We start from the raw sequence: 288,358 nt of genomic DNA, 5'->3' as shown, positions 1-288,358 counted from the left end.
CATTATCAACATTATCTGTGATAGAATGTCATTGGAATCATGATTAATTTATTCTCCATAACTTGAGAATTTCACTGTTTTCCTACAAAAAAGTAGGAAATCTCAAGAGGAATTTAGAAATTCCCTTTAATACGGTTCTATTGTGAATTTTTAGGCTTTCGGTTGATATATTTTGGTCTCTGGCCAAAGAAGACAGCACTGTGCATCGTCTTTGTGCACATGTTTTAACATAACCCACTACTATTGGACAAAATATGTGCACAATGTGCACTGATGACAAGGCCTAGCCTTCAGCCAGCCCTACAAGCTTCGGTCACTGGCCATATACAATAGTATCGCTGGATATGGTCCAGCCCCTGTGCTCTGCCTCTGCCTTTTGTTTTGCTTTTTCAATATGTGGATGTTTAAAAGGATCTACGTATACAAGATGTATCCTTTTCTCACACTTGAAGGATCCAGTTTTGGAAGGTTGGTAAAAGTACCCTGGGGATTACTAGCCTTTCTATTATGTCTCTCTTCTCCTCAATAGGGCTGGATGAGGCACCCCAGTGCTCTTATGGTTCCTTCCATATTTGTTTATGTGCACTGATATACGCAGCTATCCATGAAGATTGGGAGGGGGTGCAAAATATGGTGTCTCAAATGTCAGTAGGAGTTGTATGCAAATGTGTGGACTGATGAGGTCTGGGGTGACTTTTTTAATTTGATCACAGTATTACTCACTCGTTAATCCTTCATTATCCGTTGTAGGGTCAGTGGATATTCCACCCCAATCCTTTTTCTATGAAGGAGGATTCCTAATTTCACTTAATCTGTTTCATTATGTGATGAAACTGTAGGGAAAAAATTCAGCTATGGTCAGACAGTCAGTTGTTTGGATGAACAGGTCTGTCTGGGATCCACAGATACCAAAACAGATGCCAGGAAAAAAGCTCCCTCCTAATGTGGGGCCTCATGGATACAGGGAGGTTGTTACAGATCCTGGGTGCATGGATGAAAAATACCTTATGTCTTTCTTTTTCTTTTTTCACCTCTTAGTCTGCAGTCTGATGATGTCCCTGCTGCAGGTGTGCTGAGAACCACCAGTGATGGTGAGCTTGTCTGTAAGGCACGTAGTGTTGCCACTCGTGATGGCTTTGTAAATGATTCCACTGGTTTTGAAGATGGTGCAGGCCAACAGGGGGAGCCAAATGAGTACCAACAAGATGGAGGTGATGCTATCATATTAGTTTTGGCCCTGGATGAGACATATTGCTGCATGTAGGATGCTCCTATGGGTGCCAATGTGGAGTCAGTAGGCCATAGAGCAGGTTGTTACCATAATCCAGAAGTGAGTGTATGAGACTGTAAGCAACAGTTTTAAAGCCACATTCTGTAAGAAATGTTTTCACTTTCTGTAGAAGGGAGAGCTAGAACCAGACCATCTTTGTCTTTTGTGATGTGCTCCTTGAGAATGAGGTTGGTGTCCAAGGTGAATCTAAGTGACTTGGCATTTGATGAACGTTGGGATTCGATCACATCAAGGCTGATATCACTGACTCCGATTTGTACTATGTCTTGCTTGTTGTTCTTGGCAAATAACAGGAATTTTGTCTTTTTGGGATGAGCGCTGAACAGGTGCTGGAAGTGTTTGAGGTGGTGGATGTCTGGAGCAGAGTAGATTTTCAGGTAGCTCAGTGAAGCATTGGCATGGTTGCTCCATGCAGAGGTTGAAGATAACAAGAGACAGTATGGATCCTTGGGGGGAAGTCCACAGGTGACAGAGATCTTTTGGGACCCTGAGGTGCCTGTGTGAAGTCGCTGGAGTTTATTGGAAAGCATTGCTTTAAATGGGGCAGAAGTAACCAGTACTTAGTACTGGCACTTAGGAATTTTCACCCATTGAGTAGCAGCACTTCTTGGCTCAGTAGACTACTGGTACTCATTGGCACAGCACAGCAAGCTCAGTGGAATTGTTATATGTAGGTGCACAGATGCTGCTCAACAGATGCAGACGAGCCCGTCAAAGGAGCATTTCTGCGCAGCTCTCTGTCAGTTGCATGCCAATTTACCCTGGCACTGTGCTGCTGCTAAAAGCAAAAAGAACATTTGTTGCCCTAATGGGAATGATATGCCCAGATGTGGGTCCCATGCTCGCTATGCTACTGGATTCAAGCTAGCCTTGCTGAAAAGGGGTGAAACCCCGAGAGCAGTCCCATGATGCTTGTTTCTGGTCCAGGGAGGACCTGGCTTGGTAGTTCGGGTTGGACTGTTCGCATGAGGAGCAGGGTCAAGACTGATTAGCATAAGGCTCGGTCCAAACAGGAAGGGCATGGTGAGCAAAAATATGATGGATTTTACCCAGATCTTTGTGACTGGGCTGAATGTTTGATTTCTTCCGCATTCAGTCCATCATCTGTTCTTTTTTCATATGCTATAACGTTCAGCAGCAACCATAATGTCCTTTAACTCAGAGCTGTTAATCAGTCGATGTGCGGTTAATCACACTGTAAGGTGTGATGCAGGCAGACGCGTTCCGTGCAGGTAACAGCGGTGGGGCTGTGGGGCTGTGGGACCATGTAATGGGGGATTTAGAGTGACGAGGGAAAATTAAATAAATAATTACTTTTCTCTCGGCATCGTCCCTCGAAATCCGACTGTTACCTGCATGGACCGCGGCTGGATGCAGGGCCTCCTGTCTTCCACGTATCCTGGTGACAAGATGTAATTACAACAGAGGATGCCGGCACCTGTCTGTATCCAGATTGAGGTGGAAGGTGGTAATGGTGACAGTGACAAAGAGAAGGTGGGCATCGAGGTACAGCAGAGTGGGAATCAGAATGGCCTGTGTCTGATACACACTAACCAGAGTTCCCTCTATGGAGATTTCTTTCTTTAATTTCTCAAAGCTGATAGATGGAACGTTCCCTAATTTTGCACACCTCTTATATTGATAGAGATTGCTCGTCACTATGTTATGTTGCGCGTGTTTTCTAAGCCTACTACTGTAGGCCCAATATGCAATAAACACATAAACAGCGTGGCAGATGACCGACCATGTTTATGAAGGTGGGTGCAAGCATACAGGGAAAAGATTCAGTCTATGAAAGGATTGTGCTCTAGTTTAAAGCAGGACTGTTTTACTTACAGTTTACTCCATCACTTTATTACAGGGCTAAAAAATCTGCCTCGTGACACGTCGAAGCCTGGCACTCAGCCTAGTGACTCCTTTTGTGAGGGGTAATTTTGAAGCCTCACATGTTTTCTAGGAAAACAAAACGTGGAATCCACAAACAGTACTCGTCATCTGCGGTTGTTAGTTTTCAGGAAGTTTGGTCGTGAATTTTCCAATTAAGAGTATTAGACGGCAGTTCGCGCCGAAGACTAGGCCCTAATATGTGTATAATTGCTTTGCGGTGAGTCACTTTTCCACAATGTACGGTAAGGTTTCCATTCCTCGGTTAATGTTTTCAGCCGTAATTGCGCGTGCGATGGTGTGTGCCGCGTCACAATCCTCCCGTCTCCAATTAACACATCTAATAAACTCCCCGGCGTCTCTGGAGACCCTTCTCCGGCGGCAGTACCCCGGGGAGACGGCCTCGCTCCGTGTCCGCAAGAGCGCCCCCTCCTGGCAGCCGCTGCTCTGTCACAGAATGCGCCTGGTGCAGCAGTAGGGTTGAGGCACTGAATACCACACAATTACATGATTATATTGAAATGTTTTCAGACGAATGTCTACACAGTTCAGTTGAACTGATAACACCGGTTGGAGCCAATGAGATCTTAAAGAGTTTGGGGGACCTTGGCTAAAAGTATCTTGGGGCCCTTTTTCAGATCAGCTTTGAATTCATAATCCAACTTCATTCTTTCATGTCCCCTCTGGCCAGGTTGACAGTCCACAGGCACACTGGTCCAAATTCTACGTGTGTTTACACCTAATATTCAGGGATAGTGACAATATTATAACACAGCAGCAGCTGACTAATATCACTGAAAATAACGCCTGACACCCGCCCATTTCTCATAGGAGAGGTCCTGTTTTGATCTAAGAGAATTTGTTTTATGGATGTTGTATGAAATATAAACACAACGTTTCTCAGCAAACTGTTCGATTAGAGTCTCACACATTAAAAATAAATTAAACGAAAACGCTATTTGCAACAATCTGTTAAAGAAATATCCAAGGTCATTAGGGCAAGACTCTCTGCAGAACAGAGCTGTCTTCTTCAGCCCCCCCTGAAAGGTTGAGCCAGATCCAACTTTGGCCATGCTGGTAGGGAGTAGCCATCCCTACCAGCAGAACGCAAATGATTAAATGGTTAGAGGGCACGGGGACCCTGATCGGAGGGGAAGAGGTTAAGAAGGGTTGTTAATTGTAAGCCTCAACTGTACTCTGTTTTACTCGCATCTCTCTATGCTGTATGGTTGGTCAGATATGATGACAAACGCCATTGCTTTCCCTTGACCAGAGGGTAATCCACCATGTGAGGGTGACAAGAGTAACTGAGGCTCCAGGGCTTTACTGGAATGAAAATACTGGCGGGGGTCTTCAAGGGGCGTGGCCGATGGAAACTGTGGCTTAAAAACACATAAGCTCAAAATATGTGCTTAGCATAGTGTCCTATCTGACTGGTATTTTGCTGCTTCTGTCATTGCATCCAGATATATAATACGACAAGTAACATTACACCTTTAACAAGCCAGATCTATTGGCTTTTGTCAATGGTGGTTAGTTGACTAAGTTAAATAACCATGGCCTCATTGTATAAAACATTGAAAATGTTTCGGTTTTGAAATGATGAGTCTCTTTGAAGTTACCTCAAAGGCAGAGAAGGGTAGTACTGTGGCAGAGTTAAGATTTTTCTTTCACTCTGAGGGTGAGGACAAAAATGGAGAGCCCGATTGAGACCCGTCTCCGCACCTGCTTTTTAGAACTGCTGGTGTGGAGCACCAGCTGGACCCGGCCCACTGAAAGCCCTTTGAGGCTTCAACAATATCAGCTGGTGTGGGATGCTGGACTGTATTCTGTCCTCCTCCAACCAACAACCTTGGAATGAAGAGATCCTCTCCGCCCCAGTTCCAGCAGGCCACTGCCCTCTAACTCACCATTAATAACCTGTAGAAACCGAGAGCATAAGTGCAGGATCTGCTATGCCCAAACAGATAATCAGACTGCAAATATACCAACAAATAATTTTCGAAATCTGGGGTACCACTCGGTTTATGTGTATATATTCTAAACCGTCTTCCCGGCCAGCCATCATGCTCTTCACTACGAACCAGATTGATGTCATGGGGCTGCTAGTCTGACAGATGCACAGGTGTTTGTGTTTTTGTTTCCTGCTTCTAAATGATCATGTCCACCAGCATCCTATGTCAAACGGTGGAGTTGCAGTGTTTTCCTAAAGTAGTTTCTCTGCATCTCAAATGCCTCCTGATACTAACCCAGCAACTAAATCGTATGTCATATCAGCACCAATTTCTATTGTCTGTACACCCAAAGTAATAAATGTCTTGCTGGAAAGACCATCTCTGTGCCTGATGCCAGCATCCTGGTGGCATCAAACTGAAAACGAAACAGAACAGCATCCTAATTTTTGTGAGCAATCAGCACAGTTCTTCCCCACAATGGCCATTCCACAGCGAGAACGCCTCCCAATCACCAAGCCTACCTATGCTTCCCAGCTGCACGAAGGTACAGTTATGTTGTTATGTTCTGTACATTTATAGAGGGCAGCTAATCATCCATGAGGGTATCCAGCTACTGATTATAACTAGGGCTCCCAGTTTTATGGTATTTATTTTTTTCACATTTCCGTCTGTATTCATCCATATTTATTTTTTGACCATTTTACCTGTATTTATCCACATTTATTTTTAACACAAGAAAAAAAAGACGCTAAAGCTAGTATTTTTCCACATTTATTTAAGTTGACATGCACACTTGCAATAGGTTGTTATAGCTGTGTTTTTTTAATTGGAGCCTATGCTTATTGGGAGCAAATTTCTTCCCTGTCCTGTAAGAAAAAATTTGTGAATTTGTGACTTTGATTACGTCTCATTTGCGCATCTGCCTTGCAAAATGTCAACGAATTACTACCTCTTTTACTCACATTTAATCAGCCATCACAGAGTGTCTGCTCGAAGAATATCAGATCACTCTTACTGTGTACTAGAAGACGACCTACCCCATGAGGCATTGTAAATCGCCAAAATATCTAAAGAATCATGCATCTTCATCTGTACAGAATAGTGCTTTGATATGGACCCTATGGAGAAAATGGAGCGCACAGGTGGTGCACAGTCATTTCTGTTTTCGTTTTTATTTTTATTTAAGTAGCACTTAAATAAACATTAAATAGAACAAGTTAAAGAGACTTGGGGCGGAAGGTGTAAGAGTGAGTGAGAGAAGGACAGTGTGTGTGTGTGTGTGTGTGGGTGGGGGTGGGGTGGGTTGTTGAGCTGTGGTATCAGCAAATATGTGCAGCACTATTAGCAGCAGCCGCTCAATTCTTGTTTCAATAATGCATGGTCTTTTGCTGCCACTTACCCTTGCTGGCAAAAGCCACCACTGAGTTAAAGGGGCATCCAAGCTAGAGGGAAAATACTTCTGTTTACCCAGTCCTGCGTCTATAACAATCACAAACAAAAGGCATTCTGGATTGTTGCATTGTCTGATGATGTCAGCTGGGTTTTTTGAAATTGTGACATCACTCACTGGATGGACCGTTCAGAAGTGAGACTAACTATGTCACCCTGAAATGAATGCAGTCACCCTGAAATCAACTGAGGTGCCCTAACTTACAAGACAGCTCACACACTTGGCTGCCCTCGGTGAATTTAATGTGTCTGAGTGTTGCTGGTAAAAGCAACCGAATAGACATCACAAGGAATTAAAATCCTGCACAACAGCGCTGGCATCTTTTTTAGACAGTTAGTTGTAATCATCAAACCTACACAGTTAATGCCCATTTAATCCATGGCCTCTCTGGAGAGACTGCCGAGGGAGTGTCCTCATAGGGCAAACTGTAAATGCGAATGTGCGGTAAATAGGGCGTGGAGGTGCATAATTGGGCAGGGGGTGGAAGTTGTGAATGCATCCAGAGGACAGCAGGCTCTACCTATATGCACGGAGTCATGGATAAACTTGTTGGTGAGTGGGCACAATTTATCATAGGGCAAAAAGTGACACATCGTAGGGGCACTAAGGCATACTGGCGAGGCCCTCATTCATAGATGGCTTGGCTCACTGCATGTTTTACACACATCCACTCACGCGGTGTGTCCGACTCCACAAGTGCATAATGTGTAAGCAACTGAAACCAGCTAATAAAACTGCTTTTTGGCTGCTCCTCACAATAAGATTAATTGTTTTTAAATCATGTAAATGTAGCCAATCTAGGTAAAAGCCCTTCAACCTAGTAAAGCACAGTGTGAAACACATATTTGGAGAAAACCTTCTAATGTTTTGTATTACACTCCATTCTGTTGCAGGTGAGAAGTCCCAAAGATGCGGTTTAGCTGGAGGTGTGGGGGTTTCCATCCATTGTGTACAGGCGCTTGCATATGAAAGGAGGCATTGCAGGCCGAGGATGGACATCGGCTGCTTGCACTGCTACAGCCATTATCTTTTGTGAACTACCGCTGTGAGGGGTGCCTGAGTGTCTCTGCAGACACGGCGATCTCAGTTCTTCCGTCTCTGAAAGACTTTCAGGGCAGCAGTTCCCGTTTCTTTTGGCCACCCCTGTGCACCTCGGACTCGGATTTTACAGAGGAGCACAGAGGCAGGAGGAGCATTTGTTTTGTTGGTATTTTCCCGTTTTTATATATAAATACAGACAAAAACAAAAAAGTTTTCCGTCTGTATTTATATGTAAAAATCCGTTTAAACGGAAAACCGGGAGCCTTAATTATAACCTGCACTCTGATTATAGCCTGCACCCTCTGTGAAGGAAAACCTAAAACTCACCCCAGACCTGCCAGTCCTACTGGGTGCCATTTTGAAGGCCCTTGAAATGTGACAAGTGTACTTCACCCACAGGACAGGAGCACCCAGCCCTATCTGGTGCTTCCTGGCCTTAATTCTTTGCTTTACTTTCAGGAGCAGCTGAGCTCTTTCCTGAGGTGTGACACTTGGCTCTCTCCAGTAGTAGGCAACAACCAACCAGGTAAATGACTTTGAAATCCTCCAGAAAGAGCTACGACTTTGTTCATTAGTTTCTGGAAGGTACCAACCAATCGTCAATCAAAAAGGCTTAATTTTGAACTGAAAGTAGCACTCAGGTGGGGAGAATGCCGTGCTTGCACCTCCAGGGCGGACAATCTGTCAATGCCCAGAAGAAATTAGATCTGATCTACTAAGTAAGTTGACACCCCACTTCAGGATTCACAGGACTTGGGGCTTCTACAGGTTAGTAAGGCATCAATTTGACATCTATATGATACTAGCTAACAGGTACTGAGATCTGACAGGCCAGGATCTCAAAGACAGCCGTGGTCCCTACAGGTAACAGCGGTGTGGCCGGGTGGAGTGGGGGTTTCGAGGGACGATGCAGAGGGAAAATTAAATAAATAAATAATCTTCCCTCTGCATCAGCCCTCGAAATCCCCTTCTCCCACCTGGCCCCACCGCCTCACCGCTGTTACCTGCACGGACCGCAGCTGCCCACAGATTACATTAACACCAACAATTATAATGAAAAACCTTTCAAGCATATGTAGCACTCCAAGAAGCTGTCCACTGCGAGGAAGGCAATAATGAGTAAATCCCACATTGACCAAGGAGACAAAGGAAAATTATTACATTGAACCCCATAAATACTCCCTTGGTTCTTGAAGGCATGCACTGAAAGCTCTTGCACAATGAATAGGATTTTGGGTGAAAACATTCAAATGCAAGGAAAAGACAGGGAGCTACTCAGTCACATACAAAGTGTACATTGTATAATCAGCTTTGGGTAGATATACCAATTTTACAGAGGTATCAATGTTGCACTGGAATCTTGGTCAGTTTTGTCTTTATTTTCCTACTGTTGTGTTGTGTTTCGTTGCGTGGGGTCTCCTTTCACCATCGAGCAAACCTTAAACCCTGCTTATCTATGGCACTGTGCATGTGAAATAATCTATGTATATCATATCTTGTTTCTATATTTATTAAAACAATCTAGATATACTGACAAAGCGTGGACCACAACCAGAGCCTTGGAAGAGCAAAGAAACCCTCAAAGAGCCAAGAAAGACATCACACTGCAAATCCAATAGTTAGTGTTCTTAGGAGTGGGTGGGTCTGGGTCGAGGGCCCCTGATCCACTTCCAGGATCTTATCTGAGTACATGAGATATGAGTGACTGTGTGTGAAAAACTTGAGCTGATTGTTTGAATGAACATGCATGCCATGAGCTTTTGAATAAAAAAGTGAGTGAATGAGTGTGCGAGTGACGGAGTGAAGAGTAGCTGTAGAAATGGCTAAATGTCTTAGTGGGTGAGCGAGTGAGGGAGGTAGTGAAGACACAGTGAATGTGCAAATTGTCATGATGCTCTATGAAAGCCATACTACTTCAAGTCTGAGGGGAATTTAAAGCTGACGTGCAGTGCAATTGGCAAGTCCAGCACTAAAATACTATAATTCTGTCTTAAAAAATGTAAAATGTATAATATCAATAAGGAAGGGATAAGAGCTTGTGTATAAGATTGAATCTTCACATACAGCTTCTTTAGATCCTGCAATTAAAGACCATAACAGTGCAATGAAGACACACACCTGAGAAGTCAGTGGTGTTTCAGTGTCTATGAATAGTGGTACATGTACAGTTTCCTTCAACAGAAAAGCGGTTCACAAAGACTATGAACGGTAGACTTCCACGCAACATGGATACTGACAAAAAGTTACACAGGTCCAGCCACTTTTTAATAATGTAAAGTCTCCAATCTCCAAAGATGTGCATTTACCTTTTTATGACGGTGATTGTAATCATTGTCTTTGATGACATGTAAGAAGAACAGTTAAAGACTTATGTATAATGAGATTTACTTTGCTGAAGATGAAAAGTGACTAAACATTACCATAGCAAATGTGACAAATAAAGATTGCAGGCCATTTTGTTTGGGCTCACGATGTGTTCTTATAGTTTAATTCCTCGATCTCCCACTGCAGAGGTCCATATGCATCCCACAATCCTCGTGTGTTGGTGTGGACAGAGCCATCTTGTCTTTCTGAAGCTCTTACAATGATTGACAATTACTTTGTTAGTAACGACCCAGAGTAAAATACAAGTAATCCGTTGGGGGCTGTTTTACAGATAATCTTTTGCCAATGTTGATGGTCTCCTTTTTAGGGTCTCGGCCTGCGTAGGCTGCGCTTGCGCAGTCTCGCCGGCGAGATCCTATGTTTTTCAGTGTGGGGCTTGAACCTGCCCCTCTTCTCCATTGGCTGCCTTCCTAAACAAAGGCCAGCCATTGGAGGAGAGGGGCGTCTGTCCATTTAAGCCCTGTGTTTTTGGGATTGAGGGGCGTGTTTTTTTAGGTTCTTTCTCTCCTCTTCCCAACTGCTGGAATTTTACATTCCAGCCAATGGGAAGAGGAGAGAAAGAAAAACACGCCCCCCAGTCAGAAAATGACGCTGTGTTTCTGCGAGGCATTTCTGCTTCACCTCGGAGAAACATGGTGGTGTCCCGGTGCCCCGGTCTCCGCTCGATGCCGCTGCCTCACTATCCGGATCTCCCTCAGGGCCTCCGGGTGATAATCTCGCCTCTCCCCAGTCTGCCGACACCACTCACGTATTCCCGCACCCAGCCACCCAATGACAGTGGTGGCGGGTCTTGGGACTCCTCCAGAGGGGAAAGATGTGTCCACTGGTGGGAGATCCCACCGCCCTGTCTCAAGGCGCAACTCCCGGCCGCAGTTACCGCAGCAAGGCTGGGCTCTGGGGCTAGCAGTCTGCCATTTTGAGCTCGCGGTCAGCGAGATCTTCGCTCCCGGGCCGCCGTGAACTCAGCGCTAGAATCTTCAGCTGGAAAAGGGCCGTACCACCTTTACTCGGCAGCTGCTGTTCCCGCCTCACCTGCAACTCTGGACGGCACCGATCGAGTCTCCGGAGGTAGGCAAAGTAGGTGAGCAGTGTTGAGAACTCTTTGAATCCAAATCAGTAGAAGACTTTTCGAGTAAAGGTACTGTTTTTAGGTTACTTACCGCTGCCGAGGTAAGTAAGAATATTTAACGGCTAGAAGTCCAAGATCTTTTAGTTCCGTCACAGTTAAAAGGCAAATAACTAAGGTCACTGAATAAAGTGCTTTAAGTCTCTTGGATGAGTAAGAATAATTTCCAGCATAATAGCTGGCCCCTGGTCCCAGCGGGAACAGGCTTGCCTATTGTGTACCAGAGGCGCATTCGTGCCCCATCCAGGATTAAATAGGCGTGGCAGCCAAGCAAAAATAAGCAGATCACCTCCCAAAATAGCGGTCTAGAGGGGTGCAACTAGTAGTAAAAATGAAAAATGGCCCGACCTTTCACCAGCAGCAAGTGGGAAGCAGCAAACCAGATTAAAAGACCACAATCAAATTGATCAGCAGTTAAAAAAAAAATCAATAGGAAGTGCAAGTGTGCAAGAAGCCATTTGCGCAACAATGTTATGGTAGTAGTAGAAGTCTGTACACTTGTTTGTTGGTTTGAGCAGACTGGTGCATGAAAAATGGTTGGTTCATGGTTTGAGCGATTGGAAAGAGTTTTTCCATATTTGGTGAAATGATTGGTAGTGTGCTCGATTTTCTTGCCTCTGTTCCCTGCTTGTGATCGTTTTTTCTTGCCTCTGTTCCATGCTTCTGATCGTTTTTTTCTTGCCTCTGTTCCATGCTTCTAATAGTTTTTTCTTGCCTCTGTTCCCTGGGGCGTTACTGGGCAGAGATGGGCATGTGGCTGACCTAGACTGAGGGATGTCTGTGTGTGTGTGTCTGTGTGTGTGGCTCTGTGTGTGTGTGTGTGGATCAGTGTGTGTGTGTGTGGCTATGTGTGTCTGTGTGTGTGGCTCTGTGTGTGTGTGTGTGTGGCTCTGTGTGTGTGTGTGGCTCTCTGTGTTTGTGTGTGGCTCTGTGTGTGTGTGTCTGTGTGTGTTGGGCTCTGTGTGTGTTGGGCTCTGTGTGTTTGTCGGGCTGTGTGTGGCTCTGTGTGTGTGTGTGTGTTTGTGGCTCTGTGTGTGTGTGTGTGGCTCTGTGTGTGTGTGGCTCTGCGTGTGTGGCTCTGTGTGTGTGTGTGTGGCTCAGTGTGTGCGTGTGGCTCTGTGTGTCTCTGTGTGTGGCTCTGTGTGTGTGGCTCTCTGTGTTTGTGTGTGGCTCTGTGTGTGTGTGTCTGTGTGTGTTGGGCTCTGTGTGTGTTGGGCTCTGTGTGTTTGTCGGGCTGTGTGTGGCTCTGTGTGTGTGGCTGTGTGTGTGTGTGTGTGTGTGTGGCTCTGTGTGTGTGTGTGCGTGTGTGTGTGTGGCTCTGTGTGTGTGTGGCTCTGCGTGTGTGGCTCTGTCTGTGTGTGTGTGTTGCTCTGTCTGTGTGTGTGTGTGGCTCTGTCTGTATGCGTGTGTGTGGCTCTGTCTGTGTGTGTGGCTCTGTCTGTGTGTGTGGCTCTGTGTGTGTGGCTGGCTCTGTGTGTGTGTGGCTCTGTGTGTGTGGCTCTGTGTGTGTGTGACTCTGTGTGTGTGTGGCTCTGTCTATGTGTGTGTGTGTGTGTGGCTCTGTATGTGTGTGTGTGTGTGTCTGTGTGGCTCTGTCTGTGTGTATGACTGTCTGTGTGTGGCTGTGTGTGTGTAGGTGGGTGTGTGTGGCTCTGTGTGTGTGGCTCTGTGTGTGTGTGTGTGTGTGTGTGGCTCTGTGTGTGTGTGTGTGGCTCTGTGTGTGTGTGGCTCTGCGTGTGTGGCTCTGTCTGTGTGTGTGTGTGGCTCTATCTGTGTGTGTGTGTGTGTGGCTCTGTCTGTATGCGTGTGTGTGGCTCTGTCTGTGTGTGTGGCTCTGTCTGTGTGTGTGGCTCTGTGTGTGTGGCTGGCTCTGTGTGTGTGGCTGGCTCTGTGTGTGTGTGGCTCTGTGTGTGTGTGACTCTGTGTGTGTGTGGCTCTGTCTATGTGTGTGTGTGTGGGGCTCTGTATGTGTGTGTGTGTGTGTGTCTGTGTGATTGTCTGTGTGTATGACTGTCTGTGTGTGGCTGTGTGTGTGTAGGTGGGTGTGTGTGGCTCTGTGTGTGTGTGGGTGCATGTGGCTCTGTGTGTGGCTCTGTGTGTGTGGGTGCAAATGCAATAGGTCTCGCATTTGCGAGAGATTAAGCTATTGGCATTGTAAATGACAATGCCATTTATTTATATGTTTTAAAAACAAAAATAATGTCATGAGCAATGCCAATAGCTCCAACTTTAACAAAGACAAGACCATTGCATTGTAAATGATTGTTACTTAAATGTGTTGTTGTGCTTTGCTTGTTCCAAGTAACCATGGTCATCATGTAGTGAACCACAGCGAATCTTCATCATAGTGTAAGGTCTTTCTCATTTGAGTGGTTTACATAGTACTGTCTGAAGTTCAGAGGCCCTGCCTTTAATTCTTGACAAACCTCAGATACAACATCACTTGTCTTGCCTCCTCTTAATGGGGTCATCTGGTGGATGTTGACACAATATGTCACAAAACCTCAGTGACGTCCAAAAAGCCACATTCTTGCATGCTTATTTTTGTTGATTGTTGGTGCTACAGGACTGGAAAAAAAGAACGGCCTTTTTTCTTCACTGGATAATAATCCACATTTGTAAAGCGCACAATCACCCGTTAGGGTCTCTAGGCGCTGGGAGCCGTCGGGAAGATTAAGCAAGCTATTGCCCAGAGTCACATGGTGCTGCACTAATCTGCCGCCAGTGCTAGGGATCGAACCGTGATCCCCAGATTCCGGAGTCAGTCGCCCTAGCCGCAGCGCCCTTCCTAAAGTTCCTTCATTGTCCCTGCTGGCCAAGAGACTGACAGTTCATCCTAATGATTTCCGCTCTGAAAGACTCCTTGCCTGGACTTTTCTGAGCTCTGGGGCTATTATCTCAGCTGTGTAATAATGGGGGAGCTCGAGCCAGGGATGTCTGGCCCTGAGAGAGTAAAGACATCATATTACCTCTAGGAAGGCCTTGGGTTGAGCCAGTATAAACTGTAAGTGTAGCAGATCTTCACCTTCAACCCATGGGATAGGCTGATGCTGTCACCCGGGGTGTCGAGCATCCAAGCAAATAATCAGACACATATAGGAACTTCATCATACTAACACAGTCACTGAGACTGCGGCAGCAAGTCCCCAAAGAGGAGGTATCATAGAATTAATTAGCATATAATAATCCATCATATTTAAGTAAAGAATGAAATCAGCATAAAAGACACCATATGTGTGAGTCACAAAACTAGCAATAACAGAGGCAGATACAAACATTGTGACATATTCATTTCCAGTGAAAAATCTGTATTTGGTATAAATGAATACTGATTTTACTCAATTGCTGAATATAAATCCAAGCACATGCCAAAAGTCGCTTTTCACAAAACTTGTTAGACTGTTTTGATTCATTAGAAAAAAAATATAACACTTAGTTCAGATAAGCTTAATTAGTATCACTTGGCCGATCTAGCTTGCATTGACATCTATTCATATTTGAAAAAAATAAATGTACAGTTTTATTTTATGTGAACTTACTTTTCCACATGTATGTGTTTATCTGTGTGCTTTTTCATTTCGGAAAATCTGCAAAATAGAACCCTATTCCATGGTCTCTGTATTAATACATTGTATTAATTTGTGTTCCCCTCAAGGAGCCATGCTCAGCATATTTCTGTCTTTATAATTTTCGAAGTCCTAGTCTCAAGACTTTTATATTAGTTGAACTGTCTATTGTTTTTCTGTCTTCATAAACGTCATGTCATTTCCTTCATTCTGCTATCGATGCCTCATTTATTAATATTTAGTAGATGTAGGTGTTTTTACATGAGTTATATTGAATGTATCTTATGTATTAGAATATTCATTGGCTTACTGGAATATATTGCTCGTTCAACTCTATAATGTCACATCTCCCTTCTGAATGTGTGTGGCTTTTCTGTCTAAAAACACTGTAAAATATACTGTTTTATGATATGTGCCAGATTGTTCTTAGACTTTCTTTACCTTTCTAACTGTGCAGACTCTATGCTAGCCTGTTATTTAATTTATACTTATTATTGTCTGGCTTTCCGTAGAGATAAACCCTATGTCGGTCCTCTTTCTGAACTATACTTCGTTCTAGCTGCTTGCTTTGTTTGAAGGTAGACCTCATGTTGATCTTCTCACACTGTTTCATTTTGATTTACTATTGAGACATTGATTTCAATTGATTAACTAACTACTTGTTTCTCTCTGTAATGATCTTACTATTTAATAAACAAACAAAGTTTACCTTGGAACTATGTCTTGCGTAAGTTTATTTGATTGGCTTGGACCCAATCATATTAAGACTCAGACCTGATGATCGTAAATGTTGTCCATTTTAAATATTTTAATTAGAGCGTCAGCTTTTACATGTGTATGACAAAATGCAAATGCATGATATGTCATGGAAACATAAAACCAGTCAGTACAGGTGAAACAGGGCATATCTGACATATGAAGTGTGTGAGCAGCTGCAAAATCCTTTGGCGCTTTCCAACCCAAACTCTTTGCCAGCCAATTAACATAGTATGAAATATTTAAGTGTATTGGTTGGTCATTTAAATCCTCGACATTCTAAAACAAATTCAAGATGGCAGTTAGCATGATTATTCTTAATGATACGTAAGGGTCAACATAAAAAACAGAAATGTCCTTACCTCTTGTTGTTGCCATGCGTGAAGATCCTCATCAGAGATCCCTTCATATCAGGCGAAGGTATATAAACATCCAGACCATAAATGCAATAGACCATACAACTAGAGGTTAAAATAATCACTTACACGGCACATGATCGACTGTGTAATATACTCTATACAAGGTCTATAGTATTATCATCTTTTGTTACATCCTGGAACATAGTGCAATCTGATGAATTTTGTCCTTGCTTTAAACGAAGATATCAACCTAGAAGATTAGGTGGATGAAAACAACCTGCATTGTGGGCAGGTGTCCCAGCGTGGCAGGAGGTTAGAGACAGCAAATTAATTTAATACCGCCTATACGCTTTTATATTCATAAATTAGGGCAATTTATTAGTCTACATGATTGTATGCTGTCATGAAGTGTACAAAAATGTCATTTGCCATCAGCCGTCCACAAACTAGAAAATGTGTTTAAATTGATTCTGTTGGCAGTGAACCCATTTTACATACACATATTCTGAGTACCAGAAGGGTGCCAGATGACTGGAAATATGTATTTACTGATCATCTGTCTCTTGGGATCAGAGCACACAGTGATGAGTGAAAATAAAAAAGGTACTTTTTAAATGCCCAATCATTCACACTGACCTACATGCACACCAGACAAGTATTGGACCGATAACTAAGCTTCATTCATGAACAAGGGAGCAAAGAAAGAAAAACAGTACACATAAGAACATCAACATATCAAAAAAAAACTCAAGGCACTTAAAATATGTAACCACACTACGCAACACACACATGAACACAATTGTTACTGATTAAACACACCACAACATTTATACAAGCACATCTTCAAATGAATAAAGGATGCTATATGTGTGTGGGGGTCAAATGCAGGATTTTGACACGTGTAACAAGGTAGGGATTGGAGTAGAAATAACTGAAACCTTCATCAGGGTAAAGTGACGAAAGCTCCCTCCCTTTAAGAATGATTGATGATATTCATGGTGGTGTGGCATCAATGCCACCCTTTTGCCACAATGTTGTGCGGGTCATTTTTTGATATTGCCAATTCCCCTGACTCACCTGTGTCGGGAAACACATACATTGGTCGCATTTTTCGGAGTCTAAGGGATATTTTGATTGGGACACAAATCATAAACTTGAAAGCTCCAGGAAGGATCTGCCTTGCCTGCCAATGATCTACCACCATCTTCTCTGAGATGTGTTAGAGCTGCCACTTGTGTGATATGGTATAGAAAGGCTGTATTGCATCCTTGCTGAGAGCGCTCGAATCTCTCTGGGAGGCATTTACATTTTGGGCTTGGTCTGGTGCCTGAGGGTGCAGTGAATCAGGGTGCTCATGTATGTAGCACATGGTAACGCCAGAGGGGATGCTGGTGTGTCTCCTGGTACTTCATCGGTTTGTGTGTCTTTGTCCACATCTGCACGAACATAAACCTCCATAACCTTTCAGGTGTCAGCTCCATAAGAGTGCTGAAGGTCTTCACGCGGTGCAGTTACAGGCACAGGGTTGGTTTTATGCTGGGCTAATATGCAGGACAGGCATATGTGATGCACTGCAGGTTTTTTTGTGGGTATAGATCCACTGGCCCTGATTGTACTACTGGTAACTATTACCATAATAGTTGTGGTGATGGTGGTTGATCGAGGGGCATTGGAGTGCCTCTTGTCAAAACCCCAATAGAGTCCCTTACAGACTGTGGTACAAATTTGATATATACGCACAAGCCGACTCATGGCATGCCACACGTGTTTTTCAAACATGTGACTTGCTGCCCCATTCTTATAATTACACAGCATGGATATTACAGGAGTATGCAGTGGTGCAACTGCTCTTGATAAACACGTATGAAAGACAATTTCCTGCCACTGAGCTCACTTCTACGGTGACTCTGGATTGCTTACTGAAGTGTAATGGTGTTGCCTCTAACAGCACCAGTGGAATTCCAAATTGAGGTATCAATGGAATGGAATAACTGATCAAAGCAATATCCATGTACCTTTCCTTCAATGGTAGAGTGAGGACTGATTCACAACGTTTTCTAGGTCCAGATTATGACAGTGCAGCTGTCAGACAGACTTTGCTTGAAGCATAGAGTGGGCTTTGGGTCTGCTTCTTTCAACCATTGGCTTTCTTTGACCAGCCTCTTACAGACATTGGGTGGAGACATTATTAATTACATCTTGGCAAAACCCCAGTGGAGAATGAATTTCTTACCTCTTTCTTTTGGCTACTTGGGTGTGTCCTACCATCTCCACTCGAAGGCTTCCATTGAACTGCACGAGGGACTGCTCATAACTCTACAACTAAAGGCTGCTGTCCACTCCTGCTGACTCCCTCAGGTTTCTTGGTCTGGTCCCCTTCTGTTTCTTCTCACTGTTCCCTTCTGCACCTCCCTCCTCCCCCTGTGGGCTCCTCAGTCCCACTCACCCTCAACCCTCTCCTTTCTGCCCATCCATCCCCAGTGCGCTCAAGTTCTACCAGCCACCATTCCCTCCCGACAACGTCCCATAAGTGCCACTGTGAAGACAGGCTGTACTGATGACTCCATTGCCTTCAATACATCTTCTTTTTGTTTCTATGTAAAAAAAAAAGGTTGGGTGGCAAGGAGCCTTCATGGGGGTGCTTTCTTTTTCTTTATATGTCGTCAAAACTAAGCAAGAACTAAAACAAAAGGTCTTTTGGTATCCGACCATTATTTGAAATGAAAGCCAAAAACAGGTCTGTATTGAAGGCAATAGACCTTTGAGTAAAGGCTTCCTTTCATTTCTTGTAGCATTTTAATGTGCTTTGGCTGCATGTGCTAGAAACATTAAATCCAGGTCTATTGGCTTCGAGAGTGATTTTCAGAAGAGAAGTTGTATTTAACTCCTGACTTAGATTCAAATTTCCTAAATATTCAGGCGTCCTTCACAAAGCATTCACTGTGAGTAATTGGGTCTTACTCCAGTTTCAGTTGCAACTTTCTCATGATTTCCCAGGAGTAATGAATGCCATTTATAAAAATCATGTTTAATAACTCACAAAGTTTTTTTGCTACCTAAAACTCACATGTGCATGCAGATGAACTGGTGCAAACGAGCATTCGTTTTGTGAGCGCAGCATATGCTAATTAGAAGGAAAAAATGCAAGCACATCCTTAAGTGCATTTGTATGGCATTGTTTGCTTGCTGTGTATTCACATACCTACATTGCTTAATTTGAGCCAGTGGTTTCCGCTGCTCAGCACTGGCACAAAGGGCCTAATCGTCGAGTAGATATACGTCCGTCCAACACCATAGCGGTGTGGAACTGCCCGACCTTAGGATGCTTGTGCGGCGGGTGGAATAGGCCCTCAGCACAAGCTTCCATTGGAGAATGGATGTTTGTAAACATCCCTGCCCCATAGCGGAGGGCTAAGGGAGAAAGGGGGCTTGCTAGAAGCCCCCAAAGAACCTTTCCAACAGCCTTTCCGTGTCGAAAAGGCCGACATGGAAAGGCTGTCGGATAGTGCCATCACAATCCCGTCGGTGGAGCCAAGCCTGGCTTTGCCGTCATTCAAGGGATTATGGTGATTTCCACTAACTCCTTGAGCCCATCGGAAACGCCGTGGACGGTCCCTCCATCCGTTGCCTCCACCCCCTGTATCATAATGCGGCAGGCAGACTGCAATGTCAGATGTCAGTGGGTCCGACATTGACATGCTGTTGGTGTCAGACCCACCAACATTATAATAAGCCCCTTAATTGTCAACAATGAGGCTTGTGACAGTCTGCCAAAAGGTGGTGCTGTCTGGCTAACTTAAAAAAATGACCACAACAAGAGTTAACCATTAATTCAATGTACATTAAAAATTACTATTATCTGCCGCCCAAGTCATTTTTATAGCTTTGGGGAGCCTGAAATTGTCCGAATCGTCACACTTGTAGGAGTGTGAAGGTTAGTAGTTGTGCTGTTACTATAATTGGCAGCATGGCAGAGAAGATGTGTGGTGCAAGCTGAAGTGGCCCCACTGACGAGAGCCCTGTCACTTATTAAAGCAGTGAAAGGACCATAGAAAACTCATCTTGGCTCCCTGATTTTATCTCCAGATAACAAAAAATGTTTACCCCTTGAGTTTTATATGTAAGAATCCAGATTGAGTATAAATTGTCATCATGCTCGTCCCAATTCACGCAAAAAACAGCTATCAATTATAACGTCTGTAAGTTGGAGGGAATCTATGACAAAATATTGAATACAAAAATATCTACGTACAAAAATATCGCAACAAAAATATCGATTACAACAATATCGACATCCTATCTCTAACAAGGTAAGTACAAAAATATCGAAACAAAAATATAGATGTCAAAAATATCGTTTTTGAAACAATATAGTTTTTTTAAATTAAAAAAAATGTAATATTAATAAAATAACACTTATAAATGTAATAAACATAGTTAAAAATATATTTTAATATTTAAAATTAATAAATTATGTAATAATAACAAATAATAACGAAGATATAATACATATTAGAACATTGGAATGTTGGGAGCTCCATTGAAAACAATGGAGTGCTCTGGGCTTATAATGGCAAAAACAACAATTGATGCACAGAATGCAGAACAATGTCATACCAGAAACCGGTCCTAGTAAGCTTGAATCCGGTCCAGGGAAGGCATGGCTTGGCAGTTCGGGCTGGACTGTTCCCATGAGGCACAGGGTCAGACTGATTTGCATATGGCCAAGTCTGAACTGGGGTGGCAGAATGGGCTAAAGAACGGTGATGGATTAAACTCAGATCTGTTGACTGGGTGTGAGTGTTTGATTGGTTCAGATGCTCCGACCATCACCACCCCCTTTTGTCCCGCTGGGCTTATAATGGCTGGTATAAGCCTGGAGCTCCAACATTCCAATGTTTCTTTGTTCACAGCTCTGGCTGTGAACAAAGGCTTCAGGGAGCCTGAGGGGATTCCAATCCCCTCACGCCTCCAAAAGGCTTTGTTTTTTTTGTTAGAACATTCTGTCCTCTAGTGACAGAATGTTCTAATAGCCTTATAGCCCTTCGTAGATGGGCTCTACCGCTATTAAAGTCCCTCTCCCTTGTTAAAGGCCCTCGCCTTCGGCTCGGGGCCTTTAACGCTGGAGAGGGCATTTAATAGCCGGTATAGCCCTCTACGGCGGGCTATAAGGCTATAGTATATACTTCATTAATAATAACTCTAAAAAATTATTTTAATGACTTATAAATAAATGAAAATATAATAAATTACAAATAAATGTATATACATAAAATAATAATATGAATACCAATTAATAAAAATGTAAAACAAATTTTAAAAAGTAAGTAAATGTTGGATAGCGTAGGGGTAAAAATTACTATTCCCACACCAAAGAGTGCAATAGTAGGGAAAGTGTTAGATAGCGTAGGGGTAACAATTACTATTCCAACTCCAGAGAGTGCAACAGTAGGGAAAGTGTTGGATAGCGTAGGGGTAACAATTACTATTACCACTCCAGAGAGTGCAACAGTAGGGAAAGTGTTGGATAGCGTAGGGGTAAAAATTACTATTCGCACTCCAGAGAGTGCAACAGTAGGGAAAGTGTTGGATAGCGTAGGGGTAAAAATTACTATTTCCACTCCAGAGAGTGCAACAGTAGGGAAAGTGTTGGATAGCGTAGGGGTAAAAATTACTATTTCCGCTCCAGAGAGTGCAACAGTAGGGAAACTGTTGGATGGCGTAGGGGTAACAATTACTATTCCAACTCCAGAGAGTACAACAGAAGGGAAAGTTTTGGATAGCGTAGGGGTACCAATTACTATTCCCACTCCAGATACTTATAAATAAAAAAAAATGTTTAAATAATAAAAAACGTAACTATTAAATAAATATAAACCATTTACAAATACCAATACATAAATATTAAAAACATGATTAGCAATAAATAATTAAGTAAAACAATTATTAAAAAATACCATTTAATAATATTTAATTACCAATTAATAAGTAATTAACAATGATATAATTAACAAAATAATTAATTTAAAAACATTATTACTTAATTACATTTAAATTACTTCCCACCCTATTCTCCTACAAACCCACAACCCGCTAAAGGACATATTTATCAATTAATCAATTAATAAAAATTAATTACCAATTAATTAAAATTAATTACCAGTTAATTAAAATGAATTACCAATTAATTAAAATTATTTTATATTTCCTAATAATTAATAATTCATTTAGTATAATTAAATTACTTCCCACCCTATTCCCCTATAAACCCACAACCCGCTACAGAACATAATAATCAATTAATAAAAAATAATTACCAATTAATTAAAATTAATTACCAATTAATTAAAATACATTTATAATTCCTACTAATTAATAATTAATTTAGTATAATTAAATTACTTCCCACCCTATTCCCCTATTAACCCACAACCCGCTACAGAGCATAATTATCAATTAATCAATTAATTAAAATGAATTACCAATTAATTAAAATTAATTACCAATTAATTGAAAACAATTTATAATTCCTAATAATTAATAATTAATTTAGTATAATTAAATTACTTCCCACCCTATTCCCCTATTAACCCACAACCCGCTACAGTACTAAAATACAATTCATTAAATTACATATAAATAAATTAAAAACATAATAAACACATAATAATATACAAAAAAAAAATGTAAAATTCGATATTAGTAACATCGAAATTATTAACATCGATATTACTAACATCGATATTTAAAACATCGATATTACTAATATCGATATTAAAATCTATCGATATTACTTACCTTCTATATTATGTCCCTTCGATATTTAAACATCAATATTATTGTATATCAATATTTAAATTTCGATATTTTGTCTGCATACCAGTTGGAGGTGTACATGGTCGTAGTTTAACTTCATTGGGATAAATCTAAAAACTGACTTGCATAGTTTATGCATTTCACAACTCTTTCGAAGTAAGTGCATCGACTTAAAAAACTGACGAGCAAATCTTTTCCTAGCTTGAATGTGAATTCTCCACGTGTGGGACAAGTGCAGGTAAGTTGTTGTTTCACCTTTTTGGTTTTTTTCCCCTTTTAAATACATTTCTCCCCTTTAATAACTACTACTTTTACGACCATGCGGTGGTTTGGGCATAATTTGGTGCTTACAACATGATCTCTGGCTTGTAATTTTTAATGCATTTACAGAGTCCCTAGTATGTTAAGGCAGAGTGGGTGTTCGTCACTTGTGCAGAGTATTTCATGTACCTCTGGCTCAGTCCTCGGGCGGGGGTAGTGCAACCTACCTCAGTTGCAAACGTAGGAGTACGTAGTGTACGCATGAGCGATAAAGGATCGATGCTATACTGGGTTATGTTCATTTGTATTTGCAAAAGGTTATGCTGTTCCTCAGTGGACAAACAAGGGAAATTGTCACCAACCTAAACGTGTGGGTTCAGCGTAGGGTTCCATTTATTGGATTGTAATGCCCGCACACACCCAACAGAATGTCATGCTTCATCATCTGGGCTACTCCTCGTTGGGTCGGCGGCGGTGTTATGTTAATTTGTCCCTACAGACCGTGCAACAGATGCAGTAGGTTGCTTAGAGGGCGGGTGGCGCAGGTGCCCCATGTTTTTTCATGATTCGGTAAATCGGGCTCAGGCACCAACGCCAGAGAAATGTATAAGGTACATATATTTAGTAATACACTATGAAAGTTTAAACTGTTATATTAACTCGGAATTACAGCCGGGAGACCTTTGTGATCTGGGCCCGGCACAGAGTTGCACCTTTTGTGTGAATTATCGGTCTATGAATCACGGGGGCACCGTCAACACCCCTTTAGGTTTCACTAACGTAGGTGCCCACCCTGACACTACACATACACAACATAGGAGGCAGGAGGGTTCATTGATTCCTAGGCATATCCCTTTCAATGCCCTGTCTACCCATATTTCGTATGGTGTAGGACACGTCACCCTTGCTGCTGTCCCTGGGGTCACATGGGCAGCAATAGGTGTTTTCTGCTCTGAGCCTTCGCTTCCAGTAGGTGCTCGGCGCCGGCCACCCTCGGTGCCAGTCCTGGCAGGAATTAACATTGAGGGCAGGAGGCTCTCTCCAACCTGGACCCACCCCGCCCCATGCCCCAGCTTTAATGAGGTGTCGGGGTTCGCGGTTCCCTGAGCGCCCTCGTAGAACTACCCCCTGTACAAGAGAAGCCCAAAGCGTTAACCACCGTGGGCACACCGCGCCCTGTGCCACCCCGAAGCGTCTTGATGACCTAAGCCTCACTCCCTGGCGCTGTGCACACAAGGGGGGCAAAGGTTGAAGGGCATTCTACTGCCTGGCCCGAACACGGGCACGTGCCCTCTCATCCCTGCTGCTGTGCTGGAATCTTCTCTGCCATTCCTCCCGCTATTGTATATGGTTGGCAGGATAATGCCCTCTGCCCTAGGCCAAATCCGACATTATTTCTCCTCACCCAAATCGAGCTGTGCCCCCGTGCCCTCCCGGCGCTCTCTGGCGCAGCACCTACACTGGTAGCAGTAGCGCTTTCTCCAGACCGGGGCAAGCTCAGTGCCACACCCGTTCCCCCAAAGAGATGTCCGCATGCCCGGTGCTCTAACTGCCCTCGCCAGAAAAGCACGAATGGGTGGCAGGAGGGCTTCCTCGGGCCTGAACAAAGCTATGCTGCTGAAATACCTCCCTCCCCGACCTCCGCCGCAATGTGGCGCTTCAGGAAGTTATTAAAGGATGGATTTTGCTCCTGGCCTTCCATAAGTATGTCTGGTGTTTATGCTAAATAGTTTAATGCTCATCCACACACCCCCGCCCTCACTTTCAAGTTGTTCTGTCTTCACGTGCTTTGACATCCAGGCTGCATCTTCTGTGCAGGAGCTGCTCTGCTACAGAGGACGTGATGAATCCAGTCTGACGTGCCAGCTGGACGCCCGACGTGAGGCTCGCATTCATGCATAAGCATTCATATTCATGACCCTCTTCCATGTGGGTCAGACACCTAGGTCCGTTCTACCCGGCGAAAAGGATCGATTTATGGACAGAAGTCCAGCCCTTTTCAGGGCTGCTAGCAACTGGCACACTCTGCCACACTGGCGGAACGGGTCAAACCTGTGTCCCCGCGTGATGATGACTGTATTAGAGGGATCATTAGGCATTTGTAAAAACAGCTACTTTACCAAGTAAATGTTGCATACAGGTGCGTCGTTAATCCCCATCATTGTGTTGTTAGAAAGCCTGCGTCCTGCAACTCAAATAAAGCATGAGTCCAGCTCGTTGTGTACCCATCTGGTTAGATCTGGATAGATTTACACCTGGGCGCTGCCTCTTGGTTAATTTCAGACCTGCTTACTTCCTTACTGCCTGTTATGCCTACTGGCATGTAGGGCAGCAAAGAAGGACCTCCCCTTCTGTCTGTCTGGGGCAAGTTTCTGTACAGGGCCTCAGCTGAGATTCAGGTTCTTCATTTCAGGTTCCACATTTCTCATCCAGGTGCTCTTTGGCCTGACTCCCAGGCTCTGTAGGTTGTAGCACCCCATCTCAGATGTAACTTGAGCCAGTTTTCCTGTGTCATTCATAGTCTATATGTTCCCGAATCTGGTTCTGTTCTTTCACTTGGCACTCAGACCTTCAGTCGTCCTTTCAGTAGTTTCCTTGCAGCTTTGTCTACTGTCGATCAGGCATGTCTCATACAGAGACACTTGAATTCCCTCATAATCAGAAGATTTAGAAGTTTTTGCTTTGGTTTCCAAAACAAATGCTTTTATAGGACAAGGTTATTTTCCTTGTGCCCAACCCCCAACCTAGAGGACCAGTTGATCAAGATTCACCTGGTCTCTACCCTTTGACCTGTGTAGTCTGGGTGACCATGCCAGGAGCATAAGCTTCCGCCAGCATTACTCTCCATGTCACTGAGACACACAGCTTGACTACTTTCAGGTGGCGATCCTCTGAGGAGATTTTAGACCTGCACTGGAAAGCAAACCATTGGTCACCAAGGTCAAGGTTTCCTCATGTGCCTCTCAAGCAATCAGTGGTCAAAAGTGGGCGGGATTGGCAGGGCACAGCGTGTCCCTACTGCTTTCATTCCATAAATTCCGTTCCACCACTTTTTTATTTTGAACATGCGTCCCAGGACGGCAGATATAGCTAAGGCCTATAGATAAGGCTCGGTGTTCGTGGCCGTTTGGGGACGGGCGGGGTGGGCAAAGAAGCAAAGGGACTCTGTCTTTTCCTTCTTGCCCAGAAAATACAAGTGTCCACTTCTGCTCTGCTACTTCAGCTGTCCCCACCACTTTCTCTCTTTCGTCCTCTTATTCCCGCTCTTTCTGTCTAGCAGCTCCTAACTTACTGAAAACCCTGACTTCAAGAACGTGTTCTCACCCTCTCTTTCCTCAACCAATCAATCAAAACATTTATAAAGCGCGCTACTCATCCATGAGGGTCTCAAGGCGCTAAGGGGGAGGGAAAGAAGCAGCTACTTGATCAAACAGCCAAGTCTTATGAAGTCTCCTGAAGGTCAGAAGGTCCTGGGTTTGTCGCAGGTGGACGGGGAGGGTGTTACTCGTTTGATTTATTTGTTCTTCTGTGAAATGGATCGAAAAAAGAGAAATACTTTTGCTGGAAATGTCATCTTTTTCTGACATTTTTCTATTTCAAAGTGTAGCCTCAGGAATAAAAGTTTAAAAACATGAAAAATAAATAAATAACTAAATAAAGCAAGACAGAGTGGTAGCAAAGTGGCCAGATTGATTTTATTCACACCCAAACACATTAGCGCCACTATACAGAGTTTGCCAGTGAAGCGCTACTTTTGTTTTCTTGTCTTTCTTTGAAGAGCATTGTTTTCTCCGAGTGGAGTACTAGTGCACCAATCCTGAAGGTACTGCAATGCATGGATTGGAAAACAAAATGTGTACCAAAGCTCTGTGTTCACGGATGTGGTCTTTTTAATACTATACTGCTTACGTTTTGTAAGGATATGAGCAATAGACATTGACACCGGTCCACTCCGGTCCCTGTAGTCATGCCCTTAACTTTTCAGGCAGAGGCACTCACAGATTTCTGAATAGTGAGTGAAAAAGCGTTAAGGTAACCTGCTTACATTTCACACGCTTTACTTAATTTTGCATTCCCTTCGAGTGTTTGCTTTTCCCCGGATGTTATTACTTTTGTTTGTAGGCAGAATATTGCTCTTGACTAGTGCACAATTTAAATTGAGGCGCATCCAGGTGTATATATCAGGGCACAATTGGGTTGTAGTTTAAGGCAGTGCAAGTTTCTCTCAGTGGGGCAATATGGTGATCAGTGGTGGAGACAATGTGGCACTATGGTCAGAGCTGCTGAATTTGGAACTGGGGAACCAGATTCAGCCTTTGTGGCCAGTCCACCAGACCACTCTCCTGACGGAGCACATTCCCATTCTAGACCTTAGAAGGCCCTGCAAGACCTTGAAGCCCTGGTATCTTAGCACCAGCAGGTGGACCCTACCCATAGCAACTGTGGGTTAACCTTGAAGGCCTGTCCACCACAATCCATAATGACGTTCACCTCCAGTCTTGCAGGCAGGCCTATAAAGCAGCACACCATAGAGCAACAGTGACTCTGTCACTGAAGTAGGAAGACCCTCGAGAAGGGCCAGCTCTAAGGCTGTGCGACCGGTGTGATTGCACCAGGTGCTGACTTTGGGTGGAGGCATCATGTTTGCAAGTGTGCTATGGTTTTAAAAGTGCTTGCCGCCTCCTTCCTGGTCTCCAGCTTTTTCGGCAACAATAAAAATGTCATGATTACTCCGGTGATAATGTTCTTCCTAGAGAGAGATCGGAGTTTTGTCTAGTGGAAGTCTTGACTCATTGAAAGGTAGCACATAAGGTTAATGTGCCTGCTGAAAAGAACATGTGCCATGCAGATCAAAAAGTGCACATAATGTAAATAGGTCAGTGGGTTACTGCTTTTTTTAGAGAGATCCTTTTGTTACTTGCAGTTTATAAGTTAGAATCCTAACATAGGACAGTGAGCTTTTAACTGTCATCTAAAAGCTGCATACAAACTGCAAGGTTTAAATTAGAGCATTATGTTTTGTTCCTCTCGTCTTTGATTATCCTAATGTTGCAAAAACATAGAAATCAATTCTGATTATTAAAGAGAACCCCCAACCATGGTACTATGTTTTAAATTCTAAGTTTGTGTTTCTCCAGGCCAATCACTATTAAACTATACGGCCTACTAGTATGGTTATCATGTGACAGATACTCCTTGTAGTCCTTAGTCTTATGTAAAATTTTCTTTACAGCGATTTACACATGTATAATTGATTGTCTCTGTGTCATGTGTGTGATGTACAGTGCTCTGACACCCTCCACTGGTATGAGTGGTGCTGTAAATCCAATTAAATGCATCTCAGAGAGAGTGTGGTTATGGAGACTTGAAGGACACTGTTAAAGGGTGGTAGTGAGGGAATCCATGACAGAGGTGGTCATTGGGGGCACTAACAAACATTGTTGAACAGGGCGCCACCAGCGCTAAAGCCGACCCTGCCCTTGCGGCCATTCCACCTCATCCAATGGTACCTCAATTGACTTTGTGTCAGCAGTAGTAGCTGCAACTCATCAGGGATCAGCAATGCAGGATTTGCACGCACACCAAACTATGTTCACAAACTTTGCAGTCTCTCTGCTTCATTCACAATCACTTTTAACATGTACTGCCTGCTGGAATTATGAAGCAAAGGAGGACAAAATTATGCCGTAGTGTTAACTAAATTATGCAGCAAAAAAAAGGCTGCAGCGTAAGGCAGTATATTTTCTGATATTTTATTATTTTGACATTTGTACACATGGAAAGATTTTGCCTTAGAACCAGTGTAACCTACAAATGCAGCAAAGAAAAAGGTGATCAGTCAACCTTTGCAAAGGACCTTCCAATTCGCAGCAACACAAGTCACATATTTTAGTAATTTGTGATCCATTTGAGCTACAAACAATTTATTAGTTAAAATTGTTAGATTATACAGCAGATCTTGTATGATGTGGCAAATATGGCAGAGCCATAATTGTAAAGAAAACATTTGCAAACTAGGATATTTTGCCATTCATGTTTGAACTGCTTTTGTGGGAAAAGGGAGAAGTCCTGATGACAGACAATCTATGGCTCGGAGACAAATGGCTTGTGCTTCCACTTTTAAGCGTATTTGGGACATTCTGTGATTGGATATGTATCCCACTTTGTGAATGTATTTTAATATCAATAACTCATATTAAACCTTAAATAATCATGTGTATCTGTTGGTTAAATTAAATAACACAATAAGCTGTAACTGGGCAGTGAAATGCCAAACAAATACTAAAAATTGGGATGTTTTGCGCATTCTGACACACCTCTGACTCCGCCCACTGATCCAATCCTTGGGTTATTCCCACCCTCTGATTCTCTGCCCACAGTTCCCCTACTTTTTTCCTCTACTTCGACCACTGCAAGCAATGCCTCATTTGTGCTGCCGCTTACAGTAAGTGGACTCCAGCACTCATTTGTGGAACATGGGCTTATTTTAGATCATTCTAAGTTGTGTGGGTCCGGTGCACCGAACCCTAGGAAGAGTGCAGATCAATTAGAAACAGATTGTTTCTATACGTATTTCTTCTAATTGAACAGAAACTTCATTCACTTCTCTGAGTAAATCATTAGTTTAATTGTTTAAGTCATCCATTACTTAATGGTGAGAGTTAATTTCTAAAGGCATAAACGAGCTGCTTAGACAGACCATTTCACATTACCCAATGCATTTCGTGTCCTAACTGAGACCATTCCTCAGGGGTCTGTAAAAGAAAGATACATGAAACTATGTCAGCCATAATTCAGTAGTGACAGTGATGTACATTCACATATACAAATTATTAAAAATACAATGTAAAAGTTGTCAAACAATACTCCGAAGAACTGTAAACAATATATGCAAGTATACCGACTATTCACACGAGTCATGTTGAACGACTATAAGCCTAACGTGAACTATGAGTTACTACCAAAAGACTCAAAGGAGCATTCTGTATGATGTCATGAAAATGCTTTGCTGAATACAGATAACCTCACTCATTGATGTCAACCAACAGCCTAATGCAGATTTGTTTGGACACAAATTAAGTTGACCGCTAGTGCTCCTAATGAAAGAAAGACCTAGTGCTTACTTACATGTTTGGGCTAAATGATGGCGTGTATCTCGTCTAAACATGCCGGCTCTTACTTCTTGTATCGGATACACGGAACCCCTGAGGAAGGGTCTCAGTTAGGACCCGAAATGCATTGGGCTATGTGAAATGGTCTGTCTAAGCAGCTCGTTTATGTCATAAGAAATGAACTCTCACCATGAAGTAATGGATGACTTAAAAAATTAAACTAATGATTTACTCAGATAAGTGAATTAAGTTTCTGTTCAATTAGAAGAAATACGTATAGAAACAATCTGTTTCTAATTGATCTGCACTCTTCCTAGGGTTCGGTGCACCGGACCCACACAACTTAAAATTATCAAAGGCACTGTTGGACACAGTGCAATTGATGTAGTAGCAAAAAAGAACTGGTATAAATTCTTGTTTAACCTCTTGCCTGCGGGGCTAATTCCCCCGCTCTGCTGGGGGGCGGGCGCGCACAGTGCCCCGGTGCTCATGTGCTCATGATGAGCTGAGCTCATCCCGGCCACACCCGTTTTTAAGAACGTTCAGCACAGGGAAGAATTAGCCCCGCGTGCGAGCGTTCGGACTGTTATGACGAGCTCAGCTCGTCATGAGCACAAGAGCACAAGAGCACCGTGGCTCATGACGAGCTGAGCTCGTCATGAGTGTGGAAGGGGTTAAAGAAGTCAGTTTGGAGTGCACAGAGACAAAAAAACTCTTATTTTAGATCATCACATCTTGGCCTCAAGAACAGAACTAAAGTGAAAAAAGGGAGGCAGAAAAGAGAAAGAAACAAAAAAGTGACAAATGGAGAATTCAAGCATAAAAAAGAACCTGTAAGAGTTACATAAAGAGGTATTAAGTGTAGAGCGGTGGCAGAAAGAGGCATGATGGAGAATTAGGCTAGACAGCCTTGTTATAATGCAACCCTTGATTTCCACAGCACCAGCAGTGGGCCAATGAAAAAAACTTTGGAGCCTGGCACTCACAATTAAGTACTGCTCTTAAGGTGACAGGGGAACAAAGTGTTGAGGTTCCCCTACATGGTTAGCAGGTAGCATTCACTCAAAGCAACTAGTACATAATGATCTGTCATCCAGGACCCTGTACTGAAGAGCTGCACAGATATACTCCAACAAGACGTCTTGTAGTGTAGTTCCTATTATCCCAATAGGCTCTGCGCATTGGAATAATACCTTCAATAGTATAGACCTAGGACAGAGGTTAACTAGGTCTTCTACTGACGATATTAGACTTAAAGTTTTTGGTTTTGCCAGCTAGCTCAGAGTTCACTAGAAACTTTCTCGAATAGGCAAGGAGGAGTTTAACCTCCCTGGATAGACAAGAAGGGATTTAGTTTCTGAGAACCATAGAACATGACAACTTTGCTCTCCCCTAATCAAGAGTGTATCTCTAGAGTCATGTGAAAACAAAAGACAACTTATTTTACTCAGTCAGTTCAGTGCATTCTTAGTTTCACCCGATTGTAGAGAAAAGGAAGAGACGGGCGTGTTCAATAAAAGATGTTATTTATTGATCAGTCTCTTTTCTCGTACAAGAGAAATGAATCGATATTATTGCGATACTTATGGTTAAGTAAAGTGCATACAATAAATGCAGGAGTATAAAATAATACTGCAGAAGCATTGATATGGTTTCTAAGCCATATGATATTTAAAACTGATAAAATAGATACATACATATATACATTTGACTAATCGTACTCAACTGGTGCTTCTAACCACGCCTACCCCAGTGTACCTGACCTAAGCCTAATACGTGGGCGGGAGCAGATAAGTAGCAGTTTAAGTTAAGTTTGTTTTGCCAAGTGACTGACTCAAGAATTCTCTGCAAGGGGTTATTCAGTTCTGTACCTGAGATCTAGAATGGTTGAGGGCTGGTATCTCTCGTCTCTGGTCTTGATATTCCAGCTGCCTGCGAGGGCTGCTTGGAAGCGCCGGAGCTGGATTTCTCGGCAGGAGAAAAGCAGCGTCTCGTTCTCAGCGCGTCAGGAAGGCGGGGCAGCGCCAGTGGGGTCCGCTCTGTGCTGGCCTCTTCGGTAAGTCTCGCTGCTCCGATCTCGTCACCACCGCGTGTGTTTGCTTAAGGCAATGTCGGTAATATTTATACCTGTAAGGTGCCGAGATTGACGTAAGGATGGACATGGATACGTCAATAAGGATGTCATATGAACGGGCTCGTTCGCACATTCTTTTGCTGAAGTTCTCGGTGAAATCAAAACAATGGCCGCAGGGATTTTCCCAGGTTGTCATAGGTTTGATTTGTTTTGAGAACTCCGTATGCCTTATCAGGGGCTGGAGGAATAGTGCTTGCCTAATTAGATGGCAAGCGTTATGACCTAATCAGATAACGCGTTCCTGTGCCGTGGTGTGGCTTAATCAGATAACGGTTTTTTGTACCGTGGGATGGCTGCTAGTTAATTATTAACCAGAACAGGGTCAGGAATAGGGGGATCGATACAGAACCTATAGGAATACATCACACCCACTCCACGCAGACTATGTCCATATTTACAAGATCTAGGCATAGTAAATATACTAGTAGAGCACGTGTATACCGTACCACCCCAAAATACATCCATATGCATTTTTAAACCATGAAATATACGAAAAGATATATATATGCATTATATGCACTCAAGCAGTATAACAATGCTAAATAAATTACGCATATTCATACATCATTATTAATAAAATATGAAAATTACACATGAAATGGCTCTTAAGACAGAAGAAAAAAATGCGAGACCATTTCATCACAAAATAAAATATATTTGAACATGCCAGAGGGCAGCTAATGTCTCTAAAGTTCCTAAAATAGAATTTTAGTTCTCTAAGAATAGTTTCTACTTTAAGCAGAAGATAAGTGTCCCGAAAAATTGCAACATATTTTGGGGCCGCTGAAAAATTATGTTCCGCTGTCCGTAAACTGGAGAAAAATTGTTCACAATACTTTATTATCAAAGTTGAAGGCCAAATTCAGGGTGTTGGGAACGCCGTGTGCTAGCTTGCACAAAAGCCATTATTTCTGCTCTGGTGAGAACATCATATCATTTAGACTCTCGAAAAAGCTGTCAACAGCTTCCTGTGAAAGTTCCATTAACTCGGAAAAAGATGTTACCATGCATTCATGAGCATGATTGCCTTCATTGATGTTTCGATTAGCATAGCTGACAGAAGGTCGTACCTGATCGATGCTGCTTTCATCTTGAACCTCACTACCCCTCAATCGTAGTGGTGAAGTCTCCACGAATGCCGTCATCAGGATTGGTAGCCGCTGGGGACAGCACAATGCATGAGCCGTAACCGGACCCAACAAAGTTTCTGCATCCATTGGTGCATCCGATTGTAGCGTCAGACAGGTGTCCAACACGCATTCTTCTCCGCATAGCAAGCACCTTAATACAGGTAAAACACAGCTTTGCCACATTGGTCTAAATGAAAGAAACCAAGTCATGTTCAGGTCTCTAAGCCGGGACAGTCCAAGGATTTTAGATATCCGGTCCCGGTATCCAATGGCTAGGATTGTTTCTTCCCTTGTCGCAGGTGTTTTGTCTGTGACACGGTTTGCCATAGCAAAATAACAGAATCAAAAATAGGATTCCTGCCACTAGTCCCAAAAGGAGAGGAAGTCCACCAAAGATGGAATGGACAAAGTCCAGAAAAATACCCAGAATGGCTTTAAATGGTGTTAAAGCCCCCGAAAACACTGTCTTAAATACATTTGAGACTCCACTGGTATCAGAAATATTTAAGATTTCGTTCAGGATTTCTGCGAAATGTATGGGGGAATTAGTTGATAACAATGAATGAATCTCTGCCGTTGTCCTTGCAACTTGGAGATCATACGTTTCTTTTGATGACGTGAGCCTGGTCGGCGTCTGAAGGAGCACTGTTTTCATTCTGCTTAAAGTATCAACTCGAATGGAAGCAATTTTCAAATTCGGCCATAACCTTGCCTCCCTGTCTGGCATTGCGCTGGGGAACAATACTCGTTCACAGCACATGACCTTCGCCGTCGTACTTATGAGATAAGGTATTCCGGGCACCAAGCTACAACATCTGCGGTCTACAATTATAATGTAACTCCCGTTCGATAGTCTCCTAAAGAATAGTTCTATTTGTGTCGCAGGTGTGCCTAGCTGGTGACATGAAAGGTTATTCGAGGACCCTTCAGAGGCTCCGTGTAAACTAATACCATTACACAGAAGTGTACCGCTTAGTGACATGGCACAATTATTGCCACTAAGAAACACTTTCCGGCCTTTATTACTGACACAAGCATGTGAATAGGGCAAGTTCCATGTTGACTTAATGTACCCTTTACCCAATTTTTCGTACATGCCAGCCTGTATATATTTTTGGCAGTATTGAAACCTGAAAGTAGATATTGGAATATTAATTATTCCATGTATTATCCATTCACTAACAGGTCGTTCTGACATTGTCAATGGTAATCTCTCGAGTTTCTCAATGCTCAGGATTGTAGAATCAGCACTGTTCTGTGCCATACTGATTTGTTTATCAGTGAGGTTAAAGATATTGAATAGTGACGTTGTGTTGATTAAACGCCAAGGCACATAGCCTGAACGCAGATTTTGTAACGTCCAGCCAAGTTGCACAATAGAACGCAATTGGGACTGACCGTGTTGTAACAACAGTAAGTCTTGCGATATTATGTCGATTGCTGAAGACACAATGCTGTCCAAAGAGTATATTCTGGAGGACAGAGTCATTAACCCATTGTCCACTACAGAAAGTGATTTTTCCAAATTTATACGGTCAATTTCCCGTATTCTCTCTGATGTTTCAATTTGAGTTATTTTCCAGGCTTCGTTATAAGTTGCATATACAGAGGCTGCTATGAAGCGTTTTTGACGCTGTATGCGCGGTCCCATAATGAAATCACGCAAGTCAGCACCATCAGTAAGTAAAGTCAGGTGTTGCTTAATTTCTGCCAGTGTGGATGTTTGTAGCCATTGAAGGCAGAGCTTGCCCACACTGTACGTGGTAATTATCCCTGGGTGTTGTCTTTGGGAATATCTAGGGTCTGGCCTTGTCAATTTGAACCCCTGGATTTTGTTCAGGAATCTGTCTTGACAGTTATTAGTATCTGTGGGCCAGATCAACCACTGTTTCCAATCAGGATGTGTTCTGTTTTGGCTTAATATATGTTTTACGTCTATCTCCTCATCTAAAGATACATTACCGTTCATTGTTGGCTTTGGAATAGACGGTTTGTTTAAGTCTTTGATTTTGGCTAGGCCAAGACAGGTAGTTTGTTGGACAGTGTCATTCAAAAATATAATTCGTTCTGGGATCATGCAGGCTCTAAACAATGATTCTATACCTTGTACTTGCCATTCCTTTGTACCCCAAACACTTTTTACTTCAACATTTTTGTCCCAGTAATCAAAACCAAATGTACTCATTTGCTCAAAAAATGAGTCTGAATATATCAATTTAGTGTTTGTAAGCATGGTCTTTGTACCTGTCTTATTTGATAATTTGAAATAAAATGTTTCTGCATTACTTGTGTTGAACCCTGAAAAATATGAATATTTGTCATAAAAAGTTCTTGAGCTACCTTTTGGAGGGGTTGCACAGTGTTCCCATTGATTATAATTTAAAACATTTCTAGGTTGTGCAGATTTATGCAGATAATGATTACTATAGTGATTATAGCAGAACATTTTATCATAATTAGACGAACCCTGCAAATAATCATGTTTTGTAAATTTAGCAGACATCACTAGGTCAGACATCATATTATTAATGCTTTCAACGTCCCAATCATCAGCAACTGAGCTTGGTTTTACAAAGTCACTCAATGAGATCTTGATTTGATGTGGATACTTCAGGATTTCAACCGGACCATAGATTTCATAATCAGTATTGTCCCATGCTACCCCACCGGGTATAGGATTGGCTGTGAAGTTGACTGAAGAAAGTTCTCTTTTCTCGACGAGTGAAGACGTGTGTGGTTTGAGGACCAAGTTGATTTTCTGGCTTGCTGTGTCCATTTTAGCATATTTTCCCTCAATGAAGTGTCCCAAACATAGTACCATGATGAGCCAAAGTATGAGGATAAGTGCACCTAAGGCCACCCAGAATTCAATCCACGGAGAAATCAGATAGGTTTCTTTCAGATGTTGAAAAAGTTCCTTAGCTTTGTCTTTAAAGGTTTTTGTTGATGTTTGTTCCTTTGATTCACTCAGGTTTTCAGATGAATCATTGAAGTTGATGAAGTAACCCGATGCCGTTCTGTCTATTGTTCCTATTGTTTCAGGATTGCTGTTTGCTTTATTATTGTGTTTTGTTGCAGCAGCATAGTCATTTGTTACTTCATTGTAGATTGGTGTGTCTCTGCTAAATGTTTTTATTTGGGTTTTTAGAGGTTTAAGTTCCATAGCATTGTTGCATAGTCCTTGTTGTTGTTCTGTTGGCATTTCAAATGTGAGTAGACTCTTAGATTGAACCTCTGTGTTTGTAGCAAACCTTGGTGTTCTACTACTTATCGGGAGTCCACTCGGCCTACTGTTCGTTATCGGCCACATGATTGTGGTTTTATCAGGTCGATTGATACAACTCTGTTCTCCTTTTTACCAGCAAGGGGCGGTAGTACTACTGATCTTGTCCCGTTGATAGACAAGACAGGAACTGCTTTTCTGTAAGAAGGCCCAAATTCCTTCTTTACCGCGATCTTTTCTCTGACTAGATCCCCGACTTTTGGAATCCAGACAGTTCTTGCTGGGACAGGTGGTTTTTCTTCAGTGGTCGTTGGCTGTTGTTTCAACTTTATGTTGCTCAGGTCTTTCCTTGTTTCGTTTAAGTCCTGCAAAATAGCCAAACGATCTTTGATATCAAAGCTTTTTTCTTTAACCACTGAAGTCTGACTGTCAAGATCTAAGACCATCATTCTAGTTCCAAACAATAATTCGTACGGACTGAATCCCCTCAGAGAATTTCTTGGCAGGTTATTTAGACTACGTTGGAAACTTAGATGTTTGACCCACCCAGGTCCCGAACCTAATACCTTCGCTGTTATAGATTGCTTTATGCCTTTGGTTTTTTCTTTACACCATCCCGTTCCCTCAGGTAGGAAGTGAGAAGAGTCCCGCTATGCTATGCTTATTTGGCCATGTTTTTCATACGCTTTAGGGCAAGAAGAAAAAACATTCAGCCAAACGTAGCATGCTTCTAGCGTATATGCCATTATAGACTCGCAAATCTTTTTATAACAGTCCAGACGTCAGCCGAGTGCTGGGGTCTACATCACAAGTGGAAACTAGTCTTTATATGTTAATTGGACGCATTAATTTTTATTGTTGATCAATTCTGGAGTGAAACGCCATGCTAATATACCGTTTCTCTCGCCACTGCAATCTCTATTGCAGTCTGGGCAGTTCTTTACAAAGATGTGATGATGCAGGCTCATACCTGGCCACCAGTACACTGATTGTAATTCTTCCAGAGAATCTTTTAGTTTGAGGTGTCTGAGACCCTCACCCATATGTGCGTCTGCTATTAACAAGCCTCTCCTGTCCGTGTTTGGAATCACTCTATCCCCCACTCCAGGGATTCGAGCAAAAGGGACTGAGTTTGCATCGATTATGTATGTATAATTGAGTGGATAATTGATCGGTAGTGCTGAGCAGTCGCCTTTTGATGACGTTTTTACCGCCAGCACAGTTTCACCGTCAATGTGTTTTACTGTATGCTTTTTCTTGACTACGGAAGCCGATTCAGTTGCTGCCGTTGTGGCTTTCTCAGCCAATGAATTCCCTGCAACGTGAACGCCATCACGCTGATGACTCAGTGAGTGTATCACGTGAGTTTTTGGTAGTTCTTTCTGTAATAGAACTACTTGTTCCCAAAGCACTTTTTGCTTTATTGTTGCACCTGTGTCATCTTTGTAACCGTTTTGAATCCATTTCTGTAAATCGTTATTGTAGGATTTGACGCAGTAATACGAATCGCACACAATAAGTGTCGGGAATTCGCGATCGGCATTATCTAGCGCCATTTTTAACGCTATATTTCAGTTTGTTGTTCTGAATTATTTTCCACTGAGTGTGTTTTTGTAAGTAGAGGTCTTAATTTACCTCCGCGCCACACTTCTTTTACAATTTCGCATGTGGCCTTGTAAGCCAGCTCTCCCCAAACTGAGGGTTGAGCATGCCCGTCTGTATGTATTACACAGGCGTACTGTCGTAAAGGCAGAATGTCGATTGGCAGAGGGTATGTCATTTCATATTCTAGATATTTTAATTCCTTTAATTCTGGATCAAAGTAGTATTTTACTCTGTCCGTTGTAATTGAATTCACCCATTGTATCCATTCTGGATTCAACGTTGTTGTTGGTAAATTACAAGGGGTTGTTAATGCCTCAAAGGCTGACTCCGCTGTTCTGACTGTGATACGTCTACCGTCAGCGTTGTCTTTTTCTCTTGCTATAGCAGTTTGAACTGCATGAACAATGTTGTCTTTAATACTGAACTTCTTTTCAGCTTCTGTGTACAAGTGTGAATTGTATGCAATTGGTACCTTTTCTCCCTCATTAGAGGTCAGGTATGTGAATCCGCATCTTCCTGGGATGACTCGAATCACAAGATTGCGTGTGTTGTCACGTGTTTCTAATTTTGTTTTAATTAACATGTCTGTTTGTAAAGATCTCAAAATTTCTGTGTGTTTTTGAGTCCAATTGATTATTTTAAAATCTGGTTTTATTAGATCATAAAGGGGTTTGACCCTTTCTGCGTAATTTGCAATGTATGTTCTTCCGAAATTTAGGAAGCCTAGAATTGATTGTACGTTTTTTAGTGTTCTAGGAGCTTGGAGTACCGCACATTTCTCTAGGAAATTGTCAGCCAGGCTTTTGCCTTCACTTGATAATTCATATCCTAAAAACAGGACTGTTAGATGGGCAATTCTTGATTTTTTAAAGTTGAATTTGTAACCCTCTGCTGCGAACCCAAGTATTATGGTGTTCACTCTCTTCAAGTGAGTATCCAAGTCATCATCTGTTAGGTAAATGTCGTCGACATATGATAATGCCTCGTCATCGTATGTTTGTAGTAATTCTGTTACTCTCTTTGAGAATAATCCTGGGCTGTTCTTGTGCCCCTGGGGTAAACGGCAGAAGCTTTTTTGCGAGCCATTTACCGAGAACGCAGTCAAATATCTGCTCTCTGGTGCTATATTTTGACAAAAGAACCCATTAGAGATGTCTAATGTTGTTTTGTATTTTTTGCGCACTATGTTATTCATTAGTGCAGCACTATGCGAGTTTTGCACTGCAAAGGTTTTGCAACATGAGTTAAGGTGTCTGTAATCCAAAACTAGACGATATTAGTTGTCTGGTTTGGAGACAGGAAACAAAGGATTGTTCATTTGTGAGGTGCAAGTTTCAATCACCCCCTGGTATTCAAGTTGATCTAGGATCTCTTTTACCTGTTTTGTACCTTCTTGCTTAATTGGGTACTGCCTCTGTGCAGTAGGTTGAGATTTTAACTGGATTTTGTGAGGAGGAGAGTCCTCATCCCATCCTACATGATTTTTATATAAAGCAGGAGCTTGAGCTACTGCCCACTTTCTAGCAAGTGTATATTTTTTATGAATTGGAATGTGATTTGAGAAGGCAGGCATAATTATTTCTTCGCCATGAGGACACTCCCTGACAAACTCTGGTGGCCAGTCTCGTTCAGCTAGAAGGATGTCATAGCCCTTGGACTGATTATCCCAAAATAGTCCCCTTATTTTTCTAGTCTTATCCCCCTCTATACGCAATGTAATTTCATATATTTTATGAGGTTTGCTAACTCTGGTGTCTGCAGTTTCCACCTGAATGTATTCATTCGTGTCCACTGTCTCCAGATGATTCATAAGGACTTTGCGAGCTATGCTCACTTCTGCTGCGCTGTCTAGCATTGTCTGAGCCCATTCTCCGTTTTTCAGCTGTGTTCTCAGTATTCTCGGCATCTTTGATTACTTTAATACTGGCTACCTTCTTTTTTGGAAATTGTAACTTTTTATTTGGATGAGCAGGTTCCTTGTCTTTGGACTTGATGTGCTCTTCCCTGTGTTCTGATCGTCCTCTTCTTTCCGATTTCTGCGAGGAAGTCTGAAAAGATTGAGAGGGACGTGTATCAATATCTTGATATCTATCAGGTTTCTTTATATTATCCCTATTTCTAAGGTTGTATTTTTTCCCAGAGGGCTCACTTTGGGGAGACCTGCGTCCTTGGTTCGGAGATCTTTCTCTCCGCCGAGGAGACCTTCCTCTGGACTGGAATCTTTTTTCTTTAGGATTGGATTGTTTGTTTCCATCCCAGCTCTTTTTTTGAGTGTTTAAATTATTTTTAATAAATATCTTTTGAGGACTTTCAATCAGTTGAGGTTTTACCGGTATTCCACCCAGACTATCTCTTCCTAGTTCTTCATAGGATTTCTCTATGATTCTGGCAATTTCAGTTGGTTGGTCTGCTATATCTGTCTCTTTTAACCTTTGGCGGATCGCCACGTTTGCTGCTTCTCCCTTTATGTTGGCTAATAATATAGCCGAGACCTGCTTGAAGTCTTTCAGTAATTTCATACCGAGAGTTAAAGCGGGTTCTGGACCGTATTCATCTTGAATTTGTTTTAGCACATCTGGTATTACTGACATGGATGGTACACCATGTGTTTTTGTGTATATGGAAGCAAAGACTGTACCCCAAGTGTCACAGTCTTCCACGTGTGGTGCGATTCCCATTGGAAGACAGATAGTCAGAATCCTGTGTTTTTCTACCGGGGTGGTGTCTGGAAACACCGCCTCTATTTGAGTGATTTTTTGTGCTAGCCAGAAGGGTATTTGTTCCCGTTTTGCGGGTACTTTACCCAGACAGGACTGTATGTTCTGTGGTGTAATTTTATTTGTGTTACCCTGATGAGGGTTCAGCTGTGGAATTTTACTTGCTGGTTGGACTGTTGAAGTCCGCATTACATATTGGACTAATTGTCTATGTATTTTTATTAGTTGTTTTAGCTGTATTAAAAGCTCTGCTGCAGACATTTCTTCAATGTCTGGATGTGGTGTATATCCGGCTAGGACCGGCCACGTTGCTCCTGGTCTACCTAGTGGACCGAGCCTGGTGATGTGATTATTATGTTTTAGGGCGCCTTTAAACAAGAGCAGGTGCTCTTGGAATTTGAGTGGTACTTCCACCTCCTCGAAAGGAGTGTAGGTATCCGGTGGTTCCTCTATTTTATAATAGTGGAACTCTTTTGTTACAGCGTTTGCTGCTGGAAAGTTTATCCATGAATAGAATACCTCTGTCTGCCGATATTCGTGTGCCTCAATTACGAATATGACTGTACCACCTCTCGATGTCAGTCCATTTTCTATAAGTTTTAAAGTTATAGATTTTCTTATGTTGACCGGGATGAGTATTATATCCGGGTCATTTTGTAGCAGAGTATTATCAGCTGCTATTAGTTCAGATGCTAGTCTAACTGTCTCTCTTTCTTCATCACTGTCTACCATTTTACCGACAGGAAGGTTATTCTGTTTGTTTGCAGATCAAGTTTCTATGGAAACAAAGATTAGATGCACAATATTTTGGAACAGTGTATCCTTCAACGTTGACTAAACCAAGAACCATACATAGGAGTCTCCTCCTGCGAGGTTTGGCGGATATGACCTTTCACCCACTCCAGACGTCTTTGGAGTATTATGGGAAAAAAGGGGTTCTGTGTGAAAAAGCACGACTGAGTTACTCTAATGTCTTGCGTTAGTTTTATCGCCTATCCAAACGGTTGGGCGCCATGTAGTGTAGTTCCTATTATCCCAATAGGCTCTGCGCATTGGAATAATACCTTCAATAGTATAGACCTAGGACAGAGGTTAACTAGGTCTTCTACTGACGATATTAGACTTAAAGTTTTTGGTTTTGCCAGCTAGCTCAGAGTTCACTAGAAACTTTCTCGAATAGGCAAGGAGGAGTTTAACCTCCCTGGATAGACAAGAAGGGATTTAGTTTCTGACAACCATAGAACATGACAACTTTGCTCTCCCCTAATCAAGAGTGTATCTCTAGAGTCGTGTGAAAACAAAAGACAACTTATTTTACTCAGTCAGTTCAGTGCATTCTTAGTTTCACCAGATTGTAGAGAAAAGGAAGAGACGGGCGTGTTCAATAAAAGATGTTATTTATTGATCAGTCTCTTTTCTCGTACAAGAGAAATGAATCGATATTATTGCGATACTTATGGTTAAGTAAAGTGCATACAATAAAAGCAGGAGTATAAAATAATACTGCAGAAGCATTGATATGGTTTCTAAGCCATATGATATTTAAAACTGATAAAATAGATACATACATATATACATTTGACTAATCGTACTCAACTGGTGCTTCTAACCACGCCTACCCCAGTGTACCTGACCTAAGCCTAATACGTGGGCGGGAGTAGATAAGTAGCAGTTTAAGTTAAGTTTGTTTTGCCAAGTGACTGACTCAAGAATTCTCTGCAAGGGGTTATTCAGTTCTGTACCTGAGATCTAGAATGGTTGAGGGCTAGTATCTCTCGTCTCTGGTCTTGATATTCCAGCTGCCTGCGAGGGCTGCTTGGAAGCGCCGGAGCTGGATTTCTCGGCAGGAGAAAAGCAGCGTCTCGTTCTCAGCGCGTCAGGAAGGCGGGGCAGCGCCAGTGGGGTCCGCTCTGTGCTGGCCTCTTCGGCAAGTCTCGCTGCTCCGATCTCGTCACCACCGCGTGTGTTTGCTTAAGGCAATGTCGGTAATATTTATACCTGTAAGGTGCCGAGATTGACGTAAGGATGGACATGGATACGTCAATAAGGATGTCATATGAACGGGCTCGTTCGCACATTCTTTTGCTGAAGTTCTCGGTGAAATCAAAACAATGGCCGCAGGGATTTTCCCAGGTTGTCATAGGTTTGATTTGTTTTGAGAACTCCGTATGCCTTATCAGGGGCTGGAGGAATAGTGCTTGCCTAATTAGATGGCAAGCGTTATGACCTAATCAGATAACGCGTTCCTGTGCCGTGGTGTGGCTTAATCAGATAACGTTTTTTTGTACCGTGGGATGGCTGCTAGTTAATTATTAACCAGAACAGGGTCAGGAATAGGGGGATCGATACAGAACCTATAGGAATACATCACAGTCTTTGCCATTGCCACCGGGAACAGCATGGACATGCTGCTTGCTTTATTCTGCTAAAGAGTGCTTCAACCAAAAAGCATAGCGCAGTGATTCTTAACCTGTGGGAGTCCTGCAGTGCCTACTCAGGGGCCTGCAACTGTTTAGAACATTTAACAATTTTAACTGATTAGTATAATAAATATAAGTAAAAAAGCAAAATGTTAAATTTAACATAAAAAAAAGTTCTGTACGTGCGAAGATATTTGAAATTGGATATTAAAACCTGAGCTGGTATCCTTAGCGTAATTCATGGTAACAGTATAAGTAATGCAAACAGGTTCAAGTATGGGCAACTGGGAGCCTCAACTGAAGTACTGATATGTTCTGATTAAAGGAGAGCATGCGCCAGGAGCAAAGGCATCTTGAGGAATTAAAAAACAAATTTAGAAAATGTATAACCTTTTCATTTAAATTTCGATTTTTCTACACTTCTGTGAAAGAAATCAAATATTTCACCATTTGTGTATTTGTTTGATGTATATGTGTTTCTCTATTTTTGTGTATTGTTTTGAGGTTCAAATGAAATACATTGCTTACACCGGTGTGGTGTGGCAGTCTCCAGAATCGAAAAATGATTCAAAGGGATCCGTGAATTCCAGTAATGTTTCAGTGGCAGTCCACAATAGTGAAAAGGTTAAGAACTGCTGGCTTAGGGGAACAACCAGTTGCAGTCCGGGTTGCACTGGTAATTAAGACCCCATTGGAAGAGGCCAGTGCCAACCATACCCTGTGCAAAGGCGTTGTATATTTGGGCTTTATGTTTAAAAGAGGAATGTCTTTACTATATCACCTGTAAGACGGATGCTCATGAGTGCACAATGGGCCACAATACTTACAAACAGCAAAGCCAGCACCATGAATTGATAATATCCTTTTTCCTATATCAATTTTCCTAAATTGAACCTGAATATCAAAATTCTAATTCCAACTAACCCACCTGACTAAACTGTGGGATTTCAGGCAAATTTCTTTATCTCCCTCTGCCTCAATTTTCTTAATTGAAAAATTCTGTAACAGTTAGAAATGCTGAAAAAAAAATTCAAAATTGTGCTCAGGTAAAACATAATCACTATTTGTGAAAACTAGCCATCTAAACTTCATTTAGTCTGATTTAATCCTTAACAAGCTTCTGAAGTAAAACCTCTGGGTGTCAGGCTCAACGCTCAATCAACAATCTCTTCGCAAATGGATTATACAGTGAAAGCCACCATAGCAAGGCTGCACTAAAACCACAACTACAATCATCCAACTTCAGACTTGCCCTGCAAGAGCTTACTCTTCCTGCCTTAATAACCTTATGCCACCTTGTTGAGAGCATCAAAAGAAAGCCGAGCGCATCAGTGATTCTCAACGCTGTAGCCAGGCTACTCTCCAGGACAAAAATGTATTGCCTTTCATCCGTCCTTAGAGAAGGAAACGAGTATTCCATTTATAAACAGCATGCATAACATTCTGAGCCCTCCTCAGGAAACCACCAAAATACACCCTAACCACATTGAAAGTCTGGTGGAACTAAGGTTCTCAGGAACAAAGACTGTTGAGACTTGAAATAACATTCAATCACCAAACACCCTGAATCAGGCAATCTCCAGAAAGGTCCCAGCACTGTGGTACTCACTTCTTGAAGAACTCAGATGTCTGGACTACTTACTTCACTTCTGTTGGAAACTAGGCACACACCCATTTAAACTTTACTTACTCGTTCTCTGGCGCCTCTCATGACCCACCAATCTTCTTCCCTTCCTCTTCGTTTCACCTTGTCACCATCCTTGATTCTCTCAGCCTACTATTGCACTCTCTTTGACCGCTACTCAATCTCATCCCTCCTTGTCCCTACCACTTTTGTTCGGCTGACGCCTCTGACGCCTCTGACCTTATACCTCTTATTGCTTTATGCATTCTCTGTTTCTTTGTATGAGATCTGCATATCAGAGTTGTTCTCTGTGCAAAGTGCTGACAGATTGCATGTCAGAATATCGTTAGAAAAATATTGTCTAACAGACATATTGTGTCCTAAACATTGTGTACAAAAATGGCATCCCCAGGCGGTGTAGATCTTCTATTATTAACTTTGATGGGCAATATGTTTGCAAACAATATTTAGGACAGTATTTTCCTTATGATACTAAGGGCTATATGTATAAAGGCAATTTTACGATCGCAAACGCCGAAATTCGCAGAATTTCAGCGTTTGCGATCGCAAATCAGCAGTGTGCAATGTATGACACAAAACACCCCTAGCAAAATAAGGAATCGCAAATTTTGCGATTACCTATTTTGCGATTGCATTTAAGGAATCGCAAATTGCAATTCCTTAAATGCAATGTAAGAAGCACAGAAAAAGTGCAATTTGCACTTAAGGAATTGCAAATTACCTCCAACTTCAAGCTGGTGTTAATTTGCGATTTCTTTGAAAAATGCACTTTTTTGCATTTTTCAAAGTGCCTTGTGACTCACATACATGCCCTTAGGGCATGTATGTGCGCCACATCTGCACGCATGCTCATTTCAGGGGTGCAACAGGGTGCCCTTTTGACACCCTGGCACCCTTGAAATTGCATTCACAATTTGCGATTCTCTAATTTGGAATCGCAAATTGAGAATGTCTTCCCATTCATTCCTAGGGGCCTCTGAGCCCATAGGAATGAATGGGGAGGTATTCCTTCATTGCGATTCGCAATTAAGGAATATGTAGGATTCGAAAAAATGTATTGCAAATCCTACATACTTGCGTTTTACGATTCTCAAATAGTGATTCGCAAAAAATTGCTATTTGAGAATTGCAAATGGACATTTTCATACATATGGCCCTTAGGCACGAACCTGTGACACTTGCTCGGTTATCTTGCGCTCTATAACAATGAAAATAAATATGTCTAGCAGTGGTGATGGCTTTCTTGGGCACAAGGGGCACCTTCTCTGGGAAACTGTGGAAGGGTTAACCGCATGCTCCTGGGCAGACCTAATCTCCATGCCCTAAACCTTGCACCTCACAGGAGCTCGGGTACAAAGGACAGCCCCAGGAGCCCCTTCGCCCCTCCACCTCCCCCGAGGAGGGTCCCATTCTCACGCAGCGCCTTTGGCGTGCCCACCGCTCAAGTGCTCCCCTCTCCAAACTTCACAAAGTAGCAGCTCGCGCGCACACACACGCTCTTAGTATGCAAATGCGCTGGCTTATTTTGCAGTCGGGCAAATATTAAAGTATCGACTTTCTAGAAAACATCTCGTTTCAAAGCGCTGAATGAAAGCCGGGCGGGACGGCCAGGATGCCAGCGTCCTGGGAACGTAATCCGCCGGGCGCGGATTCCTCGCGCCGCGGTAATGGGGAGTCGATGAACATGCCTTTGTGGAAGGCGGGCTGGGAGCGCCTCGTACAAAGTGTTCTCGAAATTGTAGCACGCTTTGGCTAATCTGTTCAAGTCGAAGCAATTTGTAATTTTCAGAAGCCCTTTTTAGGGCCGTGGCGGAGAGCGAGGTCTTTATAATTGCAGGCCCATGGTCTGGCAGGAATTTGGGCCACAGACTATAATCAACAGATGCCTTCAGATGTCACGTGATGGAAACAAGTGACGGACTGAGCCATATTTCTTCAAGGAAAGGGCAGAGAAAGTGAAGGCAATTATTTATCTAGGGTTTTAATGAGCAGTACCTCTCCTGCAGTGACAGCGGATATATTTCTGCGGTCAGCAAAATACATCTCTCTTGCTGTCAAAAGTGTGTGTGTCAGTGCCCAGTAGGAAATACCTCTCTTGTGGTCGGACTGCACATATTTTCATGAACTTTAAGAAGTACCTCCATTGCTGTCAGGGTGAGTTTATTTCTGTAGTGCGTCAGAAGTCCCTCTCTTGCTGTCGGTGGCTCTCTCTTTCTGTCATACGACTTGTCTTCCTATGAACAGGACGACACCTCTTTCACTAGCACTTCTCTGTTTTCTTTACCCTTTTTAATTTACACAATTACGAGCATGGTAGGCTGCAGGCCACCATCTTTGCAATTGTTGCCAATTACTGACCCGACTAACCAATATTCATAAGGCTAGTCATCCTGGAATCTCCTGCACTTCAGTATTTAGTGAACCAGCCTACTTGCACATTGGTCCACCTTTTTGTTTAAACATTTCATGAGAGTGCATGTGTTTTCTAGCTGTCTCCCTTAGGTACTTTGTGTGCCTCTTTCTCACTTGCATGTTTCTTTCTCCCCTTGTCCTTTTTACCTCATTTACCATTCTTGGTTCACCTCTCCCCCTCAATTATCCATGTTCTTCCACATCACTGCCCACCCACCATCCACTGTCAGTTTGCTTCACCACGAATGTATGACGTTACAACGCATACATTTAGAATGCATGCCTTTACAACGCAGTTTTTACATCGCAACGTCCTTTACAACACATTCTTTTACATAGCATGCCATTACACCGCATTTTTAGAAACTACCTTTACAACGCATTCCATTACATCACATTATATTTTTACAACACATAGCATTACAATGCATACCATTACATTGCATTTAAGGTAAGTGTTGGATAGTGTAGGGGTAATATTTACTAGTCTAACTCTAGTGGGTGCAACAGTAGGGTAAGTGTTGGATAGTGTAGGGGTTAAAATTACTATTCTAACTCCAGTAAGTGTAACAGTAGGGTAAGTGTTGTATAGTGTAGGGGTTAAAATTACTATTCTAACTCCAGTAAGTGCAACAGTAGGGTAAGTGCTGGATAGTGTAAGGGTACTATGCATTGTAATGGTATGCGTTGTTATGACTTGCAATGTAATGCCTGCGTTGTAGTGACATGCATTGTAATGACATGTGTTGTAGTGACATGCAATGTAATGGATGCGTTGTAATGACATGCGATGTACAGGATGTTGTGATGTAATGACTGCTATGTAAAGGTAGTGCAAAGTAATGCCTGCATTGTAAAGGGTTGTTTCCCATTGTCCATGTGCTTCTCCGGCCACCCAACCTCTGGTGTCTTTCTGCTACCCATTTCTATTGCTGGTCCTTCTCACCCCATCTGCATTTTTCTGTCCTGCCCTCCCTCTTTCCCTGTTGCTTCGTCCCCCGACCCCGCCCGCTCCACACCCAAACCCACTTCCTCCTTTTTAAATGAAATAAAAGCCCATTGGCGTTATGTAAAACAAGCGCATTTAACGCAACTTTGTAACTACGAATACGTTTTACATTGGTAAATACCAAGAGAAAAATACTCACCTCATTTTGAAATTGTAATCATTAATGCCCATGTAGTTTCAGAATTATCTGGTATAAAGTACTTTGTCAATCCCTAGAGTGTACTGTAATAACAATGAATGTAAAAAACGTAAAGGGCAAGGCCAAGTACAAAGATAAAAAGTGTATATAGACATTTGTTGCATGCCATATCATTGATGTGTAACTGATAATAAATAAAAGGAAAAACATAAGCTCTTTGTATAGCGTGAATACAGGGTGCTAATAGAGAGAAAAGTGGCCCTAAAATGATCACATATAACATGTATATATAAAATGATGACAAGACTGGGAATAGTTAATTTAAGAGAGAACTTACAGAAGATAAATTTCAGGGAACTGTCCATAATGTTTTCGCAGGTACATGTCACAAATTTCTTTCATGCTTTTGATGATGTTTCCACCCTCTATCGTCTGGACCAAGGAGAATATTTCTGAGCGGAAGTAGACAAGCGTTCGGCAATTTAGAAACCAGTTGTAATTGCAATTCAATCACCAGAAAGAATTAAAAAAACATAGCAGCAGACAAAGGTGGGTTGAGTAAAGTCAAGTAAAAACAGACTCCACGTCACGAGGCTCACTTTTTATGAGTTCTGGATTTTTGGCCTGAAGCAGAGGCTTTAAGAGTTCGGAAATTCCTTATGTGTTCTTAACCTAAACATTACAAGAGTCCTTATTCATATTGTCATATGTGGATGCTTTCTGGGTAAGTTAATACATAAGACATAGTACACATTTTTAGTCTAATTTGGAGCTGTCCACCCTTCCTTATATCACGGATGAGCCCTGCTGGCAGAACCAAGCCCTTGTGAAGGATGAAGCCCAAGGATTTTGCAGAGTCACCAAAGAATCTTGAGAGTGACAGTTGAGAACGGACTTCTCTCTCAGCCATCTTTGAACCGGTATGATGCAGCCCGGGGTGAGATGACTAGAAACTATGTTTTAACCATGTTAAGCTGCAGATAATGGATGGACATTAAGGAGAAATCTCAATGAGAATTTGAGACAGTGTACGTATGCCCTCAGTGCAAGAAATGCCCTGAGGGCAAGAGTTGTGTTTCCTCAACATCTGAATGGCAGCTGATATTTGTTTTATGGTGAATGTGCGGGTTCCATGTATGTGTTGCATAGTGTCATTGAGAGCACTGAGACCTGTTGAACGACTTGGTGCAACTGTCATTATCCAGAAATGATGCGATTCATCTAAGGACTGTGCCTTTTAGGTCCATTCTGTTTTTTGAAAATTTTCAGGAGTGAATTGCAGTTTACCGTGTCAGAGGCTGAAGAGAGGCCCAGGTGGATGAGCATGCAAGAGCATCTGTGGAGAAGTGTGGCTCACTGGTTAGAGGCGGCAGACCTTGAAGCAGAGGTCAGACCCGGGACCAGGGTTCAATTCCCAACGCGGCAGGGTCTTGAGCCCAAATATCCACGGACTCGATAATTCTCGTTTTAGTGCCTACTCAAGTCACAGGTTCACACTCTGCAGCTCTGGGCATTAGCTTGCTTAATCTCCACTACGGCCCCCCCGCGGCGGGATGCCTGGCTTTCACCTTGGGGATGCCCAGTATGGGTATCGCACAGGGAAAAACCAGGACGGGTTCCCAAGGCAAGCGCCGAGATGCCTACGGGTAATCAAGCGCTATATAAGAACGCTTAATAATAATAATAATAATAATCTGTTATCCACTATTGTTAGTGTTGCTATTTCAGTGTTGCATCTTTTTGTGACTCTAGACTGCAGTCCGTCTAACAGCTCATGTTCTTCCAGGAAGAGGTAGAGTTGGGTTTGTACACAGCTTTCTGGAACTTTGGCCTGGAATAGAAGTTTGGATATAGGGCAAAATGTATTTGGATCTTCAGTGTCTACTGCACTTCAGTGTCTAACCCTTTTTCTCAGAATTGGTTTCACATGACCTATTTCTAGGCAGTCGATGACTATCCCTTGGGTAAGTCACAGGAACTCACACAGTATTGGAACCTAAACAAAGAATAAGTAGACGTACTATGGCCTCCAGAAAACAACATAGAGTCCACCTTTTCAGTCAGTGCCTGGATGAACAATAATCTATAGCCATATTATTGTCCCAAGCCTATTTCAGAAGTCCTTCTTTTTTATAATGAATGTTAGCCCTTATTATGAGTGGCTTGATAATTGGGATCGATTTTCCCCACCACGGTTACTGGGGGAAACAACCTTTACAACGCAACTTTTACAACGCACTACCATTACAACGAAACTTTTACAGCGCAACATCCATTACAACGCATGCCATTACAACGCAACCATTACAACGCATGACACTACAACGCATACCACTAGGACGAATGTCATTACAATGCATACCATTACAATGCATAACATTACAACACATTCTACCCTTACACTATCCAACACTTACCCTACTGTTGCCCCCCTGGAGTTAGAATAGTAATTTTCCCCCCTACACTATCCAACACTTACCCTACTGTTGCACCCCCCCTGGAGTTAGAATAGTAATTTTTACCCCTACACTATCCAACACTTACCCTACTGTTGCACCCCCCTGGAGTTAGAATAGTAATTTTTACCCCTACACTATCCAATACTTAGCATACATGCAATGTAATGTTATGTGTTGTAATGGTATGCGTTGTAAAGGTAGTATGAGTTGTAATGGAATGCATTGTAAAGGTAGTTCTTAAATATTCGTTGTAATGGCATGCGTTGTAATGGAATACGTTGTAATGGATGTTGCGTTGTAAAAAATGCTTTGTAAAGGTATGCGTTGTAAAATTATGCGTTGTAACGTCATACATCCGTTACTGGTAGCGATAGGGGTGGGGAAAATGTAGCCAAGTCCATCAGTGAGAGTCCACTAAAAAATGAGAACCTACAGAACAATCCGTAATTCTGGGTCCCCTGCCCCAGGTAATTCCTCATTTTCCTGTGTACTTTTACACATATATTTGGGCTATTTTCAGCAGCCAAGATCTCCAGATGAAAATTAATAGATCCTCAATGGTTCCACAGATCTCATTATACTGATGGGTCTGGTAACTATTTTTACCGGCTCCATTAGAAAGAGGAGGACAGTCATAATGCATGTGTGTTTAAATGTTTCTCACCCTCTTGCCTACTGTTGTATAAACGTTGTTCTTTGTGAACTGTCCTAACACCCACAGCTTCAGATGCGGTACACAAATGTGCAAAAAAGAACATTAAAATATGGCAGATGAAGCAGGTAATTTGTTTCAGCAACAAGCAGCTGATTTTTGTATGAAGGTTTTTGGCATTTCACTGATGAATGTGTCAGAGATCGTGAGTTTAATTTCCTTTTTTACCTTCTCAGAGAAGAAATTTGAGAAGTACTAGTTGCACTGGTGATCACGGGTAGGGATAACTATGTGGAGTGTTTAACAATTTTGAATAGTTTTTTTCTCTATTTTTGGCTTGGTCGAGTTATTACTCGAAAAAGAGGATTAGGATTCAAAATCAGTTTTTTGTAGATTCTTCTTTCAACACAGCAGGTTTTTTTGGAGGCGGTTTTGGCACAAGTTACATTTAGTTTATTTTTTTTGTTATAAGCAAGGGTTTACAAATCTGTCATGCAAAGTGGTGTTAGCTAAAATAACTGGACTGGCTGAACGTGAGTAGCTGTCTGACAAGCGGCCACTTACCACCTCTGGGCGTGATTATGAGTCTGGCAGTCCACAGACCGTCAGACTCACGGTTGCATGGCGGTCCAGCCACCACCACACCAGCGGTCCAACCGTCCCATTACAAGTTGGCCATCGGACCGCCATTGCACTGCTGCCACCGCCAGGGATCATAGATCTTGAGGCCGCAATATGCTTGGCAGGACCGCCTTGGTCCCGCCAAGCATTTTACGAGTTTCCTCTACGCCGCGGTTTTCATGGCGATTCCTCCTCCAAAAAAAACGCGGCGAAGAGGAAACAAAGAAGTTGCCTCTGGGCCATGGGGTGCAAGCAGGGGGGCACATGTTGTGCCCCACTGTGTGCGTGCACCACGGTACGTGCAACGTGCAGGTACTGCCTTTGCCATTCCCTTTTTTTTTTTTAAACAATATTTATTGCAGGTTTTTCAAGGTTTTTACAAACAATACATCCCCCCCCCCCCGAGACCATATAACAAACCGTATACTCCAAACAGGGGTATCGTGCTAATCAAACAATTCCTGAAATAATACAATAGTACAGATAGTACAGAAGCAAACGAAAGAGAAGAAGAATGAAAAGAAAAACAGAGAGAAGCATAGCAAGCACGGGCAGAGAATCGATTTGATATATCAAAACAGTATGTGCCCTTGTTTGAAATCTCCGGGCGTTCCCATTAATCATTCTCTTGAATCCATTCAAGCAAAGGGCCCCATATCTTCATACCTCGCCTTCGAGAGTTGAACCCCTTGTTCCTATAGATGGCGACCTCAAGGCTACAGGTTGCGAGCAGTCTGACTCTCCACTGCATAAACGAAGGTGGTATCGGATCGAGCCAGGATGATGCGATACACAGCCGAAGCACCCCCATTGCAACAAAAATTAACCCTTCAATCTGTGTTGGCCTATCAGTGTTCGATATGCCCAGGATGACTTCTGCTGTTGTAATATTTACGTCATAGTGAGCAATCTCTGTAAGAAACCCTGATATTTCAGTGAGTAAGTTAGTTAAAGAGTCGCATGAAGCAAACATGTGGACAATATCTGCTGCTGGTAGAGCACAGCGTGGGCACATTGTTCCTTTCCCTGTTCCCCATTTGGCTATTTTAAATGGTGTATAATATAAAGAAAAGTAGGTCTTATAGTATTGTGCTTGAAGCCTAATGGACATCAAACAAGAGAGCGACAATTCATATGACTTTGCCACCATACGGGAAGAAAGTCCTACTTTGCTCTGCCAGGCCTCTGCATGCTTATCCATATCATCTGATGGCATTGAATTCAAGGATTCATATATCTCGCCGATTTTAGGAGGTGTTTCTCTCTTTAGATTTTCTATAATATGACATGGTTGAAATTTAGCCCGGCCCCCACCTTTCTTCAGTAAGAAATCTCTCACTTGCAGAAATTTAAAAAAATCCCTGTTAGTGATGTTAAATTCTAGTTTTAATTCATCAAATGATTTGATTCCAATGATCGAAAAAAAGCACCCAAGCTGACTGATCCCCAGGTCGTTCCATCCCTTTGTACATGTATTGTGAAATATCTCGGGGAGATCTGAATTCTGACTCACTGGAGTATAATAGGAGTAGCGACCTAGTCCTAATAGCTTTTTAACATTCCCCCAGACTTTGCCACCTCTGGGCGTGATTATGAGTCTGGCAGTCCACAGACCGTCAGACTCACGGTTGCATGGCGGTCCAGCCACCGCCACACCAGCGGTCCAACCGCCCTATTACAAGTTGGCCATCGGACCGCCATTGCACTGCTGCCACCGCCAGGGATCATAGATCTTGAGGCCGCAATAAGCTTGGCAGGACCGCCTTGGTCCCGCCAAGCATTTTACGAGTTTCCTCTATGCCGCGGTTTTCATGGCGATTCCTCCTCCAAGAAAACCGCGGTGGAGAGGAAACAAAGAAGTTGCCTCTGGGCCATGGGGTGCAAGCAGGGGGGCACATGTTGTGCCCCACTGTGTGCGTGCACCACGGTACGTGCACCGTGCAAGTACTGCATTTGACATTCCCATTGCTGTGCCTATTTCATAGGCACAGCTGTGGGAACGCCAAAGAACCGCCTGCCAGTGACTGAAAATGTCATAATCTGGCTGGCGGTGCGCATACGGGTTTGGCAGTCTTGGAGTGGGGCAGTGGCGTGGCGGCCCGCTCTAGGACCATCAAACTTGTAATTGGGCCCTATGCGTCGATCCATATGAAGACGGAAATTTTAAGGTGGGCAGCTACATTAGAATGATAGAAACCTGTTTCTTTCAGGGCCATTTAAGTTCAAAGCATTTCTGTCGGATTTCATCATGTTGAATTTGACAGGTCGGGGTGCAGAATTTCCAATGGTCCCTATATAGACAGGAGCGCCTTTATCCAGTAAATCAGGAACCAGAAGGAGAGAGGGAAGTATCCGGAAGAGTAACAAAGACATAAAGAAAGGACAAAAAGGGACCTGCAAGAATGAGATAAATACATTGGAAGTGCAAGGGGATGAAATAAAGAGTCATGAGGTATAAACACGAGGTAATCAGCAACTCTGGCATTCAGCACCTCAAGGAGGGGCTCCCCTGCATTCACATCTGATGCACGGCCTCAAACAAGCAATGCACATATCTAGTGTCCCAGATTGTCCATACATTGTTAAAGACCCCGGCCTCCACACACCAAACTCTACTAACCACAATCATATGACCAATCATACTTAAGAAGTCGCATGTTATCCCTCTGTAGTAGTCTTGGTTCGGCACAGGATGCTGCTGGTTGCCATCCTCCTGGTCCTTCACAGGCACTGAAGAGGAGGTTGGTCAAATAGACACAATATTTGCTAGCGCCTCTCGGAGGGCAGTCTCATAGTGGGAGGAGGAGGCTGGGTGATTCCATCCAAGAATGCCAAGCATGTGGGGAACACGTACAAGGAGGGAGTACGACACTCCTTGGATGCCCACTGTGCATGTGCATGGCTGGGGAGGTGTGACGTTTACCCAGTTCCAGTATTCTGCCGGGTAGAGACTTCGAACTCTGTTGAGCATTTTTTCATGGGAAACTCTAATTGGAACCAGGTCGGAAGATACAATCTGTGACTTCGAGAAGAGGAATTTTTGGCCAGCCTAGAGGCACAAGGAGTGAGGAAGAACGCCTTCTTAGTATTTCCATCTGTGTTGATTTCTGTGTGTGTGATTGTGCGCGTGAGTGTGTTATGTTGAAGTTTGGAAGTTGTCATCTGGGAGTCATTTGTGTATATTGTGTGCTTTTAGCTGCATTTGTGAGTGTATATACGTTGTGCTTGTATGGGTTTTGAGTGTGTTGCACTGTGTATGAATTTCTGCATATATGTGGAGTGCTGTGGGTTGCTATTACGTAGTTGTGCGCTAGTGTGATAATTTTGCATATAGGTTTATGTTGCAGACCGTGTGAGAATGGTGACAATTTATGATATCTCTGCTTGTGATGTTGTCTTGTGGGCTTTGCATTTTGTTGTGCATGTCACTGGTGTCTTGGTTTGGGCAGAAATTGGTTGGTTCCTTCTTTTTCTTTTTCCCCATTTCTGCCTTTCTCTGTTTTGCTCCAGGTCAAAGTCTACTGATGAAAAATAAACCATGGACCTCAGAAATGAGCACACACCAGTAACTCAGCATGGCGACAGTAACACTTTTAAACAATTTTTACACACACCAAAACACATGCACACACATGCACAAACCCCCTTAAGCAAGATCTGACCACCATCATCACCACCTGCCAACCAGTAGTTTCTTGATACAATGGATACTAAGAACTCACTGACAGCAAACACCCGATATGCACACAAAAAATGAATTTCCTAGGATAATTGTTCAAACTTAATAACCTGACATCTACAAAAAGAACCACCTGTCTCTTCAGCCAAATCTGTTTACTGTACAAGTACCATCAATAAAGCCTCCAAAATAATCATGCCCTCTTTAAAGTTGATAAACATTGCATCATCCCTTTGGGAGATTCCCCTATACAAAATGATAAATGGAATGTCTTCAACAAAATCTTTATGAAGATGACCCCTGCCTCACAATATTGCTGGACCTCCCAGCTGCGTTCAAAATGGCCGACCAGCTCACCCTCATACCCATCCTTAAATCACAAATAGGAATCATTGGCAATGTCATTCACTGGTTCTCCTGCTACTTTTCCACCCAACATTAGTTTGTTGACATGGACTACTGCAGATCACAAAAGATCCCTATTATGAGTGCAGACCCTTGGGTTCCATACCGTCTCCGATCATGTTAAACTTTTACATAGAGCCTCTTGGTTGTCTACTCACACATAACAGCATCAAGCTCACCAAATTGCTGATAATAAACAACTCTACTTCAAGGTCTCCTATGCTTCAGACATTTAATGCCTCAAACACTGCTTGCACGTCATCCATACCCAAGCAAGACAGAGTTACTATCATTTGCCGGGAATGATAAACAAGATACAATTACATAAAACTTCAATGGTTTTGAACCACAACTCTCACCACACACCAAATTACGTGAATTCACCCAGGACACCAACCTCTCCCTCAAGAAACACTGGCAAAATAAAAAGTAACGGCCTAGTACCAGCTTTCTCTGCTAAAGAAACCATTTGTTCGAGAACTGAACTTCAGAATGGTGTTTGAATCTTGTACTCTTACATCTGGATGGTGGTGATGTCCTATTCTATGGCCTCACAGAATCCCCACTGGCACCCCTTAGGGGCATCCTATGCACTGCAGCACATCTCATCCGGGGCCTCAACAAATATGATCACATCACCCCGATCTTGATGGAACTCCATTGGGTCCCCTTGCAGTTACACACCAGCTTCAAAACCAACTGCATCATTTATAAAACCATCACAACTAATCCCCACGCTTATCTTGCAGACAAGCTCATCATCTGTGGTGGTTCTCAGCACACCCCCAGCCAGGACACCATCAGCTGCAGAACAGAAGGAGAAAAAAACTCGACAACAGCCCTTTGCCAGCTATGCACCCAGAACCTGGAATAAAATTGCCGTATTCATCAGGACCACCTAATGCTGCTCCAATTTTGGAAGAGTTGAAAACTCACTTCTTTAAAGAGCACTACACCACAATACATTGACTGTCCACAACTCAGCTTCCCATCCTATTGCTCGTTATCTATAATCTTGCCTTTTCCCATGTGAGGTAACTGTAACAGCAAACTACACTAAGGAGGGTCAGAGGGAAAGTTTAGAGACCGAAAGTGCTACGTCCCTCAAAGTACTAGACACCAACTAAAGAGTAACACTCAGTCACAGACCCACTCAAAAAATGAGGGTTGAAAAAGTGTGTGTGCTGCTTGCCAAAATCAATAACAGGACACCCTTGCGTTAGTTACAGTGTTCCCATCAGGGTTCCAACCTGTACCGCCCTTCATCATTTGGGAAGGCCACCATAAGTACACAGGGAAACCCCATATACGATCAGGCATAGCATGGTGGAAACCAATACCCAATGAAGTTATGACAGGTCGGTGGCAGGATGTAACCAGTAAGCAGTGCTAAATAATGAAAATAAAAATTTTTCAAAAAGTGGTGATGTTAAAAAGGGGTAGGAGAAGGAAAATAAATTTATTGATAACCTTCAGCTCCCACTCTCTAAAAACAGTGCAAAGAGGTAGTGTGAACAAATAACTACCTCGACAGTTTATAAAGTCACGGTCGACATGTTTCTGCAGCTTTTACCAGTGCCCCGGGGTCACTCGCTGCTTCTTCAGGACCTATCCTGCTACTGCTTAATTAGTGCAAAACAAGGAAACTTAAATAAAGTAAATGTCACCTTACATTCTCCTAGGATTTTCTGTTGGAGGAACCAGTGGATTTCGCAATACAGCACACACACATAGAAAGGAAGAAAGAGAGAACAAGCCTATTAGCGAAAAACTCTCTGGGCGAGACTCAGATATCGAGCAGAGTCTCGCAATTAATGGTCTAAAATCCATTGTCTACCACACTTACTTTGGGATAACACCAATTCCCAAAAGAGCCAGATTGTCTCTTAGGTACAGAAACACTCACCCCATGTTATGGAGAATGCTGCCCCACCTCACCCGGCATTAGCTCAGGTACTGCGGAGCCCCGCTCTGTATGGATCGCAAACACATAAAAAACCAGAATTAATGAAAGGAAGTACTAAAAGGTCAAGGCAAGCCACTCGGCTTTACGTGGCTTATAGAGGCACCAGTTCTGTCTGTTCACTCACCTCTCCGTCGGTACTCCAGACGTCCAACTGGGCTATCTGTGGGAGGTACCGACGGGAGGCGTCGTATTGTTTAAATAGATTGTGGATCTTAAGGGTGTGGCAGCACATACCGTCAATCCGGACGCGCTCCTTGCTGCTCGCAACAGTCAGTCCTCTTCCGGGTCTACCAGAGGAGTGTACTGATTGGCTAGCGCAGTGCGTGACGCGGGCGCGTCACGCCAAGAAATGTGGGATTTGTAGTTTCAAAGCCCTCATGTGTACTTTATACAAATATCTATGATATCGCGCCGAAGAGGTCTCACATTCTCCTCAGATTATTTACATATACACTCGGCGCTGGGGCGCAAAATGTCATGGCGACCTTGTTGTGATTTTAAAAAAAAAAAATTTTTTTTTAAAAACGGAAACAAGAAATAGATGTTTTCAAATGTTCAATCTACATAGGATTAACAAAGCTTGACGGCAAATCACTGGAGGCGACACTATTCCAGCCCCATTGTTCGCCTTCAAGAGAGGGCAGAGCTTGAAGGATAGATTGGTTCACACGCGTCCCAAAGGGGAGATACCACGGGCAATAGGCACATTATGGGATATGCCTGCGGCCACAGGACACCATCCCTGTGGCAATTGCGCGGCCTGCCCGAACACAACAAAATCCCTAACCATAGATATAGGGACTGGGAGACCATGGGAACAGCGTAGGTTCACAAACTGTAATAGCTCTAATTTAGTGTACCTAATCAGCTGCCCATGTAATAAGAGGTACGTTGGTATGACTACCCGTAAAATTAAGACACGCATCTGTGAGCACAAAAGCTCTATTCGGTGCTCAAGACAGGCGACCAGATTGACGAACCACTTTTTAACAGCCAAGCATTTGTCGTCTGAGTTGCATTGGACTGTGATAGAGCAGCCTCTAATACCAGCCCATACCACTGACATTAAGAGCTTTCTGTTCCAGCGTGAACAGCGATGGGTACACAAGTTGGGCACAGACAAGCGGGGATTGAATGAAGACATCCCTTGGATGTCACTCAAGAGTTAGAGGCACAAGATATTTTGTGCTTTTTCATCCCTTGTATGAGATGCCCAAAGAGAGGTATTTCCGACGTCCTGACAGCATCAGGACCTGATAACTCGATGATGTGTGAGGCGGATGGCTTGTCAGCGACTGTACATCTTTGTTGCCTGGGTGCACGGAAGCGAAGGACCTTCTAGGCGAGATCTGTCTATGTTTCACACAGATGCGCCATTACTATTAAAACATAAGGGGTATGGGTTTGATGCCCTCCTTACTTGTCATGTGGGATTTGCCGTCAAGCTTTGTTAATCCTATGTAGATTGAACATTTGAAAACATCTATTTCTTGTTTCCGTTTTTAAAAAAAAATTTTTTTTTTTAAAATCACAACAAGGTCGCCATGACATTTTGCGCCCCAGCGCCGAGTGTATATGTAAATAATCTGAGGAGAATGTGAGACCTCTTCGGCGCGATATCATAGATATTTGTATAAAGTACACATGAGGGCTTTGAAACTACAAATCCCACATTTCTTGGCGTGACGCGCCCGCGTCACGCACTGCGCTAGCCAATCAGTACACTCCTCTGGTAGACCCGGAAGAGGACTGACTGTTGCGAGCAGCAAGGAGCGCGTCCGGATTGACGGTATGTGCTGCCACACCCTTAAGATCCACAATCTATTTAAACAATACGACGCCTCCCGTCGGTACCTCCCACAGATAGCCCAGTTGGACGTCTGGAGTACCGACGGAGAGGTGAGTGAACAGACAGAACTGGTGCCTCTATAAGCCACGTAAAGCCGAGTGGCTTGCCTTGACCTTTTAGTACTTCCTTTCATTAATTCTGGTTTTTTATGTGTTTGCGATCCATACAGAGCGGGGCTCCGCAGTACCTGAGCTAATGCCGGGTGAGGTGGGGCAGCATTCTCCATAACATGGGGTGAGTGTTTCTGTACCTAAGAGACAATCTGGCTCTTTTGGGAATTGGTGTTATCCCAAAGTAAGTGTGGTAGACAATGGATTTTAGACCATTAATTGCGAGACTCTGCTCGATATCTGAGTCTCGCCCAGAGAGTTTTTCGCTAATAGGCTTGTTCTCTCTTTCTTCCTTTCTATGTGTGTGTGCTGTATTGCGAAATCCACTGGTTCCTCCAACAGAAAATCCTAGGAGAATGTAAGGTGACATTTACTTTATTTAAGTTTCCTTGTTTTGCACTAATTAAGCAGTAGCAGGATAGGTCCTGAAGAAGCAGCGAGTGACCCCGGGGCACTGGTAAAAGCTGCAGAAACATGTCGACCGTGACTTTATAAACTGTCGAGGTAGTTATTTGTTCACACTACCTCTTTGCACTGTTTTTAGAGAGTGGGAGCTGAAGGTTATCAATAAATTTATTTTCCTTCTCCTACCCCTTTTTAACATCACCACTTTTTGAAAAATTTTTATTTTCATTATTTAGCACTGCTTACTGGTTACATCCTGCCACCGACCTGTCATAACTTCATTGGGTATTGGTTTCCACCATGCTATGCCTGATCGTATATGGGGTTTCCCTGTGTACTTATGGTGGCCTTCCCAAATGATGAAGGGCGGTACAGGTTGGAACCCTGATGGGAACACTGTAACTAACGCAAGGGTGTCCTGTTATTGATTTTGGCAAGCAGCACACACACTTTTTCAACCCTCATTTTTTGAGTGGGTCTGTGACTGAGTGTTACTCTTTAGTTGGTGTCTAGTAACTGTAACAGCAACATTTATAGCATTTGCATTCCACACCTTTCTCTTGAAATTCCTCTAGTCTATGAGGACAAGCTATTTGTGGTAGAAAAGGTCAACAGCCATCTGCTCTCATATCACATGCTTAACACTACTACATTGGCAATCTTCAAAACACCCTCTCATGTCCATATCTCATCTAACTTAACAAGCCTCAAACACAAACTCCTTAAAAGACCATGTTCTTCACTTATCTATCTTAAAACTATTAACTGAAGAAACACTCACAACTCTCAGCAACACTGTAAATTCCTTATTCTCACCACATCTTCCTAAGCTCCCTCAAGCTCCCTCAAGATCCTAGAAGAGGTTTCTCTCCCCAGGGTTGATAGCCTCATTTTGAAATTCTCCTCTGCTAGGTCTTCCCTTGTCTGTGCACTTTTCTATCGCCCACCTGAACTCATGCCTCTTTTTCCTCAGTTATTTGGGGACTTAGGGGCCAGATGTAGGAGGCCATTTACCGACCGGTAACGGCCGATTTCGGCCGTTACCGACCGGTGAATGGGTATTTGGGATGTAGGGGCATCATTTTACAGATTCGGTAAATTTACCGAATCGGTAAATTTACCGATTCTGTAAAATACAGAATCGGTATTTTTACCGATTCGGTAAATCCCAGATGTAGGTGGGACTCTTCTGAGTCCCAAAGGCCTTACAGATTCGGTATTTTACCACCCAATCCAATTGGGTGGTAAAATACTGAATCCAGGTGTGCATGCACATGTGTGCATGCACACCTAGCCATGTGACAGACAGACATGCCCTTAGGGCATGTCTGTGTGCCACATGGCACACATGCCCGTCTTTGGGGTGCTAGAGGGTGTCAACGTGACACCCCCTGCACCCTTGCTGCAATCGGTATTTACAGAATCGGTAAATACCGATTCGGTAATGCCCATTGATTCCTATGGGCTTCAATGCCCATAGGAATCAATGGGCATTACTGAATCGGTATTTACAGAATCGGTAAATACCGAATCTTAACGATTCGGTATTTACCGATTCAGAAATACCTACATCCCCCCCCCTCTATTTTACCACTTCTTAAATACCGAATCGGTAAAATTCGGTATTTAAGAAGTGGTTAAATAGAATTACCTACATCTAGCCCATAATCTCTCAGCTGGTAATCAACCAGGCTAGGGTCGTCATTATTGGGAATTTTAACTATTGGCCCTCGGACATTCGCGAGAGTAATCTCTCGGTAGAATTCTCCGATCTTCTGCGGGGTTTGAATTTCTCCCAGCATATTCATGTATCTACACACATAAAGAGTCATACTCTTGACCAAGTTTGGACTTCCAATATTGATATTACCCCTCCTTCCATTTTCCCCTGTTCCTATCATTTATTTATTTCTTTTCATTGGCTTACGCTCCCTTTGTTCCTTTGACCCCCGTCACTAACATCACTGCCCGTAATTGGAAACGGGCTAATTTGGAAGAATTTCACTCCCTACTGGCTGCCTCTGCCCCCAGCAACCAGGCCTCTATTACCACCCAGGCCTCTTGCCTCGACTCCTGGCTCAAAGCAGCCAGCGATAAGGTCGCACCCCTGAAAAATATTAAGTCCAAATGTCGCCATGACGCCCAACGTTGGTTCACCGAACAACTAAAGAAGGTTAAATTAGCCCTCCGCCAAGCTGAGCGCCGTTGGCGCCGCACCTATTCACCCGAAAAAAAATCTGAATATATTGTGTTGTTAAAATTATACAAAACTTCCATTCTCCAGGCAAAAAAGTTATACTTTTCTCAAAAAATTTTAAATTCTGCATCTAGGGTAAAAGATATTTTCTCCATTGTGAATGAGCTCACACAACCTGACAGGGTGACTCTTCAAGTGGTCCCCTCGCAATCGCTTTGTGATTCTCTTAATTCCTACTTTATTCACAAAATTATCACTATAAAAAATAACATCCCTATCCCTTCCTCCTCCTCTGCCCGGGTCTTTCCCTGCCAGAACTCGTTCTCACTGGATGTCTTTCCCCCTTTCACTAAGACTGATTTTGTGGCCTTACTAAACAAAGTGAGCTCGGGCTCGCCAAATGACTGCTGCCCCCCGCAGATTCTTAAAGCAGCCTTTCTCGCTTGCCCCGACCCTCCACTTACACTTCTTAACGAATCTTTAGCTGTAGGAATTGTCCCCGACTCCTTTAAACATGCAGCTGTGGTCCCTATCCTGAAAAAGCCTAATGCTGATCCTCTGGTTCTGGCCAACTTTCACCCTATCTCCCTGCTTCCTTATCTAGGCAAGATCTTAGAGACTCATGTCACTAACTGTCTTAGTTCTTTTATCGAGAACTCCCAGTTTCTTGACTCTCAGCAGGCGGGCTTTAGGCCAGCCCATTCCACTGAATCGGTTATTCTGGCAGTGATGGATGAGCTCAGAAAGGGTGCTGATAATAACATCTCTCAGGCTCTCGTGTTGTTAGATTTGTCTGCGGCCTTTGACATGGTCGATCACGACCTGCTGATCGACCGTGTCAACAACGCCGGTGTCCAGGGTCGGGCTCTTGAATGGATTAGATCATTCTTACATCAGCGCACCCAGGCGGTTCATCTGCCTACCTTTGTGGCACCCCAATCCAGTCTGACTTGCGGAGTCCCTCAGGGCTCTGCCTTATCGCCCCACTTGTTCAACATCTACATGCAGCCTCTGATTGCTTCCCTCCGTAATAGCCCAGTTACCATCTTTAATTACGCGGATGACCTCCGACTGGTTTTCAATTTTGATTCCACCACTACATCCTGCGCTAATTTTCAATCTACCATGCTCTCCATTAGCGAGTGGATGTACCATAGCCAGCTGAAGTTAAATCCAGATAAAACGGAACTTGTATTAACCAGGGGACTTGCCAACCCCTGAAATGCTAGCTTCTGGCCTTCCTCTTTGGGCACTCCTCCCCTTCCTGCTGACTCTGTGAAAAGTCTCGGCGTTATCATCTGCAAAGACCTCTCAATAAAACCACAGATCAGTGCTGTCACCTCGGCCTGCTTTTTCCATCTTCGCAGGATCCATAAAATCTGTAGGTTTCTGTCCACGGAGGCTCTCACATTGGTCATCATAGCTTTGATTACATCTCGCATTGATTACGCCAATGCTCTTTATGCTGGCATTCCCGCCTACCAGTTGCACCGTTTGCAACTTGTGCAAAATCAGGCAGCCAGGTTAATCTTTTGCCAGCCTAAACATTCACATGTCTCCCCGCTACTGAAGAAACTTAATTGGCTGCCGGGTGCCATGCGGTGTATCTTTAAACTTGGCTGCATCACTTTTGAGGCGCTATATGATCAAGGTCCTGCTTTTGTAGCCTCTAGAATCCACCGGTATACTCCTTCCCGTGAGTTGCGCTCATCCCATCATAACCTGCTCACCATTCCAGCAGTCAAGCGTAAAAAGCATTGTGGCCTCCGCTTTGCGTTTTTGGCCCCCAGATTATGGAATTCATTCCAGAGCGAACTCAGACTTTCCCCCAGTTACGCTCTCTTCAGGCGCTCACTTAAAACTCATCTCTTCCGACAGGCCTTTGTGTAATGCTGCACCCTTCCTTTTCCCTGTTGTCTCTAGCGCCATGAAACCGCCTGGTGTCCGTGCGCTGAATAAATGCTTTTAACATAACATAACATAACAAGATCAGTGTAATTCCCCCACTGGAAAAAAACTGCTGTGACTCCAGCAACATAGCAAATCATTTAACCATCTGCCCTACATGTGGCCAATTGTAGAAAATGGGTTCCGAGAAGAAGAACACCTGGATGTCAACCACTTTCTCTGCAATTGTAAGTTGGTCTTAAGACTTCATTGAAACTCAGTGGTTACCAACATTTGAGTAGTAATGTTCACCTCCTTGAAGCTAAAAGCTAAAGCCTTGCTTCCTTATTCTATCCAACCTCTCAGGCTATAACAATGTTGCTCACAGAATCCTCAACAATATTCTCTAAGATGCATGGGATTGAACAAGTGGTACATCTATGAAAACTCTGTCCAGACGATAACTACACAGTGGTGACCACACTCTAAAACATTTCTAAAAATAAGTAACTATAACTTGTGCCCTCGCCATGCACCGCATATGACAGCATATATCACAACACTCATGACATGTTCTATGACATCATTGATAACATCCCTGCTAATGTATGAAATGACATCATTGATCATCTCACTGTGCATGGCGGGAAATGCAAAAAGAACAATTGATGGAAGGAATGCAGAACAATGTCAAACATTCACCCCAGAACAGAGATATTGACCTAAATCCATAGTTTTTGTGCTCACATTCCCATTCCAGTTTGGACCCAGTCATATGCAAATCAGTCTTGACCCTGCTGTCCATGGGAACAGTCAAGCCCAAACTGCCAGACCAGGTCCTCCGTGGACCAGAAATTAGTATCCTCTGACCGGTTTACATGCTATCACCCCTCATCAGCTGGGCTAGCTTGACTCCAGTGGCATGGTGAGCACAGGACCCACGTCTGGCGATACCCGTCCCACTTAGGGTGACAAATGCAGAAAGAACAATTGATGGACGGAATGTTGAACAATGTCAAACATTCACACCCAGAACTGAGATCTGGGCCTAAATCCATCTTTTTTATGCTCACCATGCCATTCAAGTTTGGACCCATCCAGTCTTGACCCTGCTCCCCATGGTAGTCGTCCAGCCCTAACTGGTAGGCAAGGTCCTCCCTGGACTGGAAACAAGCATTGTGGGATCGGTTTCAGTGTGTCACCCCTCTTCAGCCAGGCTAGCTTGACTTCAGTGGCATGGCAAGCATTGGACCCATGTATAGGCATAACTACTGCCACACATGGTGTTTTATGTATATTTTTATGCATTTCATAAAGTGATAGAATGCTTTGAATGAATTTCTTGATTGTTGATGATTTTAATATTAAAAATAACTAGTATGTGTTTGTATATGTGAAAATTAAATAATTTTGAAATAATATGGTTTGTGTTTTGGTTCTACCTCACTGAGTTGAACACTGTAGGGTGAGACTTAATTGTTTCAATTGCCTAGGAATTTACCTTCCACTATACAGGCTTACAAGTCTGGGCATAAACCTTGATCCCTGCTTAACCGTATATGGCGGGTGCAGAAGTTTAAGTTTCTTGAGGTACCTCTAACTGGTAAATTTAAATGTTTTTAGCATTTAAAATGTTACATTTTAACTGATATTTGCACCACGCTATAATCTCAATTTACCATTTGGTTCGTTGTTTTTTCAGTGTATAGAATGATGTTGCAGAAGCCACTAACCTGGTGTTAGACTCAAGGCTCACTCCACGGGAGCGACAAGAACTCTCCCACACTCCTTTGAACAGTTCAAGGATGAGAACATAAATTAATCTCACACCCTTATACTGTTCCTTGGAGATGTGGGGATTAGAAACCAAGGTGGAGAGTCTTCTTATCCCCCATCCGGTTTCCCTCAAGGTGGACCAGAAATCAGGAGGGTCTAACCTACAGGGAGACACAAGATAAACAAATATAAAAATCCTTTTTCCCTCCCACCCAAGTATTATAAAACAAAGGTAGATTCAGTGGACGCTCTACAGAAACACACTTTTCTCTTACCGGCTGGACATCTCTTGATGTCTTCCAAGAAATCCAAACGGTGGTCAAGAAAGTAGGCAAATACGTCTTTACCTATGTAAGCCACAAGCCACTCCTGTGAGTTCCAACAAACAAGGAAATATGGAAGGGTAGACAAATTATTGGACCATAATCTCCAGCAGAGGTCTGCTGCAGGAGTCTTGTGTAAGTAACAAGGAAAAAAAAGGCTTTAAAATGAGCACAGCGTAAAAAAGAAGTAGCAGGCTGTACCAAGCCTATCCTAAACAAAAATTAATCTATCTAGCTGTTCGAGTCGGGAGATTCAAGGAAATACAGTGGTAACAGAGAAACGCTGTAGCGCAATTTGGGTTCAGGAGAAGTGGCTGTGTTGCGGGCAAAGTACAAAAGGGGTGCCTCCTACACCAAGGGGATTATGGGAGCTTGATTGTAATTAACGCGGCCGCGGGTAAACACTAACTTACCTCCGGTGGTGAAATTCAGAGTGGAACTGCTGGCAGTTTCAAAGGCAGCCGCTGCGGGAGTCAACAAGTCCGCCAAAGCCACAGAGGGAATTCACTGAAGCAGCAACAGCGGGAGTCGAGAAAACTGCCGCAGCCACTGAGAGAAGTAAAAGAAACTGCTGCGTGCAAAGGATTGTTGAAATCACTGCTGTAGCTAGACAGGAGGGAAGGCCCCGGCAGAGGGAAGTTGTACCGAAGTGTCAAAATACAGGGAACACAGCGTAAAAGGGAAAAAGGACGCTGTGGTTGATCGCTAATGAGCTAGCTGGATGCTAGAAAATTGGAAGGGGCGTGGTAGAGGACAGGATCCGAAGGGAGTGCTAGCAAACTCCACCTCTGGCAGCGCGGTGAGGGATATCAATAAAGTGTCATTCTTTCTATAGAGCCAGCACTGACATTTCCCCTGTATCCCAAGAGATCGTACAAGAGGCTTGACGCCTAACAGAATTATATATAATCACTGAAAAAATAAAAGTTTACAGGGACGTTATAGTTAGGCTCAGATTTCCCTCATGCAAAACCAGTAAAATTCAGCAGTTATAGTGACATGAGCTAACTATAATTTACGCCCCTGCAGTGCACTGCTTATGACCTCACATATTACATTACTCATGACATGGTCAGTGACTTCACTGATGACATCTCAAATAACATCATCTACAGAACCACTTACACACCCCCATCCAACATTTCGTATGCCTACTCTCACACCCATACAACCACTCACAGACCCATACCAGTACTCACTTACCCATTCACTTCTCCACAGAAATTATTCTAAATCGTATAATTAGATGGGATTCCAAACGTCTTAATTTCAGTGTTCTATCCCCACCCTTTTCTTGCCTTTGTACACAGGCTATGCCGTAATATGTCATTGTTTTCCAATCGTAGCCATCATAAGTTTCTAGATGTTTCGCCATGGCATAGTTCGTATCTTTATTCGGTACAGCTCGAATATGTTCTATTATCCTTTTCCTTAAAGGACATATGGTGCTCCCTATGTATTTCAGGTTGCACCTGCATTCAATCGTATACACTACATAGCTTGTGTCAGATGTATTCTTATCATTGATGGTGAAGATTTTTCCTTGGATGTCCACAATTTCACAAGTACTTTAAGGAAAAGGATATTAGAACATAATCGAGCTGTACAGAATAAAGATGGGGATACATCACTGAAATTAAGATGTTTTGGAAACCTGTCTAATTATACAATTTAGAACAAAACAACCTAAGGATCTGAATGGGGACGAAGAAATATATGTACACATATAATGAAATATGAGTACAGCCATTTTGGGAATCTGTATGCAAAATTGTCGAATGGAAAATAATCAAAGAAAACACTTCAGAAATATGATTCGAATCAATTGAGACAGGGAGTAAATTGGAATAAAATCAAGAGGGACTTAACACATTGAGAAACAAAAATTGGTAAAAAAACTCTTTTGAAAATCGGAGTTATTGCTGGCACTGAGCCAATGATTATGAGTAAGTACGAAGTTATATGTTCAATATGAGGGGATAAAAAGGCACTTAGCCTAAATATTGGGATTTAGCTATTGACAACAATACATACGCCACACAGAACTAATTTTACACAATGAACAGCAAAATACACAGGAAAATGTACTAAATATCACGACTTGAACATATCTGTTATTATGGAATTAATAGATAATAACTCATTCAAATTTAATAATTAATAAGTAAAACTAGATGCAAATGCATTAATATGTGTTAACATTTACCCTCGATCTAATGTCGCAATAGGCGCATGACGCAATCAAGAAATTTTCAATATTGGTGGTTTGGAAATTGTTTTTAATGGACACAGTTAAAACTACATATCCCACAAGGCTTTATTATAAGCTAGGTGGGCCTTTCTGTATAAATAGCGAAATGGTAGAAGGACTTACCTACCATTATCAAGACTTTTTAGATGAAACGCGTTGGTGTTTGGGTGTGATAAAAAAAGCTTTGAATAAGAAACTCCTGCAGCATTATCTTTTGTTGATGTTGAATTAATACGGGGGCATGATTTCACCCACAATGCCTTCACTGGCCGTGAGCGCGTCGTGGTATTGGAGTCAATTGATGAGGAGCTATATATGTATATATCTCTCTCTATATATATATGTATATATATGTGTGTGTGTGTGTGTATATATATATATATGCACACACACACACACTAAGGAGCATGACACTTAAAATCTTAATATGTCATTATTTCAGTATGCCGCACCCATTTAAAATGTTATTCTTATAGTTTTGTTCATATATTTACCATGATATCATTTGATAATAGTTGGTACCTTTTAGGAACACTTTCTTTAATTGTTTTCAGTCGTAATATGATATTGTACTTATTATATTCAATTAAGATTTTACAACTTAGGAAGGAGCATGACAATAAAAATAGAAAGGGCTAGCAGTAAATTCTATATTCAAGATTTTGATCTCAGAAGAAGTCCACAGGTTAATATTAACATTATTACATGAATGAAATAAATACATTTAGAACAAATTTTAATGCATTTAGAAAATCTAACATTTTTTAACACAACAATTCACTAAATGGTGAAAATATCAAATAGTGGGCAACGCACATTATATTTTAAACAAAAAGGTATCCGTTAATAACGTCACTAATTATGCAAGGAGGTGCAATAAACAATAGGATTCCATGATCACAGTTACAAGTCAAGTATTCTTGAGGCTTCTTCCCAACACCCAATGTGATTATTTAATTGAATTTACCCCTTTTTATACAAATTGGAATGTATGGTACCCGAGGACTGCTTTAAAAAACTTCTTAGCTGCTAAACTGACAAAGTAACAAGAGTTTCCTGATTTTTAAAGCACATTTAACATTTCTATAAAATACATACCATTCTTTCTGCATATCAGTAATGTCTGAACGCATAAGATATCTTAGTGTGTTCTGTTTGCTCATCAGCATTTGATGTCCCCATCGAACTACCGCCTTGCACATAAGCACTAATCAATCTAAATTCTAATCTGAGTGCTTGTAGTGCCACAAGCATATTCAAATGACACATTTTCTGTAATATTTGAACTTCAGTTTTATTGAAAAGATCCCATTTTGGGATATTAATGCATCCTATGGCACACAGCAGAGTTTGGGGGACTTTTGCTCGGCATTATGATAGTAAGTGTGAAAAGGCCTACAGCCAATGGCATTATAAAAAAACCTTTATCCACAGGCATGAGATGCAGCCTTAAAAGAGCTGTGTGATATGTGCTTGTTTTCATTCAGGGTACAAGAAAATGTTTTGCCAAGGGAAGTATAGGACTCCACTACTTTCATCTTCTCTTTACCAAGTTACCAATCACAACTACAATGTTTCCAGAACTTATTTCCCCTAAAACAATAATGGGTCCGATATCCTGAGCTTTCCAGCTGACCACTGTATTTTGATTACGGCGGCCGGAAGGAAAACCGCAAGGGGATTCTGCTCCTCTTCGGATGTGCTCTGTGAGCCTGTCGAAACAGGAACGGAATAGTAATCCCTTCTGGCTCCACCCTCGGGAATACAATGTCACTTTCTGACAGCCTTTCCATGTCGGCCTTTCTGACATAGAAAAGCTGTCAGATAGTGACATTAAGGGCCCCTAGCAGGACCCCTTTATCTTGGCCCTCCGCTTAAGGGTCTCCTGGACATCTATGGTGTCCCCCTGAAAATCCCTGCACCGTGTGGCAGGCATCATGAATTGCCTGCCACACAGTGCAGAGTTTTTCACAAACTTCAATTTCTCAATGGGAGCTTGGGCTGCGAGCCGATTCCACCCGCTGCACAAGCTTCCCTAGAGAAATGGGAGTTTTCGACCGCACCATGTGTGGTCGCATTGAAATTATGTATGCGGAACTGCCAACCTTTTGTCAGGTGGTTCCCTCACCGAAACGGTGTCAGTTTGAGGCAACTCCGACTGACAGTGTAATGGGGGCCTAAGTTTCCATAATAGGAATCAGCAAACTAATGGAGGGAACAAGTGGTTAGATCTAAGATAACAATAGTAACTGCATAAATAAACATAGTAGATGGTGAATTCCTATACTTTATTGATCTCCCTTACTAACACCGAAGCTGAGGAAAATCAGATATGTATACGGAGAACAATATTGGGGCCAAGAGACATCCCTGTTTCAATCCATTATTGTAACCGTTGTAAGTATACATTATAGGTGATATGCCCCGATTGCTACGTAAAATAACTTGACACTAAGTCGAGGAATGTAAACCAATGATTAATTGCAACAAGTTCCCTGATATGCCTAGCCTATGCAATTTTTTGCCAAAACTTTGGAAAATTCAATCAATCGTACACCATGGAAACGTTTATGAATAATGCATACCCCGGTTACCCTCGAATGAAAATGTAATTTTCGGTAATCAGTTAGAGCTGTGGTACTCATAGTACAGCCCGGCAGGGCTTCATTGGCAGCCCACAGACCTTACTGTTTTTAAATTGCCAGTGAGGCCGACAGTAAACCCAGAAGATGACCGCAGCAGCACACGTAGTGAATACGTATTAAATACATATTCACTATGTATGCTCCTGCAGCCATCTTCTGTGTTTACTGCCGGCCTCTGCGACCTCACACATGGCCCAGTCGGAAAGCTTCCTAAAAGGCCCTATAAAAGTCAGCTGTAAGCGATTTCACAGCTGACTTTTAAAGGGCCTTTTGGGAAACTTCCTGTTTCGTGTTGACAACGACGTCCTCTTCTACGTCCTCTTCTCCGCAGCCTCTACTCCATCCAGAGAGACAGACACACATACACAGAGACACAAACACACAGAGGCACACAGAGACACACACACACAGAGACACACAGAGACTGAGACACACACAGACACACAGAGACACACAGACACACAGAAAGACAGAAACACACAGAGACACACACACACAGAGACACACAGAGACTGAGACACACACAGACACACAGAGACACACAGACACACAGAGAGACAGAGACACACAGAGACACACACACACAGAGACACACAGAGACTGAGACACACAGACACACACAGACACACAGAGACACACAGACACACTGAGACACACAGAGAGACAGAGACACACAGAGACAAAGACACACACAGAGAGACACGCGCACACACAGAGACCGAGACACACACACAGAGACAGACACATACAGACAGAGACACACGCAGACACACACACACAGAGACACACATACACACAGAGACACACACAGACAAAAACACACACAGACAAAGACACACATAGACAAAGACACACACAGACAGAGACACACGCACAGCCAGAGACACACACAGACAGAGACACAAACAGACAGACACACACACAGTGACAGAGATGCCCACACAGTGACAGAGACACACACACAGAGACAGACATACGCACAGAGACAGAGCCAAACAGACATAGACACACAGGGACAGACAGACAGACATGTGTGTGTATGCTGGGTCCGGTGACTCAGTGGACTAATGTGTCCACTGCAGTGGCCTATGTTCGACTTCATGGTCACAGTTTTTTTTCTAGCCCCGCCCCCCACTGACCCCGCCTCTACAGGGGCGGCCTCGGCCACAAAGCACACCGTAAGTGTGGCCCCCGAGAGAAAGTTTGTGAGTAGCCGTGAGTTAGAGCATTGAAATATTAAATGTACAGTAAATTATCCTAAAACAAGCTTGTTTGGTCGGTATTATCTTTTACCCAGGCTACTGAATGTAAAATAACTATTTGCCTATGATTGATAGGTTGAGTCAAAGGGTGTGCTTTGAGGGGCACTGCATGTTAAAAAAAGAATTATTGAAGGACCAAACCCTGATCCTGGATTGACTAAAGTATGCAGCATTAAAAGTAACATTTTGTACCATGCTGTGCCATTAAAAGCTATTTGTGCAACACATTGTTTGGCATTGTTGCCTAGCTTTTTTGACATTTTAACACTCTTATACAAAAGGCATTCTAGTGCTACAAAAAGACGTATGAAAGAAAATTATAATTCAAAATGTTACTCACCATTAACTAGTAATTTTGTGTTGCATGGAACCACAGGAATAACAGTTTATTAAAACTGTCCTTCCTACTCCTAAATAAAACAGATTGTGTTACACATATACATTGTTGCACTCAAAAGACAACAGGCCTGCCTGTACACACTCTCTGTACTAAAATAATGTGGCTCCCATCTTCAGCACATGGAAGGTATGTTTTAAGACTTGTCTTAAGTTTCCACTTCACCCAATGTTCACACTACAGGGCATCTGAAAGCACCTCTTTCAATTAGAATGCTGGTAGTATAGCACATTTTTGTTTATATGTCCATGTCTCACTAAGAGGTCTTTTGAATTAGGATTCAAGACATGTGACGTTCAAAAGAGATGAAACATTGGTAATTTCTTCAACCATTTCAGTGTACTCTTGAATGGGTTTCTACTGTGAGATCAGTGTCTGTGAAGTAAACATACATTTGGGTGAATAGTGAAACAAACTATTTTCAGGAAAAATGCTTTGCATTGTCTTTGACTTTAAAATAAGTATGTATTGTTTTTGTTTCCTGGTGCTCTTTACTGCTCAAACCACATCCATCAATTGACAATGTTTACACTACTGGGAATAATCTCACCTTTTAAAATACCTTTGTCTAGCAATTAACTGTTAGCTTTTGCAAAACATCCGGTGTAGCACTGCATTCTCTGTGCAGGGAATATAATAACGTTTGATTCCTTTGAGCTATAAAGTTATTTTTAAAATAGGCAAGTGGTAGAATAGATGGATTATGTTGTGATTGCAGTAGATGCAAAAGTGACAATGGTGTTTTACCACTGGCCCCAATTATAAGGACTAAAGTACCCAAAGCGTTATTCAAAAAGGTATTGGAGGTCATCTCAGAGGTCGATGACCCTGAAAAAATAACCTGATCTTCAACTTTTTTCTCGTTTACTAATATTGACCCACAAGAGCCAAATCCTTGCCAGATTTTCAGTTTATCCACATGAGATAACTTTACATTCAATACAACTAAATGTGAATCGTTTAATAGTCACTGGTTAGCATGAAAATGCTGCACACATATGACTCTCCTTGACCAACAGAAAATACCGCCACTCCACAATGCCCTGAATGACTCACAAAGCTATAACACATATAATGTGATGTACTTTATCCCATATTTAGTTGACCTGCTCAACTCATACTGATGCTCAGTTCAAACCTTAGCCCTTGCTTACCCTCATTCATTTTATTCTCTGCCTGCATCTTCTCCAATAGCTCCATCAAATAATGGTATGCTTTTACAGTTTTGTTAAAAAGAGACTCACTGAATTAATTGTATACACTTTATTTCTAATGATTTGTATATGGTTTAGAAAACTGTATGTTTTCCTGACTGCTTCTGCCTCCTGTAGGTCTCCAGATCAGGGGAGAAATTGCTTCATGGGCAGAGGTGAGAAATTCAGCAAATTAATGGGGAGAGCCAAGCCAGAGCTGAGACAAGAGACTACATCCTGGCTCAAAGAGCTGGAGCATGAGTCGAGTCATTGCAATATCTGGCATGCAGACAGTGCAACAAATGTCATTAAAACATATGATAAACTCTTCAAAATTCAAAACATGTATTTCTTCATTACGTGAAAGTATATTGCTTCAGTACATTAGATTACATTACTACATTGAGAGCAATTTATTAGCAGTGATAGCTCCTGAACAAGAACTTAAAAATATTCATGAACCCCCTCACCCCACCCGACAACAATGCAATTAACCCCTTGCATGCACATGATGGCCCCCGGCCGTCATGAGTCACAGTGGGCGTGTGCTCACGACGGCCGGGGTCCGTCCAAATCCCGCCAACTAACTAGAATGCCCATACAGCGCGAAAATTCCCCACGCATGCAAGGGGTTAAAGAACCAAGAGGTAAGTCAGTTGTCATGTGGCCCCAATATATGGCCTAGCTTATTATTATAGCTGGAACATCATTATAGTTCTCACACAACACCTCCCCACGTCATGCTCTGCAGTGGCAGCAGCGGCATTGCAGTTCAAGCTCTCTGCTCCTGCTTCAGGGCTCCAGCCCAGTCCAGCCTCTATTCCAACTCCGCAAGGATAACTTTGGTAGGGGTTTTCTAGGTGGGAGATTATCAGAAAAGAAGTATAGTGGCCCGGTCGCCTGTCCCGCTGGAACATGCTGGGTTGAGGATGCACAAGTAAAGTCCATTTCCATGCAGTCTTTAACACACATAACACTTTCCACACTTATGCCTTTACCACCCATATCTTTACCAACCATATAATTTTACCACACAACTTTACCACGCATAACTTTAACTCACATTATTGGTATATAAATTTACCAAGAATTAATTTACCATGCATTTTTGGGTAAGTAAATAGGTTAATTAATTTGTATGTTAACACATTACTGGGAAAGTATATATGTAAGTATGGACAAAGGGCCTTTTTGAATATGCTGGTGTGTTTTGGGAAAAATAAAATAAATAGATATAGATGATATATTTTAATTACAAATATTACTATATTAATTTTAGCACCTGAACAATAAAGTTTAAAACTGATTTATAGGTGATTTATTACTATAATCATTTATTAAAATATTTGTAAAATTACAGCACAAACCTTTAGGGATGGAATGCAAGGGATATAGGGTTATTGCGTGGGAAAGTGAATTAGTACTCAGGTTTTAATTTAATACCTGAGTATTACTGTGTAAACATTAGTTTATAGGATATATATTATTATATTCATTCAGTAAAATATTTTTGAACTACGAAACAAACATTTAGGGATGAGATGCAAGGGGTTTTGGGTGGGGGCAGTGTATCAATAGAGTATTGTTTAAACATTAATTTATAGGATATTTATTATTACATTTATTCATTAAAAATATTTTTAGAACTACAACACAAACATTTTGGGATGGGATTCAAGGGACACAGGAGTATTGGGTGGTATTCATATTTAATCTTTAATACACTACACATTTGTCATCATACATAATTTCACCAAAAGAAGTAACATGTAAAATATGTGAAATGTTTTCTAAAAATGCAACAACATAAAAAATCTTTTTTACAAAATATAAAGCATTTTTAATAATTTTATTTTTAAAGATAAATAAACACACCAGTTTTAATAATTAAGTAGTTTGATAAGATTTTAATTAATAGTTAAACAAAGAACCTATTTTATACAAATAAAACATATATTTTAAATAGTTCTTACATATTTTAATGTAATATTTAAAGCATTTCCCATGGTTTGCCATTGACTTTAATGTCCTTTTTTTCTTTTGACTTTTCGGCTTGATGTAGGCAGTTTTTCATCAGTTCCTACAATTGATGGAGCATTGCAATCAAGATCAGATACAAGGAAGAGCTGCCACTAGGTTAGAAAAATTACTTAACTTTTTTAGACAGATTGATGGCTTACTTTATTTTTAGGAGAGACGGGGAAGATAAATAGATGTTGTACAGTTAAGAATTATATTTCATTGTTATTTTAACCACTTTTACATCTCCATGCAGGTTGTGTCCATATACGCACATCAGGACAGTTGTTTCTATTTCAACTTAGGTTTAAAAAATGTAAGAAAGGACAAGGTGCACCACTTAAACGTTTGTAAAGACTGTTTTCTCTAATAGCAAAAACAGCAATAATCACAATCAAATGTTTCTTGTATTTTTGGTGATTCTTTATTCAATTCCTTTGTGAAAAAAACGGTTGTACACAGGATCTACAGCCAACGCGTTTCGTCCTCAAGGGACTTCTTCAGGGCATGAAAGTCACTAACGATGACGCCCCTGGATCCTCTCACGTAGTTAAAGGATGCGTGAATTTATCCATGTGGTTATATAGTGGACCAGTGGCAACACGTTATTTGGGCATCTGTCAGTTTATGAATTTCTGTCCCGACAGATCACTTGGTCATAGTCGACTAAAACCGAATCACACCCATAATATAAGGTTTATAGATATCGTATGTTCGTGGCCACTCTCAAATATCTGGATAATGGTCCACTAACAGTTGAAACCAGGGTAGAGGGATGGCGGGGAACTCCGTATGTCATCTACTAAAGTCTTCTATTTAACTGCTATCTTCTTCTTATGGACGGACAGTATGAAAGTTCAATTGCCACGATACTCTTGATAAAGTAGCCTGCAGCATCCCCTGGTTCCCTCGGTGGCTCAATAAAGCAGCGTATAGAGCGACGTCCTCCCCCTTCAAGAAGCGGCCGCTTTGAACTTTCATACTGTCCGTCCATAAGAAGAAGATAGCAGTTAAATAGAAGACTTTAGTAGATGACATACGGAGTTCCCCGCCATCCCTCTACCCTGGTTTCAACTGTTAGTGGACCATTATCCAGATATTTGAGAGTGGCCACGAACATACGATATCTATAAACCTTATATTATGGGTGTGATTCGGTTTTAGTCGACTATGACCAAGTGATCTGTCGGGACAGAAATTCATAAACTGACAGATGCCCAAATAACGTGTTGCCACTGGTCCACTATATAACCACATGGATAAATTCACGCATCCTTTAACTACGTGAGAGGATCCAGGGGCGTCATCGTTAGTGACTTTCATGCCCTGAAGAAGTCCCTTGAGGACGAAACGCGTTGGCTGTAGATCCTGTGTACAACCGTTTTTTTCACAAAGGAATTGAATAAAGAATCACCAAAAATACAAGAAACATTTGATTGTGATTATTGCTGTTTTTGCTATTAGAGAAAACAGTCTTTACAAACGTTTAAGTGGTGCACCTTGTCCTTTCTTAAATCTTCTTAGTTCATGTTTTTGAACCTATACTGTAACAGTGGGTATTTTTGGAGTGTGCACACATACCGCCCCTAGGATCAGAGGGTGGGCCCAATACGAAAAAATCTGGGAGAAATTTTGACTAGGTGCTGTTTATTTGGGAATCTTCCACTGTTGTTTTCTGTCTGTATTAGGTTTAAAAAATGTTGGAAAAAACCATGGAACAACTTTTTTTAAACCTATTTCAGATAAAAGCAACATTTTTTAATTTTTTGCATCGTGGTTTGTTACTGCTTTGTGACTTTCGAAAACAAAGACCGCGGCATTGATGAAGAAACTCGGGATTTGAGGATGGATTACTGCAGAACTAGTTTTTAGAATTTCATTTTTTGGAAATTGAGTGATATTTTGCAGTTTTTTAATAGTTGCCTTATTGTGGGATTTTTTTTTAAATGTATTTGCTTTTCTGTGAATGATCAAATATTGGGTGTAGGAGTTTTTTGTTTTTAAATAAAAAAGCGAGTGTGGGCCTTTTTCCTAGATTTGTCTTTCACTCTTTGGATTATTGGATAGCTCAAGACTCTTGGTGACAGGTATTGTGAAATATCACCAAGATTCGAAGAAAGAAGACAACTAAAGGTAGGAACACAAACTATTGTTTAATTTTGTAAAACAAAACTCAAAAATGCCAATTGAATTTGACAATGTTATTAAAATTGGCGAGAAAATCTAGAGGGTATTATTTAATGTTAGAAATGTAAGATGAAGGCAGTATTGTCTAGGAAGTCTGAAGCTCCCATCAATGAAAATGTATGGATTTTTGCCAATATTCTCTCAGACATTTTCTTACTTTTTATTTTAGAAATTTGAGGATTAAGACTACCTGACATTGATTGTGCCATTCTCATTTCTTGGAAACTTTGTTCTCTCTTCAAAATTTCTACGAAATGATAACGGTTATGGTGAGAAATTCCAATAGATTTGCTTAATCTCTGACCTAATATGGGGCGGAGCCCATAAGCATGTATTTGTGGCCTGGAGTACCAGATCTTGAGCTCTATTTCATGGTTGTGCAGCTATATAGGCCTATGCGCTGGCTGGCGGAGGATGAAATGGGTGGGGGCAGATTGGTCAGAGAGGAACTGGGTGGTTTAGGACTACTGGAGTGGGTGTTATCACTTGGTGGCCCACCCCAAGGAATGAGCAGACTGGCACACGTTGCAAAACACTGTTGGAATATATATATTAAGCCACAATGCGGTACGCTGCCTTATGCCCCACGATTACCACTCTGGAGCATGCCTGTGATGAGGGCTTTGCTGGAAGCTCATGATCGGTACCTTGGCAGGAGGCAGAGGTGTCCTGCTTGGGGACTTGTACAGTGATGGGACCTGTGTTCCTTTCTTGAGCTGCAGGATGTTAATGATTTGGGAACTGGCCAATTCCTGGCCTACAATGCTCTTGTTCTGGAGATCAGGAACACCTGGACAATAGGTCAGGAGGCTCTAACCCAACTCCATGGGGTGCAGTGTATACTGGTGCACGAACTAGGACGTAAGGCTGTCACAGTGCTATATGCAGCACTACAAGCCATGAAAGCAGATCTTGAGTTGCATGGCAAGGCCGGCTGGGCCACATTGTTGAGGACGATTCTGACTGCTAAACAGTGGGACATCATGTTCAAACAGGTAAAGCGGGTGGCCCCGCAATGCTGATCTGAAGTTCATCCAATTCAACTATTTGCATCTCACTTACCTCAACCACACAGGCAACATAAGATGTTTCCAGGGGTGTTCCAGTGTGCCCCCAATGTGGTTGCCACAGTGTGACCTTCCTCACATGGTGTGGAAATGCCCCCCTTTAGCACAGATATGGGTGCAAGTTATGGAACATGTGTGGGTGGTGACCAATGTGCAACTACCACCCTACCCCCTGCTCTACTTACTTGGGATCACCAACCGCTCACAACGTACTTACCATTATCTAAAACTGGCTGTACTGGCTATGGCTCTCTTCAAGAGACTAATAGCTATATCATGGAAGGCAGTGCAGTCACCCTCGATGGTTGCTGACTCCGGGTTGGGTTAGGTGTGAGACTGTCTAGGCTGATTTTATGGCACATGACATATGTGTGGAGAGAGAGGGCGTGCGGCCACACTATGGGACACTTATGTGCTTAAGCTGTAGGACAAATTAGATGCTAATACTTGATCACAGGCACAATCCCAACTACTCCTGAACTCTTACACTGCATGGAATGGTTGCCGATCTGTCAGCTCGTGGGAGCCCCTGAAATGGGATTCCACTGCCCCTTGCACACAAGGAAGTGCCTCATCCTTAGACGCCTTAGTGGCGGACAAAGCGGAGAATGTTCTCGTACACATAGCCACACATGGATGCCCCGATGCTTCCCCCTACGTATCTTTTCTTTTGTTATCGTATGGCTTGTACTATTGAGTTACCATGGCCTCACCCATTTTCGCGGATTGTTAAAACATGCTTTAGATTGTAAAATTTTTACTATTGTTGTAGACTGATTAGATATTGCTGGCATTAACCTGGGGAATGTATTAAGCTAGCCCACCTCCCTAATACTGAGGTGAAAACAAAGCACTTGAACTCTGGTCTATATAAGCACCATACATTTCTCTATACTGCTTTATAATTTAATGTTAACCTACTGTGAGTCTTGCTGTCCTATGTGTTAACATAACTGCTATTTTTTGCCTTGATCACTGTTGTAACAACTTGAAAATACCAATGAAGAAATATATATTTTTTTAATCTTCTGATAGATTTGCTAAATGAATTGTGCCATCCCTCTATGCCATTGTTTGTTTTTGCTGCGTCCTCTAAGCAGGTCGAGTAATAGTTCCACCAGTCAATAGGAAACCTTGCCTTTCTCCTGTGACCCGACCTGCTTAGGTGGCCAAACCAAGGGGCATATTAGCAACAAATAGAGATATTTATCGCTAAATGCACTTAGCGAATCTTTTTTATCGCTGTCTATCGCCGGATATTATTGCAGAGATAACATGCTATTAGCAACGTTTATCTCTAATGCGATAAAATATCCGGCGATAGCGGCTCAATGTGTGAATATCGCTGGAAATCCAGCAATATTCAGGCATTAACGCTAATGGGGACTTAACCTGAATATCTACCTCCCATTGGATATACAGGTTAAGTCATGGTCTGAGCAGGCGTTAGGTTCTGACGATAATCGCACTTAGCGCGACTTTTTTAATCGCACAGCCTGCCTTGCTAATAGGCGATAGCTGTGTTAGCGACTGCTTTCAGTCGCTAACAGGTTGGGTACGCCCACTTTGCATATCATTAGCGATAAATATCGCTGACATGCAAAGTGGGCCCCACACCGGTCGCTATCGCCTAAAAGCTGTCACTAACTGCTGTTAGCGACAGCTTGCTAATAGGGCGATAAAATTATCGCTGCTTTAGCGGGAAAAAGTCCCCCTAAAGCGGCGATAGTACCCTTGCTAATATGCCCGCAATTGTCCTCGAAGTATTTTAGGAGTGGAGTTAAGTCTTCCTCATTTTGTGAAAAGTATTCTGATTCTGTATTTGAAATGTAGAACTCATCCACACACTCAGGAGGTACAAAACACAAAGCTGTTAGTTTTTTCAATTCATACTGTAGTTTACTGCGTGACATGTAATCTTCAGCTATGGATGCTTCTTGACTTTTTTGCCAATATGTCTGGAAAAAGTGAAAACACATCCTTGAATTTGGGTGTCAAGGTAAGTTTCAGTAACAGTATTAACCATCTGTAATTAAAATGTTCCTAGGACTTTTATTGAGCTTTGGATTGTACTACTGACAAAAATTCTGTGCAAGTTGAGGATTGCTTGTCAGGGAGTACGCTGTACACTGATAGGAAATTTGTGTTGTTTATGTTAGCATGAATAGTGTCAATTTTGGTGAATGGATGGGCTGTTGACTTAAACATTCCATCCATACTTCAGTATTCTCCAGGGTTACTAAGTTATGGATTGGGGTAAAGATTAGTATTCATAGTAGGAAGATTCATTTGTATAAGAAACTGTAAGATCAGGTGGGTGTTAATGTCAGAGTAGGGTTGTGGTGTTGATCTTTGGGGAATACTCACCAGATTTGATCTCTGAACCATTCTCCTTAAAATGGGTATTGTGAGATACTACTAGCAACATGCATCAGGATGTTTTGGGCTACATCCCTCAACACTGAGCTACAGGATTTATTGGTGGATGCGCGCACTTTCAATTGTTGGATGCTCTCCCTCACTTCAATCTCCATTGTAGAGGCAGAGTGATTATGTCCTGTGGCCCTTTCAACAGTATCACCTAGAGTAACCACTCTGCCTTTGAAATGGGATGAAAAATACAGAACACACCTCCAATGAATTCTGGGCTCATTAATCACTCCTTACAATATAAATAGCCACAGTGATCTGCTGAAAAAAAGAAGAAACCTTTTTTGTGAGTGCAATGGTCTAAAACTGTGATTTTTTTCTCGTTGACAAAATTCTGTCTGCTAAGGAAAAAGATTTGGATGGTTATTTGAGGCAGTCCGTTGAAGGGCGAAAAAAAGTTTGCTTTCCTGTAGAAAAATAGAAATTTAAGTGGTAATGGTTGTATTCTATGGGAAGAAATTTGTAGGTTTAGCTGTTTAGAGTTGTTCATTACAAATGTTACCTGGTGTGCTTTCTCTCTGTTCCAATGTGGTTTCGAAAACTCTGAGGTAAATTGTTCTGGTTTTCTAGTGTGTTGGAGTGCTTCTGCTGTTTTTTTGTTTCTACTCTCTTTGCTTTTTGTATTTTTTGAAGGATAATTTACATGTGTACTGTTGAATTGTTTCCAAAGATGGACTGTGATTTTGCAGTGTTTGCATTGTCTTACCTCCTTCAATAAAAAATGTTATTTTGAGGTTTGTTGGAAAGAAAAAGAGGTAAGTACTCGGCAGTGTTAGAATAGTAATTTTTCCCCCACTCACTGTCCAGCACCTTCCCTGCGGTAAGTACTTGGTGGAGATAGAATATTAATTTTGCCCCCAGTCACTGTCTAGCATCTTCACTGAGATAAGTACCCGGCGGAGTTAGAAAATAATTTTGCCCCTCAGTCACTGTCCAACACCTCCCCTGAGATAAGAACCAGGCCAAGATAGAATAGTAATTTTGCTTCCAATCACTGTGCAACACCTTTTTTGAGGTAAATACACCACAGAGTTAGCATAGTATTCTGTCCTCAGTCAATATCCAGCACCTTCTGTGAGGTAAGTAATTTGCGGAGTTAGAATAGTAATTTTGTCCCCCAGGCACTGTCCAGCACCTTCCCTAAGGTAAGTACTTGGCGTAGTTAGAAAGAATAGAGATTTTGTACGCCAAACACTGTCCAGCACCTAATCTCAGCAAGAGACACGTTTTATTTTTATAACTTTGACAAAGTCTGCAAAATTGCAACCATTAGTGAATAAATACTTGTTTCTATAATATTGTTAGTATTGTTAGAGGACGTTAATTCTTAAGGCTATACTTAATTGTATAGCTAGATGCCATTGTTTAAAAGTGGCTGTGCTTCTCTCTTCTGGTCTAATTGATGTGTGTGGTCACATCAGAAGGCATTGTGCCACTGACGACAAAATGGTGGATGGCTGCATTTATTAGTTTTTAGAGGATAATCGATAATTTACGATAAATTATGTGTTGAAAAGTGTATTTTTCTGTGAATTAACCATGACTAAATGTATAACTCTTGTTTGTGGAAAAAAATGTTTGGACTTCTTCACAGTATGCAACAGCCATCTTGGTTGGGGACAAGGGAGATAGCGTTTGTTGAAATTAAAGAAATTCCAATGTGTATATGTTGAATGTGTTCATCAGTTTCATAAACTGTTTGTACTATGTTGAGATGTGTTTTTATTTTGTTATTTAGAAAATGTGGAGAACAATTTCATAGTGTTGCCTTTGTGTCATGCCGCGATGTAAAAATGTTTTTGTGATTTGCACAGTGTTGCGTGGGTTTGGGATAGGATGCGTGGCACTAATGTGAAGGAAATATTTGTGTGCAGTGCTACGATGTACAGTGTGGTTTTTTCGGCATATTGCATGGTATTCTGTTATGATGAACGGAGATGCGCCACACATAGTTTATGTTAGCAATTAGTAATTTTTATTCAATTTGCATTTAACCACATTCATCTATAGGAAATTAAAATGCATATAAATAAATAACCGCGCCTGCTAAAGTGAAAGTGGCCTGCGCTGTAAATTAAATATATAAGCGCGGCCGATAAAGTGAAAGTGGACCGCGCCCTAAATTAAATAATTTAATAAGCGCGGCATCTATAGTTAAAGAGGACCACGCTGGAAATGAAAAAATACATGACTAATAACAGTATAAAAGGTGGTGGCGTGCTGCAACTGTGAGGGTGGAATAGGGATGATCATTAAAGAAAATAGTGCTCACCAACTAGATAAAGCAGACCATGTAATAACACAAGTAAAAAGTCCAGTTTCTATGGAAGGTTACAAATGCAGACAAGATGGTACTAAGAAGGGACTACTAAGCCTATTAATGAATGAAAAGAAATGACTTTGAAAGGACAGCGACAGGAGCCAATTGAAAAGATGGGGAGAAATGGTCAGAGCTAAAATACCATACTTCAATACAGCATGCCTCGCAGAACAGACCATGCCCTACCCAGGCTCGATCTAAAAAATATCATCTGCCCCTTGTGCTCAAGATGATCTGTGGCCATTAGAATCAGAAAATCTACAGAAGATGGGGGCCCCTGTCCAAAAGGCTATCCCGCGAAACTGTATAAACTGGACATTGACTATTGGACACACTGGCTCTACCCACTATGCAATGCTTGCTATTACATGCAGCTGATTACCGTGGTGGTAGGGATCAATTCTTTGCCCACTACACAGAAAAAGCCCTTGCAACTGCCCAACAAACTATAGAATGACTGCTTTGATGGGTTGAGAAGCAAAATAATATGCACATATGACTCCACTTTAATCTTTAGCTTTTTCAGTGAATTTCTAAGGTTTTTTTAACATGATGTTTCAAACCATAGCTTGAACACTTGTGATGCAAGCCGCGAATCACAGACCAAATGTATTTTCCATGACAGTACCCTTCATGTAACAGCTAACTTCACAAATGACATAAATAATCCTATTAGTGAAATGACATATAACTTTTGCGTTCACATTATCATACATGCCAGAATTTTAGAAGAGGAAAGTGGTAGATTTAAAAACAAATAATTGTGAGAATATATTCCCCACAATTGACACAAAAAATGATGGACGGAATGCTGAAACTCTTCAATCACTCACCCCATTCAAGACATCTGGGTTTAATCCATCGTTCTTTTGCTTACTATGGCACCCCCAGTTTCGACCCAGCCATGTGCAAATCAGTCTTAACCCTACTCCTCATGGAAACAGTCCAGCCCAAACTTCCAGGCCATGTCCTCTCTGTACCAGAAACAAGCATCCTGGGACCGGTTTCGGGGTATCACCCCTCATCAGCCAGGCAAGCTTGACTTCAGTGGCATGGCGAGCATTGGACCCTGTATGGGCATACAAGTCTGGGTATAAGCCTTAGCCCTTGTTTAACCTCATTCTTTCTATACTCTGTGCATGACAGGGCAGGAGTTATAGTTTCCTGAATTAACTGCAACTGGTGAATTTCAGTGTTTTTTTTACATTTTAAATGTTGCATTTTAACAAGACAGATTTGTATATGGCTGTGTTCACACTTGGGTGGGGTGGTGAGCAAAGAAACAATGGATTAAACCCAGATCTGTGACTGGGGTAGAATGTTGGGTTTGTTCAGCCTTCCATCCATCATCTGTTCTTTTTGCTTTTTTACCCCCACAATTGACTTGTATCCATTTTTCTCTACAAAAATAGGCATACCCCCGCCAAAAACTGGTCTACTGGTATGTATGTATTATGAATGACGCAAGTTGGGACAACTATGCTCTCTTGGTTCATGTGTTGAAATTTAAAGTGTGGTGTGAAATCCTTTTATTTATGGTCTCAAATATTGTCAGTTCATAAGCATTGCATTTGGTGTCAGAGTTATGGTTTGCATGGCAGTTGTGTGAACTATGGCTTGCGGGTAACTATGACTGCACAATTTCAGGGGGGTTCTGGTAACTGATCTCTAACTGCAATTATAAGTGAATTTTAGACTTTTTTTTAAATGCCTTATGGTATTATGAACAGAGCTGACCAAATATTCACACTCACAATGTATTTTTTCAAATGGAAAAATAAAATAGTGCTATGTGGTTGTGTGTATGTGGTGGATGCATGGTAGGAGTGGCAGTGAATGATAATGCTCCAGTATCATGTGGCTCTCAATCCCTCATTATGCATGGCCTTCAGCCTATTGCAGCACGGTTGGCCTGGACTTGCGCATTCCCATGTTTTCAAGATATTTCTATAATTAACACATAAAAGTCTACCTGGCACCTTTTTCAAAAGCTAATATCTCAAACGCACTTGAATGGATTTACACCAAATTGAACAAAAACATTTGTTTCTGACAAAAAGGCACAACATTCTAGACAAAAGAGAAATCTACTTTTCAACAGCTGTATCCAGAACTACAGAGTCACTGGCAAAGATTGGATATATACAGATTTAAATGTAGAGCTGCCAAAATACACCCCTACTTAAGGTCTTTTTTGTCTTGCTCTTGACAGAAATATTATAAGCTTGTCACTTTTATACCCAGGCACAAGGCTTCTGCTGAGTTCCATGTGGAGCTTTAATACCGAATGGTCTATACCACATTTAAGCAATTTCTTCAAAAGTCCCCTGCCCACTGAATCAAAAGCAGCACTGAAATCCACAAAATAATCTATTTACTTGGTTTTACTATTGTCCACTGCTTACTCTACTCACTGGTGTAGATGAGGTCAAAATGGTGTTAAACCTAGATGTCTTCTGGAAGTCTTGCAGACTGAGGTGCAGCATGATATTTAAATCCCACACAGTAGCACACACACACACAATATTCTTCAGCTCAGTCTGTAAGGCAAACAACTTTATTAATGTATGTTCCAAGAGGTCAGCCAGGTTCCCCTTCTTGAAAATGGATGTGACAAACCTCCAAGAAGAGAGAATGATGATTCTTATAGGTTACCTGAATAAAGAATTGCAATGTTTTTAAAGACAAGAAGACTAGCATTATGCATGAACTTGTATTCACTCTTTCTGAGCAGCACAACCATTAACAGCTTTTTCTTCTCCTCAATCTTATTGTTTTACCATTCTTCTCCATCAAGTCTTATTCGTGCTTAATTATCTGAAAATAAACCAAGACATAAAACCACGTACTTTTATACCAACATAAACCTGCTCCAATAATAATAATGCTAATAAGATAATGCTAGCCTCCTTGCTTTTAACAACATTGTCATTCTTTATTCAGTTAACCTAAATGAATCGTAATTTTCTGTCAAGACAGGAGGCTGGCATTATGCATGTCCCGTCTGAGGAATTCATGGCCTTCAGAGAACTCACGTGCAGGTGAAATATACATATTTCAAGAATAAGATGGGAACCCGCAAGGTAGATAAGGACCTTGGGTATCAATTAGTTATAGAAACAAAGGTCCTTAAAGAACACAATATATTTGTAATAAATGTAGACTGGAACTGGAGGGGTATAATACCAACCATACGAGAAACCTCGCTAGGGGCTATGGAACTGCTCCAATGAGCGGTCCTGGAGAAAAGGAGAGTGAAATAGGTTTAAAATTGGCTGGTATCCGTTAAGGGTATGGACAAGGAGGTGCTCGTGAAGTGGTAACAGCCACTTACCATAGTCAACAATTGACACAGTCAGGGTAGAGGACAGAGCTCTAGCTGCAGGGTGCTAGGAATGTGGCCAGGGTGAGGATACCACAGGATGCCCTGGGGAAAAAAAGGGGAAAGGATGTCAGGATTTGTAAGAAGCGGATGGTCCAAGGTGAGCAAGCGCTGGTGTGCATGCTTACCGGTAATTGCTGGACTTCTATCTGATCACCTGCTCGATGGCCGTGATACTGAGGGGGTGGAGGAACCCAGGAAGTTGGATCTGATCGCGTGCTCTTTGGCCGTGATAATGAGGGAGTGGAGGGACCCAGGACTATATAGTGCGAACCACACGCGTAATTCAATGTGGAAAGAACGGCGGCCATCTTGAGTGAGGAGAGTGATGGATACAGAAGAGAGACTGAGTATGGTCGCTTCTGTGATCATGCAATTGTAGCGAATGTAGTTATAGTGAGGTTGCCACATTTCTTAAAACCGCAGAACAATGTTTGAAGGCTTATCAAGGGTGTGGAAAAGTAACCTTCTGTAAGGTTTGCGGGCTACCAATGGTGTGGAAAAGTAGCATTCTGTACAGTCAAAATTACGATAAACATGAGGAGGATTTTTAGAAACAATTGGAAATTATGTTTGCGGACATTTGAATAAAATTAAGAAAATGAAATTAAGAAAATGAAAAAGAGAAAAAGGAGAAATACAGGCAAACAATAATACCAATTTAAACATAAAATAATGAAAATTGAGCTAAGAACCCAATTTGCAGCCTACGCAGCAGATTTAAGTTTACAGTAAGGCACTGATTCAACCTAGTGGCGTGCCTTTATACAGTTACCACTATTAAGTGGAAGTATTTGGTGAAGGAACATTACTGGTTGTGAGCATCAAATGGAACTTAGAGCAAGGTAGTCCAATCTTCATTCCTGTTTAGTCCATTCCTGATACTGTCCAGGCGAATAATACGTTTCAATTCCTCTTTGTCTAGAAGTTGTGCCATGTCAGCTCCTCTCAGTGGTGGTTTCAATACACTGAGAACTGTCCATTTAATGTCATCCTCTTTGTGGCCAGCAGAATTGAAATATTCAACCAGTGGGGTTTTGGGGTTTGGCAGCGAACCCTGCTGCGGTGTTGTCCAATACGAGTCTTAACTTTCTGCGTTGTTTGGCCAATGTAGACTCTCAGGCAAGGGCATTGAATCAAACAAATAACATTACAGGTGTTACAGTTTGAAAATGACCGTGATTTGATTACAACATTGTTGAAAGTGAAAACCTTGCCTTCTATAGTATAGTCACAAACATTACAGTTACCACATTTTGCGTGTCCTATCAATGGTTCACGGCCCCAGTGGGCATCAAGGGTCAGGGATGGCTAAGGGCTCGGTAGTACTGCTCTTACAAGGTGGTCTCTCAAATTGCGGCTTTTTTGGAAAGCAAAAAGGGGACGTTTAATATTCAGATTACCGGCGATGAGTGTTGGCCAATGTCTAAGAATGGATTTGCGAACTCCCCCGGGCATCCTTCGGTATCCTCACCCTGCCCATATTCCTAGCACCCTGCAGCTAGAGCTCTGTCAATCATCCTTGACCTCCACCCTGACTGCGTCAATTGTCGACTATGGTAAGCAGCTGCTACCACTTCATAAGCACCTCCTTGTCCATACCCTTGACGGATAGCAGCAAATTTTAAACTTATTTCACTCTCCTTTTCTCCAGGACCGCTCATTGGAGTAGTTCCATAGCCCCGATTGAGGTTTCTCATATGGTTGGTATTATACCCCTCCAGTTCCGCGCCTTCAGCAGACCTTTTACTCTTAGCGAGCCCTCACGCAAGAATGTCATCACATGTCTCCGGCTCTCCTATTCCTGCCTGTATTTTCAAAGAGGTCAGTTCGCACATTCTATTGCCCTTTTGTCCGGCATCTGCCTGGTTCTTAAACAGTCATGGTTCTTACGCACACAATTCACTGTAACGTGCGGCCCCTGTTCGTTATCTACAACGCTCATTGCACACCCATTCTCCAAATAGTCGTAGCTTGGTTTTGCCGCTCATTTCTCACAATCGTACGTCCCTTTGTCACCTCAACAAATTGCTTGTCACAGCTAGAATGCCTATTACCACTCAATATTGTCGCCCCTTACCGCCCGGCTCCCACCTCACGTCGCTATCCCGTATTTTGCAATTGCCGCATGTACCTTTCGTAAAATTGGCACAAATGCTGCACCTCACATCAAATAGGGTCTTTTAGCCTTAAAACTCACTAAGGAACTCCGTGTAGCTTCATGCTGCCTTGTTTTCTGCAATAGCAATCTGCACTAAATGGCATAATTGAAATTAATCGTGCATCTTATCATGCCTGCACCTATCTGCCTACAGCAATCACATAATTAGCATGTACATTAGTTACCACCAGGTGGTTGAGTTCTCTCTAAGTGTGTCTTCTAATATCGCTTTGTTTTCTGCCTTTTTCCCATTGTTCCCTTGTTGCACAGGCAGTGTATTGTTTCAGGCTTGTATTACACCCGTCCTGATGATGATCCTAGTATTTTTTTAAAAAGGATCGAAATGTCGTCGACTTGGTTAAACAGTCTGCACATTAATCCAATGTGTTAAAACCAGTGCAGTATTTGTTAAATTGGATGCTTGCCCCTATCAGTCATATTGGCCATAAGCTACTCTTGTTTTGTTTTGCCTGAAATGTTTTTGTCCATCTGTAATTGTTTTGTGTTTTTGTTGAACGCAGGACTGTGTCTCACTCTATTACTGTGCTCTTGACTTTTTCTAAAAATGTTTTTGATTGATTACATTTATTGTCCGGCTGGACATCTTGAATATAGCGCTGATTCTAGTCTATATTTATTACAAAGATATTGTGTTCTGTAAGGACCTTTGTTTTTATAACTATTTGAAATATACAGCAGCAGCTCGATGCACCAAGGCAACAGCAACCGCCACTCCTCATGCCTGTGCTTTACTGCGTTCTGCACTCGTGTGAGGGTGCACTGTGCACTCCAACATGAGGCAACTTCCGCATCCGTTACAAGTAAGGTGACCATTTACCTCCAAAATAGCATCAAATAGTATTATAAATACCTACAAGCACTTACTGGTAACTGTTACAAGGTGCTTAAAATGCTACCATTCAGTCAGTAAAGAACCCGAATTTCATTTGTGTGTATATAGAAATTTGTAGCCTGAAGAAGCAGACCAATACTGAGAGAGGTTGCATGTAAAAATTAAAAAGGTAGCGGGAGAGGCCAGAGACCTGAGGAACCCCGAATTAACATGTGGACATCTATATATTCCCAGCATTTGCTCCCTGTGTGTGGTTAGTGACAAGTGATGTAACTCAGTGTTGAACTGCTGCAAATTTAATAACATCATGAAGTTTGGCTAGAAGAATCTAATTGTCGAGTGTCAAAGGCAGCTGCTAGGTATAATAAAATCAGTGCATTGGCACTGTTGCCATCTGATACATCATTTGACTGCTTCATGGAATACCGTAATTTAGCAGTAGTGAGGTAAGTTAGCTGTGTCCAATCCAAGCTTCTTTTTTTTTTTTTTTCTTTTTTTTTTTTGCCATCCTTTTTCTTTTTTTTTTTATTTCTGAAATTCTTTATTGTATATAGAAAAATATAATTTTACATACATGCACATTTCCTTATTGATATTTTCATAAGAAATCAACAACTACAGAATAAGTCCACACATAGTACCCCACACTATTCAGAACTTTGTTTCTGAACTAAAGGAAGGACTATGCAATTTTTTAGATCTGGTCGTGCAGCCCCAAAGACGAACATGCAATTGAAAACTGCTAAAAATGAAGGAGGGAAGGTTTTGCCACATAGTATGCGCACTGGATCTAACAGCAAGCCCAATTTACATTTGGCCATAAAGTTGGTCAAGATATAAGACAGGGGTTAAAAATCTGTAGTATCAGTATTTATTGGAAAATAAGTTTGCAATGTCATTTGCATGTGGCAATTAAGTATGTAGGAACTTTGTTTGAGAAAAAGAGTTAGACCCAGAATGTGTAAAATCAGATGGTGGCTACTTTTCATATAAAACGAGACACTAGTTTATTGCACAGTTCTTGCTACTTGGAAGTAGCAGTGCTCAAGGAATCTTTAGAAGTCAGCTAATTGAATATTGTAAATACTTATGCTGAGATATTATTGAAGGAAGAACTTCTGTTAGCACTTGGTATTATCTGATAAATGTTTATATAAGGAGCTATTTTCTTGATATACTGATTTCTCCTTGAGACTATGTTGGACTTGGCCCTTTTTTCACTGAATGTTTTCGCTTTGGTGGGAATGAACATGTAATGTGGATGTATTTCAAATGCAAATGTTAAATGCTGTGCAATGGTGTACGCACCTTTATCTCCTCCATGGTAGAGGAATGTATAGGTCATGTGTGGTGCGAGATGCAGTGATACATGCTGCGCAATGGCGTGCGCAGAGTTATTTCCCTCTTTGCAGAAGGGTTACTTTTAAAATGGACGCCATTGCTCTGTGCTTGTGCCTGTCTGCCAAAGCTGGCTTGCCAGTTTAGTCGTTTGTTTCCCAGCAACCCTAGCTTTTGGAGAGAAACCTGGCAGACAGGGTGCTGGACACCTCCCCCTAAACCAGTTGGGACCGGTTCCCCAGGGAACCTTCCAGAAGCTTCCAGCCCTTTCTGGTAGGTGGGGTTAGAGGTGTATAAATAGCGGAGCAGGGAAGCATTGTGCTCAGACTGAGCGTGGACCTGAATGAGAGGGACACTCTGCCAGGAGGTACCGCCGCATGGGCCTGTGTGCTGGCCCCTGTGCCCAACTGTACCCATCTGCTGTCCACTGGGCTAGTGAGAGCCCCCCCCCCCCTTACTGGAGTAAAGACTGCTGTACCAGGAGGAGTCTATATCAAAAAGGGAGGGAGTTAAGGTAGTTGATCAATGGATCAGCGGACACGGTTTACCACACAGGGTGGTGGAAGGTCCAGTTACAGCTTGTGTCCGTATATTGCACTAGGAATACAAAAGGGAGGTTGCTGCACTGTTCCTATGGAGAGTGAGAGAAGAGTTAACTGGCATGACCACAGATGTCAGAGTAACATCCTGGGGCATCCATTTTGTTGGATGTAATTGCCTCACACACCCCGAAGGATGTCATGCTTCATCATCGGCGGTTGCTCCTCGTCGGGGAGGCGGTGCAATCCCCGACGGGCTCACCTCAAAGAGGGGCTCTTTGGCGGAGATCTTTTTTCCAACAGCCTTATGGTGAGGTGGGGGTGTGTGGGCTGGGCTAGGTGTAATGGTGTGAGGGATATTAAAATGTAGCAAGGGGTACCGGAATTCAATTTATTCTGGGGGTCCCCTGGCTGCAGTTAAAAAAGGGAGGTTAGCTCACTAGGTGTCAGCAGGTTAGGTCGAGTGACCCTAGATGAGACTAAAGGTGATGCTGGTCGACATGTTTCTCGCTGTGGGTCTAGTCACCCGCGATTCATCAGGACCTTAATAAAGTGCAAGGGAAAACATGCTAGTGTCATGTGTGTCAATCGTTACCTCTGTGGGTACTCCTATGCCTAATGGTTAAGGATTGAATGCCACATGAGGGGTCGGCGGGACTGAACATCAAGGAAGAGCCCAGGGTTTTAGCTCCGTATTCCTGTGTCCGCGTAGTCAGACCTACCCTTCTCCGAGCTCGGCGGAGAAGGGTAGGTCTGACTACGCGGACACAGGAATACGGAGCTAAAACCCTGGGCTCTTCCTTGATGTTCAGTCCCGCCGACCCCTCATGTGGCATTCAATCCTTAACCATTAGGCATAGGAGTACCCACAGAGGTAACGATTGACACACATGACACTAGCATGTTTTCCCTTGCACTTTATTAAGGTCCTGATGAATCGCGGGTGACTAGACCCACAGCGAGAAACATGTCGACCAGCATCACCTTTAGTCTCATCTAGGGTCACTCGACCTAACCTGCTGACACCTAGTGAGCTAACCTCCCTTTTTTAACTGCAGCCAGGGGACCCCCAGAATAAATTGAATTCCGGTACCCCTTGCTACATTTTAATATCCCTCACACCATTACACCTAGCCCAGCCCACACACCCCCACCTCACCATAAGGCTGTTGGAAAAAAGATCTCCGCCAAAGAGCCCCTCTTTGAGGTGAGCCCGTCGGGGATTGCACCGCCTCCCCGACGAGGAGCAACCGCCGATGATGAAGCATGACATCCTTCGGGGTGTGTGAGGCAATTACATCCAACAAAATGGATGCCCCAGGATGTTACTCTGACATCTGTGGTCATGCCAGTTAACTCTTCTCTCACTCTCCATAGGAACAGTGCAGCAACCTCCCTTTTGTATTCCTAGTACCAGGAGGAGTGCCATGTTACAGAGGATGACGGTTCCTAGGAACTGCGGCCCTGTTCTGATGAGTGCCCACTGACTGCTGATCTTGCCCAGTAGGGCCTGCTGCTCTCCTACCTAGTGCCTCTTGAGAGCTACAACCCTGCTTTGTGAGATCTAGCACTGTGGGAGCGCTATATAGTGGACTGGCCTGTACTCCCAGGAGGTGAGGAGCGCTATCTTTTGTCCCTGAGGCTGCTGGTGGGACCTAGCGCCTCGTGAGTGCTACATCTAAAGTGCCAGAAGAAGAGGAGTGTCTGTCCTCTGCAGCGATGGGCTGTGAAAGTGCTATATTTCAACTCCCCGCATTGTGAGCTGTGGTAGTGGAGCGGGACCCCACCCCGCGTTATGGCTGTATCTTTGCCAATTTAAACAGCGGGTGCCTACCCCGCGTTTCTGAGCCTTTGTGTGTATTTTTTATCGTGGGTGCCCACCCCGCGAGATTGCGGCGCTTGGCCTGCTTATTTGCTGTAAGCGGGTGCCCACCCCGCGTATTGCCCACCTGTGTATACCTAGTGTCACGCCTAGGGCGTTGCTCATGCTTTTAGACTAATGGGCTTCATGCTACTGGCGATGCCTTCATGCTTGCATGTTTATGCTTCACGCTAATATGTTTGGGGCTTATTGTTAAAGTGATTTTTGCTAATGTTATGCAGGAAAGGTTTTATACTTCATGCCTATCTGATTTATGCTTATTGCATGGTCTTGCCAGTAGCGACTGGCTGTGACATTTCAATTGCTGATCTTACATTTATTCCTGTGCTTGTGATGACTCTGGCAGTGGCCTGATTGGCCCTGCCGTGTAAATAGTCCCCCTGTGCACTTCTACCCGGTGCCAGCTGGCACAGTGTTCTGTGATTACTTTATGACGTGTTCTGCATAATACATATGCTGGTTTTTTTTCACCTAACCTGGTGTGGAGTCTCTTTTTGTAGAGTGCCTGGTGTGTTGCCTGTGAGTGCTGCGCGGATGCTTTTCACATTTCCTCTGGAGTTTGGCCCACCCGCTCTGCACCCGTTTCTAACAGACTTTATTTAATTCGCCAAAGATGCTGCACTTTTTTCTTTTCCTTTTCCAAAATCATATGCTTGCCATTACACTACCGTGCTTCTTTAGCTTGTGGTGAGTTCCCCCCCCCACAAACATTGGGTGTCAATGGTGCTAGATACTAGTCAACAATAAAATGAGTGACAAAGCCTAGCAATGCCAAGAGAAGGATTAGGTGGCTGAATAGCGGATAGCATAGCCTTGAGTGATTCACCATTGCAAATTCCTAAAAGGGGGATCAAAGTTCAAAACCTCCTTTTGTTGAAGTAGTCGCCTGGCCCATAATCACAGAAGTAATTAAGTAGTGATTGGAGCATACTGGAGGCAACCACGTTGAAATTAAACATTTCCTATGAGGCGAGGATTATATCTAAGGTATAGCCAGAACTATAAGTATGCTTTTGTAAGTGCTGCTTTAATCAGCATGACTGGGAGAATATAAAAAAATCCTTAACTAAAAAAAGTCGATATGATGTCTTCTGCATGTAAATAAAATAAAATCACCAAGAGTGGTGGGTATGTCCTGATTTGTGATCATATTGGCGATAGTTTCTTCATATCTACAAGGAATGAAGATACGTTTTTACAGGTCGGTAAATAATCAACAAGGTGAGCATCTTCTGTATAGAGTATTCCTAAACAATTCAACAGTAGCAGCTCAAAAACGTTTCTTAGCCACCTTACAATTTATCCTAGAAAATACAGCAACTCGGTCTCCATGTTTTTCCGGGCTGTTGGTGCAGCAAAATAATCGGGAGTGGCATCTTTCAAGACTAAATCATTCAATCCTTTGACGCCGAGTTTCTGTGCCCAAGAATATATCCAGGATGAATGTATCCAAGATGAATATATCCAGGATGAATTCATCCATTTCAGCAGCCTGGCTTGGTAGAGAAAGCAAACACTGAGAAGGCCCACTTAAATCACAAGTTGATTCAAAGCTGCATGGAACTCTGTGGGAGAGTTAGCAACTATCTTATCCACTTTGAGGGCATTCATCTTCTATAAGAAGACAGTGGTGCTGCTATCTATAGAAAGATAAATCAAACACAATTTGAATCCATCGCATACTAAACACTGAAAAAAGGGCAGGGTTCATGGACTCTGATTTATCTGGCCACTGGCAGGTGCAGACTGGCTTGCCCATGGTAAGCCTTTAGTGCATACGCGCTTTTCTAAAAACATCGCTGTAGAGGTGGTTTGTGGCAGAGCACCAGGATGCTGGGAAAGACATACAGAACCAGATCTAGAACTAGAAATAAGGTTAGACATGTATCAATGAACTTGTGCCAGCATGCTCATGATAAGCTTGATTTGCTCCCAAGAATAAAAAAGTATTCAAAAGAAACAGTGAGAACCACAGTACAATGTAAATAATAATTAAAATATTAAACAAGAATCAAACGGCTACAACTGAAAAAGGATGGTAAGGAGCAAAGCTTGGCAACTTCAATTGCAAACGAAGAAAATGGACATTTAAAAGAGCATTGTGCTTGAAAGAACATTAAAATTGTTTTCCGTGCAGTTTATAACATCAGTGCCTCTTCCCGCCATGTTATGTCCTAGGATCTTGTCAGGGGCCTCCTTCTTTCCACTACCATCATGTCTAGGATACTCTAATTGTTAACTCACCTACAGGGAACAAGAATCGAGGATCAGCTCTCTAATCGCAGATCAAAGGACTTCAAAGGACTTTAGCAGAATGTAAGAGCAGTTTTGTGAAACACTGTTTCTGTCGAGTGCAGCCAACCTTCTGTGGGACATCTATTGATAGCTGCAGTTCTACTTAGTGTGAATCGGATTACCCACTCAAACATCCTGGAGCTAACTTTTAGCCTGGGGGTGGGGGGTGTTGCCTGATATGCCCACAAAGCCCACATTTTTCTTTTCTTTTCTTTAGTACTGGATATGTTCTTCCTGAAACACAGACTACACATACCCTGTTTCAGAATTCAGCATAGAATAGGAAAAGTAATCTTCTCTTATTGGGTGCGACCAGACAGTCATGAGAAACCAAAAGCATATAAAGTACTCTCATGTAGTGGGTCCATAAGATGGAGAAAAAATTCTCAAAAGCTCCCTCACACTGGATGTAACCATGTCTCTGACATTAAAGGTGAGCAATGTCACCAAATACCGGATGTATGTCATCACAAAGCATGCTTTTACTACGCATGCCTTTCCAACGCAGGTTTTACAACGCAAGTCACTACAACGACTTGCGTTGGGGAGCGCTGGATAGTGGAATAGTTTAATTTACAATTCCAACTCCAGTCCCCGTGGATAGTAGGGAAGGTTTTGGATAGTAAATTAAACTATTCCCTATCCTACAGCACCCTCCAGCGCAAGTCGTTGTAATGACTTGCATTGTAAATCCTGCGTTGTAATGGTAGTGCGTCGTAAAAGTTGCGTTGTGATGGATGTTTCCCCCAAATACCTGATCCAGCAGCTATACGTCCTCTGTGGCTATGTTGCTCCTGCCTCAAAGGGTTGCCCCAGTTCTGGGAGTAGGTATCTCCAAGAGGGATTTAGAATGCATTAAGGTCTTCCAACCCGGAAGATGGTCAAGCTCCATGGGGTGCCTCCCCTCATTGGTTCCCCTGAAGCATATCTCTCCCAAACTAATGACGCTACACCGGCTCCAAATAACGGGTTCAATTCAGCGTATTATGCTACATGCCTAAAGCACTTTATGGGTGTACACCACCTTACCTCTACAAAATGGTAATGTGATATTGACCAACCAGAAGCTTAAAGTCCACCAAATAACAAAAATTCTGTTTAAAGTGTGACATATAAAGGTTTCCGGGCAAAACGCTAGGTGCACGAAACTCTTGTATCTGGAATTCCTTTTCTCTTCCCCTCTTGCCATTCAGTCTTGAGATTAAGGAAGAGTCTCAAAGAACAGTGTGCAGGGTTCAAACATTACAATAATAAACCATTGGCCACATAAGTATATGTATGTTTCTTCCACAATGGCAAGGTCTTTTGCGTGGGAATGCGCAGGGTTCACTCCACAGATAACCAGATTTAGGTTTTTCCATCACCGCCAGTATACTCTATTGTCTGGCATTGCAGTGAAGGAATGACACAGCCACCAGTAGCATAGCTGCCAAAGTGTCAGATTGCTATGTGTGACATTTTCATAATTTCAGTGTAATTATGAGTGACACTTTCTCGCAAGAAAAATCAATCAAGCAATGAATAGGAGGGAAACATACAATTATCAGAAATTACACCCATTTGAGCAACAAGAAACTCTAAGAAGATCTTAAAACTCTTGGAAGTAATGTTCAGGGCTAGACAAAACATGAATGCATATGCTTAAAAAACATAACTGGGTTTCTTTTTGGAGTTTCGAAACATATTTTAATGATTTAATGTAGCAGTTATTCTTGGAAGTAGTGATTGGGGCTAGGCAAAACATGAATGCATATGCTTAAGAATTCTGCCCTTTCAGAAGCTCAGCTCTACGAGGGCATGAAGACGCATGGATACGTGAGGACGCGTGGATAATCAGCAAAATAGACGTAAGGTCGGCAAGGGTAAGGAGAGCCTATACATGTACAGGAATGAGACTGCATAGTGAGCAGCAGAAAGAGTTTGATGAGTGGCGCGGTTAGAACAAGCACCACTGTAAATATTGGGTGTTCCCGCCAGGCCCAAAAGAAATGAAGTTATTCCTGTCCTACATACCTGCGTGAAAACAGGTCCCCCATGCCATGGCCAGACCTCCATCTTGAACACAAGTGGGCACAGTTCATACCTGCATCTCATTGGCTCTCAGAGATGTAAAGGAGTTAGCAGTCCAGTAGCTGGGATGGGCGGAGCTAGGTGGGCAGAGGGGAAGAGGTGGGGACTGTGGTTCTGAAAAATATGGATCCGTAATAGTACCGGACTCGAAAATAAAAACTTCGTCGAAATAGGACGAATTTGGTATCAAAAGACCGAGAATGACGAGTACATCAAGTACATGTATTTTTCGGCATATTCGAGTGACGATTTCACCTCGAAATCGTCATTTACCTTCTAAACCCTTAGCTGCATGTTGCCCTCTACATAGGCCTTAATCCAGTTGAATTTGATTCCACAAGGACACATACTCCTTAATCGACTTCTTCCTGACCCCAGTACAAGTTAGAACCATTGCCCCAGGCCGAGCTCGTTAGGTCAGTTCCCTCCCAGTGGCCGAGCAAGATAGCATCTAGGCCCAACCGGCCATAAAACCATTTCAGCGCGCACACCTGCCATATCTCGCTCACATCTTTCTCCACTCCTTTTCCTCACTTATTTTATGATGGGGAGGTGACCGTTTTTATTAGGGGTCCAGCGATATCTGATGAAATGTTGGGCCTTGCCGGATGATTTGTTATGAGCAGCACGACGTGAAATATGTACATGCCATCATGACTCTGCTTTTCTTTTGTAATCACTAACCATAAATGAAATACCACGAATCCAAGGAATGTATTGCTCAAGGCTGAATATTAGGTATAAGAAGAGAAGCCTGACTTTGTGAAAGTGTGCAGTCTCCTGAATATACTTGTATCGTACTTCTAGGACCCTGTCACCTTGGTTGCAGCCAATAAACGAATCTTTGACTTCACCTGGAAGACTCTGAAGTTTCTGTAGGTCTGACTCAGGAGAACCCGAGGTCTCTGGTGTGTTGATCCCCTGGCACCGCTGGGTTACTGGTTCGGTACCGGTTCTTAAAAACCCAGTACCTCATTTGGCGCCCAGCGTTTGGGGCGATTCCAGTGGTACCAATCAGCCTGAAGATCGTGAGGAGCTTCGTGTGAAAATTCCGGAGGAGGGCCCACCACCTCATCGACCCCTGCATGTCGACGTGGTCCGAAGGTCTTTACTACGAGGTTCCCCGCTTCCCGACGGCTACAAGGACTGCTGCCCTGGCTATCGCCCTGATGTTGGACCCTTGAAATTTTCGGTAGAGCGAAACGCTGAGACGAGTCTTCTGGTGAAGCCATCGATATTTTCAGTTAAGTATAAGTGGAACGTCTCCCAGTCCTTAGTTGGACTTACTTTGTGGTATCTTGGAGATACATAAAGGTTTTTATTGGTTCTTGCAAGCACCATAACCGAAGGACTCGTGTATTCACGAGAAATATCGTAATCGATAAATCCTTTGAAGTTTTGGAACTAGACTAGAGAGTGAGGATGCCTAGTCTTAGACTCGGGAATTGGTTTTGTCTTGGTAGTAATAATAGGGACTCCCGATTGGAGGACTCGTGTCCGGTTCCTCCAGTTGGAACTCCGACTTACGAGCTGTACGTTAAACATGGGGTAGGCCCCATCGTTTACAACGAGGTATGGATTAAATACACTAGGAAAGATGGTGTTTTAAAATGGCCCCAATATGGTAGCTTTGATTCTGAAATTTTAGACAATGTTGAAGTTATGCTCTACAAAAAGAAAGCCCGGCCGGCGATGTTTGACTCTTTCCGCATATGGCGCAAAGAAGCCAAACAAAAAGAAATTAAATTAGCTAAGAAAAATAAGAGAGAAGGGGGACTTTCAGTAATGCAAGCTGCCGTGCAGTTTAAAGATAATGAGGAAGAGCAGATAAATGAGCGATTGCACAGGCAACGTAAAATGGCAATAGATAAGTGCTATCCAGTTTTGCCGTCTCTTCAGCAAGGGACAGCAAAAGAGCGTGAAAAAGACCAATTAATGTCGCAATTGTTAACTTCGCCACCCCCCTATGCGCAGAATGCTACAGCACCCCCGCAACCTTTTGTTGCACAAGCTGCGCCTCTGGCTCTTCCACAGCACCCACCAGCTGTTCTTCAGCTGGCTCCTACTTCTTCGGTGCAGCCTCCTCCAGGCCCACCGACCACTTCTGCTTCATCTATGTCTTCTACGATTTTGCCTACTATACTTTCTACAACTCCTAATGCCCCTTCTATGATTTTGCCTAGTACCACATCTATTATTCCTCATACCTCTTCTGCCATCTCTGCACCCGCCTCATCTCACCCCGTTCTTTCATCTGTTTGTTCTTCCGTTTCACCTTCCCTTCGGCAGAAAATGGCCAGCACTGTTACTAATCTTCTTTTACCGCTTTTCGGGTCGCCTGCTACGACCCCTAACATAGGAAGAAGACAGTTGCGAAGTCAACTGCCCGATTATCAAGAGAGAGATTCCCTGAATAGTTTAGCTCGGAAATGGGTCTTGGACACTGCAAAATATGATTTACAGTCTGTCATGGAAGTTTTTCCTCAATGGGAAACAGCGACACAGAGATATGTGTTCGAACAGATGTGTGTTTTTCTTTGCGAGGATTTAGAAGACAATGATCAGGATTGCCTCCCACAAGAGATGTGTCGTATAAGGTTTAAGTTTAGTCTGGGTATGATTGTAGGTCCCGATGTAGAAAAAGCAGTTGAAATGCTATTATCATATCGAAGTAAGGGAAGTAGTTCTGGGTCACCATCGGAATCCAGTGCATCTAGTAGGAAAAAGGCACGACAATACCCTATGAGAGAAGTTCCCCCACAATGGAGAGAGGGTGACACGACAGCTGTCCCACCTGTCCTGCCCCACTTTCACCGCGTATGGGTACATGTTCCATGGAAGCGAGCTGAAGTTTTAGCACTCAAACAAACACTACCAGATCCGCGTAAAAATCCTGCAGGGTACTATAAAGAATTGTCGCAAACTGCTGGATCATGTATAATGAATTTGTCCGATATCGATATGTTATTCGGGAACGTTGTTCCACAGCCTTTATGGGGAAAAATTCGTCATGTAGATCATGACCAGGAATTAGGTGACACGTGGGCTAATATTACTGCTGCAGATGCACGACAAGTTGGTGGTGCCAAGCCTGAGCCTCTGATAGCGGAACTACCTGGTAGAATAGTAGATTACATGAAAACAATAATGCCTGCAATACGCGTAAATTGGGATAAGTTATCTGCATGCAAGCAAAAGAAAGAAGAGACTGTTTCAGACTTCTTCACCAGATTTGAAGAAACATTCATTGACCACAGCGGTCAAGATATGACCACAGAAGGTGGCCAGAGATTGTTTGTCGATAAATTTGTGCACAATCTACTTCCAGACTTGTGTAGAAAATTGAAAGATTCGGAAAGTTCTTGGGCAGTCTCATCTTCAGCCCAGATATTAGCTACCGCACAGTACTATGAGAATAGAGACAAGGATGAGAAAGATAAAGTAGAGAAGAAAACTAGAGAACTCAAAACGAAGGTTTTGCTACAGCAAGCCTATCCGCCACGAGGTGGTGGTAATAAAAATAATAATGGTCAGAATAACTACCAGAACACTTTTCAGCAGCCTCAGAGAAACTTGCAGAGATTCGATTACAATCAAAACCGCGTAGGTCCCAACCAGTGTTTATACTGCAAACAAGAGGGTCATTACAAATATGACTGTCCTGCCCTACCACAACGTGTGAATGGAATTTCTGGCGTAAGAGGTCGTGGTAGTCAGCAAGCGCCTAGAGGTAGAGGGCGTGGAAACGCCCCTCAGGACGCACGTCCCCTTCCACCACAAAACTCTATGAACAGGTTTGACCAGCAAAATAACGTATCTGACAGGACAGCTCAATACTACGTTGACGAGTATTACACAGAAAATGAGCAGTGGGAGAGTAATGATTGCTAGGACAGCCTAAGACAAGGAGAGGGAGTTGTTTCAGTTCCAGTAGATCAGAGTGGACCTTACGTTGAGGTGATTACATCGGGTGTGTCAGAACCTTTTCTGTTGGATACTGGTGCTACAAAGAGTTCTATTATGCACTCCAAACTCCCTGGCGCACCTTTGTCTGGCGAAATGAACGTTTCCGTAGGTTTTTCTGGCGCCCCGGTTAGAAATCCGATTTCTGACCCTTTATCTCTAGCGATTGTTTACGAGTTAATTGAGAAAGACGTAATTGAAGAAACACGAGGCAATGTTTGCAATAGTCCTGTTCTGCCTGTTTTAAAACGAACTGACCCTTCCCAGCCACCTGTGTATAGATTCGTGATTGATCTTAGGGAAGTAAATAAGATAGTGGTGCCACAATTCCCAGTTGTCCCCGACATTACAACATTATTGACTATGATTCCAGCCTCTGCATCCTGGTTTTCGGTGATTGACCTGAAGAATGCTTTCTTCAGTATCCCGATTGCTGAGGAAAGCAGGGATATTTTTTCCTTTAGCTTGGGTGGTCGCAGTTTCCGCTTTAAACGCGCTCCTCAAGGCTACTGTGAAAGCCCCTCAATATACAGTCAAGCTCTGAAAAGTCAGCTCGACGCAATGGTTTTGCCCAAAGGTTCCACTCTCGTACAGTACGTGGACGATTTGCTCATAGCCGCGGATACTGAGAAAATATGTAAAATGGCCACGTTGACATTACTGCGTCATCTATGTGATCTGCATCACAAGGTGTCACTTTCCAAGCTCCAATATTGCCGACAAGAAGTGACCTACTTAGGTCATCTCTTATCGAAGGAGGGAAGGAAACTGACCCCAGAAAGAATTCAGGCAATAGCAAAATTAAATGTGCCAAGAACGCAGAGAGAAGTACGCGCTTTCTTGGGCATTACATCGTACTGTAGACAGTGGATTCCAAATTTTTCGTTATTAGCCAAACCCTTATTGGCACTAACGTGTACAAATACACCCAATCCCATTCCTTGGTCTGATGAGTGTCAGAAAAGTTTTCTCGAATTACGCACAGCATTATGTTCGGCCCCTGTGTTAGGTAACCCCAACTACAGTAAACCTTTCACATTATATGTCCACGAGAAGGAGGGCTGTGCATTGTCTGTGCTGACTCAGTTATACGGAGATAGACAACGGCCATGCGCCTATTTTTCGTCAACTTTGGATCCGGTAGCACGAGCATTGCCAAGTTGTCTAAGGGCCACAGCAGCAGCAGCTGTTTCTATTCGACAGTCTGCAGGTCTAGTAATGAATAATACACTAATCGTGATGGTCCCGCATGCAGTAGACACATTGTTAAATAGGACCAAGACACAGCACTTAACTAGTGCTCGACTGTCCAGTTATGAATTGACGCTACTAGCAAGCCATGTGCACATCAAAAGATGCAGTACCCTGAACATAGCCACATTGTTACCAATTGCTGAGGAATCGGATGCTTCAGAACAGCACGATTGTTTCCTCAGAACGGAGGAAGAGACGAAAGGGAGAGTTGACCTATTCGATACTCCTCTCACCGAATGTGATGGTACATTATGGGTGGATGGTTCATGCTTTAAACTCCCAAATGGTAACGTGACTACAGCATATGCTGTCACAACTTTGCACACAATCGTTGAAACTGCGCGAATACCACACGGTTCAGCTCAAGCCGCTGAACTCGTGGCATTAACGAGAGCATGTGTGTTATCCAAAGGAATGAGAGTGACTGTCTATACCGACAGTCAGTATGCTTTTGGAGTGGCTCACAGTTTTGGACGATTGTGGAGAGAACGTGGGTTCCTGACTTCGCATGGAGCTAAGATTCAGCATGGTCAGTTGGTGAATGAGCTTCTTGAATCACTGACGTTGCCCCTGAAAGTAGCGATCGTGAAGTGTAGTGCACACAAGAAAGTGATTGATGATGTTGGTCGTGGAAATGCATTTGCTGATGAAACTGCTAAGGATACGGCAAAGAATATGATGAGCCGAATGTATGTTGCGAGCCCAGAAAGATGGACTGGTGATGTTGGAATATGTGAAGACACGATAGAAAGTGTGAAGTCCATCCAAGCTGAGGCCACGGAGAAAGAGTTAAGCATGTGGAGAGAAAGTACAGGGAGAATGGATGCAAATGGTTGTTGGATTGAATCGACAGAGCAACAGAGATGGTTGTTACCCGATGCATATGTGCCTGCAGTGGTTACAATGGCTCATGGGATGGCCCATATCAGCGCGAAAGGGATTTGCGAGTTGTTGGCCCCAGTGTGGAAGAATTCAGGGATTCCCAAGTGTGCAGAGAATGTTGTCAAGAATTGCATGGTATGTCTGAAGCACAATCCTGGTAGGGGAACCCCAACTCCAGCTGGTCATTTTGCACCTCCTACGTACCCGTTCGAGGTTTTGCAGCTAGATTTCATACACATGGAGAGGTGCAACAACTTAAAATATGTGCTCGTGGTTGTTTGTGCCTTCTCAAGATGGGTAGAAGCCTATCCCCTAAGGGACAATACCGCCTTGTCCACAGCGAAAGCCCTTGTGAAAGAGTTCTTCCCCAGATTCGGAATGCCTAGAATGGTCTGGTCGGACAACGGAAGTGAATTTGTGGGTTGTGTGATGAAACGAGTGTGTGAAGGGCTAGGCATTAGTCAGAAGTTCCACGCTGCAAATCACCCCCAATCAGCTGGATTAGTGGAATGTTACAATGGCACGCTTAAACTTAAATTGGCCAAAATCCAAGCGAGCACAGGTCTTAAATGGCCTGACGCTCTACCCTTAGCACTCCTATCCACCAGAATGACTGTGCACTCGCGAATGAAACTCAGCCCCTATGAAATAATCTTTGGTCGGCCAGCCAACATATGGGGAGTGCCTAGGCCCACGAAGTTTAGCGAGCTGCAGCACCCCATTTTGCTCGACTATCTGTATGAATTGACGGCTAAATTGCGTGTTTTATATCAACAGGTCCACAACACCTTGCCTCCGATCTCTGAGACACCAGGTCACTCCATTGACCCTGGCTCCTGGGTGTTGGTCAAGAATTTCCAGAGGACAAGAAACGACCAGCCCAGATGGACCGGACCTCACCTCGTCCTCCTGTCTACAAGGTCGACCGTTAAAGTGGAAGGGAAAGCCAATTGGGTCCACGGGATCCATTGTAAGAAGATACCCTTCCCTCTGCCACATGACCAATGGGTCCGGACAGGAGGCACTGACTCAGAGCGCACAACTAATGAACGTGTAAAGGAAGCTAAACGTGATTGTGACAGTGAGAACATTTTTCAAGAAACTACGCCGCCATCAGAACAATTGAACTCTGTGGAACCTGAGCTACTATTTCCGGACCAGACAATAACCGGGAAAAGACGCTATAATTTACGACCGAGAAAAACAGACTAAAGTAAAAGTGATTTATTTTATGATCCGAGAGAAAAACCTGTGGACTAATAAAAAAATAATACGTTTTTTTCCCAAAATGCTATTTTTGAAAGTACAGATTCTCCCATCTAGGTAACTTGCTTATTTTTGTTTTTTCGAACCGCCATCCGGGTTCCGCTGCTAGGGTCGCGGTTGATTAAAGACTTTTGGGTGCAGCTGACAACAATAGGTTGCTGGTTCCAGTTGGTCGAAGGGAGCCACCCTAGACTGACGGAAGCATCCCTTAGCAGAAACAACCTACCGCCGCGGGCAGCACCTTAGAGAGGATGGAGTTTCCTGATGTGGAGAGAACTGCCAAACAAATGAACTTTAAGCAGAGACTTTTGAAAGCAATGAGAAAGAAAATTTTTATAATAATGTGTATTTTTATGCTATTGTAATGGTGTTTTTAATAAGCTATGTTCTATTCTCTTTTCATGTGACATTCACGCCCACTACATCACCCATACCTCCCCCTACTGTTTCCTCTCATTCTTTCCACTCTTTGCCTGACCACGAATCAAATAGGAGATTAGAGTTCATTAATAACTCCTTCGTTCAGCTATTACACCAACACCAACTTGTAATGAACACAACCAACTGTTGGGTGTGTGGTCTCATGCCCCACACCACGGATAGAGGTATCCCCTATTTGGTCCTGCCATTTAGTCGCAATGGGTCAGTATGGGCATATAGAACAATGTTCATATATGCACGAGAAATCCAACCCCTACGTTCGGTAAAAGACAACCTCAAGACTAGCGCCCTAGTCAAGGGTATAGTTGACATGATCAAGGTAGTAACTTCTTACGAAGATACCCCGGATGATGAGATACTTGCATATGTAGGTTGGAATGTGACCGGATATGGCACTACAGTAAGTGAGAAACAGCAAGCCAAGAGATCGTCCCCAATCTGGATCGTACCCCATCAAGGACACCTGTGTCTGCAAGGTATTGGTAGGAATCCCAGAGCTCAGCTAGGGAAGAGTGTCTGTACAGAAACGTACGTTTTTGGATCTCAGACTTCCCCTGCCTTTTTAGCCACAAAGGGTACTTATTTTATCTGCCATGATAGAGCCTATACATGGTTGCCCCCTGACTTCTCGGGCTCATGTTTTGTTTCATTCCTGTTACCTCCCACCTACACAGCAGCGGCGGATTACCATCGGACAAGGGTAGTTCGAGGTGTTTTGAGTAAAGAAGACACTGCGGGTCAAGAATTTGGTGACTTTGCAATGGGTGTTCTGCCATTCTGGGGAGCCATGGTTAACAGCAGAAACATAAGGCAATTGACAAGGGTAGTTGAATCCACCGTGATTGAAACTGCTGGTGCCCTTAGTAACCTGACTGCTGAGCTCCAGTCGGACCGACTGATGACCCTTCAGAACCGGGTCGCTTTGGATGTAATACTTGCGGACCGGGGTGGAGTATGCAAATTGATCCAGTCCAGTTGTTGCATTTTCATTCCAGATAATGCTCCAACAGTGTACGGGGCCATCTCCAGACTACATAAGATTTCCGAAAATATTCATGTGGATAAAGGAGATTGGTCATTAATGGGATGGTTCTGGGGACTGATATCTGCCTGGGGATGGAAAATTCTGATGGTCATTGGGATGGTCTTAGCCATTCTTTTCCTGTTCTGTCTATGTATACAGTGTGCTCCTGCAATATGTGGCCTCTGTGCTACATCATGTGTAAGGAAGCCTGTGTCAAGACATGAACTCAGCACTAGAATGATGTTGCAGCAACATCTCAATGACTTTAGGAATATAGATCTGGACTCAGATTAACATGAGGATAGATTAATTGCCTATGTAAGGGCAAAAGGAGGGTCTGTGGTTCTGAAAAATATGGATCCGTAATAGTACCGGACTCGAAAATAAAAACTTCGTCGAAATAGGACGAATTTGGTATCAAAAGACCGAGAATGACGAGTACATCAAGTACATGTATTTTTCGGCATATTCGAGTGACGATTTCACCTCGAAATCGTCATTTACCTTCTAAACCCTTAGCTGCATGTTGCCCTCTACATAGGCCTTAATCCAGTTGAATTTGATTCCACAAGGACACATACTCCTTAATCGACTTCTTCCTGACCCCAGTACAAGTTAGAACCATTGCCCCAGGCCGAGCTCGTTAGGTCAGTTCCCTCCCAGTGGCCGAGCAAGATAGCATCTAGGCCCAACCGGCCATAAAACCATTTCAGCACGCACACCTGCCATATCTCGCTCACATCTTTCTCCACTCCTTTTCCTCACTTATTTTATGATGGGGAGGTGACCGTTTTTATTAGGGGTCCAGCGATATCTGATGAAATGTTGGGCCTTGCCGGATGATTTGTTATGAGCAGCACGACGTGAAATATGTACATGCCATCATGACTCTGCTTTTCTTTTGTAATCAGTAACCATAAATGAAATACCACGAATCCAAGGAATGTATTGCTCAAGGCTGAATATTAGGTATAAGAAGAGAAGCCTGACTTTGTGAAAGTGTGCAGTCTCCTGAATATACCTGTATCGTACTTCTAGGACCCTGTCACCTTGGTTGCAGCCAATAAACGAATCTTTGACTTCACCTGGAAGACTCTGAAGTTTCTGTAGGTCTGACTCAGGAGAACCCGAGGTCTCTGGTGTGTTGATCCCCTGGCACCGCTGGGTTACCGGTTCGGTACCGGTTCTTAAAAACCCAGTACCTTAGGACAGGACAGGAAAGGGTTAGACAGAGTAGGGACGGGGAACTGAATAGACGTGCCAATAATGGGTTGAACATAACCAAGTAAGTGTCCGTGTATCATTGTAGTAGGACACTACAACTGGCGACGAGGATGGGATAAGGTGACCCACTAGCCACACTGGAGAGCAAGAAAGGAAGCTGACCCGTCCAGGACACCAGCCAGACGCGACCGCTAGCTGCGACATCTGTGCCCCGTGATTGCCGCCGCCTCCAGCCTGAGGCCAGCGGTGGAGAAGTTGCTCACGACCAGGAGATCGTGTGTGGCCACGTCAGAGCAGCGAAAAGCAAGGCGCTGCCCCTCTGGTGTCCGGCGCTCTGTTCGCGCCAAATCCGGGAGTGTGCCGAGTGTGCCCCGAAGCAGAGAATCAAGAAGGAAGGGACTGGGAGCCTACCCCAGCCTTCCTGAAGTGTCCTGCACAAGTGAGGAGTGCAGCGAGAAGCGAGCGAAACTCGCGGAGGCGCCAGGACAAAAGCGCCGATGCCGCCGACACCGGGTCTCACCCCCGATGCGTGAGAAACGGCACGCCGCGGTAAGCAAGACGCGGGAACCTGCATTGGCCTACCTGAATGGTGGAAAGTGGCCAGAAGGTGAAAGGGAACTGCCAAATCCTGGTTACTGGAAGGAAGGACCCTCGGTGAGTACCGAAAGAGACCGAGTGTGACTGAGAGTGAAGAGGAGCTCAGACCTCGTGGATGACTGGTGGCGGCCATCTTGGAGTCAGGCAGGCTTGAGGACAGACTCCATAGTCATTGTGTGGCGGCCATCTTTGAGTCAGGCAAGAACCAAAGACGAGCACTAATAGTGAAAATTTTCCGGCTGTGGCAGTGAACCTAGCGGATCTAAAAGAAACAAACAAGCATTGTCAGTCACAATAGAACAATCCTGGGAAACGCACACCAGTCAGTGGAACAAAATCGAAGTCAAGCACCAGAAAACCCACCGCCAAGATGTCTAATCCTCCCGCGCAAAAGGAAGTTCAGGGAGGCACACACTTGCGAGCACCTGAGCCGCTGACAGTCACAACAGGGAGCAGCATGGGTCTAAAATGGCAAGACTGGCTAGAGGACTTCGAGGACTATATTGAAGGGTCCAAAATTGAACCAGACAAAGACAAGATCATAGCCCTTCGCAATCTAGGGGGGCGTGAAATAAGCAAGATTGTACGAGAAATCCCAACCGCGGACGGTGACACCTATGCCAAAGTGAGAGATGTCCTAAACAACCGCTTTCTGCACAAGAGAAACGTCGACTACGAGCGACACAAATTTCACCAGTAGCGCCAAGGAAAGGAGGAACCACTGAGCTCCTTCATACATCGACTACGACGGCAGTCCCAATATTGTGAGTTTGCAAACTTCTCGCCGGATGCGGCCATTAAATCTCAAATAATCACTGGGTGTCACTCGGAATCGCTGAGACGGCGATTACTAAGAAAACCACAGGAACTAGCAGACATCGAAGAGAACTCACGGTTGTACGACCAAGCTGAAGAAAACGCGGCGGAAATCGAAACCGGACCCAGTACCAGCCGTGAACACGCCAACCGTGTCACTGAACGACGACATGGATGACAGGATTGGCGTGACAGTGGAAGACGTCGCCCACGAGACAGGTCACGGCGCTCCAGATTCTCGCCCAGGCGACGCCCGGACTACAGGAAGAAAGAATCTGAGAGGAGGGATCGACGTCCTGAACGCACGAGGCGATGTTTCAGGTGCGGATATGACTACCCTCACATCGACTCCTGCCCTGCCATGGGCCAACGGTGCAGAAAATGTGGACGGTCCAACCACTTTGAGGCCATGTGTGGGGACTACCACGAAGAAAGACGCAGTGATAATGACAGACGCGATGGCTCGCAGCGGCCCTCACGATCGGAGGCCAAACGTCATCACATCAGAGCAGTTCAAGAAGAGCCACCTAGATCTCCCGCCTCTTCACACTCCAGTCACGAATCTCGACGCTCCAGATGGGACCGTCGTTCTCCGTCAAGGGACTCCAGATCGTCCTCATCCAGGCGGTCGTCATACACCGTTGAATACGTCAACTTTGCTGACCACGATCAGTTTAAACGCTATCCACGTCTCGACATCAAAGTGGGCAACCACGCTGCTAAGTTCGTGATGGACAGTGGAGCATCGCTCAACTACATATCAGTTGCTGAACATGACCGCATGAATCCAAAACCTCGTCTGCGTTTCGCGCCTGTCCGAGTCTACACCTGGATGGCGAAGAAACCACTCCAATGTTTGGGCAAGTTTGACACCACCCTTACGTATGGTGACGTCTCCATCCCAGCAGTCATCCACGTCATTAAAGGGCCCGAAGCTGACTGTCTGTTGAGCCTTCCCACCGCTGAACGCCTTCGGTTGGTGCACATCCTCTTCAACGTTAATGACAGCTTGAACTGCGCTGAGAAATTCCCGTCACTGTTCCAAGGATTGGGAAAATTAAAAGGCCGGCAAATACATCTGCACATCAACGAGCAAATCAAACCGGTGGCTCAACACCCGCGACGGGTGCCATTTCACTTGCAATCTGCGGTTGAGAATGAACTGCAGGAACTTTTGGACGCTGACATCATTGAACGCACTGAGGGCCCCACTCCCTGGTTGTCCCCGGTGGTTATCGTCCCCAAGAAAGGAACCCACAACAAGGTCCGTCTCTGTGTGGACATGCGCCTACCGAACACGGCCATTGAACGGGAGAGACACCCCGGCCCACTCCTGAGCGACATGATCACAGCGCTCAACGGGGCAACAGTATTTTCTAAACTAGACCTGAACAAGGGCTACCATCAGCTCGAACTAGATGACAGTTCTCGTTCCATCACGACATTTGCCACACACCTTGGTCTATTCCGGTACAAACGGCTCAGCTTTGGCGTTTCATCAGCCGCTGAAATCTTCCAGGAGGCCATACGACTCGTCATCCACCACGTACCAAACGCCATTAATTACAGTGATGATATCTTGGTCGACGGATCGGACGCGCGAGAGCATGACATCGCTCTTGATCGTGTCTGTCACGCCCTGATGGAAGCCAGTCTGACCCTCAACAAGGAGAAATGCGAATTTCATCAGTCGACCCTGAAATTCTTTGGACACATCTTCTCGGCTAGTGGCATGAAACCGGACCCGGACAAGATCGCCACGCTCAATAACACCAAGAGTCCGGCTGACGTCAACGACCTGCGCTCCTTCCTCGGAATGGCGAGTTACTGCGCCCACTACATTCGTGATTACGCCACTGTAAGTCATCCACTGCGGCTCCTCATGAAAGCTGGCACGCAATTCATATGGACCCCGGAGTGTGAACGTGCTTTCAAGAATATCAAACGCGCTGTGGAATCGGCTGATTGCCTCTCCTATTTCAACCCCAAGAGGAAAACAGAAATCACTGTGGATGCAAGCCCTGTGGGCTTAGGAGCCATCTTGGCACAGTACGACCATGAGTCGGATCAGAGGAGGATCATCGCCTATGCCAGTCGGAGCCTAACCGACCCTGAGAAAAGGTACTCCCAACCAGAGAAAGAAAGCCTGGCTGTTGTGTGGGCGTGCGAACACTTCCACATCTTCGTATACGGGAAACACTTCACACTCATAACCGATCACCAGGCTCTTGTCACGATCTATGGGAATCCCAAGTGCAAGATGCCCCCCAGGATCGAAAGATGGGGCTTACGGCTGCAAGAGTACACGTTCTCAATCATCCACAAACCGGGGAAGGCTGAGAATCCAGCTGACTATATGTCCCGCCACCCCCGAGACTCCTCAGAGACCGCGCCCTCCATCGCGGAAGAATACATTCACTTTGTGACTAGTCATGCTCGTCCACCGGCCATCCCCATGCACGCTATTCGGGAAGCGACCAATCAAGACACCATCCTACAAGCAGTAATGAAGCGTACACAAACCAACAGATGGAGATACCACCCGCAGGAGGAAGAGGAAGACCCCGCTGTCAAGAAAGAACTCCAAGCCTTCCGACATGTCTCTGACGAACTCTCTGTAACCGGTGACGACCTCCTTCTCAGAGATCACAGACTAGTCATCCCAGCGGCACTGAGGCAAGGAGTAATCGACCTTGCCCACTAAGGCCATCGAGGGGTCGTGTCCACCAAAAGAGCTCTGAGAGAACGTGTCTGGTTCCCAGCCCTCGACCAGATGGTTGAAGACACATTGAAAGACTGCCACCTCTTTCAACTGACCAGCCGCAGTAATCCACCCGCACCTCTACTGATGACCCCATTGCCTGATGGGGTATGGCAAGAAGTTGCCATGGACTTTTATGGCCCCCTGCAATCCGGGAAGTACGTAGTCGTCATCATGGACGAATACTCCAGATTCCCAGTGGCCCAGTTTATATCATCCACCAGTGCCGCCTGCACCCTCAAGGTACTTGAAGAAACATTCGCGACATGGGGCGTCCCCAAGGTCATCAAGACGGACAACGGGCCCCCATTCAATAGTCATGAATTCAGCGACTTCGCGAAACACATGGACTTTCAACACCGCAAAGTCACACCACTCTGGCCCCAAGCCAACGGCACTGTAGAAAGATTCATGTCCACCATTAAGAGAACATTCCAGCAAGCCACGGCCGAGAAGAAAGATCTACAGTCAGCGCTGAACGAGGTCCTCAGTGCTTACAGAACCACTCCCCACTCCACAACGGGCCAATGCCCTGCAACCCTCATGCTCGGGAGGACAATGAGAAATCGGATCCCCACATGGGACGGAGCACTGAGGAAGCCCCTCTCGGATCAACAACACCGAGACATGGCCGCAACAGACCAGCATCGCAAAGACAAAATGAAAGAGTATGCGGATCACAAACGCAGAGCCCGGTCCCCCTCCCTGAGGGAAGGTGACAGAGTCCTTGTCAGACAGGAACAACGCCAAAAGACTGATTGTCGTTTCAAGGATGAGCCTCTAACAATTACCCAACAAAAAGGCACTATGGTGACCGCGGAATCAGAGAACCGGCGAGTCACCCGCAACGCTTCTCATTTCAAGAAGTGCTCTCCTGAAGACCATGAAAATATAACTATGATCCCCACACCTGAAGACCGAGACAATCCTGAATCTGTCGCACCTGACACCGGACATTCATCAGTAAAGGAACCCTCAACTGAAGGAGCCGTGTCCACATCAGCGAGACCCCGCCGTCACGTGCAGCCTCCCAAGAGACTGATCACAGAGATGGACTAATCTCTATTTTCACTTGTTGCTTTATTAAGAAAGGGGGAGATGTAAAGGAGTTAGCAGTCCAGTAGCTGGGATGGGCGGAGCTAGGTGGGCAGAGGGGAAGAGGTGGGGACAGGACAGGAAAGGGTTAGACAGAGTAGGGACGGGGAACTGAATAGACGTGCCAATAAAGGGTTGAACATAACCAAGTAAGTGTCCGTGTATCATTGTAGTAGGACACTACAAGAGGCACCCTGTTTAAACCAATTCCCTGCCCCTCAATCCCCGGTTCTCACGCCTACAGGTCTGGGAGTGGTTCCTCCTCTATCTGCTGTCCCAGCTCTGGATAAACTACGGAAGCCGGCTGCAGCGTGGGCCTGCGTTGACGTTTTGGTGATGCGACAGGAAAAAAAAAACAGTGATAAACGAGAGAGCTTGCAAGGTATCTTGGATGGAGCAGAGATGAGTCTAGGTTCCTCCGCCCCGGGACGCGGTGTAGCCCTGTTGAGTAGAAGAGTGTGCTCAGGAACAGCAGACTCGTGGATCAGCGTTGCTCAGCAGCAGCCTCAGCCAGCCTCCAAGTCTGGTGAGCAGCGCGCCCTCCCACGTGCTGCCTTCACTACCACACTTGCTTCCTTTCCTAAATGGTTTATTATATTTAATTAAGAAGCCAGCGCTCTCTGGTGGCAGCACTTGACAAGTGCAAATCAGGAGGCACTAATATGCGTGACTTCGCATTTCAGTGCGATGATTCAGACCACCACACTGAAATGCGTTATTCTAATGCCAGATGCGTGGTTCTTGGCTGGGATGCAGTATAACTTGCAAAGGAAATATGACAATTATTCAAAAGACCTGGGAAAGAAATAAAAGTGGTAAAATTCACTGGTAAAAGTGCAAACAATGTTGGAGTAAGTGAATCCAGACCAGGTCGGAATTTGGAGAGTACTCAAGAAACGATGCTGGATAACAATGCTGAATGAATGAATGAATGATCAATTTGTATAGCATGAACATATACCCGAAGGCGTCAAGGTGCTGTAACAGTTAAACTATCTGGTAGGAGCAGTGAATCTTGGTGGGTCAGATTTACAAAGCAAAAAGCCAGGTCTTCAAGACCTTACAAAAAGGAATATGAGGTTCTAACCCGGAAAAAAGATGGAGGAAGAGTGTTCCATAGCTTGACCGCTGCAACTGAGAAAGCTCTTCCTCCCCATCATGACCTCCAATACCTAGGGAAAACCAGCCGATTTTTCTTGGCTGAACGCAGTTGTCTGGTAGGGACATATCGGTGAAAGATGTGCCTGATTCCCTCTGGTCCTGAGTTGTGTAGCGCCTTATGCACAATACACAAGGCTTTAACCAAAATTCTTTTTTCTGCTCAGAGTCAGTGCGATTTCTTGATGGCAGACGAAATTGAAAGGTATTTTGGAACATCTAAGACCAGTCTTGCTGTCGCATTCTGCACCAGCATTCAGCACCAGATGTAGTCTATTGATTGAGGCCCTCTTTATATCTAAAAAAAAGGGCATTGCAATAATCCATCTTCCATAAAATCAATAATACAGCAGCTTACTTCCATGCGGCAAGAGAGAAAAATGGGAATATCTTTCTGAGGGTACTTATGATCTAAAAGCAAGAGAACACAGTCGTATTAACCTGGAGATTGAAAAATAGACTGGTGTCCACTATGATACCCAGATTCCTTGGAGATTCAACTGGAAAGGAACATAATCCCAATGTTTCTGGCCACTGAAAAGTTTTCAAAAACGGTTTAGTGTCCTCGGCTTTCTCTTGTCTGAAAGTGCCAAACTTTCTGATTGGGACAGAGAAACTGAAAAGAAAGGGCGAAGAGCTTTGTGCGGCATTGGACTTTTAAGTCTTTCCACAAGCTTAACTTTTTGCCGGAAGGTGTTGATAACTAAACCAGAACTATAATTTGTAACTGGGGCTTTCTGCTGCCGGAGACACTTCCTGGTCATTACATTATACTTTTTTAGGTCCGTTCAAACTGGCGCGTTGAGTAAGGCCTTCAAGCAGGATAAAGCTGTCATTGATTATTAAATTCTTCGAAAGATGCACGTCACAGTGAAGGCTTGCGGCATACATGGAAAAATATCCAACTCAGGCTGGATACTCAAGAACTTTAAAGCCAGAAGGACTTTATTTTACCTTTTTGCAGCCTAAATTGCCTCAATTTCCATTCAAGTCAACAGGGAAAATAAATTCCATCAACTTGTTTTTCAAAATCTCTCTCTGTTCTTCTTCCAAATTTGGCATTTATGTAGCGGCGTGGTGCCACTTTTTAATGTTTTATTTCCACTCGTCGAGGTCAGCCACAGAAGATAGGTTTACAAAGATCACTGTCTGTGCATGTAACTGGGCACATTCACAGAGCTCTTTCACAACATACACACCTCAGCACTGACACTGAGGGCAGGCCTATCTTAATAATAACGTGCCTTGTTATAAATACCTTTAGTAGACACACTGTCTCCACTGAGCCCAGCCGCCAACATTTGCCAAACTTACGCCCAGAGCACCTGAAGTGCAAGAACCAACCAGAGCCCTAGGAACTCCGAACCAATCCGAGGAGGCCTGTCTGTCATGGGTATTAACCCTATGTCTGCTGGGGCGAATGTGACAAAGGGAGCTAGCCACAAACTTTTCAGAGCGATGTTGAATTTTCTCCTTACTCTCTATGTATCTTGTATGCTTATTTATTTTTCTTTATTTGTATAAGCAATTAACGATAATATAAATTATCATTTCAGACTTTTCAAGACAGAATGAATTCATATTTACCATACTTAGAACAATTTTTGTTTTGTTATTTGTGAGGAAGTTGTACATAAAATTCTCATGGAAATGTCAGAGGTGAATATAGTTATTATTTTCCATTTCTATCAAAACGTTAAAGCATATTGTTACTGCCAATGCATATTGTGTCTCTTCCTATAAAATAACGGTAGACAACCAATACTTTAATAAATAAAGAAACCATAGGTTCCGTTCTAATGCAAACATATGATGCATACAACACCATTCGCATGGCCCGCATATTCTTACACGAAGAACACATCATCTTATTTGACTTGGTAAGGTGCTGGATCTTAACACCTTCTTTAATATCATAAGCCAAATTAGTGAACTACACACACACCTTTAACATGGTAGGCAAATTGACGTTACCTTTTGTGTTACCATTCATTGCGTGAGCGCCCATGCAAAGTTTGGGCACATATGGGCCTTAGAGTTTTAAGTAATGCTACTCTTTGATACTGATCACCTTCAGGACCTTTCAGAGTGAATTGAGGTTAATTTGAAAGGTTTTTGTGTGTTGATGTTATTTAAGAATGTGTTTCTAAGTTTGCGTATTCTGTACAGTGAAACCTCCAAGCAGCAGTGTGGCACAGGGCATTAATGAAACTGCTGCAAATATGCATGAACATTCTATAAGTCATGTGAACTTGAGCCAACATAACCTTCAATCCTACCAGACATAAGAAATCTGTACCAGTGAATTAGTAGGGTCTTCTATCCTTACTTCAGGAGTCACATCATCAGGAGTGAAAGCATCACAGTCACTATATCAGAAATCACGACATCAGGAGTAGAAGTGCATTGCAAAAGTCTTTGGATTGCAGGTAAGTTTTTAATAGTCATTTTGTTAATATATAGACATGAGTGTTTGTGAAAATATGGTTATTTTTTATGTTTTATGTTACATATGTTTATGTTCAGATTAGATTGTTTTACTTTTATGAAGGGTAAATCATTGTAATCCCCGTTTGATATATATTTTTTCTCTTTGTGTGTGTATACATAATCATGTATACACATACACAAAGAGAAAAAATATATTAAAAGGGGACTGCAATGATTTACCCTTCAAAAAAGGAATAAAATTCAAATATATTTATATATATAAAATAAAACTGCAACAAATATGAGTATACATTCCGTATGTCATGTGAACTTGAGTCAAAATAACTTTTAATCTTTTCAGTCATCAAATTAATATATTACTTTGCATTAAAAAAAATCTTAGAAATTCACTGAAAAAACAAAGGTTAAAGTGATGTTCTAGTTAGGTGAAAATGTCAGTTTAAACGTAACATTTTGAACTAAAAAATACACTGAAATTCACCAGTATTAGTTAACTCAAGAAACTATAGTTCATGCCTTGCCATGCACAGTGTTGTCATTGATGACTTAACTTTAGTTGTCATCAGCGATGTCGTCAATGATGTTATAGAACATCATTGAATATGTCACGAGTGTTGTAATATGTGAGGTCATAAGCAGTTTATGAAATACAAACATTCTAATTGCAATCAGGGTCCATTGCTGGCTCAGCGTTGCTGTCAGGTTCAACAGTCACTCCTTTTATATGCAGAATGCTCTCTTTTAAGAAAGTAAAGCCATAATTAAACAATTTTTTCTTCTTTTTTTGCGCTACGATCACAAAGTATTTTCCATTATTTCACTTACCATTATCGATAAAGTTTTCCCTGTTTGAAGAAAGTGTTGTTTTCATGATAACTGCACCAAAATAAACAGGTTATATAAAAAAAAAAAAACAGAAACACCTAACTTGTTTTATATGTTCCTATAACCCGTCTCGGGGTTCTGGTGACATTTACAAATTTTTCTTTGTATATGATTCCACCAGAACTCCTTTATGGCAATATAAAAGAACATGTTACGTGGTGTATCCTTAAATGTACCTTTCTATACATTTAATGACCTTCATGTCTCCTGCGATGTAATGAATGCTGATGTTGTAGACCCACATCGTAGATTAATGCTATCATTGTTTGGGTAGAGTGATATGAAGGTTCGGCGAAAAACAAATTCTGAATTAAAAGAGAGGATGTGGCCAAACGGCAGAGCTGCCGATTTAGGAACTAGAGAGCCGGGTTCGAGTCTCGGCGTCAGTTAAACATTGTGTGACGCTGCGCAAATCTCCCCGGAAACCAAAAAGTGTCTTTGAGTAATGTATCTAGTGATCATATAAAGAGCTCCCATTCCTATGGTCGAGTTCACACTGCAAGAAGAAAAGAATGCGCCCCAATGAACCTTAGCTTTTCATCTCTGATTTCTTCATTTTTATTTCAGCATATACATGTAATTATCCTTTACAGCCAGATACAGGAGTGGCGTGGCGGCTGCTGTAATTGCCTGCCTTCAAGGTTGGGAGGCTACATTTCGCTACTGAATGCATTAATACCCATCAGTTACTCACCCTGGCATGTGTAGTATGTGTGGTTATTACAGCACAACTCACGCCCACTCGCATCCTGTGGCTCGCTTAGCCAGTGCATCGGGTTGTGGATTTTGCAATCACATGCGCAGCGTTTAATGAAGACTTCTCGCGCTTCCTGCGTGTCTCTGTAAAATCAGCCCCTTTGAAACGAATCCAAATTCTGAGGTGTCAGGCATTTTATTGGAAAGTCAAAACAAGGAGCCGCGCCGTTATTTTCAATGCAATTGCTCCCTCTAGAGGTAGAAAACAGAACAGTCGTAATTGAAAGTGTCTCTACGAATGAAATTGTAATTAATTAATGTAGAAGCTCCCGTTTTCAACCCGTGCGCGTCACAGCACCAGTGCGGCGTTAAGCTGAGGATGCCACGCTAAAAGTAAAGCAGAGTAGCAGATACGCGTCTTTTTTATGGGAAACTGTCACGTTTACTATGAACATCAAACATCACACGGAAATGTTTCTAATAACAATTGGAGTATAACTTATGTTTTTTGTAGGTGATAACTCTCGGGTTTGGCGCACGAGGTGGTAAATGGACCAAAATACCGGCCTTATCCGCAGCACTTGCTTCGGTTTGCTCCTGTCATCACCTCCAGCGCTCATTTAACAAGTGTTTCGATTTAATCAGTCCGAGGAAAGGAATGTGGAAGTTAGGCCCTGGGCAAAAAAACAGCTTAATTGTTGTTTTAAGTGCTAATTATTCCGGATATCCGTGCGGGTGCTGAGAGAGTAGGTGTGTACGTGAGTCAGACACATTGTAAAGATGCAAAGACAGAAGCATTAAAGCAGGTCGACGCATGCACCTGGCCCCTGCCTATGGCGCGCTCTCCAGCCACGCACAACGGTGCCTGAAGCCTGGTTGGCTGACGCCCTGTAGGGCTAGCAGTGTCCAGAAAAGAGTGTTTTAGCATCAAATCCCAGATAGTACTACTTTCTTCTTTTAATAAGTGTATATGTTTGCGCTTTCTGCTCTGGTACTGTGCACAACCTATCCTATGGTTTAATTGGTTTCTAGGTCTTGTTCAAATATTTACTGGCCACCTGCCCCTGTAACCAAACATGGATTCAGTGTCAGTAATTTGTAGCCTTTCTTTACTTCAAACGTGGTATGTGCCTGGTCCTAGTGTTGGAGATTCTCGAGGCTGTAACTTCCAGCTGCTTATCTTCCTAAGAAAGACACGGGTAGAAGGGTGCATTTGCCTGCATGCCCGGGTACCTTGTCCGAGGCAGGTGGAGGCCCCAGGAGCAAAAGCATACCACGAGAGGACCAATGATGATTGAGGTGTTCCACTCGCGGCCTCCACAGGGAGCCATGATGGACAGCTGCGCGACACCCAAGAACTGACAGCAAGTGCAACCTTCAAGCAGACCGTGCCTTGGCGGGTGACTGTCACGTGCGCACCTATCTCTGCGCCAACATGTACTCTTCTGGGAGGGGGGCTCAGGGCCGGTCCTAGGACTTGTGGGGCCCTGGGCAAAAGGGAAAATGTGAGGCCCCTCTAATTTGCATGTGACATCACACGAAGTGACATCATAGAAAACCGACATCACAAGACTATTGATCTTTGTCATTGCTGAAGAGACATAGTGTTGATATCAGTCATGAATTGAGAAATATCCAAATGAAATATGTCTATCTATTTTGAAACTGTATTAAGTGGATTACATAATCACATTGGATGGGAAAGCTAGACACAGGTCTCACAAAGATGGTTATGCTAACTCCTACTTAACTGTGTGTTACCAAATTAGTGCATAGTAATTATTAGAGAGCATTGCAGAAAATAAATGGAATGGCATCCCTGGTAAAAATTATGCAACAGGGTATAGCGAAATGATGTTGAGTTCAGATACAAATACCTTTTTCATTCTTTTTGAGAGCTTCATGAATCAGACTAGAACAAAAAAGGACAGTAGAAAAAAAGCTTTCGGATTTAGGATTCAGAATGATTATATTCTCTTCACAGGGGATGTAAGCCATGTGAGAAATATACACATTTCTTATAAAAAGTAGATACAAGGAAACATTACAATCTGACAATGAGGAGAGATGTACATTGATAAGTACATAAAAAGACAATTCCAGTGAAACATAAATAGAGTAACTTCATAGTTCTAGGTTTTTCTCATTGGGTGGCTCCCTGGTATTGATTCATTACGTAAAGTTTAGTATCTGTGTTCAAAGTAAAGGTATGCTGAAGATTTAAGGGATTTTCATACTAAGGTTTTTCATTTAGTGTCAGACCAGTGCAAAGTGATAGTGGTAGAATGGCATTATTCTGATGAAAATCCATCAATCGCCCCCAAAAGATATCCCTATTCTTCTATATATTCACAACTTTATGCGGTCGTCCAACTTGAGAAAAATATAGGGTAGAGCAGGAATGTGTAACAAAAGAAATTGCCATCTTCGTATTATGTCCTGTATACATCTGGAATTTATTGGTAGAATGTGCCCTGTTTTGCCCACATCCTAATAGAAAAATATATGTATAACAGGTTATCAGAAAGCTCATTTATACCTAACAGGGAAATAATACAAGGCAACAAAATTAGTGTTATACTTACCTTCTCCTTCAATGATTAGGTGGTGACGATCCTCTCAGCCGATCAAGATATTCCTCAAGACATTGGAGATCAGAAGTAAAGTTAACTTGTGAAGACACACAAAAAGTATTTTTCACATGGCTCTCAGCTTAAAGAAGAGCAGTTATATCAAATGGGGGGACCAGGAGTCATTAGTTCCAGCATATAAACTCCTTACTATATATAATGGTCCAACTGTTCAATGAAAATATCAATGGTAAGGTGCCCCCTTGTGGGTGCCCGTTGGGCATTGCAGTACTGGCCCAACAAGGAGCTTGCCCGATGATGAAGGATGACCCACATATAGGTGTGTGAGGGCACTTACTCCTATTACAGCATATTCCCCCCTCTGATAAACAGTATTTCTACACACTTATTCCACTGTCTTTAAAATGAACTACATACTCTTGTTGGATCAGAGAAGGGCAGTGCCAAGATTGAAAAAATTGAGAAATACAAATCTGAGCCATTATGCTCTCCTAGACAAAATAATGGAAGCAGCTTGAGTCTTATTTCTACAATTGCCTTTTTACCCTGATTTATCATACACTACTAATAATGAAGGTGAACAGTTCTGGGTGGAAATTCCTAAAGGTCATGAGGATGTTTCTTCATGTTATCTCGAATGAACAAGGGTCCCTTGGACTCCAGGTAAAATATTGGGTTTGCCTGGAGAGGTGATGCCAGCAAGGCAACACTAGGCAGCACAATTTGCTCTTGTGCTCTCAGGGCAAAAACCTATCAAGCACGTTGTCACTCACCTTTCCATGTGCAGGATACCTGTGTGGCTGGGGTCTAAATCACAATCCGAATAAGGCCTGTCCGTCTGGTGATTGTCTGCTTTTGACAGCCTTCTGCACCTTGAGAGAGGCTTGTGTGAAATCCTGATAACAATAGTGGCTTACTTCGGGCCCATAGAAGTAGGTGGAATTTGGATGTTATAAAGTTTGTGTTGGTTCTGCTGAGGTTTTCAGCCTTGATTTATCTTCGCGATACAAAAGGGGATGATGGACGGAGCGTTTGAGCAAATCAAACACTCACCCCCAGTCAACTGATCTGGGTTTAATCCATCACCATTCTTTAGCCCACTCAGCCACCCCATTTCAGACATGGCTATATGCAAATCAGTCTGACCCTGTGCCTCATGGGAACAGTCCAGCCCGAACTGCCAAGCCATGTCTTCCATGGACCGGAAACAAGCATCCTGGGACCGGTTTCGGATTCATAATCCTCATCAGCCAGGCTATCTTGAATCCAGTGGCCAAGTGAGCAAGGGACTCATGTCTGAGCATACCCTGCCACACTTAGGGCGAACAAAGCGATACAAAAGGGGATGATGGACGGAGTGTTTGAGCAAATCAAACACTCACCCCCAGTCAACTGATCTGGGTTTAATCCATCACCATTCTTTAGCCCACTCAGCCACCCCATTTCAGACATGGCTATATGCAAATCAGTCTGACCCTGTGCCTCATGGGAACAGTCCAGCCCGAACTGCCAAGCCATGTCTTCCATGGACCGGAAACAAGCATCCTGGGACCGGTTTCGGATTCATAATCCTCATCAGCCAGGCTATCTTGAATCCAGTGGCCAAGTGAGCAAGGGACTCAGGTCTGAGCATACCCTGCCACACTTAGAGTGAACAAAGCGATACAAAAGGAGATGATGGACGGAGCGTTTGAGCAAATCAAACACTCACCCCCAGTCAACTGATCTGGGTTTAATCCATCACCATTCTTTAGCCCACTCAGCCACCCCATTTCAGACATGGCTATATGCAAATCAGTCTGACCCTGTGCCTCATGGGAACAGTCCAGCCCGAACTGGCAAGCCATGTCTTCCATGGATTTATCTTCGGCTTCCTTCCTCCTTCATCAGGTGTACTTTTTTGAGCATTAGGTCATATCTCTCCCTCTAAATAAATAAATGAAACAGTGCATGGCTACAGCGAATGTTACCAATTACCATTCTGACGGTTTTAGCATATTTTTATTCATTGAAAGCATTTGATTCCAGGCACATGTCGCCATGTGGATTACTGGGCCTTCTTTTATTATCACCCTTTTTGGGGTACAGGCACACATCATTTCCCTATCACTGTGGCTAAGCTGGGAATTAGTTATAATAATTACAGTTTGTGAGTCTCCCTCTCACATACCCTCACCCATCTCACCCCCTGGTGCTGCTTCCCATAACGTAAGCTGTACCTCATTGCCCATCAAGCATGACATAAAACACATTACACATAAGCTCAAAACAACACAACACCATTACAACCACACACTTCCAACTACATGTTGTAGCTTGCTATCTATGTTGGTAAGTGCTTCAGTGCCTAATATATGGGTAGTAAGCGCTAAACAAATACTACAATACCATACAATATCTTAATTGGACACATCCAAGTAAGTCACACCTGAAAATCTAAAATCCCATTAAAATGAATTAGAAATGCTTCCGAATTGCTGCTGTGGGTTACACAGCATTGAATATGAATCTATAAGGCTGCTTGGTGTGGTAACATGATTTCTGTTGTGATCAATGTGCAACCTCAAGCAGGCTAGCTGACATAAGGTTGGCATGGAAGTTCAGACCTTTCATGTAGAATTTCATAAGTGTACCTATTTAATTGCTCACTTTACAGGCTGTCCAGCCTACGGTTAATGTATCCTTAAACTGAGTAACAGTAACGTATGCTTTTCGCAACACTACAAATTACGTTTCTCAAGGCTAAAACTGTGAAAAGGAAAGCTCCAAATGGCTGCCATTTTACCAATGTACCAAAGCTAAAGTCTGAATATTGGGATTAAGGAATGAGTTAGTGAGCATTATTGCCATGCTATGGATACACCTTTACATGCGAGGCCTATAGGAACCCCTTGCACAATGTCCATCTTCTTTCTGATCCCTCCTTAAAGTGGATTTGTGCTCAGTACATGCAACAAACACGCCTAAATACGTGCTGGGCCTTTATCATTGTGTGTTGATGCTAATAATTGGGGTCTAGGATTGGATAGTAAGTCTGTTGAAAAACAAAGCCTGGAGAGGAGGCAAGCAAAGGCCTCAGTTTGTTCACAGTTGATAGCAGATTAGTTTTGTGAGTTGCATCCTGGCTGTATAACTGCAGATCAGCAGTTTGAATCCATGCATGGCACAATCGTCCTTCCAAGATCCATTATCTGAGCGTCATTAAATTGTACAATGATAACTCCTTAGAAAAAGTGGAATGAAACACCTTTATATGTACATGATAATTCAAATGATAGCAAAAAAACCTTTGTCACACCACCACATGAGTATTGTGCGTTTCACCACTGCGTATATATCCAATGTGTTGTGTTCCTCTTTTCATGCAAATTATTATAGGCAAAAGCTCAGAATAACATCAACATTAACAAGCATTGGCAAAGCTAATAGGTCTCGCCTATAAGAAATATTGGCTTTGACAATGTTGAGTTGCCCTTTTGTACACCAGTGTGGCTGCTGTTCAGCAGGGTTGTAAGTTAGTTGCGCAAGTGACCTTGAGTGGAGTGGTGGGAGTAGAGTGTCACAGACTGTATTTGTTGGAGTAGTAGTTGTAGAGTGGAATGGGGGTATAGAGTGTCATACATGTGAGTATAGGGGAGTACAGTTCAGTGGTTCAGTGGTAGAGAATGTCGTAGAGTGCAGTGTTATCAAGTGCAAAGTTGTAGAGTGGAGTGTCGTAGATAGGAGTGGGGTGGAATCGGGTGGAGTGGATTGGGTGGACTGAGGTAGTGGGTGGATTGGATTAAAGTAGATTGGGGTGGATTGTGTTGAATTGGGTTAGAAAGTGTTTGAGTGAGTGAAGTGAGGTGGACTGGGTGGGTGGGGTGGATTGGAGTGGGATGGATTGAAAAGGGGTGAGGCGGATTGGAGTAGGGTGTATTAGATTGGTTTGGGGTGGAGTGGTGTGGATTGGAGTTTGGTGAGCTGGAGGGATTGGACCAAGTTGGGTGGTCTGAACTGGGACGGATTGGATTGGGGTAGAGTTGGGTGGATTGGAGTAAAGTGAAGTGGAATGAACTGCAGTGGAGTGGGGTGGACTAAATGTGGTGGATTAGACTGGAGGGAGGACTGGATTGGGGTGGGATGGAGTGGGGTGGACTGGACTGGAGTGGGGTGGACTGGAGTGGGGTAGACTAGAGTGGGGTGGAATGTAGTGAGATAGGGTGGAATGGATTGGGATGAATTGGATGGGGTAGGGTGGATTGGAGTAGAGTAGATTGAATTGCAGTGGGGTGGATTGGATTGAGTGGGGTGGATTGTATTGAGGTGAATTGGATTGGGGTGGGGTGAACTGGATTGGGGTGAGGTGGGTTGGATAGGGGTGAGGTGGAGTGGACTGGAGTGGGGTTGAAGGGAGTGGGCGGTTTGTCTTGGATTGGAGTGGGGCAGACAGGAGTGGTGCAGATTGGAGTGGGGCAGATTGTTTTGGATTGGAGTGGGGCTGATTGGAGCACATGGCTTTGGATTGGAGTGGGGTAGATTGTTTTGGGTTGGAGCGTGCAGACTGTTTTGGATTGAAGTGGGTTAGATTGTTTTGGATTGGAGCGGGGCAGATTGTTTTGGATTGGAATGGGGAAATTGTTTTGGATTGAGTGGGGCATATTGTTTTGGGTTGGAGCGAGCAGATTGGAGTGGGGCAGATTGTTTTGAATTGAAGGGGGGCAAATTGTTATGGATTGGGGTGGGGCGAATTGTTTTGGATTGAGTGGGTGAGATTGTTTTGGATTGGAGTGGGGCAAATTGTTTTGGATTGAGTGGGGCAAATTATTTTTGGTTGTAGCAGGGCAGATTGGAGCGGATTGAAGTGGGGCAGATTGCTTTGGATTGAGTGGGTGAGATTGGTTTGGAGTGGAGGAGGCAGATTGTTGTGGTGCAGATTCTTGGGGGATTGGAGTGGGGTTGAATGGAGTGGGTTGAATTGGGGAGGGAGTGGAATGGATTGGATTGGGTTGAGTTGAGGTGAGGTTAGGAGGATTGGATTGGAGTGGGTCATTTGGATTGGGCTGGTTTGGGGTGGATTCAATTGTGTGGGGTGGGGAAGATGGGATTGGAGTGGGGTGAATTGGGATGGAGTGTGGCGGATCAGAGTGTGCCGGGTTGGAGTGTGGCATGGGGAAGATTGTTTTAGATTGGTGTGGGGCAAATTGTTTTGGATTGGCGTGGGCCAGATTGGAATGCTGAGATTGGAGTGGGTCAGATTGGAGTGCAGAGATTTGAGTGGGCCAGATTGGAGTGCGGATCTTGGAGTGGGGCATTGGAGTGGGCCCAATTGGAGTGCGGAGATTGGAGTGGCGCAGATTGTTTTGGATTGGTGTGGGGCAGATTGTTTTTCATTGGTTTGAGGCAGATTTTTCGATTGGTGTGGGGCAGATTGTTTTGGATTGGTTTGGGGCAGATTGTTTTGGATTGGTGTGGGGCAAATTGTTTTGAATTGGTTTGGAGTAGATTGTGTTGAATTGGTGTGGGGCGGATTGGAGTGCGGAGATTGGAGTGGGCAGATTGTTCTGGATTGTATTGGAGCATATTGAAGGTGGGGCAGATAGGTTTGTGAGGTGGGAGGATTGGAGTGTGGTGCAGTGGAGTGGTTTGGATTGGTCTAGGGTGGATTGGATTAAGTGGGGCGGATTGGTGTTGGGTGAGATGGGGTAGATTGGCGTGGATTAGAGTGGGACCAAGTGGAGGTGTACTGAACGATTATGTGTTAAAGCAATGTCTAGCTACAGTACTTACTTTCTGCCTTCCACCACACCCCACCATCCCTGTCCTGTTAAACAAGACCCAGGTGCAGCACAATCATGGGCTGTCACACAGTATCTATGAAATCCCCTACTAGTAATTAAATAGACAAGAAATTCACTGCCGCTGGGACATAAGTGAGGGACTCAAAATGTGTCACAAAGCCGTCAATCTGCTTCATTCGTGATAAGAGGGGCCACGGAGCCCCCTGCTGGGGAAATTTGGTGGTAATCAATTTTTACGCACTTAGCTGCATTTACTAGACAGCCCTCTAAGTTTGTATCTGGTGGCCTAGGCTGGGAACCAAGCATGATAGTCTCTCTGGGAAATAACATTTAATGATCTAACAGTATAGCGCTGTGAGGCCAAGGACAGGGCCCCCTTGTCCTGGTCCTGCCAGCACTACATAATTGCTACAAAGACCTGCGACGGGGGATTCACATCTCGACCTTGCAGCCTGATGGAGAGCTGTGAGGCCCGCCTGCCCTGGACTTCGCAGCACTAGATGGCTCAAGTCCCAGTGAAAGGGGCCCCACACCTAACCTTGCAGCCTGACTCAGTGCTTCGAGGCCCAGGGGAAAAGGACCACCTCCTCTGTGCCTCAAAGAAGTAAGAAGACACTTTACCGAATATTGCCCTATTGTGCCAGTCTGTGCTGGATGCTCCCTCCTTCCCTCATCAACCTCTCCCATTACCTGGTAATGTCCGGCTCGTTGTGGAAACAAAAGAGCCTTCTGTCACCTGGAAACTAAATAGACAAAGGGCAGACAAGTTCTTCGCCAAAGGTTTTAAACAGAGGTGCTGCTCCGCCCTTCTCCCTGACATAATTGCTGACTTTGCTGCTCTCACGTCCTCTACCCCTTGTTTACCCCCACACCTTTCACACCCAGGAATGCCAGCATGCCCTGAACAGTGAGTTCAAGACCCCTTGCTTATAAATACATTAGCAATGTGAACGAGTTGAGGAGGAGGGCCTGGGGGAGTTGACGAGCTGACTGTGAAAGTGTGAAAGCGGGGCGCCCTGTTATTGAGCTGAGCGCGGGGCCCTGGGCAGCTGCCCACACTGGATATATTGGAATTCTTTGGTCAACATTTAATAGCTACAGAGGAAACTCATGAAAAGCAATTAATAACTTTCAAGATAGGCATTAGTTAAAAAATCAAAAAATAATTTTTGTCAATAGCTCAACATTTATTAATTAAAAAATACAAACATCTAAAATCATGATATCTTGTACACAAAGACAAATAAACAAAACACAAATCATACACAATAATATGAAAAAACACTATTCACAAGGAATACCTAATATATGTGTATAGACACACAGCTAAAAATAACAGTTATGTTTCATAAATCATATTATATTAAAAACTCAAACAATTGAATGTTACTAAACATCTCAAACAAAGTGGCATGACATCATATAGTCTCTCGACGCGCGTTTCGGCGTTCCAACAAACGCCTTCCTCAGGAGCCACACAAGTACACTAGAATATACATAGAAAAGAAAAAGCATATATAAGCACATATTTCAACAAAACTCTCAAAATACTCCACAGTTTATTCTAACCTATTTACAATTTGTCAAGTTATTGTTCTTGTGTACTACTACCATTCTTTCTCGGAATCCAAGAAACAAGAATCATTAACACTTATAATTATGTTAAAACATTTAAACATTTGAGCAATCTTATCCTTATACACAAAGTTTCATGTCCTCTTTCGAGTGTAGCCATCTCTATCCGACAACTCATACATTAGATAAACCTACGCACAGATTCATAGTTACAAAGTAACTTTTTGAGCAGTTGCTAAGCGGGTTACTATAGGAGGGGTTTATTTAGATGTAGAACTCAGGCCACAGCCGAAGGGGTGGCGGATTTGGAAAACGTTTTTTGGGGGACATAGGTACGCCCTTCCCTTGAACAAGTCTCCAAATACTATGTATCATAAAAACGCTAGTTCCCCTTATTTATCGTATATATATAAACATCTCAACTATTGCATGAAATCATTATATCATGGTATTCGCTCTATACAATTGAAACACGCTGGTATTCATTTAAATGTGGCCAGTGCTAGACGAACTACGTACAAAATACCCAGCAGCTACTGATTTAGCATGGTTTATAGATCCAACTACAAATACGCTGCAGACTCTGGTAGAAGGCTCTCCTTTCCCTTTATTTTATTATAATGTTAGGTACAACCTGCACCACATTTCTGGATAAGAGTGCTTACCTAAGTTAAAAGTTCCGGGTTAGTTAGAGAGATTTCCTTGGATATGTGGTTCGTCTCTCGTTAATGTAGAACAACCAGAGGTTTCTTTAGGTATCTTAACTGTTAATAAGACAAATACCAACACTGCCCATGCCTAGCACCGGCCCTGGAGGGACTAACCCTCCATAGTCTCCTCCTGCCGTGTTGCTCTGAGTGCCGGCTGCGTCACTGTCGCCGGCCGAAGTACTGGGTGAGTATTACAAGTCACTCTTGAGGTTCTCCCTATCAGGCCTTCTAGTATGTGTGTGTGGGGGGGATTCTTCTAACTAACCCCAGGATGAACACCTGAGCAACTGTACTGTGACAGTCTAAACTGGCTTTTGCTTCATGTGGATCTAGATACAGTCATCTGCATCAGCCGAGCCAGTGCTTAATTTGAGCCGGTGGTTTCCGGTGTTTTGTACAAGCACTTAATTGTCAACACCGGGACTTATTACAGTCTGACACATCTGGCGCTGTATATCTAATTTAGAGATGAGGACAACAACAGTTTTTTATACGTTCAGCATACAGTAAAAATGACTAATACCTGCCGCCCAAGCCATTCTATAACTTTGGGGTCCTGGAACAGTCTGAATTGTCACACTTGTAGCCTTGTGATGATTAGTAGCTGTGTTGGTCCTGTCATTGGCAGCGCTGGTAGACTCAATAGGTGTCGCAAGCTGCAATTGACTCCTGACGAAGGCCCTGGCACTTATTTTGTTTTACAAATAAAGCACTGCAAGACTAACCATAACCTATTGCCGACATCCCTTAATTTCCAAAACTGCATTACTGAGCTTCATTGATCTCCTCGAATCAATGCAAATGGCAGAGCTACTTCTCACTGGACTCAGGTAACAGACAGAGGCATCCTGTCACGAGACTCCTCACAGGTGTTCTATGTGATGTTGATATGTTGGTTGCCAACAGAGCATTAAACTCTGGTGAACCTATTCTTTTTAACATGGGTGTTTATCACCCCATTGCCAGACCATGACACTAATAATAGTTGGTAGCAGCTGCTTCTAGCAGTCAAGGACAAACTTTTCATCCACACCCCTTCCGTGAGACGACCTACAGGTTCTCCCTGGTGAGCCAGCGCAGTTTATCAGGCCTGGGACTTTTTCTTTGTCTTGGTTGTTTGGAGGTTGCATGAGAGTACTTCGGAGCTGTGGGATCCATATTGGGATCCCATGAATGTATAAAGGTCCCATGGGTGTAGGGTGCTCTATGGAGAATATGTGGCATAAGGGCCAAAGCTGCCAACTTTGGAACTGGGGATCCAGGTTCGAGTGTCGGCGTCGGCTCAGCATCTTGTGATTCTGGACACATCATCTAATATCCCCGTGCCTGTGGACAGCGCCCGGATACACTCTCTGGTGATTCGCTGCGCCCTACAAATCGGATACTTTATTTTATGTGGCTGAACTGGAGTCAGTGCTGCTGTCTCCCCTTCTCCCCTCTGCTGCTCATTTCAAAATAACAGAACACATTTCCACAACCACATTTATTTTATTTATTTATTATTTGAATTTATTAAGTGCGACAGCTGCCCAAAAAGGGTTTCCCGGTGCTGGACAGGCAGGTTCTATTAAATCTCCGTTTCAACTACAAAATAGTTGCTGATTAAAGAGCCAGGTTTTAGTGGCTCTGCGAAACTGCACATAATTAGTTTCAGTTCGAATGTGCAGTGGCAGGGAGTTCCACAAAGTAGGGCCTAACAGAGCAAAAGATCTTCCTCCCATTCTGGCTAACCTAATTTTAGGCACTGCAAAATAGGCCATGTGGGCAGATCTCAGATTCCGGGAGGATACATGAATGTGAAAAAGGGACTTAAGGTAATGGGGGGCCAGGTCAGTTTTAATTTTAAACATATAGGTCAGTGTCTTAAATTTAATACGGCTATCTATTTTGAGCCAGTGAAGACTACGTAAAGGACCTGAAATATGGCTAGAGTGAGGTAATTTGCACAGCAATCTCGCTGCTGCATTTTGTACCAATTGCAGTCGCCCTATTACATCTTTCTTTGCCCCTAAGAAAAGAATGTTTCTGTAGTCTAAGCGGGAGGTTATGAGAGCGTGGACTGCGGATTTTTGAGAGTCTTCTGGCAACATCCAAAGAATTTTCTTTAGCCAGCGCAATATGACAAAACATGTGGCCGAGACCTTGTTGACTTGGTCTTGCATTGTCAGTGCTTTATCAATCACAAAGCCTAAATTGCGCACATGATCTGATGGACGGGGGAGCGAGCCCATTTCAGCGGGCCAGTGTTTGGAAGACCACAAGTCATGTTGCCGGCCCAGTTTTAACTATTATACAAAAAGGGGAGGAGGAGGGCCTAAGGGGATGTTTAAAGACCTCTCACTGCTACAACCCCTCAATAGACAATATAACAACAAAGAGTAGCAGTGGGTCAGTAATTATGTATCTCTCTCATATGTATCTGGATCAGTCATGGATAGATGCAAGGAGTAATAACTAAAGGAGAGTATCTTTCCTGTGTGGAAAAATACCCATCAGTTGTCGATCCTGTGCGCCCTGTTCATCATTTGGGTGCCTTCACACCAGGAAGGTAAGTGTCAACCACTGTAGATGTTTAGGAATTAAACAGTGGAGAGCATTAGATATTACAACAGAATCAGGGTGTGGAAGGACAACAACAGAGTAGTGCATGTGAAAAGTGAAAAAGTGAACTGTAAATAATCAGATAAAATTGGGTAGAAAAAGGATAAACAACTTTATTAAACACCTTAATTCTCCCAAGTCAAATAAAAAGCGTGCGATAATAGTGGCTTCAACAAATAACCACTAATCCTTATGTAAGGTCAACAATGTTTCTGCAGTCTAATACTGGACCCTAAATGGTATCCTGCTGCATTCTTCAGGACCATGATCGCGACTACTCAATAAAAAGGTGAAAAAAGGAAAAGGTATCACCTGGGTATTCAATAGTTCTTCATTCTCCTCGCTATCATAAAGTCCACATGGTCACAAGGGAACGATGGCATCCATCCAGAATAACATATAAAGAGAGATAACAACCAAAAAAGCACCAAGTCAAATTGGTTACACGATCTATTAATGACATGCACAAATGACTAGTACAAACACCCTAGTCTAGTGTATTCCAAATTACACCCACACTTTTTTCATAAAAGTGGTTACTCTCACTTACCAATCTTGGAGGAGAGAAACACTCCACCCCATCTGGCCACAGCTCAGGTAAATGGAGCCCCGCACTGGTGGGCAAAAAGAAGAAAAGGGGAAAGAGAAAGGGTTACTCGGGCATGTCAGATAACTGACTTCATCACACCGCCCAAGAGAACAACAGACAGACTTGTGTGAAGACTTTGCCTACCGGCACGACTGTTATTGGTAAAGTGCAGGCTTGGTTGCACAATTATTTTAATTAGCACCTCAGAGCCTATACATTGCTACAATATTGAGGTCTCAAATCCTCTGTCACTCCTCAAGCATCAAGTGGACACACTAGCCCTCTACACACAGGTCAATGACACAACAAAGTCTAGACCTTTCAGTTTGCAAACAAATGACGGGCTCGGGAAAGGTCCGCGCTAAAATGTCGTGGCTTACCTTCCGGTCGGTACTCCGGACGTCCTTCTGAGCGTCTCGGGGAGGTGCCGACCGGGATTGAGAAACACCTTAAGTAAGCTTCTTCCTCTCTCAAGCAAACATGACACGACGTCATCGACGCATGCTCACTCGCGTGAACGCGTCATCGACGTGCGTCTACCTAGGCATCATGGGAAATGTAGTTGTACCCATCAGCGCTCGTAGTGCGATGGCAAATATACACTTTCACGAACACTGTGCCTCTCCTGACTGTCAATTACAAATGGCCATGGCCTCATGATTACTTTATGCCAAAAAATTAGTAAAACATTTTTTTATTTTTTATTTTGTACAGAGCAGGCAAAGTATATGCAGATCGAGTCATATGACATATACTAAATAAACATACTCATTTAGCCATTTCTATGTTATTTGCCCACAGCTGTCCCACCTCTAGCTACCAGTACCCAAAACACGGAACAAGTATTGTTGTACACATTGTTCCCACACAGAATCCACGATGTTATCACTTGTGGTTAACCTGGCAACACAAATGTTTCTACTGTCCCCCGTGCTTTGTAATTACTTGATTACTCCCATCTTTTATATCTTCTAAGCTGTTACATATCAGTTAGCTATACTACCCAGTTAGCGCTATCTTTTATTAGAGAGATGCAAAAAAAGGGGGAAGGGGGTGTTAGTGTGGTGTTACCCCCTGACTACAGTGAGATGTCGTATCAAAGCGACATCCACGGGATATCTTCGTTCAATCCTGCCTTATCCGAGTTCAATTTAAAAACCCATTTCTGCTCAAGCCTGAATAGTAATTGCTTTACATCTGATACATGGGTCGGGATCAGTGGCTGCTCAATCACAGTCCACTTCAAATCAGTCGGGGAATGACCAACATCCAGAAAATGGTTCGTCATCTTCGTTGCCTGTCGCTGGCATCTAATAGAACTCTTATGTTCCGAGATGCGAACCTTTATTTTTCTGGTGGTCATCCCCACGTACCTCAAATCGCAGGGACATGTAATAAGATATATCAAATTGGCACTGTTACAGTTCGTAAACCGTCGTTGTAACCATGGTCTGTCTGTGCCGATGTCTATGCTCGTTGTCTTAGAGGTTTGGGGACATGCAGCACAATTCCCACAAGGATGATGGCTTTTGACCGCTGGCATATCCCATAAGGTGCCTACTGGTCGTGGTCCAGTCATTCTAGGTCTTGTATGGACCAATTGGTCCTTCAGATTCTGACCCCTTTTCTCTCAAAAAGAGGAGGAGGTAATCTATCGGTCCCTGTGTTCAGAATTGCCCAGTGTTTTCTCACAGTTTGTTGGATCTTATTAGATTGTGTAGAAAAAGTGCTGACACAGGTCATCCGATCCTGTTTCTCTTTTGGCGGGCAAGTTTTCAACAGGCTCTCACGATGATTGTTAGAGGCCCTCTTTTTTGATCTGCGAATCAAGTTTTTTGGGTAATGTTTGGCCATCAAGTTTGACTCTAAATTCTTGGCATGTGTCTCAAATGTAGTTTTAGTTGAGCAGTTTCGCTGAATCCTTAAAAACTGCCCAAAAGGTCAATTATCCCGTAGGGCTTTAGGGTGACAGCTATGATAACTCAACAAAGAGTTCCTGGCCATTGGTTTTCGGTACAATTCCGATTGTAATCCAGCATCAGTAGGTGAAATGAGTAAATCCAAGAAGGCTAATTGCTGTTTACTACATTCCAACGTGAAGCGTAGAAACAAGTTCCTACTATTCAACCAGAGATGAAAATTCTCGAGGTCAGTTATAGACCCTCGCCACACCACCAGAACGTCATCTATATAACGTTTCCACAACCGCAGGTTACTGCGGTATGGATTCTCCTCACTCAAGACATGTTCCTGTTCGAACTGGTGCACATACAGGTTAGCGAGACTCGGAGCAAAAACGCTGCCCATGCTGGTCCCGCTAACCTGCAGATAAAAGGTGTCTTCAAATTGAAAGAAATTTTCAGTCATGGCTATAGTAGCCAGAGTCATGATTAGATTGACTGGTGTAATAGAATTGAGTTCCCTTGTAGCTAGTAACCTCTCTACCACTTCTAGCGTTTCTGCCTGTGGTATAGAGGTATAAAGGGACTCTACGTCAAACGAGACTAGCAAATCCAAATCTCTATCGTACTCAATCTCTGGTAGGATCCTGAGGACATCCTTCGTGTCCTTCAAAAAAGTGGGCATCTCTCTAACAATGGGTTTCAAAAAGAAATCAACAAAGGAAGATAGTGGCTCCAATAAAGAACCTATTCCCGAAATTATCGGGCGGCCTGGAGGAGGCCGTTGTACTTTGTGTACTTTCGGTAGTACATAAAAATATGGTACTACCGGATTCACTGCACACAAAAATTGTGCCTCTTTCCCTGTCAACCAACCTTCTGATAAAGCCTCTTCCACCACAGTTTTGATCACCACTGAAAGTCTCTCAGTAGGGTCATCCTTTAATTTCCGATATGATTTCACATCATTCAGTTGCCGTAGGCATTCGTCACGGTAGGTGCCAGAGTCCATCAGGACTATGGCACCCCCTTTGTCAGCTGGTTTAATGGTTAGTGACTCATTGTCGGTCAAACCCTTGAGAGCCTCTTGTTCCTTGCGAGAGAAGTTAATAAAAGGTTTTTGGTCTTGTTGGTACAGGACCTTCAAATCATGGTCCACTGCCTCCTCAAAAACCATAACCTTGGCGGGAAGTCCCGCTGTGGTAGGATTAAATGTAGATGGTCTTTTGAGGCCGGTGTTCACCTCCTCTACAAGATCCTGAGAGTCTTTGTTACTTTTTGAAAACAGGAAATGTAACCAAACTCTTCTAAAGAATTTTCCAATCTCAATTTGCGTGAGAAAAGGGTCCCCCTTGTTAGTGGCTACAAAGCCCAAACCTCTATTCAAGACCTGTTCTTCCAGGTCAGTCAGTACATGGGAGTTTAGATTTATTACAAGGCTGGTGTCAGTGACGTCCCTGGTTGTTCCTGGGGGATCTTCTTGCCATTCCGCAGGTCCATTGTCTTCGGTGGTAGATTCCATTGGACCTGCCCCTGTTGCTGGGATCGTCTCCTGCCTCGCCCCCTCCCTTGACCAAACCCTAAAAAAGGCTGTTGATTGAAATCAGGGTAAAACTGCTGTGGACCATAAGGACCCATCGGAGGCGGAAAAGGTGGAGTTCCTACTCCCCATGGATTGGGTTGCCACCACGCTGGGAACGGCATTTGACCAAAGTTTTGATTAAATCCCCTCCTGCTCCTTCTGTTACCACGTCCACGATAGCTTCTCTGACCACTACCAGGATTTGATGAGTCGGAGTCACTACACTTGTCCTCAGAGCTCGAGGTCCCGTATGTTGATCCACCCCTCCGATCATTGTTGTTGAAAGGTGTGGGTACATACGTATCACTCGTGTACGGGTACGTTTTCTCAAATGTAAACTTAGCAAGATCCTTTTTGCATTTCTCTAATTTGGTAAAGAGGATTGAATCTTTAAATTCTTTACTCGTTTTATTGCCTTCATCCTGACTCTTAGTAAAGGCTTTGCTCGAAATAGTCATTTTTATTTGACCCTCGAGAATCTGGATCTCTATCAAGATCTTATCTGCTGCCTTCTTGGCCGTCTTAATTATCAACACGAGCCAGTCTCGTGTACATTTCCAGGCGACCAAGGACCAGTCGCGCAGGAAATCCTTATCGTCTAGAAATAAACGTGGTGCATTCATGACAATCAGGCCACTCGGTGCACAATTGCCGCGCAGGTATTCGGCCATTGTTATCCCGTGCACACAAATCCTGGCCTGAGTCTATTTCAACATCAAGATCTTCGCCCAGCCCTCATCACCACTCACCTGAAGAGTAGGCATGAGATCTAAAATACTTGGGTTTTCAGACAAGATCGATTGAATTTCGGCTTCATCAAAAGCCAGACCCAGATTAGTCGCCATAATGGGGAAGTCAACACCCAACTCAGGTTCGTTCCTATCAACGGATTAGATATAGTCCAAAGGGCCCTAGCTTTCCTATATGTCCCACCAATGGTTTAAAACAACTATTTTCTACAACAAAAAGGCCCGCAGCGGAAACTGCACACAAACTATTATACAACAAGCATTGGAAATGCAATAGGTCTCGCATTAGAAAAGTTGGAGCTATTGGTCTTGTAAATGACAAATATTTTATTTATTTGTTGGTTTTTAAAATAGCTAAATTGATAGCTTTGTCATTTACAATGCCAATAGTTATAACTTTCGCGAATGTGACACCTATAGCATTTGGAATGCAACATGTTTTGTATTTATGTGACTTAGATGGCAGCTCTGGTCGTTAGGCCACATCTCTAGAGAGCAGGAGAGTGCAGCAGGGGAGAGAAGCACAGCAATGCAATAGGTCTCGCATTAGGAAAGTTTGAGCTATTGGTATTGTAAAGGACACATTTTTTATTTATGTGCTTGTTTTGAAAATAGCGAAATTAATAGCTTTGTTATTTACAATGCCAATAGTTTTATCTTTCGCAAATGTGACACCTATTGTAACACAATATGTGTTGTAGCACTGAGTGGTGTGAGGGTGAGGGGTGTGAGGGTGAGTGAGGGTGAGTGAGGGGGTGTGAGGGGGTGTGAGGGTGAGGGTGTGTGAGGGTGTGTGAGGGAGGGTGAGTGAGGGTGTGTGAGGGAGTGAGGGTGAGGGTGTGAGGATTAGGGGGTGTGAGGGTGAGGGTGTGAGGGTGACTGAGGGTGTGTGAGGGTGAGGGGATGAGGGTAAGGGTGTGTGAGGGTGAGGGGGGTGATGGTGAGAGGGTGAGGGTGTGTGAGGGTGTGTGAGGGTGTGTGAGGGTGAGGCTGAGTGAGGGTGTGAGGGTGAGTGAGGGTGAGTGAGGATGAGGGGGTGAGGATGAGTGAGGGTGTGAGGGTGAGGGTGGGTGAGGGTGTGAGGGTGGGTGGGTGGGTGAGGGTGAAAGGGTGTGAGGGTGTATGAGGGTGAGTGGGTGTGTGAGGGTGTGTGAGGGTGAGTGAGGGGGTGTGAGGGTGAGTGAGGGGGTGTGAGGGTGAGGGGGTGTGAGGGTGAGGGGGTGTGAGGGTGAGGGGTTGAGGGTGAGGGGGTGAGGGTGAGGGGGTGAGGGTGTGTGAGGGTGTGTGAGGGTGTGAGGGTGAGGGTGGGTGAGGGTGTGAGGGTGGGTGGGTGAGGGTGAGAGGATGTGAGGGTGTATGAGGGTGAGTGGGTGTGTGAGGGTGAGTGAGGGGGTGTGAGGGTGAGTGAGGGGGTGTGAGGGTGAGGGGGTGTGAGGTGAGGGGGTGTGAGGGTGAGGGGTTGAGGGTGAGGGGTTTGACTTGTTTAATGCCACAGATGCAACAATTATTAGCAGGGACTCCATATACATTCTCAGTAGGACTGCTGCATTTTTAAAAGCCCAGGAGCAGCTCAAAGCACAGGAACGGATGTACAAGTAAGAGCACAATACCAGCTACACAGAATAGTGCTCAGCTTTCCTTTTAACAGCTGAATGCATTCTGGGAGTTGTTGTCCTGTTTCATTTCAACTATAACAGATGTACTAATGCACCCTAAAAGGTAAAGGCAAGCCCAGGGCAAAGCTCTGGAATCGCTGATGATATGGTGTCATCTGGAGAGCATAGTATGGAAGACAACACTTCTTGCAGGAGAACTGATATACATTTAAATGTACAGCAGCAGATACACGTGGAAGAAGGAACTGTAATTGATCTCAATACGACTGCAACTTTCTGTTGAAGGAGCGAAATAACTCAGAAACACATGTCCAGGAATGCATCAAGCATTGGCTGTGCAAACACATATGTTAAAACACATCTAACAGGAACTGCATCTGCCATAATGATTTGCGGTATGTAATGCTGACCTGCAGTGTGCCCCCGCACTCCCTACCCTTTTGAAAATTGGACCAATTTGCCCGAAAACAATGACGTGCAAAAGAAAGGCCTGAACTGGGACCCAGAGTGGCAGGGACCCGGAATAGCTGCTGACGTAATGCCATCTAAGAAGGAAAGCAGCTCCCAGGGTTGCCAGGTTCACAGATGGGTGCCATTTTTCCCATTTGTGCGAGGAAAAAAAAACAAGGGGGCAGGGAGAGAACAGACGAGTGGAGGGAGGGAAGGGGTGTGCAGAGGTAAGGGACAGAGAGAAGTAGAGAACGGAAAAAATATATAAAGGGGAGAAAGAAAGGAGTGAGACATATAGTGAAGAGAGTGAGGCGGGGGAAAGGAGGAAACACGGGGAATCGAGAGGGAAAGAAGAGATGGCGAAGCAGAGGGAAGGGGAGAGAAAAAGGTGAATTAAGAGGGATAGGGAGAGACAAAAGGAAGACAGACTGCAACAAACAAGACGGAGGGCATTAATGTGGGGAGGGGGGAGGAGAATGATAACAGTAGAACCTGTGATTGATAGAACTTAGAAACGGCAAAACTATGATAAGAAGTGTTATAAAGCCTGTGATTGATAGAACTTAGAAACGGCAAAACTATGATAAGAAGTGTTATAAAGCAAAGCAAGCAGATATCGTTATTATCAACATGCAGCGGATTAAAAAAAAAAAAAAAAAAGAAAAGGAGACACGGCCGGCCAGCCGTGAAACTGAAAGCACGGCCGGCCGGCCGTGAAAAAGCCTTTGATGCAGCAGGGGGTAATTAGGGGAGGAGAATGGCTGGGCTGAGGCAGAGCGCCAAGCCTTTGATGCAGCAGGGGGCAGAGCGGGAAGAGCTGCTGGCGGCACTAAGCTGGCGATTTGATGCTGTGCACGCGCATTTTAACTAATTGCGCTTGCGCATTGAGTTAAAAGTGCACATGCACTTCATCAAATCACCAGTGAATCGCCAGTGTAGGTAAACTCTGTTTAAGCCCCCATAGTCTCGCTCTGCTCAATGCGCATGCACATTGACAGGCGAGACCTAAAAAGGGGGGGAGGAGGGCCTAAGGGGATGTTTAAAGACCTCTCACTGCTACAACCCCTCAATAGACAATATAACAACAAAGAGTAGCAGTGGGTCAGTAATTATGTATCTCTCTCATATGTATCTGGATCAGTCGTGGATAGATGCAAGGAGTAATAACTAAAGGAGAGTATCTTTCCTGTGTGGAAAAATACCCATCAGTTGTCGATCCTGTGCGCCCTGTTCATCATTTGGGTGCCTTCACACCAGGAAGGTAAGTGTCAACCACTGTAGATGTTTAGGAATTAAACAGTGGAGAGCATTAGATATTACAACAGAATCAGGGTGTGGAAGGACAACAACAGAGTAGTGCATGTGAAAAGTGAAAAAGTGAACTGTAAATAATCAGATAAAATTGGGTAGAAAAAGGATAAACAACTTTATTAAACACCTTAATTCTCCCAAGTCAAATAAAAAGCGTGCGATAATAGTGGCTTCAACAAATAACCACTAATCCTTATGTAAGGTCAACAATGTTTCTGCAGTCTAATACTGGACCCTAAATGGTATCCTGCTGCATTCTTCAGGACCATAATCGCGACTACTCAATAAAAAGGTGAAAAAAGGAAAAGGTATCACCTGGGTATTCAATAGTTCTTCATTCTCCTCGCTATCATAAAATCCACATGGTCACAAGGGAACGATGGCATCCATCCAGAATAACATATAAAGAGAGATAACAACCAAAAAAGCACCAAGTCAAATTGGTTACACGATCTATTAATGACATGCACAAATGACTAGTACAAACATCCTAGTCTAGTGTATTCCAAATTACACCCACACTTTTTTCATAAAAGTGGTTACTCTCACTTACCAATCTTGGAGGAGAGAAACACTCCACCCCACCTGGCCACAGCTCACGTAAATGGAGCCCCGCACTGGTGGGCAAAAAGAAGAAAAGTGGAAAGGGAAAGGGTTCCTCGGGCATGTCAGATAACTGACTTCATCACACCGCCCAAGAGAACAACAGACAGACTTGTGTGAAGACTTTGCCTACCGGCACGACTGTTATTGGTAAAGTGCAGGCTTGGTTGCACGATTATTTTAATTATCGCCTCAGAGCCTATACATCGCTACAACATTGAGGTCTCAAATCCTCTGTCACTCCTCAAGCATCAAGTGGACACACTAGCCCTCTACACACCGCCACAGGTCAATGACACAACAAAGTCTAGACCTTTCAGTTTGCAAACAAATGACGGGCTCGGGAAAGGTCCGCGCTAAAATGTCGTGGCTTACCTTCCGGTCGGTACTCCGGACGTCCTTCTGAGCGTCTCGGGGAGGTGCCGACCGGGATTGAGAAACACCTTATGTAAGCTTCTTCCTCTCTCAAGCAAACATGACACAACGTCATCGACGCATGCTCACTCGCGTGAACGCGTCATCGACGTGCGTCTACCTAGGCATCATGGGAAATGTAGTTGTACCCATCAGCGCTCATAGTGCGGTGGCAAATATACACTTTCACGAACACTGTGCCTCTCCTGACTGTCAATTACAAATGGCCATGGCCTCATGATTACTTTATGCCAAAAAATTAGAAAAACATTTTTTATTTTTTTATTTTGTACAGAGCAGGCAAAGTATATGCAGATCGAGTCATATGACATATACTAAATAAACATACTAATTTAGCCATTTCTATGTTATTTGCCCACAGCTGTCCCACCTCTAGCTACCAGTACCCAAAACACGGAACAAATATTGTTGTACACATTGTTCCCACACAGAATCCACGATGTTATCACTTGTGGTTAACCTGGCAACACAAATGTTTCTACTGTCCCCCGTGCTTTGTAATTACTTGATTACTCCCATCTTTTATATCTTCTAAGCTGTTACATATCAGTTAGCTATACTACCCAGTTAGCGCTATCTTTTATTAGAGAGATGCAAAAAAAGGGGGAAGGGGGTGTTAGTGTGGTGTTACCCCCTGACTACAGTGAGATGTCGTATCAAAGCGACATCTATGGGATATCTTCGTTCAATCCCGCCTTATCCGAGTTCAATTAAAAAACCCATTTCTGCTCAAGCCTGAACAGAAATTACTTTACATCTGATACATGGGTCGGGATCAGTGGCTGCTCAATCACAGTCCACTTCAAATCAGTCGGGCAATGACCAACATCCAGAAAATGGTTCGTCATCTTCGTTGCCTGTCACTGGCATCTAATAGAACTCTTATGTTCCGAGATGCGAACCTTTATTTTTCTGGTGGTCATCCCCACGTACCTCAAATCGCAGGGACATGTAATAAGATATATCAAATTGGCACTGTTACAGTTCGTAAACCGTCGTTGTAACCATGGTCTGTCTGTGCCGATGTCTATGCTCGTTGTCTTAGAGGTTTGGGGACATGCAGCACAATTCCCACAAGGATGATGGCTTTTGACCGCTGGCATATCCCATAAGGTGCCTACTGGTCGTGGTCCAGTTATTCTAGGTCTTGTATGGACCAATTGGTCCTTCAGATTCTGACCCCTTTTCCACGCAAAAAGAGGAGGAGGTAATCTATCGGTCCCTGTGTTCAGAATTGCCCAGTGTTTTCTCACAATTTGTTTCTCTCCTCCAAGATTGGTAAGTGAGAGTAACCACTTTTATGAAAAAAGTGTGGGTGTAATTTGGAATACACTAGATTAGGATGTTTGTACTAGTCATTTGTGCATGTCATTAATAGATCGTGAAACCAATTTGACTTAGTGCTTTTTTGGTTGTTATCTCTCTTTATATGTTTTTCTGGATGGATGCCATCGTTCCCTTGTGACCATGTGGACTTTATGATAGCGAGGAAAATGAAGAACTATTGAATACCCAGGTGATACCTTTTCCTTTTTTCACCTTTTTATTGAGTAGTCGCGATTATGGTCCTGAAGAATGCAGCAGGATACCATTTAGGGTCCAGTATTAGACTGCAGAAACATTGTTGACCTTACATAAGGATTAGTGGTTATTTGTTGAAGCCACTATTATCGCACGCTTTTTATTTGACTTGGGAGAATTAAGGTGTTTAATAAAGTTGTTTATCCTTTTTCTACCCAATTTTATCTGATTATTTACAGTTCACTTTTTCACTTTTCACATGCACTACTCTGTTGTTGTCCTTCCACACCCTGATTCTGTTGTAATATCTAATGCTCTCCACTGTTTAATTCCTAAACATCTACAGTGGTTGACACTTACCTTCCTGGTGTGAAGGCACCCAAATGATAAACAGGGCGCACCGGATCGACAACTGATGGGTATTTTTCCACACAGGAAAGATACTCTCCTTTAGTTATTACTCCTTGCATCTATCCATGACTGATCCAGATACATATGAGAGAGATACATAATTACTGACCCACTGCTACTCTTTGTTGTTATATGGCCCAGTATTAACACCTCAGTTTTCTCGCCGTTGAGTTTTAAAAAATTAAGATTCATCCAGTCAGCAATTCTACTCAACCCTAACTGCAGTCGAGATGGCGAATCCTGAGCAGTGTTTGAGAGAGAGAATGCGATCTGGGAATCATCGGCGTAGGTGAAAAGTGTGAGGCCTTCTTGTTCTGCTATATGTGATAGTTGACTAACATAAAGATTAAAAAGAAGCAGGCTCAAGACTGAGCCTTGGGGTACACCATAAGGAGACAAGTGTTGTTTAGAGGTTGCAGAGTTAGAAAAAATTTGAAACTTACGTTTCTCGAGAAATGAGCTCAGCCAAGCCAAAGCTGGTCGCCTATGCCCACATCAACTAATGTTTAAATGAGAATGGGATGTGAGATGGTGTCGAAAGCGGCATTGAGATCTAATAAAATCAGTGCCACTGTCTCACCTTTATCCAAAAGCCTACGTAAGTTTTCTGTAACCCCCAGCAAGGTAGTCTCTGTGGAAAAACCAGAACGAAAACCAGATTGTGAAAAATGGAGAATATGATTATCTTCAGTAAACTGAGCAAGATGGTGGTGGATGTGCTTTTCAAGAATTTTAGAAAAGACTGGTAATAAGGAGATAGGACGAAAGTTAGAAGGGACATTTGGGTCAGCTGTTGGTTTTTTCAATAATGGTGAAACCATTGCATGCTTCCAGACCGCTGGAACAGTGGCATGTTGTAATGACAAATTAAGAGTGTTACAAATCACAGAGAGCTGAGAAGTGCTGAGTTGTTTGAGTATAGGCACGGGAAGCCGATCGTTCGGTGATCCTGACTTTAATTTTCTTAAGATGGCCCTCAAATTCTCAAGGCTAAGAGGTGGCCAGTAATTAAGGACTGGGGAAGCACACACAGGATCAAAAATTGGCAAAGGGTTTAGTATAGAGGTCTGGGGAACATGGGGGTAGTGACCCTGATGTGAAGCTATTTCCTTATAGATGTTGTCAATTTTATTTGTAAAAAATTGGGCAAGTTCCTCACATTTTATGTCATTTAGGGGAGGTGTAATAGCAGTGGTTTTGGAGCCAGTTAATTCTTTCACTACTGAAAACAGAGTTTTAGGTTTGTTGGTGGACTCTTTCATAGTCGAGGCAACATAATTGGTTTGAGCAGTTGTACATGCCTTATGATATAGTTTTAATTCTTTTTTGTAATTTTCTTTGGACTCCAAGGAGTAATCGTTCCTCCATACTCGTTCTAAGTGCTTACACTTAGACTTTTCTAATTTAAGAGATTCAGTGAACCAAGGGGCTGGGGCTTTGTGAGAATTACATTTTTTGATTGAAAGGGGAAGGCAGGCATCTGCTGCTTTCAAAAGCCAGCTATCTACACTTCGCGATATGCATTCCATATCATCTTGTACATTTGTAGGGGACGGCAGGCAATCGTCCAAATTCTGTTTTAAAAGCTCAATGTTTAATTTCCTCCAATCTCTTTTACGAATACTGGCCCTTGAATGGAGAGCTTCTCAAGTGACATCCGATGTGATGTTGAATTTAGTCAAGAAGTGATCGGACCATTGTAATGGTAATGCAGGAGAACAAACCATGTATGGCAGATTAGAAAAGATTGGATCAAGCAGATGTCCCGCTATGTGCGTGGGACCCGAATTACATAACATCATATTCATGGCGGCTAAATCGGCTATCAGATTTCGACTGGCCAGGTCATGCTTGTCCTCGAGATGAAGGTTAACATCTCCGAGAACCGAAAAGTTAGATGAATTCATTAAACTTAAAGACACTAGATTTGACCATTGTTCAGACCAGGACTGAAGAGGTCCTGGAGGGCGATAAACTAAGATGCCTGAGCATGGGAAGCTAGGATTTAAGAAAAGTTGAAATAGCGCTGCTTCACTATTGGCCAGGTTTAACGAAGTGAACTTGCACTGATATTTTTTATTAAAGATTATAGCAATTCCTCTGCCGTTTTTATTTTTGTCTATCTACTCTTACAATAGCATAGTCCGCTGGTAAGGCATCTGCGATGTCAGGGCCTGAACTATCGTGAAGCCACGTTTCTGTGAGGAACAAGGCAGCAGGGGAATCATTAGTCAAGAGATCAAAAATATCTCTTTTGTGCTTTGAAAGAGAGCGGCAATTTAAATTAAAAAATTAATAATTCAACATAGGCTTAGTAGTAGGCAAACAACAATGACACATTTGGGGAGTTTCAAGTGAGAAAGTACAGTTAACACAAAATGAGGGACCCTGACTGGGTGCCTCAAAAGTGCTACAACTAGAGTTCAACTTAGGCCTCAGCGCATGAATTTGGGAGGAAGTGTATCGTAAATGGACATTAGAAAATCTGACAGGGTGTGTGGCCCCTGGTCCCGGTCGGGCGCGAACGGGCGCAGACGGGCGCAGACGGGCTTGCCTTTGGCGCGACTTTGGCGCGCCGCCGGCGCATCCGCTGCGCATACGCAGGAGTTGTTTCATATATAGGCCATCTCCATCCAATGACTGCGGTGCTAACCGCGTCATTTGACCGGAAGTGGTTCTGAAACTGCCCGTGCCAGCCCTCCGAAGCAAACGGCACAAGCCGCGTCAGACCGGGGCTGCGGGTATAAGGTGCTAAACAGCTCAGGTGAGGCTCTCAAAGACAGTGGCTACACATTAAAATACACATACAAGTAGGAAATTTTAAAATCAGTGTAATAAAACTCCAAGGAGTAGGGGCGGCGAAATAACGCAGCCTACCTTGAGTAGCATGGGGTAGAGGCACCTCATGCATGGAAGCTGGGACATTGGAAGTCAGGCACTGGGGAAGGGTGACCTCATTCTTCCGTAAAGAGCCTGTGAAAGGTGTAACAGCAGGTTTGCATACCTGACAAACAGGTAATGGCATACTAAACTCAGCTGACCCCCAAACAAGCCACTCCTAGCCTATTTAATACCTGTATTGCAGAATAGGATGCCTTCTAGCAGCACCGGATCATCTAAACCACTAATGGATATTTTATCAATTAAAGTCAGTCAGCACTATGCTCAACAGATCAATGTTACTCCAGCATGAAACCTGGGAAAATATGTGGCCTTTGCTGATTGCACTATTTAACAATTCAACTGCACATGATGTATCAATTCATTGTATATCTGGAGTTAACTTACGTTCAGCCAAGTTGACACCTGGGCATTTTCTAGAAGCACTCCCATTTTAGAAAGACACACCAAGTTTTTCAGATTTCGAACCTCTAGATAGGCATGCTGTCAGCTGTGTGGTTCTGTAACAACAATTTGCAGCACTTATCAAAACCTCCAAGTCTTTCTTTGTGTGTGACACAGCTGCTCAGCAAAAAGTCTTCAAACAAAATGTAAACCCTAAATAGTGAACAATTGCAGGCCGGGAATTCAAAACCGTTGAAATTAAAATTATTTATTTCATTTACCAACAATGTATTATAGCTTTATAGCCTGGTGCTGAGGGCTATAATATAGACTTATAGCCAACTTCAGAGGGCTATACGAGCTGTTAAAGGCCCAGAACCTGAGTTATAGGGCGTGTAACAAGGAAGAGGGCGTAAGCAGAAGGGATATAAGGCTATTAGAACATTCCACCCCTAAGGATAGAATGTTCTAAATCAAAAATGGAGAAACATAAAGAAAAACATTGGAATGTTGGAGCAGAAGGCTTATACCAACCATTATAAGGTCGGAGCTACACCATTGTCTTCAATTGAGCTCTCACTATTCCAATGTTCTAATGGTCAGTAAAGGCCCTATAATGAGCTAGAGAACACTTAACAATCATCTGTATAGCCTGAGGCAGAGGCTTGTTTGGCTATTCAAACATTCCAGCCACTGAGGGTAGAATGTTCTAAATTGAAAGGGAGAAACAGAAAGGCAAATGTATTTTGGGGCAGAAGGCTCATACCATTATTAGCCCTGAGCCAGTTCATTTTATTCACAAGACCTCTCAACATTCTGCTTTTCGAATATCCATTTTTTTCAGTCAACAAAAAAATAAAACATGTGTGGGCCCGTGAATAACATACAGTTATAGATGTATAGTTATTAAACACAGAAATTATTTTTTCCTCGGGTTGGAAGGTGACATTTTAGACAGATTAGACTTCACCCTTATTATTTATGACATTACTCAGCACCTAATTCTGAAACACAGCACTATTGTTGACAGCTTCCCAACTACAGTTCCATACTTTTTATTTGCCTTCCACCCAAAGCCATTTCACAAAATCAATAATTATGAAAGCTGTAGATGAGTACTGTGAAGTTTTTAAAATGAAAATCGATGCGTTCATCAATGAAAATGAAATCTCTGCCTTATTAACAGAATTAGCCATTAAGAACTCAACATCAAATTGCAAATATGTAGTCAAGCAGACCCTGAAATGTAGGCTCGTTATTGCTGATTGATAGGACACAGCTGGGAGGGTGTGTAGCTGGCAGGCAAACACTTGGGCAGGAAACTCTTGATGAATCCCACAGATAGGTGCAATGACATTATAAAGGTCAGGAGAGACTCCCCCGATAAAGCACACATGGCCGGAGGGGGTACACGCGCTCCTAGAAACAGTATAAAAGTCAGACGCCACCTTAGTGAGGAACACATAGCCAATCAAGACTTAGCACACGCAGTGGACATGCCTTCCAATGGGAAACATCCCGAACAACGAAATTGGAACAACGACTTACCTTTCCAACAAATTCTGAATCACGACGAATCTCAAACAACGAAGATTCCAACGACAAAGACCTGAACCACGACTTTCTCAAACAAGAAGACCGAGTCTCTCATCCTCCTGGTTCCGGGCATTCGAAGACAATCACGTAATCTTACATTTCCCAGCAAAGCAATGTTCTCAAAGAAGCTGATTCGTCACGTCAGGTCAAAATGAAATACTCTATGGCACTGGCTCAATGTTCCGGCACCTCTTCACTTTGCTGCAAACAGGGAGGCGAGTAATCAGAAATTCTCTAAGCCCCCACCCACTCGGAATCGGAAGTGTTAACTCCAGGCTGGCGGACTATATGGAGTGTGAGCAAGCAGTATGATCACGTCATGCTTTGGTCGTGGGAAAAGCGTGTTTAGGAATGCTCAGTTTTTGAAAAGGTAGGCAGGATTATTTTTGAAAATTGTTAGGTGTTATGTTTTTGGACATTTGTAGTAATGCATGGTTAATATTAGAAATACTTTAATTTAGAGATCAATGCAGACAGCTTCGAAAAAAAAGATGATGGAATGTTATTTTGGGTCTCCATGCTTAAATAATTGACATTTCTAAGTACGTCCGGAAATTAAAAGTATGACTTAAATTGACAAAGTAAGTTTAAATAAAGATAAAATAAATCGTCAAGGACAAGATTAAATAAAAGTACATAGTGGCGTAAATTGAAAAAGAGAAAAGTAAAGAATATTAGTGCTTCAGGAAGTCGTTATTTAAACAGTAGTGGTTTAGCAATGCTCGTTGTTTAGCCTTCGTGGTTAAGGCAGTCATGGTTAAGGCAGTAGTTGTTTAGTCATACAACCCTTCCCAATGCCAGACATCTGGACACATTATCCGCTGGCCACATTGTGTCCACGCGAGGTCGAGACCCACTTGTGGTAACCATTAGGCAGTTAATTTATGACTCCAAAGGCAACAACCAACGTTTCTCACCATAGATAGTACGCCAGGAACTTTTACAACCGATTATGTTTTGTATAAAAGAAGGCTGCATACGTATTGTAAATTGAGACAGACCTCAGACCTTGTGCCTGTAACTGTTCTCCCCTTAGTGATCTTTAATTAAACAAAATGTTCCTGTTTTGCCAAAAACCTCTTGCCTTCTGTTTTAAAGGAATTTCAAACTCAAGCAACAAAGTCACTACATTTGACAAACAGTTTGGCTGCCAACTCTTATGATATCACAGTGCTACCGCCCCTCTACTTTAAAGCTGTTGAAAATACCTTTTTCACCCCTTGCTTTGCACATCCATGTGAACAGAATGTGGAAAGGGCACAGGAGGTGCCTTTTACAACAAAGGTTTCGACATGGGTGTCAATAAGGGGATGTCTTTCACCTCAAGGTTCCAAGTGACAGCATGACACCTTGAGCTTTGTTCTTTGTATTGCTAGGAATCCATCAATTCTGCTCTTGAAACTTACTTTGACCAATTCTCATTGTATCAGCAGTTAAGATATTGAGCTGGATGACAAATCAATCAAACAAGGATTCGTAAAGCATGGGAAATCACCCATGAGTGTCTCAGGGTGCTGGAATTGCTGACTGCCTCGTGGTGATCTGTTCATTTGAACAGTCAGGTCTCGAGTCCTTTCCTGAAATGCTGGAGCAATGAGGAGGTCCTGAGGTGCAGGGGAAAGATTGTTCCAAGCTTTGGCCATCAGGTGTGAGAAGGAGCGCCCTCCTCTGTTGCATCTGTGGATCCGGGGTGTGCCTGCAAGGAAGAGGGAGGTGGATCGTAAGTGTCTGGTCAGTTGGTGGAAGGTAATTTGTTTGTTGACAAAGAGTGGACTATTTACAATTCAGGTGGTTTTTCAATAGAGTCATGCATGAAGATGGCAGGTAGGGCTGAGGTGCAGTCTCTCTATAAAGAACACTACATCCCAATGCATGAATGAGCCGCAACTCAGCTTCCTCTCCTATTACTAGCCCTGTTTAAGCTTGTCTTTGACCATGTACAGTGCTCTGCTGCCCTTTGGCTAAGTTAGCTGTACAGAAATAACATTAATATGCATAAATAGATACACTCTCAGTGGTTGGGCCAGTATAGTTAGTAGCTCAAGTGAGGGTAACTTTGTTACGCAATCAGGGGGTTGATTTTAGAGTGGCTGGCTTAAGCTGCTTCCAAATTTAATATCAAGAGAAATAAAGCTGTACATCTCTTCGAACATTCACCTCTCAAATTCAGCAGTCTTGGAAAACTGCACAATATGGTCTGGACACCTTTATTCCAGAATCCAGTCCAAAAGAAGCAACAACAATTAATTTTGCGTGGTATCTTCTCCCACCTTGTCAGATGGAGCCCACTTTAACCTGTGTATATCAAAACTCGTTCTGCCCTCTATAATTCCAATGTGCTATGGCAGTATTTGATTTGTGTTATAGAATAATTCAGGTGTCATTTAGGAGTTTCTGTGAGTAGTAGTTTACAACACCTGGTTATTGGTTTGACCACCTCTCCATTACTGTAACAATTGTGATTACTAATCTTTGTAAAAGTAAACATGCTTTTGGGTTCTAAAAGCAATGGTTGTTTCTGTTGGTTATCAATCTTTGATTGTTACTGTCTCCGGTAGATATTACACTGCCCATCTGAGCTCCTTCTTGGACAGTTACAACATTAAACTGATCCCTGACTACTCTTCAAACTGAAACCTACTCGACGCCCCAGAAAAAACTGCAGCACAAAGTAAGATGGGCATTTCGCAGCCCAACAGCCAGCACCATGAAATGGGCTTCATATGCACTTTGAAACACAGACTCGCCGTCTCTGCTTCCGAAAGAAGGTCAAGAAGAAGCTTTTCTGAAACCATTTCTTGATCACCATTTCAATTAAAAAGGGCAACGAGTAGATACTGTCCTGTAAACCATGTATTCCTTGTATGTTTATTCTTTCTTCTGTTTGTTTGATCATTCGTCCTTTGCTCATTTTATTTTTAATTTGTTCATTCTTTTATTAAGTTCATGCCCAGACCAACTCACACTGCCAACCAAATGTGCTTCATGTGTTGAGAGCTGCTTGGAAGATGGTACCCTACAGTTAAGCCTCGGGAGCACTTCCACATTACTTTGACACTTTTTTGTGCCTTTTCTCATGTGCTACCAGACTATCACTTGTTATGTCTTGCATGAGTTAGCAATGACAAAACCCTTTTGGCTCCTGATACACTCTGTGGAGCTGTGACGTGTTAGAGTGAAATGCAATGAGGGCTGGTTTAGAATGTTGAGTACGCAGTTACACGCACACAAATAAAGATGTGTAATACTGAGCTCCATATGTGGCGTAGTCATTGGCAAGTACTCAGGCTTGGCAGGCTGCTACAAATGGAAACAAGATAAGGGATAAGTAACAAGAAGATCGACAGTGCTCCCCTAGAGAGTTTGCCGTGGTCCATACAAACTGCTCCTGCATGCCACGTATGCTGTCATCAAAGTACGGAATCGACGCTTAATGCATGTGGAGTGAAAGCACAGCTCCAGCCACTGTGAAGCAGTTGAAGATAACTAAAGCATTACATTACATGGAGTGTTAACACTAAAGGTGGGTACAAGCAGGTTTTCAAAGAGCAGTCATTCTTAATCGAAATTTGCACAATAAAGCTGCGAACAGTAGCGCTGCAGAGATCATTGTACTGCTGCACTTGGTGAAGTGGCTCAAGGAGACGTGCCCAAGGCAGTGCTTACAAAGCTGTGCTTACAAAGCTGTCCATACCTGAAGTGGCTAGCCACCAAAACTGCTGACTGGGGCTCCGGACAACTTCATAGATCTCCGAAGAATATAGAGCAAAGAGAGACTCAAAAAAGTGAAATCTTTACGATGGTAGCTAAAAAAGAAGTCATGTTTCCAGTTATTGTCAAAGAAGAGCCCAAGGCCAGCATGTCACAAGGCCTCAGGCACGGTTTGCACAAACAAGCCCACAGTGATCATCAATCAGCATCAGAAAGAACACTACTTCCTGCCTCAGTAAGTTCCACATTGGTCTCCAATGCAGTTGTGTTCCTTAAACCACCATCACCTTTCAATACCACTAAAAAGCAAAATATTGGCAACATATGTATTAATTGGATAGAGACATTTGAAGATTTCATTGATGCATTTAAATTGACTGATAACAAAAAGATTATGAAATACCTAATTTTCTTTGCTAGTGATGGTGTAAAAGAAGTAATTTACAAAAATGCCATCAACTGACATACAAGTCACATATTGTCAGATAATAGAAGCCTTGAATCTCAAGTTTAATCCAATACCCAATCTTCATTACGAAAGATACACAGAAAATTGACAGATTGACAGAAACTTGGTGAGACCATTGATGAATTTGTGGAGAGACTCAACACGCTCATCAAACACTGTAATTTTAATTAATGTAATGATGAAGATGCTATGCGTCTTAGATTCATTGATGGATGCTGGGAGAAACTCTTCATTTGGAGCAAGTGTTAATGGCTGCCAGAGCTGAAGAGCCTGCTGATAGACAAGCTGCTGACTCTGAGGTCGTAGATGCCCAGAATGAATCAATCATGAGTGTGAAAAACAAACCGAAGCAAAATACTGAAGGACACAAAGTGATGTCTACTTTCCACACAAAGCCCATTGGGCAGGTATGTAACGGCTGGCTCAGCTGTGGGATGGAGAACCATTACAGGATTAAAATGGCATTAAAAGTTTGGTGAGGCATTCATGCAGTTCTTTCACAAGTCTCATTATTAACGGACATTTTTCCTATGCATAGCTTTTTCTTGTTCCTTATTTCATATTTGGCAGTGTCAATTGAATCTAATTTTCTCAATGAATTATTTAAATTTGAAATAAGTCATTTTCCCTCCTTATTTTATACCTTCTAGTGGGTTGTATCCTCTTTGGATATTAGTGTGTCTGCACAGATCTATTGCACTTGTTCTTGTATCTACGGGTATCCTTTTTCTTCCATTCGTTTGCCGATTTTTCAGATTCATTAAAAAACAATGAGTTTTATATTTATTAGAGTTATTTTATTTATGCTTTCACAATTTTTCCCTCTATTGGGAATTTCTATGGACTCCCATCAAATATCAGTAACAAAAAGACAACTTTTTGAACCGTCATGTGACTAGCCCTGCAGCAGAAACATTGGGACGAAACAAAGTTACAAACAATTGAGTATGCAGTTCTTAAGGGGAGAGTAAAAGTAGAAAAGGAGAAGTTGGGATCCTATGGTGGCCAACCTTCCTTTCAGAATGAGGGCCCTCACACACCCAGCCCGCTGGGTGTCATACTTCAGCATCGGGCATGCTCCTCGTCGGGTCGGCACTGCAATACCCGACGGGCACCCTATGTAGGGGCTCTTAGGCGGAGATCTTTTATTCATTGCCATATGGTGCAGTGGATGTAAGGGGCCCTTAGAAGGGTAGAAGTGCAAACGTGTAGGTTCAAGTAAACCTTGTGAGTTAAAACAGGAAATTGGAAGAGTCAGGAAGATTAATTTTAATGGTCCTGATTCCCACCCTGGTTAAAAAATAGTGTGGCAGCTATCTGCAATGTGTTGCAGATTGTTGCGTTCAAATTACTTCGGTCAACATGTTTCTTGCCTGTTAGTCTGGTGGATCTGGCGACAATTCTTCAGGACCTAATAAAAAGTGATGTATCTACAGTAGAATCAGTGGTAATATGGTGTATTAACCTAGTTTTACCATCTTGTTGCACCAGAAGGGTGTAGTATCCGTAGGTGCAGTAGCCAATCTAACAATTTATCATGACTGGCCTCATTGATTCACAGCATGAAATGGACACATTAAAGTAACGAGTGTCATTTGTGTTGCGCCCACTTGGCGGAGGACCTACCCCACAATGCCGCTTTCGGTAGGTTTCCACAAGTTCCCACAAGAGGAAGAGGATGGGGACAAGGAAGCCAAGGCAGACAAGGAGAGGTTAAAGGAGACAAGGAAAGAACAAGAATGCAAACAAGAGCAGTGCCAAACATGGCAAGAGCTAGAACTGAAAACACAAGAACTGAATGCTGTAAACCTCTCGGAAAAATAAATAGCGGAATACAGAAAGGGTTACATTTCATAACCATTTCAAAATCATACTATTATCCCAGCCTTCCAACAGGAAACAAAGTTGACTTGTTTCATGAAGGGATAGTTCAAGAGCTCTACAAAATTTAAAGTGTCAAATGTATGAATAATCTAACCCCTAAAGAAAGAACAGTGTTAAAACAACTACAAGAGGATAACTCAATTGAGCTAAAATTAGTGGATAAAGGGAGAAATGTCATCATATTAAATAAACTAGATTACATAATAGAAGCCAACAGACAGCTCATAGACCAAGAATGTTACAGTTGTTTGACCGCCAATACAATAAAGCCTATCCAAGACATGTTATGTTAACATTCAATCTAATAAAATGGGTGGACCAAAATCTCATAGACAAAAAAGAGTGCAAATATTTCACAACGGAACATCCTGTGATGGCTACGACATATTGCCTTCCTAAATCATAACAGCAACTGGGAAAAACTAAACCATTATGCGATAATCACAGATTGTTTTTTATTTCACTTTGTGCAGTCAACCACCACCTGGGGATATCTTTCTTTTACCCATTTTCTTTCAAAGGTTACTGCTTTCGTGCCTTCTTGGCACATGAGGTTAGATCATGGGCGGCTGGTAGAAGCTACATGAAAGCTCAGCTCCTTTTGGATTTGAGGGCCCAAGAAGACCTCAAGCTCAACCAGAGCTAGGCATCTAGCTGGAGCTTTTACTGGCTCCCCACATCTTTATTACAAAAACATTGCCCCAAATAAAATCTACACGTTAATGGACGATAGTTTTGTAAACCATATTTAGGACTCAAAATTTATGTCAGACAATATTTCTATACAAGATATTCTGAAGTACAAACACCTTCCCTTCCTATGTTATCTGACCCTTGTCCCAACGCACTGACCAATTCTGCTTGGCTTATTTATGGAACTATTTACGGACCATATTGAAAGAATTCCTCTATTCAAGTTGAATTAAAATAAGTTAATGTAGATAAAATTGCAGCACAACAACAGGAACGTCAGACAGCTAGAGCAACTCAGTGCAACTGGTTGTTTGGGAGCTGACATTCTAAAACAGAGTTCTAAAGGAATCAGAATGTACAACAAAGAATAACAAGTGAATACAACATGGTATTAAAATGTAACATACCTCCCTTATATAAAAGAAAACAAGAACACCATGAAATGAAAGATAAAAAGAAATGCAAAGAATCTATCTAACAAATTCTAATAATTTAACAGGTAAACATCTTGAACGTGTAGAGTCCTTGACTCTATTGGCAAAAGAATCATTATATACACATGTGGTATCAGAACAACTTTGTTGAACATTATGAGAAGTATTTGGAATAATCAAATTAAAATCCAAATCAGCACAGTTGACATTGGGTGATTTAATCTTGGTCCTAACATTTTAAGGACACTTAGAAACACGTCTAATATTCCACATCTTACCATCTTGGGTTATTAGAGAGTTTTTAAAAATCTTAGTGATCTTAATAGGTTTAGAGAATTTACTCATACACTTACCCAGCAAACCTGTTTTTTTAATTCTCACCCATTCTCCTACCTTAAAGTTATGTTGCTTAGTATTCCACTTCTTGTCATACCATTCTTTGTCTTTCTTTTGTTTTTCCTTTAATTTTCAGCTGGTATCAATCCTATTATAATCATTCCTTATGCTATTTTTCAATTTTTCTTTAAGCCACCATGGACAAATATTTGAAGCTGGATCCCTGCCCTTCAAGAGGCGGGATGGACTCACCTCTGTAATAGAATGTGGCTAATTCTATACATCCACAATCTTTCCCTTAATTAATTTTTCCAATCCTCTCTCTCTTTAATCACTTCAGAAATATAACTCTTCAACACTCGATTGAAGCGTTCCATTTGACCGTTTTCATGTGGTGCACACAACGATGTGGTGATATGTTTTATATTGTGACATTTAAGATATTCCTCCATATCATTAGAAATCAGTTGAACCCCATTATCAGTAACAATGATTGAGGGACAAATTTCCCTTGCAAAAACCTCCTTAAAGAAATCTAACACTTTATTAGTGGTAGCCATTGGCACCAACTTAACTTCTGGCCATTTTGAGTGGTAATCTCCTAAAACTAAAGCATAGCGTGAATCCAATGGTAGATTCAGAAATAGACCAGATATATCACATGCCAGTTTCTCTGGCCACTCCGTACTCTTAAGGGGAGGAACATTGACTTTAAGCATCTTTTCACTTGAACTGCAAAAATCACATTTCTAACTACACGATCTGCCATGCGATCCATTCCTGGCCACCAAAAGTAAGATCTTATTAATAATCCACATTTGTAAAGCACGAACAATCACCCGTAAGGGTCTCTAGGCGCTGGGGGCCGTCAGGAAGATTAAGTAAGCTATTGCTCAGATCCATACGGTGCTGGGCTAATCTACCGCCGGTGCCGGGGACCGAACCGTGATCCCCAGATTCCGGAGTCAGGCACCCTAGCCGTGGCACCACATTTAAGCGGTTCATTGCAGACATGCCTGGTTGGGAATTATGAACTAACTTAAGAATTGTCTCCCGCACCCCAAAAGGTAGTACACATTTTCCATTTGTATAAATGAAATCCCCATCCAATTCTAACTCCTCTGACACCTTAAACATGGGCATCAGTTATTCAGAAATAAAAAAATTTGTAGGCCAGCCTTCCACCATATACTTCTTGACCAATTGCCATAAAGAATCATGTTTTTCACTGTATTTCCATGTTTCCTTTGAAATATCTGAAAATCTCCAATTACCACATCTTGAATGATGGTGACAATATCTAAATCATGATTTTTTTTTAGATTGTAAATCACATGGATGTTGTGACATAAAGTCAGCTGTAACATTTTTTTTCCTGGAACAAATTCTGTTTTGAAACAATACTCATGTAATCTTGAAGTTAACCTGGCAATTCTGGCAGTGGAATTCCAACCTCCACCAGGTGAAAGTATATTAACCAAGGGTTTATGATCTGTCCTCAAGGTAAGATTGCTTCCCCAAATATAGTTTCTATAATGCTCAATTGCCCAAACACATGCAAGTAACTCTTTCTCTATAACAGCATAACTACTTTCAGTTTCATTTAAGGTTCTTGAAGCAAAGCATACATTCCATTCTTCATTCCCACTTTTTTGAAACAACACCCCACCAATCCATAAGCTGGCATCAACTGTGGTAATACAATATTTCTTCATGCAAAGTGGTCTTGAGGTGTGCGCGTTTACAATATCTTGTTTGATGTCAGAAAATGCATGTTGTTGCACCTCCGTCCAATCAAACACAGCATTTTGTCTTAACAGCTTCCTCAAAGGCTCCATTTTTGAAGCAATGTTGGTTAAAAACTTAGAATAATACTCACTCATGCCTGCGAAAGATAGTAATTGCTCTTTGTTCTTAGGAGAAGGAGCATTTACTATACCCTCAACATTAGATTTCTTGGGTACAACACCATCACCTGTGAGTGTATGACCTAAATATTCCACACTTTTCTTAAACATTTTGTATTTGTGAGCTTTTAGAGTCAACCCAATTTTTTAATCTATAACACAATTCAGACAAATGTTTGAGATGACCTTGATCATTTGCTGAAAAGATTAAAATATCGTCCTGAAAGCATTTGACGAAATTATCAATGTCCCTGAAAATGTTGAACATGATTCTCTGAAATACTGATGCCACTGAGGATAAACCAAAGGGCATTCTGGTGTATTGATATAGCCCTTTGTGGAGTTATAAATGCTGTGAACATTTTCGAATCTTCAGTCAATGGAACCTGATGGTAAACCGATCTCAATTCAAATGTAGAAAAAACTTTGGCACCCTCTAAAATCGAAACTACCTCATTTATGTTGGGTAACGGGTGACAGTCCACAATAATTTCAGAATGTAATGCTCCTAAATCCACACATAACCCACATTTTTTATCTGGTTTGCGGACTAAAACTATGGGTGAAACCCACTCAGAAGAGTTAATTGGTTCAATAATGCCTTCTGACACCAGTTCTGTTAACATTTCCTTATAGCTCCTCTCTTACGTTGATCGGTACTGGTCTAATTTTTGTCTAACCTGTGTAACATTACTTTTGAGTTTGATCTGATGACAGTAGTCTTTAAGTTTTCCCAATGAATCAGTGAAAACTTCTTTGTAAGTATATTTAAAAAAATGTTCCATGTCCTCACAACCTGTAACTGAAATGTAATTAGTACCAACAGATTCATCCAATACAACTGGATCTTTAAGTCTGGGATTCAACATTATGCCAAGTTTCCATTGATCCCTCCAACCAAGTACATTTATTCCTTTGACCGCAATATATAGGTGAATATTGGCAATTCTGTTCTTAAAATGTAACAATGTTTCAAAATAACCCACCATGTCAATGCGTGAACCATCATAGCTTACCGGATTTATATCAGATGGAACAATTTTATTATTATAAAAAATCCTGCTAAGTTTTTCTTCAAAATATTGTTTAGAAATAATAGTCCTTGGTGATCCAGAGTCCAGCCATGAGACTTAACTCCACATTTGATACCTGACCAATGCACATGGGAGAATTACTAATAGGCATGTCATTTGAGTCTTTAACATTCGCTATGCTATCAAGAACAGATACCACAAATCCTAAATTTGCTGAATTTCCCAATACACTTTCCTTTCTTCCATTATTTACATCTTGTTCAGGTCCTTCTAGCATACATGAAATCCTGGGACTACATTGAGTTTTATATTTTCTTTGATCTCTGCACATATTTGCAAAATGTACAACCTTTCCACAAATATTACACTCTCATTTAATAGCTGGACATCCACCAAACGAAGCCATATGGTTCTTATTTCCACACCTGTAGCAAATCATATTTTTTCCATTTCTATCAAATATTTTATAGGCATTGAAATTTGAATTCTGGCCCGAAAAAGTATTCAAATTATGAGAATCATTTTTTACCTCATCTTGACGTTTGACCGCACAAACCTCCTCTGTTTTCTCATTCTTATTATGAATATTCATAACCTTATGCATCTATTTTTCTGTTTGTTCAAAAGCTTTTGCAGTTGAAATGGCTACCGAAAGTTTGGGATCACCCTTCAACCATAGTTGTTCTTGCGTTTTTTTACACCTAACATGAACTATGATTTGATCTCTTATCGTTTCATCAGAAATGTTGCCAAAGTTACAATGTAAACTTAAGGTGCGTAACGCTGTTTAAATATCGTCAAAAGATTCATTTTCTTCTTGTATCCTTGTATAAAATGTAAACGTATTCAATGCTATATTACTCGTAGGTTTAAATCTTTTCTCCATCCTAAGTAATGCTTCATTGTACACATTAGTAGCTTCTCCATTCTCTGCAACAGCTATTTGAGGCAATGCTCTAAAAAGCATCTGTCCTTCCCAACCTAGACAGTGTAATAAAAATACTTTTTTTTCTTTCTGCGCCCATTTTTTCACCATCTATAGCTTTCATATAATTTATGAATTCTTCCTTCCACCTTTCCCGTGGGAGTGGTGGTTCCCGTTTACATTGTAAAAACGTAGCTAGTGGTTCAAACTGCATATTTTAAACTAAATAATGAATATTCCCAAAACTCCAAAATTATCAATAGTTATTATTTTTTTTATTGCAGTTCTTTCTCTTTAACTGTATTAGAAAACAGTATATTTAACCATAGTGTATGAAATGGTTTTGATTAGGCTGTTGAATTTGGTGTAGATTCTGCTATTACAAAGTGGACTGCTTCATTAATTTCCTTCACATGTTATTTGTTGAAATATAAATAATGAAAGAATACAGTACTTGTATGTTAGTGGTACAATGATATTCTGATGAAAAGTTATTTTGTAGGTATATTAATGAATTCATCTTACTTGTAGTTCAAGCTCCTTTGATTTTTTTTTAAACCAAAATCCTTTAAAACGGAATAAATAAACAATCTAAATTGTAAAAATACTGACTGATTGCTTCCTTTACAGCTAGCCTTATGGTTGCTAAAGCTGTATACAAATAAAACAAAATGGCCCCCACATTGTTTGCGTAGTTTTGTCAATTCTTCCCAGCATTCAGTGCGCCTTTCAGAATTCAGTGCGCCCCAGCGAGAGAGACCTGAGATGAAAGAATGCCGCCGAAACAAAAGAATGCCGCTCTTCCCTGCACGGAGCTCGCGAAGGTTCAGAGGCTGGCATTCAAAAGATGGAGGCGCGTGTTATACTGGTGGGTGCATATACATTTTTTTTTTCAAGTCGCCGGTCCTGAAATGTAATACAACCGATATGAATAAAGATCACAGTACCTTAAGAGAGTATGAGAGTTGTATCATGCTTTATCCTTTTCTGTTTCTTTTCGAAAAATGCTTCAATTCCCTTCTGACATGTTTGAATGGACGGAAGTACAACAACGTGGTATTAAAATGTAACATATACCCTCTCAATACGAGTATTAAAGACACCTGAGAATTAGCACGTCCATTCCACTGAATTCATGCTTGTCATTGAATGTCCATATCTCAAATGAAAAGTTATATCGATTGTATCTCATGCGGTCAAATTATTCCATGAACTCACTTTGCTGAAAAAAATAGAGTAGCTTTACGGTCTATTCCGAATCCTATGGGAAGCCCTGGTAAACACTTTTTCTGAGGTGTGATAAGGCTTATAGAACCCAGTCAAACAAACAAAAGGCTTAACAAGTGAGCACCTATTCCCTGCAAACTCATCTCCCAGCCTCTGTGATCCGGGTGCCCTCAAGGCATGTCCCTCCCTCTACTGTGTTTAAAAAGCATACTGAGTTGCTGAGTCTGTCTTTCTTTTGCTTTCATCTGCATGGTAACAGCACACTAATATATATGTGTATCTTTGATCTCCGAGATACAGTAACCATCAGGTCCTGCCTGGTTGAGCCTGACGGAGAATGCAAACTTTCTGATTTTGCAGAAAACAAAACAATCTCCTGTCCAAAGATCATCATTATCTTCTAGTTTGGCACTAGATAGCCATAGTTATATGTAAACCCTTTGGTGTTTATCTAGACTCCCATCGAGTACGTCTCAAGCATGTTGCACATGTGGTCAAATTTTTTACTTTCCAATTCATCATCTCAGAAAGTAAAATACAGGTGTGGGCTCAGACATTGAAGTAAGCCTTAGCTTTCCCCATCTTGATTTTGAGAACTCCACCCTCCTGGAGCTTCCTAATGAATGCCTGATTCCATACAGGATCTTGAGAAGCCAACAGCCATGGTTATCAGTGAAGCAAGTAACTATTTGTATATTTACTCCCTTCGCACCAGACACTACGACTATCCGTGGGTGAGACAGAAAATTATTTTCAAATGGCTGTGGTCTGGAATATCGATTCAACACAATGTTGTAGAAAAATTATAGGGGACAAAATGTTGAGGAAGTAAGTGCAAATAGGTAAGAATAGGTTTACTATACTTAACTCCGCCTGTGGACTTAAGAATAGTAAATCTGTATTCTACAGGTGGAGTTAGGAACAGTAAATCTATTCTTCTCTGAAAGATTTAGGCATAGTAAATCTATACTCAACAGGTGAAGTTAAGAATAGTACATCTGTAATCCACAGGTGGAGTTAGGAATAGTGAATGTATGCTCAACAGGTAGGATTAGGGATAGTAAATCTATACTCAACGGGTGAAGTTAAGAATAGCACATCTATACTCCACAGGTGGAGTTAGGAATAGTAAATCTATATTCCACAGGTGGAGATAGGAATAGTACATCTTTATTCCACAGGTGGAGTTAGGAATAGTAAATCTATGTTCCACAGGTGGAGTTAGGAATAGTAAATCTATACTCCACATGTGGAGTTAGGAATAGTAAATCTGTATTCCACAGGAGGAGTTAGGAATAGTGAATGTATGCTCAAAAGGTAGGATATAGGAAAGTAGACCTATACTCAACAGGTGAAGTTAAGAATAGCACATCTATACTCCACAGGTGGAGTTAGGAATAGTAAATCTGTATTCCACAGGTGGAGTTAGGAATAGCAAATCTACACTGTGAGAAGTTGGCCTGATGTGCAGTGCTCACTATTCAAGTGATCACTATATATCAGTCCAAACAACCCTTATTGATGATTGGTTGTAAGTCAACCTTATAGACCAGCTATCCTAGTAGCATGTATACGAGCAGTCTAAGGCTAAGACTCTAGAGGGCGTGTTAAGCCAGCTGTTTTACCATCACATTACCCCTTGAACACCCAGTGAAAGGACACCACACAAGTGTTATGAAAATAAACAGTGTATTTATTAGAATCACAACAACCCTGTACTCTTTATGATGACAGGGTGCTAGGCACACAACAAAACTCTTACGAAAATACTTAAGTTAGCACAGTATATACAAATGCCCGAGGGGCACGAAAAACCATATACTCTAAAAGTGGAATGCGAAATTACTAGCAGGTAAGTACAGTACTAATAGGCTTTGGAATCGCTAGGACTTGACTACAGAATCGTTAGATTACTTCTAGGAGGCCTAGGGGACTCGGGTGCAGAGTGTGCACTCTCACGCGGGATGCGGGACAAAGTCTATGGAAGCTAGTAAAGGCAAAGTTAGTGTTCACGGGCGAACCCGACCTGGTAGGGAGAAAACGACAGTGGATCCTGACCCTAGGATAGTGAGGCTATGCTGGGACACCGAAGTGCCGAAGTTACCTAGCCCAGGGGCTGCAGCTGCATAGGTCTGAAAAGACGTCGGGAATCTCGTTGCCGGACAAGGAGCCTGGAAGAAGGAAGTTGCTGGCAGGCGACCAGTGAAGAAAAGTTCGATGGATCCAAGCCTGGATCAAGGAAGAAGAAAACCTGAAAGCAGAGGGGACCAAGTTCTTGAATCACTAGCCAGTGATTAAGTGGGCACCAGGATGGCACCGGGCGAAGTCACCGCAGTCAGGTGAGTGGGCGCTGCTGGGCTCTGCAGTCTCTCGGACCAGGAGGCGTTGTCGGCGACCAGGATGGAGGTGCGAGCTGTCCCACGAAGGTTCTTGCTGTCGACGTCGCTGGACCCAGGATTGGGCAACAAGTCTTGGCAAATGCAAGGCCCACGCGGTGGACCTAAAATGGCGTCTTAGCCGGACCAGGAGGGTCCAGGATACTTCTCCGATGGAGGGAAGCAAGGGCCAGTCTGGAGCAACCAGACCAGCAGCAGTGTTGTCGTCGGGCGTCATTCAGAAGGCCACAAGCCAGCGGGCTAGTAGCCAAACAACGCGGTGAGCAGCAAAAAGCAGAAGGGCCCCACGCAGATCGTGGAGATGCTGGGAGGCTGCACTTCGGTGCTGGAGCTGCTCAGGGTCGGGGCTTCTCGGACCCCAAAGCACTCACCAGGAAATTACTCGGCGGGCTTGCTGTGCAGAAGTCGTGCAGTCTTGAAGATGGCCGGTCCCTCGAGGTCTCGTCACACCCACGAATCTCAACGTGACTGATGATGTAGGTAGAGGTCAGAGGTGCCAGGGAAGCCGGTTCTCGTCGAGCTGGGCAGTCTTGATCCGGAGGAGAGACTTGCAGCAGACCGCAGTGTTCTTAAGATGGTGCCTGCGGATGCAGGGTGACTACTCCTTAGTCACAAGGGAGAAATCTTAGGAAGAAGTCTTGAGTTCCTTTCGTGGAAAGTAGTTTCAGGATTCAAAGATGATCTGATTTGGAAGGGGGCCAGTTCCTACCTTTATCCTGTAAAAAGGGGCTGGCACGCGACTAAGTCCTGCCCTAGGGGTGGGACTAGGAGGGGGGTGGTTACACCCACTTCCTTGGCGGGCTTTTCCCCAGCACAGGGTCTGGAGTGACCCTGGAACTGGTTCCAGCCAGCCTATGCACAGTGAGCACCGGGGTGCCACGTGCAGTCACCTTCCTCTGAAGCCCTGCCTACCTACAATACACAAAACCCTGTCTGGGACGGTGCTGGCACCGCCCCTGGCAGGAAACCCTTTGTCCTTATCTCCTGCTCTGGGAGGACTCCCAGCAGCAGGAGGGCAGACTTGTGTCTCGGTGGCAGCATCCATTTTGTGGAGCTGAGGCTCTGTTTGACTTTAACCGGAGTTAGGGGTTACATACATGTCGTGTCCCTCTAGAAGGGTGGAATGCTAACCCCGTCGCCAGAATTGGCGAGGGGTTAGTATTCCAATTCGTATGACACCTTACTCGACATGTTTTGATAAAGCGATACCAGAGTTGGCATATAACCGCGAGGATTATAATGCACTTAAGAGTATATGGTATGCGATATCATGGAAACGGCTAAGGGATGGATCCCGAAAGCCGCAGACAGGCTCAGCTCATGCCAGAGCACCATCTCACACGATTCCAAGCACTCTGCCTTCAGGATTGTTAAGGCCTGCCATAGGAGTGACTGATAGGAGATCTGTGTGTCCATTTTTAGGGTTAGATATAGGTATACTATATCTAAAGCAAAGGGTGATTACACCACCTTGCCCCAGCTGTCAAGCAGCCAGTTGTGTCAGATTTGGATGGCCAGCCAGGGGTGGCATAATACATGCTGCAGCCCCTGGTAGGCCCTGGGTACACCTATGCCCTGGGTACCTAAGGTACACTGTACAGGGACTGGTAAGGTGACTCAGTATCCAATTTAGATATGTACCTAAGGTACATGGAATCCATTTTACAGAGAGAGCAGTAGGCCTGGGGTCCTGAATAGCAGGGCCCCAGGTCAACTAAGTCAGAAAACCAGCAAAACACCATGCAAAAAGTTGGGGGCAACCATAGTCAGGGATCTACCTTCCTACATATAACCCCCCCCCCAAACGAAAGGAGATAAGGCTAGCCTTGCCAGGTAAGCCTATATTGCCTGAGTGGCCATATAAGGAAGTAACAGCACTGGCATGGTTACCCCCTATCTCATGGTCCACTAAGCAATCCCTCACCCTAAGGGTATCTGAGGGTCTCCACCATAGGGAATCTCTACCTGTGGTGTGTTTTGGCAAAGGAAAAGGCTGGTGCTGAAATGGAGTACTGAAGTGAGGCTCCACTAATTTTGGGCTCAGCTTCCTCCAATCATTTTCCACCATAGAGGCCTTTCTTTCCAAGACTGAGTTGTTTTGGGCTCTCAGGGTCAACCTCTGGCTACCTACAGCTGGAGGTTGGGTCCCTCTGTTTGGCTTACTGGAGGGACAGGTCAGGTCTGGGGCCCTCAGGTCCCAAGTTTGGCTGTGCCCAACAGTGTCCATCTGTGGGAGGTCCCTAACTAATTTTAAGGGGGATCCCTCAGGAGTATGTTTTATTTTCACTGGGCTAGGACTACTAGCTTCAGTGCCCTTAATCTGCTGATTGGGAAATTCTTTTGGACAGGGGGCCCCTTGGGGTCCACCACTGGCCTCCCTGACCTCTACAGCCCTGGGCTGACTGAGGCAGGGTAGAGAGGGGCAGGTTACCTGCTCCAGACTGGGTCCCATCTTGGAAGGGTCCACTGACATCAGGGGTTCTGCCAGGCTAGGCCTGACTACCTCTGTGGCAGTTTCTTCACAAGGGGTCAGATCAGTTCCCTGAGGAGGCTGATCTTTTCCTAAAGTCTGGTGGGAGGGAGATTTCTCTTCCTCCTCAATGCTCTCTGTCTGAGTGGAGTGATCCATAGTTTCAGGCTTCACAACACTATCATCTGTCTGAGTTTGAGCTGTGGCCATCACAACTCTCCCAACCTTTTCAGGAGGGGGCTCAGTTTGGGTGTGGGCTGTTACCATGACAGCCTTGACAACCTGTTCTGGGAAGGAAGTTGTCTGAGATTGGGTTGTGACTGGCACAACCCTCCTGACCTGTTCAGGGAGGACATCTTGGACTGGGGCTGTGGCTATCACTGCCCCACTAACCTTACCATGGGTATTTACCATTTTAGAATGGGTTTCTTGCTCAACTTCAGCCCAGGCTGAGAGCTCTAAATCATTCCCCAGTAGGCAATCTACAGGCAAGTTTGGTGACACTGCCACTCTCTTGTGGCCAGTGACACCTCCCCAGCTGAGATTGACCACTGCCATGGGATGATCTCTCTGTACTCCATCAATATTGGTCACCTGGTATGTGGCACCAGGTAAAAGTTGCCTTGAGGGGACTAGACTCTCAGTCACCATAGTGATGCTAGCCCCTGTATCTCTATAGGCCTCAACTTTTATACCATTGATGAGGGGCTCCTGTCTGTACTTGCCCAAAGTGTTGGGACAAGTTGTGAAGTTGGCAAACCCCATGCCAGTCTCACAGACAAGAGTATCTAAGTTTGGGGACCTGGTTAGGCCAGAGTCCCCAGGAACTCCCAAAGTAAATGCACCCAAATTCTTGGGGGCACTCCCACCACCTGGGGGATTACTACTAGTAGTAACAGGAGGTTTGGGAATGTTACTTGGGGGTATGTTTTCCTTATTGTTATTCTTTGGGCAACTGCTGTCAGTTTTTAAATGACCCACCTGTTTAGAGGGATAACAATAAGGTTTCTTCTGGTTGTTGGAAGGATTCTGGGACCCACCCCCCTCAGAGGATTTTTGGGGCCCTGATGTGGTTTGATCTGGAGATTTATTCCCACCCTTCTCTTGAGGCTTGGTTGATTCCTTTTTCTGGTCACCACCTTGGTTCTTGGGCCTAATCCTGGTTCTGACCCATTTGTCTGCCCTCTTACCCAATTCTTGTGGAGAGGTCAGATCAGAGTCTACCAGGTGCTGGTGTAATAACTGGTTCTGACAATTATTTAAGACTTGCTCTCTCATAATAAGATTATACAATCCTGTGAAGTCAGTAACCTTGCTACCCAGTAGCCAGCCTTCCAAAGCCTTAGTGGCACAATCAACAAAGTCAGACCAGTCCTGAGACTGAGTTTTCTGGGTATCCCTGAACAGCAACCTGTACTGCTCAGTGGTTAAGCCAAACCCATCAACCAGTGCATTTTTCAGGACCTGGTAATTATTAGCATCCTCAACTCTAGTAGTGAGGAGCTTATCTCTACCTTTGCCATCAAAGGAGAGCCACAGTATAGCTGCCCACTGACTCTGGGGAATGCACTGCACAGTGCAGGCCCTCTCCAGAGCAGCCATCCATTTCTGGATGTCATCCCCTTGCTTAAAGGGGGGCACTATTTTAGTCAGGTGTTTAGTATCTAAACCCTTCTCTTTTTCTCTTGGGAGATTGCTGCCACCAGTGGGAGCTAACCCACTCATCTGCTGCTCTCTTGCCAGGGCAAGCTTCTCTTTGGCCAGGGCAATTTCTTCCCTTTCAATCCTCAGTTCAGCTTGTTTCATCCTAGCTTCATGCTCCCTTCTCTGAGGGGAAGTAAATCTCCTCTGTGGAGGATTCCTTCTCCCCTGAGAAGAGGCATTAGAGTGCAGAGATCTATTGGAGTCCCTAGAAAGAGATCTATCTCTCCTAACTCCAAGGTTAGGCCCACTTCGGGTTAGTACTGGGGGTCCCCCAGATCCTAGCCCAAGTAAGTCTAAGTTGGCCCTGGTTAGCCTTCTGACTACCTCAAGACCTTTGTCTACCTCATCCCCAGAGAGTTCCTCCTGATCCTCCTCCTCCTCAACTGCAGTAGCAGTGTTGGGGAGGTCTGGATCCCCAGAGGTTCCCTCTAAGGCTGGCATGTTCTCATGTAACTGAGAAAGCTTTCTGGCATCATATGTCTCTAAGAGACCTATCAGAAAGGGAATGGTGGGGTTAGACCCCTGCTTTAGTTTTTTGGAGACACAGATCTGTCTCATCTCCTGGAAACTGAGAGCTGCATATCTTGAAGTGACCTGTGGAGGGTCAACACTGACCAGGGGAGTCTCAGTAGAATCTCCCTGGGTAGACATGCTTTTCTAGTGAGGTGTAAGTGGTGCACTTACCTACACTATATGTTTGCCTACTGATCCCTTGCTAGAGTTGTAGTTTAGGGTGTGCTAGGCCCTAGGAGCTACAACAGCTGGTTCAGTAGAACTCAGAGTATTCTAAGCTAAGTTATATGTACCTTTAGTACTTATGTGATCTTTCACAAGATATTCTTAGGGCATGTGTGGTAAAACAACAGCAAGCTCAAATCCCAACCGCTGCTCACCAATGTGAGAAGTTGGCCTGATGTGCAGTGCTCACTATTCTAGTGATCACTATATATCAGTCCAAACAACCCTTATTGATGATTGGTTGTAAGTCAACCTTATAGACCAGCTATCCTAGTAGCATGGATACGAGCAGTCTAAGGCTAAGACTCTAGAGGGCGTGTTAAGCCAGCTGTTTTACTATCACATTACCCCTTGAACACCCAGTGAAAGGACACCACACAAGTGTTATGAAAATAAACAGTGTATTTATTAGAATCACAACAACCCTGTACTCTTTATGAGGACAGGGTGCTAGGCACACAACAAAACTCTTACGAAAATACTTAAGTTAGCACAGTATATACAAATGCCCGAGGGGCACGAAAAACCATATACTCTAAAAGTGGAATGCGAAATTACTAGCAGGTAAGTACAGTACTAATAGGCTTTGGAATCGCTAGGACTTGACTACAGAATCGTTAGATTACTTCTAGGAGGCCTAGGGGACTCGGGTGCAGAGTGTGCACTCTCACGCGGGATGCGGGACAAAGTCTATGGAAGCTAGTAAAGGCAAAGTTAGTGTTCACGGGCGAACCCGACCTGGTAGGGAGAAAACGACAGTGGATCCTGACCCTAGGATAGTGAGGCTATGCTGGGACACCGAAGTGCCGAAGTTACCTAGCCCAGGGGCTGCAGCTGCATAGGTCTGAAAAGACGTCGGGAATCTCGTTGCCGGACCAGGAGCCTGGAAGAAGGAAGTTGCTGGCAGGCGACCAGTGAAGAAAAGTTCGATGGATCCAAGCCTGGATCAAGGAAGAAGAAAACCTGAAAGCAGAGGGGACCAAGTTCTTGAATCACTAGCCAGTGATTAAGTGGGCACCAGGATGGCACCGGGCGAAGTCACCGCAGTCAGGTGAGTGGGCGCTGCTGGGCTCTGCAGTCTCTCGGACCAGGAGGCGTTGTCGGCGACCAGGATGGAGGTGCGAGCTGTCCCACGAAGGTTCTTGCTGTCGACGTCGCTGGACCCAGGATTGGGCAACAAGTCTTGGCAAATGCAAGGCCCACGCGGTGGACCTAAAATGGCGTCTTAGCCGGACCAGGAGGGTCCAGGGTACTTCTCCGATGGAGGGAAGCAAGGGCCAGTCTGGAGCAACCAGACCAGCAGCAGTGTTGTCGTCGGGCGTCGTTCAGAAGGCCACAAGCCAGCGGGCTAGTAGCCAAACAACGCGGTGAGCAGCAAAAAGCAGAAGGGCCCCACGCAGATCGTGGAGATGCTGGGAGGCTGCACTTCGGTGCTGGAGCTGCTCAGGGTCGGGGCTTCTCGGACCCCAAAGCACTCACCAGGAAATTACTCGGCGGGCTTGCTGTGCAGAAGTCGTGCAGTCTTGAAGATGGCCGGTCCCTCGAGGTCTCGTCACACCCACGAATCTCAGCGTGACTGATGATGTAGGTAGAGGTCAGAGGTGCCAGGGAAGCCGGTTCTCGTCGAGCTGGGCAGTCTTGATCCGGAGGAGAGACTTGCAGCAGACCGCAGTGTTCTTAAGATGGTGCCTGCGGATGCAGGGTGACTACTCCTTAGTCACAAGGGAGAAATCTTAGGAAGAAGTCTTGAGTTCCTTTCGTGGAAAGTAGTTTCAGGATTCAAAGATGATCTGATTTGGAAGGGGACCAGTTCCTACCTTTATCCTGTATAAAGGGGCTGGCACGCGACTAAGTCCTGCCCTAGGGGTGGGACTAGGAGGGGGGTGGTTACACCCACTTCCTTGGCGGGCTTTTCCCCAGCACAGGGTCTGGAGTGACCCTGGAACTGGTTCCAGCCAGCCTATGCACAGTGAGCACCGGGGTGCCACGTGCAGTCACCTTCCTCTGAAGCCCTGCCTACCTACAATACACAAAACCCTGTCTGGGACGGTGCTGGCACCGCCCCTGGCAGGAAACCCTTTGTCCTTATCTCCTGCTCTGGGAGGACTCCCAGCAGCAGGAGGGCAGACTTGTGTCTCGGTGGCAGCATCCATTTTGTGGAGCTGAGGCTCTGTTTGACTTTAACCGGGGTTAGGGGTTACATACATGTCGTGTCCCTCTAGAAGGGTGGAATGCTAACCCCGTCGCCAGATTTGGCGAGGGGTTAGTATTCCAATTCGTATGACACCTTACTCGACATGTTTTGATAAAGCGATACCAGAGTTGGCATATAACCCCGAGGATTATAATGCACTTAAGAGTATATGGTATGCGATATCATGGAAACGGCTAAGGGATGGATCCCGAAAGCCGCAGACAGGCTCAGCTCATGCCAGAGCACCATCTCACACGATTCCAAGCACTCTGCCTTCAGGATTGTTAAGGCCTGCAATAGGAGTGACTGATAGGAGATCTGTGTGTCCATTTTTAGGGTTAGATATAGGTATACTATATCTAAAGCAAAGGGTGATTACACCACCTTGCCCCAGCTGTCAAGCAGCCAGTTGTGTCAGATTTGGATGGCCAGCCAGGGGTGGCATAATACATGCTGCAGCCCCTGGTAGGCCCTGGGTACACCTATGCCCTGGGTACCTAAGGTACACTGTACAGGGACTGGTAAGGTGACTCAGTATCCAATTTAGATATGTACCTAAGGTACATGGAATCCATTTTACAGAGAGAGCAGTAGGCCTGGGGTCCTGAATAGCAGGGCCCCAGGTCAACTAAGTCAGAAAACCAGCAAAACACCAGGCAAAAAGTTGGGGGCAACCATAGTCAGGGATCTACCTTCCTACATACACTCTACATGTGGAGTTAAGAATAGTACATTTATACTTATCTACATGCACTTACCTCCTTAATATTTTCGTCCTTGGTATTTTCGCTAAAATAATGTGGTAAATAGACATGCCCTCCATGATATTTCGCATCTCTGCCTTTTCTACGCAGTGTGCATTGTTTCTGGAGCTGTATTTGCCATCCTTGCTCGGTCTGCGGTAGATTTTAAACAGCCCGAAGCCGAATATCATGTGCCTGTTGTCACTGCACTTCCTGAATTGCACAGTACCCCAGGACCTGTAAGACAATAAAAGGGGTGGCATACTTTTGTTACAGAATGCTGGAGTTACCTTCGGGTGTTGACATTAAACCAATCGTTGTAAATAAAAAAGGGCAACTCATTGTAAAATAACCTGACCTCTGAACTTGCAGCTGCCAAAGACCCCGAAAGCTGCAGATTTGTCCCTGGTGTGCGTGTATGGCGTAAACAACTTTACAATCACTTTCTGCTTCACACGTTTATTCTGAGAGACAGTGAGGACTTGCTGAAAACAGCATTTCAAAAGTTGGCTTCGCGACAAAACAACATTGCTGGCTATGTCCTTATGATTACACATCATTTACAGCTGTAATTGTCTGCAGCCAATTATTTCAATGAACTTAATTAACGCTTCTATCTATTTTGCAAGGTGTGTGTTGTAATGCACGTTTAATGATTCCTATCAACAAAAGCCAGCATCAATTCCTGACTAATCAGCTGGTGCATCATCAGAGGTACTGCAGCGCCTAATCACCATGTAAGCTACTTGTGAATTCGTCATTTCCTGCCAGGAAAGTGACTATCGATTGCAAGAGTAGTCCAAGGCCTAAACATGTCCTGGTAATCACATCCTCTGTGAAATGAGTATAATTTCTACACATACTTTGATACTCAAAATGTAAAATGAGCTGGAATGGAGACTGTGTCTGGTTGATACAGAAATGGAACAATTGACAAGATGTGTGCCCGTGTGCGGAGTGACTGTGGTGTGGATGGAAAGTGCAGGTAACTCCTACACTTGATGGGATTCCAGGCCCATTGAACGGCCTGGATGATCAGACAGAACCCCTTGTGGCACAGCCCAGAGGCAAAGAGGGACACTATGGGCCTCATTATGAATTTGGTATGGGAATGCCAAGGGGCAGGAATGTTGATGTGGGCCGAAATCCCCCCACCGATTTTTCCATGAAATGGGGAATGACTGCTGTGCTCCGGAGATTCTGTGTCCTTTACAGGAAAGTTGCTGTCCAATTCAGCTGAAAGAAATATGCTAACATTCTCCGCCTGCTCTAAACAGGTGTAAGATGCAGTGGGGGGAGGGGGAGGGGCGAAGGAGGAGGAAGGTGGGTGTGGGGTAGGCTGCCTGGACAGGTTCTGTTACCCAGGGAGTATAACCTGCCCCCCCCCCCCCCCTCTGTGCTGCTGCGTGTGTCTGGTGGGTACCATACTGTGCTACTGAAGCAGCCCCTGCCCCTACAGCAGCAAAGTCAGGTCCAGTGTCTCCAAACACTATTGAAATGTTTAAATCCGAGCTGTGGAATTTCACTCTGTGATGTCACCCTGGGTAAAATGCCACAACTCGTAATGGTGTTCTTAGTGCGGGGTTGCACCGTCACCATAGCTGCCATTTTTGCAGATATTTTTTGGTAAGTTAGATGTATTATTACAGGAAAAAAGATAGCATTCTTGGGCAGTGTTACCAGATGGTACATTTATTTATGGGTATGGAAACCAACTGCGGCATCAAGAGTTGACATATGGATTGACGAAATTACATTATTATCTTGGTAAGTACATTTTGGGTTCTCCTGCCTTGATAGATTGTTTGTGAAAAAATGTTAATTTATTATGCACCTGGACCTTACTGTATCAACAAATTTCCCCGTAGACTGGGTAAAATAATTTCATATACATGGCCGTTAGTGAATTATATCAAAATACATTGTTTTTTTCTTGCAACAAGAGCACTGGGATTCGTTGTTTTTTGTGTGCTTTTCCACTAATGTGTATGTATGTCTTTATGCCATACATGTAACACAGTGTTTAATTTGTGCAGGTGCTGGGCACTGGCATGCATTTCTGGGCACTGGCACTTAATTTTTATTATCAGGCTACGTCCTCAAGAGTGAAAGGATGAAAAAGAAAAAGAAGGAGAATAGAAAGATGGAAAAATAGAGATAAGGGGAGGGATGAAAAAGGCAGTGCAAGAATGAGATAAGACAGTTTGAAGTGTAATCTGGTGGAAGGAAGAGGCACGAGCGAGGTCTGAAGAAAAAGTTGGGCCCCTGCACTTCCTTTCCTTTTTTCCCCTTTCAGATTAAGCACTGGTGTCTTGTATGGTGATGGAAGTAGCAGACCAGACAACTTCCCGAAAGAAGCATTTGCAATGTAATAGGTCTCGCATTTTTTAGAGTTCAAGCTATTAGCGTTGTGATGGAATTGTGTTTTACTTATGTGAAAGAGAGCGCAAGTGCGAAAGTGATAGAAAAGGAGAACAAGATGGTATATAGAGATAGAGTTATTTGCGTATATAAGTGAGAGACAGGTTGAAGAGAGAGCGAATGAGATAGAGAGTTAGAGAAAGGTAGAGTTACATGCTGGAGACAGGGGACACTTGTAAAATGCATTGTCAGGGTGAAGCTGCTCCCAAAGCTACTGATTATATTCTGGTGTCACCCTGTGTTGTCATACTTTACAAATACACTATTGAGATGCAAAACAAAATGCTGTGGATGCATCATGGTGGTCAGTAGCACACACTCACAAGGGGCAGAGAGTCCGCGGGCAGCTGCGTTGCCCTGAAGAGCTCACCCAAATTGTTGTTCCTTGCCGTGCTCCCTCTGCCCGCCCTCTCCACCTAGCACCACCCAAACAGCTGCTGCGTTGTAGTACCTAAGCAGTAGCAGGAAGCTCAATGTGGAAGCATCATGGAGGCCAGCAGCACACTATAACCTGGTGCAGAGTGTCAGCTGCAGCTGTGTTGCCCTGAATACCTTGGCCACATTGTTATTCCCTAATACACAACAGGGCAACCCACTAATCCCCTTGGGACTGGGTATAATTAATCACAAGATATAAATGTCCCTAGAGGAATCATTCATTATTGTTTCTCATTTCCAACAGTGTCACAAAAGTGAACATCATTTCTCAAATACAGGGAATTTCTACAAAAGCACAAAGTTATATAAAGAATTGCTTTGATCCAGTTTCTCCTTATCAGATCAACAAGTACGGCAACTTACATACTACTGACAATATCTATTTGTTCTACAGTAGCAATTCAACACCTTTTGCTCTCATAATAACAAAATACCATATATCAGAATTAAATAGAACCTTTCATATTGTTTTCATTCTGTCTATTAAACACATAAATATAAGCAAAAAAGTGCAAGAGCGTGGACGTTTCGATCTCATAAATTGTCTAGAAGATCCTCGAGACCATCTTCAGGACGGTGTTGTTGCACACACAATCTAATGCAGTGAAAACATAAAAATAATAGAAATACACTTATCATCCCTGTGTTCAAAGATATCGTCTGCTCAACACTTAAAAACAACAGGATTAGTCATCTAAGAGGTGTCTTCCAAAGAATAAATACAAAACTGAAACAGAGTGCCACCGCACACCCATATGCATAATCTTAAACCTGCCATGTGTTGCACAAGTGAATGCCACCAAGACCACAGACCTAAGAAAAATATATTTAAATATAATAAACAATGTCACCGAACATTAGTAACGCTGTTTCCACAGACACTTACAAATAGTGACAGTAACAGGACACTACCCATGCAGGAATTGTGCAGCTTGCACAACTACAAGTCAAACAAAAACATGTACGTTAAATGGAAAGGAATGGAAATTACGACAACATTCAAATTGCCTGACAAAGTATGTCATTTACTGTATACAATGTCCTTGTTCGCTTTTTTATATTGGTAAGACCACACAAGAGGTTAAGAAACGTATTATGCATCATACTGAATTTCGGAGGTTACCGACCGGTATTGGGCATTTGGGATGTAGGTAGCCTAAATTGCAAATTCGGTAATTTACTGATTCGGTATTTTAAGGAATCGGTAAATTACCGATTCCTTAAAATACCGAATCGGTGAATTACCGAATTTGCAATGTAGGGAGCACTCAAATGAGTGCTTTTCCCATTTTAGGATTCGTTATTTACCACCAACTATGAGTTGGTGGTAAATAAGGAATACCTTTGAAAATGCAAATCAGTGCATTTTCAACTGTGCCATGTGGCAGACATACATGCCCTTAGGGTGTGTATATGTGCCACATTTGCACACAAGCACGATTCAGGGGTGCAACAGGATGTCAAAATGACACCCTGGCACCCTTGAATGTGTCCCCTATTTTACCGAATTCCTTCATTCCTATGGGCCTCCGGGCCCATAGGAATGAATGGCAATTACCGAATCGATAAATACAGATTCAGTAAATACCGAATCTTACCGATTCGGTAATTTTTACCGATTTTTTTGCTACAAAGCAGTTACCAATTCTAAAATACCGAATCGGTAAAATTCAGAATTTTAGAATCGGTAAATGTACTTTACCTACATCTTTCCCTAAATTGCCAGTTACATTAGTGTTTAATTTTACAGAATAGGTGTGTACTACAAGATTTAATTCACAAATACATATTTAATTCGTGAAAACGCGTTCTATATTAAAAATCCTAGGATGCACCACTGCTCTGTTACACATGTGCCTCCCCTGGATGACTTCTGCTCATAGAGGAAGCCTGTGGTATTTGTTAGAACATCTCGATCTATGGTTCCCAGAGACGAGGCACCGTTGTGTCACTTCGACTGTATCAAATGTGCACATGTTTATTCAATGAGTTTCACCAGGGATTTCATTCATTGTTACATTCCAACTAACTGATGAACTGGAAGTGCGGAGTGCTTTGTTTATGGACTCATATCTTGGGTAGACTTGCTTGTTTGAGCCGATGTCTTTACCCGACGCTTTGGGGAAGGATGCAGTCTCCGTGGTGTGGAACATTGTAACATCATGGTAATTGGCGGGACTGAATCATGCAATTTGATGAGCTGCGTCATCCCTAAGAAGAATGAAGAAGTCGCATCCACACAGCAAACAGCACTCCCAATGTACTGCTTTTCCTAACAATGTAAACTGGTAAAACATTCGTATAAAATGTGCCTTCTTGGACTAATCATTTGTGGCTATCGGTACGGTGAACTGTGAAATCTGTAATGTGCCAGCAGCACCATCTAGTGGTTAAATACAAATATACCGCTTTGACCAATTATTTAAAAAAACAGATGACCAAAGTGCATCAACGCAAGTGAGGGGTGAAATTCAATACACAGAAGCAGATGAAAGCAAGGAGTAGCTGCTCATTAGAAACAGAATACTGTTAATCCCACACCCCATGTAACATCTGAATAGTCATCGGCTTCTAATCTGCATTCACCTGAAACATGCCAAGACTGGTCATGAGATGGGGTTCGCAGGGTCAGATGATGAAAATGTGTGGATGTATTGTTTTGTACTTTGCTACTCCCCTTCTACCGCATTGGTTCCAGCAGAGTTTGAGGAGACTTTTGGATATCTGAATACTCTCCCACATAGGTTTCTATATGAATGGTCCAGTTTCAACATGTAAGTGGAATGTGCTAAATGTACGGCATTGTTAGTGAAGTACTACAACACATACATACATGTGTGTCCTGGACTCATTTCAGAATCTAGATTTAAATTTAGACCATGGAAGGATTTTATTTGAAGCACTCTTTCTTCCTGTACATAAATCCTTTTTTGTGAATATTCTATGGAATTAACCTTGTTTTTCATGTGCTCTCAGTGTTTCCCTGCATTGAATTTATTCTGCTTAATCTTTTTGGTAGGTTTCCTGATGTAAATGTATCCAGACTGGGGGCGGGCGGTGGGCAAGGTGGCAGTCCTGTTACAAGGTCAGGTGACTCACAATTTTGCAACTGCAAGCTTTGCAAAGAGTATTTTTAGAATCCACCGTTTTTATATTGTTGTGCTTTTAAATTTGATGACACAAAGAAATGTTTTCCTACCTCCAACACCTTATCTATATCAACCTCCCTATCGCTTAATTTACTCGTCCAGTTTAGTTCAACTTTTTCAACATAATCGGATATGGATTTTAGTAGCTCTTGATAGAAATCTTTAATTCTATTCCTAGGATTGCCCATAAACTGCAAGATCAATATCGGCCCCGTATTTATGCTTTCTTTAGAGATTCCTCTTATGCAGTTACAAATCTGTAGGTATTTAAAGCACAAATCCTGCTGTAGGCCGAACCTTTGTGCTATTTCAATAAACCCCACCAGTTCCTGATTCGATTAGACATCTGCCAAAGTAGTAATCCCCATTTGTTCCCATTTTCTGGCCATGTCGTCATACACAATTGGGCATAGAAGATCAGAGTACCAAAGTGAAGAGTATTTAGTAAACCTGCATATTTTACAGATTTTCTGTATCCTTTTCCAAATTTTCACAGCACAAGCCTTTCCTTTGGTATTTTTTCAGATCGTCTTGACGTTGAAATATTTCTCCTGCGGCTTCCCCTATCGCCAAATGATAAATGCTTGGTATTTTGGGCATATCATTTAGCATTTTCTCATAGTAATAAAGAGTACCTAGTTGGTGCAGAGCCGTAGCCCAGTAATACAGCTGAATACTGGGAGCATTCCAGCCCCCCGATTGACTGGGAGAGTCAAATATTTACAAGCACGGCAAATTTTATGATAGCTCCAAATAAAGTTAGAGAACAACCCCTCCATTTTCCGAATTTTATTTGCCACTTGCTCTAATGGGATGGCCTGGATTAAATATAAGATCTTAGCAAAACTTTTCATTTTGAGTACATTAATCCTTCCAATTATTGGGCACAGAGTCTAACCGCTTCAGCTTCCTATTGATTGAGCCAATCACTGGGTCTATATTTAGTGCCCATAGATTAGTAATTTCAGATGTTAATATGACCCCTAAATATGTTGCTGACTCCATCACTCAAGAATCTTGTAAGAAACAGTGAGAAGAGCAAATAATTTGTGTCTTTGAGCTGTTTTAGAGATATTCCGACCTCCTCCCAAATTTTTCTGCCAGCTTTTCTACTTCTGCAATTGCCTCTTGCGGAGGTGATGTTAGCAAGGCAATGTCATCAGTGTTGGACTTGGGCCTTCTGGCAGGTTCACCCCTGAACTTTTTGCCTTGAAGTGTAGTGATTTCTGGTCTTTGCGCACCTTGACACTGTGGCGCAGTGTAAAGTGCGTGCGCTCCCTGAGTGCGTGGAGTGAGACTGGCCTGCCCTCCCATAGGAATGCATGGGGAATGTCTGTGTCCCTGGTAGTTCCTGATGCGTGAGGCGTGCATGCTTAAGTTTGGTATGTGCGAACTCGTGAGAGTGAATGCTGCGCAACGGTATGTGCGGCGTGTATGTGTCTTGTGCGGAAGCGCCACTTCTAGGAGTTGGCATATTAGTGTAAAATATGCCTGGCGTGTGATTGGCTGGAGCTGGCTGGGATGCCAGGCTCCAGGAAGTCTGTGTGGGTCTGCCCCGGTGGTGAGTGGGAGATTAGCATGAGTGATGTGTGGGAGGAGTGTACCTGTGTCCTGGATGGGCTGGGTTTTCCCCACACAATGCTGGCTCCGCCCCCCTGTGGTGTGACTGATGACCCTAGCCCTGCCTGTGAATAGAATGGGTGGTTGGGCCATCAACAGTACTCCCAGACCAGCTGCGACTGGTTCTGCCCCCACCCTGCACCTCAAGACAAAGAGAAAGGTGTATAAAAGAGGGGCTGTGGCCCCATGAAAAGGTTCTGGTTGCTGACTTGAATCTGCCAGGGGCGTGCTGCTGCTTGGGCCCAGGGAAAGGCTTGCCTCCCTGGGCCCTGCCCAGCCCCTGGCTTGCTGATGGACTCCTGGTGGACCCTGCTTCCTGGCCTGGAAGCCTTGCCCCCCTACCTGCTGCATTTCATGAAGGACTCTTTGCTGGACGTGTGAGGCCCTAGCATGGAGGAGCGCTTTCAACTTGGGCTTGAGAGCCCTTTTATTCTCTTTTAGCGCTGGGAGCGCTTTTATTTGCCTGCCTGGGCAGAGCGCTGTCGTTTTCCCTCTGAGGGAAGCGCTCCTGCCCTTTTTGGTACCCCCGAGTGCTTCGTTGCACTTTATTCCTAATTGACGGGTGCCACCCCGATTATGGGCCCCAGCGAGTGCCTACCTCGCTTGATTGCTGTTTATTTAATCTCTGGAGGGTGCCACCCCTCTTTAATGCCCCCGAGATTCACCGCCGCAGCCGTGGGTCGAGGAGAAGCCGGGGAAAGCAGCCGCCCGCCCAGGCCGCGCTATGATTGGTCCAGCCGGCCGAGCCTCCTCATGACGCCTTCCCGGGGCCGCGCCGTGATTGGCTGGCCGGCCCGGGATTCCCTGATGACGATTTCCCCAGGCCGCGCCGTGATTGGCTGCCGGCCCGAGGGGATTCCCCTGTCCCGCCCCCGCCGGGGAGCGAGGCGGAAGCAGGCAGTGGTGCGAGCGTTGCGGGGCTCCCGTGACCAGGAGGGAGCCCCGGATACTGATTTATCCAGGGGCCACGAAGGCTCCATGTCGAGGCCCGGTCCCGAGATGGGGGACCGGGTGAGGCAGAGACCGGCGCGTCTAAAGCCCCGGTGGAGGAGGAGAACCGCCGCCAAGCGCCAGGCCCGGTGAGTGAAGGGGGGGGGCTGCCGTCCTTGTCCTGCCCCGAGCCGGTGACTAGAAGCTGGCTTGGGGGGGAGCTCCGGGTGTGTGAGGGCAGCAGGGCGCATTCAGCCTTCAGGGCGGCCCCGGATGGCAGTGGGCCGCCCCAACGTCTTTGTAAGCCAGAATGGCCCCCATTGCCTCAGGGAACCCGGAGGGGACTCCAACGTCGGAGTGAGTCATTGATTAGAGCCCACGAGAGGCTCTTGGGCAATTCGGGTATTGAGAGCCCCATGGCCCCGAGGCCCCAGTATTTTCAAAAGCCTAGAGGGCTCCCAAAAAATGCACCTGTGTGTGCAGAGCCTAGAGGGCTCCAACGATGGCAAGTGATGTTCCAGAGCCAGAGGGCTCCAACCTATTGCGCAGTTGGGCGCAGTCCTTGGTTCCTGAGGGGCCAGTGAGGGCCCCTGGCGCAGATTTGTTTCCAGCTGCCCAGCAATTAGTGGGCAGCTGCACCGTGTAGGTCTTTTCTTTTCTAGGGACATACTATGGACTTAGGAGTGAGGCGCACTCCTTCATCCCTGGCCTTTCCCCAGCTGCGCAGCACTTAGTGCCAGCTGCCGCGTTTAGGCCCCCTGTTCTGTCCCTCAGCTGCCCAGCAAGTAGTGGGCAGCTGCTACGTTTAGGTTCTGGCGCAGTGGCGCAACCTGGACTTTGTGAGCTCTGCGCTAAAGGTTTAGATGCTGTTATGATCTATGTCCTATTGCTTTTGGGTGTTAGGAAATGTACAATGTGTAGTATGTTTTGCGCACCCTGTGTTCTACACCTCTGAATGTGTTGTTGATACATTATGTGCCCTGTTCCTTACACCGCTGAACGTGTGTCGATGCGTCATGTGTTCCTTACACCGCTGAATGTAGGTTCTGCATCATGTGTTTTGTCCCCAGGTCTATGCCCCTACTTGTATTGTGATACTGAGGTGGTTGTTCTTGCTAGTGCAGGTGGTGCTAGTAAGGTCCTGGTTCCCTGCGTGACCTGTTCCTAGGGTGGTTAGGATTGCGTAGGGGGGACTTACCAGTTACCAGTGGGTACTGGTTGTGTGCTATGTCCTATTTTTGTGTTACAGTGATCTTCTGTTATAAGTGATCCCAAGGGCTTGATACTGAGCTTGCCCCCTGACCAGAGTCCCAGGACCAGTGGACTCTATGGTGCCTTCCCTGCCAAATTGATGGGACTTGTCTGATCTCCCTGGGCCCCTGGGGCCTCGCTGAAGTGTGCCTCGCTCGTTCCCCTCGGCAGCTCGTGCCGGCAGCCCGTCCAAGCCTCGAGCCGCGCCGCTCTCCCCTGAGCCGCGCCGCTTCGCTGGGTCGCCCGCATCCTGCCTCCCCCCTCCTTTTCTGAGCCGCACACATTGGTCGCCCCAGAGAAACGCTTGTACTGTGCCGGCAGCCCGTCCAAGCCTCGAGCAGCGCCGCTCTACCCTGAGCCGCGCCGCTTCGCTGGGTCGCCCGCTCAAGCTTACTAAGGAGGTCACTCGCATTATCCCGTGCAACCAGGACGGAAGGTACTGTCTGATAGGCTATGTTCTAAGTTCTAGGCCTACAAGTATGTTATTGTTATTTCTAAAAGTGCTGATTCCTGGCAGTGGTCCAGGTGGCCCTGTCTTGTAAATAATCCCTTGTAAATTCTGCCCGTGCCTCTGGCACATTGTAAAGTGTGTGTTGTATCTAATGTGTTTTGGTGTAATACAAAGGCTATTTTTATATAACCTTGTGTGGAGTTTCCTTTGTGGTGGGCCTTTGGGTGTTGTTGCTGGGGTGCGTGCGCAAATACTTAGCCTACATCGCCTCCAAGTTTAGCCTTGCTGCTCGCGCCACGTTACCTAGAGGGTGAGTAGGGGTTATCTTGGCGTGTAACTCCCTTGCCCTGACTTGGGTGTGGTGGTCTCTGACTGACTTTGGCGAAAGCCCTGGCCAGCCAGGGATCCCATTTCCAACATTGGCGGCAAGCGGTGGGATAAGGATTTGTGTTTGCGTTGTACCTTAGTAGCAGCTGGCTGCACCACAAAACTCTGCATTTTAGATAAAAACATTTTGGGGATTATTGTAGGGAATTTGCTAAAAATGTCATTTCTGTGGAAATGTGTTTCTTGTGCACTTTGAGTTAGGTGTCCCTAGCTCGGGAGGGTAGATCATCCCCCTAAGTGCAGTGTGTTTTCTGGATTCACCAGAAGGGTGGGATCCAGTGGTGGCAGCATAAGTGTGTCCAGTGCATGTGTCCCCCGTCCCTGCCCTGGAGTAATGGTACCTGTGTCAAGTGTGGTCAGGTTGAGAAGTCAGGGGTGGTAGAAACTGCCTTACCAGTCTGGGGAGGGGTGTGTGTGGATGAATGGTGTGTGGCACTGGACGTGTTTGTGAGTTCTCTGGATGGGGAGCTTGCTGAATGCTAGTTTTGCTCAGATATTTAAGTCCTGTGTGTTGAACTTTTCCCAAGAACGTCTGCGGACAGTGGAGCCTGCTTTTTGATTTCTGTGGTCTGTTGAGAGACAGAATTTTGGAGTTGGTAATGTTCTGGGAGGAGAGAGGCATAGGGGATGGAGTGATTCCAAAAGGAGTGTCTGAGGTGTCTTCCAGCCCAGCGTGGTGGAAGAGGTTCAGTGTAGCCCAGCTAGGTCTCGGTGTAGGGGCTCACGTCCTGTCTCAAGAGGAGAAGAAGTGGGTGGGACTGCATGTCTCCAGGTGCCCGAAACCCAGTGTCAGGGCCTGGAGTGTTTCTGAAGGGAACATCAGGTCGGGGGCCTAGGCTGTACCAATAGGTCATTTGAGGAGGATCTTCCAGAGTGTCTGGAGAACGTGGAACCTCTGTAACCAGGGTTCCAGTAGTTCTGGTGTCTGGCAGTACCGCTCCAGTTGGGAGGGTGCAGAAGTCCAGATGGAGGGGTGCGAGGGGGATAGGTTCCTCAGTGGAAGAGCCAGTGGGTCAGGGACCAGCCAGAAGGGTTGTGTCGCCAGTGAGTGACCATGGTGATGCCACTTCTGTCCTGAGTGTCAGGCAGACTTGTACACGACACATTAGTTGTGTCACCCGTAAGGAAGTCCTGGTGCGCCAGGCATCTGACCAAAGAGGTACGTCCCTTGGTTGGGGAGCCAGTAGCCGGTGTTTCCGGATCTGGACGTCAGGGCAACTGTATGTAGTGTCCTGAAGTTACAAGAGGGAACTCCTGCCTGAAGAGAAGGAACCGGGTAAGCTGTATGGGGTATTGACCTGCAGTGGTTGCCTTGCTGCTGAAGGAGGAGAGAAAGTCTTAGATTTTTGTTTCCAACTTGTAGAAGTCCTGGTGCGCCAGGCATCTAACCAAAGGGTAGCGTCCCTAGGTTGGGGAGCCAGGGTCAGGTGTTGCCTGTCCTGGACGGCAGGGCGACTGTAGCCAGTGTCCTGGCCGGTTTGTCTTCTAGGGGTACCCCTGTGAACACAGGTGGGGCTCATCTTAAGTGAAGAGACCCTGTGTTTCCCAGAAGGGGTGGTACAGGCCTAGCAGGGATCTTTAGGGTTCTTGGCTGAGTGTTGTGGTACTACCCTGAGAGCAGGTGGGGCCTACCTTAAGTGGAGGGACCCTGTTCTACAGTGGGAGGGTGCAGAACTCTGGAAGGGGGTCAGAGGAAGTCTGACCCCTGTGCATCCGGTGAATTTGAATCCCAGGTGGTAAACCAGTTAAGGGAGCTATGACTCTGTCATGACCAGCCTGGTGTCCTGTAGGCACCGCACTGAGCCGCGTCTGCCTTCGGCCGCGCAGCCTATGCCGCTCGCCGTCCCCGTCTCGACGCGGTCCGTGAGCCGCCGCCTGCGCCGCATCTGGCAACCCGCAAAGTGCAACGCCTTACTACACCGATCTTGTGCTGGTCTGACTGTGGTCACTGCTGCTGAGGAAGTCAGGTCCTAAACTGGTGGGAGAGTTGTGTTCTGGAGGGTGCTTCAGAAATAGAGGTAGGGTGGGGCATTCCTGCCCGTGACCTCTGGTCAGCCTGAGGGTGCGGACCCTAGGTTGAAGGATCAGTGGTAGTTTGGAACTACACTGAGAGGGAGTGGAGAATGGCTAGTGCAGGCCAGGGGTTACTACCCCCCACTCTGTGTATTGGCAAGGACCAGTGGTATCTAGGTGGCCTAGGGCCTGGTCCTAGCCGTGGACAGCTAAGGAGTACCAGTGGGGTAGCCTAGTTGGGCCTGTGTTTTTTTTAAGGATGTGCTTGTCTTATGGATTAACTTGGCGTAGAACCGGAGGGTGTCCCTGCAGTGCGGGCCCGCGTCCGTGTTCTATCGCCCCAAGCAGGGAAGTCCATCACGGTGGTGATTGGTCTCCCCTGCGTTTTGGCTGGAAGGGGGTCGTGTTGGACTTGGGCCTTCTGGCAGGTTCACCCCTGAACTTTTTGCCTTGAAGTGTAGTGATTTCTGGTCTTTGCGCACCTTGACACTGTGGCGCAGTGTAAAGTGCGTGCGCTCCCTGAGTGCGTGGAGTGAGACTGGCCTGCCCTCCCATAGGAATGCATGGGGAATGTCTGTGTCCCTGGTAGTTCCTGATGCGTGAGGCGTGCATGCTTAAGTTTGGTATGTGCGAACTCGTGAGAGTGAATGCTGCGCAACGGTATGTGCGGCGTGTATGTGTCTTGTGCGGAAGCGCCACTTCTAGGAGTTGGCATATTAGTGTAAAATATGCCTGGCGTGTGATTGGCTGGAGCTGGCTGGGATGCCAGGCTCCAGGAAGTCTGTGTGGGTCTGCCCCGGTGGTGAGTGGGAGATTAGCATGAGTGATGTGTGGGAGGAGTGTACCTGTGTCCTGGATGGGCTGGGTTTTCCCCACACAATGCTGGCTCCGCCCCCCTGTGGTGTGACTGATGACCCTAGCCCTGCCTGTGAATAGAATGGGTGGTTGGGCCATCAACAGTACTCCCAGACCAGCTGCGACTGGTTCTGCCCCCACCCTGCACCTCAAGACAAAGAGAAAGGTGTATAAAAGAGGGGCTGTGGCCCCATGAAAAGGTTCTGGTTGCTGACTTGAATCTGCCAGGGGCGTGCTGCTGCTTGGGCCCAGGGAAAGGCTTGCCTCCCTGGGCCCTGCCCAGCCCCTGGCTTGCTGATGGACTCCTGGTGGACCCTGCTTCCTGGCCTGGAAGCCTTGCCCCCCTACCTGCTGCATTTCATGAAGGACTCTTTGCTGGACGTGTGAGGCCCTAGCATGGAGGAGCGCTTTCAACTTGGGCTTGAGAGCCCTTTTATTCTCTTTTAGCGCTGGGAGCGCTTTTATTTGCCTGCCTGGGCAGAGCGCTGTCGTTTTCCCTCTGAGGGAAGCGCTCCTGCCCTTTTTGGTACCCCCGAGTGCTTCGTTGCACTTTATTCCTAATTGACGGGTGCCACCCCGATTATGGGCCCCAGCGAGTGCCTACCTCGCTTGATTGCTGTTTATTTAATCTCTGGAGGGTGCCACCCCTCTTTAATGCCCCCGAGATTCACCGCCGCAGCCGTGGGTCGAGGAGAAGCCGGGGAAAGCAGCCGCCCGCCCAGGCCGCGCTATGATTGGTCCAGCCGGCCGAGCCTCCTCATGACGCCTTCCCGGGGCCGCGCCGTGATTGGCTGGCCGGCCCGGGATTCCCTGATGACGATTTCCCCAGGCCGCGCCGTGATTGGCTGCCGGCCCGAGGGGATTCCCCTGTCCCGCCCCCGCCGGGGAGCGAGGCGGAAGCAGGCAGTGGTGCGAGCGTTGCGGGGCTCCCGTGACCAGGAGGGAGCCCCGGATACTGATTTATCCAGGGGCCACGAAGGCTCCATGTCGAGGCCCGGTCCCGAGATGGGGGACCGGGTGAGGCAGAGACCGGCGCGTCTAAAGCCCCGGTGGAGGAGGAGAACCGCCGCCAAGCGCCAGGCCCGGTGAGTGAAGGGGGGGGGCTGCCGTCCTTGTCCTGCCCCGAGCCGGTGACTAGAAGCTGGCTTGGGGGGGAGCTCCGGGTGTGTGAGGGCAGCAGGGCGCATTCAGCCTTCAGGGCGGCCCCGGATGGCAGTGGGCCGCCCCAACGTCTTTGTAAGCCAGAATGGCCCCCATTGCCTCAGGGAACCCGGAGGGGACTCCAACGTCGGAGTGAGTCATTGATTAGAGCCCACGAGAGGCTCTTGGGCAATTCGGGTATTGAGAGCCCCATGGCCCCGAGGCCCCAGTATTTTCAAAAGCCTAGAGGGCTCCCAAAAAATGCACCTGTGTGTGCAGAGCCTAGAGGGCTCCAACGATGGCAAGTGATGTTCCAGAGCCAGAGGGCTCCAACCTATTGCGCAGTTGGGCGCAGTCCTTGGTTCCTGAGGGGCCAGTGAGGGCCCCTGGCGCAGATTTGTTTCCAGCTGCCCAGCAATTAGTGGGCAGCTGCACCGTGTAGGTCTTTTCTTTTCTAGGGACATACTATGGACTTAGGAGTGAGGCGCACTCCTTCATCCCTGGCCTTTCCCCAGCTGCGCAGCACTTAGTGCCAGCTGCCGCGTTTAGGCCCCCTGTTCTGTCCCTCAGCTGCCCAGCAAGTAGTGGGCAGCTGCTACGTTTAGGTTCTGGCGCAGTGGCGCAACCTGGACTTTGTGAGCTCTGCGCTAAAGGTTTAGATGCTGTTATGATCTATGTCCTATTGCTTTTGGGTGTTAGGAAATGTACAATGTGTAGTATGTTTTGCGCACCCTGTGTTCTACACCTCTGAATGTGTTGTTGATACATTATGTGCCCTGTTCCTTACACCGCTGAACGTGTGTCGATGCGTCATGTGTTCCTTACACCGCTGAATGTAGGTTCTGCATCATGTGTTTTGTCCCCAGGTCTATGCCCCTACTTGTATTGTGATACTGAGGTGGTTGTTCTTGCTAGTGCAGGTGGTGCTAGTAAGGTCCTGGTTCCCTGCGTGACCTGTTCCTAGGGTGGTTAGGATTGCGTAGGGGGGACTTACCAGTTACCAGTGGGTACTGGTTGTGTGCTATGTCCTATTTTTGTGTTACAGTGATCTTCTGTTATAAGTGATCCCAAGGGCTTGATACTGAGCTTGCCCCCTGACCAGAGTCCCAGGACCAGTGGACTCTATGGTGCCTTCCCTGCCAAATTGATGGGACTTGTCTGATCTCCCTGGGCCCCTGGGGCCTCGCTGAAGTGTGCCTCGCTCGTTCCCCTCGGCAGCTCGTGCCGGCAGCCCGTCCAAGCCTCGAGCCGCGCCGCTCTCCCCTGAGCCGCGCCGCTTCGCTGGGTCGCCCGCATCCTGCCTCCCCCCTCCTTTTCTGAGCCGCACACATTGGTCGCCCCAGAGAAACGCTTGTACTGTGCCGGCAGCCCGTCCAAGCCTCGAGCAGCGCCGCTCTACCCTGAGCCGCGCCGCTTCGCTGGGTCGCCCGCTCAAGCTTACTAAGGAGGTCACTCGCATTATCCCGTGCAACCAGGACGGAAGGTACTGTCTGATAGGCTATGTTCTAAGTTCTAGGCCTACAAGTATGTTATTGTTATTTCTAAAAGTGCTGATTCCTGGCAGTGGTCCAGGTGGCCCTGTCTTGTAAATAATCCCTTGTAAATTCTGCCCGTGCCTCTGGCACATTGTAAAGTGTGTGTTGTATCTAATGTGTTTTGGTGTAATACAAAGGCTATTTTTATATAACCTTGTGTGGAGTTTCCTTTGTGGTGGGCCTTTGGGTGTTGTTGCTGGGGTGCGTGCGCAAATACTTAGCCTACATCGCCTCCAAGTTTAGCCTTGCTGCTCGCGCCACGTTACCTAGAGGGTGAGTAGGGGTTATCTTGGCGTGTAACTCCCTTGCCCTGACTTGGGTGTGGTGGTCTCTGACTGACTTTGGCGAAAGCCCTGGCCAGCCAGGGATCCCATTTCCAACAATCAGCATATGCCAACATTTTTGTCTCATATCCATGAGAAACTACCGGTTTAATTAAGGGGTTGTTCAAAATTAGGGAGATGAATGAGTCTAGATAAAATGAAAACAGGATTGGGGAGCACGGGCAGCCTTGACGGGTACCCCTTTCTATCTTCAACCTCCTGGATGCATGCCCCGTTATTTGAATCTTTGCATGGGGTTTATAATACATAGCTTGTATTGCCTGAATAAATCCTAGGCCGAGACCTCTCTCAACCAGTTTATCCCACAAATAGCCCCAGGCCACCCGATCAAAGGCTTTCTCTGCGTTCAGGAGGACCACAGCCACCGCTCTATTCTCTACCTCCGCGATGTCCAATATTGATAAGACTCATCGCGTGTGGTCTGTGGTCCCCCGGCCGGGAACAAAGCCATGTTGCCATGGTGAAATAATTGCAGCTACGTTCTTTTGTAGTCGGGTGGCCATAATTTTAGAGTATATTTTTGCGTCCGTAATCATCAGAGAAATTGGATGATATGACGAGGGAGATTCTGGTGTTTTACCTTTTTTTCAGGAAGACTATAACATCTGTAGCCTGCCATGGCATTGGGGGTATTCCCCGGTATTGAATGTACAAGAATAAGTCTTGTATAAGGGGTACTATTTGTGCTGCAAGCATTTTATACACCTCAATGGGGATTTTGTCTGGCTCGGCCGCCTTGCCTGATGAAAGAGACGCAAGCACCTTTTGTACCCTGATTTCCTCCTCTAATTCTTGAGAGGCTTCATCGTTTATCCTAGGAAGTGGTATAGCGCTGTTCACAAAGTCTGCTGGATCCTCTGGATCCTCTTGATCCCCAGTCAAGACATCTGCCTGATATAGTTTATTAAAAGAATTCTCAAAGATTCCAGTAATCTTTTCTGGCTCTGATGCCAATGTACCATTCACATCTTACATTTTTTTTGTCTAGTTCTTAGGGCCAGTAACCTCCCAGTTGTCTTTCCATATTCATATAGTTCACTGCGATACGTTTGAAATTTCTGGGCCACCTTCTCTTGAAAATGCAGATTAATTTCAGCTTTGGCCAGTGCTATTTTACATATGCGTTGTGACAGTACATTTTCCCCAGCTCCATTATTAATTATTTGTACATGTTCTGTTTCAAGTTTACCCAGTTTATTAATCAATTGGTCCATCTGTATTTTACGTTTCTTCGGTGTATAAGCTATGAACCCCATCACTTCCCCCTCAAGGCTGCTTTATATGTATCCCACACCACTGCTTGGGATGCGCTGTACCTATTACAATCAACAAATGCTTGTGTCCAGCATTTGATATGGGTACAGAACTCTTTGTCCAATAATAGTTTTTTATCAAAAGTTCAAGTAGTTCGTCTGTTTAAGCCCTGAACCTCCTTAATTTCTAAAATTAACAGATTGTGATCCGAATATAGTTGTGGGAGTTTTATTATACCCATATTATCCAGCAGCTGCGCAGGAGCCAAAAAATAGTCTAGGCTAACACATTTTTTATGAGGATGCGAACAATATGTAAAGCCAGGGTCATTTTGTTGTTTCTCTAACCAGACGTCAACTAGCCCATGACTATTTTTAAGTGAAGAGAGTGCTTTGAATACTTTAGGCTTCCTTCCTGCATAAAAACGCATATCTCTTTCCAAATGTAGATTGAAATCACCACAGACAATCAGGGGGCATGAGCAGTGTGCCAGCTCAACCTCTAGCTCTTCCCAAATATAGGGATTGTCCAAATTTTATCCATATATATTTGCCACAGTAAAACCCAGGGATAACTGCATTATGGCCCATCGGCCCGATCTATCTGCCTTTGTTCGTAGGGCCGTACCACTACGATGCTTGACCTATATAGCCACGCCCCTCATTTTTAGGTCTCGCCTACGACGAACGCGCTGAAAGCGCGTTCTCGCAAGCGAGAACTATAGTCGTCGTCTCAGCAGTCTGAGACCGACGAAGGGAGACAAAACCTGGCCGCGCGCAGCGTTTCCCCATAGGATAACGTTGTGCGCGCGGCCAGGTCTTGTCTCCATAGCATGGCAGGAAAGGATCGGATCGCGTCGCGCGCCTCGTGGAATGCAGGGGGAGTCTGCGCGGAGCTGATAAGCAGGCTGGTTCTTTGAGTGAGCATTCCACGAGAATGCATGTTCTTCTTTACATTGCTAGCTTTTTTTTGTTGCTAGTTTCCAGCAGTAGAAGAGATACCAGCGCGGACGGGGAAATGTCTCTTATCGAAGGTTCGTTGAAAGAGTTCTTGCAGCGATCTCCCATCTGCCAAAGCAAAGCAGGCAGCAGTATTTCTATTCCAGAAAGACGGGCAGAGAGTTGGAATTCTGTTTATGGCTCAGAAAGAGGCATGAAACATAACAGATGTTTATTGTTACCTAACTCAGTGGTCCTCATTGTATCGACCTCAGGCGGATGAAAGGCTGAGATTTGAACCTGTGACCATGAGGTTTCAAACAGGCCCCATACAGTGGAAGCCACATGACAGACATAGAATGGGACATGATGTGGGAATTCTGTTTCTGGCACGGAAATGGGACATGGAGTGGAAATTCTGTTTCTATCACGGATATGGAGTGAGAATTATGTTACTAGCACAGAAAGGGGGTATTTGGTGCAAATTGTTTTCCAGAAAGGTTTGCACAAACTACCCCTGTTGTGATAATGCATGTATGCATCCCGCTGTGTGGCTACAGAAAACCGGTCCATTGAGCAGTTGTCAGTTTGTGCTGGCAGTGGCAGGTGGGGGCACCGACACTCATTTTTAACTTCAGCACTTATCTTTCAACCGCAGATTAAAAGTACAAAAAGAGGCTGCCAGAGCGAGCGATGGAGACAGGTGGTGCAGGGTGGTGGGCGAGAGAGACAGGAAGTGCAATCAAGAATAGACTGCCTTGGGGGCGTGGCCAGCAACATGGCCGACTAGACGTGCCTTGCCGGAGCTCCGGCCGAGCAGCACGATTATCCGACAATTCAGATCACCCATGGGCCCTAACACATGCCACAACGGAGAAACGGCATCCTGATACCCGGCGGAATCCCCCCAGCGATAGTGCGGAGCTGTCTCTACCGAGTGCCAGACATTTCAACCCCAGAAGCTCCCCGGCGGCCATGCTGACGACCGCGGCGCGCGGTGCAACGCGGCGCCCCTAGTGCCTCACCTTCCAATCCTGCCCCACAGTGCCCGGCTACTGGGGGCGCCGGGACCCCCCGCCCCCCCCTGGCGACCAGGCGGGACCGGGATTCTGCCGCTGGAGAGAGGAGGGTAATCCGAGGCGGGCGAAGCCGACCGGCCGCCTACACCAAGATGGCGGCCGACGGAGTGTGAAGCGGACGAGGCAGGCGAGAAGTCCCCACCGCGACCAACCCCAAGTGGCGGACGACCAGGGAGACGCAGACAGACCGCGACGGAGGTGAGCCCGGGGCACAGGAGCCGGGAGCCGACCACGCAGGAGCTGGGAGTCTGCCTCTGACTTGCACTCGGTGCCCGCCTTTACCAACATGGCGGCCGGGCTGCTTTGTCACCCAGCCTGACGGCCACTGTCGAGGGTGTGTGCATGAGGGGCGAGTGCCACTTGGGGAGAGGAGACCTAGATCCCCCCGGTGAGGAGGCAGTCTGCTGGGGCCCGGGGAGAGGTCCTGCCTACGCGTCCCCATCCTACACACGACGACCACCAGATCACGGTGAGCAGCCAGGGGCCCCTCAGGACTGAGGCGAGAGAGGTGCCAGGGGACCCGCGGGAGAGTCTCTGCAAACGGGGCCGCCCGGAGTGACTTTACTGCCACCCGCTGCCCGGGGCTGGGCACATCTGCGCCGCAGGACCCGGAGAGGCGCGATATCAACATGGGGAAAGGTGACCGGACTTCCGGGGCCTCGAAGCGGGGCCCCATGGACGACTTCACCGCAACGCGGTCCGGGGCGGCACAGCAATCTCAGCAGAACGGCGCATGCAACGACACGGCCATGCTGCTGGAGGCCATTCAAGCGTCCAGAACCGATATTCAGGCATCTCGGACGGCCCTGGAAACGAAGATTGGAGAGGTGAGATCCGAGGTGACGCTACTACGGCAGGACTTCCGCAACTTGTCCGAGAGGGTTACGGTGACCGAATCTCGCTTGACCGACAATGAGGAGGCGATTACAACACTTAAGAAGGACATGGCGGAACTGCAGGCCTCTCATCGCCAACTGCTGTGGAAGGTGGATGATGCCGAAAATAGATCCAGGCGCAATAACCTTCGCTTTGTGGGCTTTAGAGAAGGGATTGAGGATGGGAACATGTCCGCCTTTCTCCTGAACTGGCTGAAAACTACCTTCCCGGCGGCACGATTCTCCCAGTGCTTCATCATCGAGAGGGCGCATAGGGCGCTCCTCGCCAAACCTCCGGAGGGAGCGCGGCCGAGACCTGTCATAGCGCGCTTCTTGAACTACGCGGACAGAGACCTGATCCTGCGCGAAGCCAGGAAACTGGGGGAAATCCGTCTGGAGAATACCTCCATCATGATTTTTCCAGATTACAGTCAGGAGGTCTCGAAGCAGCGGCGCTTGTTCGACTCGGTCAAGGCGAAGCTGAGGTCTTTGAACATTTCTTACATGCTCCTCTTCCCTGCCAAACTCAGGGTAATCTATAAAGACAAATCCATCTTCTTTGCCCACCCGGAAGATGTGTGGCAATGGCTCGAAGAGAGGCCCATTCTGAACAGCAGAGAGGCGGCAGGCCGAGCTGCTCTGGACAAGACGATCCGTGAGGGGCCGCTCTGGGAGATGCCGAAACCACAGCGAAGGGGTGCGCGGAGGGTGCAGAAGAAAGCCCCGGCGACGCCATACCGCACGCGAGACAAGGAGGGTGAAAGAGGAAACAGGTCGGCGTCCCCAAGCAATGACCTGGTGGCGGGCTCGAGATTCAGCTGCCTGAGGAATAGAACCCGATCCGAAGGCGATGAGGTGGAGGACTCGGAAGCCCACATGTCTGGAGGAGAAGGAGACATACCAATGGACAACTCGGACCATCCGCTGATCACGGTAATCCAGCAAATGGAACAAGAGTCTTCAAGCCAAGGGATGAATACGGACACTCAGGACTCGCATTCGTGAACCTGGCTGCAGGGGGATCGGAGATGATGACGTCTCGGCGAAACGGAGCAAGCAAGTTGACACGCACCCCCCTACTGTTCTTTAAGTTCTCAGTGTTGGTTCTTGTTTAGCGTGGGGAGGGATGTGCGGGAGGGCGACATACCTTCTCCCTTGGATAGTTCAGGCCCGGGTTGGGATGCAACTGGAAGGGGAGGGAGGTGGGGAGGGGGGAGCTGAGGGGAATTGGTTCCTGTATTACCCCCGGTTGGGGTCCACAAAGGTTATGGGGGGGAGGGGGGAACCCGTTCAGGAACAGCAGAGACACGCCAGCCCACAGTTGATGACATCCCTAAGTCACGGTCCCACCCAGGGAAGGTTCAGAGCAACACAATGGCAAGTACACTAGACGCTACACCCATGGGTGACACAGGGTTCACGGTGCTAAGCTGGAATGTGAACGGCCTGGGGTCGAAAATTAAAAGAGGTTTAGTTAGTGCGTACCTCAGACGACTGACACCAGACGTCATCCTCCTCCAGGAAACGCACCTTAGAGGGAACCAGTGCGCATTTATTGCGCGGGGAAGATATACTGTCCTGGCACATGCAGGGTACACGGCAGACTCCAGGGGGGTGGCGATCCTTATTAAAAAATCGGCGCCATTCACGATTACACGCACTTGGTTAGACCCTCAGGGCACATATGCGGGAGTCCAGGGGTTGTGGAAAAGACGTAGGTTCACGATAATATCAGTGTACGCCCCACCCAAGCTGCAGGCACCCACACTGAAGGCGGTTGCTAATATCCTACTGGACACGGCTGACACAACTCAAGTAGTGGGGGGGGACTTTAATGATGTCATGTGCACCACACAAGACAGATCGGGGACTTCACACCCAATGGGATCCACAACTGCCCTAGCCCGGCAGATGAATACCCTCGGCCTCACCGACGTATGGCGTTGGCTCCATCCAACACAGGTAGCCTATTCCTTTTACTCCGGGGCACACAAGGTCTTCTCCAGGTTGGATTATATTTTTATGTCTAGGCAGGATATCGCGGTTGGAGACCTAGCAGAATACAAGGCGCGGGGGATCTCCGACCACTCCCCCCTATTAGTGCAGGTGGGACGAGACAGAGGGGTGAGGCAGTCACAATGGCGATTAGCGGCATGGGACATCCAAACCCCGGAAATACTTAAGGGCGTGCGTGCGGACATAAGGGTGTACATGGCCGAAAATGAGGGTTCGGTGGGCTCTGGTGTTACCCTCTGGGAGGCAATGAAACCAGTCCTGAGAGACCGCATTCAAACTAGGCTGGGAGAGGCTAGGAGGTCGCGCCAGGGTCAGGTAGAGAGTGAAGAGGTCTCCATTTTAAATTTAGAAACGGAGTATCACCAACAGAAGAGTGAGGCCCGCCTCAGGAAATTGATTGACGCACAGAGACGTTACAGGGAATTAGTCACGGATGAGGCGCGCACTCAGGCACTGGCGACGTTGCATCGACTATATGATGTCGGTGACAAGTCGGGCAAACTTTTAGCCTGGCTGAGTAGGAGGAAAACTGCAGCGAGATGGGTGGATAAGATCTCGTTAACAGGGAACAGGCAGGTAAACACGGATAGAGACATAGCAGAGGCCTTCGCGACCTATTACGAGGACTTCTACAGGGCTAGGGACCTGGGCGACTGTGAGGACGCCCAACGCTACTTAAGTGATATGGAGTTGCCGACGTTATCCGCGGAGGCTACTGCAGCCCTGGAGGCGGATCTGACGCTGGACGAAATCTCTGAAGCTGTGACGGCGTTGAAACCGGGGAAGACTCCCGGGCCCAATGGCTTCCCGGCAGAATTTTTTAAACGTACGGCGGATCTGTTGCAGCGACACGTGAAGAACCTCTTCACGGACGCATACCATGCAGGGAGTTTTCCTCCGGACCTGGTCTTGGCCACTATTATCCCAATCTACAAAGAGGGCAAACCCAAAAACGACTGCTCCTCATACCGCCCAATCTCCCTCCTAAATACGGAGACGAAAGTACTGGCCACTATCCTGGCTCGACGGTTACGACAGGTGATAACGGAGTTGGTGCATATGGACCAGTCCGGTTTCCTTCCGGATAGGGCGACCAAATTGAATCTCCGTCGCACTCACAACTGGCTACAGGAGGTCCGTGAGAGAAGTGAATCCCACTGGTTCCTCTCATTGGATGCGGAGAAGGCATTTGATGCAGTCCACTGGCCCTTTCTGATGGAGACCCTCCGACGTTTTGGGATTGGTCCCAAATACATGCAGTGGGTCCGGCTCCTGTACTCCAACCCGAAGGCGAGAGTGCGGATCAATGGAAGGTTGTCCCGTGAGTTCCCCATTGGTAGGGGTACGCGCCAGGGCTGTCCATTATCCCCCCTCCTGTTTACCCTTACGATTGAGATTTTAGCGACACGGATTAGACAGAATCAGGATATCAGAGGTTTTAGTTGGGATACTATTGACGACACACAGGAAAAAATATCTCTGTATGCCGACGACGTACTATTGTTCGTGACCGACCCAGGCAGGACAATTCCAGCACTGTTCGGGGAGCTAGGCGAATTCGGGGCGAGGGCGGGACACACGATCAATTGGCACAAATCGGTCCTTTATGACCCACACGGCAAGGAGCGTCATGAGTGCCTTCCGGGACAGCTTATTCATACGACAGACGGCTTCCAATACCTGGGCGTATATATAACGCTAGATAAGGCACGCTCCTACACTGCAAACGTGGCTAGGATAATGGTAGAAACAAGGTCAGAAATGGACAGATGGAGGCAACTCCCGCTCACCCTATTGGGTCGTGCCGCACTATATAAAATGGTCCTACTACCCAAGTTCCTCTATGCACTCCAGAATGAGTATTATCCCCTACCATTGGCGACTCTGACTAAAATACATGCGGACCTGCGCGCCTTCCTGTGGCTGGGAAAACAACCTCGTGTGGCCCTCACCACGTTGCAGCGCCACCAATATAGCGGGGGTATCTCGCTTCCCAACCTGGAGGCGTACTATTGGGCGGAACACCTCGCCCCGATTAACGAGTGGATCCATGCGGCGGCCGATCACCCCACCTATGCGCTGGAAAGGTCTCAATGGGCACGCAAATCTATATTACATTACCTCTATGGGGAAGCGGTAGGCCAGCACTTCCTTCCCGCCACTAAGATAACGTTGACAGCGTGGCGTAGGGCAACGAAAAGAATGGGTTGGGACAAGAGGGTCACTCGTCAGACACCACTGTGGTGCTGCAAGTGGATAGGAGAACTGAATAAACTGAAAGGCTTTAGGAGGTGGGATGACATAGGCATCTCCACGGTAGGGGACGTGATTGCAAAAGGGGAATTAAAGACCTTTCCGGCACTCAGAGCAGAATTTGGCCTACACAACACTCAGTACTACAAATATTTACAACTGAAACATGCATGGAGCGCACAAAACATTACACTGGCAGATCTCCCAGAGTACGCACCACTGGAGGGTAGACTGCTGCAGGAACAGATACAGGGTGGGGCGATCTCCCTAACGTATAAGACTCTAACCAACAATATGCTGGGTGACCTGCAAGCCCTACGAGATAGATGGGAGGCGGATGTGGGGGACATGGAGGATCTAGACTGGGAACTCGCCCTCATGCACCCCCGTGAGGTAGCTATTAAGTCCAGACTCCGCCTCATACAATTTAAAATACTGCACAGATCTTACTCTGATAGGGTACGACTCTTTAAAATGGGTAGGATACCAGACACAACATGCCTTAGATGCCATCGACACACAGGTGATTTCTTCCATACACTATGGGGGTGTGAAATAATTCAAGAATACTGGGAGGAGGTGTTCCGGGAACTGGAGGATGTATTGGAGGTGGCCTTACCACGTGACCCTAGACTGGCATTGTTGGGTACGATCACAGATGTGGACTTGCCCCGCCCCTTGACTATCTTTCTGGTACTGGCCTTAGTAGTAGCAAAAAGAGACATCGCAAGATGCTGGGGAGCGCCCGAAAAACCGAACATGGAAGAATGGCGGAGGGGATTGGATCTGTACATGGCGGCGGAGAGAGTTACTTATCGTGCACGGGGCTGCCCAAAAAAATTCAGGAGAATATGGGCTAAATGGAGACAATTCCATGGACTAGATTGAGACCCTGTGGACTAGTAAAATGTGGGAGGGGAACACCTGGTCGAGATGGTGTGCACAATGGGGACTCATGAGTGTTATGTGACTACATTAATACCTGTTCTTGTGTGCGAGATTGTCGGATGAGACACGTCGAGAGAGGGTGGGGACCAAGGGGTAGGGGGGGGTGTGGAGGGTTGGCGGGCGGCTGTTCCGGGGATTTTGTTGGGTTTTGGTTTATTTGTTCTTACTCTTGCTAGTTTGCAAGCGAATCTATTACTGCAGGGTATGATATGATGTAATTACTGAGAAAAGTTGCGTTCCTGGCGGATAGGGCGGAATGTTGACACCCTACCGTCTGTCTGCCTTTTTCCTTAGCGGTGATACTACTGATGCAACAATAAAAAGAATTAAAAAAAAAAAAAAAGAATAGACTGCCTTGGTATTTGGAAACCCAAGTATCCTTCTGGGTTGGGTGGCGCCTAAAAAACTGGATCTTTGCACAAATTTTTTGTATTTTTCATTGTTTTTTTTACAAATTAAGCACTAATTGGAATGTTCCCTTCACACAACCCTTCCTTAAAGTGCCTCCTTGTTACTTTAGTGGCCAAAGGCCATGTGATGTATTTTCCAGTGATGCCATTATTATGGTAATTAGTGGTTTTATAAAACTCAAACAATCTTGCCGATTCATGCGCACACAATCTTGAGCAGCGTAGGGGAAGGGCAGACCAGCCCTGGCTCTGTACCCATCCAGCACGACCAATTGTGCTGTGTGTATCAACGTATCCGTACGGTTTTGGAAGGGAGCAGGGTCCAGGAAGTAAGCAGGACAGACGAGATGACACAGAGGCAGACATGACATGGCAGGACGCGTGGGAGCGGGGACAGAGAGCAGGATCAAAAGGAAGGGCTAGGGCAGAGTCATATGTCCGGTTACCTAGACCCTTGGGAACTGTCAGAGGGACTAGCCTGCTGTGACTACTGTTTCTCTCTTCAGTCTTTGTTGGTGTTGTGTTACATCATCGTAAGCACGGTTACATGGTGCATTCCCGACATTTGTAGGGTTCCAACGAGTTTTGGGGCTCTGGGAGGTTCTTGAATTCTCGGCCACCTGAGTCAAAGGGATGTTGGGGTGTGTGTGATAGTTTTGGGGAATGCATTGTTTTGTAATTTCATTATTACCGCTCCTAATGAGGCACAGAAACGCTTTATGACGAGTAGCCCGCTACTCACTAACCCAAGCTTAATGGTTATTCCACTGGTTATTACGTTTAGCCAATGTGATTATTAACCACGTGTTCTGTGCTTGCCCCCCGAGTTTGCGCACGGATGCTTTCTGCATGGCCCCTGGTGCTCTGTGTCAGTGTGCTCAGTGCAGCCACCCCTCGCCAGTGTCAGGGCAGTCTCGCTTTATAACATTGTGTGTTTCACTTCCTAATGTGTGCATACCCCGGGTGGATGTAAACGTGCTCGTATTTGGTGTGCACATGTTCCGTGTTTCCGTACTCCCCGTTAATGCAGAGGTTCTCCACGCCGAGGTGCACGTGCTCCTTGTGTTTGCGTGGACGTGAGGCCCCAGTCCGCGTGTTTGTGTGCCCTTTCGACGTGCACCTGCCACCGAGCACGCCGCGACCTCTGTGTGGGAGTTAGTTCCCGCGCCGCCCGAGGCTCTGTAAACCTTTAACGGAGGGTTCTTGGGGTGTGGCAGCGTGAGCACGGCAGGCCAGTGAGTTCCTGTACCTCAGTCCTCACCAACCAGCCTGTGCCAGGGCCGCTTCCAGGGGGAAGGCTGCCGCCCTGCCCTCCTACTGTGGCACCAGCCCTTCTCTAGTTCACATGGGCTGCTGGCTCTTCTTCCTTTCCAGGGGATTTAAGTGGGCCGGGTCCGGCCGGTACGGAGCATCGGCATTTCTAAAAACAAGCATTTACAATGCAATAGGTTTCGCATTGACGTGAGTTTGAGCTATTGACATTGCAAATAACAGTGCCTTTTATTTTATTTTATTTTTTTAAAACATAAATAAAAGGCATTGTTATTTACAATGTCAATAGCTCAGAATTGTGTCAACGCGAGACCTGTTGCATTGCAAATGCTTGTTGTTGTTTGGGAGGAGTACACAGCTAAATTTTACCCTCTGATCTCAAGAAATGATTTATTCCCCCACGCATTGTGTGTCTCCTGTAGACACAGGACATCGGATTCAGCATAGCAATTATCTCAAACACCTTGGCGCGTTTTACCTTCTCATTTAAACCTCCAACATTTGATGAACAGATCGTATATTTACCCATTTTTTCCTAGTAGAGATATCTTAGATAGCCACTGCCAATACCTTTGAGGTCTCTTCATAGTAAAATATATTCTGTTACATATCCCGCCGCATATGCCTGATTTCTGTTTTTTGTTTTTGCTGCCCGCCCACCCCCTACCTCAATTTCCCCTATTACCCTCCCTCGCTTCCCACCCTTCTGTGACTCCACCTCTCACCACCCCTCCACCTCCTGTGACTCCCTCCCTACTCCCACCCCCCCTCCACCCCACTTCTAAGGAAAAAGGGCTTATGGCCCTAGCGATGGGGAGAGACTTCACCCCAGTCTCCACTCTGCTCGAGCATCAAAATGTAAGTAATTACCTGCCGTCTATAATTATCGCCATATTAATGTTCTAACATCTGCATTTGCTCATTATTTTATATAAACAGCCCTATTCTAGACTTTGTTTTAAACTCTTATTTTCAACATTATTCCAACATTGCTGTTTACATAAATTAAATTTAAAGATTTAAAGAATTTCCGTAATGTGCCTCAGCGTTTTCAAAGAGTGTTCAGGTACTCCTGAGCTTGTATCTCTGATATAAAGAAGCGTGTACGTCCCTTATAAAGCACTTTCAAAGTTGCTGGATTCAGCAGTAAGACCTGAGCACCATTGTTTTGAAAGTGGCTGATTAGTTGTCTCAAATGCCACTTCCTCTCGACTGTGTGGTGGCAATAGTCTGGTCATGAAAAATTGAAATCCTTTGCTCTGCCGTTTCCGATCCGGTCTTGCCAGGTCGTACAGCGCCTCCCTGGCCAAAAAGTTGTTCAGATTAATGAAGATTGCTCTAGACTGATCTGCTGTTTGCCCCTTTTTCCCCTCGGGCTGCTTAAATGGAAATCTGTGGGCTCTTTGTATCTCATTAGCCCAGTTCCACATTGTTAGCTCCGGGAAAGCTTCGAGGAAGAGCTCCTGTACAAACTTACGAACATCCTTCCCTTCAACTCCCTCTGGTATTCCTAATATCCTTAGATTATTTCGCCGGAGCCGATTTTCTAAGTCAACTATCTTTAGTTGCATATCCTCCTGATGGGATTTGATCATATCCATATCAGCTCTTTGTAGCACCATTTCGTCTTCTATGTCCGATATCCTCCCTTCTGCTGCAGTTATTCTTTCGGATAATTCACTGCAAGTTTTTGCTCTTCTCCTAACTGAATTTTGGAGTTTCCGGCAGGCAGCGTGTGTCTTCTGACTTTCAGAGCGCGTCTCCGCTCTATGCTCCACCATTAGCTGATAAATTGTGGTCAGTGATATCTCGTCAATATTATCGGGTGCTGAAACTGCTCTTGCTGTTCCTCCCGGGGGAGGCTACTTGTCAGCTTTTTCTCCAGGTGAGGGTTGAGGGGAGAGAGAAATTTCCCACATTAAGCTCTTGCCTGTCACAGTTTGCGGTATGTCTGTAGTTAGACCCCCTTGAACTGCAGATTTATTGCAAACCATAGTAGCATTTGGAGTTCTCTCCTCTGAAGTGGAGTCCATTATTGAATTATTATGTTTGCTTCCCAGGCTAGTTAAAGATCCATCTAAGGACTCCTCATTTAATCCTTCATCCTGCTCCTCATCCGATATGTCTGATGGATCTGATAGCGAAAAGAAGGGTTCACTTGTATCACTCTTGCTACTGGGTATTGTCCCCTTTGCTAAATCCAGTCCGGACCTTGTAACCTGGTTATTCCGAGAATCCGGAGTTTGGGCTACATTAGTTTGTGTTATTGATCTTATCACCTGACCCCCAGTTTCTCCTTGTTTACCAGATTGATTATTCTCTGCTGAGCCTGTAGCACACATTTGATTTGCTATCTCCGATGTGAGTTTTTGCTGACTCTCCATATTTTGCGCCGCTTTAATTTTATCTTTCTTGGATGAGAACATTTGTGGGACTTGCTTACTTCTTCCCTCATTCAAATCATTTTTATTGTTTGAGCAGTTCATCTCTCCAATTGCCTTCTCCAAAGCTTTTTTTTTACTGCTGGCTCCAATCTGGGCGTCTTGAAGTCGGCTCCCCAGTGGTGTATCCGACATTCCTCTACTTTTACCTCGTGCTGTTTTTGGAGGCATCTTGAAGAATATAGCAATGCAATATTTCTTAAGGTTATGGTCTTAATAGTACAAACCAATTCAGAGTGGGGTCACAACGTCTAATCTTACACTTTGTATGCCGGTCTCAATCCACTAGAAGATATTGCCTACAGCCTTCAGCACTCAGTGCTCAACTCAGAGTTCAACCTTCAGCGTGTTTCCCCCTATGCACTCAGCCACCAGGTAATGAAGAAAACACGGGCACCAATTCGATTTCAAATACCAAGGGAGCTATCACACTCAGCCTTGGCGTGTCCCTCTATGAGCTTAGCGCCAGCGCCTTGAGACCCTCCGGGTGAGTAGTGCGCTATATAAATGCTCTGATTGATTGATTGATTGATGGAAAGATGAGAAGAAACAAGGAGAACCGGTTACCCACTGGGTCGCGCTTTGCATCTTCCATACCTCGCCCCGCCTGCCGTATCTTCTGTGCACCCTCTGTCAGTTTCCATCAGTTTCTCTCAGTTTCACATTGCAGCCAATGCGATTCCCGGTGTCGTGACTTTGCCGGACTGTAAAGGGGGAGAGAGCAGAGAAGCTCTACACAGCATTCTCCGTTACTCCCACAGCTCGTTTCCAGGTACCACGCCAACAAGCACAGTCCGCTCCGGGACCACAATGCATCAGATAGGGCCTTCCGTGGTACTCCTTCGGCTCCGTCAGCCCCCACTCCGGCATTTTTAGCTGCAGTCACAGCCCCCAAAAATAAGCGGTAAGAAGTCAGCTCCCTCGCTACAATTATTCCTCAGTTCGGCATCTCTGAATTGGATTACCTTACAAGCAGAGAGGAGTCATCACAGAGCTAACCTCTCACACGTCCATCTAGGATGCCGTTTCCCCTTTAATTAGCCTCTACTATACACCATCGAAACTTTTTAAATGGGGGAAAAGGGAAACCGACGATTGCCCTAGATGTCAAACCGGACCCGCGGATATGATACATATGTTTTATTAATGCATAAAGCTAGAGAGCTTAAAAGAAGGGATTGAATCCTTTATGTTACAGACATTGGGGAGAACTATAAAGATCTCCTCCACACTGATGCTATTGGGCTATGATGCTAGGCTCCGGCTTGATGTGATACAGAACGATTTTGTGTTCTTAATAATATCAAAAGCGCGGCTTTTGATTGCCACAGTGTGGAAGGATAAGGAACCGCCTACATTTCATCAATGGTTGCATAGATTTATATTCATTGGGCGGCAGGAAATCACCCTGTATAAGTGTAAAAGGTTAAAAACTATGAAAAAAGGTTTGAAGGTGGGGAAGCCGCTTATTGCCTGGATGGAGGAACAGAATAGGCAAGGTGTTGGCTAAATGGAATAGATTACAAGGTGCTGCTAATCAATGACAATGAAATAACTTGTGGAAACTTTGATGAAAATTCTGAAGAAAAGAAAGAGCAAAGATAGCCCAATTGCAGATTTAATGTTAACTATATGATGGATTAGGAAACGCATCATGGGTTGGCTGTATTTTTTGCTTCCGTATTTTCGGTACATTTATGTTTATTTCTATTTCTGTTTTGGCGGATGATGTTTTTGTGTTCTGTTCCATTTTCCTTCATAGACAAATATTCTACTGCAATATGTCTGATTTCAATAAAAATAAAAAAATAAAATAAAAAAAGAGACTTTTTAGAATCCATACATTGCAATTAGAAGCATTTCCCTCTGTCATTTAGGACAGCAGTTCCCTGTTCTAAGGCCCTACACAAGCACAGTCTTAAAGCCTGCACCCACTCACTGCCCCCTGCCTAACTTTGGTTACAGGTTCACTATATCACCACACATCCAAGAAGGGGGGAGATGTACTACTCCTTTTCCATCCTCCCTATCATAAACTCGTTCGTTCAAAAACTTTATTCGAATTGAATTTACAATTCATAAAAGTATACAAATAAAAACAAAATTAGAATTCCATCTTATTCGCTCATAATTTAACATTACTAAAAGCAGTTTTTCTAAATTATTAAAAAGAAGTAAAAAATAGATAAAAAAACAATGCAATCAGGTGAGATACATGTTAATTAGTTATAATTAGTTGGCTATTGCTATCCCATGATTATAGTCTTTCTCACTCTTAAGATTGTATTCAAGTAGAGGCTCACTGTACTAATGGTAAGGCAGTCGTCTAAGGACCTTAGTTTATTATAGGCATCTCTAGCTTTTCTCAAACCCCAAACTAACAAGAGAGGTTTTAAGATTTGTCGTCTAGGGTGGTTATATAAAGTACAGAAAAGAGTACAATGTATATTTGATTGATATGATTTTTCATCACAGAGACAGCGTCTTTTTTCTCTCGCCCAATCGTTACAATTCGGAAATGAAACAAGTCTATAAAAAGTTTCCAGGCGAAAGTATGTCAGGAGCCTGCGATGGTGCAGGGGTTGATCTATTACAAGGTACAGCTGAGTACCCCTTTGAGATGTCACCTCATAGTGACTCATGACAGATTTTTTAGTCCTTTCACGCTTCCATCTTTGCAGTTCCAAATGTTCTAGGAGAGTCTTTTTTAGCGTGGATCGCGAGAGCTGTTCAAGTGAGGCCGGGTCGGTAAAATATTCAGGATGACCAATCTCACTAACAAAGTTCTTGATGTAGCTAAACCATTTAATGTTTTTTGCCCCATCACAGCTTAAGCAGTCCTCTATAATGGTTCTATTCAGTTCTGTAGCAGTATTAGTCCAGACATTGTGCCAAAGTAACACAGGGGCTAGTTTTATAATATCCGTAATGTGAAGGAGGGCAACTTCAGCGTGTAAGGCATATATAGCAGTGTTCTTCGATGTAGCTATTAAGAATCGCAGGAACCTGTTCTCGATTCGCTGTATTGCCTCCACTTGCTGCCAGCCCCAAATACCCGCCCCATAAGTACCAGTGGCCACACATTTAGCTTTAAATATTTGGAGGAGCTCCCTGACTGGTCTATTCCCTATTTTTTTTTGCGAATCTCATAAGAGCACCAGTTGCTCTATTAAATGCTAGGGCCCATGCGTTCACTGCGGGCTTCCACGTGCCTTGCCTGTCAAAATGAACCCCCAAGTAACAAAAGATGTCGGCTAACTCCACCCGCCTTTCATCTAAAATAATTGGACATGGTGTTCTTTGTTTTTTTGGGCCGCACGACATGGTAAATGTCTTGGAGACATTTACACGTAGTCCCTTGGACTTCATAAAATTTGAAAAGGTTTGTACGGCTTTCTGAAGGCCCACCATTGTCTGCGAAAGGATAGCCGCATCGTCAGCGTACAATAGAATGGGGATGGGTTTGCCTTTGATTACGGGATAATCATAATATTGTTGTTGTGTTAAGCAAGAGCCCACCCCGTTGATATAGAGTTTAAATAGCAGGGGGGCTAGTATGCAACCCTGCCTTACCCCTCTATTGATCTTAAAAAGATCAGTACATTCCCCCCGCTGGCCGTATCTTACGCGTGCACCTGCCCCCGCATAAAGTTCTCTGATGTAAGCAATTATTTGGTTATCCAAACCAATGTCCCTTAGAGTCTGCCAAAGATTATCATGCAGGACGCAATCGAATGCGGAGCTGAGGTCCACAAATGTCACGTATAGATTGGTTTTCTTTGCATGTATGTATTTGGAGACAATTAGGGAAAGATTTAGCCCCTGCTCAATTGTCCCCCGCCCTCCCCTAAACCCATACTGGAAAGGCGATAACACTTCCTGGCCCTCCAGCCAGTCCTGAATGCGGGCAAGAATGACCCTACCTGCCATCTTCATAAAGCCATCCAACAAAGAGATGGGCCGATAGCAGGCAGGATCATTCCTGTCCCCCTTTTTATGAATCGGGACCAGGATTGCCTCCTTCCATGTCGAGATGAAACCTCTTTTAATTATGCAGTTCAGGACTCTAGTGAGTAAAGGGGCCCACAGATCCAGATGCGTTTTAAACACGTCAATAGGGACACAGTCGGGTCCTGGTGCTTTGGAAGCTGAGCTTTCCCTTAAGGCTTTATAGATCTCCTCCAGTTCAAACTGAATATCTAAGGGAAACAAAGGATCTGCTCCCTCAGTGGTTATTGTTGTTTGGGGGGAAGCCACAGGTGGAACCGGCATACCATAGAGGGCTTGGAAGTGAGCCACCCATTCCTGAGCTGTAATAGCATTATCTAACCGTGGGCCCTGGTCATCTTGGTAGAAGGGAGCATTCACAGCCTTCCAAAAGGCAACAGTGTCCTTTTGTACTGAGGCTGCGTGAAGGGCTGTCCAAGCTTCAGCCTTTATGTCTTTCTTCCTTCTAGCCAGGGCGACACGATAGTTACGCCTTGCCATTTGTACCTGTGCTCTAACTATTGGGGTAACATGTAATGCTTGTTTAAGTTCCCTCAATGCCCTAGTGCAATTTGGGTCAAACCACCCAGGGGTTCTCTTGACTACATTACGCGGGTTTCTGGTCAGGAGCTTTTTCATTGAGCAGCAAATTTTATTGAAAGAATCCAAAACAAGGTCTTCGTCCTCTTCTAGGGTCAGGCACGTCTTAATTTCCTTTTGAGAACTGATCACTAGGTTTTTTAGAAAACTAGCTGGGATTACCTTCTCCCATTTAATACAAAATCCATTTTGCTGACCAAGAGTGGGATTAAGGTCATAATTACAGTGAGTATTATGGGATGGTACTTCCAGATTTAGTTTAAAGGTGACTGAAATAGGGTAATGATCACTAATACCGCTAATAAGTGTCTCCCATTTAGTGACCAGTGGGGCATATCGTGATGAAAATAAAGTAAAATCAATAATTGATTTTGCCCCTCTTGCGTTAAAGGTGGGAGTAAATGTTTTGGGCTGGGAGCAAGCCTCATTAATAAATACCATGGAGTAATCCACTAGTAAATTATTAAGCATGTCCCCTAGTTTTGTGTGGGCAAAATGACTAGACACCGCCACGTTTTCGTCTTCCCAGCCACACACACCCTGTAGACTCATTGGACATAAGGGACAATTAAAATCCCCTACCCACATAATAGCCATATCCCCCACGCAGCTATCCTCGATGTTCTTAAGGGTACCTGACAATTTCGTAATGATGGTTTCCAAGTGGACTATGGGGATATTATTATAGAAATTGACTATAGCTAGATTTTTTAAAGAGCCCCATGTTACCACTAGTATTTGGTAGTATGCACAGTCCAAAAAGCTCTTAAGGACAATAGGGCCGGTATGAATCGACAAATATATAGACAGCCCTCCCTTATGTCTACCCATTTTGCTAGGAACTGCGGGGGTAAAAAAGGTTTTATATCCTAACAAATGGGATTGCTCGATGGCCCATGTTTCCTGGAGAGCTATGATGGAGTGAGTCATGGTTATTGATTGCCAGGCTGCGTCATTGATTTTTGAGGCAAGACCCACTGTATTCCACGAAATTATGCTACCGGGGGTTTCAGTGCTAATTAGCCGTGTTGGATCAATAGCTGTTACAGGAGCCAGCTCCAATGGAACACTGGGAGTAGTCCCTAGGGTATTAGCCAACTGGGGAAATTATGTTAAACCACATAAGGGATCGCTTCTGGAGGCAATTCAACTTGGCGGCCCCTGTGGTTTTCTACTCTAGCTGGGCATGCCCTCCCCCTTACCTCCTGCTTGTTTCCAGTGGCGGATGTTTTCACCCCCTTTAAGGTTTCATTAAGAACATGTGGGACAGGTTGATGGGCCAATTTAGATAGATTTACCCCCTGGTGGTTAGAAGACGGCACTGCTACGGGGGGTGGGACTGGCTTTACAGTATCTTTAAATAGGCCGGCTTTGTTGGTAATGGCCGTTTATAGGTCCCCCAGCCGTTGCTCTACCCTCTTCAGCCTCTCTAGTATGGGTAATGTAATTGCCCTAAGTAGGTGTTCTATGCTATCGAGGGAGACAGCAGGCGGTTGATCCTTGGACGTGCAGTTCCTGGGAGATGCTGGGCCAGATGTAGGTGCAATCAGTATAGGGTTTTTTAAAGTTGGTGATGTTTCTTGGGGGACCATTTGGGTTGGGTCGGGTACTATTATTATTATTATTATTATTAAGCTTTATTCAGTTTTTAAGTTTTAAAACCATAAAAGCAACAAGCAAAATACATACATGCATAAATAATTCAACAATTCATTTCAAGGTTAAAAGAAAACCGACTATTTAAAACAAACTAAAATCAATTTGGCAAATCAACTAATCAAAGTAATGACACAGGATACACAGAGTCCCCTTTCACCAAGTATTATAATTCAGTGACATTTATCTTGGTACGGGATTGTCTCGAGGGCCGGGATAAAAGTCATGCAAATCCCAGATACAGATGGGGCCATCTCCAACTTTGGGCTGAGAAGATCGTAGGTAGGGGACAATGTTCCTATACTTGAATTTAATTAATATCAAGTCCCCCGGAATGTCTTTGGGCAACGTACCTAGCCACCCCACCCTCCTAACGCTCAGGATTCTGCCATCTAGAGCAGGTGGTAACGGTCTGTTGTTTTTAAGCCAAAAGATGGCTTTGTTGAGCAGGTCCTGGTGTGTTTCAAGTTTGCCTTGACTAAGTGCAGGGACCCTAGTGAGAACGGTCACGTATGGTGCGGCCTCAGGGGGTAAATTGATTCGATGCCTTCTTTCTTGAAAGATCCTGGGAGCTATGTGAGGGACATGTGCGGGATTAGAAGTAACGTTGCGGCCACTTGGAATGGGTGTGGTAAGAGGGGAATCAAGAGTTTGAACCTTCCTGCGTACAGTGGGCTTAGGCCTTTCATGGTTGGTAGGGGGAGTAGGACGAGTGGGTATAGCAGTATTTTCAGTTAATGGATAAATCCTTTTTACTGTTTTTTCAATACTGGTCAACCTGTCCCCCAGATCGTTGATTTTTGTGACCAAAGGTGATATTGCAGAGTTTAACAGTCGCTCGATTTGAGCCAATAAGGTCAATTGGAGGGGCGATACACAGTCATGTATTCTAATCCCAGCCTTATCCAGCGTTAGTAAAGTTGGGTTGGGGGGGGATGATGAGGGGCTACAGCACATTTGATTGACATTAAATAGGTTCTCATTGGTATTATCTATTTCCTCATCATGGTTCCTTTTTCTGGTTGAACCCTGGGACAGTATGTATGCTTGAGAAAGGATTTTTTTGGAGGATAAAGGTACATCCTGGGGAGTGCAGTTTATTTGGTCATTGTCTCTGTCCACTAAAGGGGGGGTTGATACGTCCGGGACATATTTTGTGCCACACAGGGCGTTCAGCTCCTCCCAGACGAACATAATTATTGGAAAGCAGAACTCCGAAAATGACAATAGGCAATTCAAAGCAAAAAAGATAAGAAGGTAAAAGCGTCTCTGTACCTCCTCCTTCGATAGAGCCGAGTGGGGTGGCCCGTCCCGTCCTCCTCAGGTCCTCTGAGGGCCACAGAGGGCCCGCCCTTTGCCCGGGCTTAGCCCCAGGCGCCGAGCCGCGCGCGATCCCGCGACGCGGGGGCTCGCGCTGTCCTTAAGCGCACCTCCGGGGGCGGGACAGGAAACACGCCTTCCTAGGCGCTAGTGGTGCTGGGGGATGTAGTCCCCGATCTGCCGCCTCGCCGCGATTGTTAGGAAGCGGACGGCTGCAGGGAGCCTGGTGAGTGTTGCGGCAGGGCAGCGCTGAGGCTGCGATGGTCAGGAGCCCAGGTAACAGAAGACCTCCCAGGTCAGTATTGGCCCAAAGTCCCCCGCTCCCCCGGGGCTCACGCTGTCCTTAAGCGCACCTCCGGGGGCGGGACAAGAAACACGCCTTCCTAGGCGCTAGTGGTGCTGGGGGATGTAGTCCCCGATCTGCCACCTCGCCGCGATTGTTAGGAAGCGGCCGGCTGCAAGGAGCCTGGTGAGTGTTGCGGCAGGGCAGCGCTGAGGCTGCGATGGTCAGGAGCCCAGGTAACAGAAGACCTCCCAGGTCAGTATTGGCCCAAAGTCCCCCGCTCCCCCGGGGCTCGCGCTGTCCTTAAGCGCACCTCCGGGGGCGGGACAGGAAACACGCCTTCCTAGGCGCTAGTGGTGCTGGGGGATGTAGTCCCCGATCTGCCGCCTCGCCGCGATTGTTAGGAAGCGGCCGGCTGCAGGGAGCCTGGTGAGTGTTGCGGCAGGGCAGCGCTGAGGCTGCGATGGTCAGGAGCCCAGGTAACAGAAGACCTCCCAGGTCAGTATTGGCCCAAAGTCCCCCGCTCCCCCGGGGCTCGCGCTGTCCTTAAGCGCACCTCCGGGGGCGGGACAGGAAACATGCCTTCCTAGGCGCTAGTGGTGCTGGGGGATGTAGTCCCCGATCTGCCGCCTCGCCGCGATTGTTAGGAAGCGGCCGGCTGCAGGGAGCCTGGTGAGTGTTGCGGCAGGGCAGCGCTGAGGCTGCGATGGTCAGGAGCCCAGGTAACAGAAGACCTCCCAGGTCAGTATTGGCCCAAACTGGCCTTTATGGTAGGTGAAGGTGTTACACTAGCCATTCTGCCTTTGCCAAAGTCAGAATGGCTGATCTTACCTCTTTGTGGAACACCACCCCTCCTCCGCCTTTTGCTTGGTGGCGGACCATGAACTTTGGGCACATCTGATTTCCCAACCTTCTTTTTGGTAGTCTCAGCTACTACTCGAGGGGTGTCGAGTATAACTTCTATCCCCATATTAGAGTTACTAGAGATGGATACGTTATTTTTGTCCATACTGTTAAGAGCAACCGGTGTAAGAGGTATATCTGTGGAGAAGTGTGGCTCACTGGTTAGAGGAGGTAGACCCTGAAGCAGAGGTCAGACCCGGGACCAGGGTTCAATTCCCGACGCGGCAGGGTCTTGAGCCCTAATATCCACGGACTCGATAATTCTCGTTTCGGTGCCTACTCGAATCACGGGTTCACACTCTGCAGCTCTGGGCATCAGCCTGCTTAATCTCCACTACAGCCCCCCTGCGGCGGGATGCCTGGCTTGCACCTTGGGGAAGCCCAGTACGGGTTTCTCACAGGGAAAAAGCCAGGACGGGTTCCCAAGGCAAGCGCCGAGATGCCTACGGGTAATCGAGCGCTATATAAGAACGCATAATAATAATAATATCTCTCAAAAGTATGGGAATACCCTGCGTAGATAACAAGTCCTCCTTTTCTGTGACCAGAACTGTACCAGAAGGGCTAATCTGAGGTAGTGGAAGGAGAGGAGGTCTACTTTTAATACATTCGATAGAGCGACGTCGCTCAGCCCTGCGCTCGGCCAGTAGGCACTCCCTTTCCATATCAGAGGGAGCCTTTATAAAATAATTATCCAGTGTGCCTCTACTATTACCCCCTACGTTTGCCAGCGTGGTTGTTTCAGGGGTAGCATCCATGGGAAATCATCAGCCAGGTATTATTATCAGCTAATTGTACAACAGGGCTGGTAATGATTTTTATGGTTAATCTACTCCAGCGCAAACAGCATGCAATGGTAGCAGTCCAAAACCCCAGGCAATCTCCCCACAGCGGCAGCACTCAGCTCATAAATTCACTCAAAGGTGCAACAAGGGGGGCGATCACTGTATTTGGCAGCAGCATAAAATAGTCTATGTAAATTATGCCGGTAGAGAGATAGATCCTGTATTTGGTGAAGGTGTACACATTCCAATAGGGTGCAATGAATGAACAATATAAATGCACGACGACCTTACTTTCGCTGAGGGATGTAAGAGGGCGATGGCTCGGGGGATGGCTTTAACAGGTGCAAGAGAATGGCCCCAGCCCAGCCTCCTCCAGCCACCGAACGGCCACAAAACGGCCCGCCCTTTGTCCGGGCTTCTCCCGGGACGCTTCCGCACGCTTCCGTGTAGCGGGGAATAACAACGTTATTTAAGCGCCTCCTGGCGCGATTTACCAATATGCGGCTTCCGGCCGCGTTGCAGGCTGGGAGTTGTAGTTTCTGCGCTATAGTCCCCCCCCCCCCACACTGCGGCCGCGGTCAGCTGGTGCAAAGGTGCAGCGGCGGGGGGAGAGCAGGCGCTGCGGCAATCGGAGGCAATTCCAGCAAGGTGGCAGCAGGTTCCGCCTCTCAGAGCCCCCAGCAATCAAGGTATGTGGCACCAGGTTCGCTTTTGGAAAGATCCCCCTATCATAAACTCAAATACCCATAAAAAGAGGAAAAGGAGAAGAGGCTGGTGTAAAGGAACACCCCTCTCTGGAAAAATGTAGGATCCTTAAAAAATGCCCTCAGCCACTAGATAGAGGCATGCTTCATCACATGGCTGCTACAACATCCCTGCGCAGAAACAATGCATGGGATGGGGCAAGGGGAGGGGGAGGACAATACAAACATATAGGTAGGGATCCATGTAGTAAACTACAAATAGACAGACAATTATAGTAAAACTACCCCAGGAATACCCATCAAAGTCTTTAATCATGGGTTCCCTGGATAGGATTAAAAATTGAAAAAATGGAGATGGTCTAGGGGATAATTAGGACCCCTTTGTGGCCGCTTATGTTTCTCCCCACACACTCGCGCAGAAGCGCTGGTGTGTTTGTCCCCTCGCGACAAGTACAAGAGTACAAAAGTACATTGTCACAACACCATTGTTTCACTCACGCAAAAGCGTTGGTGTTTGTCCTAAACTTGTGGCACACGCAGGAGCATGTAGCCAAGAGATTTCCCTTGGCACATTGCGTAGGAGAGCTTTTTCTTGAGTTTCTTATTATTTGTTGGCACTTGGTGGATTACAAGTTTACAAGGATTATGGAGCACCCACAAGCTGACTTCCTATTGGTCCTGTTCACCAGTATATGAAGGCTTCTTCCCCCGGTCCCATCCTTGCCCTGGTCAGCATACATTCCTTTACTAGGGAAAGGTGGGGGATGGTGGAGGCTGTTCGCGTCTTCCCTGCGAGATTACTCCACAAGTAACAGAGGTAAGACTTGTGGGGTCCCAACAGATAACTGCTAAATTTCTCTGGTTTTGTATGAATGAAATGTCAGCCTAACTATAACGTCCCTATAACCTTTGTTTTTGTCAATGAATTTCTAAGGGTTTTAAAATTCCAATTCCTAACTATAACGCCTCTGTAATCTTAGTTTTTTTCAGTGAATTTCTAAGGTGTTTTAAATGCTAACTCCTACCTATAACATCCCTATATCCTTTGTTTTTTCAATGAATTTCTAAGGTTATTTTTCAAGTCCATTTCTTAATTGTAACGTCATAGTGTGCTTCTAATATTTGTGTATTTTCTTTCTATAATTGGATATTGTACATTAGAAACATATTATACCACTCATTTTTTTATTTGGTATGTGTATATCACAAAGTACATTAATAACTGTTTTGAATCTAAAGAATTTTTGGAGCCGGCACAACATTGTCGCATTTACTGTGGAGAATCTGTGATCAGCAAATGTGTTTCACATACTAAAAATACACTTAAAGACATTTTTTAAATAAAGTTTAAGTCTAGATATTTAGTAAGATATTATTATAACTTTTCTTTTTGTGATCAATTTGTGGAGAAAACCATCTTTATAACAAAAATGTTATATATGTGACTACCAACATTGTTGCGGTGATGTCGGTTTTCATGAAGAGCACCTGTTTTGTACACTTGTACAACACACACACACACATATATATATATATATATATAAATATATATATATATGTATATATGTGTATATATATATATAAATATTACCTACTGGCAATAGCCAGTAGGTATATATAGTTAGGATTGTTTTCCACAGGGAAATCGCAACATTCTATTGGGAATAACTTTGGCGCCGGTTGAGGAATCTTCCTGAAATTTTCCTTAACTTTGCCTCGCGGCGCTCCGCTCCTTCCCTGAAAGTGTGGGGGGGATTCGTCCAGCAGGGGCCGAGATAAAAGGGGGGTCCCAAAACGTGTTTTCCCCATGTTAATTTCCATAGGGCGGTTGGACTCACTTTTAGCCCGAACGGCTGAATGGTTTTCCACCAAACTTGGCAAAATTGTAGGGACTGGTAGCCCGATGTGCCTTTGCTATGTCTCAAGATATGTGCTCCAGTGGTTTTTACGAAAATTAACTTTGAAAAATATATATTGGGCTACATTGGGCTATATATATGTTAGAGCCCAAATGTAGCCCAATGTAGCCCAATGTAACCCAATGTAGCCCAAAGATGGCCACCAGAGACAAAAAAAAACAAATGTAGCCCAAATATCAGCCAGATGTAGCCCAACTATAGCCCAATGACAGAATGCCCCAGAGTGTTCTAAAGAACAACTAGAGCGCTAACTGTCTTACTTATGACAAAAGTATGGCACACCTGAAGTCATCTTGATTGGAATAAAGTGTTAACACTTAAAACATTTAATTTGCAAAGGAACAAAATGAGGGGGTTCATTTTGCCATAGAAATTATGATTAGTGCTGAAGAAAGAAAAATTAGGGCACATTTTGAGTGACTTCTCAAATCCTCTTCTATTTCATTAAAAAAATTCTGACATGCAGACTGAAACATGCACTTTGATACCAGCAGCAGACTTCCCTGGTGAGCAGTAGCTTTACTACAGTGATATAATGAGCAACTAGAGTGCTAACATTCAGAATTTATGGCAATTGTGTGACACATCTGAATGCCTTCTTGATGGAACCAAAATAAACAAGCATTGAAAATGCAATAGATCTCGCACTCGTTTAAGTTAAAGTCATTCTGTTTGTAATGAGGTGGCTTTTTAGCGTTGCTTTTAATAGTGTTTTTCAAACTTTCATGTAAATAACATGCATATGTATGCATATATGCATATGTATGCATGCATTTATATTTGTATTTATATAGATATGCAGATTATATATGTTTATATATGTATGTATATATATATATAAACATACATATATATAAATGCATATATATATGCATATACATATATATGTGTATATGTGTGCGTGTAGATAGACCGAGACACAATAAAGCAGAAAAACAAACGTGAAGAAGACAAAAAGGGGACAGGGTAGATACACCCTGACCCCCTAGGCCTGCCCAGGTCGTCCCACAAGGACAAAAAAGGCCCACATTTTTTTTTTTTTTAAACCTGGTCTGTTTTTTTCAAAATTACCCCCCGGGGGGACCAAATCGCGGCGGCATAGTGATAAAGAAGTGTGGGGGGTCCACAATCCCCCCCACACTGCCCCGGGGACCGCCGCCCCCGGGGCACAGCAACGCAGACCCTTGGCGCATACTGGAGGCTCCTGGTGGGCTACTTTGCCCCCAGGGACCCCCAGTATGCAAGGGGAATTAGTTCCTATTCTGCAAACACACCAAGGATTGCGCTGCAGAGAGGTGTAAAAAAGGGTGTGGCCTCATTACACCTCTCTGCAATGCAGCCCCCTGGCGCATACTGTAGGTTCCAGGTGGGCTAGTTGGCCTCCAGGGACCTGCAGTATGCAAGGGGAATTAGTTCCCCCTCTGCAAACACGCCTGAGGGCTGCGTTGCATAGAGGTGTAAAAAGGGGTGTGGCCTCATTACACCTCTCTGTAATGCAGCTTCCTGGCTTATACTGGAGGCTCCTGGTGGGCTAGTTGCCCCCCAGCGACCCCCAGTATGCAAGGGGAATTAGTTCCTCCTCTGCAAACGCGCCAGGGGTTGCACTGCAGAACGTTGTAAAAAGGGGGCGTGCCCTCTGAACACCTGCCTGCAAAAATGTAGTAAATCAGTATAAAAAATAACAATTAATACATTTTAAAATTGTCATTTAAAAAACCTTCAAAATTCAATGAAAAAACCATAGGTTTCAGGCCTTATATAGTTAGGAATTAGCATTTAAAAAACTTTGCAAATTCACTTAGAAAAACATAGGTTTCAGGCCTTATATAGTTAGGAATTAGCATTTAAAAAACCTTGCAAATTCACTGAAAAAATCATAGGTTTTAGGCCTTATATAGTTAGGAATTAGCATTTAAAAAACCTTGCAAATTCACTGAAAAAACCATAGGTTTCAGGCCTTATATAGTTAGGAATTAGCATTTAAAAAACCTTGCAAATTCACTGAAAAAAACATAGGTTTCAGGCCTTATATAGTTAGGAATTAGCATTTAAAAAACCTTGCAAATTCACTGAAAAAAACATAGGTTTCAGGCCTTATATAGTTAGGAATTAGCTTTTAAAAAACCTTTGAAATTCACTCAAAAAACTATAAGTTTTAGGGGTCTTATAGTTAGCTGGATATTTCACTCATACAAAACCATTTAAATTGCTCCAATATAGTTAGTTGTACTAACTATATTTCGCGCACCCGCAATCCACTGCTGATGATGTCACATATTAGATCATTCATGACATGGTCAGTGACATCACTGATGACATCTCAAATGACATCACTGATGACATCACTGATGACATCATCCACGTGACAATCACATACACCTTTTCATACACTATTAAAATTTTTCATCACTCTTTGTAAAATACAGAGTATCATATTTGAATCCATTGTCACAGCAAAACAAGTATCTAAAAATCCACTCAGTGATTCATAGATGTATACACACATCTAATCACTTACCTGTTGATTCACTCATACATGCTGTCAATGAACAATAGAACACTATCAAAAATACTTATACACCTGTATCGACATTAAACAACAGCACACATCCTATTCACATATGAAGTCATCCTACTCACTTATGCAAACAATGGATCATACTTACATATTTACTTAGCAAAACACTTATACAAACACCACTTCATCTATTCATTTAGATAGTAAGTCATACTTAGTGCATTATAAAATCATTATTACAAGTATACAGTTATCCATACAGTCACTCACACCATCATTGAGTCTTATGTATACTTATTTATATACAACTGACACATACACTGCCTTTTATTTTTCTAGTTTGTTGGACATGTACCATTGAGAAATATATTTGCTCATCACCACACCCATAAAGAGATTCACTCACCCAAACTGTTAGAACATGTAGTTTTAACTTCATATATCTACTGAATCAACTATTCACACATCTTTGGACAGTCACACCCCCCCACCGAACCACTCACACTTTCACACTCCCATACAAATACTCAGTTAACTAATCAATAACTAATATAGACTTTCACATAGCTAGTAACCAACTGTAGAATCAGTTTACACAACAACTGACAAAGTGATACAGATATTCACACAGTTTAGTCACTATCCACTATATTTAGTGAGACATTATAAATTGTTCAAGTAAACAGTCAATTACACTGCTACTAAATCGTCCATCCAAATATTTATTTATATATATCCATTCATTCTTCAATGCAAATTGCTATATATATAATGCATATTTAAATAACGAAGCAAACCACACTCACTGGATGATGTCATCAGTGATGTCATCAGTGATGCCATTTGAGATGTCATCAGTGATGTCACTGACCATGTCATGAATGATCTAATATGTGACATCATCAGCAGTGGATTGCGGGTGCGCGAAATATAGTTAGTGCAACTAACTATATAGGAGCAATTTCAATGGTTTTGTATGAGTGAAATATCCAGCTAACTATAAGACCCCTAAAACTTATAGTTCTTTGAGTGAATTTCAAAGGTTTTTAAAAGCTAATTCCTAACTATATAAGGCCTGAAACCTATGTTTTTTTCAGTGAATATATATATATATATATATATATATATATATATATATATATATATATATATCCAACACAATACTCCAAACCACTTCCAGCGCGATGCCGGCGAAGAAGGAGGACGGACCACTCAAGTTGAGGCAAGTTATGGTGAGGTTTGCACGGAAAAACGGATTTTGAACATTGCTCTCCCCCGACCCTGCATTAAGTTTTATTTGACTGATTGCGCGTGGTGCACTTAATGTAATGGGTTTGACATTTGTAGGAGTAGTGGTGCCCCTACTCCTACGCCTTTTGACTTCAAGAAGTACGTTAACGAGCCATGATTGGGAGCACGGCGGCATAGCTGAGGTTGTGTTTGCATATGGCAGTCAAGCGAGGAACAATGCCAATTGTCTGCTCGACGGGGAGGCGAGGTTTTCAAGGGACCATGTGAACGCACTATTGGTTCCGAGGCTTCAGACTGACTGGCATTTGTTACAGCTTCCATACAACTGAAATGCAGCATTGTGGGACGTGCAGTCCTGTGAAGTTTTTGCTGTGTAAATAAGGGACTGCAGGGGCGTTTTTTAACCACAATCACTGTGTTGATGTATATTATTAATTAGACACTTCTGCATGACCCATTAGATCAGCGCATGCCGTACCACATCCTCACATTAGCCGCCCGTAGTGCTTTGACTGGCCTCCATATCTGATCAAAGGGATAGTCAATCATATTTACTTCAATTATTTTGTTGCACTATAATCGCGCAATTCATCAGATTGTTTTAATTACATTTCACGCGCCTAAAAATGATGATTTAGGAGACTTTGAAAGCATGTGAACCACGAGTGAAGACCTCAGGCAATTAGGGTGGGTTCATAGACTCATTATGCAGGTTATAGGTGCATATCATTGCATCAGACACTATGTATTTAGACCACCATGATTACATGTTGATGTTATTTTTATATTTATTTTTTTGACCATCCTTTTTGCACATTACACATATAATTTTCATTTATTTGTATTTATATATGAGGGCTCGTGTTTTCTGTGAGTATGTCTTTTTACATTTCCAAAAATGAAAGCAGTATGTTTTCTGTGTCTATACATTCATGTAGACTATATATGGTTTTAACAAAATGGTGCTTACCAGACTGACGAAGACTGCTGTGACAGCCGAAAACGCGTTCTCTCTGTGCTATTGGGTCGGTGGAGGCTCAATGAAATAAATGCCTTTTAACCCAGCACTCTTCGCGTGTGTGCCCTTTTCTGTGAGGAGTAGGGTTGGATTATATATATATATATATATATATATATATATATATATATATATATATATATTACCTACTGGCGGTCGCCAGTAGGTATATATAGTTAGGATTTTTTCTCTATGGGATTTTTGAAAATTCTATGTCAAATAACTTTGGCGTTTGTGGACGGAATTGGCTGACATTTTCAGGAAAATGGCACATTTTGTTTCTGAGCAGCCCCTGAAAATTGGGGGGGGGTTCGTCCAGGGGGGGTCGAGAAAAAAGGGGGGTCCCAAAACGTGTTTTTAACATTGAGTTTTCCATAGGGCGGTTGGCCTCACTTTTAGCCCGAACGGCTGAATGGATTTGCACGAAACTTGGCAAAATTGTAGGGACTGGTAGCCCGATGTGCCTTTTGTAGGTCTCAATATATGTGCTACAGTGGATTTTGAGAAATTAACGTTTAAAAAAAGATATATATCTGTAACAGCGGACCGGCAGCGCTCCAGTACGCGTACTTTTCGCGCAACTGAGCTTTGTGAAGCGAAGCTGATTGGTTCTCCGGCATCTGTAAACATTCCAAACAGTCCGTAGCGGCCGCCATCTTGTCTCTCTGTAGGATCGAGAGACAAGAGGAGGCCAAAGCGAAGGGGCAAATGACCATACGGGGGCATAGTAGATCCTCGCTGACCCCCTAGGTTTGATGTGGAGGTTTTAAAAGGGCCCCGCGGGGCAAAAAAAATAAATAATAATAATAATCGAACGGCTGAATGGATTTGCACGAAACTTGGTAAAATATTAGGGACTGGTAGCCCGATGTGCCTTTGCTAGGTCTCAATATATGTGCTCCAGTGGATTTTGAGAAATTAACGTTCAAAAAAAGATATATATCTGTAACAGCGCTCCGCTTCGCGTAACGGAGGTTTGCGAAGCTGATTGGTCATTCTGTCACTGGGCTATAGTTGGGCTACATCTGGCTGATATTTAGGCTACATTTGTTTTTTTTGTCTCTGGCGGCCATCTTTGGGCTACATTGGGCTACATTGGGCTTCATTGGGCTTCATTGGGCTACATTGGGCTACATTTGGGCTCCAACATATATATAGGCCAATGTAGCCCAATATATATTTTTCAAAGTTAATTTTCGTAAAAACCACTGGAGCATATATCTTGAGACATAGCAAAGGCACATCGGGCTACCAGTCCCTACAATTTTGCCAAGTTTCGTGGAAATCCATTCAGCCGTTCGAGCTAAAAGTGAGTCCAACCGCCCTATGGAAATGAAGGAAATTAATGGGTAATTTGTAATTAGCAAATAGCTCATCGCAAACTAGGAATGGTAAAGAATCGCTATTTATTCCTTAAAGTTCGCTATTTAGGAAATGCAAAAAACTTTGATGATACATATGGCGGTTCATCTCTAACAAGATAAGAAGCATAGGGATAGATTTATGATGACTGGCGCATCACCAGGGATGTGTTAGTCATTCTGTGCCGCTGTTCCGTCACCTATGGTGTGCTGCATTTACAATGCGGCGCATCATGGGGCAAAAACAGCACAGATGCGTGATGTATCTGTGCCGTAAAGGTGGCGCATTGCTGGAGTTGTATCGCAAGTGTGATGAAGCTCCAGCAAGGGTCGGGGGTGCCCCTGTCGCAGGGTTTCTGTTCTCACACAGAACTGTGGACAGAGGATTGGAACCTCGGCGAATTAGGGTGTCCCAAAACTCACCTTAGTAATCAAAAACCCCTTAGCAAGCTAGGTACAGTGTCACATTGGATATAACAAACTCTCAATGTTTAGACAATCCAGAATATGAACTTATAGTACCTCAGGATACGTGGAACTCATGAACAGTCGGTCGTTATATATTTCTTAGAAACCAGAACATGGAGTTAAGAAGAACACATGTGTATTTGAAATGTTTATTTACTAATGCCGTCTTCTCAGGCGTAGTATCTTAGATAATACAAGTACACATATTATCAGTAGCAAAATTACCAGCATAGTTACTAGTACATAAAAAGCGAATGGTGACAGTATGTTAACATGCTGTAAATGAATAAGAGTTAGCAACACTTATAAGCAGCCACGGGCCGTGGAGGGAGTTACGGTGGGGCAGGGAGGCGGGGAGGGGGAGGGGCAGGGTGGAGAGGGCTCCACCCTGCCCCTCCCCCTCCCCGCCTCCCTGCCCCACCGTAACTCCCTCCACGGCCCGCGGCTGCTTATATCTCACCCTCCCTAATACACATATTATATTATTTGCTAAGAAGGTCTGTTTGTGTTGGTTTAGGGCGTGCCCATACTTTAGTGTCTTAGATTTGAAGGAATCACATCAGCATACACCAGCTCTCTCTTCATGTGAACCGCATCAACTGTTGTGTATGTGTGTTCGGCAAAGCAATATAAAACCCGCCTCATGCCCAGAATTGGCAGAAGCTGCACTTATGTTATGAGTATGAAGTCGTGGAGATCAGACATCATAACAATTCTGTATCGTGTTGTTCTTGAAACTTCAGCACTCGCTGTACAGATATAGTTTAACAAGCAAAGCAGATAGTAGAGCAATAACATATTATTCTCATGTAAACCACGATGAACTACTAGGTTGAAAGCTAAAGCAACAACTAAGTGTCGTGTGCAGAAGTTGCAAAAAAGGAAAAATGGCGTTTAAACCGGTAATGAGCCCATGCTAACTTAACACGGTGTAAAGATATCCAGGACCTAGATGACACCTCCCCATGATCCGGAAATGAACTGAATAAGATAATAGAAGTGCCATCTCATGAGAGCAGATTGCAACTTTATATGTGGACGGTCCGCAAGGTAAAACATTAAAAACTAGGAAAATTTAATGCTAAAGAAAAATAAAACAGCCAACTACTTTGTCGAGGCTTAAGCCAATAGGCAAGCTAAATAATAAAAACTTGATAAATAAGTCAATGAATTGTCAATGAAATGCTAGTACTCAGCATATCAAACATGAAAAAGGTCTATGACATAACTGTGTATGCAAAATAAGCTGCAACAGCCTCCAATAGGAAGTCACCGTCTTCATCCGAAAAGAGTTCAGCCATCCAATTTAAAAGCGGAAAAGAACATACGTGCTCTCCCAGCACCGGATCCTCTATCACCATCAGAGGACAGCTCGGTGGGTTTTCAAGAAAGCTCTGTTCCAAGAAAGACTGTGTTGCCACCAGTAAATTCCAGGGACCAATTAGTCCATGCATCAATGCCACAGCCATAATCCTTTCGCCAGGACAAACCAACTCGTGAGTAATGATAGGAGTCATCAGCTGATTAAAGTCGACGTCAGGAGAAACCGGTCCGCAGAGACACAAATCAATGGCCCAATCGAAATCACAGGTCAGGCAGTGAAATACAGGCTGGACACAGGTGAAGTAGGAGAATTGAAAAGATAATCCATATGCCGTGCTTAATATCGCCAACGGCATTGTGCCATAATATTCTAGCATGCGATTGCGGAACAGTGTCAGCAGCTGCAGGGCGGGAGCTTGCACAGGAGGGACATCCATATTTAAAAATGTAAAAAAGCACAAGAGCGTCCGCTGGTAATGCAAGTAAAAATGGGAATCCACGAAGCAGAGTGGAAAAAATAGAATGAAAGAAAGCAGGGATGACTCCAAAGATTTTCTCAAATGAAGTCACGAGACCACTGGTAACAACTTTAAAAAAGTGCGCCAGGGCCTTTGTGGAGGACGCGTTAAAGATAGTCCGAACCATGTCGCTGAAATGCAAAGGCGAATCAGTATTTAAAAGGGTCTGCACCTCTGTACGGGTGTTCGCTATGTGAAGCACGAAAGTTTCACGGGCCGAACTCAAGGCCACCTCTCTCTGAGACAAAAGAGCTCTTATTCTTGCCATGCCGTTGAAATGTGCTCCCAAGGTTGGTATTTGTGGCCAGATTGAAAACTCCCTATGTTCATGTGTGGGAGGAAATAGAACATTTCTGCAGCAAATAACCCGTTCATTTACTGTTACGATAAAAGGAATACTTTTAATTAACCCAGAACAATCTTCATTATTGAGCATCAAATAACTACCATTTTCCAACAACTTGAACGTGGGGATGATAGCAGGAACTGGCGTGCCTTGCAACACGCAAGCCATATTTGGTCGGTGTTTGTTGCATGAACCGTGTAACTGTATGTGCCTACACATTAGTGAATGATCTGGCGTCTCAGTGCATTCCTCTCCATTCAGATAAACTTCTTGATCATCTTTGAAACATCTGTATGTGTATGGAAGCGACCAGACCTCATGAAGAAAAGCACTACCTAAAGGTTCATAACGACCTATTGGTATATATTTCATACAATTTGAAAACTTATATAAAGCAAAAGGCAGCGTTATTAAACCGTGGATAAGGCACGTTGCCAAAAAACCCGCAATCCTCTGCTGATGATGTCACTGAGCATGTCATGAATGATGTAATATGTGACATCATCAGCAGTGGATTACGGGTAATAGTATCTCTAGTTTACTCCCCTATAGCTGTCTTTCTTTTAACATAAGTGTCTGTTTCCTTCCCTTATACTTACTGTTCTTGTTTTGAAAAAAAATTTTTGGTTCACTTCCGGTTCGCGTACCGGCGAGCGAACTGGGAAGCGAACTACGAGAAATAGAGGTTGGCACAGTTCCAAATATTGTACCAATTTTTTAATAACGGGGAGGTAGTTCTGAAAATAACTTTTTTTTTTATTGTTTTTGTTGTTTTATATTTTTTTTATTTTTTTTCTGAACATTTTTTTACTTTTTTTGAATTTTTCTGAACCGTTTTATATTTTTGGGGGGTTTTCTTGCAGGGGGCAATGAAAACGATTCATTGTAAAGGGCTCAACAGGAGCAACAAAACAAAAAAAAAGTATTTATTATTTGGGGCGTTTCGTACAAACTTGCATATGATAGTCAATAGCTCTGTTGATCAGAGTGATGCTTCTTTCTCCGTAGCAAATGAATCCATTGCAATGTACGCAGACGTGTTTTACTTCATGAAATCTCGTTTGAATATTTGGCACCATCTCCCTGCCCTCTGGTCCCGTTACTTCCGGTACAACAGATCTTCTGGCCATAATAGGGAGATTATCTAGGTCGTTACGAAACTGTGCAGCACTGTAGTTGTTAGGATGCCACCTAGTCATATGGCGATGCATTGTGTAGTTTCCGAAACTGTATTTTTTGTCGGTCCCTCTGGACAGTCTATCTTGACATATAAGGCAAGTTACGTATCTTGCATTTACTTTTTTCTGACCTTTGGGAATTTTAAAAAATTGCCAAATGAAGTTTTCTTTCCGGCGAGACGTCCTGGGCTCCTCAGGCAAAAAGTGCCTCTCTTCGTGCTCGTCGTCCTGTTCCTCTTCTTCCTCTTCTTGCTGAATTATAACTTGAGCAGGTGGTCCACTCTTCCTTGGATGTGGTGGAGGTGGTGGGGAAGCACCAGCTGAAGCTACTAAAGAAGCCATTGCTCACTGGTAACAAAGGGTCTTTCTCTCACAATGATGAAAGTCAGAGTGAGGAAAGAAGGAGGGATTTTCATCATTTGGGAAAAACAATAGTTCTCAACCAATGAAAAGTGTTCATTTTAGATTATATGACCTAGTCTTACATCATTAGGAAACCAAAAGTGAAATGAACCAATGAAAAGTGTTATTACCAAGTCACATGACCTGTTGTGTTTACGTTAAGCGCTTTGCAGGGCCTCCCGGTTTGCTTCCAGAAACCTATGCTTTGCGACTCGGTAAGCGTACCAGTTCGCTAATGTAGCACGTCATATGACGTATCACGCGACAACGCGAAACGCCATGCGGACAGGAGGCGTCACGATGTTGTTTTCTAACGCGGCAGTTGCGGTAAAGAAACGTTTACCGGCTCGCGGTCTATTTCGCGGCATCAAGGTCAGCTAACGGGAAGCTTCCCGATTCGCGAAGCGGGAACGAAGAAAAAAAAATATTTAAAAAAAAAATTATTAATAAACATATAAAATATATTTTTGGATTTAAAGAAGAATACATTTTACAGCTACAGATATTAGCTGTTAAAAAACCAATGAAATTCACTGAAAAAACCATAGGTTATAGACCATATATAGTTAGGAATTAGCATTTACAAAACCTTGAAAATTCACTGAAAAAACCATAGGTTATAGACCATATATAGTTAGGAATTAGCATTTAGAAAACCTTATTTTACTCACACAAAACCATTGAAATTCCATATATAGTTAGTTGCACTAACTATATATCGCGCACCCGCAATCCACTGCTGATGATGTCACATATTACATCATTCATGACATGGTCAGTGACATCACTGATGACATCACTGATGACATCTAAAATGACATCACTGATGACATCACTGATGACATCTCATTTGACATCAATGACCACATCACTGATGATATCATTCATGTGACAATACAATGCATCTCCTCATATTTTAATATAACCTCTGTTTCACCCAGTGTTAAATACAGAGTATAATTTTTGAAACCATTGACACACCAATACTAGTTACTACATATGTACTCACTGATTCCTACGTCTACGCACACATTCACTCATTCACCCACACAATCATTCATACATACAATCACTCATCTTTACAACACTATCATATGCACTCATACACCTATACAGACACTCACACTCTGCCACTCATCCATGGAGTTACTCACACACCTAGTCAGTCCTGTAAAGAATCAATCACACTTCCATTTTCTTGTCTATATAGTTAAACATAGAGCACCTTATATTTTCAAACATATACTAACACATACTTACCTTGTTATACAATTATTGATATAAGTACACATTGATCTGCACAGAGTCACACACCTCCCAGCCAGCCACACACACACTCAGTCTCCCATACAAATACTTGGACAATCAATCAATAACCCATATAGTTACTCATATAGCTATTGATCAACACATGCAACAGTTTACAGAACAACAGACATAATGATGCACACATTAAGACAGTTTAGTCACTAACCCATGCACTCAGTGAGACACATTTAATCACTCACTCATACAGTCAGTCATGCACCTACTAAATCCTTCGTCCAGTCACTTATACATCCACTCATTCTTCAATATGTAAGACATATTTAAACTTTACAGAAACATAAAATCACTGGATGTTGTTATCAGTGATGTCATCAGTGATGTCATTTGAGATGTCATCAGTGATGTCATCAGTGATGTCACTGACCATGTCATGAATGATGTAATATGTGACATCATCAGCAGTGGATTGCGGGTGCGCGATATATAGTTAGTGCAACTAACTATATATGGAATTTCAATGGTTTTGTGTGAGTAAAATAAGGTTTTCTAAATGCTAATTCCTAACTATATATGGTCTATAACCTATGGTTTTTTCAGTGAATATATATATATATAAATATATATATATATATATATCCAACACAATACTCCAAACCACTTCCAGCGCGACGCTGGCGAAGAAGGAGGACGGACCACTCAAGTTGAGGCAAGTTCGTATTTATTTCGACCAGTTCCCAGCAGTGACGCGTTTCGGGCTAGATAGGCCTTGATCACACATCGGATACACGGAAATAGTACCTTTTTAAAGTGCTTTTTTTGATTAGTGTACACCTACTGACACCATGTGATTGGGTCACCTGACCATAGACATAGAAAAAATATTTGCGTTTACATAGTATACTTGCGTTCACTTGTAATTAACAAGCATATTATCACTGTATAAATACCTACAGGACAAGATAGAAATACAATTCATTGTGCATTCATCAATAAACATTTCTGGAAATAGCAGCACATATAACTGTATAAATACGAGATCGTTTGTCTTGACCAGCAGCAGCTATAACTGTATAAATACTGTTTCTGCCAACATTCAAATCCACAAATTTATAGATTAGAGGTAACTATTACTATTTTAAATATACGTTTCTGCTCTCAATTTTTCAGTTCTATTAAATTCATGCCCATATATGTGTATATATATATACACATTCTGCAGTACATTTAACAGTAGAGCTTTATTAGTCTACTTTTCAAATTCATATTTGGCGACTTACAGCAACAAATAAATAAGTCTGCACTTATCTACTGGTCCGTGTCCATTTCTGCTGTGGAGGTGGCGAGGAAGATTTACTGCTGCTCAGTTGTGGATTCAGTGGTATATATATGTATATATATATATATATATATATATATATATATATATATATATATATATATATATATATATATATATATATATATATATATATATATATATATATATATATGTATGTATGTATGTATGTATGTATATATATATATATATATATATATATATATATATATATATATATATATATATATATATACATATATATAACTGGAGGCATTAATGGGAAAAAGGTATGAAAGTAACTTAAAAACAAGAAAGAGAAAAAAATGACCTAAACTAATAATATAATGAGAAATATGGGGTTGACCTTGTAGGTTCGTTATAAAATATGAGCGGACAATGTGATGAATTAATTCAATCATCTACAACTTATCAATCATTACAAATTGATTAATTTTATTCATTTTATATAATTTGTAACATTGAATACTATTTCTTTTACTTTTTGTTTGAAACTTTTCACTGTTTTTGTAAATAGCACTACAATAACCAGAATGCCTTGCCAAGTAAGGGGGAGGTTATCAAGGTAACTCATGATCTTTAAAAACGAATGGAAAGAGAAGGGCGGCACCGTGATCAAGATCTCAGTCAGAGATTGGAACGCGTTGGTGTTTGGAGTGTTTGGAGTTGGTTTAAAAATAAATATTTGGAATCTACTTTAAAGGAGTATTGTCTGCGATCCAACTTCTTTTCCTTGTGGAGAGAGATTATCAGATTTACGGCGGTCTGCTCGACTGCGGGATAACGCACGGCTGAGAAGCAGCGCCTGGACCACAAAACGAGCATCAAAGGGTTTTTGGAATAAGCGGACTGCGGCGATCACTGACTCGATAAGCAACAAAGGATTTCTATCTGCTGCCCTGAACTGCGAGTGGAAAAGGAATATGCGAAGCCAAGTCCAAATTGAGGACACGCCCGACTGCCGGCAGGGGGAAGGGGGTGATACTTGACGAAGACAAGGTAAGCGTGAAACCCTTTCTTCACGAACGGGAGGGCAATGCAAAAAAGCCTTTAAGCGAGTGCAACGAGCAAGATGTCGGTCAGCCCGTGGCTAATCACTAAAGAGAAGCGTGAAGTAAATTTAACCATTGTAGGATGATTTCAATGCAAATCAGGTTAAGAAGACGCACATCTCATTAAGTGAGTCACGACAAATACAGCAGAAAGTGTATAACACGGAATAACAAAAACCAAAATGGAATCACGTGATGCAAAGAGACAGACTCTGTTAGACAAGCCTGAATTCTTTGAAACAGGGGGGACACAAGGAACAGACCCCAGAACCAATAAAAAGACTGATGCAAAGACAAAACTGAAGAATTGGGAGAAAATCTCCAAAAAAGAGATAAACAAATGGTGGGAAGTTACCACACTAAAAAAATATATAGAAGTCCAAAGAGTGCCAAGAGGCTTGAGAATCCATCTAATGCCAAGTCATCAAGACTCGCGCAATGATTTACTACAGGAATGGGGTGAATACCTGCTCTGCTCATCACTTGGTTTAATGAACATATTAGTCAAGCATATTGAAATATCGCTGCAAAAAATTAAAAACCAAGCTCAAGAAATGGAGAAAGAAATTGCAACACTTGATCTAACACCTGATCTAAAAAAATTCAAAACGGATTTAGAAAAACAAATTGAGGCTCATGAAGACTCAGTACAAAACCGCAAATGTTTAAAGTTCAAGAGAGACAAAAAGGATTATAGTGAAGGACGCATCTTCACATATGTGAGAAAATATGATCATTTACAGCAACAAAATTATAGTCCAAGTGATGCAAGCACCTCAGATAGTTTATCATCAAATGTATCTGTGGAACAAAGTGATGAAGAAATTACATCAATCAGAAAGCAGTCTTTTTTGGGGGGTATGCGGCTGGTCCTGCAACAACAACAGTGGGAACAAACAAGAGGATTTCAGCCGCCAAATCGAGGACGTGGCCGTGGAAAACCGCGAAGCAACAAACAAGGAGAAGAAGAAGGGGCAACCGGCGAGGAAAGAGTGGGAACTCTTACACGAAGTATGAGATTGAAAAAAACGTTCTAGAAGAAGATCAAGAACTGACTGTTATTAATCTATCAAGTCGTCAACTAACAGAACCAGAAAGCACATTATTGAAGAAAGGCTTGAATTTCTGCCCGAAAGTGCATTTAGATATAGCACAAACGAGAATAGACTTATATAAATATGTGCGTAAGATCAAACTAGCCAAGTTCTATAAAGAAAAAGAAAATTACGTCAAAAAAACTGCGCCTTCATCTAAAGGCACAACGAGTAGTACCTTACTGGCCCAAGACGCTGAAAGCTATGTGACACTGATGAATTTGAACACAGTTAGCGAATCACAAGAATTGACATTAGAACAAACCTGTACCCAACTTGGAGCGGGCTTGAGTCAAAAAAAGCGGAAATCACATTTTTATCCGCAATTTCCACCGGGTAACAAGGTGGATATTTTTCATGAAGCCCTGATACAGGATATTTACAAATTGAAAAAACAGTGTAACTTGGATAACTTGAAAATTGAGGAACGCAAAGCGTTAAAAACATTGAGTCAGAATAAAACCATTGAAATCAAAATGGCGGACAAGGGCGCAAACGTCATCATAAATTAGAATATGCCGGAGTAGCCCATGACCAACTACAAGACGAAAAGTACTACAAGAAACTAACAGATGATCCTACCAAGCAAATGAAAGAATCATTGGATAAAAAATTAAAAGAATGGCTAGACTTAGGTCTGATTGACTTTGATGAACCCGAATATCTCACAGTGGATGACCCGGTGACGGCAACTATGTACTTTTTGCCGAAGGTGCATAAGAATCGAACTAGACCACCAGGGCGACCTATAGTTTCCGCCATGGGTTTCCTATTTGAGCCAATAGCAAACTATCTGGATTTTTTCTTACTCCCATATGTTTCAAAGTTAAGTTCTTACATAAAAGACAAGACGGACATGTTAAAACAGCTGAATGGAATTCCCTGGAAATCTTCGTATAAACTAATATCAATGGATGTCGTATCCTTATATACGAATATAGATCATGAGGTGGGAATTGCAGCTTGTAAATTCTTTCTCCAGGATAGGAATATGCATTATTCATGTCAAAACACCATGCTGGAAGAAATGATGAGACTGTGCCTGAACCAAAACATCTTTTATTTTGTAGAGGAAATCTACACCCAAATAAAAGGCACTACTATGGGTTTTTCCTTTAGCCCAAGCTTTGCCTGTCTCACCATGGGGTGGTGGGAACAGAAATGGGCGTGGTAAGCAGAAAATGACATCATGTTGAATAAAGGGATACTGTGGGTACGCTTTATCGACGATTTGCTCATTGTATGGGACGGTTCAGAAAATGAATTCAAGGAATATTTTCAAATTCTCAACTCATCACCTGCAAATTTCAAATTTACATACGAACTCAGCAATAACAAAATAATTTTTTGGGACACTGAAATTTACGTCAAAGGAAATGAAGTACACACAACCTACACAGGAAGAAAACCACAACCAATGTGACACTGCATGCCAGTAGTTTCCATCAGGAGTGTTTGTTTGAAAATATTCCTTATGGAGAATTTCTAAGACTGCGGAGGATATGTTCGGAAGAATCAGAATGGGACAAACAAAGTACATCCATGAGTAAAAGATTTGAAAAGAGAGGATATTCAAAAGGTCACATAAAGAAAGGTTGGGATAGAGCAAGCCAAAAGGAAAGAAAAGATTTATTGCAAATAAAGCAAAAAGAAGAGAGTGACAAAGATGTAATAAGATTCATAACAACCTTTTCAAATTAATCTAAACAAATCAGGAATATTCTAAAGAAAAATTGGAAGATCTTAAAAATGGACACAACCATTGGTCTCATTGTGGGTGATATACCACAAATAATATACCGCCGAGCACCAAATCTAAAAGATCGTCTAACGAGGAGTCATTTTTTCAAAGAGAAAAAGAAAGAATGGTTGAAAGGAAAAGGTTTCAAAAAATGTTTCAACTGTAAGGTTTGTCAAATATGTAAACCTATCCAAGAAATTATGTTGGCAAATGGAAAAATATGGAAAATTGAGGAGTTAATTACATGTACAACACCATATGTAATTTATGTAATTGAATGCCTGTGCAAACTAAAATATGTGGGCAGCACAAAGAACGAACTAAAAAAGAGGATTTTGGAACATGTTAGGGCAACTGTACATCAGGATAGAAGTAATGCAGTTGCCAAACACATGGAGTCTCATCATAACAGCGATTGGAAAAGTCTAAAAATCTATGGCATTGATACAGCAAAAAAACCACTGAGAGGAGGAAACAGGAGAGCTTATGCTGAGAAAAAAAGAATCAAGATACATTCTCAGCTTACGAACAATGACTCCGTACGGTCTGAACCAGAGTGAGGAAATGTATATACATTTGTAAATAGACTTTGGGACTGGAAATATTATGAACTCATGTAACATAGGCAGAGGATAAACAGATATGTCTTTTTCTTGGCATCACATCAAAATCATGTTTAAATTTGGAAACTGTTTTATTATTATAATTTAGTGCACAAAAATTGTAATGAGAAAAAGGAAATTCGTAAGTTCCATACATGGTTTAACCAAAAGACACTGGTAATATAACTACGATTAGTAGTGACAAATGAATAATTTGATGGACTAAATTGTGACTAATGGTAACAATAAGTTTCAGGCCACTGGAGGCATTAATGGGAAAAAGGTATGAAAGTAACTTAAAAACAAGAAAGAGAAAAAAATGACCTAAACTAATAATATAATGAGAAGCATGGGGTTGACCTCGTAGGTTCGTTAGAAAATATGAGCGGACAATGTGATGAATTAATTCAATTATCTACAACTTATCAATCATTACAAATTGATTAATTTTATTTATTTTATATAATTTGTAACATTGAATACTATTTCTTTTAGTTTTTGTTTGAAACTTTTCACTGTTTTTGTAAATAGCACTACAATAACCAGAATGCCTTGCCAAGTAAGGGGGAGGTTATCAAGGTAACTCATGATCTTTAAAAACGAATGGAAAGAGAAGGGCGGCACCGTGATCAAGATCTCAGTCAGAGATTGAAACGCGTTGGTGTTTGGAGTGTTTGGAGTTGGTTTAAAAATAAATATTTGGAATCTACTTTAAAGGAGTATTGTGTGCGATCCAACCTCTTTTCCTTGTGAAGGGAGATTATCATATATATATATACACTACACTGCCATGACACCTTTTCCTCGTGCAATAAAGTTGAACATTGGGCACTTAGCCCAAAATTGAAACGCATGTAAACGTTAAACAATGCAAACATGTTAAAAATGTTAAAAATGTAGAAATGTAGATAACAATGCATAATGAATGCTAAACTGCATGTCCCATAATGCACCAGGATAAGCATCAAAAGCTATATAATTGTAAGTGAAGTAGGACAACTGTGAACACTGCCGTGAAAAGGAACCATCTGGTTCGAAACGCGTAGGCTTCTAACAGTGTCTGAAATAAACCTTTAATTTAATTCTGAAGTGCGGAGTGCTGGTCTTCTGTTCGTGAAAAATAATTCACGGGATCCGGTCCTGGTCCCGAACCCAGCACCAACCTGTGGAGTTCCCTCTGCGACAGGATCAATCGTGAAAATATATATATATATATACACATTCTGCAGTACATTTAACACTAGAGCTTTATTAGTCTGCTTTTCAAAGTCATATTTTTGTAGTGAGTGTCCAGACAAATCATCTTCAAAGACTATTTTCCGTGTTTGTTGTGACGCTCGACATCGTAATGACGTTGATACTCGCAAAGACTGCGTATTTTTTTAAGTAAGAAACGCACAAATGCAGATATTAGATGGGATATTTGAGCACAGGTACATATTTAGAAACTATAAAAAAACAATGTTTCTATATTTATTTTACTGTAAATTAATTGTTATTTTCATTTCCGAAACCGCAATGACATCGGTCATCGCGAATGTCATATGATTGGAACATTCAGTAATCTCATTGGATAACACAGTTTTTATCTATCCTAATGAGATGATTCCACCCATATCTTTTTTCTGGAACCTTCATTTCATTGCAGCAGCATTGAGAGCAGGTGGCTGAAGTTCGTGAGAGAGGAAAGTTGCAGTTTCAGAAGTTATGAAGTTGTACATGGCTACAGAAGATACAGCAGAGGAGCAGGTGGTTCAGGAGGTACCAGGGGACATGCAGGAAATCCATGGAGAAGATTCAGATGATGGAGAGCATCCCAAAAAAGAAGACCAGCATTGCCTGGGACTTTTTTACAATCCCTTCTGAGGAGTCTAAAACTGTAGAAAATTGGTAAAATGCTCTCTTTGTGAAATTGTTTTATCTAGAGGCTCCAATAAAAAATATAGTGGTGGCACAACATCAATGCTTTACCACCTTAAAACTTATCACAGCAACCAGCTTAAGAGGGTGATGCGACAAAGAGAACATGCAGTGCCATCAACAGCAGTGCCCAGAACATCTATACCATGCCAGAAGATTCCTGTGGAGGTAGAAAATGAAAGGGAATAAATGGCTCCAGGCTTCTCTCATGTAGCTATGTACTGCATGGACTGTGGGGTAACTTAATTGCAGGAGAACAGGTCATCTGAGCTATGAGTGCTGCAGCCAAAAACCACAAATGTTAATTTTGTTTTTAAATTAGCTTACTGTACTTTTTCTTGAGTGCATCTTCTAATTTTTCAACCTGTTGCTGATTATTCTGCATCACAAAGACCAAAAAGTTTTTAAAAAACAGTTAAAAAACAAAAGAAGGTTTTTTTAGAACCACATTTTATGGTTAAAAAAAGAAAAACTGTCTGGGGGATTGTAGGAGTTCATAAGTATTGCATGGGTGGTTGTATGAGTGTATGATTAGTGGCTGGTGATTGCATGAGGCGTGATTGTATGAGTGCATGAAATGTGCCTGGGGGAATGGATAACTGGATGGGCACTGCTTGGATGATTGAATGACTGTATGAGTATTGCTTGGATGATTGGATGAGTGCATGAGTCATGCCAGGGTACCTGGATGAGTGCATGGATAGTGCCTGACTGATTGGATAAGTGCATAAGTAGTGCCTGGGTGAATGGATGAGTGCAAGTGAAGTGACTGGATGACTGCATGAGTGCAAGTGCAGTGCCTGGGTGAATGGATGAGTGCAAGTGTAGTGCCAGGGTGATGGGATGACTGCATGGGTAGTGCCTAGGTGATTGTATGAGCACATGAGTATTGCCTGGGTGATTGGATGAGTGCATGGGTAGTGCATGGATGATTGGATGTGTAGTGCTTGGGTGTTTGGATGAGTGCATGAGTAGTGCCTGAGTAAATGGATGAGTGCAATGTTGTTCCTGGGTCATTGGAAAAGTGCATGGGTAGCGCCTGAGTGAATGGATGAATGCATGGGTAGTGCCTGAGTGAATGGATGAGTACATGAGTGGTGTCTGGGTGAATGGGCGACTGCATGAGTAGTGCCTGAGTAAATGGATGAAAGCATAGGTAGTGCCTGTGTGAATAGATCAGTCCATGAGTAGTGCCTGGGTGATTGGATGAGTGCATGGGTGGTGCCTGGGTGATTGGATGAGTGCATGGGTAGTGCCTGGGTGATTGGATGAGTGCATGTGGAGTACCTGGTTAATAGCATGAGTGCATGGGTAGTGTCTGAGCGAATGGATTAGTGCAAGGGTAGTGCCTGAGTGATTGGATGAGTACATGGGTGCTGCCTGGGTGTTGGACTGGGCACTTCTGGCAGGTCCACCCCTGAAGTTGTGCTTGTTATATGTGACCTGGGGATGGTGATTCCCACTCTGAGTACGTGTAGATGAGAGAAGCCTGCCCTCCCATAGGACTGCATGGGGAATGGGTGTGTCCCTGATAGTTCCTGGTGCGTGGGGGGCACAGGCTCGAGTCTGGTATGTGTGGACTTGTGTGATTGAATGCTGCAAGATGATGTAAGAGGCGTGTGTGTGACTAGAAGGGAAGTGCCACTTCTAGACATCGGTGTGTGTGTGCAGTAAGTATGCTGGCGCGTGATTGGCTGAAGCCAGCTGGGGAGCCTGACTCCAGGAGTCTGTGTGGGTCTGCCCCGGTTGTGAATGGAGAGATTAACATGCTGATGTGAGGGAGGGGCTGTGCCTGTGTCCTGTATGGGTCTGGGCTTTCCCCCACAATGCTGGCTCCACCCACCTGGGGTGCGTCTGGTGTCCTAGCCTGGCCAGGAACAAGAAATTCCTTATAACCAGTTCTAGCTGGTTCTCATCCTGCCTGCCCCTTTTTAGACAAAGGGGTCTCCTGTATAAAAGGAGGGTGTGCCCTTTTCTCTCTCTCTTTCCTGCTTGTCCTGACTGACTCCTGCCAGGGGCATGCTGCTGCTTGGGCTCAGGGGAAAGGCTTGCCTCCCTGAGCCCTGCCCCTGAACTACTGCTGTCCTGGACCCTACCAAGACGCTGCTGATTTCTGCTACCCTAGCGCCTGGAGGCGCTTTATTCCCCGTTTCTGGCTGTCCTAGCGCCGTGGGGCGCTTCATTCATGCTTCCCGCGCTGGGGAGCGCTTCCTTGCTGTCCTAGCGCCTTGAGGCGCTGCCCTTATGCTCCTAGCGCTGAGAACGCTCTACTCTTCCCGCCGGTGCCCACCCGGCATTTGCCCGTTCGTGTGAGGGGGCCCGAGCCCCCAGCGAGTGCCTACCTCGCTTGCCCCCGTCCTCGCTGTCCCTATCGAGGGAGCCTGGCCCTCATCAATTTCCTTGAGTCACCGCCGCCGCCCGGGACCCTTGTGAGGCCCTCCCCCGGGCCGTGCTGGGATAGGCTGCCGGCCCGGGCTGGGCTGATGACGTCTCCCCGGGCCGCGCTCTGATTGGCCGGCGGCCCGGGGAGCTGTGGAGGCAGAGGAGAGAGAGCCGAGCAATGCAGGGGGCAGCGGGAGCCTACTCCGCGCCCCTGCGTCCCCCCAGAAGACTGCTGCTCCCCCCCCCCCGGGGCCCCCAGGAGCGAGAGGGAGCCCCGGAGAGCGAGGAGAGACCGGCGCGTAGCCCGCCGACCGGTGAGTGGTGCAGGAGGGGAGGCGGGGCTTCGGGGCACATTGTCGGTGCCCGCCCCTCCCCTCCAGCGCGAGCACACATGTGCTTGAAGGCCCGTGGGGCCCCCCAGTGATGCCGGGTCCCCCGAGGCGGGGCCCCGCCTGCCCGTAGCTTTGTCCCTGGGCCCCGCTAGGCTCCGTCACGGCCCATGGGGCCCCCAGTGATGCCGGGTCCCCCGAGGGGGGCCCCGCCCGGCCATACTCTATCCCCTGAGCCCCGAGAGGCTCCATCTGCATTTCTGGCCTCTGAGCCCCGAGAGGCTCCATCTATATTTGTATCCCCCTAGCCCCGAGAGGCTCCATCTATAATCCCTGAGCCCCGAGAAGCTCCCACGTGGCCCTGTGTCCCGAGCCCCGAGAGGCTCCAACGTGTTCCTTTAACCCAGAGCCCCGAGGAGGCTCCACCGCATGTCCCTTGCCCCTTTCGAGCCTGCGAGGCTCCAACGTAGTGCCCTCATCATCTACAGCTGCCCAGCACTTCGTGGGCAGCTGCCCAGTTTAGGTTTATTGTTGGCTACCTGCAACCTGCCCTGAACATCGTGACATTGCCTGTTGGAAGTATCGATTAATGTTAATGTGATTCTGAGAGTTATTATGTGTTGCCTTCTGATGAAACCTCTGTTGTGCTATGTACCTTGTCCTTCCTCCCCCCCTGAGTATCCGATGTCCCGTGTATGTAATCCTGGTTAGAGTGAGTTCTACCGCTAGTTCCATGACGCTCCTGGGTGTAATGGGTTCTAGTGCTAGTTCTAGGAAGCTCCCAGTGGTTATGTGTTCTGATGCCAGTTCCATCATGTGCATATCCCTGGCAGTGGCCCCATGGCACTGCCTTGTATATGGTCCCTTGTAAACCCTGCCCGTGCCCATGGCAGCTTGTAAGTTGCGTTGTCCTGTCTAAGTGTGTTCTTCAATACAAAAGCTATTTTCATATATATCTGGTGTGGAGTCCTTTTGTGGGCGGCCCGGAAGGTTGTTGCTGGGGGTGCGTGCGCAAATGCTTTACACATGACCTCCGAGATAGGCCTGACTGCTCGTGCCAAGCTACCAAGGGGGTGAGTAGGGGTTGTCTTGGCGGGTGACTTTCCTACCCTAACTGGAAGTGGTGATTTCTGCCTGGCCTTGGCACAAGCCTCGGCCAACCAGGGATCCCATTTCTAACACTGGGTGATTGGATGAATGCATGTGGAGTACCTAGTTGATAGCATGAGTGCATCGGTAGTGCCCGAGTGAATGGATGACTGTAAGAGTAGTGCCTGGGTGATTGAATGAGTACATGGGTACTGTCTGAGTGATTGGATGAGTACATGGGTGCTGCCTGGGTGATTGGATGAGTGCATGTGGAGTATCTGGTTAATTGCATGAGTGCATGGGTAGTGCCTGTGTGAATGGATGGCTGTAAGAGTAGTGCCTGGGGGATTGAATGAGTGCATAGGTACTGCCTGGTTGATTGGATTAGTGCATGGGTAGTGCCTGGGTGATTGGATGAGTGCACAGGTAATGCCTGGGTGATTGGATGAGTGTGTGGATAGTGCATGGGTGATTGGATGAGTGCATGGGTAATGCCTAAGGGAATGGATGAGTGCAAGGATAGTGCCTGTTTGATTGTATACGTGGATGGATACTACATGAGTGAATAGAAGAGATTATGCATAGTGCCTGAGTGAATGTATGAGTGCTCGAGTAGTGCTTGAGTTAAGGATGAGTGCAACAGTACTGCCTGGGTTATTGGATAAGTGCATGAGTAGTGCCTGAGTGAATGGATTAGTGCATGACTAGTGTCTGGGTGAATGTATGAGTCCATGAGTAGCACCTGGGTGATTGGATATGCTCAAGAGATAGTATATCAGAGAATGGAGGAGTGCACGAGTCCTGCCTGGGTCATTGTATAAGTGCATGGGTAGTGCCTGAGTCGATGGATGAGGGCATCAGTGGTGCCTGGGTGAATGGATGAGTGTATAGGTAGAGGCTGGGTGATGGGATGAGTGCATGAGTAGTAGCTGGGTAGTTGGATGAGTGCATGGGTAGTGTGTGGCTGATTGGATGTGTAGTGCTTGGGTGATTGGATGAGTGCACGGGTAGTGCATGGATGATTGGATGTGTAGTGCCTGAGTAAATGGATGAGTGAAAGTGCTGTTCCTGGGTCATTGTAAAAGAGCATGGGTAGTGCCTGAGTGAATTGATGAATGCAAGGGTAGTGCCTGAGTGAATAGATCAGTGCAAAGGTAGTTCCTGGGTCCTTGGAAAAGTGCATGGGTAGTGCCTGAGTGAATGGATGAATGCAAGGGTAGTGCCTGAGTGAATGGATGAGTACATGAGTGGTGTCTGGGTGAATGGGCGACTGCATGAGCAGTGCCTGAGTAAATGGATGAAAGCATGGGTAGTGCCTGAGTGAATGGATTAGTGCATGAGTAGTACCTGGGTGAATGGATGAGTGTATGGGTAGTGGCTGGGTGATTGGATGAGTGCATGAGTAGTGGCTGGGTAGTTGGATGAGTGCATGGGTAGTGTGTGGATGATTGGATGTTTAGTGCCTGGGTGATTGGATGAGTGCATGGATAGTGCATGGATGATTGGATGTGTAGTGTCTGAGTACTGAATGACTGTAGGGGTTGTTCCTGGGTCATTGGAAAAGATCATGGTTTGTGACTGAGGGAATGGATGAATGCATGGATAGTGCCTGAGTGAATGGATGAGTACATGAGTGGTGTCAGAGTAAATGGGTGAGTGCATGAGTAGTGCCTGGGTGAGTGGATGAAGGCATGGGTAATGCCTGAGTGAATGGATGAGTGCATGAGTAGTGCCTGGGTGATTGGATGTGTTCATGGGTACAGCACTCCAAACAAAGCAACTATAAATGGAAACCTGTTCAACTTTCCACTCCATCATTATGAGAAAGGCAGCAAATGAAATAATGTCTTTAATTTTAGACTACTCTACCTCGACTTGTGAATGTTAGGCATCTGTTAACCCTTTCCCTCTCTTTCAAAACAAAGTTTCTGTTGGTGCATTTTCGCGACGTATTTGCAATGATCGTGGAGAAATTGCAAATAAAACAGGTATTCAAACGTATATCTAGCTTCATTTGTTTAAAATTGAAATATTACACAACATTTTATTACATAGTGCTGATTTTGAAATTAAAGCTTGCCAATATTTAAATTGTATAATCACTCCTCAACTTTGTAAAAACTGTTCTGCCTTCCCCTCTAATACACTCTTAGCTCAGGGTACCTACCAACCCAGTGGAACCAGTAGGTAACAATTTCACAGCACATTCTAGAAGGAACATGCTACTTCCAAATAGGACACTGCAGGCTTGCTTTATTCCACAGATTCAAAACCATATCCATGGCTGTATTACATTTAGTTTCTTAAACAACAGCCAATAACAAGACTTCTTCCTAAGTCATCCAACACAATGCCTAATTTTATTCACTTTCATACTGACACCATCCACTTTTTTAAAAAAACACCTCCACTTTAGCTGCTTTTCGTTTCAAAACTAACTCATTCAGCTCCAGCTTTCTCCTGACTACTATTGCTCCTTCACCTAAAACATTTTATGGATTGTGGGCCACAGCAATATCTATTGGGCTTAAGAGGCTGCAAAAGTGAGAGGTATTGACAGGGACTTGGGTTTGCCAAATGTGCAGATTATTGGTTTGGCCAGAGAGGCTTAAAGTTTCATCAGTTGCTGGCTTTGGTTAAATTCACTGTGGATTCCCAAGCTCCTCACCTCTTGATTGTGCACTGAGGTGGCAATGACCACGGCACATTGACTGGGGTAGGGCTAAAATCCTAATGAAAAAAAACATTTGCGGAACTGATGTCGCTTTTCCCTCACTGTCTTGGTGTACTCTAATTTATGCCAAAGGCAGAAATAGAAGTTGTCAAATCAATTCTGTTCACAGATTGACCGATCCCGGCGGAGTGAGGGGTAGGACACTGGCCTATGACACGGGAACTTGGAGCCTTAAACACAGAGGCATCATTCCTGCTGTACGACCCGCCGGGTATTGATGGGGCTGACAATTCCTGACTTTTTAGGCAACAGTGCTACAGAGGTAAAACTTTCCCAAATATTGATAATGAGCACCTAAGTTTGATATAGACACTAGAACTAATTGTTTTGTAGACTATACCACAGAGGTCCTGACGAATCGCAAGTCAATGTTACATAGCGAGAAACATGTCGACCATTTTTATACTTCCTAGTCTAGTCTAGAGCAAGGAAACATTACTTTCCCGCAAGCCCAGACTAGCTTCACTTTTAATTGTAGCGAGGGACCACCCGAATAAAGTAGTCTCAGGTACCCTGCGCCACATTTTAATTCACTATCTAGTCTACAACCCACCTGGCCCCATACTCACACTTCACCCATAGGCAGTTGGATTCAAAAGATCTCCGACAAAGAGCCCCTCTTTGAGGTGAGCCCGTTGGGTATTACACCGCCTATCCAACGAGGAGCACTGCCTATGATGAAGCATGACACCTGCAAGGGTGTGTGAGGCAACCATATCCAACACAATGGATACCCAGTGGTAGGCTAATACTCTTTAACCACCACTCTTCCTCTTTCCTATGACCAGTACACCACACAACCTTCTCTTCTTGAGTTTCTTATTATTTGTTGGCACTTGGTGGATTACAAGTTTACAAGGATTATGGAGCACCCACAAGCTGACTTCCTATTGGTCCTGTTCACCAGTATATGAAGGCTTCTTCCCCCGGTCCCATCCTTGCCCTGGTCAGCATACATTCCTTTACTAGGGAAAGGTGGGGGATGGTGGAGGCTGTTCGCGTCTTCCCTGCGAGATTACTCCACAAGTAACAGAGGTAAGACTTGTGGGGTCCCAACAGATAACTGCTAAATTTCTCTGGTTTTGTATGAATGAAATGTCAGCCTAACTATAACGTCCCTATAACCTTTGTTTTTGTCAATGAATTTCTAAGGGTTTTAAAATTCCAATTCCTAACTATAACGCCTCTGTAATCTTAGTTTTTTTCAGTGAATTTCTAAGGTGTTTTAAATGCTAACTCCTACCTATAACATCCCTATATCCTTTGTTTTTTCAATGAATTTCTAAGGTTATTTTTCAAGGCCATTTCTTAATTGTAACGTCATAGTGTGCTTCTAATATTTGTGTATTTTCTTTCTATAATTGGATATTGTACATTAGAAACATATTATACCACTCATTTTTTTATTTGGTATGTGTATATCACAAAGTACATTAATAACTGTTTTGAATCTAAAGAATTTTTGGAGCCGGCACAACATTGTCGCATTTACTGTGGAGAATCTGTGATCAGCAAATGTGTTTCACATACTAAAAATACACTTAAAGACATTTTTTAAATAAAGTTTAAGTCTAGATATTTAGTAAGATATTATTATAACTTTTCTTTTTGTGATCAATTTGTGGAGAAAACCATCTTTATAACAAAAATGTTATATATGTGACTACCAACATTGTTGCGGTGATGTCGGTTTTCATGAAGAGCACCTGTTTTGTACACTTGTACAACACACACACACACATATATATATATATATATATAAATTCACTGAAAAAACCATAGGTTATAGACCATATATAGTTAGGAATTAGCATTTAAAAAACCTTATTTTACTCACACAAAACCATTGAAATTCCATATATAGTTAGTTGCACTAACTATATATCGCGCACCTGCAATCCACTGCTGATCATGTCACATATTACATCATTCATGACATGGTCAGTGACATCACTGATGACATCACTGATGACATCTCAAATGACATCACTGATGACATCACTGATGACAACATCCAGTGACTGTATGTTTCTGTAAAGTTAAAATATATCTTACATATTGAAGAATGAGTGGATGTATAAGTGTCTGGATGAAGGATTTAGTAGGTGCGTGACTGACTGTATGAGTGAGTGATTAAATGTGTCTCACTGAATGCATGGGTTAGTGACTAAACTGTCTTAATTTGTGCATCATTATGTCTGTTGTTCTGTAAACTGCTGCATGTGTTGATCATTAGCTATACGAGAGGCTATATGTGTTATTAATTGCTTGCCCAAGTATTTCTATGGGAGATTGAGTTTGTGTGGGGGTGGCTGGAAGGTGTGTGACTCTATGCATAGATGTGTGAACAGTTTATTCACTAGGTGTATGAGTTCAAGAGTGCATGTGGAAACAGCTACATGGGCAGTTGACTGTGTGCATGAGTGTATTGATGAGTGAATGGATATCTCAATGCTACATGTCATAGTAAGTACATATGTAAAACACAGTACATGTGAGAGTTGGCATATATAAATAACTGTGCATGAGAGCCACCGAATGAGTGAGTGGTTGTATCGATCATTGTGAACTTGTATCAGGGATTGTATAAGAGAGTAAATATGTGTTAGTATATGTTTCAATAAGTAAGGTGTGTTTAACTGTATAGTTGAAGAAATGGAGATGAGATTGTTTCTTTGCATGACTGACTGGGTGTGTGAGTAACTCCATGGATGAGTGGAAGTGTGTGAGTGTCTGTATACACTGAGTGTATCTAAGGTTATATTAGAGTCTGAAGAGGTTTATCGTATTAGCACAAGAATGATGTCAAATGAGATGTCATCAGTGATGTCATCAGTGATGTCATTTGAGATGTCATCAGTGATGTCATCAGTGATGTCACTGACCATGTCATGAATGATGTAATATGTGACATGATCAGCAGTGGATTGCAGGTGCGCGATATATAGTTAGTGCAACTAACTATATATGGAATTTCAATGGTTTTGTGTGAGTAAAATAAGGTTTTTTAAATGCTAATTCCTAACTATATATGGTCTATAACCTATGGTTTTTTCAGTGAATTTTCAAGGTTTTGTAAATGCTAATTCCTAACTATATATGGTCTATAACCTATGGTTTTTTCAGTGAATTTCAATGGTTTTTTAATAGCAAATATCATAAGCTGTTGAATGTCAAGTACGTGGTAAGTGAAAACATTTTCGTGTTTATGCACACTGATCTGCTTTGAATGGTGCCCCCCCCCTCATTTCTATTAGGAGTACTCTCTCTTTGCAGATAGTGAAAGGTAGTTAACGCAGGTCTTTGCCCCCATTGTAATCCGTCGTGCCTGCTTCTCTCTCCATTTGATTGATTGTTATCCAAGTATTTACTGTTTTAGAATTAGTTCTCTTTGGTTCATTCTCTATTTACAAACAAACACAGAGTCGCAATACTCTGTTTAGTCTTTGCAGATAACGAAAAATCGTGTAAAAAAAAAAGAAAAGGAATCGAGCAAAATCAGTAGGCCACTAATGGGATCTCTTTTTGACCTCGCTAAAATAGAAACATTAGGAACAACCCCTCATGACAAATACAAAACTAGTGAGATGAACTGAACTCCACACAATGATGGCTGCAAAACAGCTCGGCTCCGCCACCCACCCCGCCCAAAATAACGATAAAGAACGGCTGCCATGATTGGTTGCGGAATGACCACGACGGAGCTACGAAATGGTGCTGCTCTCATGCTAACCCCAGCTTCAGTCTGAAACATCCAGAAACACTGTAGACTACCAATTCGATCAGTTCCGGTAGCGCCCCAATGTAACCCGGTAGAGAAGAACTAGCTCTCCCCTCTTTGACTGATGGTTCTTGTTGCCTGTCCCTTCTGTTGTCATTTAACAGAACTATTTAGCCTGCTGAAAGGGGTTGTGTTCCGACCGCTGGTTGGTGGAGACATTTTGACTATATTCTGTACCTGCGTTGTCGCGTAATGCGTCATATGACGCGCCGCGTTAGCGCATCCGGAAGTCATCCGGGGCGCGCAGCGCGTAACGTAAGCATAACAAGTCATGTGACTTGTTAATAAAACTTTTCATTGGTTCATTTTACTTTTCTTATTGTAATGATGAAAGGCTTGGTCATATGACCTAAAAATTACGCTTTTCATTACTTCCGAACATTATTTTTTCTTAAATATATGTTATAATGTTCCAGGCTAATGTACTTTCCCGGAAATTTTACAACTGTCCTGCAAGTAAAATATATTCTTTTTTCGAGAAAAAGAGCGTTTCTTCGTCCCATGACGGAGCCGTTGAGCAAAAGAGGGTCGACCTGCTGTCTTAGTCGCCGATACGCCTGAATATGAGATTCTTATCGATCACTTTATGTTGCAGGAATAGAAAACACAACAGCCCTTGACCATTTATCTTTACTGCGTTCCTTCGTATTATACCTTTTACCCTTCATGTAATTGGTCTGCTTTATTTCACTTGCCTTTTAATGATTCTAAAACAGTCACTATTATTAAAAACTTTACCAATGTATATACTACTACCATGTTTTCTTTTAAAAACCTTTATTGAGAAAATTTCATTATACAAATACGAGCCTATAACCACGTGGGCCTGCCACAGAGCAAACTGTAATCGTATATGATGAATAGACATTTACACTGTAGAGGAACGTAACGGGCGGGCCATTAGGTTGCAAGAACTAAGGTGTCTAACAGTTACGGAATCGGTGGACGTACATTTTATAATTAAAATACGACAGGGCCAGTTACAATAAAATTATCTAGATATACATTTGCGGGCAAGTACCATGGGTGACGTTAATTCGAACTTTCAACAGTACAGTAATCAATAACACATCAGAACTTAATATCAATAGGGATGTCGAAATATTCAATCAATTCTCGTCCCCGCCCGCCATGTGCTTCAAAACTGCATACGTATCTCGTGATTTCAAGGTTCTGCAACCAGTACACAACAAGGAGTTACGAGTCCCATTTATTCTGGCGCCATTTTGGGCGAGGACGGGCAGGTCCAGGATATAGTCAAAATGTCTCTACCAACCATCGACTATGATGATGTTCATATGCTGTATTTATTAGAGTAACACTCATCTGTCCACATGAAATTAATTTGCCACAATCTAAACATGTCATTTTAATCTTTCCAAAGTTCTTCTAAATATTTGGGACCGTTTCCCTTGCCTCTGAAGCTCTCAGTGCCACTTCTTTGATGAATGTACTAGCAGGTCAGGGGTTCTCCTCCAAATCTCTCTTTTATGCAGCACTATAATTAATTGGTGCCACCTCTCCATATGACGATGCATGGTATAGTTACCACAACTATATTTTTTTTCGGTTCCTCTGGAGAGTTCATCGTGGCAGATGAAGCGTGTAACGTACCGGGCATTTACCTTTTTTTGCATGTACAGGAAAGGAAAAAAAAATCGAGCGTCCGAGTTCTAAGGTGTCCCAGGGCCATTTTGGTGGACCAGGCCCAAATCCAAAGAACAGCCATCTCACAGGCTAATGGGGCGACCCACGCCGAGTTTCAGCATTGTAGGATGACCACACAAGTACAGCAACTTGCTAGACATCACCTCGGTGCCATCCGGATCTCGGCGCCCCACTGCAGATGAAGTGCCTCTCAACTATGAAACCACCACGGTGACATCCGGATCTTGGCGCGTTGTGCTGCCTTCGGCCTATTCGCACATCGGTCCGCTACTGACGCCATCTCACAGGCTAATGGGGCGACCCACGCCGAGTTTCAGCATTGTAGGATGACCACACCAGTACAGCAACTTGCTAGACATCACCTCGGTGCCATCCGGATCTCGGCGCCCCACTGCAGATGAAGTGCCTCTCAACTATGAAACCACCACGGTGACATCCGGATCTTGGCGCGTTGTGCTGCCTTCGGCCTATTCGCACATCGGTCCGCTACTGACGCCATCTCACAGGCTAATGGGGCGACCCACGCCGAGTTTCAGCATTGTAGGATGACCACACCAGTACAGCAACTTGCTAGACATCACCTCGGTGCCATCCGGATCTCGGCGCCCCACTGCAGATGAAGTGCCTCTCAACTATGAAACCACCACGGTGACATCCGGATCTTGGCGCGTTGTGCTGCCTTCGGCCTATTCGCACATCGGTCCGCTACTGACGCCATCTCACAGGCTAATGGGGCGACCCACGCCGAGTTTCAGCATTGTAGGATGACCACACCAACTTGCTAGACATCACCTCAGTGCCATCCGAATCTTGGCATCTCAACGCCTAGTGGTATCTTCCATACAAAAAATATTGTTACGCTGCCTTTGGCCCCATTCGCACATCAGTCCGCAACTTAGACATCACCTCGGTGCCATCCGGATCTTGGCATCTCAGCGCCTTGTGGTGTCAGTCAGAAAATATTGTTGTGCTGCCTTCGGCCTATTCGCACATCGGTCCGCTACTGACGCCATCTCACAGGCCAACGGGGCGCCCCACGCCGACTTTCAACATTGTAGGATGGCCACAGAAGTGCGACAACTTACTAGACACCACCTCGGTGCCATCCGGATCTTGGCGCGTTGTGCTGCCTTCGGCCTATTCGCACATCGGTCCGCTACTGACGCAAACTCACAGGCCAACGGGGCGCCCCACGCCGACTTTCAGCATTGTAGGATGGCCACACCAGTGCGGCAACTTGCTACACACCACCTCGGTGCCATCCGGATCTTGGCGCGTAGTGAAGCTGCAGCAGCTGCAAATAAGCTTCAGACAGTGTTACAACCGCTGCTCAGAACTCTCAACTATGACACCACCTCGGTGCCATCCGGATCTTGGCGCGTTGTATTGCCTTCGGCCTATTCGCACATCGGTCCGCTACTGACGCCGCCTCACGTGCCAACGTATTTTCTCCGCATTTTATACCCTATGCCGCATAACAGGTCATGTGACTTGTTTATAAAACTTTTCATTGGTTCATTTTACTTTTGGTTTCCGAATGATGGAAGGCTTGATCATATGACCTAAAAACAACACTTTTCATTGGATGAAAACTTTTTTTTTCCCCCAAACGATGAAAGCCCCACCTTGTTTCTGGATGTTTCAGACTAAACTGGCGTCAGCATGAGAGCACCACCATCTCGTAGCTCCGTCGTGGTCATTCCGCGAGCAATCATGGCAGCCGCTCCCCACCAGAAGCCTGCAGGAGTCGGGGCCCCCAAAACTTTTGATGAATTCTCAAGGCGGAGGGGACGCTTTCGAGAATGGGGTCCAAGACCTAGCAGACAAGCGTCCGATTTCCAAGGTGTCCCAGGGCCATTTCAGTGGACCACGCCCAAAAAGGAAAGAGCCTGCCGCCATTTTGAGAGTCCTGTGGCAGCCGCCTATCGCTGCACCGCAAGAGTGGGCGCAACTCAGCTGAATGGCGGATTTTGACACAGTGGACCAAAAGCGGACGGAATGGCAACTGAAACGGTAAAGGGGCGCCCCACTAAAACAGATGAGACTCCACCTGGAGAGGCCCGCTCACGCCGCTTCCCCCGGGGCGCTCCACGCCGTTATTCGGAGCAGCATTGTAGGATACCAAAACCAGTGCGGCAACTTACTGGACATCACCTTGGTGCCATCGTTCTGCTGCCTTGGAACTATTCGCACAACAGTTTGCTACTGATGACCCACCCCCCGCGACGCCCCACGCCGTTATTTGCTGGGTGGCAACTTACTAGACATCACTTTCGTGTCATCTAGATTTCGGCGCGTTCTGCTGCCTTGGAACTATTCGCACAACAGTTTGCTACTGATGACCCACCCCCCGCGACGCCCCACGCCGGAAATCTGGACGTTGTGCTGCGTTGGGACTATTCGCACAGCCGACCGCTACTTCGTTGTTTTTCTCTAAAAATGTTTATATGTTATTACTATTTTTGTTTTCTTGTATATATTTATAAATTATTAAAGTTTTATAATCTTACTACTTTGTCGGAGTGCTATATATTTTTAATGTGACACATAATTGTAAAAACTTTGATGTACAAAGAGTCATCCCTGGAATCTTCCGCTTCACGCTCGGTCCCCTCCCCAATCACAATACAGGATGGTTTTCAGATAATAGCAACGCTTCTGCTGTGACGGATCTCATCGAGTGTGGGCCTTGATCTACTATAACTCCTTTGAAGAGGGGTGATTCTTTACAGCTGTGGCCATAAACTACATCTGCAGGGCTAGCTGATAGCCTAGGACCGGCCTGGACAATCGGACACAGAGGAAAAGGAGTGTCAGAGGGTGCGGTAGTGAATAGGGCGAAAGGGAGGTGTCGGGCGGGCACAGGGTGTGATTCTCAGGGAAGAGCAGCGCAGATGGGGGGAGGTTTATTACCCATGCATAAGACAGAGAGCGGGGGTGACCACTGCCTGGGTGAGATGCTTGCGAGGGTGGGGAGCCATGCTAAGGATCGACAGCGTGCACAGAGTGGGTCTGGTCAAGGCATCTAAAATGGCTGCCGTGCACGACAAAAGTGTGGCATTTGAAAAAAGACAAGATGGCGCACACAATGTTTTTCAACAATTCCTGATTTCCTTCGAATCGAACGTTAACAGACGTTGGGGCATATTACCAAAGTTAAGCGATATTTATCCCTAACGATGCATTGCAAAGATTTTTTTACCGTCAGAAATTATCGCAGATAAACCTTGCTATTATCAAGGTTTATCGCAAATACGATAAAAAACGAGCGCAATGCATTAATATCGCTGAAAACTCCGCGATATTCATGCATTACCGAGCTAATGCTCTTAGCCATGTTATCCACCTCCCATTGGATAACATGGCTAAGAACTGCTCAGGGCAGCTGTTACTTTTTGGAGATATTCGCGCTTATCTCGAATATTTCCAAAAGTTGATAATAGGAGATAGCGATGTTAGCGACTGTTTCCAGTCGCTAACATCTTGGCATGCCCACTTTGCATGTCATTAGTGATAAATATCACTCACATGCAAAGTGGGACCCAAGATGGTCGCTATCTCCTACTAGCCGTCGCTAACTGGTGTTAGCAACAGCTAGGTAATACAGATATAATTTTATCTCCGCGAAGCGGAGCGCTGTTACAGATATATATCTTGTTTTTGAACGTTAATTTCTCAAAATGCACTGAAGCACATATATTGAGACATAGCAAAGGCACATCGGGCTACCAGTCCCTAATATTTTACCAAGTTTCGTGCAAATCCATTCAGCCGTTCGATTATTATTATTATTTTTTTTTTTTGCCCCGCGGGGCCCTTTTAAAACCTCCACATCAAACCTAGGGGGTCAGCGAGGATCTACTATGCCCCCTTATGGTCATTTGCCCCTTCGCTTTGGCCTCCTCTTGTCTCTCGATCCTACCGAGAGACAAGATGGCGGCCGCTACGTACTGTTTGGAATGTTTACAGACACCGGAGAGCCAATCAGCTTCGCTTCGCAAAGCTCCGTAACGCGAAAAGTACGCGAAGCGGTGCGCTGTTACAGATATATATCTTTTTTTGAACGTTAATTTCTCAAAATCCACTGAAGCACATATATTGAGACCTAGCAAAGGCACATCGGGCTACCAGTCCCTACAATTTTGCCAAGTTTCGTGCAAATCCATTCAGCCGTTCGATTATTATTATTATTATTATTTTTTGCCCCGCGGGGCCCTTTTAAAACCTCCACATCAAACCTAGGGGGTCAGCGAGGATCTACTATGCCCCCTTATAGTTATTTCCCCCTTTGTTTTGACCTCCTCTTGTCTCTCGATCCTACCGAGAGACAAGATGGCGGCCGCTACGGACTGTTTGGAATGTTGACAGACGCCGGAGAACCAATCAGCTTCGCTTCACAAAGCTCCGTTGCGCGAAAAGTCCGCGAACCAGTGCGCTGCCCGGTCCGCTGTTACAGATATATATCTTTTTTTAAACGTTAATTTCTCAAAATCCACTGGAGCACATATATTGAGACCTACAAAAGGCACATCGGGCTACCAGTCCCTACAATTTTGCCAAGTTTCGTGCAAATCCATTCAGCCGTTCGGGCTAAAAGTGAGGCCAACCGCCCTATGGAAAACTCAATGTTAAAAACATGTTTTGGGACCCCCCTTTTTTCTCGGCCCCCACTGGACGAACCCCCCCCCAAATTTTCAAGGGCTGCTCAGAAACAAAATGAGCCATTTTCCTGAAAATTTCAGCCAATTCCGTCCACAAACGCCAAAGTTATTAGACATAGAATTTTCAAAAAACCCATAGAGAAAAAATCCTAACTATATATACCTACTGGCGACCGCCAGTAGGTAATATATATATATATATGTATATATGTGTATATATATATATAAATATTACCTACTGGCAATAGCCAGTAGGTATATATAGTTAGGATTGTTTTCCACCGGGAAATCGCAACATTCTATTGGGAATAACTTTGGCGCCGGTTGAGGAATCTTCCTGAAATTTTCCTTAACTTTGCCTCGCGGCGCTCCGCTCCTTCCCTGAAAGTGTGGGGGGGATTCGTCCAGCGGGGGCCGAGATAAAAGGGGGGTCCCAAAACGTGTTTTCCCCATGTTAATTTACATAGGGCGGTTGGACTCACTTTTAGCCCGAACGGCTGAATGGTTTTCCACCAAACTTGGCAAAATTGTAGGGACTGGTAGCCCGATGTGCCTTTGCTATGTCTCAAGATATGTGCTCCAGTGGTTTTTACGAAAATTAACTTTGAAAAATATATATTGGGCTACATTGGGCTATATATATGTTAGAGCCCAAATGTAGCCCAATGTAGCCCAATGTAACCCAATGTAGCCCAAAGATGGCCACCAGAGACAAAAAAAAACAAATGTAGCCCAAATATCAGCCAGATGTAGCCCAACTATAGCCCAATGACAGAATGCCCCAGAGTGTTCTAAAGAACAACTAGAGCGCTAACTGTCTTACTTATGACAAAAGTATGGCACACCTGAAGTCATCTTGATTGGAATAAAGTGTTAACACTTAAAACATTTAATTTGCAAAGGAACAAAATGAGGGGGTTCATTTTGCCATAGAAATTATGATTAGTGCTGAAGAAAGAAAAATTAGGGCACATTTTGAGTGACTTCTCAAATCCTCTTCTATTTCATTAAAAAAATTATGACATGCAGACTGAAACATGCACTTTGAATACCAGCAGCAGACTTCCCTGGTGAGCAGTAGCTTTACTACAGTGATATAATGAGCAACTAGAGTGCTAACATTCAGAATTTATGGCAATTGTGTGACACATCTGAATGCCTTCTTGATGGAACCAAAATAAACAAGCATTGAAAATGCAATAGATCTCGCCCTCGTTTAAGTTAAAGTCATTCTGTTTGTAATGAGGTGGCTTTTTAGCGTTGCTTTTAATAGTGTTTTTCAAACTTTCATGTAAATAACATGCATATGTATGCATATATGCATATGTATGCATGCATTTATATTTGTATTTATATAGATATGCAGATTATATATGTTTATATATGTATGTATATATATATATAAACATACATATATATAAATGCATATATATGCATATATATATATATGTGTATATGTGTGCGTGTAGATAGACCGAGACACAATAAAGCAGAAAAACAAACGTGAAGAAGACAAAAAGGGGACAGGGTAGATACACCCTGACCCCCTAGGCCTGCCCAGGTCGTCCCACAAGGACAAAAAAGGCCCACATTTTTTTTTTTTTAAACCTGGTCTGTTTTTTTCAAAATTACCCCCCGGGGGGACCAAATCGCGGCGGCATAGTGATAAAGAAGTGTGGGGGGTCCACAATCCCCCCCACACTGCCCCGGGGACCGCCGCCCCCGGGGCACAGCAACGCAGACCCTTGGCGCATACTGGAGGCTCCTGGTGGGCTACTTTGCCCCCAGGGACCCCCAGTATGCAAGGGGAATTAGTTCCTATTCTGCAAACACACCAAGGATTGCGCTGCAGAGAGGTGTAAAAAAGGGTGTGGCCTCATTACACCTCTCTGCAATGCAGCCCCCTGGCGCATACTGTAGGTTCCAGGTGGGCTAGTTGGCCTCCAGGGACCTGCAGTATGCAAGGGGAATTAGTTCCCCCTCTGCAAACACGCCTGAGGGCTGCGTTGCAGAGAGGTGTAAAAAGGGGTGTGGCCTCATTACACCTCTCTGTAATGCAGCTTCCTGGCTTATACTGGAGGCTCCTGGTGGGCTAGTTGCCCCCCAGCGACCCCCAGTATGCAAGGGGAATTAGTTCCTCCTCTGCAAACGCGCCAGGGGTTGCACTGCAGAACGTTGTAAAAAGGGGGCGTGCCCTCTGAACACCTGCCTGCAAAAATGTAGTAAATCAGTATAAAAAATAACAATTAATACATTTTAAAATTGTCATTTAAAAAACCTTCAAAATTCAATGAAAAAACCATAGGTTTCAGGCCTTATATAGTTAGGAATTAGCATTTAAAAAACTTTGCAAATTCACTTAGAAAAACATAGGTTTCAGGCCTTATATAGTTAGGAATTAGCATTTAAAAAACCTTGCAAATTCACTGAAAAAACCATAGGTTTTAGGCCTTATATAGTTAGGAATTAGCATTTAAAAAACCTTGCAAATTCACTGAAAAAACCATAGGTTTCAGGCCTTATATAGTTAGGAATTAGCATTTAAAAAACCTTGCAAATTCACTGAAAAAACCATAGGTTTCAGGCCTTATATAGTTAGGAATTAGCATTTAAAAAACCTTGCAAATTCACTGAAAAAAACATAGGTTTCAGGCCTTATATAGTTAGGAATTAGCTTTTAAAAAACCTTTGAAATTCACTCAAAAAACTATAAGTTTTAGGGGTCTTATAGTTAGCTGGATATTTCACTCATACAAAACCATTTAAATTGCTCCAATATAGTTAGTTGTACTAACTATATTTCGCGCACCCGCAATCCACTGCTGATGATGTCACATATTAGATCATTCATGACATGGTCAGTGACATCACTGATGACATCTCAAATGACATCACTGATGACATCACTGATGACATCATCCACGTGACAATCACATACACCTTTTCATACACTATTAAAATTTTTCATCACTCTTTGTAAAATACAGAGTATCATATTTGAATCCATTGTCACAGCAAAACAAGTATCTAAAAATCCACTCAGTGATTCATAGATGTATACACACATCTAATCACTTACCTGTTGATTCACTCATACATGCTGTCAATGAACAATAGAACACTATCAAAAATACTTATACACCTGTATCGACATTAAACAACAGCACACATCCTATTCACATATGAAGTCATCCTACTCACTTATGCAAACAATGGATCATACTTACATATTTACTTAGCAAAACACTTATACAAACACCACTTCATCTATTCATTTAGATAGTAAGTCATACTTAGTGTATTATAAAATCATTATTACAAGTATACAGTTATCCATACAGTCACTCACACCATCATTGAGTCTTATGTATACTTATTTATATACAACTGACACATACACTGCCTTTTATTTTTCTAGTTTGTTGGACATGTACCATTGAGAAATATATTTGCTCATCACCACACCCATAAAGAGATTCACTCACCCAAACTGTTAGAACATGTAGTTTTAACTTCATATATCTACTGAATCAACTATTCACACATGTTTGGACAGTCACACCCCCCCACCGAACCACTCACACTTTCACACTCCCATACAAATACTCAGTTAACTAATCAATAACTAATATAGACTTTCACATAGCTAGTAACCAACTGTAGAATCAGTTTACACAACAACTGACAAAGTGATACAGATATTCACACAGTTTAGTCACTATCCACTATATTTAGTGAGACATTATAAATTGTTCAAGTAAACAGTCAATTACACTGCTACTAAATCGTCCATCCAAATATTTATTTATATATATCCATTCATTCTTCAATGCAAATTGCTATATATATAATGCATATTTAAATAACGAAGCAAACCACACTCACTGGATGATGTCATCAGTGATGTCATCAGTGATGCCATTTGAGATGTCATCAGTGATGTCACTGACCATGTCATGAATGATCTAATATGTGACATCATCAGCAGTGGATTGCGGGTGCGCGAAATATAGTTAGTACAACTAACTATATAGGAGCAATTTCAATGGTTTTGTATGAGTGAAATATCCAGCTAACTATAAGACCCCTAAAACTTATAGTTCTTTGAGTGAATTTCAAAGGTTTTTAAAAGCTAATTCCTAACTATATAAGGCCTGAAACCTATGTTTTTTTCAGTGAATATATATATATATATATATATATATATATATATATATATATATATATATATATATATATATATATATATCCAACACAATACTCCAAACCACTTCCAGCGCGACGCCGGCGAAGAAGGAGGACGGACCACTCAAGTTGAGGCAAGTTATGGTGAGGTTTGCACGGAAAAACGGATTTTGAACATTGCTCTCCCCCGACCCTGCATTAAGTTTTATTTGACTGATTGCGCGTGGTGCACTTAATGTAATGGGTTTGACATTTGTAGGAGTAGTGGTGCCCCTACTCCTACGCCTTTTGACTTCAAGAAGTACGTTAACGAGCCATGATTGGGAGCACGGCGGCATAGCTGAGGTTGTGTTTGCATATGGCAGTCAAGCGAGGAACAATGCCAATTTCCTGCTCGACGGGGAGGCGAGGTTTTCAAGGGACCATGTGAACGCACTATTGGTTCCGAGGCTTCAGACTGACTGGCATTTGTTACAGCTTCCATACAACTGAAATGCAGCATTGTGGGACGTGCAGTCCTGTGAAGTTTTTGCTGTGTAAATAAGGGACTGCAGGGGCGTTTTTTAACCACAATCACTGTGTTGATGTATATTATTAATTAGACACTTCTGCATGACCCATTAGATCAACGCATGCCGTACCACATCCTCACATTAGCCGCCCGTAGTGCTTTGACTGGCCTCCATATCTGATCAAAGGGATAGTCAATCATATTTACTTCAATTATTTTGTTGCACTATAATCGCGCAATTCATCAGATTGTTTTAATTACATTTCACGTGCCTAAAAATGATGATTTAGGAGACTTTGAAAGCATGGGAACCACGAGTGAAGACCTCAGGCAATTAGGGTGGGTTCATAGACTCATTATGCAGGTTATAGGTGCATATCATTGCATCAGACACTATGTATTTAGACCACCATGATTACATGTTGATGTTATTTTTATATTTATTTTTTTGACCATCCTTTTTGCACATTACACATATAATTTTCATTTATTTGTATTTATATATGAGGGCTCGTGTTTTCTGTGAGTATGTCTTTTTACATTTCCAAAAATGAAAGCAGTATGTTTTCTGTGTCTATACATTCATGTAGACTATATATGGTTTTAACAAAATGGTGCTTACCAGACTGACGAAGACTGCTGTGACAGCCGAAAACGCGTTCTCTCTGTGCTATTGGGTCGGTGGAGGCTCAATGAAATAAATGCCTTTTAACCCAGCACTCTTCGCGTGTGTGCCCTTTTCTGTGAGGAGTAGGGTTGGATTATATATATATATATATATATATATATATATATATATTACCTACTGGCGGTCGCCAGTAGGTATATATAGTTAGGATTTTTTCTCTATGGGATTTTTGAAAATTCTATGTCAAATAACTTTGGCGTTTGTGGACGGAATTGGCTGACATTTTCAGGAAAATGGCACATTTTGTTTCTGAGCAGCCCCTGAAAATTGGGGGGGGGTTCGTCCAGGGGGGGTCGAGAAAAAAGGGGGGTCCCAAAACGTGTTTTTAACATTGAGTTTTCCATAGGGCGGTTGGCCTCACTTTTAGCCCGAACGGCTGAATGGATTTGCACGAAACTTGGCAAAATTGTAGGGACTGGTAGCCCGATGTGCCTTTTGTAGGTCTCAATATATGTGCTACAGTGGATTTTGAGAAATTAACGTTTAAAAAAAGATATATATCTGTAACAGCGGACCGGGCAGCGCTCCAGTACGCGTACTTTTCGCGCAACGGAGCTTTGTGAAGCGAAGCTGATTGGTTCTCCGGCGTCTGTAAACATTCCAAACAGTCCGTAGCGGCCGCCATCTTGTCTCTCGGTAGGATCGAGAGACAAGAGGAGGCCAAAGCAAAGGGGCAAATGACCATAAGGGGGCATAGTAGATCCTCGCTGACCCCCTAGGTTTGATGTGGAGGTTTTAAAAGGGCCCAGCGGGGCAAAAAAAATAAATAATAATAATAATCGAACGGCTGAATGGATTTGCACGAAACTTGGTAAAATATTAGGGACTGGTAGCCCGATGTGCCTTTGCTAGGTCTCAATATATGTGCTCCAGTGGATTTTGAGAAATTAACGTTCAAAAAAAGATATATATCTGTAACAGCGCTCCGCTTCGCGTAACGGAGGTTTGCGAAGCTGATTGGTCATTCTGTCACTGGGCTATAGTTGGGCTACATCTGGCTGATATTTGGGCTACATTTGTTTTTTTTGTCTCTGGCGGCCATCTTTGGGCTACATTGGGCTACATTGGGCTTCATTGGGCTTCATTGGGCTACATTGGGCTACATTTGGGCTCCAACATATATATAGGCCAATGTAGCCCAATATTTTTTTTTCAAAGTTAATTTTCGTAAAAACCACTGGAGCATATATCTTGAGACATAGCAAAGGCACATCGGGCTACCAGTCCCTACAATTTTGCCAAGTTTCGTGGAAATCCATTCAGCCGTTCGAGCTAAAAGTGAGTCCAACCGCCCTATGGAAATGAAGGAAATGAATGGGTAATTTGTAATTAGCAAATAGCTCATCGCAAACTAGGAATGGTAAAGAATCGCTATTTATTCCTTAAAGTTCGCTATTTAGGAAATGCAAAAAACTTTGATGATACATATGGCGGTTCATCTCTAACAAGATAAGAAGCATAGGGATAGATTTATGATGACTGGCGCATCACCAGGGATGTGTTAGTCATTCTGTGCCGCTGTTCCGTCACCTATGGTGTGCTGCATTTACAATGCGGCGCATCATGGGGCAAAAACAGCACAGATGCGTGATGTATCTGTGCCGTAAAGGTGGCGCATTGCTGGAGTTGTATCGCAAGTGTGATGAAGCTCCAGCAAGGGTCGGGGGTGCCCCTGTCGCAGGGTTTCTGTTCTCACACAGAACTGTGGACAGAGGATTGGAACCTCGGCGAATTAGGGTGTCCCAAAACTCACCTTAGTAATCAAAAACCCCTTAGCAAGCTAGGTACAGTGTCACATTGGATATAACAAACTCTCAATGTTTAGACAATCCAGAATATGAACTTATAGTACCTCAGGATACGTGGAACTCATGAACAGTCGGTCGTTATATATTTCTTAGAAACCAGAACATGGAGTTAAGAAGAACACATGTGTATTTGAAATGTTTATTTACTAATGCCGTCTTCTCAGGCGTAGTATCTTAGATAATACAAGTACACATATTATCAGTAGCAAAATTACCAGCATAGTTACTAGTACATAAAAAGCGAATGGTGACAGTATGTTAACATGCTGTAAATGAATAAGAGTTAGCAACACTTATAAGCAGCCACGGGCCGTGGAGGGAGTTACGGTGGGGCAGGGAGGCGGGGAGGGGGAGGGGCAGGGTGGAGAGGGCTCCACCCTGCCCCTCCCCCTCCCCGCCTCCCTGCCCCACCGTAACTCCCTTCACGGCCCGCGGCTGCTTATATCTCACCCTCCCTAATACACATATTATATTATTTGCTAAGAAGGTCTGTTTGTGTTGGTTTAGGGCGTGCCCATACTTTAGTGTCTTAGATTTGAAGGAATCACATCAGCATACACCAGCTCTCTCTTCATGTGAACCGCATCAACTGTTGTGTATGTGTGTTCGGCAAAGCAATATAAAACCCGCCTCATGCCCAGAATTGGCAGAAGCTGCACTTATGTTATGAGTATGAAGTCGTGGAGATCAGACATCATAACAATTCTGTATCGTGTTGTTCTTGAAACTTCAGCACTCGCTGTACAGATATAGTTTAACAAGCAAAGCAGATAGTAGAGCAATAACATATTATTCTCATGTAAACCACGATGAACTACTAGGTTGAAAGCTAAAGCAACAACTAAGTGTCGTGTGCAGAAGTTGCAAAAAAGGAAAAATGGCGTTTAAACCGGTAATGAGCCCATGCTAACTTAACACGGTGTAAAGATATCCAGGACCTAGATGACACCTCCCCATGATCCGGAAACGAACTGAATAAGATAATAGAAGTGCCATCTCATGAGAGCAGATTGCAACTTTATATGTGGACGGTCCGCAAGGTAAAACATTAAAAACTAGGAAAATTTAATGCTAAAGAAAAATAAAACAGCCAACTACTTTATCGAGGCTTAAGCCAATAGGCAAGCTAAATAATAAAAACTTGACAAATAAGTCAATGAATTGTCAATGAAATGCTAGTACTCAGCATATCAAACATGAAAAAGGTCTATGACATAACTGTGTATGCAAAATAAGCTGCTACAGCCTCCAATAGGAAGTCACCGTCTTCATCCGAAAAGAGTTCAGCCATCCAATTTAAAAGCGGAAAAGAACATACGTGCTCTCCCAGCACCGGATCCTCTATCACCATCAGAGGACAGCTCGGTGGGTTTTCAAGAAAGCTCTGTTCCAAGAAAGACTGTGTTGCCACCAGTAAATTCCAGGGACCAATTAGTCCATGCATCAATGCCACAGCCATAATCCTTTCGCCAGGACAAACCAACTCGTGAGTAATGATAGGAGTCATCAGCTGATTAAAGTCGACGTCAGGAGAAACCGGTCCGCAGAGACACAAATCAATGGCCCAATCGAAATCACAGGTCAGGCAGTGAAATACAGGCTGGACACAGGTGAAGTAGGAGAATTGAAAAGATAATCCATATGCCGTGCTTAATATCGCCAACGGCATTGTGCCATAATATTCTAGCATGCGATTGCGGAACAGTGTCAGCAGCTGCAGGGCGGGAGCTTGCACAGGAGGGACATCCATATTTAAAAATGTAAAAAAGCACAAGAGCGTCCGCTGGTAATGCAAGTAAAAATGGGAATCCACGAAGCAGAGTGGAAAAAATAGAATGAAAGAAAGCAGGGATGACTCCAAAGATTTTCTCAAATGAAGTCACGAGACCACTGGTAACAACTTTAAAAAAGTGCGCCAGGGCCTTTGTGGAGGACGCGTTAAAGATAGTCCGAACCATGTCGCTGAAATGCAAAGGCGAATCAGTATTTAAAAGGGTCTGCACCTCTGTACGGGTGTTCGCTATGTGAAGCACGAAAGTTTCACGGGCCGAACTCAAGGCCACCTCTCTCTGAGACAAAAGAGCTCTTATTCTTGCCATGCCGTTGAAATGTGCTCCCAAGGTTGGTATTTGTGGCCAGATTGAAAACTCCCTATGTTCATGTGTGGGAGGAAATAGAACATTTCTGCAGCAAATAACCCGTTCATTTACTGTTACGATAAAAGGAATACTTTTAATTAACCCAGAACAATCTTCATTATTGAGCATCAAATAACTACCATTTTCCAACAACTTGAACGTGGGGATGATAGCAGGAACTGGCGTGCCTTGCAACACGCAAGCCATATTTGGTCGGTGTTTGTTGCATGAACCGTGTAACTGTATGTGCCTACACATTAGTGAATGATCTGGCGTCTCAGTGCATTCCTCTCCATTCAGATAAACTTCTTGATCATCTTTGAAACATCTGTATGTGTATGGAAGCGACCAGACCTCATGAAGAAAAGCACTACCTAAAGGTTCATAACGACCTATTGGTATATATTTTATACAATTTGAAAACTTATATAAAGCAAAAGGCAGCGTTATTAAACCGTGGATAAGGCACGTTGCCAAAAAACCCGCAATCCTCTGCTGATGATGTCACTGAGCATGTCATGAATGATGTAATATGTGACATCATCAGCAGTGGATTACGGGTAATAGTATCTCTAGTTTACTCCCCTATAGCTGTCTTTCTTTTAACATAAGTGTCTGTTTCCTTCCCTTATACTTACTGTTCTTTTTTTGAAAAAAAAATTTTGGTTCACTTCCGGTTCGCGTACCTGCGAGCGAACTGGGAAGCGAACTACGAGAAATAGAGGTTGGCACAGTTCCAAATATTGTACCAATTTTTTAATAACGGGGAGGTAGTTCTGAAAATAACTTTTTTTTTAATTGTTTTTGTTGTTTTATATTTTTTTTATTATTTTTCTGAACATTTTTTTACTTTTTTTGAATTTTTCTGAACAGTTTTATATTTTTTTGGGTTTTTCTTGCAGGGGGCAATGAAAACGATTCATTGTAAAGGGCTCAACAGGAGCAACAAAACAAAAAAAAAGTATTTATTATTTGGGGCGTTTCGTACAAACTTGCATATGATAGTCAATAGCTCTGTTGATCAGAGTGATGCTTCTTTCTCCGTAGCAAATGAATCCATTGCAATGTACGCAGACGTGTTTTACTTCATGAAATCTCGTTTGAATATTTGGCACCATCTCCCTGCCCTCTGGTCCCGTTACTTCCGGTACAACAGATCTTCTGGCCATAATAGGGAGATTATCTAGGTCGTTACGAAACTGTGCAGCACTGTAGTTGTTAGGATGCCACCTAGTCATATGGTGATGCATTGTGTAGTTTCCGAAACTGTATTTTTTGTCGGTCCCTCTGGACAGTCTATCTTGACATATAAGGCAAGTTACGTATCTTGCATTTACTTTTTTCTGACCTTTGGGAATTTTAAAAAATTGCCAAATGAAGTTTTCTTTCCGGTGAGACGTCCTGGGCTCCTCAGGCAAAAAGTGCCTCTCTTCGTGCTCGTCGTCCTGTTCCTCTTCTTCCTCTTCTTGCTGAATTATAACTTGAGCAGGTGGTCCACTCTTCCTTGGATGAGGTGGAGGTGGTGGGGAAGCACCAGCTGAAGCTACTAAAGAAGCCATTGCTCACTGGTAACAAAGGGTCTTTCTCTCACAATGATGAAAGTCAGAGTGAGGAAAGAAGGAGGGATTTTCATCATTTGGGAAAAACAATAGTTCTCAACCAATGAAAAGTGTTCATTTTAGATTATATGACCTAGTCTTACATCATTAGGAAACCAAAAGTGAAATGAACCAATGAAAAGTGTTATTACCAAGTCACATGACCTGCTGTGTTTACGTTAAGCGCTTTGCAGGGCCTCCCGGTTTGCTTCCAGAAACCTATGCTTTGCGACTCGGTAAGCGTACCAGTTCGCTAATGTAGCACGTCATATGACGTATCACGCGACAACGCGAAACGCCATGCGGACGGGAGGCGTCACGATGTTGTTTTCTAACACGGCAGTTGCGGTAAAGAAACGTTTACCGGCTCGCGGTCTATTTCGCGGCATCAAGGTCAGCTAACGGGAAGCTTCCCGATTCGCGAAGCGGGAACGAAGAAAAAAAAATATTTAAAAAAAAAATTATTAATAAACATATAAAATATTTTTGGGGATTTAAAGAAGAATACATTTTACAGCTACAGATATTAGCTGTTAAAAAACCAATGAAATTCACTGAAAAAACCATAGGTTATAGACCATATATAGTTAGGAATTAGCATTTATAAAACCTTGAAAATTCACTGAAAAAACCATAGGTTATAGACCATATATAGTTAGGAATTAGCATTTAGAAAACCTTATTTTACTCACACAAAACCATTGAAATTCCATATATAGTTAGTTGCACTAACTATATATCGCGCACCCGCAATCCACTGCTGATGATGTCACATATTACATCATTCATGACATGGTCAGTGACATCACTGATGACATCACTGATGACATCTAAAATGACATCACTGATGACATCACTGATGACATCTCATTTGACACCAATGACCACATCACTGATGATATCATTCATGTGACAATACAATGCATCTCCTCATATTTTAATATAACCTCTGTTTCACCCAGTGTTAAATACAGAGTATAATTTTTGAAACCATTGACACACCAATACTAGTTACTACATATGTACTCACTGATTCCTACGTCTACACACACATTCACTCATTCACCCATACAATCATTCATACATACAATCACTCATCTTTACAACACTATCATATGCACTCATACACCTATACAGACACTCACACTCTGCCACTCATCCATGGAGTTACTCACACACCTAGTCAGTCCTGTAAAGAATCAATCACACTTCCATTTTCTTGTCTATATAGTTAAACATAGAGCACCTTATATTTTCAAACATATACTAACACATACTTACCTTGTTATACAATTATTGATATAAGTACACATTGATCTGCACAGAGTCACACACCTCCCAGCCAGCCACACACACACTCAGTCTCCCATACAAATACTTGGACAATCAATCAATAACCCATATAGTTACTCATATAGCTATTGATCAACACATGCAACAGTTTACAGAACAACAGACATAATGATGCACAAATTAAGACAGTTTAGTCACTAACCCATGCACTCAGTGAGACACATTTAATCACTCACTCATACAGTCAGTCATGCACCTACTAAATCCTTCGTCCAGACACTTATACATCCACTCATTCTTCAATATGTAAGACATATTTAAACTTTACAGAAACATAAAATCACTGGATGTTGTTATCAGTGATGTCATCAGTGATGTCATTTGAGATGTCATCAGTGATGTCATCAGTGATGTCACTGACCATGTCATGAATGATGTAATATGTGACATCATCAGCAGTGGATTGCGGGTGCGCGATATATAGTTAGTGCAACTAACTATATATGGAATTTCAATGGTTTTGTGTGAGTAAAATAAGGTTTTCTAAATGCTAATTCCTAACTATATATGGTCTATAACCTATGGTTTTTTCAGTGAATATATATATATATAAATATATATATATATATATATCCAACACAATACTCCAAACCACTTCCAGCGCGACGCTGGCGAAGAAGGAGGACGGACCACTCAAGTTGAGGCAAGTTCGTATTTATTTCGACCAGTTCCCAGCAGTGACGCGTTTCGGGCTAGATAGGCCTTGATCACACATCGGATACATGGAAATAGTACCTTTTTAAAGTGCTTTTTTTGATTAGTGTACACCTACTGACACCATGTGATTGGGTCACCTGACCATAGACATAGAAAAAATATTTGCGTTTACATAGTATACTTGCGTTCACTTGTAATTAACAAGCATATTATCACTGTATAAATACCTACAGGACAAGATAGAAATACAATTCATTGTGCATTCATCAATAAACATTTCTGGAAATAGCAGCACATATAACTGTATAAATACGAGATCGTTTGTCTTGACCAGCAGCAGCTATAACTGTATAAATACTGTTTCTGCCAACATTCAAATCCACAAATTTATAGATTAGAGGTAACTATTACTATTTTAAATATACGTTTCTGCTCTCAATTTTTCAGTTCTATTAAATTCATGCCCATATATGTGTATATATATATACACATTCTGCAGTACATTTAACAGTAGAGCTTTATTAGTCTACTTTTCAAATTCATATTTGGCGACTTACAGCAACAAATAAATAAGTCTGCACTTATCTACTGGTCCGTGTCCATTTCTGCTGTGGAGGTGGCGAGGAAGATTTACTGCTGCTCAGTTGTGGATTCAGTGGTATATATATGTATATATATATATATATATATATATATATATATATATATATATATATATATATATATATATATATATATATATATATATATATATGACAAAGAAGAGACCAGACTTGGGAGGCCACGCACTTGGTAGGGCTCTTTACTCCAATAAGGCAACAAAGCTCGAACACTGTAAAAGCACAAATGTTTATCATGCCGGTGAGTTTCTCCTTACGCGTTTCGGGCGTCCCTGCGCCCTTGATCACAGGACTCTGGCAAAGTGGAGGGCAGAATACCGTTCCTCCAGCTAATAAATTTTCTACCCCGCCCGGGGGCGTGGCTGCAGTTTGCATGCTGGTAGTTGGAGTTCTACTGGTAGTGTAGTACTTGCATAAAAACGGCTGCTTGCTCCACAGTAAAACAGTATATTCACCTTGGTAGGTATTTGTTAATTCTGCAGTTGTGGCAATGTTCGTAATCCCGGAGGCAAGAGGGATCCAGCCAAGCTCCATGCTGCACTGTAAGGTGAGGCGCTGGACACCGCTGTGTGCGCGGGGGGGCCTCCCGCGACCCTGGCAGGCCGCAATTCAATATGACAAAGAAGAGACCAGACTTGGGAGGCCACGCACTTGGTAGGGCTCTTTACTCCAATAAGGCAACAAAGCTCGAACACTGTAAAAGCACAAATGTTTATCATGCCGGTGAGTTTCTCCTTACGCGTTTCGGGCGTCCCTGCACCCTTGATCACAGGACTCTGGCAAAGTGGAGGGCAGAATACCGTTCCTCCAGCTAATAAATTTTCTACCCCGCCCGGGGGCGTGGCTGCAGTTTGCATGCTGGTAGTTGGAGTTCTACTGGTAGTGTAGTACTTGCATAAAAACGGCTGCTTGCTCCACAGTAAAACAGTATATTCACCTTGGTAGGTATTTGTTAATTCTGCAGTTGTGGCAATGTTCGTAATCCCGGAGGCAAGAGGGATCCAGCCAAGCTCCATGCTGCGCTGTAAGGTGAGGCGCTGGACACCGCTGTGTGCGCGGGGGGGCCTCCCGCGACCCTGGCAGGCCGCAATTCAATATGACAAAGAAGAGACCAGACTTGGGAGGCCACGCACTTGGTAGGGCTCTTTACTCCAATAAGGCAACAAAGCTCGAACACTGTAAAAGCACAAATGTTTATCATGCCGGTGAGTTTCTCCTTACGCGTTTCGGGCGTCCCTGCGTCCTTGATCACAGGACTCTGGCAAAGTGGAGGGCAGAATACCGTTCCTCCAGCTAATACATTTTCTACCCCGCCCGGGGGCGTGGCTGCAGTTTGCATGCTGGTAGTTGGAGTTCTACTGGTAGTGTAGTACTTGCATAAAAACGGCTGCTTGCTCCACAGTAAAACAGTATATTCACCTTGGTAGGTATTTGTTAATTCTGCAGTTGTGGCAATGTTCGTAATCCCGGAGGCAAGAGGGATCCAGCCAAGCTCCATGCTGCGCTGTAAGGTGAGGCGCTGGACACCGCTGTGTGCGCGGGGGGCCTCCCGCGACCCTGGCAGGCCGCAATTCAATATGACAAAGAAGAGACCAGACTTGGGAGGCCACGCACTTGGTAGGGCTCTTTACTCCAATAAGGCAACAAAGCTCGAACACTGTAAAAGCACAAATGTTTATCATGCCGGTGAGTTTCTCCTTACGCGTTTCGGGCGTCCCTGCGCCCTTGATCACAGGACTCTGGCAAAGTGGAGGGCAGAATACCGTTCCTCCAGCTAATAAATTTTCTACCCCGCCCGGGGGCGTGGCTGCAGTTTGCATGCTGGTAGTTGGAGTTCTACTGGTAGTGTAGTACTTGCATAAAAACGGCTGCTTGCTCCACAGTAAAACAGTATATTCACCTTGGTAGGTATTTGTTAATTCTGCAGTTGTGGCAATGTTCGTAATCCCGGAGGCAAGAGGGATCCAGCCAAGCTCCATGCTGCGCTGTAAGGTGAGGCGCTGGACACCGCTGTGTGCGCGGGGGGCCTCCCGCGACCCTGGCAGGCCGCAATTCAATATGACAAAGAAGAGACCAGACTTGGGAGGCCACGCACTTGGTAGGGCTCTTTACTCCAATAAGGCAACAAAGCTCGAACACTGTAAAAGCACAAATGTTTATCATGCCGGTGAGTTTCTCCTTACGCGTTTCGGGCGTCCCTGCGCCCTTGATCACAGGACTCTGGCAAAGTGGAGGGCAGAATACCGTTCCTCCAGCTAATAAATTTTCTACCCCAGCATGCACTAAGCTGACACGCCCAGCTGGGCGGGACTATTTAGGGATGTTTGAAGGCGTATTGCTGCTCACACCCATCGGCCAACACCTGTGAACAAGGGCGCATGGACGCTTGAAACGCGTTAGGAAATGCTGGCTTATTAATCTCTGAACTTGAAGTGAGTGACAGCGGGACTGCCTGGCATGAAATGAACATTAACACTTGGCGTAGGGCTCTCCAAGTCTGGTGCTTCTTCGTTTGTCATATAATTGCGGCCTGCCGGGGTCGCGGAGGTGCCCCACCGCTGACTAGCGGGTCCAGCGTGGTGATTACAGACGCAGATGGAGCCTTGTGTTTTCCTGCCGAAGGGATAATCACAGCCCTGCAGCCACTCGTAACAGGTACAGAAACCCACTGTGGTATTGAATTTGATGGAGTGACGGCGGCCACAGGTACATACCTTGTCAATAGACTTCATATCCCAGCATGCACTAAGCTGACACGCCCAGCTGGGCGGGACTATTTAGGGATGTTTGAAGGCGTATTGCTGCTCACACCCATCGGCCAACACCTGTGAACAAGGGCGCATGGACGCTTGAAACGCGTTAGGAAATGCTGGCTTATTAATCTCTGAACTTGAAGTGAGTGACAGCGGGACTGCCTGGCATGAAATGAACATTAACACTTGGCGTAGGGCTCTCCAAGTCTGGTGCTTCTTCGTTTGTCATATATATATATATATATATATATATATATATGTATGTATGTATATATATATATATATATATATATATATATATATATATATATATATATATATATATATATATATATATATAACTGGAGGCATTAATGGGAAAAAGGTATGAAAGTAACTTAAAAACAAGAAAGAGAAAAAAATGACCTAAACTAATAATATAATGAGAAATATGGGGTTGACCTTGTAGGTTCGTTATAAAATATGAGCGGACAATGTGATGAATTAATTCAATCATCTACAACTTATCAATCATTACAAATTGATTAATTTTATTCATTTTATATAATTTGTAACATTGAATACTATTTCTTTTACTTTTTGTTTGAAACTTTTCACTGTTTTTGTAAATAGCACTACAATAACCAGAATGCCTTGCCAAGTAAGGGGGAGGTTATCAAGGTAACTCATGATCTTTAAAAACGAATGGAAAGAGAAGGGCGGCACCGTGATCAAGATCTCAGTCAGAGATTGGAACGCGTTGGTGTTTGGAGTGTTTGGAGTTGGTTTAAAAATAAATATTTGGAATCTACTTTAAAGGAGTATTGTCTGCGATCCAACTTCTTTTCCTTGTGGAGAGAGATTATCAGATTTACGGCGGTCTGCTCGACTGCGGGATAACGCACGGCTGAGAAGCAGCGCCTGGACCACAAAATGAGCATCAAAGGGTTTTTGGAATAAGCGGACTGCGGCGATCACTGACTCGATAAGCAACAAAGGATTTCTATCTGCTGCCCTGAACTGCGAGTGGAAAAGGAATATGCGAAGCCAAGTCCAAATTGAGGACACGCCCGACTGCCGGCAGGGGGAAGGGGGTGATACTTGACGAAGACAAGGTAAGCGTGAAACCCTTTCTTCACGAACGGGAGGGCAATGCAAAAAAGCCTTTAAGCGAGTGCAACGAGCAAGATGTCGGTTAGCCCGTGGCTAATCACTAAAGAGAAGCGTGAAGTAAATTTAACCATTGTAGGATGATTTCAATGCAAATCAGGTTAAGAAGACGCACATCTCATTAAGTGAGTCACGACAATTACAGCAGAAAGTGTATAACACGGAATAACAAAAACCAAAATGGAATCACGTGATGCAAAGAGACAGACTCTGTTAGACAAGCCTGAATTCTTTGAAACAGGGGGGACACAAGGAACAGACCCCAGAACCAATAAAAAGACTGATGCAAAGACAAAACTGAAGAATTGGGAGAAAATCTCCAAAAAAGAGATAAACAAATGGTGGGAAGTTACCACACTAAAAAAATATATAGAAGTCCAAAGAGTGCCAAGAGGCTTGAGAATCCATCTAATGCCAAGTCATCAAGACTCGCGCAATGATTTACTACAGGAATGGGGTGAATACCTGCTCTGCTCATCACTTGGTTTAATGAACATATTAGTCAAGCATATTGAAATATCGCTGCAAAAAATTAAAAACCAAGCTCAAGAAATGGAGAAAGAAATTGCAACACTTGATCTAACACCTGATCTAAAAAAATTCAAAACGGATTTAGAAAAACAAATTGAGGCTCATGAAGACTCAGTACAAAACCGCAAATGTTTAAAGTTCAAGAGAGACAAAAAGGATTATAGTGAAGGACGCATCTTCACATATGTGAGAAAATATGATCATTTACAGCAACAAAATTATAGTCCAAGTGATGCAAGCACCTCAGATAGTTTATCATCAAATGTATCTGTGGAACAAAGTGATGAAGAAATTACATCAATCAGAAAGCAGTCTTTTTTGGGGGGTATGCGGCTGGTCCTGCAACAACGACAGTGGGAACAAACAAGAGGATTTCAGCCGCCAAATCGAGGACGTGGCCGTGGAAAACCGCGAAGCAACAAACAAGGAGAAGAAGAAGGGGCAACCGGCGAGGAAAGAGTGGGAACTCTTACACGAAGTATGAGATTGAAAAAAACGTTCTAGAAGAAGATCAAGAACTGACTGTTATTAATCTATCAAGTCGTCAACTAACAGAACCAGAAAGCACATTATTGAAGAAAGGCTTGAATTTCTGCCCGAAAGTGCATTTAGATATAGCACAAACGAGAATAGACTTATATAAATATGTCCGTAAGATCAAACTAGCCAAGTTCTATAAAGAAAAAGAAAATTACGTCAAAAAAACTGTGCCTTCATCTAAAGGCACAACGAGTAGTACCTTACTGGCCCAAGACGCTGAAAGCTATGTGACACTGATGAATTTGAACACAGTTAGCGAATCACAAGAATTGACATTAGAACAAACCTGTACCCAACTTGGAGCGGGCTTGAGTCAAAAAAAGCGGAAATCACATTTTTATCCGCAATTTCCACCGGGTAACAAGGTGGATATTTTTCATGAAGCCCTGATACAGGATATTTACAAATTGAAAAAACAGTGTAACTTGGATAACTTGAAAATTGAGGAACGCAAAGCGTTAAAAACATTGAGTCAGAATAAAACCATTGAAATCAAAATGGCGGACAAGGGCGCAAACGTCATCATAAATTAGAATATGCCGGAGTAGCCCATGACCAACTACAAGACGAAAAGTACTACAAGAAACTAACAGATGATCCTACCAAGCAAATGAAAGAATCATTGGATAAAAAATTAAAAGAATGGCTAGACTTAGGTCTGATTGACTTTGATGAACCCGAATATCTCACAGTGGATGACCCGGTGACGGCAACTATGTACTTTTTGCCGAAGGTACATAAGAATCGAACTAGACCACCAGGGCGACCTATAGTTTCCGCCATGGGTTTCCTATTTGAGCCAATAGCAAACTATCTGGATTTTTTCTTACTCCCATATGTTTCAAAGTTAAGTTCTTTCATAAAAGACAAGACGGACATGTTAAAACAGCTGAATGGAATTCCCTGGAAATCTTCGTATAAACTAATATCAATGGATGTCGTATCCTTATATACGAATATAGATCATGAGGTGGGAATTGCAGCTTGTAAATTCTTTCTCCAGGATAGGAATATGCATTATTCATGTCAAAACACCATGCTGGAAGAAATGATGAGACTGTGCCTGAACCAAAACATCTTTTATTTTGTAGAGGAAATCTACACCCAAATAAAAGGCACTACTATGGGTTTTTCCTTTAGCCCAAGCTTTGCCTGTCTCACCATGGGGTGGTGGGAACAGAAATGGGCGTGGTAAGCAGAAAATGACATCATGTTGAATAAAGGGATACTGTGGGTACGCTTTATCGACGATTTGCTCATTGTATGGGACGGTTCAGAAAATGAATTCAAGGAATATTTTCAAATTCTCAACTCATCACCTGCAAATTTCAAATTTACATACGAACTCAGCAATAACAAAATAATTTTTTGGGACACTGAAATTTACGTCAAAGGAAATGAAGTACACACAACCTACACAGGAAGAAAACCACAACCAATGTGACACTGCATGCCAGTAGTTTCCATCAGGAGTGTTTGTTTGAAAATATTCCTTATGGAGAATTTCTAAGACTGCGGAGGATATGTTCGGAAGAATCAGAATGGGACAAACAAAGTACATCCATGAGTAAAAGATTTGAAAAGAGAGGATATTCAAAAGGTCACATAAAGAAAGGTTGGGATAGAGCAAGCCAAAAGGAAAGAAAAGATTTATTGCAAATAAAGCAAAAAGAAGAGAGTGACAAAGATGTAATAAGATTCATAACAACATTTTCAAATTAATCTAAACAAATCAGGAATATTCTAAAGAAAAATTGGAAGATCTTAAAAATGGACACAACCATTGGTCTCATTGTGGGTGATATACCACAAATAATATACCGCCGAGCACCAAATCTAAAAGATCGTCTAACGAGGAGTCATTTTTTCAAAGAGAAAAAGAAAGAATGGTTGAAAGGAAAAGGTTTCAAAAAATGTTTCAACTGTAAGGTTTGTCAAATATGTAAACCTATCCAAGAAATTATGTTGGCAAATGGAAAAATATGGAAAATTGAGGAGTTAATTACATGTACAACACCATATGTAATTTATGTAATTGAATGCCTGTGCAAACTAAAATATGTGGGCAGCACAAAGAACGAACTAAAAAAGAGGATTTTGGAACATGTTAGGGCAACTGTACATCAGGATAGAAGTAATGCAGTTGCCAAACACATGGAGTCTCATCATAACAGCGATTGGAAAAGTCTAAAAATCTATGGCATTGATACAGCAAAAAAACCACTGAGAGGAGGAAACAGGAGAGCTTATGCTGAGAAAAAAAGAATCAAGATACATTCTCAGCTTACGAACAATGACTCCGTACGGTCTGAACCAGAGTGAGGAAATGTATATACATTTGTAAATAGACTTTGGGACTGGAAATATTATGAACTCATGTAACATAGGCAGAGGATAAACAGATATGTCTTTTTCTTGGCATCACATCAAAATCATGTTTAAATTTGGAAACTGTTTTATTATTATAATTTAGTGCACAAAAATTGTAATGAGAAAAAGGAAATTCGTAAGTTCCATACATGGTTTAACCAAAAGACACTGGTAATATAACTACGATTAGTAGTGACAAATGAATAATTTGATGGACTAAATTGTGACTAATGGTAACAATAAGTTTCAGGCCACTGGAGGCATTAATGGGAAAAAGGTATGAAAGTAACTTAAAAACAAGAAAGAGAAAAAAATGACCTAAACTAATAATATAATGAGAAGCATGGGGTTGACCTCGTAGGTTCGTTAGAAAATATAAGCGGACAATGTGATGAATTAATTCAATTATCTACAACTTATCAATCATTACAAATTGATTAATTTTATTTATTTTATATAATTTGTAACATTGAATACTATTTCTTTTAGTTTTTGTTTGAAACTTTTCACTGTTTTTGTAAATAGCACTACAATAACCATAATGCCTTGCCAAGTAAGGGGAAGGTTATCAAGGTAACTCATGATCTTTAAAAACGAATGGAAAGAGAAGGGCGGCACCGTGATCAAGATCTCATTTAGAGATTGAAACGCGTTGGTGTTTGGAGTGTTTGGAGTTGGTTTAAAAATAAATATTTGGAATCTACTTTAAAGGAGTATTGTGTGCGATCCAACCTCTTTTCCTTGTGGAGGGAGATTATCATATATATATATATATATATATATATATATATATATATATATATATATATATACACATTCTGCAGTACATTTAACACTAGAGCTTTATTAGTCTGCTTTTCAAAGTCATATTTTTGTAGTGAGTGTCCAGACAAATCATCTTCAAAGACTATTTTCCGTGTTTGTTGTGACGCTCGACATCGTAATGACGTTGATACTCGCAAAGACTGCGTATTTTTTTAAGTAAGAAACGCACAAATGCAGATATTAGATGGGATATTTGAGCACAGGTACATATTTAGAAACTATAAAAAAACAATGTTTCTATATTTATTTTACTGTAAATTAATTGTTATTTTCATTTCCGAAACCGCAATGACATCGGTCATCGCGAATGTCATATGATTGGAACATTCAGTAATCTCATTGGATAACACACTTTTTATCTATCCTAATGAGATGATTCCACCCATATCTTTTTTCTGGAACCTTCATTTCATTGCAGCAGCATTGAGAGCAGGTGGCTGAAGTTCGTGAGAGAGGAAAGTTGCAGTTTCAGAAGTTATGAAGTTGTACATGGCTACAGAAGATACAGCAGAGGAGCAGGTGGTTCAGGAGGTACCAGGGGACATGCAGGAAATCCATGGAGAAGATTCAGATGATGGAGAGCATCCCAAAAAAGAAGACCAGCATTGCCTGGGACTTTTTTACAATCCCTTCTGAGGAGTCTAAAACTGTAGAAAATTGGTAAAATGCTCTCTTTGTGAAATTGTTTTATCTAGAGGCTCCAATAAAAAATATAGTGGTGGCACAACATCAATGCTTTACCACCTTAAAACTTATCACAGCAACCAGCTTAAGAGGGTGATGCGACAAAGAGAACATGCAGTGCCATCAACAGCAGTGCCCAGAACATCTATACCATGCCAGAAGATTCCTGTGGAGGTAGAAAATGAAAGGGAATAAATGGCTCCAGGCTTCTCTCATGTAGCTATGTACTGCATGGACTGTGGGGTAATTTAATTGCAGGAGAACAGGTCATCTGAGCTATGAGTGCTGCAGCCAAAAACCACAAATGTTAATTTTGTTTTTAAATTAGCTTACTGTACTTTTTCTTGAGTGCATCTTCTAATTTTTCAACCTGTTGCTGATTATTCTGCATCACAAAGACCAAAAAGTTTTAAAAAAACAGTTAAAAAACAAAAGAAGGTTTTTTTAGAACCACATTTTATGGTTAAAAAAAGAAAAACTGTCTGGGGGATTGTAGGAGTTCATAAGTATTGCATGGGTGGTTGTATGAGTGTATGATTAGTGGCTGGTGATTGCATGAGGCGTGATTGTATGAGTGCATGAGTTGTGCCTGGGGGAATGGATAACTGGATGGGCACTGCTTGGATGATTGAATGACTGTATGAGTATTGCTTGGATGATTGGATGAGTGCATGAGTCATGCCAGGGTACCTGGATGAGTGCATGGATAGTGCCTGACTGATTGGATAAGTGCATGGGTAGTGCCTGGGTGAATGGATGAGTGCAAGTGAAGTGACTGGATGACTGGATGAGTGCAAGTGCAGTGCCTGGGTGAATGGATAAGTGCAAGTGCAGTGCCTGGGTGAATTGATGAGTGCAAGTGTAGTGCCAGGGTGATGGGATGACTGCATGGGTAGTGCCTAGGTGATTGTATGAGCACATGAGTATTGCCTGGGTGATTGGATGAGTGCATGGGTAGTGCATGGATGATTGGATGTGTAGTGCTTGGGTGTTTGGATGAGTGCATGAGTAGTGCCTGAGTAAATGGATGAGTGCAATGTTGTTCCTGGGTCATTAGAAAAGTGCATGGGTAGCGCCTGAGTGAATGGATGAATGCATGGGTAGTGCCTGAGTGAATGGATGAGTACATGAGTGGTGTCTGGGTGAATGGGCGACTGCATGAGTAGTGCCTGAGTAAATGGATGAAAGCATAGGTAGTGCCTGTGTGAATAGATCAGTCCATGAGTAGTGCCTGGATGATTGGATGAGTGCATGGGTGGTGCCTGGGTGATTGGATGAGTGCATGGGTAGTGCCTGGGTGATTGGATGAGTGCATGTGGAGTACCTGGTTAATAGCATGAGTGCATGGGTAGTGTCTGAGCGAATGGATTAGTGCAAGGGTAGTGCCTGAGTGATTGGATGAGTACATGGGTGCTGCCTGGGTGTTGGACTGGGCACTTCTGGCAGGTCCACCCCTGAAGTTGTGCTTGTTATATGTGACCTGGGGATGGTGATTCCCACTCTGAGTACGTGTAGATGAGAGAAGCCTGCCCTCCCATAGGACTGCATGGGGAATGGGTGTGTCCCTGATAGTTCCTGGTGCGTGGGGGGCACAGGCTCGAGTCTGGTATGTGTGGACTCGTGTGATTGAATGCTGCAAGATGATGTAAGCGGCGTGTGTGTGACTAGAAGGGAAGTGCCACTTCTAGACATCGGTGTGTGTGTGCAGTAAGTATGCTGGCGCGTGATTGGCTGAAGCCAGCTGGGGAGCCTGACTCCAGGAGTCTGTGTGGGTCTGCCCCGGTTGTGAATGGAGAGATTAACATGCTGATGTGAGGGAGGGGCTGTGCCTGTGTCCTGTATGGGTCTGGGCTTTCCCCCACAATGCTGGCTCCACCCACCTGGGGTGCGTCTGGTGTCCTAGCCTGGCCAGTAACAAGAAATTCCTTATAACCAGTTCTAGCTGGTTCTCATCCTGCCTGCCCCTTTTTAGACAAAGGGGTCTCCTGTATAAAAGGAGGGTGTGCCCTTTTCTCTCTCTCTTTCCTGCTTGTCCTGACTGACTCCTGCCAGGGGCATGCTGCTGCTTGGGCTCAGGGGAAAGGCTTGCCTCCCTGAGCCCTGCCCCTGAACTACTGCTGTCCTGGACCCTACCAAGACGCTGCTGATTTCTGCTACCCTAGCGCCTGGAGGCGCTTTATTCCCCGTTTCTGGCTGTCCTAGCGCCGTGGGGCGCTTCATTCATGCTTCCCGCGCTGGGGAGCGCTTCCTTGCTGTCCTAGCGCCTTGAGGCGCTGCCCTTATGCTCCTAGCGCTGAGAACGCTCTACTCTTCCCGCCGGTGCCCACCCGGCATTTGCCTGTTCGTGTGAGGGGGCCCGAGCCCCCAGCGAGTGCCTACCTCGCTTGCCCCCGTCCTCGCTGTCCCTATCGAGGGAGCCTGGCCCTCGTCAATTTCCTTGAGTCACCGCCGCCGCCCGGGACCCTTGTGAGGCCCTCCCCCGGGCCGTGCTGGGATAGGCTGCCGGCCCGGGCTGGGCTGATGACGTCTCCCCGGGCCGCGCTCTGATTGGCCGGCGGCCCGGGGAGCTGTGGAGGCAGAGGAGAGAGAGCCGAGCAATGCAGGGGGCAGCGGGAGCCTACTCCGCGCCCCTGCGTCCCCCCAGAAGACTGCTGCTCCCCCCCCCCCCCCCCGGGGCCCCCAGGAGCGAGAGGGAGCCCCGGAGAGCGAGGAGAGACCGGCGCGTCGGCCCGCCGACCGGTGAGTGGTGCAGGAGGGGAGGCGGGGCTTCGGGGCACATTGTCGGTGCCCGCCCCTCCCCTCCAGCGCGAGCACACATGTGCTTGAAGGCCCGTGGGGCCCCCCAGTGATGCCGGGTCCCCCGAGGCGGGGCCCCGCCTGCCCGTAGCTTTGTCCCTGGGCCCCGCTGGGCTCCGTCACGGCCCATGGGGCCCCCAGTGATGCCGGGTCCCCCGAGGGGGGCCCCGCCCGGCCATACTCTATCCCCTGAGCCCCGAGAGGCTCCATCTGCATTTCTGGCCTCTGAGCCCCGAGAGGCTCCATCTATATTTGTATCCCCCTAGCCCCGAGAGGCTCCATCTATAATCCCTGAGCCCCGAGAAGCTCCCACGTGGCCCTGTGTCCCGAGCCCCGAGAGGCTCCAACGTGTTCCTTTAACCCAGAGCCCCGAGGAGGCTCCACCGCATGTCCCTTGCCCCTTTCGAGCCTGCGAGGCTCCAACGTAGTGCCCTCATCATCTACAGCTGCCCAGCACTTCGTGGGCAGCTGCCCAGTTTAGGTTTATTGTTGGCTACCTGCAACCTGCCCTGAACATCGTGACATTGCCTGTTGGAAGTATCGATTAATGTTAATGTGATTCTGAGAGTTATTATGTGTTGCCTTCTGATGAAACCTCTGTTGTGCTATGTACCTTGTCCTTCCTCCCCCCCTGAGTATCCGATGTCCCGTGTATGTAATCCTGGTTAGAGTGAGTTCTACCGCTAGTTCCATGAAGCTCCTGGGTGTAATGGGTTCTAGTGCTAGTTCTAGGAAGCTCCCAGTGGTTATGTGTTCTGATGCCAGTTCCATCATGTGCATATCCCTGGCAGTGGCCCCATGGCACTGCCCTGTATATGGTCCCTTGTAAACCCTGCCCGTGCCCATGGCACCTTGTAAGTTGCGTTGTCCTGTCTAAGTGTGTTCTTCAATACAAAAGCTATTTTCATATATATCTGGTGTGGAGTCCTTTTGTGGGCGGCCCGGAAGGTTGTTGCTGGGGGTGCGTGCGCAAATGCTTTACACATGACCTCCGAGATAGGCCTGACTGCTCGTGCCAAGCTACCAAGGGGGTGAGTAGGGGTTGTCTTGGCGGGTGACTTTCCTACCCTAACTGGAAGTGGTGATTTCTGCCTGGCCTTGGCACAAGCCTCGGCCAACCAGGGATCCCATTTCTAACACTGGGTGATTGGATGAATGCATGTGGAGTACCTAGTTGATAGCATGAGTGCATCGGTAGTGCCCGAGTGAATGGATGACTGTAAGAGTAGTGCCTGGGTGATTGAATGAGTACATGGGTACTGCCTGAGTGATTGGATGAGTACATGGGTGCTGCCTGGGTGATTGGATGAGTGCATGTGGAGTATCTGGTTAATTGCATGAGTGCATGGGTAGTGCCTGTGTGAATGGATGGCTGTAAGAGTAGTGCCTGGGGGATTGAATGAGTGCATAGGTACTGCCTGGTTGATTGGATTAGTGCATGGGTAGTGCCTGGGTGATTGGATGAGTGCACAGGTAATGCCTGGGTGATTGGATGAGTGTGTGGATAGTGCATGGGTGATTGGATGAGTGCATGGGTAATGCCTAAGGGAATGGATGAGTGCAAGGATAGTGCCTGTTTGATTGTATACGTGGATGGATACTACATGAGTGAATAGAAGAGATTATGCATAGTGCCTGAGTGAATGTATGAGTGCTCGAGTAGTGCTTGAGTTAAGGATGAGTGCAACAGTACTGCCTGGGTTATTGGATAAGTGCATGAGTAGTGCCTGAGTGAATGGATTAGTGCATGACTAGTGTCTGGGTGAATGTATGAGTCCATGAGTAGCACCTGGGTGATTGGATATGCTCAAGAGATAGTATATCAGAGAATGGAGGAGTGCACGAGTCCTGCCTGGGTCAATGTATAAGTGCATGGGTAGTGCCTGAGTCGATGGATGAGGGCATCAGTGGTGCCTGGGTGAATGGATGAGTGTATAGGTAGAGGCTGGGTGATGGGATGAGTGCATGAGTAGTAGCTGGGTAGTTGGATGAGTGCATGGGTAGTGTGTGGCTGATTGGATGTGTAGTGCTTGGGTGATTGGATGAGTGCACGGGTAGTGCATGGATGATTGGATGTGTAGTGCCTGAGTAAATGGATGAGTGAAAGTGCTGTTCCTGGGTCATTGTAAAAGAGCATGGGTAGTGCCTGAGTGAATTGATGAATGCAAGGGTAGTGCCTGAGTGAATAGATCAGTGCAAAGGTAGTTCCTGGGTCCTTGGAAAAGTGCATGGGTAGTGCCTGAGTGAATGGATGAATGCAAGGGTAGTGCCTGAGTGAATGGATGAGTACATGAGTGGTGTCTGGGTGAATGGGCGACTGCATGAGCAGTGCCTGAGTAAATGGATGAAAGCATGGGTAGTGCCTGAGTGAATGGATTAGTGCATGAGTAGTACCTGGGTGAATGGATGAGTGTATGGGTAGTGGCTGGGTGATTGGATGAGTGCATGAGTAGTGGCTGGGTAGTTGGATGAGTGCATGGGTAGTGTGTGGATGATTGGATGTTTAGTGCCTGGGTGATTGGATGAGTGCATGGATAGTGCATGGATGATTGGATGTGTAGTGTCTGAGTACTGAATGACTGTAGGGGTTGTTCCTGGGTCATTGGAAAAGATCATGGTTTGTGACTGAGGGAATGGATGAATGCATGGATAGTGCCTGAGTGAATGGATGAGTACATGAGTGGTGTCAGAGTAAATGGGTGAGTGCATGAGTAGTGCCTGGGTGAGTGGATGAAGGCATGGGTAATGCCTGAGTGAATGGATGAGTGCATGAGTAGTGCCTGGGTGATTGGATGTGTTCATGGGTACAGCACTCCAAACAAAGCAACTATAAATGGAAACCTGTTCAACTTTCCACTCCATCATTATGAGAAAGGCAGCAAATGAAATAATGTCTTTAATTTTAGACTACTCTACCTCGACTTGTGAATGTTAGGCATCTGTTAACCCTTTCCCTCTCTTTCAAAACAAAGTTCCTGTTGGTGCATTTTCGCGACGTATTTGCAATGATCGTGGAGAAATTGCAAATAAAACAGGTATTCAAACGTATATCTAGCTTCATTTGTTTAAAATTGAAATATTACACAACATTTTATTACATAGTGCTGATTTTGAAATTAAAGCTTGCCAATATTTAAATTGTATAATCACTCCTCAACTTTGTAAAAACTGTTCTGCCTTTCCCTCTAATACACTCTTAGCTCAGGGTACCTACCAACCCAGTGGAACCAGTAGATAACAATTTCACAGCACATTCTAGAAGGAACATGCTACTTCCAAATAGGACACTGCAGGCTTGCTTTATTCCACAGATTCAAAACCATATCCATGGCTGTATTACATTTAGTTTCTTAAACAACAGCCAATAACAAGACTTCTTCCTAAGTCATCCAACACAATGCCTAATTTTATTCACTTTCATACTGACACCATCCACTTTTAAAAAAAAACACCTCCACTTTAGCTGCTTTTCGTTTCAAAACTAACTCATTCAGCTCCAGCTTTCTCCTGACTACTATTGCTCCTTCACCTAAAACATTTTATGGATTGTGGGCCACAGCAATATCTATTGGGCTTAAGAGGCTGCAAAAGTGAGAGGTATTGACAGGGACTTGGGTTTGCCAAATGTGCAGATTATTGGTTTGGCCAGAGAGGCTTAAAGTTTCATCAGTTGCTGGCTTTGGTTAAATTCACTGTGGATTCCCAAGCTCCTCACCTCTTGATTGTGCACTGAGGTGGCAATGACCACGGCACATTGACTGGGGTAGGGCTAAAATCCTAATGAAAAAAAACATTTGCGGAACTGATGTCGCTTTTCCCTCACTGTCTTGGTGTACTCTAATTTATGCCAAAGGCAGAAATAGAAGTTGTCAAATCAATTCTGTTCACAGATTGACCGATCCCGGCGGAGTGAGGGGTAGGACACTGGCCTATGACACGGGAACTTGGAGCCTTAAACACAGAGGCATCATTCCTGCTGTACGACCCGCCGGGTATTGATGGGGCTGACAATTCCTGACTTTTTAGGCAACAGTGCTACAGAGGTAAAACTTTCCCAAATATTGATAATGAGCACCTAAGTTTGATATAGACACTAGAACTAATTGTTTTGTAGACTATACCACAGAGGTCCTGACGAATCGCAAGTCAATGTTACATAGCGAGAAACATGTCGACCATTTTTATACTTCCTAGTCTAGTCTAGAGCAAGGAAACATTACTTTCCCGCAAGCCCAGACTAGCTTCACTTTTAATTGTAGCGAGGGACCACCCGAATAAAGTAGTCTCAGGTACCCTGCGCCACATTTTAATTCACTATCTAGTCTACAACCCACCTGGCCCCATACTCACACTTCACCCATAGGCAGTTGGATTCAAAAGATCTCCGACAAAGAGCCCCTCTTTGAGGTGAGCCCGTTGGGTATTACACTGCCTATCCAACGAGGAGCACTGCCTATGATGAAGCATGACACCTGCAAGGGTGTGTGAGGCAACCATATCCAACACAATGGATACCCAGTGGTAGGCTAATACTCTTTAACCACCACTCTTCCTCTTTCCTATGACCAGTACACCACACAACCTTCTCTTCCCCAGGAACAGCCTTGTCCATCTTCTTTTGAATAATACTTGCTGAGGGCATGGACTGTGGCTGGACCTTCCACTCTCCTTGAGTGGTAATTACACCCTCATTGATCCCACTGGATCCTTCTCTCCCCCATTTTGAATACACAGATTGACAAAGCCAGGAAACATGTTAATAAAACTGTTTCTGCATTCCTCAGAGACCATCGCATGGGCAGTATCTATAACAACAATCTGCATTTTGAGATGCATGGACTTTACAGATGAAGGCAATAGGGTGTTTCCAAGTAACCTGAAACTTTGCATCGAGGTTTATGTGTAGCAGCGATATACACACAACCAACTTGTCAGAGCCACTCTGGTACCCAAAATATTGTAAAGTTTTATTCTAAAGGTTTTTATTCTTTAGTTTTTGGGGATCTTCGCGATGGTGTTTTGACCCCCACGGACACCTAGCAAAAACAAAAGCAGACATTCAATGGCCACCAACACATCCAAAAATAATATATTTAAAAAATCCATTCTGAATATTTCCCTACACATATTTCTATATACATACTTCTTTCAAAGCATGTTTAAACTTATATTTTTCTACTAAGTTTCTTTATAATCCATCTTTCAGACCTATTTTCAGTTTTCATGGTTATTCGGGACATCACAATGACGTCGTTAACTGCGATGATCGTGCCTTTTCCATGAAGTGAAAACACATATATGCACACTTATTACAGTATTTTACACAATAGGGGTTTATTACTGTACACTTCAAACTCATGTGTTTCTAGTTTATTTCTAGAACAACCATCTCTAAAACCTATTTTCCATTTTCGCGTTGAGACCGGAGATCGCAATGACTTTGGTCTTCGCGATCCCCACAGTTATGTCCCAAAGGCAGAAAGCAAAAGCACAAATTCAATAGCCACCGCCACATAAAAAAATTATAACTATATAATTAATTCTAACCATCAAAGTAGAGAACTCACTATATAAATAACTATATAAAACCAGTTATCAATATCTCTATAACAATGTATACTAGTGATTCATTGATATATTTTGAATATTTTCACCAATATTTGTGACAAGGTTGATAGTCGCGATGTTCCCGCAATGATACACAAAGGCCGCGCTGGCGGTTGCTGCATCGTAGCGAATATCTCAACCAAGGGGTCAGAGTATCTCCACCCTGACCCCTTATGTGGGCTTTCACACAGATTTCCAGCCCCGGGAACTATTCCCAATAGATAAAATGGTGGCCCCAACTTTTTCTATTCAGGTTGCGTCTGGCCAATCAGAACATAAGTGTTCGCGCGTGTATTCGCAATTCATCGTGAAACCACCGCAAAATATCCACAGCCAGAGATATCACTATAATTTTAAACTTACATTTCTCAAAAACTACGGAACAGATTTACACCAAATAAACAAAAGGCACTTCCTTGAACCGACATCTACCTCCCTGCCAAATTTGGTGTAAGTCTGTTCAGTGGTTCGAGGTGCAGGGGTGGCTAAAGGTTCCCATGAGAATTAACATTACAAACGCAACCTTCATTCGCTCTCCAAAGTCTCAGTTCCCACTGCAAGCATCACCACCAAACTTTCCCAATCGATAGTACCCACGTGACACTTTTGGGTAAAAGTTCATGCAGATTGGTCAAACAACGCCAAAGTTATAGCCAGGTCAAATAATGCTTTTCCAATGGAAACTAGGTCCTAACTATAACAACCTACTGGTGACCACCAGTAGATTATCTCTCTCTCTCTCTCTCTCTCTCTCTCTCTCTCTCTCTCTCTCCCTCTCTCTCTATATATGTATATATATATATGGATATTACCTACTGCCGGTCACCAGTAGGTAGTTATAGTTAGGATCTATTGTCCATAGGAAATCCGCAACATTCTATTTGGAATAACTTTGGCACCGGTTGACAAATCTTCGCGAAATTTTCAAAACTGGTGGGGCGCTCCGGTCGCTCCTATCCTGAAAGTCTCGGGGTGATTCGTCAAGCGGGGGTTAAGAAAACAGGGGGTCCCAAAATGTGTTTTACCCATGCCATATTCCATAGGGACCTTTAATCGCAGCTACAGCCCGAACTGCTGAACGGAATTACACCAAATTTGGCAGAAAGTTAGACCTTGGTTCAGAGTCGTGCCTTTTGGTTAAATGGTGTAAATCCGTTCAGTAGTCCCTGAGAAAAAAATGTAAATCACACATATATCTATGGCCGCGGTGGATCCGCGCACCCTAAGCCACCCTGCTGAGCATGAGCTATATTCTAATTGGCTGTCAACACTCCAAATCAGGAAGTGTTGGCAGCCATATTGTGCCTCGGTAGAACCGAGGCAGAAGAAACCTAAGAAAAGAACGCCCAAAACGCAAAAAGGGGGCAGGGTAGAAACACCCTGACCCTCTAGGCCTGCTCAGGGGGTCCCACAAGGACCCCTAAGGCCCAAAAAAAAGTATTTTTTTAAAAACATTTGGCAATATCCGCTGGTCCTGACGATAAAAATAAGAAGCCCGCGCTATATTGATAATTAGCCCCCATGGGGGCCAAATCCTGTGGGCAATGAAAGAATTTAGGTGGGGGGCCCAAAGGGGCCTCCCAGCCCTGGGGACTGCCACCCCCAGGGCTTCATGAGATAAATGTGCGGGGGGCTCATAGCCCTCCCCAGCCCCGGGGACCGCCACCCCCGGGGCTTTTAAAAGTAACGGGTGGGGGGCTCAAAGGCCCCCCTAAGCCCCGGGGACTGCCACCCCCTGGGGCTTTATCACAATATTGGTGGGGGCTCACGGCCCCCCGAAGCCCCGGAGACCACCACCCCTGGGGCTTGTTTGCATAAATAAAATAAAAAATAACCTGTATGGGGGCTCGTGCAGCCCACATGCCCCAGGGACCGCCACCTCCCCGGGGCTCTAATATTTAAAATAGGGGGTCCGTGACTAACCCCCCCAGCCCGGGGGACTACCACCCCGGGGCTTTAGAAATGGTGGGAGGGGGGCCCCCACTGGAGCCCTTGATGGCCCTGGGGACTACCACCCCCCAGGGCCAGCTCCTGCAGTGTCCTGGGGTGTCCACCACCGGGACAATGTAGTTTGTATGGCAGGGCGGGAGCCTCTGGGCTCCCGCCCTGCCATAGCAAACTGCTTTGGTATTTGGAGGAGAAAGCAGGACACCTGCTCTCTCTTCCAAATATCAAAGATGATTGCTTTTCCACATGGGGAGCTGCATCTTCGCAGCTCCCCATGTGGAAAAGCAAAGCCGGCTCCCGCAGGAGGCGGGGAGCCAGCGAGACCGTGGGGGGATTGGGGTCCCCCAACCGAGAGGGCCAGCCAGGGGGGATGGGGTCACCGGGGCTATTAGTGGCCTGGGAGGGGGGCCACGCAGCCCCATCCTCAAATATGAAAAAAAATTAAAAATAAAACATATTTTACAAAAAGGCCGGTCCAGGGGATGGGGTCCCCGGGGCCATGAATGGCCTAAGGAGGGGGGCAAAGCAGCCCCCCTCCTAAAATTAAAATAAAATAAAATAAGAAAAAGGGCGGGCCCTGGGGGATGGGGTCCCCAGGGCCAATTATGGCCTTGGGATGGGGGCCACGCGCCCCCCTTCAAAAATAACATAAAAAAAGGTGTCAGGCCCTGGGGGATGGTGTCCCCAGGGCCAAAATATTAGGAAAAGAAGGGGGGCCACACAGCCCCCTTTCTTAAAAAAAAAAAAGACTAACATCAGATGCTCCGTCCATCACCACCCCCTTTTGTACCGCTTTGTTCGCCATAAGTTGGCAGGGTATGCTCAGACGTGAGTCCCTTGCTCACTTTGCCACTGGATTCAAGCAAGCCTGGCTGAAGATAGCTGTATTGCCAGAAACCGGTCCTAGGAAGCTAGGAAGCTTGAATCCGGTACATGGAAGGCATGGCTTGGCAGTTCGGGCTGGACTGTTCCCATGGGTCACAGGGTCAGCCTGATTTGCATATGGCCATGTCTGAACTGGGGTGGCAGAGTGGGCTAAAGAACGGTGATGGATTCAACCCAGATCTGTTGACTGGGTGTGAGTGTTTGATTGGTTCAAATGCTCCGTCCATCACCACCCCCTTTTGTACCATTAAATTATTAGAGCATCACATCATTCATAGAGCTGCTGCTGGCAAAGGGGGTGGATGGATGGAAGCAGTAAGCCAATAGGAAAACCATGCAGGCCTATATGCCAAAAGCAAGACACTACTAACTCCCAACACAAAGAAAGGCCACCAGTCCCATGGCCAGGCCCAACACCATCAGAAAGCCCACCCCAAAAAAACACACTTCCCAACTCAATCCAGTGCCATCCATGCTATAAATGATGTCTAAATTCAACAGACCACACACAGAGACACTTGAGTAATAAAGCTGTGGCTACCTGCTCTGAGCCTACTGGATGAAAGCAGGCCTGTTGGCAGACAAGGCCAGACAAGCTTGCAGGCCTAGGCTTCAAAATGGCCACCAGCCACATGGCCAGGCCCAACAACATCAGAAAGCCCACGCCAAAAAAAGACACTTCCCAACTCAATCCAGTGCCATCCATGCCCTAAATGATGTCTAAATTCAACAGACCACACACAGAAAAGCTTGATTAATGAAGCTGTGGCTACCTGCTCTGAGCCTACTGGATGAAAGCAGGCCTCTTGGCAGACAAGGCCAGACAAGCTTGTAGGCCTAGGCTTCAAAATGGCCACCAGCCACATGGCCAGGCCCAACAACATCTGAAAGCCCACCCCAAAAAAACACACTTCCCAACTCAATTCAGTGCCATCCATGCCCTAAATGATGTCTAAATTCAACAGACCACACACAGAAACCCTTGATTAATAAAGCTGTGGCTACCTGCTCTGAGCATACTCGATGAAAGCAGGCCTGTTGGCAGACAAGGACAGACAAGCTTGCAGGCCGAGGCTTCAAAATGGCCACCAACCACATGGCTAGGCCCAACAACATCAGAAAGCCCACCCCAAAAAACACACTTCCCAACTCAATCCAGTGCCATCCATGCCCTAAATGATGTCTAAATTCAACAGACCACACACAGAAACACCTGATTAATAAAGCTGTGGCTACCTGCTCTGAGCCTACTGGATGAAAGCAGGCCTGTTGGCAGACAAGGCCAGACAAGCTTGCAGGCCTAGGCTTCAAAATGGCCACCAGCCACATGGCTAGGCCCAACAACATCAGAAAGCCCACCCCAAAAAAAAACACTTCCCAACTCAATCCAGTGCCATCCATGCCGTAAATGATGTCTAAATTCAACAGACCACACACAGAAACACTTGATTAATAAAGCTGTGACTACCTGCTCTGAACCTACTGGATGAAAGTAGGCCTGTTGGCAGACAAGACCAGACAAGCTTGCAGGCCAAGGCTTCAAAATGGCCACCAGCCACATGGCCAGGCCCTACAACATCAGACAGTCCACCCCAGAAAAACACATTCTGCAACTCAATCCAATGCCATCCAGGCCCTAAATGATATCTAAATTCAACAGACCACACACAGAAACACTTGATTAATAAAGCTGTGGCTACCTGCTCTGAGCCTACTGGATGAAAGCAGGCCTGTTGGCAGACAAGACCAGACAAGCTTGCAGGCCAAGGCTTCAAAATGGCCATCAGCCACTAGGCCAGGCCCAACAACAGAAAGTCCACCCCAAAAAAACACATTCCCCAACTCAATCCAATGCCATCCAGGCCCTAAATCATGCTTGAAAATCAAATACATTCAAAAAACAGCAAAGGAACAGTTGCTTCATCATGCACCCACCCATGAGGCCATGACTAGCTCTGGCCTACTACTGACTACTACTACCCACAACATTGAAAAAAAAAATTAATAGTAACAAAATTAAATTGTAGTTGCAACAACTGCAATGCCCCCAATCAAACAGACACAACAACCACTTACTTGTAAAATATCCGGTTAAAAAATCCTCAAATCCAATTGCAATGATCAGACCCCCCAGGATATAGCGGCATGGATTAGCAAATTTAGCGGCACAAAAATGGAAATTTAGCGGCACAAATATGGAAATTTAGCGGCAATTTTGCGGCATTTTATTTGGCAGTTTTCCCTACAACAAACACAGATATGTTAGTGGGCACTGTTGTAAAAATCACGGCATTTTTACAAAAGTGCCGATTTAGCGACAAACCGCGAAATCACGAAATCCTGGAGCATCTGAATAGTGGAGAAGTTACTGACGTCATGCCAGGTGAGCGTTGTGGGGAAGGAAATCCTTTAAAGAGTCATTTTCATTCTGGATTTCCCTTCTCTTCTTGAAACGCAAGAGCAGCAACATTGTAGTGTCACTCGGGCTTTAAGTGGAAGCTTTTTCAATATTACATGTAACAAGCCATAGTTGCAATTATTTATCTTATGCAACTAATAACCATTGACCTAGCCAATAGTCCTGCCTTGTTGTAGGTATGATGTTACTTTATATCACATATCTGGATGCAATGACAGAAACAGCAAAATACAAGTCGGGCAGCACACTATGCTAAGCACAGATTTTTAGCGTAAGTGTTTTAGTTGCGGGTCCTCAGAGCAAAGGATTCTATGTGCCAGGTCCACAAACCCTTAAAATATTGGGTGAGCTGGTGTTAGTTTCATGAGGTCGTGACATCCAACTGGAGGTCCTCCATTCAGCCCGCAGGCACCACTTAGATGGTGTTATGGAGCGGGGTTGAGTTCCTCTCCACCCTTAGTGACCACTGCAAGCCCCGATCCAGAAGATATGTGGGGCCCATCAGTCCCTGGACTTGGGAATGAAGGGCTTGTCTATGGACTACTGGTGCATGCAGAGCACATATAAATGCTCCTCAAAAGGCAGCCTGGCGTCGGGCATGGGTTAATGAGGGTGGACGTGCATGATTCTCCATTCTCTTTAAACAAATACAAAGAAACGTGCAAAAAAAGATTGGCAGCCACCTTTGGGAAAAGTCTAATAACCCTATTAAACAGGATCAATATTACAATTTGAGCAAATGTTACCCTTCAAACAGCTATTTACAAACTGCTAATTTATCACACACAAACCTATACATCAACAGAATATATAGAATAGCAAGCAAAAGAATGTAACCACTGTAGTCAACCTTGAATTGTGGCAAAGTATTGTGCTGGTCTGTACACAATTAAAGAAGCAATGCACTCGCACAAATCTGAAATGCAAATACTGCCCTGGGCAACGCAAACTCTTAAAATTCCAAAATAGAAAGATGGATTTCCACGCCGATAAGTCCTATGCAAGAAAGCAATAAACTACTTTCACTGGAAAGTTGATATTTTGATTAAAGCCTTGCTTGCTCCTTTCTAAAATCACGGAATACAATTCTCCCACTTCTGCCCCAAAATCTCCCTCCTAAAAGTGTACCCATCCATCCTCCCGTCCCACAGTTTCATCTCTAGTCGACCTACAGCTCTCAATTAAAATGACATGGTCTGCGCATAAACCAATTGAAACTCAGTTGTTATCGCCCTCGGAAGGATGAAAGATTGAGCTGGAACAGCTCACAGTAAAATGTGGCCACGTACATACTTGTTTCTCCTGTACTGGCCAAACCTGCGACCTGCTCAGCCCCCCCCCTCCCCCTCCCTCTCTCTATACACATCAGAAGGCGAGAGCAAGGTCAGGCTGCCTGCATCCAAGACGATCTAATTGCAGCCGCCCCCGAGTACTTAACAGGTCCGTAAAAGACCATTTACATGTAAATTCAGGCACTCTAACTATGGTTCGAATAATTAGCACCCCCCCCCCCCCCCCCCCCCCCGAAATTTGGCTCTAGGTGCCCGCCTGTGTGTGACTCACCTTTCATCTTTTCTACAGGGCGTGTTAAATACAGCACCTCCTGTAAAATGTACGTGAGTGCTAATCTGAAAGCACATTGTTGGCTGTGAATGCTGTAAAGCAGCAAGATTGGTGTTTAGTCCTGCCGGCAACGGCTGAATTGAATGTAACGTGTTTGCGCTTTCAGACGAGGTGTCAGGAGCCCCCTTCATCAATGCCCCCACTCACAGGTGGCAGTCTTGCTGGAGCCATAAACTGTCCTGGCCTCTTTAATCCACAATGCGTGTACAATTACTCAATCACCTCTAAATTAGCTAGTACGGCACGACGTAATGACGTGTGCCCGTACAGCCAATCAGAGGTCACCGTTTTGTGAGCTGTCTGTTAAGACCTTTTTTTGCGGCAAAAAACATAAATATCGCGGTCATAGCGCTATTTTGCCGATTTCGCGATTTTATTGCAAATCGCGAAATCGCGAAATACTGGAGGGTCTGAATGATGCAGCAGACAAAAAGAGTGATCTTTCCAGCTCAAAATCCAAAGGCAGAATGACCAGGAGATGGACAAAGCACTGGGAGGAGCCTGCTGGACAGGAACAGGAAGTTTGAGATTCTGTGGCACTTCCTCCCTCTCCCCAACTTTTTAAACAAGCATTTACAATGCAACGGTTTCGCCTTTGAAAAAGTTAGAGCTATTGGCATTGTAAATGACAACATTTTTATGTATGTGTTGGTTTTGAAAACAGATAAATAAATGGCACTGTCATTTACAATGCCAATAGCTTAATCTCTCGC

This window comes from Lissotriton helveticus, chromosome 5_1 (assembly GCF_964261635.1).
Source record: "Lissotriton helveticus chromosome 5_1, aLisHel1.1, whole genome shotgun sequence".
NCBI lineage: Eukaryota > Metazoa > Chordata > Amphibia > Caudata > Salamandridae > Lissotriton > Lissotriton helveticus.
Note: the sequence above shows the minus strand (reverse complement) of the source record.